General features: G+C 39.7%; 2 protein-coding genes across 4 annotated transcripts; one reads left to right on the top strand and one right to left on the bottom strand.

Moving 5' to 3' along the window:
• Positions 1 to 36,382: 36,382 nt before the first annotated feature.
• VPS50 (VPS50 subunit of EARP/GARPII complex) lies at positions 36,383 to 151,355 on the bottom strand. Its single transcript, XM_066239549.1, has 28 exons — positions 151,200 to 151,355; positions 142,727 to 142,795; positions 126,599 to 126,721; positions 125,082 to 125,153; positions 121,831 to 121,884; positions 120,957 to 121,027; positions 120,137 to 120,254; positions 120,014 to 120,049; positions 118,793 to 118,875; positions 104,714 to 104,756; positions 103,257 to 103,355; positions 100,848 to 100,988; positions 93,775 to 93,907; positions 91,323 to 91,414; positions 86,537 to 86,631; positions 86,112 to 86,210; positions 76,833 to 76,923; positions 72,952 to 73,128; positions 68,796 to 68,914; positions 66,150 to 66,256; positions 60,995 to 61,116; positions 54,870 to 54,950; positions 47,501 to 47,649; positions 46,271 to 46,367; positions 45,147 to 45,305; positions 42,024 to 42,145; positions 39,919 to 40,108; positions 36,383 to 37,096 (listed from the first exon to the last, which is right to left on the bottom strand). Exons 1-28 carry the CDS (start codon positions 151,230 to 151,232, stop codon positions 36,977 to 36,979), a joined length of 2,895 nt encoding a protein of 964 aa, XP_066095646.1. The 5' UTR covers positions 151,233 to 151,355; the 3' UTR covers positions 36,383 to 36,976.
• A 7,085-nt stretch (positions 151,356 to 158,440) lies between these two features.
• HEPACAM2 (HEPACAM family member 2) lies at positions 158,441 to 203,464 on the top strand. Of its 3 annotated transcripts, XM_066240087.1 has the most exons (10): positions 158,441 to 158,564; positions 168,606 to 168,956; positions 173,510 to 173,794; positions 181,071 to 181,364; positions 191,285 to 191,410; positions 191,502 to 191,526; positions 191,619 to 191,656; positions 193,573 to 193,646; positions 196,913 to 197,022; positions 202,825 to 203,464. In XM_066240087.1, the coding sequence occupies exons 1-10, from the start codon at positions 158,450 to 158,452 to the stop codon at positions 202,826 to 202,828; spliced, it is 1,422 nt and encodes a 473-aa protein (XP_066096184.1). In that variant the 5' UTR covers positions 158,441 to 158,449; the 3' UTR covers positions 202,829 to 203,464. The 3 variants fall into 3 exon arrangements, with proteins under 3 accessions (XP_066096184.1, XP_066096185.1, XP_066096186.1); XM_066240088.1 differs by lacking the exon at positions 202,825 to 203,464 and having other exon boundaries at positions 196,913 to 197,026; XM_066240089.1 differs by lacking the exons at positions 191,285 to 191,410; positions 191,502 to 191,526; positions 191,619 to 191,656.
• The last annotated feature ends 21,925 nt before the right edge of the window (positions 203,465 to 225,389 follow it).

Below are 225,389 nucleotides of genomic sequence, written 5' to 3'. Positions count from 1 at the left end.
AAAAAATCCCAAAAGACAGAAGAAAATTGTGTACTCATAAAGGGAATAAATTGAACAAGAAGATTAAAACCATCATAGACTCATTTGCACCTAAAAATACAGCTTCAGGCCCTGGCCAGTTGGCTCAGTGGTAGAGCGTTGGCCTGGCGTGCAGGAGTCCCGGGTTCGATTCCCGGCCAGGGCACACAGGAGAAGCACCCATCTGCTTCTCCACCCCACCCCCCCTCCTTCCTCTCTGTCTCTCTCTTCCCCTCCTGCAGCCAAGGCTCCATTGGAGCAAAGATGACCCAGGAGCTGAGGATGGCTCCTTGGCCTCTGCCTCAGGTGCTAGCATGGCTCTGGGTGCAACAGAGCGACGCCCCAGAGGGGCAGCGCATCTCCCCCTGGTGGGCAGAGCGTCGCCCCCTGGTGGGCATGCCGGGTGGATCCTGGTCGGGCGCATGCAGGAGTCTGTCTGACTGCCTCCCCGTTTCCAGCTTCGGAAAAATGAAAAAAAAAAAAAAAAAAGAAATAAAAATACAGCTTCAAAAAAAATTAAGCTTGAAGAGTTATATAAATGGCTAATCACTATGTCGTACACCTGAAACTAATATAATATTATATGTCAACTGTAATTGAAAAATAAATATAAAAAATATTAAAAAGATACAAACTACATAAGCAGCACAAAGAGAACTTTAAGAAGAAAGAGATGATTTATTAATTCTCGCTGAGGATTTTAACATACTGTCTCAGAATCTGAGTGATCACACAAGTAATATATCAGAAGTGTTATAAAGATCCAGAAAATAAAACTATCAAACTCAAGGAATTAAAAATATATCAAATTCGCCTGACCGGGAGGTGGCACAGTGGATAGAGCGTCGAACTGGGATGCGGAGAACCCAGGTTCGAGACCCTGAGGTTGCCAGCTTGAGCGCGGGCTCATCTGGTTTGAGCAAAAGCTCACCAGCTTCGACCCAAGGTCGCTGGCTGTAAGGGGTTACTTGGTCTGCTGAAGGCCCGTGGTCAAGACACATATGAGAAATCAATCAACAAACAACTAAGGTGTTGCAACGAAAAACTGATGATTGATGCTTCTCATCTCTCTCCATTCCTATCTGTCTGTCCCTACTTATCCGTCTCTCTGACTCTCACTCTGTCTCTGTAAAAAAAAAAAGAATAAAAATATATCAAATTCTATTCTCTACAAAGAGGAAACATGCATTCAGAGTACACACAGAATGTTTACATAAAGAAAACCTCCATTAATTCTAAAGGGTTAATGTCATTCAGAAGCTCTCTGATGATAATATATAAAATTAAAAATTAGTAAGAAAATTGTAGTTGAAACAATCTGTTGTTGGAAACAATAAGTATTTCTATATAACCTTACTTTCAAACATTAAAAATTATAGAATAGTGACTGTTTTATATTAGAGTTATATTTGTCTTTAATATTAATTCCATTTACATAAACAAAGTACCACATCTTTAAATTTATAGGACACATTTAAAGCAGCTCCTTGAAGGACACTTAAACCTAAGGTATGTTTACCTAAGAAGACACAGAAGGTGAGCAACAAAGTAAAAGAAACACGATGTTCTGTGAGAAATGGCCTTGATGCAGTGACATCCTCCGGGTACATGATCAGGCACGCCATCTCAGAGGTCACGGCCCAGAAAGGTTCACGGACTAAATTAGGTGCTCAAATCACGCAGTTTATTTAAGCAACTGAAAACACTCAGTGAGAAGCCTGGGGAAGAAGATGGGATAGGTTAGCACATCTAGGATAGAGACTAGCAGGATAGACGAACTACACCACCTGAATCCTTAGGTATAGCATTTACATGTCCTCTCTGGGCTGCATATTTCCTGCTAAAGTTGTGCTTGTGGGGCCCAAGGTACGGTTTGAGCCATGGACACACAAAGTGGATGATGCCAATAGCCAACATTTGACACTCGCTCTTGTATCAGAGACACAAGGCTAAATTCTTCTGGCTGCAGTGGTAGCTTGCCAGTGATCATAATCAACAGCTATGAGTTTTTCTGCATTTCTTGGGCAGAGGATACAAGAATTAGATGTCAGAATGGGTGACATATTTTTTTTTATTCATTTTTTAGAGAGGAGAAAGAGAGGGAGAGAGAGAGACAGAGAGGAGAGAGACACAGAGAGAGAGAAGGGGGAGGAGCTGGAAGCATCAACTCCCATATGTGCCTTGACCAGGCAAGCCCAGGGTTTCGAACCGGTGACCTCAGCATTTCCAGGTCGACACTTTATAGAATGGCTGACATATTTAAGACCTTCCTACTGTTGTCTTAGAAGCCTTGTGCATATGAAGAGTTATCAAGAAAACCTGGGGATCCTGTGCTGTAGTATATTTAGGGTGTCATAAATGGAATATGCTCGGTTCAGTTTATTCTATGCCCAATAGATCTCACAGGTTACTAACTTCCTATTGTTCATATTTTTTATTTACTGTCCTTGTCTTTACATCAGAACTGAATGTGTTAAGTAACTCATCAAACATGTATGGCAGAGGACCTTGAATTTCAGAGCAGAAATCAATGAAATAAAGAATTTTAAAAGGACCAACATAACTGAATATTTCGTTCTTTGAAAAAAACTTAAATAAAAAGACCTCTAGTGAGACTAATTAAGGAAAAGAGAGAGACATGCTTATTTTTAAAATTCAAAATAAAATGGTGAATAATTAAGACACCCCTGGGTTTTAAAAAAATAGCAAGATTATTATGATGTCTATATGCATATGTTCTATGTACAATTATACACGAATAAATTTGAAAACTTAAATTTAAAAAACTAAACTTCTAGAAAAATATACAGCACATAAAATGGATAAATTGTGCAAAAGCAAATACCACTTGAATCAAAAACAGTCTTAGATGGTATTACAGATAAGTTTTACCAAATCTATTGAGGAATAATTATATATTAAAATATTTTCCAGACATAATCAGATGAAGATTTTCTAGAATATATTATTAAGGTGTCACCACAAATTTGGGGAGAACAATGAGTTGTTTAAGAGGTGGAGTTGGAAAAACTGGTGCACAACTGGAGAAAAATAAAACTGTATCTCTTATTAGATACACAGAAAAAGGTAGATTCTGGTCTGACCAGGTAGCAGTGCAGTGGATAGAGCATCGGACAGGTACGAGGAGGACCCAGGTTCGAAGTCCTGAGGTCGCCAGCTTGAGTGCAGGCTTATCTGGTTTGAGCAAGGCTCACCAGCTTGAGCCCAGGGTCACTGGCTTGAGCAAGGGGTCACTTGCTCTGCTGTAGCCCCATGGTCAAGGCACGTATGAGAAATAGTCAATGAACAACTAAGGTGCTGCAACAAAGAATTGATGCTTCTCATCTCTCTCCCTTTCTGTCTGTCTGTCCCTATCTGTGCTCTCAGTCTCTGTCACCAAAAAAAAGGTAAATTCTGGGGAGATTAAGATTTAATTATAAAAGATAAATATATGCACTTACAAAAGGAATATGTAAGCAGCAAACAGTTTGAGGGCAGAGAAAAATTTCTTAAACTAAAAGGCAAAGAAAATATGAATTTGTTTATATTAAAATAGAGATACTTGGTCAACAATAGTGACCCTAATTAAATAGATATCTTTTGTTGACAAATGATAGAATGGAAAATAAACATCTAAATGACCTCCAACAAGTCAACAACAAAAACAGTGGCATGGGATATGCACAGGCAGGTTGTAGAAAAGGTCATTCAAAAGTTAAAAAGCATATGAAGATACACAGACTTGTTAGTTAGCAGAGAAGTGCTTACTAGAACAATGATGCTTGCTATTGGACATGCGCACAAAACTACTTTCAGGGAGAACCACTAAAATCTGTGCTTCATCTTGTGAGGCAAGGGAACCTGCAAAGTGGGCATGAGGTTTGTCTGATTCAAAAGTTTCACAGGTGATACATATTTTAGGAACAAAGAGGGGTTCCTATTTGGGGAAAGCAACCCTCCTCCAATTCACTGGAAGACTAGAAATAATAGAAAAATGTATTCTGAAAGTTTAGAAAGGAAGCAAAGCCAACATGTGGGACTTACTGACTAGAAAAACACACACAGGAAAGATAACTAGATCTAATTCCTGTGATAGCTATGTGGGCTAGGAAGGTAAAACTGAAGCATTTAATCAACACAATGACAACCCAAAACCTCATCAACCTAAAAGTCAATTAAAAACAAGAAATAACCTGTTGGCTCAGCGGTAGAGCGTCGGCCTAGCGTGCGGAGGACCCGGGTTCGATTCCCGGCCAGGGCACATAGGAGAAGCGCCCATTTGCTTCTCCACCCCTCCACCGCGCCTTCCTCTCTGTCTCTCTCTTCCCCTCCCGCAGCCGAGGCTCCATTGGAGCAAAGATGGCCCGGGCGCTGGGGATGGCTCCTTGGCCTCTGCCTCAGGCGCTAGAGTGGCTCTGGTCGCGGCAGAGCGACGCCCCGGAGGGGCAGAGCATCGCCCCCTGGTGGGCAGAGCATCGCCCCTGGTGGGCGTGCCGGGTGGATCCCGGTCGGGCGCATGCGGGAGTCTGTCTGACTATCTCTCCCTGTTTCCAGCTTCAGAAAAATGCAAAAAAAAAAAAAAAAAAAAGAAATAACCGGCCTATACTACATTTAGTATATGAGTTGAAATAATTGAATCAAGGAGGTACTTCACAACTAAAAAGTGGATAAATGTCTCTCCGTTCCAGAACAGTGAGTACGTTAATGCACTGATGACCCAGTAGCAACATCTCCATCTACACCACCATCTAAGAGAATCTGTCTCCTATGTTCAGACCAGATGACCTCACTGTCTTAGCCACATCACATTAGGCCATAGACACCTAATATAAGTTGAGCTAATCAAAGTCTCTTGCAGACATTTTACCTAAGAGACATAGAAATTATTCATTATATGGTGACAAACTTTGAAGATATAAGTCCACAAAGATTCTGAGTTTGCAGTCATTTTTAGACTTATATACACTGACATATAAATATGACAGAGGATCAGGAGAACAAAATAGACACACTGAGATAATAGAGACAATGGATGGTGATGAGAGATGGGGGGAGGGGGGGAGCTACCTGAGTCTTTCTATCTCTCAAGAGACCTGTCTGTACTTCCAGCAATTGGATTTTTTAATATTGTCATGTATTCTTACAATTAATCCCACTTTCCCTTGAACTAATTTCAATGAATTTCTGTCCTAATATTACAATGTGCCATAAGATAATTGGCTTCTTACAGTATATGTCTAAGCCCTGAACAAAAGCTTGTCAAGGCTCATTAAATGCACCAGACACACTCTTCTTACTCCCATAGGAATGAGTAGCAATGTCAGAAAAAATGTTCCCTGTCAGAAGATTTTAGGTAAAAAGCTGAGGGTCACGGAAGCACAGATGGTTTTCATCTCTGCTTCCGAATAAAGCTAGTGGCTTTGTCAGAGAAAGAAAATAGAATGAGAAGTGTTCAATCTGAGGCTATCAGTGAAAAATACAATACGATCTTCTCATTACAACAGTACATCAAGCCCCTGCTGAGGACTTGCCTGCCCATCCTAGAGTCTGAGAGGGTTCTATTGGGCAGAAAACCTACTGGTAAAATCAAGAAGTCTTTGAACTGAGAAACGAGGAAGACAGGGATAATAGTACCCAGATGTTGTTCCAGAAGCTTCTCTGGATCTCAGCATGGCAGATAAAGTAGAACTGTAGAGAAAAAGAGAATATGTTTCATGGGAAATTATCTGGGAATGAAGACAGAAGCTAATTCTTATATCCTACAAAGATTATATAACCATGTGAAGTGGCGTAGGAGTAACGAAGTAAACCAGAAATACTAACACCAATAGGGAAGTACTGTCACATGAGTGTTACAGAAAGTTGGAGACACAACAGTGGTATGGAGACGTTGATGCCTTAGATACACATATATTTTATCTTATTGAATTTACTGGGTACAGGTTTCAGGTGTGCAACTTAATGAAACCATCTGCATACTGCATCGTGTGCCCACTGCCCCAGGTGAAGACTCTGTCCCCATTCCACCCCCTCCTTTGCCCACTTCCACCGACCACCCACCTCCCTTTCCCTCTGGTTATCGCCACACTGTTGTCTGTGCTATATATATATGACTAAATATATATATGACTAAATATATATATTTCTTTTTTTTTTTTTGCTTAATCTCTTCACTTTTGTCATCCAGTTTTCCAACATCCCTCCTCTCTGACAGCTATCAGTCTGTTCCATGTATTTATGCCTCTGCTTCTATTTTGTTCATCAGTTTAATTTGTTCATTAAATTCCATATATGGACTGGTGGAGGTGCAGTGGACAGAGTATCGACCTAGGACACTGAGGTACCAGGTTCTAGCTTAAGTATGGGCTCATTTGGATTGAGCTTACCAGCTTGAGTGCAAGGTTGCTGGCTTGAATACAGGGTTGCTGGCTTGAGCGCGGGGTCACTGGCTGGAGTATGGGATCATCGACATGATCCCATTGTCACTGGTTTGAAGCCCAAGGTTCCTGGCTTGAACAAGTGGTCACAAACTCGGCTGGAAATCCTTGATCAAGGCACGTATGAAAAGCAATCAATGAACAACTAAAGTGCTGCAACTATGAGTTGATGCTTTTCATCTCTTATGGAAAAAAAAAAAAAGATTCCACCTATAAGTGAGATCATATGGCACTTGTATTTCTCTGGCTGGCCTATTTCACTTAGCATGATACTCTCCAGTTCTATCCATGCTATCACAAAAGGTAAGATTTCCACCTTACCAGGCGGTGGCGCAGTGAATAGAACGTCGGACTGGGACCCAGGTTCGAGATCCTGAGGTCACCAGCTTGAGCACGGGCTCATCGGGTTTCAGCAAGGCTCACCAGCTTGAGCCCATGGTTGCTGGTTCGAGCAAGGGGTCATTCAGTCTGCTGTAGCCCCCTGGTCAAGGCACATATGAGAAATCAATCAATGAACAACTAAGGAATCACAACAAAGAATTGATGTTTTTCATCTCCCTCCTTTCCTGTCTGTCTGTCCCTATCTGTCCCTCTCTCTGACTCTCTCTGTCTCTGCCACCAAAAAAAAAAAAAAAAGATAAGATTTCCTTGTTTTTACAGATGCATAGTATTTGATTGTATAAAGTTACCACAGCTTTTTATTACTATATATATTTTAAAGCTCAACTACTGAAGAAGTGGAAGACTAGAATAGTATACTGAGAACATACAAACAAATCATTGATTTCACTATACAATCAGTAGTGGGCCTGATGAGGAAAGGGGATAGAGCACATAAAGAAACCAGCATGGGGCCCTGGCCGGTTGGCTCAGCGGTAGAGTGTCGACCTGGCGTGCGGGGGACCCGGGTTTGATTCCCGGCCAGGGCACATAGGAGAAGCGTCCATTTGCTTCTCCACCCCCACCCCTCCCTTCCTCTCTGTCTCTCTCTTCCCCTCCCGCAGCCAAGGATCCATTGGAGCAAAGATGGCCCGGGCGCTGGGGATGGCTCCTTGGCCTCTGCCCCAGGCGCTAGAGTGGCTCTGGTTGCGGCAGAGCAATGCCCCGGAGGTGCAGAGCATCACCCCCTGGTGGGCAGAGCGTCGCCCCTGGTGGGCGTGCCGGGTGGATCCCAGTCAGGCACATGCGGGACTCCCGTCTGTCTGACTGTCTCTCCCCGTTTCCAGCTTCAGAAAAATACCAAAAAAAAAAAAAAAAAAAAAAAAAAAAGAAACCAGCATGGTACCCATGACATTCTCTGAGCAAAACAGAGCACATTATGACATTATGAAGACACATACACAGCTGAAATTCTTCTATTAGTATTTGACTAGGTAACCCTGATTAATTCTCTCTCATAAAAGAACTACAAACCTTGAAGACTATTAAAACCATCAAGCTAAAACTATGTGAAATCAAGAATGAAGCAAAGCACAAAATCAAAAGTGAAGGGAAATTAATATCCCAGAAAGTGCCCTCAGAAAGGCACCAGCACGCTGAGGGCGCTTGCCACTGTGAACCTTAATGTTGACAAAGAGGACACACAGCTCACAGAAAAAAAAAAATCTTTTTCCTTCCCACCATAAGCCAGTATCTTCCAAAAGTTACACCATCAGAATTCAGGACGAGGGTGAAGGAAAGTGCAGTTACTTTGATTAAATTACATCTGAGTCTACTCTTCAGGATTAGCCAGAAATTTTCAGCTTTGTACCGCCCACTCCCTCTGGTGGGGTCACATCTTCACTCAAGCTGGTTCCCGTTCAAGAAGGTGCACTTCTGGTCCCTGGGGTAAGGTATTTTTCCCCACCGAGAAGGAAGGAAGAGGGCTCGAAGCCACAAAGTGTGGAATAGTAAACGGCTTTATTGAGTACAGCGCATCCTGCCCGGCAAGGTTCCCTGGCCCCGAAGAAAGAAAGATGGAGGCCAGAGGGAGGCCAGGGAAGTTGCTCGGATTAAACCGCGTGGGAGATATTTAAAGGGGTCCCTCTAGGGAAGTCGAGCTAACATGACATAGTAAAATCCCACTGGCTGGTAGACGGTCGCTTTTTTCTAAACGGTTCCTGTGAAGCTTCCTTTGGCGCACTTGGTTGTGGGCGGTCCTAGCCACAGTTCCGGGTCTGAGTTCCCCACAGGACCATCCCCCATTATCCACTGACCTTACAGTCCCCAGAGAGGATGTGCCTTTGTCAACTCTAGAAATGGAAGTGCAGAGACCTCTTCCACACTGCCATTAGAAGGGCTGCTCCGACCCGTCTCACAATGGAAGGCTTCTTGGTCAAGGTCAAATATCAGTCTCTCTCTTTTCTTAAGCTTAGAAATTTTTTTCAATTGTTCTTTTAATTAAAGATGACATATAATATTATATCAGTCTTAGGTGTGCAACATAGTGGTTAGACATTTATATAATTTACAAAGTGTGTCCTCACAAGTACAGTGCCCAGCTGGCACACCTATGCAGTCATTGCAATACTACTGACTGCATTCCCTATGCCACACCTTACATCCCCTCGTAAGCTTCTTGAAGTGTTTCAAGTTCTCTTGTCTGTGTGGTTCCTTCAGTGTTTCCAATTTGGTTCTGATGGGGAGGAAACAACCACCTTCCTTCTGCCATTGGGGTGGGAAAGGGAGGAAAGTTGGAGGTCTTGAATATTTACGACTTTCCTGAGAAATCCTTTTTCCAAAGGCCTATTTTCTTCAATTCTTTTATGCTAAGTGCGTGACAGGACAATGTTGGAAATCTAATTTACAATCTTGTGAGACCTCCCGTGTGGGCTAACTTCTTGTTTTAGGATATTCTGTGGGGAAACTGGACTCATCGCACATTGTTCTTGCCATTGTAGTCAGTCTAACTGAGACATAGTGAGTAACAGTTTGATGTTCTATTTATAATACTAGGTAACATATATGCACATGAATTTCACACACTCTTTATTTGGAGGCAGGTGGGTATAAAGAAAAGAACACAGGTTCTGACAATGGATAGAATTTGGTTCAGATTTGATCTCTACTGCTTAGTAACTTCATATCAGATGCCTCATCTATTAAATGTAAATAGCAAACTTGAGAGCATATTGAGAATTAAACTAGATAATAAGTAAATATAATGCCATTACTGACTCATTACAAGAAGTCAACAAATCTATTTCCTTATCTCCTCCCAAGTTCCTGTGAGATAGACACTGTGATCACCAATGTCCTAAAGATATCATCACATCAAGAACTTACTGACAGAGACTATTCTCAACCACAGGCCTCTCACTTCCAATGTCACTCTTTTTACTATGTCATTTTGCCTTTATGGGAGCAACCGCAAGATTGTGATAGACGGATCAGATCAATATCCTTCTCCATCGGCTATTCTTAGTTTGCACAAAACTTTGTAGAGATGGTGAGAGACACATTCCTAAACTCCCTTGGATATTTTCCATGGTGGTTGAGATATGCATTACGCATCCTGAATGAGCCTATTCTATTCAGTATTTGGATTCATTAGCAAATTCACGATAATTTGAAAATCAGTTAAGATTCAGTTTGCAGGTCTGTGGACAGCTGCTGATGACTATATTTATAGAGACTGGTGTGCAGAGAGCATGATGAGTGTTGTCAAGTTCCAAACACCATCATTAAAATGTATAAACTATTTTTGCAATTAGAGTGTTCAAAGCCTTTACATTTGTAGGTATCTTTATCCAAAATAAGTAAATAAGACATTAGCCTCATGGTCTTATTTATTTATACCATGCATATATCCATAGGTTTGCGGATTTTTATAAAACAGATGGTGACTGTGGCAGACATTGCAAGTGTCATTTGGTTCTCCCTTTAAGAAAAGAACATCTGGGCTTTGGTTAGAACATTGTCCCAACACACCAAGGTTGTGGGATCAATCCCCAGTCAGGGCACTGTAAAGCCAGAAGCCACGGCCACCATCACAGCCGCCCAGACCATGCAGGTTCGCATTGGATTCGGACAGTCGGTAAAGAAACAATGGAGCCAAAAACTGATGGGCCATCATCTTTAATCCTAGCTTGCACCCGGTGGGCAAGTAAAAACACACACTGGGCTCCAAAACCCACTCACATTCAGTGCTCACAAAGCTACTGACTTATCCGAGTTGCCTAGAATCAAAGGTTTCTAGTTCACCAGACTTATTCACCTCTGTTCCCCATCTCCTTCCTTCTCCCTGCACAAACTGCACAAACTGGCTTCTCACTCAACACTCCGCCATCTTGGCTGCTTCTCCTGGCCTCCTCCACGAGGCCTTTCTCAGCTTTCTGCTCTCTAATGCTAATCTCAGGAACCAAGAGTGCAAGTTCCCGGTCTGCCCCCACTTTATAGTGCAGAAATCAAAACCTTTAATCCAATATACAAAATAGGGAAGTCTCTAATACAAAGTCACTTATCCGCGGCATGATGGAATTGTACCACCCCACATCAAAAAGGGTGGGATAGGCTTAGTCCTAAAACCAAGCCACAGGCTTCAAGGATCCTGCCTGCCCACAGCCCGCCCCCAACACACATTAATATCACCTGGGCAACGGCTTCCACGTGAGCAGCGCCATCTTCAACAAAGTGAGCATAATATATTTTATCTGCCCAACAGGCACATACAAGAATCAACCAATGAATGCATAAATAAGTGAAACAACAAATCAATGTCTCTATCTCGCTCTATCTCCCTTCCTCTCTCTATCTTTGTAAAGTCGATAAATAAAATTTTAAAAAGAGAAAGAAACTAGCAGTTCAGATGTGCAGTTAGCCTGTAGTCACCAGCTGTTAACTCCACGTCCTCCTCACCTTTTGAGCTGAGTACCCACTCTTTTCAGGGTGGCGCCCACCAAGGACCAGATGGCGTTAAATTTCTTTACAGTAAAGTCTAAAAAGATAAAACATGCAAGAGGAGAACTCAAAATCCTAAGATTTTTATCATTTTCCCATTCTTCATAGTTGTCTCCCCCATACTTACTTAAAAAGCAATTTTTATAACTCATTCATCATAATTGTTCCAAAGCATTTAACTTAGTTTTCTTAAAAACAACTCTCTTATTTAGCTTTATGGGATTCTTTGTTAAATTATGTAATTACAAAAGCAAGAGCAACTGCTTAGGGAACAAACAAATATCAAGCGTGTATACTTGTCATAGTGCTTCTTAAATTGTAATCTGTTTACAGATCACCTGAGGATTATTCATATATGGTAGGACTGGAGTTGAGATCTAAAATTCTGCATTTTTTTTTTCTTCATTTTTCTGAAGCTGGAAACAGGGAGAAACAGTCAGACAGACTCCTGCATGCGCCCGACCGGGATCCACCCGGCACGCCCACCAGGGGCGACGCTCTGCCCAGCAGGGGGCGATGCTCTGCCCATCCTGGGCGTCGCCATGTTGTGACCAGAGCCACTCTAGCGCCTGAGGCAGAGGCCACAGAGCCATGCCCAGCGCCCGGGCCATGTTTGCTCCAATGGAGCCTTGGCTGCGGGAGGGGAAGAGAGAGACAGAGAGGAAAGCGCAGCGGAGGGGTGGAGAAGCAAATGGGCACTTCTCCTGTGTGCCCTGGCCAGGAATCGAACCCGGGTCCTCCGCACGCTAGGCCGACGCTTTACCGCTGAGCCAACCGGCCAGGGCCAAATTCTGCATTTTTAACAAGGTGAACCAGATGGTCACCCAGGTGACACCAATGCTCAACCACGCCTTCTCGAATATATTCTAGCCCGGAGCATTCAGCATGCTATGGTTTCCACTAATACATTTTCCAGAGGGAAAGAAGAATGTGTCTTAACTAGAAAATCAGGAGAGTTTCTTCAATAATAAGAAATGAGATTGTATTTTGGTCATACACTATGCTAAGTGCTTTACATACATTATCTTTTGTTATTCCCCGAAACACTATATCCAGGAAGATCTTATTCTCATTCAAAGGATCATAAGAAGTAAGGCTCAGCCAGTTAACTTGTTCAATGTCACACAACCTGTAAGTGGCAAGAGATACTCTGACCAGGAAAGAGCAGCTTCTCTTATTTCCCGCTAAGGTTTGAAAATCAGCTAAATGGAAGGGAACATAGCCAATCTGAGAGGACCAGGCCACCTCTCAGTTTCTTTAGAAAAAAAAAAAAAATTCCCAAAAGGAATATGAATCCAAAAAGGAAATGACAAAGTGTTCAAGTCCTGAGGCTTGTGTAAAGGTTCTAGGTGAGGTGAGCCCTGCTTATACTTCATTTACTAAAGGCAAATTCTTATCCTTTTCATGTTTGAAATTCTGTCTTATTTACTAACATTATAAGTTAGCATTACAAGCTTGCAGAGTTTTGAGTGCTCAAGAATCAAACATACACATCACATTAGCCCTACAAGGACTGCAGCATTAAATATTTTAAATATAAGTATGCTGCCAAACCCAAGCTGAATTATACTGAATCCTAAATATTTACTAAATTGTTGAATAATCCAGCCCTTTAAAAAATCTAGAAGAGATTTCTTTTCCTTCTTTATTAGTAAAGACCTAAAGAGAAGACATTTATATTTATATTTATATTCTATTCTTTGAATCCCTATTTTACCATAGACAAGAAAAAAAAAGTGCGATACAATCAAACTAGGACCATGACCCAAGAAAGCCAAATCCAGATGCTTTTAATTGCCTGAACAACAAAAGTAGTTTTTGATTCCACAAAATGTTTCTGCTTTAGTTACCTTAATTACTAGTTGATAGAGTTTTAAAGAATAAATTTCATAATCACTAACAAACAAACAAACACTTGGCAGACGGTAATTTCAGCCTGTTAGTTATTTAAGGCAAGTCCTACTCAGCTGGGCAAATATTTGCATGCCTACTAGTGGTTAAAGATCAGTACTGCACCATGCGTCGGCCTCACCTGCGGGGGAAATTGAGGGTCCAGCACGCTTGATGCCAGAGTCTGCGATAGCCAATCAACTCTTTTACTCCCTTTCTTCAGAACACTGAATCCTAAAAGGGTAAACAGGTGGGAAAAATGAAATTTAGTATTTATAATTTTTAAAAAGACAGTTTACAAATAACATTTTTATTTGCTTGAAAAACCAAGGGGTTTTTGTGTGTTTTTGTTTTGGGGGTGTTTGTTTGTTTTGAGAAAAAGCAATGACCCATAAACCTGAGGCGAGGAGGGGCCTGTGAAAAGGATCGTGGACTTTGAGTCCGAATACCAGTGTCCTCACCCCAGCTCTGTCGCAATGTATGTCTCACTTCGCAGATCTGAAGTGAAGTTCCTTCTGGCTTTATAGTTCTAAGGCTGTGTAAAGAATGTTCTAGGCAATGAAAGAACTTCAAAAAATATAAATACAGTCAATGCATTGCACTTAACCTTTAAGAGGTTAGGTTATAAATCAAAGAAGAATATCCATGATATCCAAAGCAGCTATTCAAATACTTTTCCTTTTTCTAGTATGTATCTGTGTGAGGCTAGATTTTCTTTGTATACTTCAGATGAAAATAATATATCTCAACAAACTGAATGCAGAAGCAGATATAAGAATCCACCATCATCATTAAGCCAGTCGCAATAGAGATATGCAAAAATCTAAAATAATACCGTTTTTCTTATTATTGTTTTCTTGGGGACATGGTAAAATTTTTTAAAATATAGTTATTTTATAATAATTTTATTTATTTTTGCAATAAATTTGCCTTGTTTTAAATAAATGTTTAATTAAAATAAATAACTGCAGTGATTGCGTTCATCTTACAGCAGACCATACTGAGATGATGGTTACCGAAATTTTTTGTTTTCTGTATTTTTCTAAAGTTGGAAATGAGGAGGCAGTCAGACAGACTCCCGCATGCGCCCCACCGGGATCCACCCAGCATGCCCACCAGGGGGCAATGCTCTGCCCATCTGGGGCACAGCTCTGTTGCAACCAGGGCCATTCTAGCACCTGAGGAGAGGGGGAGGGGTGGAGAAGCAGATGGGCGCCTCTCCTGTGTGCCCTGGCCGGGAATTGAACCTGGGACTCCTGCACGCCAGGCTGATGCTCTACCACTGAGCAAACCGTCCAGGGCCTGGTTACTAAAATTTAACAGAGATTACCCCTAGTTGACAGACTACAGTCTTCAGAGATTTTTATTTTCTTCTTTAAATACTTTTGTTTTTTTCCTGAACTTTCACACTGAGCATATATTACTCTATATTCATAAAGTGCCATTTCAGTTTTGAAAAAGAAATAAAGTTAACCAAAGGTCTTTCATTAGTGTGTGTTTTTGTATCTATATCTATCTATCTGTCTAGATAGATATGACCACATGGTCTCTGTTTACTTAAAGCAATAAAGTGCATAGAGTTCCTTAAAGATTATCCAATTGGTAGGAAATCCCTTAAGATGAAGATCAAAATATTAAGTTTTCTGTTCATCTGGCTAACTTTTAGTTGTGACATGAAATTGTCACTAAAGTGATATATGCCGGGCAGATATAATTTCTCTCTCTAGGTAAGGAAAAAATGCAGTACATTTTGAGTATTTTCTAATAGATCCAGTCATCAAAAAGTAAAGAAATAGTGTCAGTCCCAGAGTCTATTAGTTGGTATATACCTCTGATGAATGAAGTTATTTTCTGAAATCTAAAGGGAGGATAACTCCATTGTCCTCTCTGTCCCATACTTCTCTGGACCAATTTATAGAGAACTAAAATTATCAGTGTCTTTCTCCACTTTAATAACTTTAAGTCAAAGAGGAGTTCTTTGCAGTGAGAAGAGACGGGATGATCTGAAAGATTCTAGTCTGCCTGGAAATAATTTTTGATGTGTGAATTCTGCAGAGTTTAATGGCTCTCCTATCTTTACAATAGAGTTAGCTTTTCTAAGCATCATGAGTGATCCTGGCTGGCCTGAAAGGAAATGCTGTCCTTTCAGGGTTTGTAGAATGAAGTGCTATTTCTGAGACAACATTCCAGGGTCTAATTGTGGGAGTAGATTTATTCCCTGAAAACCAGGAAGGGCTGGAAGGGAACTGCATTCGCTCCAGTACCAGCCAGTTTCTCAGTCTCTAAGAGGAGGCATTTCCAAGTAGAAAATCAAAGAACTGTTATCACAAGTGACTTTTTGAGACTCAGAGCACAAAAAGCAATGCTCAGGTTCAGGTCCAAAGTGAAGCTCAAAATCAGAAGACACTGGAGGTGACACAGCACGGTTTGTACCCTAGGGTTTTGTCATTTTAGCAACTGAAGATGGTGATATTTGAGGCTGTTTCAGAAGGCTACATCGAGGAAGATCCCCATGAGGACACAGTCAAATGCAGGAGATGTCCACAAAGCCAGGCTGATCACCAGAAGACAAGGGGACAGGGCTCAGTGCTGAGCGACCAGCGCACCGTGCACAGGTCCTGGGTCACTTCTTGGAGACAATAGTGCTGGGAACTGGTGACTTACATCACACACCAGAAAGCTGCCAAACAGTGAGACTTAAAGGTTAATGTTAATTGTCTTCATGTACCCACAAACTGATAGAAAGTGGATATTTTCCAATTATACATACTTGACTGTCTATTTGACTTCATATTAAATGAACCTGAGGTAAAGTTACCAAATACTTGATTTACAAAACATTTTTCAATCCAAGACTATTGTTCTTGAGGTGTCTAATTAAATGTTTTTAATTCAGTCTTCTTATCTTCATGATTTTCCAATGCCACCAAAATAAGACTCCAGGTAGAAGCCATTATCCTTTATAATGACTAAAACCAAATATGTTAAGATTTATTTTGATTTCTGTCACATTTCAGTTCTGAATATTTCTGAAATTAAAAAACAAAAGTGTCCTGATCAGTTGGCTTAGTGGTAGAATGTCTGCTTGGCCCGATTAGACAAGTAGAATTAGTGGTAGAATGTTTGAGTCCCGGTCAGGGCACACAGGAGAAGTGCCCAGCTGCTTCACCACCCCTCCCTCTATCACTTTTCTCTCTGTCTCTCTTCCCCGCCTGCAGCCATGGCCCGATTGGAGCGAGTTGGCCCCAGGCACTGAGGATGGCTCCATGGCCTCCATCTCAGGCTCTAAAAAGAGCCTGCTGAACAACAAGGTAATGCTCCAGATGGGCAGAGCATCACCCCTTAGTGGGCTTGCCAGGTGGATTCTGGTCAGGGCACATACAGGAGTCTGTCTCTGCCTCCCCTCCTCTCACAGAATAAAATAAAATTAAAAATAAATAAATAAAAAGTTTTCTACATCACAACAGACCACATTTGAATAGAAACTTACATAAAGTTAAGCACAAATAGTCTCTATCTCTAAACTTAAAAGAAATCAGCAAAAGTAGGAAGAAGGAGCTCTAAGGAAACAACTTGGCCTTTTATGTCCTGGTGGATTCCTCAATTCCATTAGATTAGGTGACTCTACGGGGTTTAGCTGTCTGCATTTGGATGACAAATCGGTAAAGCGTGTTGCTGTTGCATTGATGTGGTTACTGACAAGTGGCTGGACCACTATGATGAAACTCCTCAGGCTAGTGGGGCAGAATCACCTTCATACCTTTAAGATGCTGTCTTATTAATTTCTCAGCAAAAAAGATATTTGCAAATTTCCTACTGCTTTCAAAGGAAAGCCTGACGAATAACTTCACAGTTTTAATTAATTAATGAAAGCAGAAAAAGTTACTGGGTTGTTAGTTCTATTTGGATTTCAGCTGCCCATAGGAAAAGGGTAAATGTTTTGGCAAAGGTACAAATCTCAGCAGAACTTGACAGCCCATCAATGAAAACCAACTCTTTCCCAATGGAACAGACATCTCTGACACACAGGTTGGAAAAGGAGAAGGGGAAATTGTTCCTGACAGTGAATTAAGGACAGACCTCTGTCAGGGCGTAGCAAAGAAAGCGTTCAAATTCTCCTGTAACTTCTTGAAGTGCTCAAGTTTCCCTCTTCTTTACTTCTGCCTCGCTGGGCTCGGCATTCCACTGACCTTACTCTGCCTGTTGGGTGTACGGAATTTCCTTCAGTGTTCAGAGGAGCAGGTGTCAGAACAGGGAATGTGGCCCTGGGAGAATGTGAAGGTAATACCATAATAAGGTAAGAAACTCAAGCCCAAGAACCAGTCATTTAAATGCAATCTTGAATCGTAACTACTTCAGGTGAAAGACCATGTCCCTGTGGTCTGCAAGGAAATTTGTCAGACTTCAGGGACAAAAAGCCATCTGTCTCCAAAAGGATGACACCTAAGCCTTCGCAGTAGAATATAACCAAATTCCTCATTCAAAGACAACCATAGGCCCTGGCCGGTTATCTGTCAGTTAAGAGCATCATCCTGAAACAACAAAGTTGTGGGTTCGTTTGCGGGTCAGGACACATATCAAAAGCAACAACAACAACAAAAAAAAAAAAAGAAAGAAAAAAACCCACCCCAGCACGACTGAGTGGAACAAATGCCCTCCCCCTCACTCTCCTTTCTTTTCTGTCTCTCTAAAAATCAATAAAAATTAAGCCCTGGCCAGATAACTCGGTTGGAGCATTGTCCCAGAGTGTGGAGGTTGACAGTTCATTTCCCAGACCAGGGCACATAGAGGAACAGCTTGATGTTCCTGTCTCTCTCTCTTTCCCTGCCTCCCCCCCGCCAAAAAAACCAACAAAAACCAAATAAAAAAGGAAGAAAGGAAGAAAGGAAGGAAAGGAGGAAGGGAGAGAGGGAAAGAGGGAGGGAGGGAGGGAGGGAGGGAGGGAGGGAGGGAGGGAGGGAGGAAGGAAGGAAGGAGTCAACCATAGAAAGCAATCCTTAGCCACCCAAAGACCCACCCCCAAGGAAATACACCATACCCTGTCAGCTATGATGCTACCCTGAGTATTCATTTTCTCAGCCATTCGAACCAAACAACTCTTAAGTTCCCTTACCATTGTTGACATTTTCAGAGCTGGGCAAACAGTAGAGAATTTCAAGTTGCAGAATGTTCACTTCTAGGAGCAAGCAAACCATAAACTGCTCATATATGCAATCAGCACTTTGCAAAATTTTATCAACTGTTTCCCTTTGTTTGGACTGGTAATTGGCTACCTTTTGTTTCCCTCAAAAACTAGAAAATAAAACACATTTTAATAAAATTACTGGGATTACTTTTAACTTTCAATTTTTTAAAGACTGTTGTCCAACGCAAATTTCCTAACTAGAGAATTAACATAACACAAAACAATAATACATATATTTATTCATACAGTTTATCAATTTCTGAGCATTGGGCTAGACCCAGAAATGGGATTCTGAACAGAGAAATTTGGCAGGAAAGAACAAGAAGAGGCAAAGTTTTTTTAAGGATTCTGTGAAGGCCAGGACCCAGCGGGGTGTCACCACAGGAGTCACCACAGGGTTGTTTCGTGGCTGGGTTGTGGCTGCACATAGACAATGGGGCAGCCCTCAGGAGAAGGAGAAGGAAGAGATGCTATGTCCAGGTAACGCAAGTCTCCCACTTCCCAGGGGAGGAGTAGAAAACTGTTGATATATCTCCCTGAATTGGGTGGAGGCCAATCAAGTGAGATGAGCCAAGAGACAAAGCTGGGCCTTCACTTTCGGTTCTGATTTCAAATGCACCATGGGGAGCCGCTGAACTGTCCACGGGAATTTTGAAGTCAGAATCCTGTTTGCCCTGGCCGGTTGGCTCAGTGGTAGAGCATCAGCCTGGCGTGTAGAAGTCCCGGTTCAATTCCTGGCCAAGGCACACAGGAGAGGCGCCCATCTGCTTCTCCACCCCTCCCCCTCTTCTTCCTCTCTGTCTCTCTCTTCCCCTCCCGCAGCCGAGGCTCCATTGGAGCAAAGATGGCCCAGGCGCTGGGGATGGCTCCTTGGCCGCTGCCCCAGGCGCTGGAGTGGCTCTGGTCGCAAAAGAGCGACGCCCCGGAGGGGCAGAGCATCGCCCCCTGGTGGGCAGAGCGTCGCCCCCTGGTGGGCGTGCCGGGTGGATCCCGGTGGGGCGCATGAGGGAGTCTGTCTGTCTCTCCCCGTTTCCAGCTTCAGAAAAATACAAAAAAAAAGAATCCTGTTTAACCATGTTAACAGTGATCAAATGGACAGAACTGACTCCAAGCAGGCAAGGAAGACAGAAAATTGACAATTATTTGACACGTCGGCATTGGATATTAAACAACAGGTAGGATTTCCTATAACTTAAACATTGTGGCGAATACGGTACTTTTTAAAAAGCATGCTATAAAATTCACTTCCAGAAAATGGAGTACATGTAAATTTCTTATGGTGGCTCGCATGCCATGGTGAGCAAAGCAAACTCTAAGCTTGTAAATGCCTCAAAGTTACAAAATCGAAATGGTAAGGATGACCAATCACTGTCAACTAGATTTTAAGCTATAGCCAATCAAATAATTTCCTTTATTTGCTTCTTCTCCATGTGTTTTCCCCCGACACAGGAAGCAAGTGCTTCCTAAAATGTGGTTTTGGAGCTGCCTGAATGGTATTTATTTTGTTCAAATAAATTCGTGATATTTTTCATATGCCTCAGTTTATCTTTTAGCGGCCCTTGATGTGTGTCTGTGAGTTCATTTATCCAGCGCTAATTGCTCAGTCTTGTGCTTCCCTCAATCCCAGTGAGCTCCCAGCCTGATACAGCAGGTGGTTTCCCCCACCGTGCTCGGCTTTCTGCGGCCCTGATTAGCCCCCCAGCGTCTGCTCAGCTTGTCTGGTCTTTCCAAGCGGGCTGTCAGCTTTTCAAGGTATCTTCCCCCGTGAATTAGATTTTCAAGGCCTTTGGTCATGTCTGCTACTTATCTCTGAACTCCTTTCATTCTGCCTACATTTCTCATGAAATGAGATGGTCAGGACTGAATATATTAGTTGGTGAGTAGAACTCAATGAACATACTGCCTCCCAAAATTATGATAGAATTCCTTGGGCTATGCTTTTTAATAAGTCTTTAAAATCCATCTCCCGTTTAAGATTTGAATATCATTTTCGGTCTACTAATAACTTTGATTGCATTTCTGTTCCCTTCATTTTTCCATCTAGTTCAAAAATAGTGAAAATATTTCTCTAGAAGGACTAGCTTCAGTTTTTAATATTTGTATCATTTCAATATGCTTAACTTTAAAATTTGCTATTTTAAAAAGGTGTTTTTCAGCCCTGGCCTGTTGGTTCAGCGGTAGAGCATCAGCCCGGCATGTGGAGGTCCCGCAGTTTGATTCCCAGCCAGGGCACACAGGAGAAGCCCCCATCTGCTTCTCCACCCCTCCCCCTCTACTTCCTCTCTCTCTCTTCCCCTCCCATAGCCAAGGCTCCACTGGAGCAAAGTTGGCCTGGGTGATGAGGATGGCTCCATGGCCTCTGCCTCAGGCGCTAGAATGACTTGAGCAGCAAGGAAGCAATGCCCCAGATGGGCAGAGCATCGCCCCCTGATGGGCATGCTGGGTGGATACTGGTTGGATGCATGCGGGAGTCTGTCTGACTTACTCCCCACTTCTAACTCTGGAAAAATACAAAAAAAAAGAGAGAGAGAGAGAAAAAATAGGTTATTTTAAAATCTGAATATGACCCATATTTTGCCTAAGTGAAAATTACTTTTGAAAAAGTAAAATCTTTAAGGAATATTCTATTTGAAATGATTTTATTTAGAGAGCTCCAGATGAAATCTAGTTATATAAATTCCTACAGATTTCTTTTTAAAAACAGGAAGAAAGGGCTTCAAATTAACCTTTTGCTTTGACACAGCATCAAAACAATAATGTGTTTTGCAATTTACAGTCTTCTAATTCTTTGTCAGGGAAGGAGGCTCTCAAGTGTACCAGATCTAAGAGTTCTCTTCCTGACAATTTAAATTATCAAGTCCATAAAATTTTAGAATCTTTAGGCAATGTGAAATAATCAATAAAAATCATTTTTCAAAGAAGATTGTGAGTCCAAAAGGGATATGGTCTTAATGATTGCTTTACAAATGAGAAAATACTCTATGTGCATTGTAAACATGAAAAAAATTTTCATTGGTTTTGTAAACAATCAACAAACAAGCAAATAAACACCTTCTTTTCCATCCAGGTGATAGAAGGAGGCAGGGCAATGTAATTCACCCAAGTGCAAATGTTTTGCCAAAAGTAAGGAAACACACTTTCATTAAGAAAGATCTTGGCCCTGGCCGGTTGGCTCAGCGGTAGAGCGTCGGCCTAGCGTGCGGAGGACCCGGGTTCGATTCCCGGCCAGGGCACACAGGAGAATCGCCCATTTGCTTCTCCACCCCTCCGCCGCGCCTTCCTCTCTGTCTCTCTCTTCCCCTCCCGCAGCCAAGGCTCCATTGGAGCAAAAATGGCCCGGGCGCTGGGGATGGCTCTGTGGCCTCTGCCTCAGGCGCTGGAGTGGCTCTGGTCGCAACATGGCGACGCCCAGGATGGGCAGAGCGTCGCCCCCTGTTGGGCAGAGCGTCGCCCCTGGTGGGCGTGCTGGGTGGATCCCGGTCGGGCGCATGCGGGAGTCTGTCTGACTGTCTCCCTGTTTCCAGCTTCAGAAATAGCAAAAAAAAAACAAAAAAACAAAAAAAAAACCTGTCAAAAACAAGAAGCTGTGATGTGACAAAGAAAAAAATTGTAATTGCTGGGCCTTAAAAGCTTACAAATTGTGCCCTTTGGGTGCTGAACATAGTATTGATCATCAGTGAATGAGAGAATATATCAGACAAAGGTCTGTCTAAATGGATCTGGCAGGGAATGTTTTTCTTCTTTAAAATAAATAAGTAAATCACAGGTCACTCCTTGCCAAAGAGCAACACTGGTTGATTTCATTTAACTGAGGCAGCTATTCACTTTTCACCTAAAATATTTCAGAATATTCCATGTTCATTCCAAGTGGTAGATCAAGTATAATAAAAATGGATTGAGACCAATCGTCCTCGTTGGGAAGAACTAGGTAGAGAGTAAGATAACTCCTGTGCCTTTGACACAAAGGACATAAGTGGTAATTAGTTTATTCTTCCCACGGATGGATCTGATTTTTCCCCTTTTTATTGATTTATTGGGGTGACACTGATTAACAAAATTATACAAAGTTCCAGGTGCACAGTTCCATAACACATCATCTGGACACTGTATTGTGTGTTCACTCCCCCAAGTAAAGTTTCCATCCATCCATCACCATTTATCCCTCTACACTCTCCTCCGCCCCCCCCCCCCCCCCCCCCCCCGCAATCACCACATTGTTGTCTGTGTCCATGAGATTTTTCTCTTTTTTGTTTCTTGTTCAATCTCTTCACCTCCCCATACTCAGCCCCCGGCCCCCACTCCAACAGCTGTCAGCCTGCTCTGAGTCTGTTTCTATTTTGCTTGTTAGTTCATTTTATTCGTTCGATTCCACATACGAATGAAATCATATCACTTGTCTTTCTCTGACTGGCTAACTTCACTTAGCATAATAATCTCCAGGTCCATCCAAGCAAAAGATAAGATTTCCTTCTTTTTTATGACTGAGTAGTATTCCATTGTATAAGTGTACCATACCTTTTTTTTAATGCATTCATTTGCTGATGGATGCTTGGGCTGCTTCCAAATCTTGGTTATGGTAAATAACAATGCAATGAACATAGAGGTACATATATTTTTCTGTATTAGTGTTTCAGGTTTCTCCAGATAAAGTCCCACATATGGAATCATTGGGTCATAAGGCAGTTCTATTTTTATTTGTTGAGGTCAGTCTCTTTTTTCTGTAATAGCTGTACTGACCTGCATTCCCACCAACAGCACATAGGTGTTCCCTTTCCTTACATCCTCATCAACTCTTGTTGTTTGTTGATTTATTTAAGATAGCCATTCTGACAGGTGTGAGGTGGTATCTCATTGTGGTATAATTTGCAATTCTCTGATGATTAGTGACACTGAACATCTTTTCATGTCTGTTAGCCATCTGTATGCTGTGGAGGCCTCTGGGTCTGAGTCTTTGATTTGTAAAAAAAAAAGAATAGTGAGTATGTCGTGTCTGAGTTAAACTCAAGTATGAGTGCCCAAGAACAGGGACAGGCTCAGACTACCTCATCATCTGCAATGGCAAAAGTAACCCGGTCCTCACCCATTTTCCAGGAGCCATGGAAGCCCCTATAATTCTTATACGGGTATACTCTCTTGGCAATCAATATATATATTTTAATGGAGTATATGTTCATATATTGTTTTTTATAATTGTGTTTTTGGTCTTTATTTGTTACTAATTACTAAGTTTTGAGGGTTCTTTACATAGACTAGATACAATTCCTTAACAAGATAAGTGATATGCAAATATTTTCTCTCAGTCTATGGTTTGGTTTTCTTTTCCTCTGAATGCCTTCCAAAGAGTATAAATTATTAATTTTTATGCAATCCCATTTACAAATTTTTTATGCATCATGCTTTTGGTATTGAATTTAACCAATCTGTGCCTGATCCAAAGTCACAAATGTTTTCCTATGTTTCTTTTTTTTAGAAGTTCTAAGATTTTATATTTAGACCTAGGATTTACTTTGAGTTCATTTTATATATGATGCAAGCTATGAATTATTTTTTTCTTTTTTTTTGCATTTGGATACCTAATGGTTTTACCATTATTTGTAGAAAAGACTATCTTTCTCCAATAAACTGCCTTTGAACTTTGCTGAAAATCAAATTGAACAATATCTATGTGGGTCTATTTCTAGAACTTCCATTATGTTTCATTGCCTACTTCTGTCTTGACAGCACTACCAAATCACCTTGCTTACTGTAGCTTTATAATAATTCTTAAAGTAAAAATGAAAAAGACTGTTGAGAGCAGACATCCTTGCTTTCTTGCTTTGTTCTCAGTCTTAGGGAGAAAGAATTCAACCTATCACTATTAACTATAATGTTACTTACTGCATTTTTTTAAAAATGTAATTTTCTTTTTTTTTAAGATTTTTATTATTATTTATTCAATTTTCAGAGAGGAGAGAGAGAGAGAGACAGAGAGAGAGAGAGACAGAGAGAAAGGGGAGGAGCAGGAAGCATCAACTCCCATATGTGCCTTGACCAGGTAAGTCCAGGGTATCGAACAGGCAACCTCAGTGTCCCAGGTCGATGCTTTATCCCACTGCGCCACCACAGGTCAGGCCACTTGCTGCATTTTGTAGATAGTCTTCATCAAGCTGAATAAGTTCCCCTCTATTCCTTTCTCTGGGCATTTTGATCATGAATGAATGTTTTCAAATGCTTTTTCTGCATTATCTTTTCTCCATTGACTTGAATCGAATGGAATCAAACTGGAATCAATAGCAGGAAGATAAGAGGGAACTCTCCAAGCACTTGGAAACACAGTTCTAAATCAACACACTTCTAAACATTCTATAGGTCCAAGAGGATGCCTCAAGGAAAATCAAAAACTAAATCAAACCAATCATATCACAATGTGTGGGAAAAGCTCAATCAGTGCTGAGCATGAAACATGTAGCACTAAATACTTCCATTAGAAAAGAGAAGAGGTCTCTAATCAAAACAAGATCAAAAGAACCCCAAACAAGCAGAAAGAAGAAATAAAGTAACAGCAAAATCAATGAAATTGAAAACAGAAAAATAATAGAGAATGTCAATGAAATAAAGAGCTGGCCTGCAAAGATGAATAAGATGGAAAACCTCTAACAAGACTTAAAAGTGAAAAAAGAGAAGATACAAATTAAAAATAATAGAATGGAACATTAGGTATCACTACAAACCCTGCAGACCCCAAGGGGATTATAAGGAATATTACCAAGAATTCTATACAAATAAATTTGACAGCTTACATAAAACAAAGCAAATACTGAAAAGCCCATCTACTATCATAACTCACTGTGAAATAGATCATATGAATAGCCCTATATCTATTAAAGAAATTGAATTTGTCATTGAAAACCTCCCAAAAAAGAAATCTCCAGACCCAAATTGTTTCACTAAAGAATTAACGATTCTAACCAATCTTTTACAGAGACAGTAAAAGAGGAGGAAATGCTTCCCAATTCACTCTATGAAGCTATTACCCTGATATCAAAACTTTACAAAGACGGTTCAAAAAGAAAACTACAGACCAATATTCCTCATAAATACAGACTAAAAAAAAAAAAATCCTTAAAATATTAACAAATAGAAGTTAATGATACATAAAAAGAATTCTACATCATGACTAAGCGGGATTTATTCCAGGGATGTAAAGCTGGTTCAATACTTGAAAAATCAGTCAATGCAATCCACACATCAACAGGCTAAAGAAGAAATTACATGTAAATTACATAACCGTCTTGGCCAGAGGTACAACTATATTACAAACCTGAGCAGGCTCTAGAAATACGTCAACAGAAAGGCACTTTAGGGATGGGTTTGGTCTGCTTTGTAAAACTCCTAAGACATCCTAAATTGTCAAGATATTGAGGTTTGTGCTGTTTGCTCTATTGTAGGTTAAAATTACCAACTCACAGATTAAGTCCATTTTTTTTTTTTTTTTTGTATTTTTCCGAAGCTGGAAACGGCAGAGACAGTCAGACAGACTCCCGCATGCGCCCGACCGGGATCCACCCAGCACGCCCACCAGGGGGCGATGCTCTGCCCACCAAGGGGCGATGCTCTGCCCCTCTGGGGCATCGCCCTGTTGCGACCAGAGCCACTCTAGCACCTGGGGCAGAGGCCAAGGAGCCATCCCCAGCGCCCAGGCCATCTTTGCTCCAATGGAGCCTCGGCTGCGGGAGGGGAAGAGAGAGACAGAGAGGAAGGAGAGGGGGAGGGATGGAGAAGCAGATGGGCGCTTCTCCTGTGTGCCCTGGCCGGGAATCGAACCCGGGAGCCCTTGCACGCCAGGCCGACGCTCTACCACTGAGCCAACCGGCCAGGGCCAGATTAAGTCCATTTTTGCATTTTACTGACATAGTAAGCAGGACAAAAGGAAAACGAACAACATTCAATTAAGAGTTAACACTAACTCATTAACTGATAAGACTTGTTTTCAATACAAATCCTAAAGCGCCATTTTTATCAAATTGTAGTGATAGCTGTAGAGCAAACACGGTCTTTCTAATATGACATCTCTTTGAACAGTGTAGAATATCAAGAACACCTTGTCCTAGGAGGACCTAGAACACACAGCTTCCCTTTAGTTTTAATAGCATAACCCGAATGTGAGAAGTTGAGGTGACCAAGAGTGGTAATTAAGTACACATGGGAAGTGGGCAACTTAGGCCACGAAGGTGAAGTATCTAAATTCAACTCTATGTGTAATTTATACAAATATCATTCACCACATCATCCCAGCTCACGCATCAGCTCCTACCCTTCTTCCCTTCCTTTCTTCTCATCCTCCTTCCTTTCTTCCCTCCCTCTCTTTCTCCCTCCCTCCCTTCCTCCTGAACTCTTCCTAAGTTGGTTTTCCCTTCCTCCAATGAAACTATACTATAGAAGTGGACCTCAAATCTCAAGATCTCTCCCATCAGGCTTATTCTGCTAATGGCTGGGCACCAGACGAGTCCTTGCTTTGCCTTGCTGATGGTGTCATCGTCTGGGAAGTAGCGGGAGGAGGAGGTGCATGCCCTGCACCACGGCCGTTTCTGGAACTGCTGGCTCTGCACTAGCGCAGTGCACAGCACACAGCCCTGGGGCAGCCCTTGCACACTGTGATCTTCATGTACGGGAGAGCCTATTAACAAGGTGAAGATGATGATAATGTTGGAAGAATAAAACCAAATCCCTAGGATTCATTGTAGCATGGTCAAAAACGGTCACCGGAACATACTAATAACTAATATATATTGTTTTGTGTCTGACACTTGACTATGAATTTTCCATATTTTATCACATTTAATCCTCCAGTATGACACAGTCTATGATTCCAATTTTACAGATAAGGAAACCGAGGCACAAGGAGGTTAAGTAATTTGCCCAAGTTCACCTAGCACAGTAGACCCTGGAGCCGAGTCACTTAACGACTACACTACAATCTATCTCCCTCAAGAGAGGCCTGATTTTAGAAAATGGTTAGTAAAAGAAATCAGTCTTGTGTCCGAAGACTGAAAAGGAAGTTAGCAGATGTCTAGCAAACATTTAAAGAGAGAAAGAAAGGAATTCTGACTATGCAGTTCTAAGGCATTCTAAAGGGGGAGGAAGAGCTGTCTGAAGATGGTGTTTGCTTAAGAGAACATGTTCACTGTAAAAAAAAAAGAGAGAAAGAGGTGGTTGCGTAGCCAGAGTCACAAGGGACCTATCTGAGGCTAAAGCACAGCCTGACCTGAGACGGAAAAGCCGCAGGACAACTCTAGGGTTTGCACACACTGTGTTCCAAGCAGGAAGGAGGAAAACACATCACTCGCTTCTTGAGGCACGTGGAGTGATACTAATTAGGTTTTCCAAAAAGAACATTCATTACAGCCAGAAAGAGAAGAACAAACAGGATTAAGATGAATAGAAGTCAGAGATAGATAACACTCCAGTAAGTGAACACACACCTTGACACAAATCTTCCTGTGGTTATAAAGGAAGTGAGGATAAGCAGAAATTTTTGCACAATTATATGAATGGAGGAGAGATGTCTGAAGTCTGGGATTAGGTGAATAACATTCTAATTTATCAGGCCGGATGAGGCTTACCACACAACCATTTTGGTGAATTTACAATAGACTTGGAAGATTTCAAGAATAAAATATTTAAAAAAGTATTTCTGAACACTTATAAAAATAAAAGATCAGCCCTGGCCAGTTGGCTCAGCAGTAGAGTGTCGGCCTGGCGTGTGGGGGACCCGGTTCTATTCCTGGCCAGGGCACACAGGAGAAGCGCCCATTTGCTTCTCCACCCCCCCCTCCTTCCTCTCTGTCTCTCTCTTCCCCTCCCGCAGCTAAGGCTCCATTGGAGCAAGGATGGCTCGGGCGCTAGGGATGGCTCCTTGGCCTCTGCCCCAGGCGCTAGAGTGGCTCTGGTCGCGGCAGAGCGACACCCCGGAGGGGCAGAGCATTGCCCCCTGGTGGGCAGAGCGTTGCCCCTGGTGGGCGTGCCGGGTGGATCCCAGTTGAGCGCATGCGTGAGTCTGTCTGGCTGTCTCTCCCCGTTTCCAGCTTCAGAAAAAAAAAAAAATAAATAAATAAAAGATCTTCATCAAAAGTCAGCCGGGATTCAAGTGAGGAAAGAAGCCCAAAATGTTACCATTTTCCATTTTGAAGGTGTTGCTAGTATTTTATTCCCAGCAAAAAATTTCACAAGATGTCATATTATCTTTGTGGTAAACAGGAAAAACATGGGGAAAGTGATACACTGTGGTGCATTCCTGACTTTATGCACCTGTTCAGAGTTCTGATTCCCGGAGTCGCCTCGTGCTGGGTCTGTAAGCTTCTCCTCCTCCTCGGTTTGGGTCCACCTACATTTCCAGCCCCATGGCCGAGGACGCAGAAGAAATACTTCTTTGTCATGACAGCAACAGAGTAGCACATGCTTCACATTCTAAAGGACAGAATCAGGAACCAACAAATTCTAGACAGGCTGTAACAAGGCCAAAACAACAATTAGATGAGACTTCTGTAAGATCTTGAATTGACACTTAAAACTGTACAAATGCTGATGAGGATAGATTTTTAACAGCACTGAATAAACTTAAGAGCTTTAATTGACTAACTGCTCAACATGAATTAACACTCTAAATATGGTCTGGTTATCATCAGTCAATGTAGCTACAAGTAGCATCAACGGGAGGGAGTTCGACAGATGTCTACCTTCCCCGATGAGAGGTCTGAACACAGGACAAGGAATGTCAGCCTCATGGAACAGTTTCAGGTCCAGGAAGATCTCTGATGATCAGAGCTGTGAGGAAGTGAGTTTCCTGTGGCTGGGTACTCTCAGGCAGTAGCTAGGACTGACTGGTGGGAATGCTATCAAGGATGTTCTGCTGTTCGATGCCCCAGGGTTATGGACATCCATAACTTACCTAGTGGATGGTGATGCTAGGCAACCTCTGAGTTTCCAACCAGTTTCAAAACAGTTAGCTTTTACTCTGGAAGCTTTCTAGCACCTTTTCGTGTTGTCTCCTGAGCTACTTCCTAGGAGGTCCCTGCTGCCGGCCCGTACTCTCCTTCCTGGATGGAGTCACTGCATCCTGGGGGAGCAGGATGTTCCTGTCCTTTGGGTTCAAAGACTCCTGACAATACCTGCCTCCTTGTCACTTCCCACCTCCAAGCAGATGTGCTGTGGATTCCCCTAAGTCAGGGCAAGAAAGAATTGCTTGTCTATTTTGTTACCTGTTATTACAATTTTAGGGTGATGCTGTCCTTGCTGAATCTTCCCATTTCAAGCAGTCCAATTATATTATTTATATACTGTCCCTGAAGCTTTGAGATCAACAGATCATGGCATCACCTGTTCAGTACCCACCCGTGCCAACCCTGCACAATCCTCTGCCACCATCATTTTTTTTTTCCTAATCATCTCTCCCCAAATTTCCTCTTCATATTCTCCTGAAGATGGAATCTAAAAGTGGAAAGAGCAAAAGGAATAGTCAAAGGAAAAAGAGAAGTAGTTTAGCCTTTAACAGAAGACAAACATCTATTATGGCTTTAAAAAAACCAACCAACCAAAACCCCAAGATGCCTAAAACGATAAGAGCCAAGTTCCTATGATAATGGTCAAAGAGCAGCCAAACAACATTTCAAATTTCCAATATGTTGAAAACCCCTCTATTATTCTCAATGAGATCAATGGAACCTTAATGGTAAAGATCATCTTAGCATTTCTTTACAAGATGGGTAGAAAAGCACTTAAACCAGCTTCCAACTCGTGAGCTTTTAAAGATGAAGACAACGTACTTAGCGAAAGAAGTACACCACGTATGGCCAAATCTCAGTCCCTGGGTGTGCACTAATTAGAACCCCACTTAGAATTTTATTACTGATACACACTTAAATCTCAGGGACAAAACTGCAATTAGTGTGCTTGCAACAAGCCTTGTACCAAAGATTGATGGCTCAGAAGAGATAACTGATGGACTTCAGCCCAAATAAATTTTAAAAGAGCCATCCTATTATCTGAAGAAACAGAGAGCAGGGAGTACATTTGTCTAGTCAGTGAAGCTGGGGGTGCAGGGAGATGTGGGAACACATGGGCCGGGAGAGGAAAACACCAGGTCCTTGTATTTATAAATGTATAAACTACAGAGAATTCTACTGAAAGAATTGCAAGTACTCCCCTGACAGCCGTAAGATACTGATAAATGGCAGGGCTGGGTCTCCCTTAATGTCTTTCCTTTGCTTCTTCCTAGTGTCCAAGGGCTGTTTTTCCTACCTCAACCCTCACAAAAGCTGAAATAAGGAGTCTAAAAAACTGCTGACCTAAATGTGGGGAAAAATCATGCCCACTTGCAGAACTTGTTCCGGAAACGTAAGACTGGGGCTAGAGAATGGGGCTGTGGAGGGGTGACCGAGAGGAGAGGGGGAGGCACGGAGAGAGCAGCGCAGAGAAGGGAAGAGGCAATTCTGCCACGCGGACGAGCAGAGGGGACTCAGCGCCCCCAGCACGGGCATTTCCATCACCTGTCGGCCACCCACCACTGAACAGTCCCAGACTCACACCCCTGAAGGGACATTGGGAGGACTGGCCATCTTGTCATAGAGAAGAGGACAAAGAGAAGACTTCTCCACTTGGAATTTCCTTAAAAATTCATTAATGGTGTAAACAGATTCTCACTTCCCCAAATCAGGGGACATCATTCACCTGCAACTGGCTCTGCTACTCAGTCCGGAGGTGCTCAGAATGTCAGGAGCCCCACTGAGGAGCAGCGTGCTTTCTGCCTTGTGCCAACTGAGCCCTCGGGACAGAGGCAGGTGTACAGCCAAGGAACCGACGCAGGCCAGCCAGGTTCCGAAGAAGTGCGAAGAGGTCCACCAGGGGCCGAGACAAGGACCAGGCAGTGGCGGGAAAAGCACTGGATTCAAGTTCTGGTTCTACCGCTGCCAGTGTGACCTGGGAAAGATTGCTGCAGCCCCCTGTTCAATTCATTATCAGTCACAGCAGCAAAAACATGTAAAGAACCAAAATGTCCTTTGACAGATGACTGGATAAAGAAGATGTACATTATACTATGAAATACTACTCAGCCATAAGAATGAAATACTACCATTTGTGACAACATGGATGGACCTTGAGAATATTATGCTAACCAAAATAAGTGAGCAAAAGCTAAGATTCATGTGATTTCACTCATATGTGGTATATAAAACTGAAACTCAGAGACAGACTATCATATAGTGGTAACCAGAGGGAAGGAGGGGAGGATGGTAAACAGTAAAGGGAACCACAAATATGGTGACGGATGATTTGACTTCAGGTGGTGGGCACACAATGCAATATACAAATCATGTATTATAGAAATGTACACTTGAAACCTATATAATCTCACTAAATAATGTCATCACAATACATTTTTTTTTTTTTTTTTTTTGTATTTTTCTGAAGCTGGAAACGGGGAGGCAGTCAGACAGACTCCCGCAAGCGCCCGACCAGGATCCACCCGGCACGCTCAATAGGGGGTGATGTTCTGCCCATTTGGGGTGTCGCTCTGTTGCGACCAGAGCCAGTCTAGCACCTGAGGCAGAGGCCACAGAGCCATCCCCAGAGCCTGGGCCATCCTTGCTCCAATGGAGCCTCAGCTGCGGGAGGGGAAGAGAGAAACAGAGAGGAAGGAGAGGGGAAGGGGTGGAGAAGCAGATGGGCGCTTCTCCTGTGTGCCCTGGCCGGGAATCGAACCCAGGACTCCTGCATGCCAGACCGATGCTCTACCACTGAGCCAACCGGCCAGGGCCAATACATTTAATTTTTAAAAAAGAATAAAGCACAGGCTGCTGACCAAGAAAACCCCTGCTGTGGATTAAACAGTTCAGGTCTGTGTGAAAAAAAAATCCCTTAAGGAGCAAGTTTAGAAATCCTTACAAGGGCAGAGATTTCTCGGTTTTGAGATCAAGTGATCACTAAAGTAACTGCTTAAAAAAATGTTTCTCCATCAGAAACAAAGCAAAAATGTTCTGAGTAAGTCATATTTTTAATTAAAATCACAGAGGGAGACTAGTTATCCTTCTTCCCCAAGGTCCCTGCCCCAACATCCCTACCAAGTGAAAGAGAATATTTAGTTGTGGTTTTGTTTTCAAATTCTAAAAAAATGGTGCAAGTCTACCTAGCAATATTCACAAAAGGACGTACTGATCAAGAAAATTACCAGAGCTAATGAAATACTGTCCTCTGTTCACTTTGAATGAGTGAAGAATTTTCACGGTTGAAATCTGACATGCTTTGTCCTTGCACGGAGTTGGGCAGCATCAACTTTTCATGGTCTTTAAATTTTTGTGGGTGAAAAGAATTGAGCAAGTATTTTTCATACTTAAAAAATCTGTAAAAAGCTGTGCAGATCTTAATATTTACAAAACTTCCTCAGAATAGTTTTGTCATTAGTCACTGTCAATAGTTCAAACTAACACTTTGTTAACTGCTGAGTCTGTAATCAAATTATTCCAAAGGATATCATATAAAAATACTTTTCCCATGGGCCACTTCTTTTTTGCTCTGAGCACAACTTATATTCCATCTCTAGGTCCAATTTTTCATTACAAAAGATAACTGTGCTTTCAAAGTAAATTGAGTTATAAGCCTTTTTTTGTTTGTTTGTTTTTTTTGTTGTTTTTTTTTCTGAAGTTAGAAGCCAGGAGGCAGAGAGACAAACTCCTGCAAGCACCCAACCTGAATCCACCCAGTATACCCACTAGGGGCGATGCTCTGCCCATCTGCGGTGTTGCTCTGTTGCAACTGGAGCTGTTCTAGCACCTGAGGCGGAAGCCACGGAGCCATCCTCAGCACCCAGGCCAACTTTGCTCCAATGGAGCCCTGGCTGCAGGAGGGGAAGAGAGAGACAGAGAGAAAAAGGAGGGGGAAGGGTGGAGAAGCAGATGGGTGCTTCTCCTGTGTGCCCTGACCAGAAATCAAACCCGGGACTTCCACATGAAGGGCCGACCCTCTACCACTGAGCCAACCAGCCAGGGTGGAATTAAAGCCCTTTTTTTTTTTTTGCATTTTTCTGAAGCTGGAAACAGGGAGAGACAGTCAGACAGACTCCCGCATGCGCCCGACCGGGATCCACCCGACACGCCCACCAGGAGGTGATGCTCTGCCCACCAGGGGGCAATGCTCTGCCCATCCTGGGGGTCACCATGTTGCGACCAGAGCCACTCTAGCACCTGAGGTAGAGGCCAAGGAGCCATCCCCAGAGCCCGGGCCATTTTTGCTCCAATGGAGCCTCAGCTGCGGGAGGGGAAGAGAGAGACAGAGAGGAAGGCGCGGAGGAGGGGTGGAGAAGCAAATGGGCGCTTCTCCTGTGTGCCCTGGCCAGGAATCGAACCCGGGTCCTCCGCACGCTAGGCCGACGCTCTACCGCTGAGCCAACCGGCCAGGGCCATTAAAGCCTTTTTTATAATCACAGTCTAGTGAGTGAATAATGAAATCTAACTTAAAGTTACTTAATTTAATTAAAAAGTTACAGTTTAGCACTTAGCTAAATAGGAACTTTACCCCATTCTGGCTTCAAGAGAAATTCTATTTCATTTTTTAAGTTCAGTAAATGAGGTGATTAGTCCAAGCGAACTTATAAGGTCTCTATAGGTTTCACAAACTGAAGCAAACTAGTTCACTTGAAGTATTACGTATCTTTAATGTGAGACAATGTCGTGATGGCAATAAGCATTCTTTCACAGGGAATAAACTGCCATGCTCTCCTATCAACTTATAATCTTGACTTCTACAAGACACTTTCATACAAAATATCTAAGTTAAGGAAAACTTAGACACACAAAAAAATTTTTTTTAACAGTCAAGTTTTTGAAATATGTATAATTCCATTGACGTTCTCAAGCTTTTCAATTCTATTTATCTTAAAATCAGTCTCACAAAATGTTATATGATTATAATTCAATATCACTGCATAAAGTATTTAAAAAATGTCTATTAGGTAATTTCATGATTCATATCTCCTGTTATAGTTTTGATTTAAAAGAAATCAAAACTATAAGTGCATTAAAAAAGCACTTATTAGGCTACTTTTTAATGCACAAAATACTTTTGCAAAAAGCATCAAAACATCTATCATTTTTATTTTGAAGACGAAGACTCAAAGTATGGGCAGGTTTAAAAGGTCTGTCTGACTGTTAATTCGTCACCCTGGACAACACCCTACCAGGCAGACAGCTGCTGTTCATAATATCTAGAGTGAACTAAAGTAAAAAATTAAAGGAAGACAACTATACAATCCATGTAAAAAAGACAAAATAAGCAGCTCCTAATAGACTGAGAAATGAATGAGAATGGCTAGCTCTTTATGTGCTAGCTGAGTATGACAGGAAACACAGGACCAAGCTTCTTTCACGCCTGTTTACTTCAAGGGGCTGTACACAGATAATGGCTATGAGCAGAAGCGACCTTCCAAGTTCACGTCTAGTTCCACACACAACATACTGTACTGTGCTATCTGTGGATGGCTGCAGGCACTGATGGACAATGAGTGACAATCATCCCCTTATCACCTCCATGCTGGGTCACCCTTTGCCACCACTTCAGCATCTCTGCTCCCAAAAGACTCACAGGGCACAAGGCACATTTCTCATGAGATGCTTCAGGATTCTGTGAGCTACTCACATTCTAGGTCATGTCCAGAAATCCTGGACCAACACCATGTGAGCTTAGATATCTTCTACTCTCCAGTCAGAAAGAACATGCAAAAAACTCCTTATCAGAGAGCCGGCAGGAGTACTTGGAAAATTTTCCTGTCTCATATACTATGTTGGGAGAAAACCCTGACTTCAAAGTTAAGTTTAGAGGAATACTACACAACTACTGAGTTCCAAAGTTTATCACTGGCTAAACTCACAATATTTTACATCTGTCATACAAAGCGAATAGTTAAGAAAGGTGAACAGCCCTGGCCGGTTGGCTCAGTGGTAGAGCATCGGCCTGGCGTGCAGGAGTCCCTGGTTCGATTCCCGGCCAGGGTACACAGGAGAAGCTCCCATCTGCTTCTCCACCCCTCCCCCTCTCCTTCCTCTCTGTCTCTCTCTTCCCCTCTTGCAGCCAAGGCTCCATTGGAGCAAAGTTGGCCCGGGCACTGAGGACGGCTCTATGGCCCCTGCCTAAGGTGCTAGAATGGCTCTGGTTGCAACAGAGCGTCACCCCCTGGTGGGTGTGCCGGGTGGATCCGGTTGGGCGCATGCGGGAGTCTAACTGCCTCCTCATTTCCAACTTCAGAAAAATACAAAAAAAAAAGGTGAACATATGACCCTATACTTACACTTGGCTAACAGTTCTTCCCATGAGTCAGCTAAGCAAGGTTTGCTGTCCTAAGACAAAAGCTGAATTCAAAGAGAACAAAGCTGATACAAAAAACGTCCCATGTTGCCTGACCAGGCGGTAGCGCAGTGGATAGAGCATCAGACTGGGATGCCAAGGACCCAGGTTCGAGACCCCGAGCTCACCAGCTTGAGCACGGGCTCATCTGGTTTGAGCAAAAGCTCACCAGCTTGGACCCAAGGTCACTGGCTTGAGCAAGGGGTTACTTGGTCTGCTGAAGGCCCGCGGTCAAGGCACATATGAGAAAGCAATCAATGAACAACAAAGGTGTTGCAATGCGCAATGAAAAACTGATGATTGATGCTTCTCATCTCTCCATTCCTGTCTGTCTGTCCCTGTCTATCCCTCTCTCTGACTCTCTGTCTCTGTAAAAAAAGAAGAAAAAAAAATGTCCCATGTTAACAACAACAACAAAAATCCCAACACCACAACTCTGTGTGCTACTCAGGCACTGAAAAGGTAGACCTAATGAAATCACTTTCCACCATCGGCGTCAGGGGTTAAGATAATTAAAATAAAACACACAAAGAAAATTCCACTGTATTGTCATGAATTCTGCCTGCCATAGCAAAATATCAAAAAAGAGTCTGACCAAGGCTGGTCATGCTGGAGTATAGCATTTATTAAATTATTTATTGATTTATGATCACTGAATTATAACCAAATTAAAGCTGACAAACTCTTATATTCGCAAACAGAGAACATACTGATTTTTCAACTGTTTTGCTTACACGAACTTCTCAATTATCGTGCAGTGCTCATAATTAGGATACTGTACATTAACCCTCTAATATTATGCTTATTAGGGACCAAGTCAGAGGGTAGAAAAATGTCAACATAAACTCATTCTCCAAAAACAGCCTAAGGATATACTGTCACAGTTCCGTATAATTACATACTTACAGTCCATTCTTCCGTAAAACGTATATGGTAATCATGTAACAACAGCTAAAACAAGGCAGTAGTATCATTGCAGGGAAGGAATACAACACAGGAGACAAAAGCTGAAGGGAGATCAGAGCATATAAAAGTCACTTGAGAAGACGGCACGAACTTCAGTGTTCTCACTCTTCGGGCGGGAAGAACATGCACAGCGTATTCTCAGCGGACAGCGGTCAGGAGGGCATGAATCTGGCTTTCAGGTCGCACTTGCTGAGAGAAGATCAGTGGCATGGAGGAAAAAGAACTGTGTTCATTATCTTTTGGGTCTGTCTATGTCATCTATAGCTGCCAGAAGTTTCTGTCTTGCTTTTTTATTGATATGGGATCCCAGGCACACATTTACCAGATTGGTCAGCTGCTTCGTTGAATACTCCTGCTCAAAAAAAGAAGATCCAAATTTAGCACACTGACAGACATGTACTTGATCAATGCAGAGCAAGGACAGGCCGACACGCAGGTCCCAGTGGGTCGTCACTGCGCACGCACTAGGCGCCAGTGGAAAGCGGGGAAACTGGCTGAGACAGGAAGGACAACTGTTTATGAGCTGAGCTGACAGGGAATAGGGGACCGCAGCAAACATTCATGGAGGAAGGCCTAGGATCTTTCTAATGCGGCCGATGACCTGACATTCCTAACCTTGCATATGTGTAAGATCTCACACTTGGTCACTAGGACAGTCTTTGTTATTATCAAAATACACTGACATTTCAAATTTTTAAAAAACTACTGAATAAGTAGTTTCCAGCACACCATATTTTGCAAACGTATGTTAAAAGTAAAAATCTCCAACCACAGAACAACTCTTTACAGATAGAATAAATGAATAAGGTGGTAAAGCTCAGGAAGTTACTGGATTTCAAACCCTCACATTGTAATTGGTAGCTGGTAAGTGAAATTCAGACTGTAAGTATTATCTGCTGTACACATCTATGAGATTTATGAATTTCAGAAAGTGAGTTGCTAAGATGAGAAAGCGCAGGGACTGAACAGAAAGTGCACACACTGGTGTGGTTCTGGAGGTGCGATGGCGAGTTCAGCAGGGAGAGAGGTCGAGTCTATCATCTGCTAAGAAAAGAATGTGTCTTTGCTGGAGGTAAAGCACTGAAGACAGTGCAATGCCAAATATAAATATGAGAAGACTCGGCCAATGACTTCAGTTTGCATGTCTGAGCCCTGAGAGCGCCTGCAGACACCTGGTGAACCCCTTACACAGCCAGTCACACTTAGCGAGTACAAACTGTCTTCGAGCACCAGTTAGACACTGTGGAACTGGAGTGACCTTGAAGACAGGACAGTCCCTCTTGCTGGGGAATTTTCACTGAATTACAAGTACCAGTTAGTTAAAGCCCTTCCAAATTACTGAAAACGTGAGCCCACTACACTGAAAGAGGAAAACGGACAGTAGGCACCGTTCCTGCATCAATAATGGGTCCCAGGCGCTGTGCTTTCCCCTCAGCTACTTGCAACCTTTCTGCGACGCCAGCCTTGAAGGGGTTACGCTTACTTTACTAAACGGGGCCTAGCAACATTCAGCAGCCCATCTGCACCTGCTAGAGCATGTTGGCTCTCAAATGACAGAGGTCAGTGGGACTAAAAGTGGTGACATTTTTCTCAATTCTAAAATCGTTGACAATAGCATGTACATTTCTACTTTGCTCCCAGAGATCTGAAACTGACCTACAAGTGGGCATATGTACAAAAACCTCACGCTAAATTAGCTCCAGGCTAACAGTCATTTCATTTTCCTAGAACGCTGAAACCAGAAAGGATAAGCCTGATAAAGTTAATATAAAAATTCCTTATGCCCTTACCTGGCTAAATGAATTAAAAATTTACCTAGCCTTCACCAATGATGTTACAGCATAAATAAATGTGAATACTAGAGTTCCTGAAGAAATAAAATAGTGATAATTTTAACACTTCCCATACTTTCATTATGTTTGCCTTCATATACTGCCCATCTAGACAAACGCAGTAACACTCATACAGAAAAGCTCCCCGTGGTGAGCATGCTCCAGCGATATATGTTAATTTGAACTGTGTCAAAAACTCACATCCTAAACAACACTTAATAAATTGTATTTTTCTCCTTATCTATGTATCCACACACAAAACAATAATCTCATCTACAGTCAAGGTAAAATCTAATGGAGGATGAAGTTACATCTAGCCATTTAGTATTAATATATTCAATCATCACTACTATCTGTCAGTGTGCTCAGGATGTCACTGATTCATTCATTGTTGAAAGCTACAAGAAAGTTTAAGTTATATAACAGACCTCAGCTTGTGAATCATTTCAGTGCTGTTGGATTCAACTTGTCTTGATGTTAACCAACTTCAGCTGTTCCCTACAACACAGCTGCAGGATAAATATAGCTAATGCTCAAACTCTGGCTGTCTTTCTAGATAATTATGGTTATAGTTCACAAAGGTCTCAAAAATGGCTTGATTAGGCAAAGGGCATTGCAGAGACACTGTGTGAATGTGGTAAAGAAATGGCCCAAGAAGTTCACGCTACGAAAGCAAATACTCCTCTCTATTTCACTCTCATGACTTTGAATTCTGTAACCCAGTGGTCCCCAACCCCCAGGCAGCGGACAGGTACTGGTCTGTGGGCCATTTGGTACCAGTCCGCAGAGAAACAATAAATAACTTACATTATTTCCATTTTATTTATATTTAAGTCTGAATGATGTTTTATTTTTTAAAAATGACCAGATTCCCTCTGTTACATCCGTCTAAGACTCACTCTTTTTTTTAAATAAATTTTTATTAATGTTAATGGGGTGACATCAATAAATCAGGGTACATATATTCAAAGAAAACATGTCCAGATTATCTTGTCATTCACTTATGTTGCATACCCATCACCCAAAGTCAGATTGTCCTCCGTCACCTTTTATCTAGTTTTCTTTGTGCCCCTCCCCCTCCCCCTCTCCTCCTTCCTTCCTGCGCCCCCCATCCCCCTCCCCCCCAGTAACCACCACACTCTTGTCCATAAGACTCACTCTTGACGCTTGTCTCGGTCACATGATACATTTATCTGTCCCACCCTAAAGGCCGGTCCATGAAAATATTTTCTGACATTAAACCGGTCCGTGCCCAAGAAAGGTTGGGGCCCACTGCTGTAACCCACCAGACAAGGACAAAGGGGAAGGAACACAACATCATTAGCTGTCTCCCAGTTCTCACCCTGTGCTCTTTGATCCAGCGTTCCATGTCGTTCTCGGTTAGGTAGTAGGCTTTAATGTAGGTTTCCACAAATTCCTTATCAGGAATGGGTCTAATATCTGTTAGTTTTTCAAGTTTCATTAAAAACTGTTGGAAATCCAATTGCATCAAGGCACGACCTTCATTACTACACTTCTTGACGTTGGCATATCTAAGATACACAGTAATAAAAAAGCCATAAATGATCCGATTGTTAGAAAAAGAAAACGGTAGGTAGTTAAATGTTTCTCTAATCCAAAACTGGACAAGATCATCCTTTACAGGGGAAAGCACAGGAGCCTTGTGTCAGAAGGACTGGGCTGTGTTCAGGCCCTTTTCCTCAGCTGGGCCTCCGTTTCCTTACTTGCAAAGCAAAGAGACTGAAAAACCTCTCAAGTTCTTTGCTGCTCTACATGCCGTTTTCCATGCTCAGTTAACATGATCACCTACAAGAAAGTAAAACTGGTATTCCAGTTAATCTGGGTGCCAAAAATTCTTTCTAAAACTAAGCTATGAATACTCCAAAGTAATCCTAGTTTCATAAAACTGTTCAATATTATAACTACTTGACACAGAGAGAACAAAAAAAATAATTTTCCCATGAACATTCAGGAAACCTGAAAAATGAGCATGTAAGCATAGAAAAGCATAGACATATTTTTAATAATAAAACACCTAAGAGACTTATTCTGCATCCCACATTACTAAAAAACTGTGTTCTAAGGCTGAATAGGAACAAGAATGAATATATTAACCTTCACATACATTTTATTCCTTAAAGTGAGTGTCTCATTCCTTCAATCATACAAAACGTGGAGAATCCAACAGTAGGAATAAGGTACTTCCCTAAGAAAATTTGCAAGAAAACTAAAACTTAATCTAAAGTGAACAAGTTTTATAAAATTAAATGAAAAAAAATTAAAAGTGTTTATAATAAACATTTATTATTCAGTTTTCCACTTTATTAAATCTATTAAAAATGCTTTTCAGTCAGGATGGTAACATGGAGCCAGTTGTGATTTATAGCATTGCCAGTTTCAAACCAACTGCCAGACTGTTGTTAGCTTGTCACTGTCACCTCCCCACTTTCTAATACATTCTTTTTATAACTAATAAGAACTGAAGAGAAATCAGGTAAATGATAATGTAACAATTCAGTTGATGTGCAATTCTAGATCACTCTGAATGGATTCAGGAAACTTGTGTGTTCCTATGAACCAATGTCACCTCATTAGATTTAATTTCTAAATTTAAAAAAAGTTAAAAGAATAAAAAAAAATAAAAATAGTGATCTGCTTTCAGGGACACCTTAAATGTATTACTGCCTCTTTTTTGTGTTCTAGATGTTATAGGTAGAGTAAGCATGGTCTCTGAGTAAGTAGAAAATTACTACTGATAGATCTTTGAAGGCAACATATGAAAGACATACAGTTTATAATAATAATAATGATATTATTAAGTTATACAGTGGCTGTGAGGACTGACTTTGCCATCAGCAAATCAGGAGTTCCTAAGTCTTCTGTGTATTTAAAAAAGGAGAACGTGTCAGGGATCACTTGGTAAATTATATATACATATCTAACGACCATGCCCAACACCTAAAACTAATGTGATATTGACTCTTAACTGTAACTAAAAAGAAATAAAATGGGAATAATATGAATAAATAAATGAATAATAAAAATAAAAACTGAGCTTAGACAAGTTATTTAACCTCTGTAAGCCTTGAGTTTTGAGGCTAGGTTTTCTCACCAACATAACACAGAGAATAACAGTGCTGTCAGTTTACTGTTAGGTAATAATAATTACTGGTTGAATTTTCAGAGAACCATCAGCTGCTGCATCCCTCACTCTTCCAGGAGCAGGCTCCAGGTCAGCAGCAAGAAAAGCAAGCACACAGGTGGCACAGTGAGGTTTATGGCGTCTTGTGTAATTAGATCCCAAAGTCAAACCTGAATTATTAGGGGATTATCTACTATTTAGCACTATCTCTAGCTAGCTCTCCATCCACTAGGATAAGATATATGTCATTCATATATTATGATTTATCACTGAGGAAGCGGATGATGCTTTCATGAAACACTTACCCTTCCACAATAGTTCTATTAGCCAGTCGTATACAATGTTCCCAAAGTATATTAGACACGGGCAAGGGTATCCGAACTCTCTTAGAAACCTCATTTAATCTCCTGTTAAACTGCTCAAATTCCTAAGGAGACAAAAGTCATGGCTCTATGTGAATATGATTACAATGCTACATTGCTTTCTCATCTTAGTGAGAAAAAGAAAAATTATAAAGACTGAAAATCAAATCAAGTAAAACAAATGGAGATCATCAAATTCAATTTGAAATACTTTTAAAACCTTCATATTGTTTAAATTATGTTGTAATAGAGTATGTACATCACATTTCATCTCAAAGAAAGTGTCAGCAACTGATTAAACAATGCTAATCATGTTCAAATGTTTTTACATCTCAAATTTTTCTATGACTGTCAGTATGTATTAAAAGAGCTTCATAACCTATTTTTTAAAAATATCTGCAAGAGACCCAATTTAAAAAATGTTTTAATAAGCCTTCAATTCAGTGAATTATTTGTAACTCGTGGTTATCTATATTCCTTAGAGAGCAATCTGATAAATTGTTCTCTTTCCTAAATATTTTTGAAAGTAAGTTATTTATAACAAATGATTCAAAAGTCATGTAATAGCTGCAAAATTTTAGTAAAGACTGTCAAAATAAAACATTTTCTATTACCTACAGAAAAACTGAACATCTTTACTACTTACTAGTAACTTTTATGATACCACTCTACTAAAAATGAAGATATATGTAACTAATGCAGACAATTCCAACAATTACATAAAAACAGCAGTTGGGTCAGCCTTCAATAAATGTATTTCTGGTTTCTTTGGACTGTTATCACCTAAATATGTTCATTTACAAAAACAAATGTTGTTAAAAATAAATAAATAGATAAATAAATAAATGCCGTTGACCCTCCTTGACAATATATTTCACCTAAATGTTTATCTGCAAAAATAAATGCTGTTAAAAATAAGTAAATAAATAATAAATAAAAGCTGTTGATCCTCCTTGTCAATATATTTCAAATAAATTGAAGAAGGCTTAAAGTGACTTTTTTTTCCCATTTCCTCAATAGAGAAGTTAGATAATGCTTCACAAGTCAAGACTGACATGACTTCAAATTTTATAACACCACACAGGAAGAAATAATCTGATTTGATCATCACCAGTCAAGCTACCGCATAATTATTATCTTCTGCTACTTCCTAAAATTACAATTTTTTTATGGTTTACTTTTTACAGGTGATTGCTAAAAGAAGTGCATCTTCAATCCACTAAGCTTACTTCTGAAAATAAAAGTTAAATCAATAATTGCTCTTTGACGTGTTCCTTTCATGAATCTTGTAGAGCAGTGCTATTTGCTACTGTATTTAGGCTTCACTACAGTGAACTCTCCTTTGGGTTTCAAGAGTTTCACACTTTAAAGATAAAATTATAAGCTTACTGAATAAAATATTATTCTACTCATTTTTAAATTCATGCACAAAAGTGCTGTTGTAGAAGTGATAAAACCATCTCATTTTAATTAGGACAGTTTTCAGCAACAAAGCATAGTGCTTTTTACTGATAGTTTGGACTTGAAAAATTAATAGAACGAAGTTTATCATAAACATTTATGAAAAGTTTTAAGCTGCAAAAACTGGGTGCAGGTTAATCTGAGTAGCATTGGTTCTTTCTTAAAATATAGTTAATGTTTCTTGGAACTAAGAATAACTGAAGCAACAGCCTCCCTCTGGTATATTTAGCCACTGCGTGCCTAAGTCTCTTGTTTTCTTGTATTCCTATGCGGACCATGGTTAGCATGTTGTAAAAAACAGAATCAACTTTTAAAAACAGAATTGTTAAGAAAAAAAAAAGAGGCGTGATTATTTATAAATTACATTCCAAATAAAACAACTGCAATTGAAATCCTAAATCAAGCCTTCCAGGTGGCAATTGTAGAGTCCACTTGTCACTCATCCTTGGGTCTGCTGATAACTCCTAGATGCTAACTGATCTTGGCACCCTTAGCTCCTCGAGTCTGGGAACACACTCCACCTTCACCCAGACCTGGGCAGAGGACCGTGCACTGCTGCGGACCAGCACACGACATGAATTCCACCACTATCTCTGATGTGATCTCTGGGTTTGTTTACTGCTTCTCAAGTGTCCTGGGCTATTATTTATTGCCTTGGAAGCAGATTAAAAATTTTGTGTAAATAAATGAGATAAAAATCAGGAGTTAAGAAGAGCCAATTTCCTTTTCACTGACAAATAGGAAAAACAAAATTGTTCTGAAAGCTTGCTCTCATTTTCTCAGATGCTCTTTCCTCACCGCAGACATCCATGTCTCATTTTCTCACTTGCTTCAGGCTTCTCAATTCCCACCTATCAGAATCCTCCCCTGACCACAAGTGAATAAACAAAGGGATTCCTCCCCCACCCACCCACACCCTGCCAGGCTCTACCTTCTTCTGCAGGTCATTTATTTTCACACAGGACTATTCCTCACCTGACATGTCAGATCTTAACGTCTCTGTCCTACTGTCCCTCACTGCCATGTCAATTCCTGAGGGCATGTACGTTCCTTCACTCACGCCTACACTGCCAGCACCCGGATCAGTGCTGGCTCATGGCAGGTGATCTAGGAATTCCTCATGATGCATACATTTTTTTAAATGCCTAGAATTCTTTCCAGAAAACTTTATAAATTAAATCATTAAATGTAAAGGTATTGCAAAGGTCATGTGATTTCTGTAAAAAAAAACAACTTAGAATGATCAGGTGCATGGACTCTTGCTAATAATGAATATATAAAACTGTAGAAAAACCTTCTTGTCATAATAGTCGTGGCTACTGAGGTTATATAATATGAGAGTCAGCCAACACATGCCAACCAAACTCTCTAACTCAAAGTAGAAAATGAGTAAGCAAAACAGAAAGTCTACAAAATATTCTTGCATCTGAAAGAACACAAAATTCAGAAATTAAGCCTAATCCAACTCAGGGAGTTGAATATCACAATGTTAAAGATGTGGTGATACTATAACTGTAATCTTACTACTTCAGAGCTATTCTAATTAAAGGAACAGTTCTCTTAAGAAAATTGTCTTTACCAAAGATAATTTCCTAGAGTACTTGCCTTTAACAATGCATCTACATATATGTTGTGCTGTGACATAATTTCCTTTACATCCCATTTCACGTTAGCCATCAAGAGTAGCATCTGTTCATAATCAATGGCTTTACCAGCTACAATCCAGTAAATTGGTTTGCGTAGTTCGCTGGCAGTTGAGACTGTCTGGAATTAATTTCACAGAAATAAAAACAAATGTTTTTTAAAAGTATCAAGTTTATAGACTATTTTGTTTCTATTTCTAGTATACATCATATCTGAAAGTAAAACATTATTCATTTGGAGATTTATATTATAAAAATACTTTGCAGACATAATTTTGAGACACTCAATCAACTTGAGGAAAATAGACACTATAACTCTAAAAGAACTACAGACTTTCATGGAGACCAGCTAATACTTCTCAAATCCTTTTACTTCTCTCCATTTCTACTCCCACTATCCCACCTCAAGATTCCATCTCTCTTGACTGTGTTTCTGTAATAGTTCTGGAGCCAGGCTCCCTGCCTCTAGGCTTACCCTCTGAAGTGCATTCCTCACATGCCTCCAGAGCACACTTTCTGAAACACAGGGACCAGGACCACACCACTGCCCCTGGCTAGAAGCCTCCAGGCGCTTCCCAGGACGTGAGTCACGTCCAGCACCTTCGTGGCTGGGAGCACTGCCTCGGGCGGCTCCTGCTCGTGGCTCTGCACTTTCTCCTCACTAGCCCTTCCCTACTCTGATGATCTGCGCTGACCCCAGCCGCTCTCCCCCCACTGCTGCCCTTCAGATCAGCACCCCTTGGTTTGGAATATGCTCCCCTCTCGCCTGGCTGGTCAAGCTGATACATCACCTCATCCAACAGCCTTTCCAGACAACCTGCTTTCAACCACACCTCGTTCCTCCTGCAGTCGGGGTTAACCTGCCACTGTCTCTTTTCCCTTTTTGTATTTTAAATATACTGGCTTTCTCTCCCACTAGACTAAAAGTTGTATGAGCTGCTCAATAAGAATCTAATCCAGGAATTCAGGGGTGAATAAACAAATATTCTAATCCAGCTGTCCTGGGATTTGGAGACTGATCCTTAGTGGTGTGACAGTCTCATCCTGCCCCCAGCTGAAATGATAGAGAAGACAGATGGCTCTGACCTGAGAATAAAACTGCTGAAGAAAGGGCTTCTTGACCACCGGCATCACAGCATCCAGATGCGGCTGGAGGAACTCAAACTGCTCGGCCAAGAACACCCTGCCGGGAACAAACAAGCCCCTTGTAAGCAAAGGACAGGACCGCAAGCCTGCCAATATTGCCAGTAAGTAATCTTGAAGATCTCTAAGCAAGTCTAACAACTGAAATAGTTTTCCACTTAAGCAAACTACAACCTACACAAAAATCAAAGCTGAGCTTCTCACTGAACATGAGCTCAGGTGGAAGAGGGGTGACTTCAAAGTAGCTGGTCTGGGTACCAAGCTGTGTTACGCTGTTCTGCATGTTAAGATATGAGCACAGATAACATAAAGACTAAAGGAAGATTTGAAAGGATTTCTTTTAAATTAGATAAAAGGTGACGGAGGACAATCTGACTTTGGGTGATAGGTATGCAACGTAAGTGAATGACAAGATAATCTTGACATGTTTTCTTTGAATATATGTACCCTGATTTATTGATGTCACCCCATTAACATTAATAAAAATTTATTTTAAAAAAAAGGATTTCTTTTAAAGATCCCATTTATACAATAGACCCGTGAAACCACGGATTTAACATCTAAAACTTCCAAAGTTACCCAAACATTCATAATACGCAACAAGCTCCCTTTGTGGAGACACACACATGGCCCTCGGTCAGGAGGCTGGTGCGCAGCAGTGGCTCATTGGCAGGCAGCCACCCTGCTCTCTGCTTTTGTTATGCACACAAAAATCCGTACGTTATAACTGACTGCATTTTATGGAAGAAGTTATATGCTTCAACTATATTAAAAATTGGGATTTATAAAGGTCAGGAAGCACCCCTGCAGATGTCAAGGATAGACTATGTATAATGCAAAACTGACAAAGTGCAGTTTTGCCAGAATCACCATTCAATAGGAAAATAGTGTACTATAACATGATTTTTAAAAGGTTTTACTTAAAGCAAGGATTATGTTGCTAAAGATAGGAACTTAAAAGATTTTCCTCCTTCCATTTACAGAACTGAAAACCAACCATGCAGCTTTTTAAAAATCCACTGGTAATCCAGTTTACCACATACTTCTCAGAAATATGTTAGGTGGTATTGAGAAGTGGAAGATGTGTACAGCTAGAAGCCTAACTGTACATGCTTACTTTAATAACGTTTCTCAAATACTCAATGGCAAAGCAAGTGCTTTGTAACAACTTACAAGGATTCTGTGGCTACCACTCTTTCTGCCAACCCGTACAGTGTATCCCCAGACGTCAGAACCACCAGGTGACTGAGGTGTGGGCTCGGTACCTTCTCCTTCCTCTCTTCTGCTGCTGCAAGGGTGGCAGTCGGGTCAGCTGAGACTTCCTGGAAATATAACACACACAGTCTGAAACAGCGAGTCTAACAGCAAGAAACCATGCGATTTTACAAAATCAGAACTATAATGAAAACACTCTTAGGCATGCATTAATTGCATTTAGTTCCTATTCTGTTTTTTTTTTTCCTTCCTCCTTTTATGTTTTCTTACTATTGGAACTTTCCTTTTTATTCTAAGTGAAAATGATCCAACTCTATATGATATCATCTGTGATGACCTAAAGTTGGCCAACACAAGAAATCTTTATGAATTAAGAATCTTTATGAATTTATGTTCCATAGAGACAATACTGAGACGCCCTTCAAGAACCTGTACGTAAGGGAAAAGAGATGGCCTCTTGAGAACAAAGCTGGTAAATATCAAAATCATGGTGTGATTAACCATTTCACACCCAAACCTAACCAAGAAAGGACTAGAATGTAGTTATAAACTGAAACCCAACCAACTGTATTGTATCTGTCTGTGGCAAATTATTGATAAAAGGAAGATGGTTAATGGAATACCCAAAAGGTATGTTGAGCTTTAGAAGATCCTCAAAATAAATTAAGGCACAAAAATTAGGTACACAAAAAGAAACCTGAAGGGTAAACATAAAAGTAGTTTACTTTTTAAGTCAATTCTACAGTCACAAATAGCCAACATTTTCTTATGAATAAAAGATATATTAAATGCACAAGGCTCTGGGAGTACAACTTAGGTTTATAAATATAGCAAAATAAAAAAAACATTATAAAACTTTTCAAGTTAGAAAATGGTCTTACTCTGTTAGTTCTTTTTTATATCCTATCTTCTACTAAAGATACTGTCTCCAATTTCTAATTATTCAATCAGCATTTAAAAGTTATTTGTAGAACAACTGTGCTTTCTGCAGAGAGAGTCAGGATAAGGGAGTCATGCAAGTTAATCAATGTCGTAGCTCCATTATTTATTTCCTTCTACTATAAAGGAGGACAATCACCCCACTCCTGAAAAAAAATAAAATAAAATTGCATATGGTTTGGTACTAACTGGTTACTTGTGCTATTTATTATAATTTTGGTGGATATTTACTCATCATCTTCCAGACTCTCAGACCCCTTCCTCCTCACCTCCCTCACACCTAATACACACCTCTTGTTTGTCTCTCCCATGTCACTACTTCATCAGGACCACGGCCGTAGCATTCTTACTTGAATTATTTGAAACGTCCCCTAATAGAGACCGCTCCTTCTAGCTTATCCTGTTTCTACATACTTTCCACAGGTTTAACTGGCTTGTCTATAGCATATGGGTGATCTTTCTAAAATGAAGAATGACCAGAGCACTCCCTAGTTTAAAAGTCCCAAATGACTATCCATTTTGTATAGGAGCAAGCCTAAGCTTGTACCATATTACTCCTTCACAAATGTCACCAGCTGCCCTGCCAGTCTCATTTCAAAGCAATCTTCCACGTCCCTAAGCTCTAGCCACACTGGCCTACTTGCTATTCCTCTTACTGACACTCTTGCCTTCCCAGTTCTCTTCCCCTTGTCTGCCTAGCTCTCTCCTCGCTACTGTTAAAACTCTGAGCTCATGTTCACCTCCTTTCTACAGTGTTTTGTCTCCCAAGAAGAATTAGTATCTTACTGTGTTAGTATTATCAACACATATACATTTGTTGTATGGGGCATAAAGTACACTTTGTCAGTTCTCCCTCACCTTATTGTGAGTTCTCAGAGGGCAGAGACAAATTGCACCATCTTTGTAACTCAATACCTTGGCATGCCTCCTGGCATTAGCAGGCCCTTGATTAGTTTAATTGACAGTGATGATGATAATGATGAGGATGATAGAGTCTTTATTTCCTCTCCTCTTATTCTCTTCTAAGCCCTTTCCAACCAGGCTTTCATCTGCCCCACTCCACAGAAACAGATACCAAGGTTCCCAATGGCCTCCTCTGGCCAAATCCAACAGTCTGAATACCCATGTTCTTTAAATGATCTGCAGCGCTTCAGATGGCTGATCTTGAAAAGTTTTCTTCACTTAGTCCTCGGAACACCACACCCTCTGGGTTTTTCTCCTATACCGCTGGCCACTTTTTAGACTCCTCTACTAGTCCTTTCTCCTCTGCCTGACCTTTAAATACAGAAGAGCCTTACAGCTCACCCTTAGATACCCTTCCAGTTCTCTCATTTACATCTCCTTCCTGGCTGATTTCATCTAGTCCCGTTTTACATGTCATCCACATGCCAACAGTCCAAACTCACATACTAGCTCCGACCTCACTTTACCCTTTAGTGCACTTAACATATCTGAAAGTGAACGTGCTGTCCTCCTCAAATGTGCCCCTTCTAATAATACCTTCATTCTCAGAAAGTTAGATGCCATCCTTGACTCCTGTCAGTATCATGCCCCACACATAATTCATCAACAAATCTTAACGGGTCCAGAATCTGACCATGTCTCACTGCTTCCTCCATTAACTCTTTGGTACAAGCTACTTCTCTCTAACTGTTATAAACTGCAGCCAAAGTCATTCTCTTTTAAACCATTAAGTCAGATCATGTCAATTCTGAGTAAAGCTCTTCAGTGGGTCCCTGCCTTCCTCAGAGGAAATTCCAAAGGTCCCATGTGGTCTAGGCTTTCGCTACTTCTCCGCTTTCATTTATCGCTGACCATCTTGCTTATTACTTCATTCCAATTATACTGGCCTCCTTGCTATTTCTGGAATAGGCCAATTATTTTTCCACCTCAAAGTCTTTGTATATTCCCTCAGCTAAAGCCTTTTCCCCCAAAGCATCCTCTCCCTACTAGAAAGTGAGCTAGCTGCACAGGGGAGGGAGTCCTGTGGCCTGCCCCCAAACAAACCTGTGTCCTTAATCCGAGGAGTGCCTGGCATCATGTTCAGCAAACAGACACTCACTAAATGTTTGCTGAATACATAAATTTTCATCCAGGTGGTTCACTTTCCTATTTCCTTCAGGGATCTAGTTCAATGTTTCTTTCCCAGAAGGACCTCTGATCACCTAAATAAAATCACATGTGTTCCTCTTCTTTCTACCCTTTGTTTCTAGTTTTTCATAACTCAACACAATCTGACATTAAATGGCATTTATTCTTTATTTGCCTCCTCCACTAGAGGAGTCAGTGGTCTTCCACAATGCACCTCGGAACTCAGTGTGAACAACAAATGAACAAACAGGAAAAATAAACGAACAGAAACTCGTAGACACAGATAACAGTATGGTGGTCACCAGAAGTAAAGGGGAGAGGATGGAAGAAGGGTAAAGGGGTCAACTAAGATGGTGACAGAAGATCTGACTTGGGGTGGTAAACAATGCAATATACAGATGATATATCATAGAATCATACACTTGAAACCCATATAATTTTATTAACCAAAGTCATCCAATAAATTTAATAAAAAAAATAAAATGTGAAAGAGAAAAAAAACAATAAAGATAGGTATCCAACTACTCTACAGCCCCTGAGCCTTGTCTGCTCACCATAGAGCTCTCTGCCTTCTATTTCCAGCACCTTCTAATGTACTCAGTATCTTTGCTCAGTTCAGAGTTGTGAATATCCATGTCGGATGAAGTCAAAGAATGGTGAGGAGACCTGAAACAAGGAAAACTAATAAAGGAATTGGGGGAAGAGCAAACTCCCTCGGGCCACGTGGCTGGGCTCACCAAAGTGGCCTCAAGGGGTAAGCCTACGAAGAATTTGGTTGCACAGAACAGAGCACGTGCTGTCAGGCAGAGTGGGAGGCAGGCAGGGCTGCTGTGGGGGTTCCGGGCTCTGGTGGAACAGGCGGTTCTGTCAGAAGCTGACAGCTACGCAGTGTGGGTGACTGCTCTACAGGTTACATGAACACAGATCAGCTTCCTTCTACAATTTTATCAGTAAAGATCTGGAGTATCATACTCTACAAGTACAACAAAATCTCCTTTGAAGCAACACACGTGTACTCTTTTAAAATATTTTGTGATTAAACAAAAACTGACATGAGCTTTCTGCCGAAAGTGCACAATCTCAAATTCAAAAGAGCTCCAGGATAACCATGAATACTGCACATTTCTAATAGCACAGCTACTTCTTAATTTCACTCTTTTATGTTCAGATACCACCATGGTCCCACATATTGACAACATTAAAAGAGTCTCTGAATGTAGACCCTAAGTGGTGACTTTAGGACAGAGAGGGGGACGGGATTGACAGCGATGGCTGAGAGCGGAGGCGTGGCAGCCCGAGGGAAGTGCGGTGTCTCTCCGGGTATCACAGGAGAGGCATGGCAGCCCGAGGGGAGTGCGGTGTCTCTCCGGGTATCACGGGAGAGGTGTGGCAGACTGAGGGAAGTGCGGTTTCTCTCTGGGTATCACGGGAGAGGCGTGGCAGCCCGAGGGGAGTGCGGTGTCTCTCCAGGTATCACAGGAGAGGTGTGGCAGCCAGAGGGAAGTGCGGTGTCTCTCCCTCCCGGTATCACAGGAGAGGCGTGGCAGCCCGAGGGGAGTGCGGTGTCTCTCCCTCCAGGTATCACAGGAGAGGCGTGGCAGCCCCAGGGAAGTGCGGTTTCTCTCCGGGTATCACAGGAGAGGCCAGCAGCACTTCCCTAACTGCCTCCCTCCTCCCTCTGATCCAAGTGCCCGGGTATCACAGGAGAGGCCAGCAGCACTTCCCTAACTGCCTCCCTCCTCCCTCTGATCCAAGTGCCCGTGTTCCCCTTTCCTCACAGTCTTTCATAAACACTCTTGCAGAGATCACTGGAATTGTTGCCCCACTTCAAAGGGCTTCCATTTAGATGCCTTCCTTTGGTCCTAGTTAACACTAGCCTGTACACATAAAATTATGGTAATTATCTCCTTAAAGGCTAAAGTTCTGTGTTTACATGAAGGGAAATAATGCTAAGAGAGTAAGGGAGTCACAAAAATGTCAAGTTGACATAAATAAATGGTATGTGCTTATTGTTCACTTAAATGGATCAGTGTTTCAATTATACCAGTAAAATCAGGAAAGGATATAAAACCTTTAGAAGACACTGAGAAAGAAAACTTTATTCAATCGTTATTCTCACGGCAAAAGTCATGTTTTTTAGCATTTCCTGCCACCAATTATTACTTCTAAGAGAATTCATACTTACGCACTTTTGTGGACCATTTAAAATAATTTTTTATTATCGAAGATTTAAAGTTGGACAAAGGTATGAAGCAAGCAATTTAGCATCACCAAATGGATAGTGAGAAATTCACAAAGTGCCATAATCACCCAGACCAGCTTTCTTTCCTACTCTTCCCCATCAGACATCTTTTCTTAGACTCTTATTTGATGTGTCAAACAGAATTTCTTAGTTTTACACTGATGTTTTATGATAAACAATTTCAGGTGGCATCTTTAAGACCATAATGATTCCATTTACTTTTTACCTAAGTAAAACTCAGAAGATAAATATAGAGAAAATAAAATTAATAGCACATGAGAAATATAAGGAAAAATACCACTTCAATCTAGTGGTTCCAGACTTCTTATGCTATATTTTAATAGCAAATAAATGTATTGAATAACAAGAAATCAATTAATGTTCTCTGTCTGACTGCCTCCCCATTTCCAACTTCAGAACAATACAAAAAAAAAAAAGAAAGAAACAAAGCCCGGAGACACAAAACTCAAAGATTGGGGTTTACTCATTTACTCTACATTTACTGAAGAAATGCTGTGTGCCAAAGTCAGCACTATGAATATATATGTACATACTTTCTTATTTACACACTTCCAAATATGCACAAGGCAAAAAGATACCCAAATGGTAAGGGAGCTGGTGAGATGGAAACAGGTTATTTCTGCAGTCACCTGAGATAGAGGCACGTCCCCTCACTTCACTCACCTTCTGCTCACAGGCCCCCTCCTATCACTCTGCTTCACCTTCTGCTCAGCACGTGTAAGTATCTGACACCGTATTATGTATCTGTCCATCTGTCTCTCCGCCCCAATAATATACAAGTCCAAGGAGATAGAAATTCCCTCTTCTGTGCACTGATGAATTCCAGCACTAAACACTGCCTGGCATATAATAATTATTTCAGTACTTCTCGAAAGACTGAATGATTTGCCTTTCCTGCCACCGATTATTATTACGAAGAGAAATCCTACTTATAAAAACTTTTGGGGAACATTTAAAATAATTTTATAAAAACATCATGACAGAAGTATGTTCTGCACATAACACAGAACTTATAAGAAAAGAGGAAAATAATTGCTTGTCTGGGTAGGTGAAGGAAAAATACTACTTCAATCTAGTGGCTCCAGGCCTGACCTGTGGTGGCGCAGTGGATAAAGCGTCGACCTGGAAATGCTGAGGTCGCCAGTTAGAAACCCTGGGCTTGCCTGGTCAAGGCACATATGGGAGTTGATGCTTCCTGCTCCTCCCCCCTTCTCTCTCTCCTCTCCCTCTCTATCTCCTTTCTAAAATGAATAAATTTAAAAAAATAAAATAAAAACAATCTAGTGGTTCCAGGAAAATTTGGGGAATCCTGGGATTAATGTAGATTCAGAGAAATGCACTGAACAACAAAAATCTCTAGGTACAGTAACCAGCCTCAAGAAAAAAGTGTTTTCTCTTAAATGCTTGTCAGCTTTCAGACTGTAGAGCATCAGCCCTGTTTTGAAACCAAACCTATCTTCTTAAAACATGCATTTCATCATGTGACATAGCCAAGAATCCAGACTTCACTCTGCATAACCAACTAGCCCACACTAGAATCTCAAGGCCATTTATAACGTGATCCTCAACACTCTGCAACACAGCGCTTCCGTGTATACTTCCATGTATACCGGTGCTCCATCACAAAGTCCCGCCCTACTTGCGACCAGGCTGTTCCCACCGTAAGGCACTTGCTCAGCCTCTGACTCTTGACCTTTCTTCTTCACACGAAGCCCTTGCCTGTCCATCCAAGTCTAGCAAAGTCTCACTTCTTCCATTAGTCATTCTCTCACATGAAATCTGCACATACCTCTCGACCTCTCCTCTCTTTGAACATGTACTGGGTGTATAGTCAACATCAGATTCCTCCATGTCTACTAGTTTCCTCCTCCAATCAGACTGCAAGGAACCTCCATTTCACTTCCTCTGGGCACGTAGTGTAATACTAAGACTCAGGCACTCAGAACGTACAGACATACATTTATGTGTAGTTGATTAGATGGCTGATTTCTATTTTATATCACCCCAAAGAATTAATTCCAATTGATTACTTACCATATCAATAAGGCTCTCTTGTATTCTGTTTAGAGTTGTTCTTAGTCTACTGCTACTAAGGCCTAGCCCTGTTGATTCTAACTGAAAAAGAAAATGAAAGACATAATTAGCCACTGTGGAGATGATCTCAATGTCATAACTTCAAATTCACCACAGTGAAGCATCTGTTAACTGTTCAATCAGAAACTTTGCCTTTATAGCAGGGGTCTCAAACTCGCGGCCGTGCGGCCCGCCCACCAATTTTGTGTGGCCCACAGACTAATCAAACTTCGTGGATTAGTCTGCAGGCCAGTCTGTGGGCCGCACAAAATTGGTGGGCAGGCCGCATGCGGCCCACGGGCTGCGAGTTTGAGACCCCTGCTTTATAGGGTTTACAAACTGCATTTAAAAATTCCATAACATCAAGCAAAGAACTCAAACGTCAGCCCTCAAGGAGCAAGAGAACTAGTTACATATGTGCATTGACAGGTCACACTAACATCTATTGATCTAATGAATTTATCAGGAGAGACTTGACCAGGATTTCGTTCACAAAGTTATTATTTTTAGTTAGACAATTTTAGATTTGAGACACCAAAAGTCACTACACTGCATTCCATTTATGCAAAAGCATAATAATGTAGTTAACTTATTTTTTAACACAAATTACAGACAGCCTAAATTCCATTCAAAAATTAATAAAAATTTTGTTACACTCAGTAAACATTTCACAGTACAGACTTCTCTTCACTACAACAAAGCCAAAGCATTTACACAAATCTTCACACAAGAACATCAATGAGAAGTGAGACTTAACTGGTAAGACATAAAAGGTTGGCTCCTTGAGTGACGACTCAACTGACGAATATAAACTTAATTTAAAGGTAATCATAGATACATACAATCATTTGGGAAAATGTTAAAATATTCTGTTTAAGCCAATAAATTTAAAAGTTTATTGAGTTATAAAATATATGATCTCAGTAATTAATTCATATAAATTATATATGTGCATGTACATGTACATAAGCATACACATATTATTTTTCCTTCTCTCTTCCTATCTGAGATACAAGAATGAGAAATGACTTACACAACAGGTGTTAGAAAGCCTCAAGCCAAAATAGTTGTGTGATGGCATGGTGTAGTAAAACATGTTCTAATTTTATATGGCAACTTACAGTATTTTATTTTTGCTAGGTTTTATCATTTCCTTCCTTCATTTGCTTCTTTTTTCACTACGATATTATCCATAGTTAAACTCAGCCATTTTAAGTGTACAGTTTGATGACTTTTGGTAATTGAATATGGCCTTGGAACCAGCACCACAACCAGGATAGAAGAGTTCCCTCACCTTTAAAGATGTCCTTACACCTTTTGCACTTTTCCACCTCCCTCCCCAACCCTTACTTAACACTGATCTGCTTTATGTCTTTGTAGTTTTGTCTTTTCTAGAATTCTATATAAATAGAATTACACTACAGCACGTAGTCTTTGTATGTGTCTTGACAGGGCAAGCCCAGGGTTTCAAACCAGTGACCTCAGTGTTCCAGGTCGATGCTCTATCCACTGCGCCACCACAGGACAGGCATAAATCCTCTCATTTTTTAAAAGTCCATATCCCCCCACACACCCTGTTATAATCAATTTATGTAATACATGGACATGTAATATGAACTCCAGATAAGAATGTTAGAATTTCAGTTTAAACAACTATATGGTTTATAAAGATATTAAGTGGAGGCCCTGGCCGGTTGGCTCAGCAGTTGAGCGTCGGCCTAGCGTGCAGAGGACCCGGGTTCGATTCCCGGCCAGGGCACACAGGAGAAGCGCACATTTGCTTCTCCACCCCTCTGCCACGCCTTCCTCTCTGTCTCTCTCTTCCCCTCCCGCAGCCAAGGCTCCATTGGAGCAAAGATGGCCCGGGCGCTGGGGATGGCTCTGTGGCCTCTGCCCCAGGCGCTAGAGTGGCTCTGGTCGCAACATGGCGATGCCCAGGATGGGCAGAGCATCGCCCCCTGGTGGGCAGAGCGTCGCCCCTGGTGGGCGTGCCGGGTGGATCCCGGTCGGGCGCATGCGGGAGTCTGTCTGACTGTCTCTCCCTGTTTCCAGCTTCAGAAAAATGAAAAAAAAAAAAAAAAAAAAAAGATATTAAGTGGAAAAACAAACTGTCTTTAGGGTTTCCCCAATGGTTTCCGTTACCAACACTTCACTCTTTCCTGAGGGCGTGTATTTTCATATTGTATCATTTTCCTTCGGCCTAAAAAACTTCCTTCATCATTTCTTATATTACAAGCCTGTTGGTGGCAAATTCTTACTTTTATTCTTTTTATCCAAAAATGTCTTAAATTCACTTTCATTCTTAATGCTATTTTTGCTGGATATAAAATTCTAGATAGACAATTTTTCTTTTTTTTCAGTACCTTAAAGGTGTTATTTAACTCTTCTCTAGCCTCTATAGTTTCTCATGAGAAGTTGGCTGTTAATCAAATCACTGGTCCTTTTATGTATGGTCACTCCTCAGTATCAGTCGGGGACTGGCCACAGGAACCCCTCATATAAAATGGTCTAGTATATGCAAATCATCTACACATATCCCCCTGTATTCTTTAAATCAGCTTACTGAAAAAAATCAAGGTAACTTATAAAACCTAAAACAATGTAAATGTCATGTAAATAGTTGTTATACTGTATTCTTTAGGGAATAATGACAAGAAAAAAAAAGTCTGTGCATACTCAGTACAGACACAACCACTGTAGCCCTAGCTATATACACTACATAGCAGCAACATAATTTTTTCCATAATATTTTCAATTCACAGTTGATTGAATCTGCAGATACAGAACTGCAGATACAGAAGGCTGTAATTAGTCTAATTTAGTGTTCAAGAGGATGCCCATGGCATGTGTCTGTGCTTATTCTGCTTGCTGTTCAATCAGCATCTTGCACTTGTACATTTTTGGCCACTGTTTCTTCAAATATTTTTTCTACCTTATTCTCTCTCTCTCTTGTCTCCATCTAGTATTCTAATGACATGTATATGTGATGATTTGCTAAAACTTATACATGTTCCTAAGGCTTTGGTCACTTTTGTTATGCAATCTTTTGCTCTCTATATTCATTTTGAATAATTTCTATTAGTTTAGGTTCAAGTTCACAAATTCTTTCCTGTCATGTCCATTTGGCTGTTAAGTACATTCAGCATTTTTTTTTTAATTGCAAAGTGGTATTTTTCAGTGCAAAGATTTCTTTTTAGTTTTTTTACTGCTGTTATCTATTGGAACTTCCTATTTTTCTACTAGAATATTCATGCATTTTATTAAATATATTTCATTTTACTTTATTAAAGATAGTTGTAATAGTCCACTGAAAACACTAATACCTTAATTCCAACATCTTTGAGACAGACTACACTGATTTTCTTTTTACTTAAGGATATAATCCTGTTTTGTGGTCCTATTTATGCTGGGTAAAGTTGGACTGCATCATCAATTTGATTCTGGAGATTCTGGGCTCTGTTATTTTTATCCAAGATTCCTTCGGTTTTTAAGAATCAAAAATAGTAAGGACTGAATTATAAGTTGCTCGATTTGAAGATGTACATATTTTCAATATTCAATACACTGACAACAGTCAATATCCAAGTAATGGTAACTAAAAGCTCATATTACTAAATATAATATAATAACAGGAAAAGTACAGTATGAGTAAGAGGCTGGGTAAATGCTATACTTACCCATGCATACTCTATGTCTATTCTGTATTAGTTCATATAATATAAACTGTTTCTAATATAATGTATGGGTGGACACCCAGCTTAAAAATAGAAGCTTCTATCTTACAGCTAATTGTTTGAAAACACTGAATTAATATAATACAAACTATTTCTAATATGAAATATAGGTAAACATCTAGGTTCAGGATAATAACCTTATAACTAACAGCTAATTGTTTGAATATAATGAAATAACTTTTATTGAGTCTTACACGATTGAAATGCTTTTAATAAAAAATCAGATTAGCATGTTCTTTAAAACATGACAGATTTTAAATCAAACATGCAGGATATTTTACAAGCAGCATCTAGCTGTCTGCACGTGCTCACTGCCTCAGGTCTGGGGACTCTCACGTAAAGAGAGCTGTGCCACACGGTCAGCTGGAAAGCGGTATCTAAACACAGTCCCTGCAGTTCCCCAAAGTGCCTAAAGGCCCCTATTATAACACATCTGATCAATAAAGTGGTCCAGAACTATTCTATCCAATATGATAGTCACTGACCATGTGTGGCCATTTATATATATAAAGATAAATTAAGTAAAATTAAATACAATTTAAAATTCAGTTCCTCAGTCACACTAGTCACATTTCAAGTGCTCAATAGCCACATGTGGCTAGTGGCTACCATATTAGGTAGTGCAAATATAGAACATTCTATTATTGTAGTTTCTCGCCAGCACTAGTCTAGAGGCATAGCCCAGGCGACAGAGGAAGCCTCCTCTCTAAGAGTAAAACATTCTGACAGTTAGCTAAAACTCTAGAATGTCTTTCTTCTTTAATATTTGTTGAGTGAGTTTCCAAATTCAGAGTGATGAATTATTACATATTTTATAGTAACATAAATTCTGCACTATCTGCATTAACATTTTGTCTCTGATTATATGAGAATCTTTCTAGAAAATATTTCGGAAAATTAAGAACACAGGCAATTAAGGTCTAATATAAAAAAATATTATGTCTTTGAGGGCCTGGCCAGTAGGCTCAGCTGTAGAGCATCCGTCTGGAGTGTGGAAGTCCAGAGTTTGATTCCTGGCCAGGGCACACAGGAGAAGCATCCATTTGCTTCTCCATCCTTCCCTCTCTCCTTTCTCTCTGTCTCTCTCTTCCCCTCTCGCAGCCATTAGAGCAAAGCTGGCCGGGGTGCTGAGGATGGCTCACTCCATGGCCTCTGTCTCAGCGCTAGAATGGCTCCCGTTGCAATGGAACAACAGCCCAGATGGGCAAAGCATCGCCCCCTGGTGGGCATGCTGGATGGATCCTTGTCAGGTGCATGTGGGAGTCTGTATCTCTGCCTCCCTGCTTCTCACTCCAGAAAAATACCAAAAAAAAAAAAAAAAGATTATGTCTTTGATATACTTGTAATCACAGCAAAGTCTGTATCTCTGCCTCCCTGCTTCTCACTCCAGAAAAATACCAAAAAAAAAAAAAAAAGATTATGTCTTTGATATACTTGTAATCACAGCAAAGATATGAACACTTATATGATAAATGTAGATATCTATTAAAATGTTTTAAAGGTACAAAATATAGTATATGAAAACTACTGATATATTTATAGTACCAAGCAGTATGCTTTTGCATAGCCAAACTATCAAATATCTGGGTGAACCACATAATAATTCCATCAAATCAGGTCAGTTACCTGCCAAAAATTGTGTTGTTCTCCTCAGAAGTAGGAAAAGATAAAGGAGGAGCAGAAACATTAATTCTCTGATAGGCAGATGGTTCAGTTGAAAGATTTTGAATTATTTTAATAAATATTTGCCATCATGTTCTGATTGTAGTAGTACCTGCTAATTTTGTTAGCCAATATTTAAAATGTCTCTTTTGCTATGCAGTAATTATACACTGGGCCAGATTTAAACAAGGCAACCTGCATATTTTTCATTTGCCAAAATATGTCAAGGTTAGAAACAGATGCTGTATTTTTCCTGCCAAAAAATTTGAATAACAATATGTTTATTATATCAAAACTTAAAATTAACATATAAATAAGGTAATTAGGCAGAAAGCGGATATCAATAATTTTGTTGAATTTTTGATAGATAATTTTCAAAATAATGATTTTTCTGTATTTTATACAGAGGAAATGAACTGAGCTCTATATTTAAAAAAAAAAAAAAGATTTTAGCCTGACCTGTGGTGGCGCAATGGATAAAAGTGTCCACTAGAATGACGAGGTCACTGGTTTGAAACCCTGGGCTTGCCCAGTCAAGGCACATATGAGAAGTAACTACTAGAGTTGATGCTTCCTGCTCCCCACCCTCCTTTCTTTCCCTGCTGACCTCTCTCTAAAATCAGTAAATAAAGTCTTAAAAAATAAGTAGATTTTAAAAGAAACAAACTTTCCCCTCAACGGTTGACTTACTGAATCATTCCGACCAAAAAAGGTATATATTGCATATAAATAATAATCAAATAGCTGAGACATGAAATGGATGACATCAAAGGCAATTGGCTTGAGAATGTTCATCATCTGCATATATTTACCTGAAAAGAAAAGTTAAGTAGAACAAAATCAAACTCTGTTAGTTTATAATCATGAAGTGATAGCAAAAATACTTTACCAAAAAAAATTTAAATGAAGTAGTACATTCCTCAGTCATACGGGCCACCTTTCAAGTGTTCAAGTCCTTTGTGACCATTGGTCACTGTACTGGACAGCAACCTACAATCAGTTACATCACCCTGGAAAGTACTCTTGGGTAGCACTGATTTAAGTAATGTCTACAAAGATTTTTGAACATCATTTTTACTGTTTGTCACGTTTTCATGGAAACTGTATACTGCTGTATGTTCTACAAAATGAACATTTCTGAATCATTATATCACTCAAGAGCTCAATATCCTCAAAATGCCAAGGATACATCCTCCTCCTTCCTTCCTTTGGGAGATGCCAGTATTCCCCATTCTCTTTCCTCTAAACATGTAACAGTAACAAATAAAATTAAAAACCAAAGTCTATGCATTTATAAACGTGTTAATGTATTTAAAGGGTGCAAGAAAGGTGGGCTGAATCAACTAATAAATAATAACAACTGTGTTGTTTTGTCTTGTTTTTATGGAAAATAACAGGGAAAGAAGCATATCTACAAAAAATGCTCCTCTACAGAAGATGTTAAAAACAGGCCATTTGCTTAATTTCCAAATGAGCAAATAATTCAGTTGTTGGCTCTATTTCATGTAACTGCTATAATTATTATTAATTTTTTACAGAGACAAAGAGAGAGTCAGAGAGAAGGATATATAGGAACAGACAGACACGAATGGAGAGAGATGAGAAGCATCAATCATTAGCTTTTTTGTTGTTGTTGCGACATTTTAGTTGTTTATTGATTGCTTTCTCATAAGTGCCTTAACCAGGGGGGCTACAGAAGACTGAGTAACCCCTTGCTCGAGCCAGCAATCTTGGGTCCAAGCTGGTGAGCCTTGCTCAAACCAGATGAGCCCACGCTCAAGCTGGTGACCTCGGGGTCTTGAACCTGGGTCCTCTGCATCCCAGTCCGATGCTTTATTCACTGCGCCACTGCCAAGTCAGGCTATAAATTTTAATTGGTACTACTGAAGATACCATGACTCGAGAGAAAGCACATTAATGGCAGTAGAAAAAAATGGCAATTTACTCTAATGGAAATGTCTCCTATCAAAACCATGTCTTTACTACCTCAGAAGTCGGTATATCTGTCTGAATTACAGGAGAGATGATTCTAAACAACAGGCGGAGGGTGAGGAAGAGAAATACACCCAAGCACACATGAAAAAGTAAAAACTATCCGCCTCAGATTCTATTCTTCCTATTTATTATAAGTTGTTGTTTTCTTAAGAATCACCTTCTGTAATTATTTCATAAAATCAGAATTCTTTTTTTAAATCACAATTGAAAAATATTTGAAAAGTATGCTCCTAGAACATTCTGGATCACTAATCAGATATTTCATCAACTATAAACATGCAGTTTATGAAACTATTTACATGTGCAAAAACAGCAACAACAAAAAAACAAGGAGAGAGGATTCACATATTAAATATACTTGTAAAAGGACATTAATATTTCCCACAGAAAATGGGAGAAATGGAGTAGTTTTCTCTGAGAAAGGAGACTTGCAGGTCAGGAGCTCTGTTTATATCTTGGAGTATTTTCATTTTTAACCATTTTCATGCATTACCTTTTCAACTTAAAAGATTTCATGATACAGTAATTAATAATAATGCCCCACGTAGAAGAATGCACTAACGAAGCAGGAGGTGAACTGAGCCCTCCTCTTTCTGCATTCTCTCCACCATGCGCCCGGCATCTCAACCCCACCGCCTCACAATCCCTTAGACGTACGTACTCTGGTTAAATCCTGGTGCATGTGCGGGAGTGTATTTTTTCCAGCTGTCAAAGTAGGAATTTTATTGTAAGGTCTGTAGTTTTTACAAGCATAGATTTTGGCAGCCTGGCCCCACCCCGCCCCCTCCAGTGAGAGCTGCCTCCAGGAGACAGAGGTCGAATACCAGGGCTATTTCAGGGATGCCAGATTCCCTAAACCCTGTGGGCCTCCGTCTGCAAGAAACTGTCCACCTTTTGGATTGGTCTTCTGGACTTGTGAGACACTCCCTGAGCTCTTCTAACAGATTCAGGTCCCGCCTGGGGCTGGGAAGCCCTGCTAACCTTCTTTTGTTTAATCTCTCCTACTTCTCTGCCAAATAAATACTCATTGAAAAGGACATTATAAATATGCCTTTAATGTTCTAAAATGTGTCTCCCAACTACTGAATAATTAGTTCCTTCATCTTCCCAGGCACCAAAAACTTATCTTATTTGCAACAAGTACTTCTGACTTTGTAGAGACATTGCCTTGACAACTGATCATCTTTAAGCACCTTGTGCAGTAACTACAGGGGATGGAACAGTGCATTTACTAGTCAGAGACCCCTTAGTGAGTGGTTCCTTTGAAACTGTATTTTATGAATATGTACAAACTGAAGATAAAGACCTCCCAGGGACAGAGAAAGTGGTAGACTTAAACATCTAATGGGGAAATAAAGACAGCATCTAATCCCAGCCCTAAATGGGAAGACATGAAAGTTAAATCATCCTACTAGGCATTGGTTCCTAACTAACTCTAGTCACAGTTCTGGTGGTAGAGAGGCTGAAAATACAGAGGTCATATTCCCTTCACTGAGCAAGGCTTCCCCCAGGACTGCTCTGTTTACCGGCTGCCACAGCAAAGGCCCAGCTTTTCTCAGTTTCTACAAACCCGCTGCTCGAAGACCATGGCCACTATATCGTCAGTAATCCTCACATAGGAGCTGGTTGTTACTGTCTTCTGAATTCAACCCATGCAGAACATTTCTATCATTATTCTATCCTTTCCTTAGATAACAAGAATAGCAGAATGCATTCTTTCTTCATTTCCTTATGCTTACCAAGAACCAAAGATCTGCATTTGTTGTTTGCATTTAACTGAATTGTTTGCATTTTTAACTGAATGAAATATGATTTTTTTTCCTCTTCAATACTGTTTTGGCCTTGATTTGATTCTACTGAATATATGTCTTTTAGAGAAAAAGCAACATGATGTCTGCAAGTCATTTCTGAACTACGTAAGTTTTAAAAAATATAAACAACAACGTAAACATAGTTGATTGTATTATTTTACCCAATTATCTGTTCCTTGTCCCCCTACTCCCTGTAAGAGGACTTGTAGTGCCTTCCAGGGGCAAAAGTATATTTCTCTCTCCCATGGTCAAGCCTGACTTGCTACGGCCAGTGACTAGTGACATGTCAGAGGAAGTCCTGCTGCCACATCAGAGCAAAGGCTCCAAGAGTCACAACATGGTTCAGCTCTTGCTCTGCCCTCCATGTGCAGACTGCTGTTTTCAGCCTGCAGCTCAGAATGCAGACACACATGCAGCAGAACTAAGATGATTAGGAGCATTACACATAATAAACATTTATGGTTGAAAGCCACTGAGGTGGGAGGGTGGTTTGTCGCTTCAACATAACTAAGCAATAGCTGACTTCATTAAACTCTATCTCCTGCAGCATGTTGACACTGAAAACTACAGTGAGCCCAGGAGGCTGAAAAGGATGGCAAGAATTTGGGATATCTCTGTCAGTGAGGACCACACAGGGAACTGAGCACACTGACACTGAGGATGGCTGGGGAGGAGGGTACAAGAGAAGGAAGCCCAGTGTAACTACCAGCACACATTTGAAAAGCGACCATACGGGAAAATGGGAGAAAGAAATGTACAGTAAGTCTTTTTGCTCCTAAAGGCAGAACTAGACAACAAAATTACAGAGGGAGATATTTTGGTTTATCATAAGGAAGAGATTTCTACCAATTAAACCAGTCTGATAGAATGAGCAGTCTTGCAAAATAATATGCTTCCAGTGACTGGAGACATAAAACAAAGACTAGATGGCTACCATGTATTAGGGGCATTATAGAAAGAAATCCTTATTTTATACAATTTTACACCAGATGACCTCTCCAAAGTCTTCCAATTCTGATTCTATAAATTCTTGACAGCAACTCATGACTCTTATGTTTAGTTAGGTTTTTAGAAACTGTCATTTTTCTTTGTCATGAAAATATATACTTTTTCTTTTCCTCTCAATTCATTATTACTTTCCCACTATTTTTCCTAAAGAAAAGCAGGACTTCTAAAAATCATTTTGTCTACTTTATCCAACTTATTAATAAAATTTAGAAGTTATCTTTTAGAACACAGACCATTTTAGCAGAGCCAAGTATAATCAAATCAAACTAGGCAATAGTAGGAAGTTATCATCTCCATAAAAAGAATACAGTGAATTTTATTGAAAACCACTAAAATTCCAGACTAGTACAGATGACATAGATGACTTAATTTGAGAAGATACCTTTAGAACTTATTTGTCAAATGTGCAGAAAACTACTTGTGAGATTTAAAGGCTGAGATAGCATATACAATGTTGAAATACTGACTTAAAAATTCCGCATCATCTTCAAAGCTAAGTATTTTAAATATGGCATTTCTTCATGTTTCGCCTTCTACAAAGGCATTAGTAAATGAGTTACCTGTAATAAGAACATTTCCTACGGTGTAAATATTTAGCTTGTAGAACACTTGTGTCTGAAAATGCCAGAGAATCACAATTCACTCTGCCTATCTGACAGGAAGACTGTGAAGATCAATGAAGCAATTAGGTAAAAAACTTGTGTAAATGTGAAACTGGTACTATCAGCATCCTACATATACCTCTACCTCACATAATTTTTCATTACATTTCAATGAATTAGGATATTTTAGAAAAAGTGGAAGATACAAATACTTAATGAGTAGTTAACTAGGAAAGAAAACTGACATTAATACTAGTCTTATATTACTAGGAACAATTAAGATATGAAAACACTGACATATGATTATTTTAAATCCTTCACTGCATTGGGCACTGGAGTATACAATAAAAACTGCAATTAAAATTGGTAACAAAAGTAGACTAAATTAACTGCTATAATAATTTTCTTAAAAAAGATGAAATTACTTACCAACAAGTCTTATTACATTCAGTGTTGTATTTGTTAAGATGGGAGCATTTCCTTTATTTAGACTGTAATCTGATTTCTTCCTGCTCTTTAGGGTTTCTCTTGAAACACTGAACATAGAGAAACAAGAGTTGTAATTAGGGATGTCAAGTAGTAAATCAGTAAGTTAGCCAGCTTTGGATCCACCCTTCCTTCGTTCACTAACTAGTTAGTGAAAACCTTACCATGTATCAGGTGGGGATATAGAGGTTATTGTCCTTAAAGAGCTTACAGTAGAGGGGAAAGAAATCAGCAAGCAAAACTAAATAAAAAAATAAAATACTATAATCTATTTTGTTGATTCCAAGACATTATCAACCATTAATAGAAGCTATGTCGCTTTAACAAATAGATGTTCTGACCTAGGTAAATTATACATCAAATGTACCAAGCATCCTATTTCAGGCACACAAATATGAAAAAATACCATCCTTAGACTCTGAAGTAAGTATAAGTCACAATGGTTGAGTCTGGAGTTAGGAGGTAAGGTCTAGATTTAAAGGAAAAGTAGATGTGATATGGTAAGTACAGATAAAAAGGGGACAATATGTACTAAAGTTAAAGGTAAGAGAGAACAGAGCTTGCTCAGAGAAGCCCAGAGTTCACAAGGCTGGCATGGAGAATGAGTGGGCAGATAAGAGACAAGAAAAGAGGTAAGTGAAGGCCAGATCACCTGGCCATCAAACCTAAGAAGTATGAACCTTATATTGCATGCAGAGGTGAAGCATTAAACTTTAAACCAGGTAAAGGCATAATCAAATTTATATATAAAAATAAAATCTATATTTGTATACAAGAATGGATTAGAAGGTTGTCAAAATTGGAGACAGGAAGCCAAGGTGAGGGTGCTGGGTCAATAATCAGGCACAGAGATGACTTCTGCATGAACTAGGATGGCACAGTGAAATACAAGGAAGTCTGATAAATTTTAAGAGACATTTAGAAGTTGGAATTGATAATAACTGTTAACTGCGGTTAACAGTTCACATTTATACTTCTCAGGAATAAGTTAGGGCATTATAGGAGGCTGTATAACCCTATCTAAAATGCAAGTACTGTGGCCCTGGCCAGTTGACTCAGAGGTAGAGTGTCAGCCGGGCAAGTGGAAGTCCTGGGTTCGATTCCTGGTCAGGGCACACAGGAAAAGCATCCATCTGCTTCTCCACCCCTCCCCGTCTCCTTCTTCACTATCTCTCTCTTCCCCTCTCACAGCCAAGGCTCCACTGGAGCAAAGTTGGCCCAGAGGCTGAGGATGGCTCCATGACCTCTGCTTCATGTGCTAGAACGGCTCTGGCCACAACGGGAGCAACACCACAGATGGGCAGAGCATCGCCCCCTGGTGGGCATGCCGAGTGGAACTGGTCGGGTGCATGTAGGTTTCTGTCTGACTGCCTACCGACTTCTAACTTCGGAAAAATACAAAAAAAAAAAAAAATGCTAGTACTGTATATACTGGCAGACACTATGTTACTTGTTCATTTAAATTTAGTTAAGAGTTTTCCTTCTGAATAAAATATACAGAAAACATTCAACAGAATAGTTCTTAGTTCACAGTAGATCATAGATATAGATACTTAAATATTACATATATGTAAAAACCAATAGAAACAAATTCTCCCAATTAAAATATTCACAATTACATCAGTTGCTCACTTCTGAGGAGATTTCAAATCAGTTAAATATAATGAGGTACTATAAGGGTAAAGCAGAGAGAAGAGTATTGTCATTAAAGATAAAGTATATTTGTAGTTATTAAATGCCTAATAGTCATGAAATTAATTCATCTATATATCAGAATTCGGAGCACTTCACTGGGAGACGCTTTTTGAAGAGCACAGTTTATAATAAAGTGAACTCAAAAACAGAAAGGGAACTTAACAGAAGGCTCAGTGAACATAAATGACATGGCAAGATAAGAGGAAACTTTCTATATTTACGAGACTCAGGCAGAAATTACACATTACCCCCTCCCCCCTAAAAAAGACTGGCCCTGGCCAGTTGGCTCAGTGGCTAGGGCATGAGCCTGGCGTGCAGAGCCCCTGGTTCGATCCCTGTCAGGGCACACATGACTATCTGCTTCTCTCCTCCCTCTCCCCCTTCTCTGTCTTTCCTTCTTGCAGCCAGTGGCTCAACTGGTCTGACTGTTGGCCCTAGATGCTGAGGATAGTTTGCTGGTCCAAGCGTCGGCCCAAGACGGGGTTGCCGGAGGAATCCTAGTCAGGAATATGCGGTAGTCTGTCCACCACCTCCCCTCCTCTCACTTTAAAAAAAAAAAAAAAAGACTACTTTCCTTCCTGAAGTTTTCTGATCTATATGAAGCATAAATTGTCTCCAAAGGTAGCACTGTTGTATAAAGCAGTTTGGTATTCTTTCTGCAAAAACCACTAAGATCTCTAAATTAAGAGCACTTTGATTAGGTCCAATATTAGAAAAAACAACGTACATTTTTAGCTTTCCAAGAATCATTTTTTAAAACATACTCATTTCTGTCACATGATGTTATAGCCAACAGAAAATTTTCGTTTGGACTTTTGTTTTCTCTTACCCCCTAACGGAGAGCCTATGTACAGCACACAATGCAACGACCACGCACTCTGAGAGCACGTTTACCTTTTCACAGGGGCGTCGCCTGTCTGCTCGTCCACATAGTCGCGCTTCAGCTCCTCAGGAACGTCACTGTCACTGTCGTAGTCCTGATAGGCACTCTTCTCCTGCTCGTCAGACTCATACTAGAGAAAACACAGAACACACCACAGTGGATATGAAGCCAACCTTCAGGGGGTCTTTCAACACAACCACAGCAGTCAATTTTATAAGAAGTAGTTACAGGAGAAAGTTCTTAATATAATAAATAATTAAGCTTTCATTTTGCCATCAAGAATCATACTGCCTGTCCATTTTCCTCACCATCCTACCTCAACTAGCTCAAAAAAAATAAAAACTGAGAAAACATAAACATTATACCCACAAAAGCTTGCAGACACCCATAAATAAACAAACAAACAATAAATAAAATCCGCACAAAAATAAGAAACCAAAGCCCTGCTAGGCCTGACCTGAGATGGTGCAGTAGGTAAAGCATCAGCCTGGAACGCTGAGGTTTCCGGTTTGAAACCCTGGGCTTGCCCTGTCAAGGCCTATATGGGAGTTGATGCTTCCTGCTTCTCCCCCCTTCTCTCTCTCTCTCTCAAATCAATAAATAAAATCTTAAAAAAAAAAACAGAACAAAAACTTGCAAGGCCTTAGGAGAACAAAAGTGTTCATGTGATTTAAAAAAGTCTCGTCTTTGGCCCTGGCCGGTTGGCTCAGCAGTAGAGCGTCGGCCTGGCGTGCGGGGGGACCTGGGTTCGATTCCCAGCCAGGGTACATAGGAGAAGCGCCCATTTGCTTCTCCACCCCCCCCTCCTTCCTCTCTGTCTCTCTCTTCCCCTCCCGCAGCCGAGGCTCCATTGGAGCAAAGATGGCCCGGGCGCTGGGGATGGCTCCTTGGCCTCTGCCCCAGGTGCTAGAGTGGCTCTGGTCTCGACAGAGCGACGCCCTGGAGGGGCAGAGCATCGCCCCCTGGTGGGCAGAGCGTCACCCCTGGTGGGCGTGCCGGGTGGATCCCGGTCGGGCTCATGCGGGAGTCTGTCTGTCTCTCCCCGTTTCCAGCTTCAGAAAAATACAAAAAAAAGTCTCGTCTTCTAAGAGGTTTACCACAATTTCCAACTTGCTGACTCACTGTAAAGAGGCTGAGTATACAATTCTGGCAACGGGAGGAGTTCATGTGGCTTAACAAATACAACACATGTGCTGATGTCCTAGCTCCATCATTATGATGACATTTCATTCCAAAGGCAACTTAAAAAGTCAGGTTTAGCAACCAGAGACTGAGACCAAGGACAGAAATGGTGACTTTCTGAAAGGAGGGGTACCTTCCTGACATTCTCATCATCTCACAGAGTAACGCTCAGCGCCAACACGGGAGAGGCGCTCAGACACAGCAAAGCAGGCAGGGGCATCATCATCATCATCAAATATTACAGATTAAATTAGATTGAATAATGGTTAACATTTATTCAGTTTTAACCAAATACTGATACTGTCTTAAGTGTTTTCATGAATTATCTCATTGAATTTTCAAATCCATTCTGTTAGGGAGTTTGATCCCCATTTGCCAGTTCCAGAGACCAGTATGATGAAAACATGGAGTTAACCTAATTCAGCGGTTAGTTTCTGAGACTCTAAACACTATGACAGGCCAGACCAGGGGTCCCCAAACTACAGCCCGCGGGTTGCATGCAGCCCCCTGAGGCCATTTATCCGGCCCCCGCGGCACTTCCGGAAGGGGCACCTTTTTCATTGGTGGTCAGTGAGAGGAGCATAGTTCTCATTAAAATACTGGTCAGTTTGTTGATTTAAATTTAACTGTTCTTTATTTTAAATGTTGTATTTGTGCCCTGGCCGGTTGGCTCAGTGGTAGAGCCTTGGCCTGGCGTGCAGGAGTCCCGGGTTCGATTCCCAGCCAGGGCACACAGGAGAAGCGCCCATCTGCTTCTCCATCCCTTCCCCTCTCCTTCCTCTCTGTCTCTCTCTTCCCCTCCCGCAGCCAAGGCTCCAATGGAACAAAGTTGGCCCGGGTGCTAAGGATGGCTCTATGGCCTCTGCTTCAGGCACTAGAATGGCTCTGGTTGCAACAGAGCAATGCTCCAGATGGGCAGAGCATTGCCCTCTGGTGGGCATGCCTGGTGGATCCCGGTCGGGCACATGAGGGAGTCTGTCTGACTGCCTCCCCGTTTCCAACTTCAGAAAAAAATACAAATAAATAAATAAATATTGTATTTGTTCCCGTTTTGTTTTTTTACTTTAAAATAAAATGTGTGCAGTGTGCATAGGGATTTGTTCATAGTTTTTTTTTATAGTCTGGCCCTCCAACGGTCTGAGGGACAGTGAACTGGTCCCCTGTGTAAAAAGTTTGGGGACCCCTGGGCTAGACTAAGACGTGGTGCTGACCCTCAAGGACTTACGCTGTACCTGGAAAGGAGTAGCTCACCCCTGACAACTGCGGATGAGCATGCTCTCTCACTTGTACAGTGTGGTCCTGATGACATTTCAGAAAGCTGCTCCACACAAACTTGGCTTCATGATTCCACCGTACAACAGACCCTCATTTTCGAGGATTCTGTACTTGCAGAGTCTCCCACTCACTGCAACTTATTTCTACCCCAACAATAACACTTCGTGAGACCTTTGTGGTCACTCACGGATGTGAGCAGAGTGGCAAGACTTTTGTGTCACCCAACTTGGACATTCCCAGCTGGGACAAACAAGTTGACCTCTTCCTTCTTGTATCAGCTTTTCTAGTGTAAACAAGCGTCCTTTTCACAGTATACTGTACTTTTTGATGGTAATTTCACTGCTTAGAATGGCCCCTAAGCATAATATTAAGTGCTATCTAGTGTTCCTAAGTGCAAGAGAACTACAACGTGCCTTATTGCAAAAACATACGTGTTGGATAAGCTTCATTCAGGCATGAGTTACAGTGCCGTTGACCACGAATTCAACGTTAATGAATCAACACTACATATTAAATTAGGTGTCCTTAAGCAAAAACACACATAAAACAAAAATACATAATGATCAGTTGATAAAATTTGGTGACTAGAGACTCACAGGTACCTAGTCCCATATTTCCCCTAGGAATGTGGTTCCACGTTTGCTAATTCAGAGGTCGTGGCAACTTTACAGAACACTAATGCCATAAACAGTAAGAATCAAATGCTACGCAAGATTTAAATCTAAAAATCACCAAAACAGAGGAACAGTATTTCAAAAATATTGGAATGGCTTTTAATTCCTTTCAGTTTAGTCCACTTTACCAAGGCAAATTTCACAAAGAATCAATAAGTTATCTGAAATATAATTTACTATAAAATAACTTGTTTCATGACAAAAAGTAATACTTTCACAGCAATATTTTTAAAAATGTCTTCACTTAAAAAAGAAAATGCCCAAACTAAAATACACAAATTCAACACATTTTTGTCAAAACTGAACAGTTTTCAATTTCAGCTTCATCAAAAATAAAATAAAAATTATACTGGTTCCCTCGGGAGATCAGAAGGACCCATCCAAATTAAACACTGTAAAAACATTCTGCAGTAACTATGAAGAAAGCATTCCCTCATTGTAATTATGGGGAAATGAGGGTCACAAAGTTAAAATAACTTGTGAAGAGCCACAGAGCTAACCGAAAGTTTGCCTTCAAACACTTCCCATACCTCACACTACCTCTACTTTATACTGTTTTCTGAGCTGCTCAAAGTGTTATTAAAACATTGTATTCTAAATCCAAAAACAACTCTGCTAGGCAATCAAGCAAGATATCACCCACTCTCAGTAAAGGGAAATGGACACAAAGACACTCTGAGTTGCCCAAGAGTGAAGCTGAGAAAAAAGTGCGCATGATCAATTACTCATGCATCCTTATCTCCAACAAATCATACAAATCTGCAACAAGGAAACTATACTCTTACTCGATTAGTAATCTGGTAAGAACATAAACATACAAGCAAAATTTATCCTTCAAAAGGACAATGTGAACAAAGCATAGTGTAAAAGCATTACCTGTACAAGTAGTAATCACAGGAACAGAAACACATCCGTCAGAAGACGAGTGGTCAATGGATAAATAAATCTAGCCAATTACCTTGCTCAGCGGGTAGAATACTTTTCAATAAGAAAACCTCACTTATGATCCACAGTATGTTTTAAAAACACCACATACCCCATTCGAGGCCAGGACATCTTCCGTTTCTTCATCTTTGTGGTTGGCCTGAATTTCAAATGGATTCCCACCACTCCAGTACTGCTCAAACAAGGTTACTGTTTTTGAGGAAGTTGAGGCTGGCTGCTTACTGGGTGAAACTGATGGGGAACGAGACTGTTCCATGAATTTAAATTCCTAGACATTAAAAAAGGAGCCAGATATCTTTTAGAAACAACAATAAAATTCAAGTGCATTAACATTCATTGATATAAATGTAGGTTAGTGAGAAAAAAATTACTTCTGACTCTGAATTATTATTATTATTATTTTTTACAGAGACAGAGAGAGAGTCAGAGAGAGGGATAGATAGGGACAGACAGGAACGGAGAGAGATGAGAAGCATCAATCATCAGTTTTTCGTTGTGACACCTTAGTTGCTCATTGATTGCTTTCTCATATGTGCCTTGACCGCGGGCCTTCAGCAGACTGAGTAACCCCTTGCTCGAGCCAGCGACCTTGGGTCCAAGCTAGTGAGCTTTGCTCAAACCAGATGAGCCCATGCTCAAGCTGGCGACTTCGGGGTCTCGAACCTAGGTCCTCAGCATCCCAGTCCGAAGCTCTATCCACTGCACACTGCCTAGTCAGGCGAGTTATTCACTTTTATTTATTTATTTTTATTTTGGGGGTTGTTCACTTTTAAATCTCGCAAACTGTCTGAAAGCACAAATTAAAAAATACATATTCAAAGGTTTTCCTAAAGACAAACTCAGTTGCTGATACCATTACAACAGTGTTATCTTCATCAATCTACTCTTGGCTTACTTTATGTAACTGCACAGAAAATGTTTGCAAATAATTTAAATTTGAATAATTTCAAAAATTTTAACAGCAAAAGCACTAATAGAATATGGTTTTAATTAAGGTCTTTTCAAAAAATAATTATTGTTAGATTAAGCACCTTGCATACTTATTTGCTTGCACCAAGATATTCTACATGAAATCATCAAACCAAAGCATAAAGGATATATCCTTCTTAGTTTGTTGTCTCCAAACATTCATTTATTTTTCTTCATATATCAAGAAGCAGACAACACACTTGTGGAGGTCAGACAATACATCTTACTGTCCTAACTTGCCCTTCATCCATTATTTTCTGTTAACTTCCTATATAATGTTGGGAATGTCACCTGGCTTCTACGGGCCATCTAGAACGAGGGAGTCACAAACACTAAAGTACCCAGTCCAAATCATGCATTTCCCAGATGAGGACACTGAGGCAGTCTTGAAGGATTCAGTGCAAAGTTGAAGATGATGTAGCTAATTAGAATAAGAAATGGAATAATCTCTAGAGTTCCTCTGAATTACAATACTACTATTTAGAAAATATTAGAGCTTCCACCTGGCATGTGGAAGTCCTGGGTTTGATTCCCAGCCAGAGCACACAAGAGAAGCAACCATTGCTTCTCCACCCTTCCCCCTCTTCCTTCTCTCTCTCCCTCTCTCTCTCCCTCTCTCTCTCTCTCTCTCTCTCTCTCTCTTCTCCTCCCATATCCACGGCTCAAATGGTTTGAGCAAGCTGGCTCTGGGGGTTGAGGCTGCCTCCATGGCCCCACCTCAGGTGCTAAAAAAACTCGGTTGTGCCTGACCTGTGGTGGCGCAATGGATAAAGCGTCAACCTGGAAATGCTGAGGTCGCCGGTTCAAAACCCTGGGCTTGCCTGGTTAAGGCACATATGGGAGTTGATGCTTCCAGCTCCTCCCCCCTTCTCTCTCTCCTCTCTCTCTCTTCCCCTCTCTCTCTCCTTTCTAAAATGAATAAAAAAAAAAAAGCTCTTGCGCATTTAAAAAAAAAAAAAACTCGGTTGCTGAGCAATGGAGCAATGCCTCAGATGGGCAGAGCATCTCTGGGTAGGGGGTGTGCCAAGTGGATCCTGGTGTGTGCACATATGGGAGTCTGCCTCTCTGCCTCTCTACCTCTCACTTAATAAATATATATATATATGTATATTTCTTATATATATATGTGTGTCAGTGTGTGTATAAATACACATTTATTATATATTTTCCTTATGCCTTTTAATTTTAAATATTAATCTCAAATTTAAAATTTTTCATATTCAATGATAATCTTAAAAATTACATTGGCTTATTAAGTTCCAAATGATGTTAACTGTCTTTTTAAATTGCAACTATACATTAAATCAAATCAATCACACTAATTAAAAGTCATGCTATTATTTTTATAATTCTAAATAAGGGTGACTATAAATTGAGATATTCTTTTACAAAACGAATCTATAGGAATACATGTGTCAAGTGAGCTCTATACCAGTTGTGAATAGTTTTCAAGGTAATTATATTTTTTGTGTGGTCGGAACACTTAACATGAGATCTATCCTGTTTAAAAAAATCAAAGTGTACAAACAGTAATGTCCACTGCAGGTGAAATCAGGTAGCACAGCTCTCTAGCCCTTATTCACCTGCATAACTGAAACTTCAAGGAGCTACTAGGAGATAATGCTCATTTGAATGGGAGTGTCCAATATCTTGTAAAATAAGTTGATTTATAATTACACCAGCTACATATTTACACACACACACACACACACACACACACAACTTGATGGTTAAATATAAATCCAAATAAAATTATTTAAAAAGAGATTCTAAAGTCAATATTAGAATCCATAAAGTTGGGTATACTTGATCACCTAAATATGCAAAAGCAGATGAATAAACCTTAACAAGATTTTTACTTTTTAATCTTAAAAACTATTTAAATAATGTTAGGGAATCATCTAAATATATGATTCTAAAATAATTTTAAATTAATGTTAATTGTGCTCTATTTTAAAACAGTTATTAATCAACACATTTCAGTTAGTTAATATTCCACATTAGGAAAGCAGTATTATAGAACTGGATAGCAAGTAAGCTGGTATACAATATGAGCATAAAGACTATCCCTATAAAAAACAACTTTTAAGCATGTTTTCTTTACATTTATCGAGACAAGAAAATTGGTTCTAGAAAGCCATTACTCCCAAAAGCAAACACTAAACAGATTGCATCTTTAAACCAAGATCTAAGTTTACACACTGTATTCACAAAATCAATTAACTAGTAAAAAGTAATGAAGAATATTCTTTATTTGTAAGTATTTATTTCTGAGGCATTTCTTCATTACAGGCAAATAAATGAGTTGCAGCATAACTTAATAACCTACTAATCCTTTTAAGAAATGAAAAAGATTCTGCAATTCTATTTTTATTAAAGATCATCAAAATATAACTGTTTAGCCTGACCAGGCAGTGGCGTAGTGGATAGAGCGCTGGACTGGGATGTGGAGGACCCAGATTCAAGACCCCGAGGTCGCCAGCTTGAGCACGGGCTCATCTGGTTTGAGCAAGGCTCATCACCTTGGACCCAAGGTCTCTGGCTTGAGCAAGGGGTTACTCGGTCTGCTGAAGGCCCACGGTCAAGACACATATGAAAAAGCAATCAATGAACAACTAAGGTGTCGCAACAAAAAAAACTGATGATTGATGCTTCTCATCTCTCTTTGTTCCTGTCTGTCAGTCCCTATCTATCCCTCTCTCTGACTCTCTCTCTGTCATATAGTTTTCTGTAAAATTTAAAGCAGTAAAAAAATTACTTTAATTGTGACTCTCTGCAAGCTGAAGAGTTTTCCTGAAATCTGTAAACTGAACTTGTAAAAACATATATTTCTGACATCCAAAAAGGATCGTTCTTGCAAAAGAGGCTTACTGTTAATCACTTTTAAGGAAGGAAAAGGCACTATTCTTTAATTTAATTACTGTATTTTATACATGCTCTGCTCTCACATACATGTTTCTTAATGACTAAAAAAAGATTTTTTTATTCTTAAGAAACACTTACATGAAGTTGCAAGATGCTAAAATTTGACTTAACAGGACAAAGTTCCCAGGTCTCATTCTCCAGAAACATTCTAAGTTCATCAAGCCGTGTTCTAAAAATAAAATAATTCCAAAAAGTAATGTATACTATACACAAGAGGTATACTGTACACAAGGATTATGAAAATAAAATATAATACAAACAATTATAGATCATGATCATAATCAACTGTAAGGACCCATTCAGACCAACACAATAAATACAAGCATTTACTTTTGTTAATATCATCCTTCAAAGAAAAACTCTTATATTTACTTAAAAACCTCAAATATTTACTAAACTCAGAATATTTTTTACATTACAAAAATAAAACATATACGCAAAATGATATTTGTACTAAGGGAGTAAAGTAAAACTACTCACTAAATCATGTATTTAAAACATCCTCAGCAAATCATATATTAATGTCAAAAAACAGAAATAATTGGCAGATTTTACGAGATCATAAATACAAATAAATGCTTTGCTAAACAGCATAGATCTTAATTACGCTTACTAAACCATAATATCAAGATGATTACCACTCTTCAGATATATTAATGCCTATCTCCACACAACATTTACAAGTTAAATTAGCAAGTATGATACTTATGTACCTGACATTGCACTGATCACTTATGTCATACTGATTTCTTTCTTTAATACTATGGTCTTCTGTCTGTCCTGAAAAATTAGCACATTATACAGGGAATTTAAAAAATCCTTTTAGTTAACCCCGGAAACCAAAGGCCAAAAAAGCTAAAATAGTAGCCAAAAGTGAAAACATTAAATGTCCAGTTCCTGACCTATTTTCCTATTCTCCCCCTTGAAGCTAATAACAAAATCTAGATTTTGTTTTTAAAGAAATCTACAGGTTTTACAATAAAGAGACAATAACTGCGTACGTCTGTGAAAACAGAAATTGCTCCAAATATTAGAGTTAGCAGACAAGGACTTTAAAATAACTAAAATATTAAGTTAAATAAAAGAAAAAGATGTACAGAATGGATAGAAAGAATTTCAAAGAATTACAATAATAAACAAAAAAAATCAAATAGACATTATATAACTAAACAATGACAGCACCTCAAATTAAACATTGATTGGATAAGTAAACCCTCAGAAGAAAGGATCAGTGAACCCCACAGTAAAACAGGAAACATCCAACTGAAGCACCAAATTTTTAAAAAAGGAAGAAAAGATCCTAAGAGATGTCTAAGACGGTCGAAGCATCTACTTTGCACGCAACTGGATAGAGGACGGGGAAGCAGAAGCAGTATTTGAAGAGGTAACGGCCAAAAACTGGCTCAAAAGTGACTGCCCGTACTTCCCACCACGTACAAAAACTAACTAAAACAAAACAGGTCATAGACCCAATGCAGGGACCAAAACTACAGAAGTTTACAAACCTTACAATTCAACAATAAAAGGACCATGTCATTAAAGAAATGGGCAAAGGATTGGCACAGACATTTTTGCAAAGAAGATACACAAATGACCAGTAAGTACATAAAAAGATGCTGAACATCCTCACTCACTGGGGAAATGTGAAGCCAAACCATAGTGAGATAGCATTTTATACTCACTGGGATGGCTATAATCAAAGACGCAATAACAAGTGTTAGCGGGAATGTGGAGAAATCAGAATCCTCATACAGTGCTGGTGGAAATGAAAAACCGTGAAGCCACTGGGAAAGTCTGAAAGTTCCTCGAACACAGAGTTACCATAGGACCCAGCAATTCCACTCTGTATTGGCTCCAGTGTCTGTAACAAATCACAGATGAGGTGACTGGAAACAACAGAAACTCATTCTCTCACAGTTCTGGAGGCCAAAAGTTTGAAATCATCAGGTTGAAATCAAAGTGTTGCCAAGGCTACACGATTTCCAGAACTTTAGGGCAGAATCTGTTCCCTTGCATCTTCCAGCATATGGTGGTTGCCACCATTTCCTGGCTCATACCGACAGCACTACAATCTCTGCCTCTGTCTTCACATTACTTTCTCCTGTATGTGTGTATGTCTTTTCCTCTGTGTCTGTGTCAAATCCCTGACTTCCTCTTAACTGTGATGACATTTAGGATAATCTCATCACAATATCATTAATTTATTCACATCTGTAATGATCCCTATCCAAATTAACATTTAAAGCTTCCAGATATTAGGACCTGATGCTTTGGGGGTAAAGGGTCTGGAAAATCACTATTCAGCCTGCCATATAATCCTCAGCACATACCCAAGGAACTGAAAACATATGTCTGTGTAAAAATTTTTACAAGTTCACAGCAAAATTATTCATAATATCTCCCCCAAAAAACAACCTGTTCATTAATGACGACTGAATAAAGAAAATGTGGTATCACTACGCTATACAATGTACAATGGAATGTTATTCAACCATAAGAGGATTGAAGGTCTGTCACATGCTACAACATGAATGAATCTTGAAAGCATTGTGCTAACTGAGAGCCAAACACAAAAGGTCACAGAGTACATGATTCCATTTACATGAGAGGTCCAGAACAGGCAAATACAGAGAGACAAAAAGTAGATTAGTGATTGCTGGGGGCAGGGACTGCTGGGAGGCTGCAAGAGGGGAAGCGTCATCATTAACGGGCACAAAGTTTTTATTTTGGAGTGATAAAAATATTCTAAAATTAGCCTTGATGGTTGTTGCAAAATTATATACTTTCAAGGGGTTATTTTTGGTATTCTGGGTATGTGACATACATCTCAATAAAACCATTATTTAAAAAAATTATTGAGCCTGACCAGGTGGTGACACAGTGAGTGTCAGACTGGGACGTGGAGGATCCAGGTTTGAAACCCCAAGGTCGTCGGCTTGAATGCGGGCTCATCTGGTTTGAGCAAGGCTCACCAGCTTGAGCCCAAGGTCCCTGGCTTGAGCCAGGGGTCACTTAGTCTGCTGTAGCCCTGTGGTCAAGGCACATAAGAGAAAGTAATCAATGAACAACTAAGGTGCCACACGAAGAACTGATGCTTCTCATCTCTCTCCCTTCCTGTCTGTCTCTCTCTATCTGTCCCTCTCTCTGTCTCTGTCACATACACACACACAAAATTATTGAGGCAGGCAGGGTTCTAAAATGCCCCGCAAGGCTGTCTGCACTAACCCCCAAGACTAAATATGATGAGGATTACACCCATGATTGCCTTACCATATAAGGCAAAAGGAGTTTTTGCAGATGTACCTAAGATTACTAATCAGCGGACTTCGAGTTAATCAAAATGGGAATTATTTAGGTGCAGCTAGTCTAATTGAATGAGCCCTTTGAAAGCAGAGTTTTTTCTCTTCCTAACGGAAAATGAGGAAATCAGAAAGAAGCGAAGCATGCATGAGAAAAATTTAATGTGCCATTGCTGGTGTTTCAAATGGAAGGCGTCTGGTGCTGACAGCTAGCAAGAAAATAAGGACCCCAGTCCAAAAACTGCAAAACACAAATTCTGCCAATATCCTGAATGTGCTTAAATGTGGTTGTTCCTCAAAGTGTTCAGATAAGAGCCCAGCCCAGCTGACACCTTGATTTTGGCTGTGTGAGACCCTAAGCTGAGAACCTACACAAGCCAATCCAAAACTCTTACCTTTAGAACTGTATGATAGTAAATGAGTGTTGTTTTAAGCTGCTCAATTCATGATACTCTATTACATAAAACTATATAACTGTTACAGTGATAAAAGATAACAACTACCCGACACATTAAAAAGTATAAAAAATAATATAGAAAGTAAAAGCATATGACAAAAACACTAAGAGAAGGCAAATCATTACCAGCCTGGTTCTTGCACTAGAACAGAAACATGTACTGAAATGTTGATGGTAACCACCAGAAGAAGACATTTTTAAAGCTGAGAAAAAAATGTTATAAAAATTAACAATACCCTGACTAGGCGGTGGCACAGTGGATAAAGCATCAGACTGAGATGCAGAGGATCCAGGTCAAAACCCAGAGGTCGCCGGCTTGAGCACGGGCTCATCTGGCTTGAGCACAGACTCACCAGCATGAGCATGGGGTTGCTGGCTTGAGTGTGAGATTATAGACATGACCCCATGGTCGCTGGCTTCAGCCCAAAGTTCACTGGCTTAAAGCCCAAAGGTCACTGGTATAAAGCCCAAGGTCACTGGCTTGAGCAAGAGGTCACTCGCTCTGCTGTAGCCCCCCGATCAAGGCACATATAAAAAAAGCAATCAATGAACAACTAAGGAGCTGTAATGAATAACTGATGCTTCTCATCTCTCTCCCTTCTTGTCTGTTCCTCCCTATCTATACCTCTCTCTCTCTCTCTCTCTCTCTCTGTCACACACATACACAAAATTAAAAATATACATAATCAATCCAAAAAAGAGCAGGAAAAGAAAATATAAATGAAAAAAATGATCCACACTTTAGAAATCAAAAAGCAATATGATGGATTTAAACCATATTATGTCAATAAATACATTAAATGGAAATGGAGAAAACACTTTACTCAAAACACAAAAATCATCAGACAGGATTTAAAAAAAACATGAAAACAAAACAAGGTCAAACTCTATACTGTTTACAAGAGGCACACTTTAAATATAAGTTTGAATAAAAAAAATCAATAAATTAGAACTCAGATCTTTTACTGAACCTGATAAAATAAGATAATAATAGGTTCCAAAAATGAGTTTAAAGAAGGTAGAGTATCCAATATAAGCCTTTCATATTTTTAAGCGAAGGAGCTTGAAATGAAAAATCTGGTAAAAATCGTATCAGGTGCAAAGCTAGTAAGTTCCTACACCCAGATTAGGGACCCAAGGTCACAGATAACACCACTCTGCCCCAAACTCCTTATCAGCAGGAAGAAACAATTGGAAATCAGTAACACAGTACTAACTAAGGAATTTACTACTGGTCTACCACCTGTTGCTGTGTTTGTGTGCAGAGAAGGACGGCAGGACTTCTGAGCCTGCATCAGAAAAGGCCACACAGCAGCCTCTTCTTGGTTCTCTTGGAAAGCTAGTTCTACGGGAAGTCACCTGCCATATAAGAAGTCCGACCACCCTGACACCACCATACTGGGGAGGCACAGAGCCGACACAGCCAGCTGTGTACATCTTTCTAGCCATCTCCTCCATGGTGCAAGTGAAGACATCTCGGACCTTCCAGACAAACCCTTCCACAAGCTGAGGACCACTTAAAGCTCTGAGGAGCAGAAGAATCACTGCGTTGAACCCCGCCTAAATTCCTGACTCACAGAATACACGAAATAATGCTTGGTTGTTACTAAAATATATGCTTGGGCACTTGTAATTGAAGCTATTATATTTGTTAGAGTTTTCCCTTTAAAAAAAATCTCTTTGGCCCTGGCCGGTTGGCTCAGTGGTAGAGCGTCAGCCTGGCGTGTGGAAGTCCCGGATTCGATTCCCGGCCAGGGCACACAAGAGAAGCATCCATGTGCTTCTCCACCCCTCCCCCTCTCCTTCCTCTCTGTCTCTCTCTTCCCCCCCTCCCCCCACAGCCGAGGCTCCATTGGAGCAAAAGATGGCCCAGGCGCTGGGGATGGTTCCTTGGCCTCTGCCCCAGGCGCTAGAATGGCTCTGGTCGGGACAGAGCGACGCCCCAGATGGGCAGAGCATCGCCCCCTGGTGGGCGTGCTGGGTGGATCCTGGTCGGGTGCATGCGGGAGTCTATCTGACTGCCTCCCGTTTCCAGCTTTAGAAAAATACAAAAAAAAAAAAAAAAAAGAAAAATTTCTTTCTGAGATCTAAAACAAACATTCAAACAAACAAACAAAACCAGTTTGCTGGTAACTTACTTGCTACTCTCTCTGAAGTCTTAACCAAAACAATTATTTGGCAGAGAATTTATGAGGGGAAATAAGCAGATCAGTTCTAGATTTCAGGCCTAACATTTAAAAAAAAAAAAAGATGATTAAATCACTTGGTCCAGACAGAAAACAAAGTATCTAGATACTGAACTTGTTGTTAGAAACAAACACTTTAAAGATACATGAGCAATAAAACTCTCTTGCTCAGGCAAGGGTAGGGATTTTCTCCCTAAAAGAATAAGCAACCTTTTCCCTCTTCTAACATCAATGATCTATTGGGACCCTTGAAAACACTTTATAGCTTTGATTATTAAAGTAATTACAAAATAAAATGTACTTGTTAAATAGAAAGTTTTGGCAATTATACAGTTACATTTCTGCCACTACTGTTTACATTAGATTATTTGTGTTTGGGGGGAATTTTGTAACATATACCCAAAGAATGATAGTTTTAGATATATACAACTTGAACATAGAAGAGTGAAACTTATATTTTTGAAAAATAAGAATTCACATTGCTAGAGACTATTGTTCCCTCAAGTGCTCACACACCTTTGCCCTAGAAAAAGATAATAGCGTGCGAACTTTAATGCAACTACCACAAGCAACATAAGTACACTTCATAACAGATATTCCACCAGGAGTAAAATGCTTTCATTTTCACCTTTTGATTATGCCTACATCTTCAAACCACAAGCCTAAATGGACTCCAAGTCAGAATTATTTGGTTCTTCATCCTCAAGAGCTCTGACAGCAGAGGACCGTGAAACAAATTGTAAGCATATTTAAACAGTTCTATTAACAAAATTAAAATATTTCACCAAGTTTCATGCTCTTTCAGTATTTATATATTACAATTTGGTGAAGGAGGTAGTAAACTGGAATTTAGTAGATTTAAATGAATCACTAGCTAATAATATAAGACTTCTGTCAATCCAATAGATGCACACTGGCATCACTTCTGAACTGCCTGTCAAGTTTATCTTGCTTTACTTAAAAAAACACGTGTACTTCAGAACATGTTGGTGGTTGGGGAAACACTGGGAAAGAGAAGAATACTAAAAAAGGTAAAATCTTTACTTTCAGTCTATTCCAGTTTTTATAATATACACTGCAGCAAGAAATAAGGGCAGGATCTACCGGCAGCACATATGGGGATCTTTCAGTGCAGCCATTCACTTTACAGTTGATGCAGCCACAGCCCAGAGGGGTCAAGTGGACGGCCCGCGGCGAAGCCGGCCAGCAGCCAACATGGCATTGAGTCCTCCAGTCTGCCGGTGCCCAGTCCAGCTCGTCCTCTGGCAACAGGGCACGCCTCTTCAGTGCGAAACAAGTTTCACAAACGTCTCTAAGATAACTACATGACAAAGCTGCGTTTTTGGAAGAGTGCCATTTAGTTCCCGTTCCTCACACTGGCACCACTTGTCACTTGGTTCCCATTCCTCACACGGGGCACCAGTTGTGGCGGACACAATGACTACTAAGAGACCACTTGGCGTGCACCGAGGGACCTAGGGGACACTGCCTCACAGTCCCTGTACAGGTTTCATGAGATGGCCCTGAGCCCCAGTCCTCATGGGTATTTATTGATACCCACAAAACAGAAGCAGGGACAAGAATGAGGAAGTCAAGAAGGGATTTCTTCTTTAAGAGCAGATAAAAGGGCAAGGGAGTAGCTCAAATATCCCCAACCTACTGATTAATCAGAATTGCTAATTCTACTAGTATTGTGCTGTGTTCACCATGGTACTGTACTCAGTATTTTTGTCAGTAAAGTCACTGTGGCCTTTGTCCCTTTTCTAGGTTCCTATTTAGGGCCTCTACAGAAGAATTTTTAGAATATTTAATAATTGATTTCTGTATTCTCTAATTCAGGGGTCCCCAAACTTTTTACACAGGGGGCCAGTTCACTGTCCCTCAGACCGTTGGAGGGCCGGACTATAAAAAAAACTATGAACAAATCCCTATGCACACTGCACATATCTTATTTTAAAGTAAAAAGACAAAACTGGAACAAATACAATATTTAAAATAAACAAGTAAATTTAAATCAACAAACTGACCAGTATTTCAATGGGAACTATTCTCCTCTCACTGACCAACGGTGAAAGAGGTGCCCCTTCCAGAAGTGCAGTGAGGGCCAGATAAATGGCCACAAGCGACCCACGGGCCGTAGTTTGGGGACCCTTGCTCTAATTTCATCGAAGTGAATGCTTGTGTCATGGTCAGAGTCTAGAAATGCCCATGCCTGCTGCCACAGATGACTCCCTTCCTGTGGACACTTAAAACACCCCTCTCCTTCTGTACAGCAATGTGGACAGGCCAGAACTTCTGTTTTAGCAGGGCTCAAGTTTTAGCAAAAACGGAAGTTACAAATAAAGACAGTATTAGGCTTTCATGTCATTCCTTTACTACTATTTTCCTGAGGTTAAACAATTTTAAACATTCTCTTCATTAAATTATGATAATCAAAAGTCTCTGCCTTGGTATAGAATTGATTTAAATTTTCTTTCAAAATAAGTATGCAATAGTTTACAATTAACACAGTACACCTGTACTTAAGCATACTTAATAATTAATTAAGCAATGGTTTGATGTCCCATAATCTCTCTTCTAACAGGGCAAATGCCACTATGGCTAGGTGTGGACTTCAACTAGGGAGAGAAAGCAGAATTTCTAATCCTGACTCTCCCTAGCACCAAAATCACATACAAATTTAAAAAAAAAATACAGAATAAAAAGTAAGACAGAAGTCAACTGAAACGACAAAGCGTATGTAAGGGGAACAGCACAGAGGCCAGCTTCGACCATGGTCTACTACATATGAGCTCCCTCCGTGCAATGCTGTTTTAGGCAGAAAAGCACACTGCTATGTACACATTACTTCCCACCTCCCTCCCTTCCCAAAGCCATTCCTAGTCACCCATTTTAAAGTTAGTAGTGACTGTGTGCAAAGCAATGCAGTAAGGAGCTAATCTTTACTTTGTAGCTACATACTGAATATCATGCCCTCTTCTCCAAGTGCCTTCTTCTCCTAAGAGGCAGATGCATTCAAGCACCCCTCACAGAGCACAGCCTCTACCAATTGAACTTCCTTATTAGCTCACACCACACATTCACGCACAGAATAGTGGACAAATTCTCTGTGAAAATGCTGATATAATCATAATCTTTCATCCATAAAGAAAGCATTTCAATAATTAGTTATATTTTGATACCCTCAAGACAAAAACTATATTAAAATTGACAATAAATAAGTAATGAGCATATTTTATAAGTTTTTTGGTGAAAAAAATCCTGAACCATCCTAAAAAAGAGGTACAAACAACACATACTCTCAAATTCAAAAGTAATTCTTTTAAATCAATTAATGCTATAAGGTTGATAGGCATTAGACAAAAGTATTCTCAACACCTAAATAAGTCAGTTCATATTTTATTAAAGTTGTCACCTGTGGTAGTTCTTGAAATAATTAACACTTTGCTTTCTAATAGATTCTTGCAAAACTTCAGACTTGCTGCCACAAAATTCTTCTCCAACTTGCATCAACCTAGTTGGATAAAAAGATTTATATAAATGTCAGCAACATCCCTATACAGTAAAAAAAAAGAAATCCAGATAATCTTCTTCAAAGACTACAAATTATAAAATGTGGATGTTTGAAGAAATTCTAAAGATCACATATCGATTATAAACATCAGAAGATCAGAAATATTTAAACAGATTCACACAAAAACTCAGCATGGATTAAATTATGAATGTTCAATTATCTTCATTTCCATAAAGAAGTTATACATGATTAATCACTGAAATCATGATTTATTTGATTATCATGATTGAATGAGCCAAATTAAAAAATAAGACCTCAAACAGTACCTGCTGATTATATCCAAAACAAAGATGAAATCATCATATTTAAATATAGACAAATCGGTTCCAAGCAAGTAGGTTTTTACTTTTAGCTGAACATCCTATAAAAAAGAAAAAAAAAATCAAGTAAACCCAAAATAGAGAAAATAAGTTCTTAGAACCACTTATTCTATAGTTACACATTAAAATGAGACAGAAATACATACTTAAGTTGATAAAGAATATCTATTTAGGCCAACAGCCAATATCCTTAGGGTGATATCAGAGACAATTCTATGAACATTAGATATTATATAGTAATAGCTTTGATCAACATTATTAGTACATACACCCACACATGCAAGGTAAGAATTATATCCACATATAGGATATGAAGATAGTCATCATTATTATTGCATAACTTATTAGGTTAGAAATCCCAAAATAATTTAAAAATAATTAGAATTAATGACTACTGAAGTGATTATATATATGATATACATATTGCTAGTTTTTATGTATGACTGCTGTAGCATATTACAATGGAGAGATTTCATTTAAAGTAGATGTTAAAAATAGAAATAACTTTAATAAGAAATATCAGACCTATAAAAAATTAACAACATAAAAGAAATTTCAATAAATTGCAAGTCAAGGAACAGGACGGTGACTAAATAATATAAAGATGTCAATTTGCCCTAATTAATGTAGAGACTCAATGAAATTTTAACTGAAATCACAACCAAAACTATTCTTCCAAATAACTATTCTAAAATTCACCAGAAATAATGAACAGAATAATTTGCTGGGGTTTTTTTAAATAAAGCTTTGAGAAAATGAAATAAAAGTTATGAGTAATGTTGGAGGACTTGTACTATTTGTATTAAATATATGAAAAAAATTTTAAACATATGCTAGTAATATACAGAGAAATCAATGTCATAGAACAAATAACTCAGAAACAGTGCTAACATACACACTACAGCTTAATAAACAGCAGTAAAAACACTGTTTCTGAGTATTTTCCAGTTTCAATCATTACGGTAAGAACTTCACATATGTATAATGTTAATCCTATGACAGCCCTGTTGAGCAAGCACATGCTATCACACTATCCCCATAAGAAAAGAGAAACTTAAGTGAGTGACAAAGCTAAGATTTGAAACCAGGTCTATCAGTCTCAAAGTCTATTTTCACTGTACCTTGCTACAAAGAAAAGTCACAAATAAAAAGGGACAGAATGTCCTCTCTTTATATCTTATATCAAAAGGAAATAAATGGATTACATACATTTTTCTAAGTTTTCAAAAGTTTAAAAATAAATTCAATAAAGCAAAAATATGATCTGAGTATTTATAAAGTGCTCTAGGCAGTACTCAAAGTATTAGGGATAAAGAAGTTTAGATAAATATGTTTATAATTACCAGACGAATATTTATCTGAGCATTACAAAAAAAAAAAAAAACACTTTAGGAATAAATGTAACAGCCTGACCAGGCAGTGGCGCAGTGGATAGAGCATCGGACTGGGACTCAAAGGACCCAGGTTCAAAACCCCAAGGTTGCCAGCTTGAGCACGGACTCATCTGGTTTGAGCAAGGCTCACCAGCTTCAGTCCAAGGTTGCTGGCTCGAGCAAGGAAGGGGTCACTCGGTCTGCTGAAGCCCCCTGGTCAAGGCATATATAAGAAAGCAGTCAATGAACAATGAAGGTGCCACAACAAAGAACTGATGCTTCTCATCTCTCTCCCTTCCTGTCTGTCTGTCCCTCTCTCTGTCTTTGTCACACACTCAAAAAAAAAAGAGTAAATGTAACATAAAGAACAAAGGTCAATAGTTTCTGGTCATAAAAATCTTAACCATTGGCACAGTAAAAATAGACAAATTATATGCAAAGAATTATTCATTTCTCACATAATTTATTTAGAAGCTGTGAGCAAATCAAGCAAATAATTCACAAATCAATAATTAATATTTTTAAATGTTCAACTTCTCTAATAGTTAAAATGTATGAACTAAAACACTAATAAAAATAAAAATATTCAATTGCCATGTTAAAAGATAAAGTCTCTCTCCTGAAAAAAAAGTTTTTATATTTATAAAACACAACTAAAATCTGATCCAAAGACATTTAAAATAAAAAGATGGTCAAATATGTACCAGCAAAATATGAGCAAAATAAAATACCAATGGTAATAATAAAACCAGTTAGAATTCACAGCAAAATGCCTTAGGACAAAAGAGGTATTTTCTTAAATTAATGAAGGGAATTATGCACAAGGAAGGTAAGTCGTTATTAGCATAGCAGAATCAATCAGCATAACATCCAAGTATAAAAAGCAAAAGCTATAAGAAATAAAAGAAAAACCTGACAAAACTACAATCATTCTTGAAGATTAAAACTCCTCCCTCAGAATTGCATACACTAAGAAAAATAATATAATAATAAGCTTTCTTTAAGTAGAACTTTGTTCCCAACAAAAAGAAATACAGAGGTATTTTTTAAATGCCCAAAGAGGAATTTTAAAAGAGGGTGGCATACTAAAATGTGACAAAAATTTTAAATTCGCAAAAAGTAGAAATATTGTAACCCTAATTCTCTATAGGAAAAAAATAATAAGCACTTTTTAGAGTTATTTCTCACATATCAAATGTTTAAAGATGAAAAGAAAACCTTGGAAGACCAAAACTTTCACGTGGTTAAGTTTGTGTGCTCCATGAGGTCAAGGGCCACAGTTCACCCCCATGTTCTCAAATCCATGGAAAATGTCTTCTATACAATATAATGTTTAATTTAAAGATTCAGATTGAGTCAAAATACATGGGAATTTTGACACAATATTTTAAAAACTTCTCATATCAAAAATCAAAATGACTATGATTATGATTTTAGTTTTATGTCAGAAATGTTAAATATCTTTTTATGTTTTTCAATCATTTATCATTATCTCCATAATTATGATAAATGTCTGCAAACTGTCACATGCTCCCTTGTGCTTTGCAATTTAGGATTTCAGATGTTAGAAATGTATTATGGTATGTATAGCATATATTAAGTAATAAGACCTCCAGTGGGACTGGGACAAAAGAAACATAAATATTCCTGCAACATGTCAGTGTTCACGCTAATGGAATAAATAAATGCTATAAAAAGCCCAATGATAATACTGGTCAGGTTCTGCTGCCAAACTAATTCAATTCAGGTCAGGTTTTGCCTGTTAAATGTGTTATAAAAAAATATTTGTTTTTCAGAGCTTTTGCTTTTTTTTCAATTGCATTGAGCCTTGTGATTCTATACTGACAAACATCCAATGAGTTCCTACAGTACACAAAGCCCTGTACTAAAACTAGCTGTGAGCTGGGGATGCAGAAGAACCTTCGAGTGGCGGAGATGAGGAAACTCTAACACCAGAAATCTACAATACAACAGTGTACCCAAAAGCATGGTGACTTTTATTAAACTGGCCGAATGCTTAAATAAGAACAGCTTTACCGCACTGTAAATTGATAGATTTTCCTATGTCAGGAATGGAATCAGGTTGCCTGACTGAATGGAAACTAGCTATATATCATAAAATGCCAGGTCAATATTTTGAAGTACATTGAATTACCAGAAAATCTATGGATTCTACAATTTCAACTAAACACCATTAGAATCTACGTATTAGGAGACTAAATGAGAAACAACTCATATTTGACCCAGGATATATATTAAATGAGTATGAGATTTCTCTTTCAATTATACATGAAATCATAAAAATGGCAAACTAAAAGTTAGGTCATATCATAAAATATAGAAGTTGAAGTTCTTACAACTCGCACATGCATATCTTTTAAATATTAAATTAAAAATTCAATAGCATATCCAATGTCAAGTTATCAAAAGTTAGAGCACTAAATTGTAACTTTCATGTGATTCTTGAGAAAATTTATGTTTCAGTATATACTGGGTAAAGCAAAAGGAGGTTTATAGTTGTTCATATAGAAAATAATACAATAATTAATAAGTAATATAAGAAAAAACTCGGTGTTTTTCATACTTACACCTGTAAACTTCCTTTTGTTCCACCCAGTATTTACCAAAATATTTTTTTCAAAAGAAATCCTATAAAAGGTTGTCAAACTAAAAATCAGCCTCATTTGAAAAATAAAAAATATTTTTTAAAGGACCAAAACGTGCTCAAAGAATCAACAGTCTTCTAGAAGCTTCAAAGAAGTCCAAAAAGAAAAGTTATCTTCAAAAAAATTACACTTTTATCTAGGAAGTAACAAATTTGAACATATTAACAAATTTAATAACTGTATAACAACTGAGCTACTAAACTGCAGAAGAAAAGCTAACAGAGGGATACATTTAGCCAATAAACAAAAATCATTAACTTTAAAAAAATTCTCCATTTTATATTAGAATCCAACCCAAGTATGTCACCAATTTAGTTATCCTTTAAACTTATTTTTAAATTAATAAATACAAATGAATAAAAATAAACAGTGTCTCAATAAGATAGCAATGTAGGAAAAAATACATTTGCTAGGATACTAAAAAACATGTAACTTAGGAAAATAGATTTATAAAGGAGATTTTCAAATTAAAAGACTTTTTCTACTGTCATGTATAATCAAATAGAATTGTCAATTAAATTATAAAAATTAAATTAAATGATAGACTTATTCCAAAGAAAAATTAAATATTATTAAATATGCAAGAAATACAAATAAATACAGAAAATTTAAACACTGAATTTCCAAAACAGATTAGACAGGAAGGTTTCTATTGCTTATGCAAAGAAAAAAGTAATTTTTTAAAAACCAAACCTGCCATATTCGTGTAAGTCCATGTTCTAATTTCTTTTTAATGTAGCCACGATCAAAATTAGTTTCTTCAGTACTCATCATATTATTCCCTTCTGAAAAGAAAAGATGGTATATATTTTTTTATTTGCTTCATATCTTTGTTTAAAAAAAAAAAAACAGGCCCTGGCCGGTTGGCTCAGCGGTAGAGCGTCGGCCTGGCGTGCGGGGGACCCGGGTTCGATTTCCGGCAAGGGCACGTAGGAGAAGCGCCCATTTGCTTCTCCACACCCCCCTCCTTCCTCTCTGTCTCTCTCTTCCCCTCCCACAGCCAAGGCTCCATTGGAGCAAAGATGGCCCGGGCGCTGGGGATGGCTCCTTGGCCTCTGCCCCAGGCGCTAGAGTGGCTCTGGTCTCGGCACAGCGATGCCCCGGAGGGGCAGAGCGTCGCCCCCTGGTGGGCAGAGCATCGCCCCTGGTGGGCGTGCCGGGTGGGTCCCGGTCGGGCGCACGCGGGAGTCTGTCTGACTGTCTCCTGTCTCTCCCCATTTCCAACTTCAGAAAAATACCAAAAAAAAACCCCAAAAAACAGAACAAAACAACTCGCTGGACTCTCATATATTATACGCCTAAGTAAATACAGAAAGCATGTTTAATGTTTATACAACCAAGACAATGTCAAAAAGTATTAGGATTAAACCCATTTTGTTCAGACTGATAAACTTAGAACCTGAAATGTTAAGTACTTTACACCTAAGACCACTTAGTTCGTGTGTGTCTGGAACTAGTCTTGCCAAGCTGAGTAGTGTGATCCCTGAGACCAGGTTCTCAATGAACTATCTACTCCTTTCTACCAGGTCACTGCAGGACCAATTAACCCCATTATCAATTAATCTGCATGTTAACAAGTTTACAGATTGCACAACTGCTCTCGCAGTGAAGTAATGATACAAATTGCATATTTTTCAGAATATTTTTATCCACACTAAATAAAGAAAATAACAATGTCCAGTTCATCAAGTAAGATCAGTGATGTACTTCTAAGTAAAATTTCCCCCCAAACAACTGAAAACAACATAAACATTTACATTTAAAAGGTTCTGCGTTTGTGAGCATTAATTGTGAGGAACAGCAAAGCCGTGGGGCTATTATCTCATCGTAGGCTAGCAGGATGTCCTGGTAACCAACAAAAAGCCTTGCATAAGCCAGGCCCCCAGTGGACCTCTGAGCACTGGCACAGCTGGAGCCTCCTTCCCTGTGTGGTCTGGTTACTGGGGACCGGCAGCTCAGGGCAGTGCGCAGATTTAGAGGTTTATTTCAGAACAGTAATGGGTTAGGATACCAGTAGTGTCACTAGAGCTACCGCAGATGAATTCTAGAGACTCTGAAAGCTTTATTAAGTTCTGTAAAGAACAATTTTCAAATTTCCAATCCCTATAATTTTATTCCTTAATGTAAGTATGAGGAATATTTTCAGGTAAACAAGTGACTTTTTAGAGTCCTAGATATTGTCAGCTGACTGCCAGACTGACAATAATCAGAGTCCTGAATGTTCTTAAAATATATACAGATTAGGGTCAAGCAATTTTAGCAACGAGGACTAAGTACTATATATAAGAATCAAATAGTTTTAAGTTTGACTCTATACCCCGATAAAATACATACACGGAAACATATATACATATAATTGATATAATATAGTTGGCAGTTGAACACGGGGGTTAGGCATGCTGACATTCCCTGAAGTCAAAAGTCTACACATCATTTTAGAACCCCCAAGTTTTAACTACTGTTGACCAGAAGCCTACCAATTAGATAAAAGTCAATGAACACAGTTTGTATGTTAGATGTATTATATACTGCATTTCTACAATAAAATGTTAAGAAAATCACAACAGAAAAAAACATTTATAGTACTATATTTATTTATTAAAAAATACATGTATAAGTGGTTCAAACTTGTGTTGTTCAAGGATCAATGGTACATGTAAACTATTAAGCTAAAGCAAAACACAGGATTCACTAAGATGAATACATATACTGTCCCTAAACTCTTATCTACATCTCACATCTAAGTATGTGTTAATTTGGCTCCAAACTTTTCCTTTGGACTCTCCCTAAATAATGTACTAGTAAAGGGAAAAGAGGTGCTGAAATGTCTGAACAATTCCACATCTAGAAAAAAACAAAGATTGCAAAACAAGATATACTTTGTGGAAAATTGGAATCCCAGTAGGCCTAGGATTTTCCTAAATTGGTACTAGTAGTTAATTAAGAAGTCCTTGGGCCCAGTTAATCCCCAAAGGTAATGGAGCTTTTCCAGTATCGGAATCACTTTCTTTGGTGAACACTGAACTTGATGGTCACTGCAGTCCCTGAAATTTTAAAAGAGTGTCTGTTCCTTTTCTTTCTACTTACTTCAGAAATGTGGCCTATTTACAATGCAATTTTTTCTTAAATCAAAGTAATTTCCTACCTGAAGCAGAAGTCGTATCCTCACTGTCATGCTGTTCATGCCATTCCATAGTCCTATAATAGCTGAGCATAACTTCCCACAGTGCTTTGCACAGGTCAGCAAGGCATGGAATATAACTGTCTGCTGTAACATGCTGAAGAAAATGAGAAGAGCCAACTTTCAAATGACTACATTTACTTTAATACAAAGTTAATAAAAATAAAATGTAATGCTATTAATCAAATCCCTTCAAGAATTAGAGGTAATCAAGAAAAATCCTTCCCTTAACATATCTAAAGAAAAGTTCAATGGCCAGTAAATTTTGTTCAAGTAATTCTCCTTTTAACACAGCTATTAGTATTCATTATGGCTCTCAGTTCTCATATTACTTATCAAATTATAGTTAGAAAACCAAAGAGCCTACAAAAATTACTGACTTGACAAGAGTACTCAAAAATGTCAGCGTAAACTTTCCCAAATGTCCTTTTTCAAAGACATGCTTGTTAGCATGCGAATACAGCTTTATATTCATCCTTGGAGCTGAGTCACAACTTAAAAAAAGAGACCCGTTTTGGAATTCAATCATTTCATTTGTATACATTAAGCAAACACCTTTGATGATTCTCTAAATATAGATATATTCCATATCTGACAATAATATTTTAAAATAATTTTATATAACAAGCATATGAAACAGTATGTGATCCCAAATCTTCTCCCTAATAAAATACATGAACATTTCCCCCTCTATTCTTTGTAAAAAACTATCAGCTGTCATTCTGCTTTTTCCCCTGCAGGTAGAGTGATGTCTCCATTCTATTTTGCAGACTTGCTATCTGTTATAATAGCATGTGCTCCATCCTCTGAGATTTCCTAGCATTTCTTCAGTTTGTATTCAATCTACCAGCACTGATCACGCTGACAGAGACTGGAAGGTTAAGACTGGTGTTTGCCCTCCTAGGTAAACAGTGAGGAGAATTAATTATATAGCAAGTAAAGCTATTGAATATAATGTGATTGACACTAGGATATCACAGCTGGTACTGATCTTCTTTTCATACTTTTTTAAAATCTCCATAATAACCTCTCCTTCCTTTAAACTCATCAACTAAAATATTCATCTACCAATTAATAAAAATACTAACATATGACTCAGTATACTTTTGTGTAGAGCAAATCTCTGAAACTCAACCAGGAAGTAATAAACAAAGCAGTTGTTAAGCTCTAGAGTCAGACTGCCCCAGTAGGGTTTATGCCAAGAATGGTAGGACAATTCATCTTATAAAATCTATTAATATGTCATATTAATTGGTCTAAGTTGAAAAACCAAATTATTATCCCAATAGATGCTCAAAAAAACTTCTGACAAAAGGCAACACAGCCATTCATAATAACAACTTGTCAGAAAATAAAAATGGATAGATGTTTCCTTAAATGAGGGAATTCAGTAAGACCTACCCACTGTGGTCAGGAATAAGACAAGGAAGCCCTCTGTCTCCACTACTATTTAACAAAGTACTGGAGGTACTGACCAGTGCAATTAGACTAAAGAAAACAATTAGAAGCAAAAGAATAGGAAAAGAAGGAATACAACTATTTTTATCTGCAATGACATAATATACTTGAAAATCCCTAGAAAATAGATCATAAAGCTAACTCAAATAATAAAAATATTCAGCAAGGTAGCAGGTTATAAAGTTCACAAGAAAAAAAATAAAATGTCCATATACACAAATAATCATTTAGAAGATACACCAAATAAGAAACCTCTGTTTACAATAACAAAAAATATAAAATATTTAGGAATAAACTGAACAAGAAATGTTTCAAAACTATGGAGAAAACTGAAAGGCAAAGACTTGAAAATAGAAAGACACTTCTTATTCTTGTGATGTTTCAGCGGCATCAAGATACCAGTTTTGCCTAAGGTAATTTATTAATTTAACTAAGTACCAATAGAAAGTCCAGAAATAGATCTAGCCTCATATAAAAATATATAATAAATAGAGTTGGGACAACTAGATAGTAAGCTAGACAAAAACAAAATTAGACTGACTCGTCACTCATACACAAAAATAAACCAAATAGATAAGAGACCTAAATTAAAAATGAAACTATACTAGCTCAAGAAGAAAACATAGAAGGAAAGGCTTTCTAATTATGACTCAAAATTCAGTGGTAATACAAGTAAGATTTATAAATTCTACTACTTAAAAATATAAAAATAATTTGTACAGCAAAAAAAATATGATAAGCAAAGTCAAAAACAAATGACAACCTTGAAAAGACAGTCACAACATATATCACAATAAAGAGATAATAGAGATAATATTCCATATTTATAAGAGCTCTTAAAAATTTGAGGGAAAAAGACTAGAAATCACAGAAAAATGGGAATAAGGCACAAACACATCACAAATAGAGACATTTAAATGGCCCTCAAATATACCTCAAACATGTTCAACCTCACTGCAATAAGAAAAATATAAATTAAAACTATAATGAAACTAATTTCATCCATCCATCAGATTGGTAAAAATATTAAAGCTGACCACTGACAAAGATTCTGTCCTTGACCAAACTCTAGCCAAGTCCCTCTGACCCCTCTTCTGAACTAGGCCTCAGCCTTCATCAATGTGAAATGTGTCAACACCATACCAGTTAGAGACAAAGAGGACAATATAATTTATTTAAGAAACATTACTAAACACTGCCATGTGCAAGACTTTGAGAAAACAAATACTTAAATGACTTCAGAAAGCTTTTTTCTAAAAGAAACATTACTTCTCCTTCAAAGTATATATTATTCCCAAAGTACTATTCCCTTATCAACTTTCTTTCAAAAACAGAACTCAAAATTCATTAAGACCATTCAAAAATGAATGATTGAAAATGGCTGGAAACATTCAGCCAACTTAGTTCTGTTATCACAAAATTAATCAATAACATCCTAATTAACACCTTGCAATAAGCTCCACAAGGAATGCCATTAGGTTACCAAAAATTTTTGGTAAAAAAAAAATTTTTTTTTAACTGATACATACTTCATAAACTTCCAAATAACCTATAAAGGGTTTCTCTACAAGATCACTACTTGGTGTCTTTTAATCTCTCCATAAAGTGGGTAAACATGTAAGGTACAATGCAACCACATGTTTAATGGGTAGTGGCTAACAGACTTTGTTTGAAAAGATGAAAAAGTTCTGGAAATGGATGGTGGTGATGGTTGCACAATTATCTGAATGCACTCAATGGCATTTAATGTACGCTTAACAGTTAAGACAGACAGTTTCATGTTATGTATGTTTTACCACAATTTTTGTTTTCCATTGATTCAAGGGAGGAAGGGGTGAGAGAGAGAAGCATCAACTGATTGGTCTACTTAGTTGTGCAGCCACTGATTGCTTCTCATATGTGCCCTAACCGGGGCTCAAATCAGAAACATCGGGATCAAGCTGGTGACCTGGGATCGAGCTGGTGACCTAGATGCTTCAGGACGACGTCCTATCCACTTCACCACTGACTAGGGCTACCACAATTTTCTTAAGGCAATAGAAACTCACTTTCTAAAAAAAAAACCACTAAATTTTTAAAGTACATAAAATGAACACTATGCCTCTTTACATTGGTCCTTTGCAAAAATGAGTGCGGCTTAATTATTGAAAAATTTGCTGTTAAATATTAGTCATTTATCTGTGTTTTAAAATAATATACACATTAAAAAAAAAACACCTAAATTACTAATCTAAAATCTGTAAGCCAATACATTTGAGAAAAACAAGGAAACCAGACTGAAAGATAAACGATGAGGGAAAAACTGTGCATCCAATTAAATTGTTTAGAAAACAAGGTTTAATAAAGAAATAAAAATAAGGGCATTCATGCAAAATGACTTCAAAAAGGCTCAAAGCCAGCTATATTTTTAAAGTCGGATCAATGGTGGCCCAAGGGCGGCCGTATGGTTCTGTGGATCAGGAGTCATCCAAGCATGCAGAGGTGACAGGTTTCCGCTCCGGTCAAGGACCATGGAGAAGCACCCATGAGTGCATGACTAAAATGGAACAACTAAGTGGAACAACGAGTTGATGCTTCTTTCTCTCTCAAATCTATGGAAAATAATTTTTTTTTAAAAGTCAGAGCAATGGTGACAGGACACAAATGTAGGAATTGCATAAGGGGACAGGTTGCTGCTAGCCTTAAGAATTGTGAAGCGCTCTGCTTATCAGAGTTAACAGAGAACACAAATTTAGCTCCAGACTTCTTTATGAAGGGATATAAAAAAAAAACAACTGGTTCAATTTTCATTCTAGTTGACTTAATAATAAACTAATATCTGTGAATACTATCAATACTATCAATAAGAGCAAGCAGGTGAATAGCTCTTTTTATTTCTAGTATTTCTCCATATAAAGGAAACTCTATTATTCCATTTACAGAAATTACACCCCTCTCTGAACTCTGATTAACATACCATCTCATTTATTACATCTCTTTTCTTTCTTTTTTCTTTTTTGAGAGAGAGACAGAGAGAGATGAGAAGCACAAACCTGTAGTTGCGACATGGATCTAAAATGGCACGACTCAGTGAACTCTCCTGAACTCTGTTCAGTGAGTGCTTCTCATACATGCCTCAAGCCCAGCCAGTGACACCTTGCTCAAGCCAGTGACCTTCAGCTTAAGCCAATGACTTCGGGAATCATGTTGATGATTCCGTGCTTAAGCTGACGACTTCAGGGTTTAGAACCAGGGATCCTAGCCTTCTGAGTCAATGTTCTAGCCACTGTGCCACCATTGGTCAGGTTCATATATTTCATTTTTAATGTTATATTTAAGCTCTACAATTAAGGACTTCTTTCAAAATATCACTACTGTACAAAGAAGACCAACCACACAAATGCCTTGGCTGTCCCTTCTCCCTTCCAGAACCTGACAGGAACAGCCGATACATATGTCCTGAGGGCGCAGCTGCTTCTTTCTTACCTGACCCCCAGATACTCTCACACTGATTGCCACAGATACTCTCACACTGATTGCCACAGATACTCTCACACTGATTGCCACAGATACTCTCACACTGATTGCCACAGATACTCTCACACTGGAACATCTGTAGGAATTATCAGCAGTTACTCCTTTTCTCTTAAGTTTTTAAATTTATTTATTTTAGAGACAGAGAGAGAAACAGAGAAGAGGGAAGAGTGGGAAGCATCAAGTCCCATATGTGCCTCGACCAGGCAAGCCCAGGGTTTCGAACCGGCGACACAGCGTTCCAGGTAGACACTTTACCCACTGCGCCACAGATCAGGCCCATCAGTTAGTTCTTATCAGGGCTAAAATGACTCCTAATGGCCACAAGTTGAAAAATTAAGAACCTCACATTCTAATACAAGGTTCCTTCATGAATTATCTCCCAGGCCTGAGTTGTGTCATTTTAGATCCTGGGTATGTATTCTTATCAGGAAAACGTATTTAAATTTCCTTTTATCAGCTTATTTATTAAACTTCTAAGGATTCCAGTTCTCATCTCCTGAGCTAACTAACTACCTTCACTATCTTCATTTAGAAAACTCAGTTACTAAAAGTTCACATCTTTTCATCAAACTAAATAAATACGATGTAAGATAAATTCTTCCTAATCTGGTTTAAACATGTCAAATATGACTCGATTTTATAAAATAACTTATAATTAGATTTCAAAGAAATGCCCCCATCCCTGTCTGCCTGTAGCAGCACTGACTTACATACATATAAGTCTTACATACTCACATACTTATAATACTGGGGTAATTTCTGAACTTTCTTAAATTTCTATGGAGACGGTGCCAAAGAAAAGGGGCCACCTTAATGCATCACATCCTCACCTCTTATACAGCTCTGCTAGGCTATTCTTTCAACACAAAGAACCTGCCATATCCAATTCTGTCAAATCCTTTCCTCAAAAGAAACTCCTTTATGAAGCCATCACTAACACTTGCTATTATTCTCACAATTTCAGACTAAAACACTTCAACGGCTTGCGAGCAAGAAGACTACTACTGTGTTGGATGAATAATAATATATGTACCTGCTGTTGGGAGTGGGGCACTGACTGAGCTCTAATACATCAAAGAATCATTTGTTCCTTTCATTTAATTACATAAATATATATACCTCACCTACTATATCACACATATATGGATCATTTTATAAAAATTGTTTCTAGATGTTTCTTGGGAGTAATTTTAACAACAAGCATTTATTCAAGATGAAGTCAAGAATAAGATCTTTGTTATATGATAATTTAAATATATGCAGCTACAGAAAAAGGTTATTTTTACAGTAAACTTTAAGAAAAGAGTGAAAGGAATTCCAAAATAAAACTAATACTAATGCCATAATAAACATTTTAAGCACAATATTTGATCATAAAAATTTATAAGCTAAGTACAACTTTTGGCTTTATATTATATAAATGCAGAGGACTCTCTCAAGAACTATGAATAAAAATGTCTTTCACTTTTAAAATCATATAAAAGTGGTTTTTTTTTATTGATTTTGAGAGAGAGGGGAGAGAGAGGAAGAGATAGAAGGAGAGAGAAAAGAAGCAGAAACTATCAACTCATAGTAGCTGCTTCTCACCGGAGACCTCAGCATACCAGGTCAACATGTTATCCACTGTGCCACCACAGGCCAAGCAGCATATAAAAGTTTAATTATAACAAAATACACTATATACATACACAAACATACACCAATATTGAACCAAAGTAAAAAAAGAGTGAAAAACAAAAGCCTAATTTGTTAAAATCTGTATTTTAATATTTTTTGCTTTAACAGAAAAGTCACTGACTTGAATTAAATTGCTTTACCACTTAAATCATTTAATAGTGACTGTATCATCTCTTAGCAGATGGATGCTTCTCCTCTGTGCCCTGACTGGGAAAGCACCCGGGACATCCACTCAGCAGACCATCCCTCTACCACTGAGCCAACCAGCCAGAGACAGCAAACATGTTTCTATTTTCATAGCATCTTTCAAAAATAGGTACTAAGAAAAATGGGGTGTGAATTTGAAAACCAAGAGACAATACAAATGCAATTAAGTTACTACATACTGTGCAGAGATCCTTATATTGTAGCTTTTGGAATTTTGTATCTGTGTTTCCTGCACACAGTTCCACATAACCAAGAACAACTTGAAACACAGTGTTATGGATGGCCTGGGTAAAGTGCATGTGAAGTTGATCCATTGCTGTCTATGGAAAGAAAACATAGAACATCGTTTCATGTTACTAAAATGAATAAATTTCAACAGATTTGAAAAACACAGGAAAAAAATCTTACCAATTGTTGCTATACCACAAAGATCACTATTATTCACGAAATTACAATTGTAATGTTGATAATCTGCAAATAACCCATTAAATACCCAGAACATCATATAAATAAAGATAAATCTGAATCGTAAACACTGCTCTGCTGGCCTGCATTTATGACTGGTACACACTCTGCTCTTCCCCGACGTGGTACGCATGACCCACCTCTGATCCCTCTGCGGTCATTCCCCTGCACTGTCAGGATGCTTCTCAATGGTCACCTGCTCAGGGACGCCTTTCCTGATGACCTTATATAACTCAGTACTTAATATCACCCTAACCACTTACCCTGATATATATTTCTTCTCATGACTTGATACCACCTGACATCATTATCATTTATTTCTTTAATGTCTATCTCCTTCAATAGCAGGTAAGATCCACGAGGGGCCTATATCCAGCTTCCTGGACCAATGCACAAAGTAGGTACCAATAGATATTTAATGAGTGAAAGAATTCCTCTAATGGGTAGAACTACAAGTTATAATAACATTTTCAAAAGTCTTTCAATATGTCCCTCAATATTAACAAGCATCTTCTTTCTTGTATTTTTGTAGGTATTTCTTAAGACATGGAAATTAATAGAGTACATTTAAAAAAACAAAGTTCTTTACTCATTTCAAAATGTTAATAGAGTTCAATTATTTGGTAAAGTCTTAAATTTCTTTTAAAGACAAAAGACCATTTAAAATATTTTTCTTTTAGTTTTTTCTTTAAATTTATTAATTTTAGAGAGGAGAGAGAGAGAGAGAGAGAGAAGGGAAGGGAGGAGGGGAGGGGAGGGGAGAGGGAGAGGGAGAGGGAGAGGGAGAGGGAGAGGGAGAGGGAGAGGGAGAGGGAGAGGGAGAGGGAGAGGGAGAGGGAGAGGGAGAGGGAGAGGGAGAGGGAGAGGGAGAGGGAGAGGGAGAGGGAGAGGGAGAGGGAGAGGGAGAGGGAGAGGGAGAGGGAGAGGGAGAGGGAGAGGGAGAGGGAGAGGGAGAGGGAGAGGGAGAGGGAGAGGGAGAGGGAGAGAGGGAGAGGGAGAGGGAGAGGGAGAGGGAGAGGGAGAGGGAGAGGGAGAGGGAGAGGGAGAGGGAGAGGGAGAGGGAGAGGGAGAGGGAGAGGGAGAGGGAGAGGGAGAGGGAGAGGGAGAGGGAGAGGGAGAGGGAGAGGGAGAGGGAGTGGGAGAGGGAGAGGGAGAGGGAGAGGGAGAGGGAGAGGGAGAGGGAGAGGGAGAGGGAGAGGGAGAGGGAGAGGGAGAGGGAGAGGGAGAGGGAGAGGGAGAGGGAGAGGGAGAGGAGAGGGAGAGGGAGAGGGAGAGGGAGAGGGAGAGGGAGAGGGAGAGGGAGAGGGAGAGGGAGAGGGAGAGGGAGAGGGAGAGGGAGAGGGAGAGGAGCAGGAAGCATCAACTCCCATATGTGCATTGACCAGGCAAGTCCAGGGTTTCAAACCGGTGACCTCAGCATTCCAGTTCGATGCTTTTCCACTGTGCCACCACTGGTCAGGCAAAACCACCATTTAATGCAAGAAAATATTTACATCTATCATGTTTAGATGTTACATAGATACTGTATAATCCTATTCGCATGGAATGTACAATTAACTTTCAAACCATGGCACTTTTTTCAAGTTTTTCAATAAAACCATTAAGCAGCAAAAGTATATAAAGCCAAGTACTGAAGGACTACTGAGGACTTTCTGGGGATAACAGAATCCTTTGAAAAATCTGATAAATGCAATTGACCTGTTTTATAGGCAAATGCACACAAGGCACAAAGTTTGCACAGACCTCTGAGGGAGTCGAGCAGGCCCATCCAGGAGCCATGAAGCTCCAGATTAAGTAGTTCTCATTCTGAACCCAAAGGTGGAGTAAAAGAGACCACATATTCTCTCCCACTGAATTATAATGCACTTGTTTTAAAGCCTACATAAATCTGTGAAAATATTAAACCTAACACTTCACAGTTCAAACTTCTGTAACATTTTAATCATACTATATACACTCTAAGCCTGTGTGAATAACCATGTTACTACTATGAATACAGCTAAAAAATTTACTTGTTGAATAAAACTTTAATGATACTACATTAATAGTACTCCAACTTAAGCAATCATGAATATCAGCAGATTCCTGATTTTTAAAAAAGCAAACATCCTTTCAAAACTAACCTGTGTTTTTCCAAGAAGCCGGTAAGCTTGTTGAACCTTGGTATAATGGTTAATGTCAAAATTCTTGCAGATTTTAGAAAGAGCGACATCCAACTGTTCCTATGTAATTAAAAGAGGAGGCAAGAGGAGCTTAAGGAGTTATGTTATCAAGGCAATGAAAATACATTAAAATTTATTTCTCACTTTCTATGAGTATCTAAGACATATTTACTATCACATTGGACTTAAGAGTCAAAAACAAATAAAATGTAAATAAATTATATTTCTCATTTGGTACCAACTATAATCAAGTTTCACTGAGATGTTATTAACATGTTTCTAAAATCTCACATCTAGTGTTTTAAGACACGAAATCAGTATAATAGCTACCAAAGAAATTTTAGTTATTTTTACTTAACTTTTTCCTCAAACACCTGCTAAAATCTTACAATTATATGAACTGAATTTGTAACACTATTAAAAATAATAAAAATACCCTATTGTAATCACTGGAAAGTAATACTCAACAAAACTACGTTAAACTTAAAAGTACATACCTCACTTTTATAACTAAATACACAATTTTGTTTATCAGTTTCTACTTCAAAGATTTCATTTAAAAATAATTATTGTTCTATATACATGCAGAAACTATTGTGTATTAAGAGTGAAGAAATACAGAACTTTCAAAAGAAAGTCCTCATTAAAATATTCAGGTGATTATTTACTTAAAGGATTTGTGAAGTAATCTTTACAATTATCAAATAGTAATTCTTACAATTAGTAAATAATTGCATTTATGATCTAAATCACTTTCCACAAAAGGTCATTTGAAAGTCCAGCCTCAATTTTTATAACTATTCTTATCAGAAAAACAAACAATACAAGAAACAAAATAATTCTTATTAAATTTATAAAAATGAATACCCTGCTTTGCAAAGATTACCAAAGATAGGGATGAACTCTATATAAAAGTAGAAGAGAAGCAAGTCTCTATGCTAACAATGGCACATCCTTATCTTTCCAGTTCTTACATTTTGATGAATTGTATCAAATATTATTATGAGGTTAGGAATTCAGGAGGGTTTTCATCAGCCAATAATTATTCCTAAATAAATTAACTCACTAAACTAAAAAGTAGTAGTTGATAATCGAAAAATAATTAAGACAGTTAAGTATTTTGGCTATAATTTAAATGAGAAAATACATATGACTAAAACTTTGGGGATCTTTCTGGATAAGGTGATATTTTCAAATACTGTGTTCAGATCCTTTAATTCTGACTGTATTACTGTGTCTACAAGTAGATTAACATTAACTCAACCATGCACAGATAGCTCAAGTGAAAAATAGTAAATACAGCATACTGATCTAGAAACAATGGAAGTAACACGAAAGTCAAAAGAGAAGATGCATCTATGCTGTTCAAAAACCTCTGATAAGAAAAAGCCATTTAAAGTCTATATAATTCTTCTTACCTCAATCTGTTCTAAAGTATCCTGCAGCTTTGAATTCAGTTCACTATTAAATAAAACAGAGAGTTAGATGTTCCTATCTTTAAAAGAGACAAACTAACTGCTAAACAAATACATGCTAATAGAATAAATAAAAAATAAAGTCAAAGAGCATTAGTATGAGCAGTAAGTCATGCTGCTGATTCTACAACAGGGCAAGAAAAAAAAAAAAAGAATTAGGAAGAAATAAAAGTGATTACTAACAACAACAGGATTGTGTATATAAAAAATACTAAAGCATCAATAGTTAAAACTAAGAATTTAAGAATTAAAAGTTGATACCAAGTTTTAAAAATAAAAAATACCATTTAGATTTTTTTAAATTTAAAGACAAAATTAATTTCTCCTATTAAGAACAAGGAATTAGGCAGTATATTTTTTTAACCTAATTTCAATAATACAAATACCTGGGAACAAATCTAATAAAAACATGTAATACAAATCTGAAGACTTAATACATAAGGGTATATACACTATGTATTTAAAAGACTAAAACCTTCAATATAGTTATGATACCAGTTCTCACAAAATGATTTCCTAGAATAAGTAAAATTCAAACAAAAATTACAGCATTTTAAAAGTTTACTAAATCAGGCAAACTGCTTCTAAAATTTACATGGAAACTCAAAAGGCTACAAAGAGTCAGAGTCAAGAATATCTTAAAGAGCAATGCTGAAGGACATAAGCTTATAAAGCAACAGCAATAACAGTGTCAACATAAGCGTACATAAACAGATCAACAGAACAGAGTAAAAATAAAGGGCAAAATGCTTGAACAGATATTTGAAAAAGGAAATAGCCAATTGGCCAATAAATATAAACAGGCACTCCAATCAGGCATTGAGGAAATGCAAATGAAAACTACTACAAGAGCCTGACCAGGTGGTGGCGCAGTGGATAGAGCGTCTGACTGGGATGCTGAGAACTCAGGTTCGAGACCCCAAGGTCGTCAGTTTGAGCACGGACTCATCTGGTTTGAGCAAAGCTCACCAGTTTGGACCCAAGGTCACTGGCTCGAGCAAGGGGTTACTCAGTCTGCTGAAGGCCCACATCAAGGCACATGTGCGAAAGCAATCAATGAACAACTAAGGTGTCACAACGAAAAACTGATGATTGATGCTTCTCATCTCTCTCCGTTCCTGTCTGTCCCTATCTATCCCTCTCTCTGACTCGCTCTCTGTCTCTGTAAAAAAAAAAAAAAAAAAAAAAAAGCTACTACAAGACATCATAACCATCAGAATGGCTAAAAATATTGTTTAAAAATTTTAAATGGCATCAACAAATGTTGGCAAAATATAGAGCAAATGAAGCACTCAATTCAACGCTGGAGGAAGGGAAGATTGCTACAACCTCTTTGGAAGACTGTACCATCTATTGAAACTCAAGAACTTAACTCTATATCCCAGAAGTCCTAGATATGTATCTAACAGAAAAGCATACACAATCCTTGCAACATTATTTGTAGTAGAAAAAGATATTAAAGAAACACAATTATCAATGAACAACTAAAGTGTGATGTCATCATACAATGAAATACTATAGCAATGAAAATGTATCAACTGAATTACAAACCATAGTATTGGATCAAAAGAAGTCCATTAAAAAAAATACACACCATATGATTGCATAAATGTAAAGTTCAAAACAAGTAAAATGAATTTAAGTGACAAAAGCCAAATCAGTAATTGCCTTGGGGAATACTAGGATGGGACATGAAGGAAGTCTCTGGAGTTTAGAAATGGTCTATTTCTAGGAGGTAATTATGCAACTATGTTCACTTTGTAAGAATTTATTAAGTTATACACTTGAGATATGTGACTGAGTTTGATTTAGTTCCCTTTAATTCTCTAGGTCAGTTAAAAAAAAAAGCAGAACTGTTATTTGAATTATAATAGGTCTAACAAAATAAATACAATCATAGCAAAAATATTTCAACAAAAAAGATGAAGGCAAAATAAAATAGTAAGAACAGGTTAAAGATGTATTGTAGCACACCAAAATTATACAAAGTTTTTATAACAGTTTAATTTTTATAACAGTTTTTTATAACAATTTAATTTTAAATTTGATTCTCAAAGTCCAGCAACAAAACCAAATAGGGCCACAGTATACAACTCAGTGACCATAGTATCAAAACATACCAGCGACTCAAGGGAAGGAATGGAACAAAGAAACAAAAATCCTTTTCTCTGGCATTACATTCTGAGAGAAAATTTTGCCAGTCTTGATAAGGGGACAATGACCTTTATCTCCTAAGTCACAACACCAATGGATTCCATCTGCTTCTTATTGAGCCTTTTAATACTAGCTCAACAGATATTACCAAAGTGATATGATATACATAGATACAAATACAAAGCAATTTGTCAGAAAAGTAAAACCAATAATATATAGAGAGTATATTCTCTAGTAAAAACTGAGAATGAGCAAAACTATATCCTTTGATAACCAACAGTGTGGGATTAATACCTTATTAGAAAAATTAAGATCTCTAAACAGAATTTATGTCTGAAAAATAGCCACAGCCACAGATACAAGTTAAAAGAATTCTTATAGACAAGACTGAAATTGTCCTTAAAAGCATAATTGTGAAACAATTACTGTTTAAAAAATTAATGAATAAAAATAAGAATGAGTGCTAAAGGCCTCAAAATAATACCCCCCAAATGAGAGTCATTTTAGTGTGTTGGCATCAGAAAGAATTAAACAATTCCTCATTCCCACCCCACCCCCAAAAATCAGTATCTGGCCCTGGCCGGTTGGCTCAGCGGTAGAGCGTCGGCCTAGCGTGCGGAGGACCCGGGTTCGATTCCCGGCCAGGGCACACAGGAGAAGCACCCATTTGCTTCTCCACCCCTCCGCCGCGCTTTCCTCTCTGTCTCTCTCTTCCCCTCCCGCAGCCAAGGCTCCACTGGAGCAAAGATGGCCCGGGCGCTGGGGATGGCTCTGTGGCCTCTGCCTCAGGCGCTAGAGTGGCTCTGGTTGCAACATGGCGATGCCCAGGATGGGCAGAGCGTCGCCCCCTGGTGGGCAGAGCGTCGCCCCTGGTGGGCGTGCCGGGTGGATCCCGGTCGGGCGCATGCGGGAGTCTGTCTGACTGTCTCTTCCTGTTTCCAGCTTCAGAAAAAATGAAAGAAAAAAAAAAAAAAAAAATCAGTATCTTCTCCCAGAGTTGTTTCTTGTCCCAAGTACTCTCTCTTTTCATTCATACAATCACTACCTATCCAATCCAAACCGGAAATGTCAAAATCATCTTTAATTCTCCCTTCTCTTCATCAAATCTTGATGATTCTACCATTTCAGTATTTCTCATATTCACCTATTCTTGTCCTTTCTCAATTTTGTGTCCTAACTCAAGCATATCACCTTTTGCCTGAATTATCTTAATATATAGCTTCCTAATGAATATCTGCACACATACCCCACCCTTCGACCCATCCAATGTGTTTCTTTGACAAACACCATTGACCTCTGTACACCAAACATTGTACATCCTCCAAGAAACTTTCAGGGATAGCTCTGGGCAGGGGTCTAAGTCAGGGGTCCCCAAACTATGGCCCACGGGCCGCATGCGGCCCCCTGAGGCCATGTATCCAGCCTCCCCTGCACTTCCGGAAGGGGCATCTCTTTCATTGGTGGTCAGTGAGAGGGGCATAGTTCCCATTGAAATACTGGTCAGTTTGTTGATTTAAATTTACTTGTTCTTTATTTTAAATATTGTATTTGTTCCCGTTTTGTTTTTTTACTTTAAAATAAGATATGTGCAGTGTGCACAGGGATTTGTTCATAGTTTTTTTATAGTCCGGCCCTCCAACAGTCTGAGGGACAGTGAACTGGCCTCCTGTGTAAAAAGTTTGGGGACCCCTGGTCTAAGTTCAGACTGAATTTCATCAATATTGTTTGATTTGTCAGGCTCAGTATTTCCAAATACCTTGTGTGTGTGAAAGGCTTTAGGCAAAGACTGACCAGTCCTAGGGACTTGACTATTTCCTGTTTCACATGTTACCTGCCTGGTCCCTAAAGACATCTAAGTTTGCAGCTCCCAAGTAAAGCAGAAATAAAACCACATTAATCCACTGCTTGAATACCTCTAGTGGCCCCTACTCAAAACAAGGATAAAGTCTTAAATTAGTATGACGTGTAAGACTCTGAATAACTGACATGAAAAAATAACCTATTCACTTTTCAGTGCCTGTATTTTAGTCATATGGAATATATGTGATTCCCCAAATAAGCCACAGACTTATACCTTTTATTATTGCATATAATGTTCACAATAACTAGAATATACTCTCTTTAAGCAGGGATCGTGGCTTATTGCCCAGTGACCTCCCACAACTAAATAAACTCAAACCTGACTCAGGGCAGATAACAAAGATCAAATTTGCAATTCAAACAAAAATGGCAAAACTTTACTCTCCATTAGCTGCTACTCTCTACCTCAGTAAACAAAACTATAGAGAGGAGAAAAAGAATGTTTGAGAAGGAAAAAAACACTAGCCTCGAGTCTACAGGTACCTTGGCAAGACAAAAAGCAATAAACAGAGCTAAAACAAGTTCCACTCCTCTGTCATGGGGGGTGGGGGGTCAGAAGTGCATCTAAGGCTGAAGACAGACACAGTTATGGAGAGGTAAGAATACCTCCAATATTTAAGTAGGTCAGAACTTATAAACATATTCTTTCAGAGAATATTTTGAGCTTGAAGGAAAGAAATATATATCTAAATTCATTAACAGGTCACAGTAATAATTTAAGCTTTCAATTGAAAATAAAGTGCTTTGATGTTTCTAAAATTAACATACAATGAAGTTTTTGTTACTTCTATCATTTATGGTTACAATGATTTTATATATATGTATTAAGAGTTAACACAAACATGGTAATGAAAATAGTATTTAGAAGTATTTAAACAAAATTTATAAATTAAACATTTTGACTTTATTAAAATGCTTTCCAAAGCTACAACTGCAGTTTGAGAACAATTTGCTACTAATTAAAAATACATATATAAAAATTGTGTGATTAAGGAATGGACATATTAACTGGATGGCCTTTAGAGAAAACTTTCATCATCATTTCAAAACATGAATTCAAGTCAATTCATCAAAGTATGTTAAAAGAATCTATTCAGCTACCTTATTATCAAAAAAACTGCACTTCTAAGATGGAAGGCTAAAGCAATTAAAGGCTATTTATAAGTTTATGGAATGAATCAAACAAACAATTCTGGGAGCATTTTTACTGTTACTACAGAAAATATTAAAGATAACATATGCATAAATAACTGTTCTTTTAAACAGCTGATCTATGACACACTTGCAAAATGAGCTCTAGAAAGGTAGCATATAAACCCAAATTTTGTATAAATTTGATTGTACAAAAATATGGTATTAAAGTAATTAGTATCTTAATGATCTTTCCCTGCTTTGTTATTAATGAGCCATGTGATTTAAGTCTAATTTCCTCTCTGAGCATCAGTTTCCTATACAAAAGTGGGGTAGATCTCAAGGTTGCTAGCTAGTATTTCTAAAGTTTCAAGATTCTATTATATTGTGAACACCAGTTACCAAATTATCACATCTTCATATATGATTAGGCAGGATGCTAAAACTGCTAGAATAAACTTAAGTGAAATTGATACTCTAAGATAACAGTGTATGTCAATGGCCCGTAAAAATTCCAGGCTATTTAGATCAGAGGTCTATTCCTGTGGTTTCAATCTTTTCACAGCTGGCAGAGAGTTTATTACTAGACCTCGGAGAAAACCTGATTTTCAAACACTAAAGCCAGACCAACAACCCTGAGGGACCATGAAGTTTCCACATGAGCCTTCAAACCATGAGCTGATCTTAGAGGTAAAAGAACTTCTAAGATCTCTTTGGATCTAGCCAGCAGATCTGTCCTCAGTCTGCTCAGAAATCCCTGAGCTAACCTAGAACACAACCATTCACCACAAAGACAGCTCCAAGTCCATTATGAAGGATACTGAAGATGTTCACAACATTCCCAAATCTAGCCAACAGCCTATGTTTCTAAATAAAGTTTTCTTGGAGCACAGCCAAAAAAAATTGTTTATATATTGTCTGTGGCTGCCTTCCAGCTACAGAGCAGGGCTGGATAGTTGCCACAAAGACCTTATGGCCTGCAAAACTTAAAATATATGTCCCTTTAAAGACAAAATTTGCTGAACCAGTGCTTGAGTTCAGTGGAAGACTTTTTAGTTGGTCAACTGTTCAAAGTTAAAACAAATTTGTGTTTACAGGTATCTTGTCATTTTAAATAAAACGGTATAAATGTACTTCATTCACTAATTTCTGATTTAGAACCAGTGTATTTTCATTTGATTACAGTTTTAACTTCTTAATCTGGTATGAGCCAAATTACAAGTAAACTGTATGTAATTTCAAGTTTCAGTTTTTCTAAGGTGAAGTAGGAACTTAAAGATAAATGAAAAACAACCTGAATGCCAAATCACATTTAGGTATATCCCCCAATTTTTATAAGTTGTATCATCTTCAACAAATTAAAAAAGGAAATATATTTTAAATAATGTGTATTGTTTTTCCAACACATTCAAATTAACTTCTAAAAATCTGTTTCAGTTCATTAGTTTAGTCACTTAACATAAATAATAATAACAAACACAACTAGCAAAAATGGGTTTAGAAAAATAATACAAATTAACTCTGGAAGTATATAAGTCAATTACTGAAGCAAATAAAAATTGGCTTACTAGCCATGAGCTTCCCACCATATATAATAGCTATGCATTAGAAGACAGTACAGTGTACTACTGGTTAAAAGCAGTAAGCTCTGTGTTCCAACAAACCTAAAAAAGTCATCGATGTCACACGCTTTCCTCCTAGATAATGAGACAAGAATGAGGTATTATTTAATGCGTATCTGCATGAGGTGCTGTGTTACTTATTATGCCAAGAGCTTTTTTCCAAAAGACCTAAATAAACTCCTACCTCTTCCATTTATTTTACAAAGCATCAATTTCTCATCCATAAAACAGAGAAAATACTAACAATTCTGAGAAATATCTTCTCAATATTAAATATGAAAAGGTAAGAAAAATGACTAGTACTATGCTCAACACAGTAAAGGACAAACAACTTCAAATGTTTTCATAACCATCATCACTATCACCATCATCATGATTCAATTTTTAAAAGCTAAAATGTAAAGCTCTAGTGAGGAAACCTTATGAAAATCTAATTTAGAATTACTGCAGTCAGTGCCGCCTGAGCTAACAGTGCTGAGCTTCTGCGGCTCCTGTAAATGTCAGTATTCTCCGCTCCTGCGGGGGTATCAGAAGTGAGCCAGCCACAGCATGAAACATCTCTAGTGGTCTTTTGTTTGTGTACTCTGTGCTCTTAACTGGCATATTATCTCACAGTCCTGCTTGTTAACTGTCTGTTATTTTAAACTCCTAGAGAACAAATAAATTTCAAAAGCTCTTGGCATAATAAGTAACACAGCACCTCATGCAGATAAGCATTAAATAATACTTCATTCTTGTTTCATTACCTAGGAGGAAAGAGTCTGACATCGATGACTTTTCTAGGCAGCTGGTGCAAGTTTAGAACATCAAGTAAAAAGAAAAATCTTAAAAATCTGTAAAGGAAAGGACCCTTTATAATGAAATGAAGAGAAGAGCATCTGCCTCTATCGTAAACAAGAGGCCAGAAGACAACTCACCAAAGCCTTTTTCTAACAAAAAAATAATTTTTCATTCAATCATGTGTCTGGACAAAATTAATATCATTTCAGAATCTAAAAGCTGACCTCTCATGTATCCCATATCCAAAAAAAAAAAATCTCCGAGTTAACAAAATAATATATTTTTAAAAAAAGAATGCTATAAAAATGAAAGCAGCTGAGTAGGACCTAAAAAAATAAAAAATGTTCAACAGAAAAAACACAGTAATTGATTTTGATTTTCATTTAAAGACAAAGGATTACTTTCTTTTTATAAGTCCAATCACTCTACACTGTTCTGCAGATAATAATATTTAAATAGTCATAATACTAAGCTTTATATTAGGTTGTTTTTTAATTGAGAGGTGGGGAGGCAGAGAGACGGACTCCCACATGCGCCCGACCGGGATCCACCTGGCAAGCCCCCTACCAGGTGATGCCCTGGCATCTGGGCTGCTGCTCCGTTGCTCGGCAGTGAGCTACTTTAGCACCTGAGGATAGGCCATGGAGCCATCCTCAGCACCCGTGGCCAACTTTGCTCAAACCAGAACCATTCAAGCCATGGCTGCAGGAGGAGATGAAAAAATGGGGAGGGGGAAGGGGGAGAAGCAGATGGGCCCTTCTCCTCTTGTGTGCCCTAACTGGGAATCCAACTGGGTGCTGAGGATGCTTTCATGGTCTCACTTCAGGCACTAAAATAGCTCGGTTGCTGAGCAACAGAGCAGTGGCCCATACTTGCAGAGCATCACATGACAGAGTGCTTGCCAGTTGGATCCTGGTCAGGGAGCATGTGGGAGTCTGTCTCTCTGCCTCCTGCCACTCAATTAAAAAAAAAGGCATAATATTTTATTGAAAAATCACAAAAGTTTTAATTATGGTCACAAAAAATTATATAAACATGACCAAGAAAAAATAAGTTTCACAAACAAAATCTGGAAGATAGAGAAGAAAACAGAAGTAAAATTCCTATCTCTTATTGATATTTTATTACAGGGATTAAACAACTATTTAGAGCAAAAAAAACAGATAAACGATGTCTTAATGTATTATTTTAAATTATATTTGAATCTATTAGGAAAAAATTAATAAATGTAAAATTAATTAAAAGCTGTAGCTTACTCCAGGGAGTAGGAAAGGACATGAATGGAGCAGAAAGAAAACCCTTTACATTTTGTTTATAACCTTTTTCTTTAATAGTAAAGCGTACCTGAAATAGTACGTTTTTGCCATATGATAATACTTGACGTTATTTTTTAAATGGTGTGGCATGGAGGGAGGAGGCAGAGTAAAACAAGTTCAGATAAAGGCAGCACAGTCCGTGTCAGAATAGCGTGGTATCAATAGCTCAGCCCAAACAGACTGAGCCACAGGGACTCCAGATCTACACACATGGTCCAGTGCAGCAGACCCAGCAACCCCACAGAAACACTCCCTGCTTGAGCAGGGTTCCTAGGTTCCCCTTGCCTGAGACTAGAAGAGGAGGGCAGGCACATCTTGCTAGGAAGGCATCAAGGGCAGCAGGGGAAGAATAGTCTCCAGCACTGCCGTATTTGTATCTAAAAGTTGTGCTCATTATTCTGTGATTTAAAGAAGTCCCACAACCTACAATTTTCATTCAACTGCCAAGATCATAATGGGGGGGGGGGGGGTATTCTAATGACTATGAAAATTTAAGTCATCATTCCTTGGTATCCATGAGGGTTTCGTTTCAGGACCTCTGCAGACAACAGAACCTGAGGATGCTCAAGTCCCGTATGTAAAATTGTGCATCACTTACATACAACCTGTATTTGCATATAGTTCACTGCAGGGTATGCCTACACATCATTTCATTTGGGTGAATTCAGCATAGTGCTCAGTGTGTGATAAATTCAAATTTTGCTTTGTGAAACTTTTTAAAAATATTTTTGATATGTGGTTGGTTGACTCCACAGATGCAGAACCCATGGATATGGAGGACCAACTGCACATCTGTCTATATGAAAGTCCAGTACTCGACAAACAATGTCTAATAGTATGCACTTTTCAGTGCAAATTCCAGAATATTCTCAGGTTCACTCAAGTAGTTTCCTTCAAATAAAATGAAAAGTAATAAAGAAGTTTTGACCTTTAAAAATAATTCTCCTTGAAACTAATATAGATAAATTTCAAATGAAAAAGAAATTAAATGCTTCATTCAGATGTACCTTAACATAAACACAGTCTGATTCTTATTCCCAGCAAATCCCCATTATATGACTTTCTGTCAATCAACTCAAAAAAATGTCAAATAATATAAAAGTTTCCTGTCGGTTATAAAAGTGTCACAGTAGCTTTTATTAAATATGCTGAAACACAGCACATCTCAAGGAAGATACAAGGTACCGAATAGTTATCTGTTTTCTTTCAGTTTTCAATCAACTGGGTGCATCATTATTATTTGGTATTTTGTGTATTAAATTATACAGCCATATCACCTGAGTATTACTAGGTATACAGTCAATGGCTCTTCATGCAAACACAAACACGTGAGTTTTGTTTTTCCTACTTTCAGAATCATGAGTCAGCCCTCAGTTGTTTCATGTTTATTGGGAACAAATAAAATCTACCATCTACCAAAAGTTTTATTTCCAATAAAAGAAACAATGTGACTAGGAAAGGAAAGAAGAACACAGAACCTATCAAGGAAAAATTAAGAAGTAGACAAGCAGGTACCCTGTACATAAGAACTTGCCAGCATTATATTTTTAAAAAAAAATCAAATCACACTAGAATCCAAAAATGCTCTGAGTCATGGTTTTCTTAATGAACATTTCTCAACGGAATATATTTGATGATTCTCTAGTCATTGATAGGAATGAAAATAAATATAAATGTTAAAGAAAATGAGAGTATAAATTCAGTTAGAAATTAATTATTATGCCTATGATTACCAGAGTGCCAAATGATCTTTCACTCTGATTCACTCAGTTCCAAGCAAAGACTTAAATCTTGTCTCTGGCCAAATCCCACAGCTCCAGGTAAAGGAATAAAGTGTTGATGAATCACATATAAAGAGACCCAACTAGAGAACTCAAGAACAGGTTCTAAATACAGCATTGTATTTAGAAGATCAGAAAAAAAAAAGGAAAGAACAAAAGAAAATAAATGTGTAAAATAAAAAAAGATGCAACTAATTAATAAAAGCAAATTTTTTAAATGTTGGAATAAAGCTCCTGCCATTTTTATGGACTCAACCTGTCAATATATCAAAATTACATATATATCCCATGTCACTTTATCTACTAGAAGTGAACAAACTTCTCTTGTTCTCGCAACAGGAATGAAAGAGTAAACTAAGAGGTGAAGGGGAGCGCGGACTGGGTCAGGCAGAAGGAACGGAGGCGAGCAAAGGCAGCAGTGCTGGTGCGCGGGGAGGACTTGCTGGTGGGGGGCTGTCCTCTCCACCAACAAGTCCAACCAGCACCTCTGCCCCCTGAGCCACCATGTCGTTGGCACTGATCATCAAGTTAAAGACACAACTTGAACAGTTCTCCCAGGAAACCCCATTGCAACGAATCCCTTGGCCATCAATGTATTCGTGGATGTATTTTTACCTATTTTCAGAGAATAAGACAAACTATTCTTATTATTACTTGAATGACTCACATATGTAAACATAGCATAATTAAATACATTATCTAAAATAGAAAAATTATTTAATTAAATCATCATTCCAGATCTTTTCAATGTCAAAACTTGACCAGGTCAGATAACTGTAGTCACAGCTCCTCCACATATCATTATATACATTAATGAAAAAGTACTTAGAAGTTACTTCATGCTAACTTTAAAAAGCCTAAATGAGAATTTTCTTAAAAATATTTTTATAGTTAACTGTCATCCAGTAATACATTTACTTTAGCACAGCTAAAATAAAATTTCCATTTAATGAAGAAAATAGTGTCAACAGATACCTACTCTCTCAATTTCCTGTCACCAAACTTCCACACCCATTTCTTCCTACTGTATTATTAGATGGTGACCTGTTCAAAGTCAATCTCTGCTATAATCCCTGCAAAGCTTTAATATATATATCATGTTCTCAATTTTATTTTCAACCTCTCGTTCTTCCCATCAGTTTTCAATTATTTGAGTTTCTCCCTCTCAATTGCACATCTCTCTTCCTTATCAAATTTTCTCACTCTACACCTATACAGCAACCAAATCTGTCCCCAAAAAGGTCAACTCGGACTTCTCCATCACTGTAACACCAACAGATTGATATTTGTAGTCTTCAGTTGGCGTGGCATCTCTACAACAGACTTCCTCATGACACCTGTAATTTCATATCCACAGCCCCTCCGATCTTGGCTTCGCTATCTCCTGCTGCTCCTCCATCAAATCCCCCTTCATCTTGATCCCCTAAGGAGAGTGAGGTCCCAAAGCGTCCACTGCATGCTCAACTCCCTCCCTGCCAAGGTCCCATCCTACTTGTGCCTTCTTCAATTCAAGTCCTTGATAGATTATGTTCTAGAAAACCAGAGCTAATGCTAGCTACACTATGTATAGCTGATCACTAGACAGTTCCAAAGCAAAGCATGTGGCATATAATAAACACTCAGAAAACACATAACGACCTCAATTACGTTCACTCAATCACAAATAAGCCGTTCTCACCCTAACACATTTATCACCACAAAGTGAACTAAATGTGTGCTATCCTTTTCCAGGACCCAGAGGATTTAGTACAATTTTCAAATACATTCAACATACTAGAGCTAATTCTCTAGTCACTCAATTTAAAAAGTGTAAATGACATAATCAAATCTTTAATACTGACAGCTAATCACAGTCAAAATGGATAAAACCAAAGTATCACTGGTATTACCCAACTATGTATTTTCTAATCCAATGACAGCATGCTGCTTCAATATGCATGATTCTAAAGAAAAAAATTCCATAAACATTTAAAAAGCATCTCCAGGGGGGAAATAGCTAGCCCTTATCCTACACTCAGCAGAGACCTATAATGTTGGAGTATATTAAAAGAAAAAAATTTAATTCAAAGATGTATTAATGTTTTAGTCTACCATGATCTTTTTACTTTTCAAATACTGGCAGTCAACACCCACTGCACCAGTGAGTCGTGCTCCCTGACTGCCAGGTTTCCACAGAGGAGAGACTAAGGGGCTGCATCCTGCAACAGGTGCGAATCTAATTTGAAACTGGGTTTGCCTGGCCAGGACACCATTCACTTAGATTGCCTGTTTACTTGTGACGGTTTTAAAGGAATGATGGAAATTCCATGTGGGGATTGGAGCCTCCCAGCACACTGTCGTCAGTAATACAAAACCTTCTTTTTAAGCTGACCAAAAATCCATTAGTAAAGTTATAACTAATAGCAAGAGATGTAGCAGTCATTTTTACATTATACATTTTATAAATAACTAAACAAAAGATGTAAGGCATTAAATGCATAATCATTTAAATATTATAAGCATGACTATTATATAAAATAAATTTACACTTATATTTTCCAAAAGGTATCTTATCAGGGTAAGGCAGACACTAGAACCACCTCAATCTGAAAAACAAACTACAATAACACTCTCAATATTTACAAGCTAGAGTAAGTTAAGGAGAAAGAATGCCCCAGGCATGCAATGGAGATATGAACAGATAAATTTACTTTTCTCTACTATATAAAAATGAAGTAAATCATACTGGAAAGAATATGAGTTTCAAGGGAGGTGAAAAGAAAAAGTAGGATTAAAAAGTATCTGATTACACCTGAAGAATCATTACTCACAATTTTATTTATTTATTTGTTTGTTTGTTTGTTTATAATTCAGTGAGAAGGGAGGCAGAGACCAACTCTGGCATGTGCCCTGACCAGGATCCACCCAGCAAGCCCACTAGGGGGCGATGCTCTGCCCATCTGAGGTGTTGCTCCCTTGCTGAGCAATGGAGCTCTTCTTAGTGCCTGAGGCAGAGGCCATGGAGCCAACCTCAGCTACTGGGGGCAACTCGCTCCAAGCCAGCCATGGCTGTAGGAGGAGGAAAGAGAAAGAGAGAGAGAGAAAGAGAAGGAAACAAGGGGGGGGGGGGGGGGGATGGAGAAGCAGATGGGAACTTCTCCTGTGTGCCCTGACTGAGATTCAAACCTAAAACATCCACACGCCGGGCTCATGCTCTACCACTGAGCCAACTGGCCAGAACCTCACAGTTTTATTGTACTGCCCACTTATGAACAGGAATGCTAAAAGAACAGAGGACTTAATATTTACTTTTAATATTTATTAAACACTGTTTGTTATACAACCCCTACATTAAAAACGGCCAACTGAATCAGCTTTACCGTTTTGGTGCTGCCTTACCTTATGCAACTGTAATGTTTAAAAGTGCTGGCAGCTTTCTGACATTCCAGACACAACTGGATAGCTCCTGGGTAGTCTTCCTCCTTAAGATAACAACAAGGGAAGTCATTAGACTGCAAACATTTTTCTTAAAGCCCCTGAAGAAAACAAATTTCTGTTCATACTTTATCCAAAAATTACAGAACCAGAAAAGCTTAATTTCTTTCATATGAGGATGAGAATACCAACAGCTAAAAAATAAAATAGAAGGTAGCTAGGTCAGACCTATGCATAGAAAGAATATTCTGTCCCTCAAATACACAATAACAGTTCTCTGTGACCATGACATGTGGATAATGCCCATGCAGAATTATAAGCTGCTCCCCAAGAAAGGTGTTCTCTCACTATTAACATTTCTTCTTTCAGTAATCTTTACATAACATTCCCAAACAATATTCATTCTACTCATAATTAACATTCAGTTCTACCACAACATTCAATAGTTCTAATACTTTTAAACAAACAAATTTGGAAATTGTAATATTCATTAACAGCCTCAGAATATTTTTATCACCTAAACGGTAATTTAATGCCAAAGGAATTTGCATGTAGATTTCTCAAACCCCAGTTGAGTGATGATGGTTTAGAAGTAATATAATAATGGCACAGAAAACCCTAAAAATCTTTTCTTCTTTAAGCTCATATCTAAATTCAACAATGCAATTCAAACCACTGCGAACGCCAGGATGATGACAAAGTACCTACACAAAGGAGCTCAAGTGTTACTAGGGAGACGCGCCCGTAACACCAGGCTTTTGTGAGCCTTCTCACAGAAGCAGATTGAGAATGCTAAGAAAGCATCCGAGAAAACACACGGGTCACTCAGAAAGCCAGTTAAGATAAGGGATACCAAACACAACGAACACAGATAATATACTTGAAGTCACTATTATATCTTAGATGAAAAAGATCATTTCATTGCTATTTCAGTGCAAGTACAATCGAAAGATAGTGACATTAACATTCTTTCATTGCCACAAACTCAACATTTCTCAAATTAATTTTTCAAAATTAAGTATATTATGTCAATAGAAAAATGCTCTAAAGCAAGTACCTTTACATATCTAAAAACGCTCTATATCACATACAAATTTGGAAAGAATACTCATCTGAATTTTTTCACTATAATTTTTCTACTTAACATAATCAAATTCACCAAATTTTCAAGCCTTGTTAACTTACCTCTAGCATTTCACTTAAGCGCACATCTGTTCTTTGCTAAAAAAATAAAAATAACATCAGAGGTAAAAATCTATTTCAACCATAAAATTAAATTTTAACTTTTAGAAAGTAACCTGTATATACCAATGTTTTTATAGTTCTCAGGGATTTCAGAAGTCCAATGAGCAACTGACGTTTCCTTTGATTTGCAAGAAGGCCTAAACTAGCTTGAGTAAAACCTTCCTTTGCAATATTCAAGTGTCTGTGAAAATGAACAGTAAACAGTTAAATTTTTCTAGTATAATAAAACCACCCACACAAAATAATAGACAATTAAATAGGCAGTATCCTCAATTACTCTTAAAACAGGAGTTATGACTACTATCAGAAACTTATTTGACAAATTTATTGACCTATACAATGTAAGCCAGCATTACTCACAGTATGGTGGGTAGACTAGTGCCAATACTCAAACTGTTACTGGTCCATCAGAAGAAAAGTATAATACATAAATTGAGGATAAGCTTTTAAAAACATTTAGAGCAAAAGTTGGCATAATAATTGTATATTTCATGAATGAATAATAAAAAATTGGGAGTTTTCTTTGTCTTTAGTAGTTTTTTTTTCCATCTTCTTAGTCCTTTCTTTTTATTGCTTACAAAAATAAGTCTGTAACAAGTTAGAAAATGTAAAAAGGAAAAAAAAGAAAACCTGTCCTTCACAATAGAGTTTGAGAAGTACTAATCTAAGCAATACAAAAACAGTACAGTTTTTAAGGCATAACTAGATTTACAGACATTTCCTACATACCTTCTTCATGTAGTTTTCGATCATTATATATGTTGTTACTAAATGGTATTCTAGAAATCAGTCATAATTTTTTAAAAGTCTACTATCAATGACAGTTTCACAGTTTTTCTTGAAATGTTTTGCAGCTTAAAAAACAAAATATTAAATGCAATACCTCCTCCCATTCGTGCAGATCACAGCAGCTAACTGAAGTCCAGTCTGTAAGGAGGTAACTCTTTCAAGTTCCTATGGAAAGATTAGGTGTAAGTTATTGTTTGAGGCGTTATATTTTTCTTTCCTATTTACATGGTACTGGTGGCTTTCAAAGAAAAGCCCACCAAGGAAACACGGTAACAAAAAAAACACCCGAACCTGAAAACTGTTGGTATATTTTTCAAAAAAATTATTCAAAATGACAATCTTCAATTGATTTTCACAAATGACATATAACAATTAGTGCTGCTTGTAAGGAAATTTAGACTCAACCTGCTTTATACAGGCATAAACAAAGACTAATATATCCATTTAAATGTTTCTACCTAACAGAATTTCACAAGGTAATCAAGGATATGACAGACATGTTTTATGTTTGCTAACATGCTTTGACAACAAATGTCTTCATTTGAACATCTGTAGATATTTCAATGGATTCTGAAGTCTCTGATTTTCCAGTAAAAAGACAGATTCAGCTACAGATTTCCAATTTTATCCTATTTTAAAGACAGATTGTTACATCGCCGTTGAGCATTCACTGGTAATGATCTAAGTGTTAGAAAACACATAGAAGCAATTTTTAACACCTATTCTACAGGTCAGAAAACCAAAGATATTATTTTAAAATGAGACAGAAAAACTCTTTTCTTTAGTTTGGTAAATTCTCAAATGAGAGGGAGACACACACACACACACACACACACACATTCCAAAAAAGAGTCAATGTGTGGCTACGGAATTATAGACAAAAGAATAAATTAAAATACTCCATCAGTTTCAGAAGTCACTCAAACATTTTTAAATTTCACTATGGAAAATCACAAATATTATCCTACCTTTACATAAGCAGGCTGCTTCTCAAGGATTAAATCTGCTACTTTTTTAGAGACCTATGAAAACACGTAATCAAACAAAGTAAAAACAACCTCATGCTTCCTGTTACATTTTCTATTTAAAACTTTGTCAAGAATATTCCATAGGTCTTCCCTATTAATTCTACAGCATGCTCTGACCACATAATTCTCTGGGCTATAAAATCAGTTAAGAGCAGTAGAGCACAGCGCAGAGTATTTGGTCCTTAACAGAAACGCAACAAATGGTCATTCTGACTGTTAATAATATGAGTATCATTATCTGATCTAACATGGACAGAAGTGGAATCATTTCTTTTTTCTATTTCAATTTTTCTGAAGTGAGAAGTGGGGGGAGGCAGACAGACAGACTCCTGCAAGCGCCCGGCCAGGATCCGCCCACCAGGGGACGATGCTCTGCCCATTGGGCCATTGCTCCGATGCTACGGTGTCATTCTAGTGCCTGAGGCGGATGCCATGCAGCCATACTCAGTGGCTGGGACAACTCTGCTCCAATGGAGCTTTGGCTGCAGGAGAGGAAGAGACAGATAGAGAGAGAGGAGAAGGGGGAAGGTGGAGAAGCAGATGGGCACTTCTCCTGTGTGCCCTGGCCGGGAATTGAACCTGGAACTTACACACCGGGCCGACGCTCTACTGCCGAGCTAACCGGCCAGGGCAAAGTTGAATCATTTTTAAGGGTTCAGGATTTGCTTTAAGAGATGAACTTGTTAAGAGAAATAAATGTTTAATCAATTAAATTTATAAAGACAATATCTGGGAAACAGAGAATGTCCCTGTACCCTTTAGGTCCTTTTCTACCACATAAGTCGACGAACCATAATTTGGTCCTCTCCTGAAAAATTCAGAAAGTGTGTTTTTTGGAACACTATAACAATCTCTCAGGTTTTCTTAGCCAATTCAATAAATAATGTTAATGTATGCAAGTTAGAATTATAATGGTTTTGAACATGAGGCTCTTATTCCAAATTTCAAGGGGCCCTATCAGTACACTATGAGACACCGCGTCTGACACAAAGTATGGCACACCAAGTTGTTTAGTGAATGTTTGCTCAAAAAACATGATGGGTTCCCCTTCACCAGGCTAACTGAGAACAAAACATTACATACACATTTACACACTGCATTCATCTTTTCATGTTTTCTCTAATTGCTTTGACTCTGCACATATATGTATAGATGTATATATCAATAGATGTGAATTTGTAGAGAATTACCCAAACAAAAAACCCCACCTAACTTTACCAAATTGGACTTAAAAAAAATGTATTTATTGTTAGTCTGCACTGTACCTGGCAGTGAACTGCTTTTCCTGTGTTAGCTCAGTTAGCACTCATGACAATCTGTAGAAATGGGTTACAGGCTTCCTCACAGTCCCACAGTTAGTAATTGCAAGGTCAGGATCCTAACTCAGGTTTATCAAATTCCAAAGGTCACTATGTGATGAGGTTGATTCCCGAAAAATATGACCACATAAAACACACAAGTGGAGGAGTACATATTTAAACATGCTAAAACCAAGAAGAGGCGAAAAGATGCTACCATCCACTGAAATATAATTCTCCAAAAGCACGACATATTTTTACTGCATAACATGTTTTTTCTACACAACCCTTGAGTGTTCAAGTTCCTTCCCCATCCCACTGCTGTTACCCACAGGAAGATCACACACACACCGAGACCCCTGGTTTCAATGTAAAAGAAAGAGAAGTAAACAGCCATTCGCTGCTTAATGATAAGTTCCGAGAAATGCGTTATTAGGCATTTCCGTCCTTGTGCGAACATCACAGAGTGCATTTATACAGACCTGGATAGTCCAGCCTGCTACCCACCTAGGCAACGGGAGATAGCCTACTGCTGCTAGGCTACAAACCTGTACAGCATGTCACTGTCCTGAAGACTAAAGGCAATTCTAACACAATGGTATTTGTGTATATAAACGTAGTTAAACATAGAAAAGGCACAGTGAAAGTACAACAGAAAAGATAGTGTGTGTGCAGCATGCATGTTGGTGGGGCTGTGAAGGTAGATGTGGGAGGGAGAATGGATGTCAGGAGGAAAAATAAGGGGAGAGGAAGGGGGAGCAGAGATCAAAAGAGACCCAGAGAGATAAAGCTTGAGAGGAGAAATAACAAGAGAGGGAAAAGGAGAGGGAAAGGAAGAAGGAAGAAGAGAGAGGGAAAGGGAGAGGGAAAAAGAGGGAAGGGGAGGGAGAAAGGGAGGGAGAGTTAGTAGCGGGACTGGGGAGGAAAGAGAGAGGAAGAGAAGAAACAGGGAAGCGAAGCGAGTTTGTGTGCAGGACAGAGCAGGTCCAGTCTCCCTCCACCTGCTTGCTCCCAACTCCCGGCCCCACCCTCCAGCAGGCATGTGGCAAGGACGGCTTACTTAGCCCCCTCTTCTCATTAAACCGCCGAGATAACAGTCAAGTCAAATCTGAGTTGGGTCCAGACTGTTCCTTCAATACCAGAGGTTTCTGCTGACAATCATTATAATCTCATGGGACTGCCATCACACATGTGTCATGGACCGAGCTATTGCTATGTAGTGCATGCCTGCATCTTCCTTTTGTTGTCAGATATATGACTACATCACACCTTAAATTCAAACAGGTAAGTGTATTACTATAGCTCCTTTAGTATTAAAAAGAATTAACAAGACCACACACTTCCACTGTTTAATCATCTACAGTGACATCTGAACTTTATAAAAAGTAGAGAAAATGCAGGTCTAATCCATCACTTCACAAATAAAAACAAAATAATTTGCCCAATGTCATACAACTAAATAGTAAGTACAATTCAGACTTTCTAAATCTTACCCCTGTATTCTTTTGGGACATATTTCAACTAGAAATGGGAACCTTTATTCTGAGGTTTAAAAAAAAAAATAAGACTTCATCATAAAACTGTGGCTAGTTTTGCATGACAAGAACCCTAAAGGTACCTAGTAATCTGAAATAAAAAGTTCAAAATTTTTTTATCACATTTAGGATTCCAGGGAAAGAACTTAAAAGTTTTAGAAGCAAATCTGTCAAGGTAATGTGAGGAAAAGTTAATAAGCATTAAATTCTAATACTATAAATATATCATTTGAGAGAAAGTCATGTTAAATAAGATGTTTAGAATGTTAATATACTAGTTACAACCATAAAATCTGACAACATTGCCCCTTTCTGTGTTTCATTTACAGTTTTGTCACAACAAAATGTGTTTACTTACTGCAGCTTGCTGTTGTTTCAATTTGTCCCTGTACTCCTCTAATTCTTGCAAATTAAGAACAGCAGGGAGCTTCTAAAAAACAAATCCATTAGAGAAAAGTAAAATGTTTAGTTTGGTGTCATGTACCGTTACACCTCTGACATGCATACAAAACACATCCCACTCATGTCCATTCCTCCTGTCCTCCCTACTTCCCCCACTGGACTCCAGACACAAAAGCCTCCACATCTTTGTCACCCAGCCCTCGGTGCTCCTCACCCAGCCTACTATCTCCACTGCGGCTGCCTCTGACCTCCAGGAAAGCCCACTACCATTGGAACCTCTGACTCCTGGGCTGGGAGACCCTGCTTCCATGACTTGTGACAGGAGAATGTGAGGAAGTCCCTAACCCCAATCCTCCACTCCAACAGCACAGGTATATCACTACTTGTCTATGACAGAATTCAAAACGTATTTTCCTTGTGAAATACAATGAGTAGTAAGTAAGCACTACAGTGTGATAGTGACAATTGCTGGAGTATATTTTAGATTATACATTGGCTTTCAGAAAATGGCCTGAAAAACTAACAAGAATGTATACCAGTCTTGGCCTGTAGCTCAGTGGACAGAGCATCGGCCCAGTCTGCAAACGTCCTAGGTTCAATCCCCAGTAAGGGCACACATGGGAAGTGACCATCTGCTTCTCCCCCACCCTCTTCCTTTCTCTCTCTCTTCCCCTCCTGCAGCCAGTGGCTCAACTGGTTTGAGCATGGCTTCAGGGGCTGAGGATAGCTCAGCTGATCTGAGCATTGGCCTCAGGCACTAAAATTAGCTCAGTAGTTGAGCATCACCCCAGATGAGCTTGCTGGGTGAATTCCAGTTGGGGCACCTGCAAGAATCTGCCTATCTCCCCTCCTCTTACTTAAAAAAAAAAAAAAGAAAGAAAAGAAGGAAAAAAAGAATGTATACCACTTTGTAGATGCAAAACTCTAAGACTCCAAGTCTGTCAACTTATTGGTAAAACCTTACCATGAGTTGGGGAATGACTTTGCATATACTGCATATAAAGTATACATATGCACATTTTATTTGGTTTTATCTAAAACCAAGTTTTACTATTCTCACTTTTTTCCCCAAAAATTCCTATAAATTTAAAACTCCAGTGTTATAAACATTATGAAATACAGGTATTTATTATGACTAAACAGTTATGTAAATATGTACCCATAATTAAAAGAGCTTTCCTAAACATATTTAGCCAATATAAAATAGAGGCAGCATACTAACACACTGTATGTTAACAGTTAAAAATAAAAAATATAGAATTGTTCCCTGGACCAATATTCTACAGCTGCACTTAACTTTACATTTTTTAAAATAGTTCATCTTTAAACAATGTTAATTAAATCATAATATGGTCATTATAGATCAATCCCGGATTTAAAAAGGTATACCAGCCATCCCTAAAAAGCATTCAAATCTTACAAATTCAATCACTGAAAAAAGTAAGCTTTAGGTAGGTTTAAATTTTTTTTTACCTCTAGTTCATATTTAACAATATCAAATGAGTCTGTAGAAAAATATATTTGTTCAATACTATTAATTAGTTCTTGTTCAGCTTGAGGGTCACAAGGCTGTTCTCGAAGTTCTCGGAATTCCTCCTTTAAGAAAAAAAAAATCACAATTACAGCACTTGTAGCTGTTATCATTCTCCCTCCACAGAAATAATCATCTGTTTCAACAGTCACAAATCTCCCGGCAGCATTCTGACCAAAAAGACAAAATGATTTTATCAGCTAAGTTCATGAAAAATTAGGAAGTAGCCAAACACTAAAAACTACTCATCTATTGAAGAAAAACCAGCCAGTTTGATCATTTGGATTTTATTTTCAATTCTTTCTGTGCCAGCTAGTAGTTGAGAGGATTTAGATGTTGAACAAAAGGAAAAAACAAAGTAGTATCTCTCATACATACACATCACATTTATATACACATTTCTTCATCATTTTTCAACATTCTAAACTCTGTCTCACTGCAGCGAAACAAAAAACAACATCCCAGTTTTGGGTCAAAATCAGCATTGGAACCTTGAACAGGAGACATCCTTCCTTCTGCTGAAAACCTCAGTGCTCAGCTAAGAAACCCTGGCTCTGGAAAAGATTTGCAAGTTTAGCTCTGTAAGCCTATGAGACTTCCTGCAAAGAGTATTCATTCTGCAATTAATGATATGATTGTGAAACGGTGCTCTGGAGTTGAGAAAATGCTTCTTTCTAATAGTACAGAATGGGATTTCTATGATTACATACCTGAAAAGAGCTTGACAGATAAACCCCTACATCTACAGGCAGCATCCTTAGCCTATGCAATTTCACTGCATAATGGGATAAACCTTCAGTTAACTGAAAAATTTCAGTAATTCAGATACCCTCTCTCATCCACACTAATCAAGACATTTTTATTCAAATTCATCTCAAATACATTTAATTACACAAAAAGAAACTAGTATTTTAAATCATTTTACAATCATTAAAATCATACTTCAAAACTCTTAATGAATTCTCACTAATTAAATACACATAATTATATGGTCAATTAGAGAACATTATTGTCCAAATAGAGGTACTCTAGGTTATTTTATTACAGGACATAGTTTTCATTTAAAAGAATGCCTCATATATATACATCATATATAAAAAAGAGCTGATAGCTTATATATCTGTTAGGCTTTATTTTATATTCTAAATTTGCAAACCTATTAACTATAAATTATCCCTTATTAGTAGATGATACTAAAATATTAGAGGAATAAATCTGAAACTAAGAGAATATTTCATTGTTTAAATTTAAAATTCCAGTAAATTTAAAAAGGAAGCAAAGGCATAAAAATCAAACTTGTATAAGTAAAAGTGTCTGAAAAAGAAAATGCCTCCTCAGTACCAAAATTCGTTTTTTAAGACACACTAACAAAAACAGATCAAAGATACAGCCACCCTGATTCACCAAGCAGTGAGATACTATGAGTACAGTAAGAAATCAGTGGGGGCTATATTCCCAGGGGGGGGGGGGGTATCTACAACACTAATCTGGGTAGCACCCTGGACAACAGCTCTAGAGAACAGATTGGGTTAAACCCACACCACTTGCAGAAGGGTTCCCAGCTAGCCTATCCACAGGCAACCTCCTTGCACCCAACGGAAATGTGAAATGACACCGAAAAGTAAAATGGGAAAAGAGATTAGAAATCCCTAGCAATCTCTATCCCTAAAAGTCCACAGGCACTTGCGGTGCTGCAAGCTAAGGATGGGACTAAGCACAGTGAGGATGTGGCAGTGATGGCCCCTAGGAATTCCACAGCTCCAGTAGCATATAAATGTACTTGGTACCACTCAGTACAAAAAACAAAAAACTGAAAATTATAAAAATTGCTAAGATTAAAAACACATCAGGTATGAAGCTAAGCCAAAATTGAAATAGACTGCAATGAATGAGCACTTTCATCTTAAAAGTGTAAGTGCTAATAACATACAACTACACGCTAAGGTTATCCACACAAGGCTCAAATGATTGATCTAAAGGTAAAGACAGTAGCTTTCAGTTGCAACTCCGCTATTAACCTTGGGCGACTAACTTATTCTCTCCATACCTAGATTTTGTCACTGATAAAGGACACACACACACACTCTCAAAATGACAGTGAAACAAATATCCAAAGTTATAAGAATGTCAAAGGGAAAACACGATTTAATTTATAAATATCTCACAAGTGTACATTTCACAAATGCAATGAATCTGTAAAAAGAGTACAGTCTGTATATGTATATAAAAGGTCAAGTGCCATTTCTTCCTAGAGAACTAAGCAATTATGTCAGCAGGCAAACTCATATAACTTCAAAGAACGGACATGTCCACTTGACACTCTAAGTAACTTGGAATAAGGAAAGGGATAAAGCCAAGACAGGCTGAAAAAGAAACAGAACACAGGTAGAATTCAATCGAAACAAACGGCCCATGCTCATCCCTATAAAACACCCTCTCCTTTCACACAACTTAGCGGCTCCCCTGTGAAAACATAAATCTGAACTCATTCAGACAAGCTCCATTCCGCTAAGAATCCAGACCACTCTTTAGCTGTAGACCGTTTCTCCCAATCGCTGTCTAATGTTTTGTTGCTGGTAGTGCTGCCTGCTTCATGGGATCACACATCTGGAGAAGTGAGACAGCTCCTATTACTCTATCGCCACACCCTGTAGTGTCCAGGTACACTGCAGATAAACATCACTGATCAAACTCAAATTAACACACTGAGTTATATTTTTTTAAAAGGAATATAAGAACAAAACAATGGAAAAACAACATATTCTTATTTTGACAGTCAAATTTTTTCCACAAACTCTTAATGAAAGGCTTATTTCTTCTAACTAGAAATAACAATAAATGTTAAAATGATTTTGGGGACATTTTATGCATGTAAATTAGAAAAAAAAAAACACAAGCATCCAATTACATATTCTTACCACAACTACATTATAATTTTGCCATTCTATTAACTGTTTTCCTAGAATTGGAGATGTACTGAAATGCCTCTTTACCTAAATCAAAACCAAATTTGCAAGCTAATATATATGTATGAGGTAAAACTTTATGTAAACAAAATGAACAAAAGTTTTCCTACAAAAAAATTTAAAAGGCAAAATCAGGAGGACAGAATAACAAAATTCCACATACCATATTAAAACAAAAAATATTAAAGTTACAATAGTATTAGATACTTAAACTAAGTTAGGAATAAAACATTTCAGTCTAAAAGACTATTATTATATTACTAAAATTTTTTTAAGGATTTTATTTTCTATACCAAATTTTATGTCACATAGTAATTAAAAATACATATTATCAACAGTGGCAGAAAGGCTCTGTAAAACTTGAAAATTCAAAAATAATCTGTCAACAATTACAGACCATCAACTTGCCTGCCAATAGTAGTCAACTACACCTAAAACAAAGAAAAGGCCTGACCTGTGGTGGCGCAGTGGATAAAGCGTCAACCTGGAAACACTGAGGTTGCCGGTTCAAAACCCTGGCTTGCCTGGTCAAGGCATATATGGGAGTTGATGCTTCCTGCTCCTCCCCCTTCTCTCTCTCTCTCTCTCTCTCTCTCTCTTTCTCTCTCTCTCTCTCTCTCCCCACTCTTTAAAATGAATAAAAAATAAAAAAAAAAAAAAAGATAAAACAAAGAAAAGTACATCAGGGTCACCCCAGAATTAGAGCTGGAGTAAAACTACAATCAAAGTATTAAATTAAACTGTAAAGGAATAAAACAAAAGTTCTTTTGGCAAAAAGAATCAAATCTCTCTCCCATACAGTCAGAAAGTAACCTGCCTACTTTCAAAGCTCTGTTACCTTACCTTTCCAAGTCATGTATTTCTATTTAATATCTTTTTTCATTTCCATTACATAGAACTTCTCTACACTAGGTCATAAAGAACAAAGTAGAGTAAAATATAATAGCTATCCTGGCCCTGGTTGCATAGCTCAGTTGGTTAGAGCATTATCTCAATATGCTAAGGCTGCGGGTTTGATCCCCAGTCAGGGTACATACAACAATCAAACAATGAGTGCCTACGTGGAACAACAAGTTGTTCACAGTGGCCAAGACATGGAAACAACCAAAAAGCCCTTCAATAGACGAATGGATAAAGATGACGTGGTACATATACACTATGGAATACTACTCAGCCATAAGAAATGATGACATCGGATCATTTACAGCAGGGGTCCCCAAACTTTTTACACAAGGGCCAGTTCACTGTCCCTCAGACCGCTGGAGGGCCGGACTATAAAAAAAACTATGAACAAATCCCTATGCACGCTGCACATATCTTATTTTAAAGTAAAAAAAACAAAATGGGAACAAATACAATATTTAAAACAGAGAACAAGTAAATTTAAATCAACAAACTGACCAGTATTTCAATGGGAAATATGGGCCTGCTTTTGGCTAAAGAGATGGTCAATGTGCTCCTCTCACTGACCACCAATGAAAGAGGTGCCCCTTCCGGAAGTGCGGCGGGGCCCAATAAATGGCCTCAGGGGGCCGCATGCAGCCCACAGGCCGTAGTTTGGGGACCCCTGATTTACAACAATATGGATGGATCTTGATAACATTATACGGAGTGAAATAAGTAAATCAGAAAAAACTAAGAACTGCATGATTCCATACATAGGTGGTACATAAAAATGAGACTAAGAGACATGGACAAGAGTGTGGTGGTTGGGGGAGGGCAGGGCAGGAGAGGGGGGAGGGTAGGTGCACAAAGAAAACCAGATAGAAGGTGACAGAGGACGACAATGTGACTTTGGGTGACAGGTATGCAACATAATTGAAAGACAAGATAACCTGGAGATGTTTTCTTTGAACATATGTACCCTGATTTATTAATGTCACCCCATTAAAATTAATAAAAATTTATAAAAAACAAAACAAAACAAATCTACCCCCAACCCCCACCATTCGCTTTCTAAAATCAATCAATAAAAATATATACCTTTCCCCTCAAATAGCTGCTAAATAGTAAAAGGGGTCAAATGAACAGACAATAACAGGGATACACAGACAAGACAAAGGGTGTCACGGCACAGTCAGTTCACAGCTGGTGAACGCGGTGGCGTTAAGGAAATAAGAGAATTAGGTAAAATTTCAAATTTGAGGAATTGGGGGAAGAGGGTTACAAACATAAAGCGAAGCATAGTAGAAACAGGGTAGTGGGAAAGCATACAAGTTAAGCAACAGAGGGTGGCTCCACAGGGTAGAAAATGTCATGGGGAGAAGTGCATGTGCACCAAGAAGCAATAAAATGCAACAGTTGAGATGTTTTCCATACAATATATTTTTATATGCTGGAACCATATTTTCCATTACTAAAAATAAAATACATTCAACACATATACACTCTGTCAGGTCCTACATCAAAAAAGCATAAATAGTCGATATTTTCTTGACGTAATAAACCAAACAGGACTATTTTAGAAAAGAGGCAAACCACAAAGAAATTATTCAATGTCTTTAGAGGCTGTCTTTTCTAGCAGTTACAGTACACTGTAAGGTTGCATATAATATTACCTAAAATATATTTTTCTATTTAAATCATTTCTAAGATAAAACTGTACATACATACAAATAAATATGATCATAAATACAACCTTATGAAAAATTAAAAAAATCAGAAAGTTGAGTCAACCTTTTAGCCAAGCCATTGTTCCTCTCAACATAACAGAAGGTTTTATAAGAACTGAGGATTCAAGTCTATAAAACAAATGGAGCCCTCAAGTGTAAGATATTATAAAACATTTCCAGTACAGTATGTTTATGGTTTCTCAGGAAGTGCACTATAACTTGACAAAGCAATTTTTCACTTTAAGTTTGTTTCTTAAGGGAATGTATTCAAGTTTAGGAGGGAAAATACCACAGTATTTAAAGATACCAACCCAAGTTCAGGACTTTGAATTCTGTTCACTTTTATAAGTGTAAAAAGCTATTTACACACCACTTAGTGGTCCTCTTTACCTTATTAAATAAAATGACCTCTTTTATTTTGAAAAGCAACTTAGCCTAATTTTTAAAACCCACAGAACAGTTTAGGAACGTATAATCTTCAATAGGAGGTTTTTATTCAAACAAAAAAGGAATGCAAAATCTTCATTTTTCAGGACAGGTTTCAAAACCTCCCAGAAAATTTATGAAATAAAATATAAAATGCAAACCAACTTGCATTTCTGTACTTAGCTTATCAGACCCCAGTTCACATTACATACCCGAATGGCAGAATGCACTGTGTCAGGAGGGAGCGAGGGAGAAAAGGAGGAAATTTTACTCTTGTATAGTATGAATTTGGGTTTCCCAAGATAAACCCTTTCAAATGCTTTTTTTTTTTTTTTTACTGTTTGCATTTCTTCATCGGTCAACATAAAGTTATTCTATTATTATAATTTCTGAAGATGGAAATCATAGTCTCATCAGAGTTAACATCACATTAGAGCTCTTATTGAGAACAAAAATTAAAAAAAATAAAAAGAAGTTTAGCTACCATAAGCTACACAGTCCTAAAAGAACAAAAGCATGATGTTTTCAATATTCACTCAGCATTTGAAAGGTCATAAATCACTGAAGGTTTTTGTTTCCAAATGATATATACAGGATTCAAGATCACAGATACCCTAATACCATACATATACCAAATAAACTTGTAATGAATTGTCAGATGTCTGATTACGTGGAGAAATGGCATATTTTCTTAAAATCACATAGAACGACAATAATAATTCATCAAGGCAGCTGGTTTATCAGTTTGTATTTGTGTTTTAAATAAAACAGAGCTTCTAAAGCCGGCCCTGTTTTTTTCAGTCTTTTAGTGCCATCTAGTGGAATACTAGTGAGTTACAATGTGAAAAAAGGTTTCAGCAAAATGATTTATAAACTTTTATAAAAGGTTATAAAAATAAGTGACATTATTTTAATCCAGCTTTGTAACACACAAAAGTGATAAAAATATATTTTCTATACAAAATACCATTCCAAATATGCACAAATTTGAGACTAAGAGACATTGACAAGAGTGTGGTGGTTAAGGGGGAAAGGGAGAGGGGAAGGGGGTTGGGGGAGGACAATCTGACTTTGGGTGATGGGTATGCAACATAATTGATCGACAAGAAAACCTGGACATGTTTTTTTGTGGGGTTTTTTTGTATTTTTCTGAAGCTGGAAACGGGGAGGCAGTCAGACAGACTCCCGCTTGCGCCCGACCGGGATCCACCCGGCATGCGCACCAGGGGGCGATGCTCTGCCCACCAGGGGGTGATACTCTGCCCCTCCGGGGCGTCGCTCTGTTGCGACCAGAGCCACTCCAGCACCTGGGGCAGAGGCCAAGGAGCCATCCCCAGCGCCTGGGCCATCTTTGCTCCAATGGAGCTTCGGCTGTGGGAGGGGAAGAGAGAGACAGAGAGGAAGGAGAGGGGGAGGGGTGGAGAAGCAGATGGGCGCCTCTCCTGTGTGCCCTGGCCAGGAATCAAACCCAGGACTTCCGCACGCCAGGCCGACGCTCTACCACTGAGCCAACCGACAAGGGCCAAAACCTGGACATGTTTTCTTTGAACATATGTACCCTGATTTATTGATATCACCCTAGTAAAACTAATAAAACAAAAATAGAAAATTTCAAACAATATTTCACATCTCCAGCTGCATATTAATCTGCTTATATGGAGATTAACAGATTAAACACAGAATAACTGAGAATTCCCTTACCAAAAAAAAAAAAAAGCACAAATTTGGTTTTAAAGTATTTCTTTGAAATATCTTTAAAAGTTATTGATATACCTCATGAAAGAAAACATTTTATTCATAGAATTAAATTGAGTTATTATCACAAAATTAGAAATAAAAATTGTCATATCTGATATTCTGCCAAATTTTTATTTACTTCTATAATTCACTAATTATATTTAACAATTATTTCTTCAACTTATTTCTATAAAAAGGACATTAAATAACTTTAGAGATAGCAAAGTTTTTTAAAGCTATCTTTAAAAATTTCTGTTTCAGCCAACAACATCAAGCTGTCTGCCACATGCCTGTCCATCTGAAAGTTAACACTGAAGAAAAAACACATCACAAACTGAAGTCAGAAAAATCCACTGCATCACTCAATTTTGTTTTTCTTTCAGATTTCAAACGTCTTATCAGAGAGCCTTTCTCTAAAAGAAGCAATACTATCAATTCTGAGAGAAAAAACAATAGAGTACCTTCAATCCCAGTGTCTAAATACGTTGGTCTTTCCAATTCCTTCCCCTTCCACATCCAGTAAAATTCTCAGTTCTAAACTGCTTTTTATATGTCTCTCCAATTTGATCCTTCTCCTTCCCTAAACGTCATGATCTTACCTTCCTTTTAGTAAGTATCCTAGTGTCCAGGATTTCCACTCAAAACCCCATCTATACACTAATTACCCTTCCCGAACAACTTAACTGCCATCTCGACAAGGCCCTGCACTCACTCCACCTACCCCAATCCTCCCCTAGCTGTGCACCGCCATGCACACTCCAGGATATACGCAGACCTCTACCGCACTTCCGCTACCCTACAGTTACTTATCTTTTGCTTGTGTCTCCCACATAGGTTGAGGTAGGAACAGTCTTACACCTCTTGGCATCTTCAAAATTTACATTAACAATTAAAAACAATACAGGTGCCTAAGAAAAACTCTAAATGATTTTGCAGATGCATCGTTCAAGTCGCTCTTGGTACCACCTGCAGAAGATACTTGTTTTAAGTGAGACATAATCCTAAACTAAAAGATTTATCCTAATCACTAAAGCTAAAAGTCTCCTAGTCATAAACTCAATACTAATCCTGTCTAACACAGATAACAAAACACTGTTCAGTACATTCTTCTGAACATTTATTTTTATGTATCTCATATATATTGTACAATACAGAAAGTGTAAAATGTGTGAACTAAAAAGGCTCTTGATACTCATCTAGCCTAATCACACCTTTTCACAGATGAGGAAACTGAGTCAGAAAGCAATTAAAATAACTTCCCTTTAATAAGTGGAATATCTAACTCACTACTTGAATCTCTGCTACTCACAAAAATTAGGGAATATTTAAAAATGAATATGAAGCAATAAAATATGCCCTAATTTTTGTGAGCTGTGTAGTTCTCTTGACTTATTCCAGCACACATTACTCATATCACAGAAAAGTTATGAAAACAAAGCTCTGTAACCAGTGTGTGGCTTTAGGATTCTTTTAATAGATGCTAAAAAAGTCAAGTCAAATTCACTTATCCTACTTTACATAAGTATTTTAATGCAAGGAAACATTCTGCCCAAACTCCCAGAATGCTATAAAATAGAAATGCTACAGAGTAGGCAGGTACTACATAAACACTTGTGGGATGGATTAAGTACACAAATGAAAAACATCTTATTTTAGACAAACATATTTTCATGTTCTAACTGCAACAGATATTGTTTTGTCCCCTTGCCCTATATTTTTCTTTAATGAAAAAAAATCAAAGGCATAGCTAAACCAATTATGTAATAGTAAACATAGTCAAATTGTTTATATTTGTAAGTTAGTGAAATCAAGAGCTTAAAAATCCTTGTCTTTAAAGAATAATTTTCAGAAGGCAGCATTTTAGGAAAAGCGCTTAAAACAATACTAACATTAGTACTCTTTTTTCACATCTTTGATATGTGACCACTGTAGAAGTACTATGGAAAGTATTTAAAGTCTAGATGTAGATTAAAAGGCTCAGAATAGTATTATCTTATTTTTTAATTAGGACTTAACAAATACTCTCAAACACAATCCTAATAAATTCTGTAACTACTAACCATGTAGCATATTTAAATGACTATATATTATAATAAATTTTATTAATAATTCTTGTAACCAATTAAGTAAGAACCTTTCACATTAATTCAAAATGTACAAATTTCTTTAAATGATTAAAATTTAGTCAATGTAATGCTGACGGCTGAGACCAGGCAGGTTCACATTAAATTCAGGCAGACGGTAGAGGAACTGCAGAGCCGGAAGGCGTCAGGCCATACCCATTTAATGGAGCCTCGCAAAGACATGTGAGCGAATAAGCCAAGGAAAACCTGCGTTTCGCAGTGAAGGGCGAGGGAGCAGGAACACCGCACCCCGCAGTGCCGGGAGAGCCATCTGGGAGAACTGGCCCCGAGGGAAAGCCCCGGTAGCCTTACACGGACCATACACGCCTGGCGCTGCCATGTGCTCACGCACTCACCGTGCAAAGTGCTTGCAGCTGGTAAACCAGCGAGGAAGACTAACACTGCTATTTCCCCCTAGTCAGTAAATACTACACCAATTAATTTCCTATGCCCTTACCTGTGCATGAAAATCACATTAATTTGAAATATAACAGGAATAAAATTTTAGGTCATCACTAACTCTTTAGTCCACTTTTTCCCATAAAATGATCTGTAAAACTCCATTTTTTTCTTCCTTTTTCTTTTTCTTTTTTTTTTTTTTTTTTTGGAAATAGTTCCTGTACATACCCTTCCTCCATTCTAATTACCAAATCTTCAGCGTGGCTGATGGTTCCTATACTTGGCTCCACATCTGAATCACCTGGGGCCATTAAACACCACTGGTACCCCGCTCACCCCACACTGTGAGCTAATTGGAACGGGGCGTGGCCTATGGGCTGGCGATTCTGATGTGCAGCAGCTCTGCGCACAACTGACCTTGTCTCTGAACTATTTAAGCTCAAATTTTTGAAATCTGTCACAAAGTTTCCTTTCCTATAGCAAGTTCTATAAACAATCCTTTTTTTTTTTACTTTTCTATATTCTCTCCACCAAAATCCCACATCTCCTACTAATGTGAACAACATGAAATTTCCCAATATTAGATCATTTTAAACCTAAACAGCCATTTAATATGCTCCATCCTAATATCTTCCTCCTACTTATCCTTTATACTAGAACCTTTTAATGTAACACAACCTAAGCCAAACTATTTTTTGAAAATCCCATTGAATAGCAATTCCTTGTTACAATTTACAAAGACATGATGACAAGAAAAGGAAATAAAAGTGGACTCATTTCTAAAGACCAAGAACACCTTTCTTTTATGCTCTACCTATACTTGAGTGAGGCAGAGCTATTAAATGAAGTTAATGTTTAAACGTGTCTCCAGCCTAAACAGGCAGTGGCACAGTGGATAGAACGTCAGACTGGGATGCAGAGGACCCAGGTTCAAAGCCTGGAGGTCGCCGGCCTCAGCACAGGCTCACCAGCTTGGGCAGTGTCACTGACTTGAGGGTGGGATCATAGACATGACCCTAAGATCGCTAAATTGAGTCCAAAGGTCGCTGCCTTGAGTAAGGGGTCACTCACTCTGCTGTAGCCCTCTGGTCAAGGCACATATGAAAAAGCAGTCAATGAACTAAGGCGCCTCAATGAAGAACTGATGCTTCTCATCTCTCTCCCTGTCTGTCCTTATAAGTCCCTCTCTCTGACTCTCTCTGTCTCTGTAAAAAAACAGACAAAAAAAGTGTCTCTATACAAGGCCCTGGCAGGGTAGCTCAGTGAATCATTGTCCCAGCATGCTGAGGTCATGATTCAATCCCCAGTCAGGGCACAAACATGAAGCAACCAGAATCCACAACTAAGTGGAACAACATGTTGATGCCTCTCTCTCTCTCTCTCTCTCTCTCTCTCAAATGAAATAAATTTTTTTAAGTCTATACTAGTATTTACACACTGACTCCTTAAAAAGCATAAGTTCTTTTTTTTTTTTTTTTTTTGCTACTTCTTGCAATAGATTATCAGGGGAACTCAATCTAAGATAATGTTCTATTTTCTTATTGAAGTTGTGATGTACACCTATGTTTTAAGTTTACAACATAACTTGGTATTTGTACATATTATGAAATGATCACCATAATAAGTCCATTGCCATACAAAGTCACAGAATTTATTTCTTGAGATAAGAAATTAAGATCTACTCTCTTAGCAACTTTCAAATATGCAATATAGTATTATTAACTATGGGTACCATGCTGTACATTATATCCCTTTAACTCATTTATTTTGTAACTGGAAGTCTGTACCTTTTGACTCCCATTTTGCCCACTGCCTGACTCTCCACCTCTGGCAACCACCAATCAGTTCTCTGTAGCTGTGAGCTTGGGTTTTTGGGGATTTTGTTATTCCATTGCATATAAATAGTGTGTGTGTGTGTGTGTGTGCACTATACAGTGTGTCCGTAAAGTCATGGTGCACTGTAGACCGGTCACAGGAAAGCAACAAAAGATGATAGAAATGTGAAATCTGCACCAAATAAAAGGAAAACTCTCCCAGTTTCATACCTATTCAGTGCAGTTCAATGTGGGCTCACACACAGACTTTTAGGGCTCCTAGGTAGCTATCCCATATAGCCTCTACAGACTCGTCACTGACTGATGACCTACCAGAACGGGGTTTCTCCACCAAACTGCCGGTTTCCTTCAACTGCTTATCCCACCAAGTAATGTTATTCCTATGTGGTGGCGCTTCGTTATAAACGCGCAGATATTCACGTTGCACTTTGGTCACGGATTCGAATTTAGCAAGCCACAGAACACACTGAACTTTCCTCTGTACCGTCCACACCTTGACTGGCATGGCCGTGGCTGCTCCGCTGTATACACGGTGTTACGTCATTATCTGCGCATGCGCACATGATGCCACATCATCCTACAGAAACTGGGAGGGTTTTCCTTTTATTTGGTGCAGATTTCACATTTCTACGATCTTTTGTTGTTTTCCTGTGACCGGTCAAAAGTGCACCATGACTTTACAGACACACTGTATACACATACACACAACATTTTAAAATCTATTCATCCATCAATGGACACTTAGGTTATTTCCATATATTCGCTATTGCAAAATGCTATAATGAACATGGGGATGCATATAATCTTTTTGTGTTAGTGTTTTCCTTTTCTTCAGATAAATACCTCAAAGTGGAATTGCTGGATCATGTGGTACATAGTACTATTTTTAATTTTTTGAGAAACCTCTATAATGCTTTTCTTTTCTTTTAAATGAGAGGAGAGGAGATAGTGAGACAGCCTCCTGCATGTGCCCCAACCAGGATCCACCCAACCACCCCGTCTGGGGCCATTGCTCAGATAAACCAAGCTATGGCAGTGCCGGAGGCTTACATGCTCAGACCAACCAAGCCATTGGCTGCAGGAGGGGAAGAGAAGCAGATGGTCGCTCCTCATGTGTGCCCTGACTGCAAAGCAAACCTCGGGTGTTCATTTGCAGGCTGATATGCTATCCACTGAGCCAACCGGCCAGGGCCCATAATGCTTTTCAATAGTGGCTACAACAAGTTACATAACAAGCAACAGTGTACAAGGGTTGCCTTCTGTCTACATCCTCACCAACACTTGTACTTTATTGTTATTTGGATAACGGTCATTCTTACAGGTATAAATTGTTATTCAGTTCTAAAAGTATCTACCTAAGCCTCACTATTGCATAGCTTGCTTTTTAAACTATATATACTATAAGATACACTGTAAGTATTTTCTGTACAATACATTTTATTGTTTAAAAGCCAAGCTTCAAAATAATAGTATAACACCATTTTTGTAAAAGAAATAAAACAGGAGGGAGGAACCTACACTGGCTATTTCATGCACAATAACCTCCAGCCTCATGAAGTTTACCACATCACCGTTTTCCTCATGGTATTTGTCATAATTTACAGTCACCTTGTTTACTGTCTGTCTTCCCTCTACTGGACCTAAATCACCTCCCTGACTTCGTATTTTGGAAAAGGCTCTGTCCTTCCCACTGCTATATTCCTGCCAGTCCCTAGAGAAGAGCACAACAAACTCACTGACTACGCCCAGGGCCAAGACCAGAAGGCAATGTTAACCTTGACTCTGCAAGCGATGCTTGGCACTTCCTTTTAGGTAATATTTCTGATTATCATGTTTTCTGTCCACAGTATATATTACTTTTATATTAAAGAAAAAGATTATTTTAAAGTAATTATTTAAAATTAACATTTTATATTTTTGAAGTGCTTTTAATAATTTGAAAACCTTAAAGATATTTTCTTAAGCCATTAAACCTCAAGTCATCAAGAACTAGCTGTAACATTAATTTTAAAATAATTATTTAAAAATATATCATTTCATATATACAGCATCACTAATCACCAGGGAAATGAAAATCAAAACCACAAGTAGCATGTCACACATATTAGAATGGCTATTACCAAAAAGAAGAGAGACAGTGTTGGCCAGGGTGTGGCCAACACACATTCCACCATTGGTGGGAATGTAAACTGGTCCAGCCACCATGGAAAACAATGTGGAGGACCCTCAAAAATTAAAAATAGAATACCATAGAAACCAGCAGTGCCATTTCTGGGTATATAAGCAAAGAAAACTATCTTGAAGAAATGCCTGAAGTCCCATGTTCACTGTAACATTATTCACAAGAGCCAATATGTAGAAACAACCTAAATTTAAGTCAATGAGTGAACAAATTTTAAAATGTTACACACACACACACACACACACACCACGGATAGTAGTAGTATTCAGCCAAGAGCAAGAAAGAAGTTTCTAAGGCTTTCTGAGTGTAAAACTGCATTTAAGCTTAGAACCTTAATACCGATTTTACTATTAACTTTTACAATTTAACTAACTTAGCTTCTTAGTATCTGTCAATGAGACCAATGGCTCAAGCTTAACCTTCCCCTTCCCATTTACGTCTGTTGACCTTGTGATCCCAGGCTTGACTCCCTACTCAGGGCCCGTCATCTGAGGGAACCAGGGTGGGAAATCAGTAAGACCATAAAATTTATGCAAACAGCATAAATTCACTTCCTGCCACTATTGCAAAGACATCATGGCTCACAGTTTAAAGACAATAGGAAGTTCGTATGTAACCCAGGCATGTATGTTTTAAAGAGGCTCACTTACCAATTTTACGTTAATTCTAAAATATTTAAGGCAATCTAATCCAAGGCATGTTCATAATACATGCTAATCTTATTTCCTTAAATCAAAGAAATAAAGAGAACTGTTTGTCAATCAGGCTTTACATTTATCTCTTAGTTCCCAATTTTATCACATTTCATAATTATATAATAACATCATATAAAAACTATTCAAAATGCCTCTTCAAGGCTTTTGTCTGAGCCGTTTTATGCAAAAGGGTTGGCTAGAATATGATCCTATTTGGAGAATATGTTTGGGTCTGACCTAAAATAGAGGCTAAACAGTAAATACAAAATTAATTTTAGGGGGTTTGGAACCTCAAAGAGGTGGCAAATTGTCCTCCTAAGCAGCTGACACTAGGGTGTGACGAGAGGCCTCCTAACTGCATGTCAGCCACAGGAAACAAAGAGTAGTTTCAAATATGATCCTCAGACTGAAAATCACAAGAGCATACATTCAAAAGAACAAGCTTTAATCCGTCAGGAGCTGCTCTTCGGGGAGGCAGCTCCAAGTGGCAAGGACCCAGAGTGAGGACCAGCAGGGATGTCCACGTTTAACAATGGCTAGTAATTCTGCGGGGAGCCAGCTGGCTTTGCAATCACACCTACTAAACGTGTAAACTGAGAAGCTCACACGAATAGCAGGAGATTAAACTCTAAGATATCCACAATTTAGTTTAAGTTACACTTTAGCTACTTATTCAAAAACCTCTGCTCTGTAACAAAACCATAATTAACTGTGATTTCTGGCTCAGTGTTATAGCATAAAAGTATATTATTTCCTTTACTTCTCCAAATTACAGCAGATAAATCAATAAGTTCCATACATACATACATACATACATACACACACACATACAGCTTTCAGGCTAAGAATTTGATACAATAATAAAGTCTACATTTATCAACTTTCGATTTTCTGCCTAACCAGAAGGAATTATACTGCATCGCAACGAGTAATGAAAACAAAAACAAGCCCCAGTCTCCTGTACTATGAGAACGGACCGAGCTCGTCACAACCATCTTCCTGTGGGAAGAAAAAGCATCTGTGAATCAATTACTGTCCAAACATAATATTTTCTTAAAGAAGAGGAAAGTCACGCTCACACATGTAGATCAATACCTTTCCAGGGACCCGAAGACTCTCAATGGCGCCAAGATCACTAAGGCTCTCTGGAGGGCTTTTCAGACCCTTAAAAAAATAAGATAAAAAGAACTTTAATTGTGCTGCAGAACTATAATATGATAGAACATACCTACTAAAATAGAAATCATCATTTTAAAAACAGAAACTTTCCTGCTTTAAAATATATAAAACATATGTTCCAAAAACTGTTATTTCATACAATACCATACTATTACTAAATCAAGTAAAGATGTAGTTTTTGTTGTTTCAAATAAAAATACCATATGGCATCTCAAAATTAATGGCTAAAGTCTAACTTAACCATGATTTAAAAACAACAAAAAGAAAAAAATAACTAGTGACAAAAAGCATTTAATAAAAGCACTTATCTATTAATTATTATCAATTCACCTGGTAAAAAGGTCTAAAGTATTATGATTCACAGATTTAATAAACCAACTGTGCAAATCAAATATTTTTAAATGACACTAACTGCTCAATTAATATGTAATAGCCCCTTGGTTTTGCCTGGTTATTTCTCACCAACGCCCCCAATTTATACTGCGAAATTAAGACTTAAATCTCATGTCTCACTTTCCACCAATTCTCCACCTCTTTGGTATCTGGTATTTTCTATAGTCACGTCAACTGAGCAATTCTCAAAGTCTCAATCTGTGCTGGGATAAATTATCAATAAAGAAAGAAGCTAGAAAATTAAATTTCCTTTAAAAGCCTCTTTTTAGTGATTTAGCTAATTGACTAACAGTACTAGCAAAGAGATGTTGAAAAAAATTGTCTGTTTTTTATTTTCCTATTGCTTTTGGTTTGAAACATGTTTACACTTGCCTGTTTGATAGTGTTTCATTAACACTGATGGACACATTAAAAGTCACTCTGGCCCTGGCCGGAGAGTTTGGTTGGTTAAGTATCATCAGGAAGCAGAGGCTGCCAGTTCAATTCCCAGTCAGGGCACGGACAGAAACAGATCGAAGTTCCTGTCTGTCTCTCCCCCTCTCCCTTCTCTCTCTAAAATCAATAAATAAACATTAAAAAAAAGTCACTCTGAGCTTATCTTAATTATCTAAAGAAATAAAATAAAAGCAGGCTATTCAACGCAGACACTTAAAGTCCCTATAAAGTTAGTCTGTAAGCAAAATTAGCTGGTACATGATTTTGAGGAGAGATTTATGTACAATCCAGCTTTCACCCTTTAGGAGTCCTATATTGGCCCTTGGTGCCCTGTCATCAAAATATAGTGTACTTAGGTTGAATATTTCAGGCTTAGAGCAAAACTTGCTTATTTTTAAATTTTAGGTGTGTATTACATCTTCCCTATTGTAAAATACCACATCATATGTACAATTTTTATTACAAGATGCTCTTCCTCACCAAGTTTCCATTACCCCCAGAACATTCCACCCAGCCTTCTCTCTCACACACACACAGACACACGCACGCACACACATGCCACCTACTAAAGAAACCAACAGCCCCTTTCAGAATTAACTCCTCTATGCAGTCTTCCTAAATCCCTATGCTTCAATAAAAACACACTATTCCTCAGTATTTTCCATGGATCACCTACATCAACACCACCTGGGGATTTTTTTTGGTTAAAGGCTCCTGGGCCCCACCACAGATCTAATGGATAGGTATTTCTGGACAAGGAGCAGGAACTACATCTGAACAAGCAACCCTGTGACTCAAATATTCATTAATGTTTTAGGAACCCAGCTAAACGCTTCTGCCAAAGTAGTGAAGTTTGAAATACTAAATATATCTCTTTCCAAGACTGAAGTCCCAAGAGAAGGGAGACACCAAGTTTTATTTGCCTCTCTCTATAGCACAGTGACTAGCAAAGTCCTAGGAACAGTGTCAACACCAAAGAAGTGAGTACATTATTCAGCAGAAGTCCTTCGTCAGATTCGAATCTCTGACTGATTTGAACATTGTTCCCTTGGGAACATGCAAATGATCTTAAAATGAGGTTCCCAGGGAAGTTTGCTGAAATAAGAAAAGCATATTGAGGTTTACTGTCCTATAATGAGTGAGGACAAACAGTACTCTTGCGTGTTTGTTCTTCCTCGTCCCAATTTCTCACCAATTAATCAGCATGAGAGCAAGGCATCAAAAGTGGTAGAGAAGGCCAGGTTGGATTATGGAACTAAACTTCTACATATTTTATACATTATATACATACATGTATAAGAGTAAAACTTCCTAATTCAAAACCACAACCGCCCTTAAAATATCTTCTTAAAAATACAATTGCCATGGCTTTTAAACTAACATTTTAAAAAGTACAGACCTGTTTAATCAATCTAACAGAAATCCTTGGGGGAATATATCATATGCAATTTTCTCTTTCCTTAGAGCTAAGCAGTAAAGAAACCAGTGCCTGAAATATACAAGTGATATATACCAATATATATTTTTAAAATGCCCTACTTCCAAATTAGTCATCACACACAATAATTTGCCACTAACACACAGCAACTTTCCATGCATAAAACAAAAAATACATGTACTAAAAATTAGAAACCCTATGTACATGTTAAGAAGTACAGGAATGCAATAATTCAAGCAATGGGCTCTGGCCTTAAATAACTTACATAAATAACCTACTTGTAATTTTATTCTAATAATGGTAACAATAACTCAGAGGCTGTTATAAGGAGTTAAGGAGATAATGTATATGAAAGGCCAAACGTTCATTAAGTGCTAACCATTATTCTAAATATTATTGCCATCAGAGAGAAATGGTTTTCTATCATCAAAAGAGAAATGAAAAAATTACACAAATATCTTAAAGCACATCTGACACTCACCGGTATTTTAGGATTATAGATCTTGAACTTTTTGATTAATCATTAACCATTACTTGATTTTTTTCATATTTGGATTTTGTTTTGATAATTTCCCCAATTTAAGTGTATATAAAATGCAGCATCTATAACAGGGGTCCCCAAACTTTTTACACAGGGGGCCAGTTCAATGTCCCTTAGACCGTTGGAGGGCTGGACTATAAAAAAAAAACTATGAACAAATCCCTATGCACACTGCACATATCTTATTTTAAAATAAAAAAACAAAATGAGAACAAATATAATATTTAAAATAAAGAACAAGTAAATTTAAATCAACAAATTGACCAGTATTTCAATGGGAACTAAAAATAAGACAGCCCCCGTCCTTTGGGGGTAAAATTAATATAAGACAGGGTCTTAAAATAGGGGAAACATGGTGTGTAGTAATGTGGGGGGAGACTTTTGGACAAAGGGAGGTTATAGGGGCCATTATGTCGTTGTACATTTGGGGGAGTATGGGGGCCATTGTACTGTGTAGTAATGGTTATAGTTGCTCTGCCTTTCTTCCTACTTCTGTTGTTATTTCACACTGCTTCCGGCGATGTGGGGCGCCGCAGCCGCACACCAGACGTGCGTCATATAACGCGTATGTTCTGTGTCACCGGAAGTAGTACTACTGTACGTGAGCACCGTTCCAATGAAAGAGGTGCCCCTTCCGGAAGTACAGCGGGGGCTGGAAAAATGGCCTTAGGGGGCCGCATGTGGCCCGCGGGCCGTAGTTTGGGGACCCCTGATCTATAACATCTGCCTCTGCACTTTATTTTTGACCCAAATCAGATGAACTCTTCAGACTACTTCTCTTATGTCTATATGAATCCTCAATTTCTATTTATGAGACCAGAAATTTATGTCCCAATGATCAAAAGGAGCATGTGAGATGGTCTGTGTTTCCTTCTCTTTTCAGCAAAACTAAACAGTGTTCATACTCAGTCCTCAGTCTCTCTGGAACCCACCCTACCTAGACTTTCCTCCACATGACCTCACAGTAAGTGCTGCTGTCGAGTTACCAATGACCTCCAAGCTGCTCAGTCCTAAGGCTGATTCTATTTTTGCCTAACGTGGCCCATCTGCAGCATCTAACCCAGCAGATCGCCCTCTACTGGGCTGCCCTCTTTATCCAACATTCACCCAGCGGATATTTACTGAGCATCTGCTATGCGGCAGGTGCCCAAAGGATGCCGCAGACTTCTTACCTCGCTGCCTGCTCCTTTGCATTCTGACTTGCTAGATACACCTCTTTCCTTTGACCAGGTAATACTGAATTCTCAAAAGCTCCAACTGTGGCCCATTTTATATCTACACTCACTCTGTTGGTGATCTTGGCCAGTATATACCCTCTATATGCTCATAAATCCCAAGTTTTTATCTACACCCTGATTCCTTCTCAGAAATTCAGACTTTTAGCCAGCTGCCTACATTATGTCTCCCCTTCAATATCTAAGAAGCTTTCAAATGAAAGAATCTAAAAACCTTCTCCTTTCCTTCAATCTTTTCCTCCCTCAGCCTTACCCACTTGATTAAATTTCAATTCCATTCTTCCAATTGCTGGGACCAAACCATTTGGAATTAGCCTTTTAGTGCTTCTCCTTCTCTCAAAGCCAAATCCAATCTGCCAAGAAATCCTGTCAACTCTACATTTACAATATATCCACAATCTGACCTTCCTTCAATACTTCTAACACTGGCGCCCTGGTTGAGGCATGCACTCTCTCTCACCAGGATTACTGCAATAGCATCCTTATTGGTCTCCCTGTTTTGTTTTGTTATTTTGTATTTTTCTGAAGTGAGAAGCAGGAGGAGACAGACAGGCTCCAGCATGCACCCAACCGGGATCCCCCTGGCATGCCCATCAGAGGACAATGCTTGGCCCATCTAGGGCCTTGCTTCGCTGCAACCGGAGCCATTCTAGGGCCTGAGATGGAGGCCATGGAGCTATCCTCAGCGCCGGGGCCAACTGTGCTCCAATGGAGCCTTGGCAGGAGCGGAAGAGAGAGACAGAGAGAAAGGAGAGGGAGAGGGGTGGAGAAGCAGATGAGTGTTTCTCCTGTGTGCTCAGGTCAGGAATCGAACCCGAGACTTCCACACGCTGGGCAGCCGCTCTACTGCTGAGCCAACTGGACAGAATCGGTTTTTTCTTCTTTTGCCTGTTTCAATCTATAGGCATAACTCAGGGATATTGTGGGTTCACCTCCAGGCCACCACAATAAAGTGAGTATCACAACAAAGTGAGTCATAATCTTTTTGCTGGTGATGACTTTGCCTTTAATTTGTAAAAAATACAACATCTGTACAATAAAGCAAAGCACAGTAAAATGAGGTATGCCTATAATCTTAAAACATAGGCCAGAAAGAGCTTTCTGAAGTATATGTCAAACTACAACCCTCCTGTATGCTATTTCAATCAAAATTGAAGCTATGAGTGAGGAAAGAATAGGAGGAGATGAGAGCAGAATGAGGTTCCCTGTGACCTGAATTCTTGCTCTCTGTTACCTGACCTCATCACTACTGCATCTGCTGCTTCTCTCCTCCCTCTCTGAACTGCACTCACACCACTAGCTCAGGGGTTCTCAACCTGTGGGTCGCAACCCCGGCCTATGGCTTTAGGCGACCCCTGTGGTTTGGTCGTTTGACCCCCGCCGGGGTCGTGACCCACAGGTTGAGAACCGCTGCTCTAGCTGGTCCTCGGGTACGCTCCTGCCGCAGGGTCTCTGCGTTCGCTTTTCCTTCCACCTGCAGAGCTCCTTCCCAGACATCTACGTGCTTTACTTCAGTCCTTCGTCCAGGGTTTTACTCAAATGTGACCTCAGGGAGGCCTTCCACAGCACCCTATCTAAAACTGTAAATGGCCCAAATTGCCAACAACTCCCAGGACTCCCTAACCTCATTCCCTCCAAAGCAGTTATCACCATGTCTGCCTTAGCACTCGTCTGTTTTGTTTATGGCTGATCCTCCCAGCTTAGAACTGTGCCTGGCACCGAGTGCTCAATAAACATTTGTTGAATAAACTGAAAGAAGAGGTCAGCATAATGGAGAAAGCTGAACAGCAGATCTTGTCTAAATAAAGAGATCAAACAGAGCCAGCTCTCCAACTCTATTCTATAGCAAGGACCTGGGAGAGCTGAAATGCCAAAAAACCCAAGTTTCATAGCTTCTAATTTCACATCTCTTCACATTAACTATATATGACTAGCAAGTTCTGTTGCCTCAAAAAAAAAAGAATCTTTGCATGCATTTATTTGTAATACTGCTCCATTTAATCTAATAATAAACAGTAATAAATAAAATCCCCAATGTAACTCTAGGTAGCAGCCTACTCTTTTATGCTTCATAGGTTAATGAACTGTGTATTAATAATGACCAAATATGTGGAAGCCAAACTTTAACTATACATAATAAGGATAAATTTTAAAATCTGTATAAAGCTTCTTATTGTATCTCTTTTTACATAGGATAGTTGTAGCTTTTCATATGTATTCTCCAGCCTTTTTTCGTCCTAAGCACCGATTTCACCTGGTCGTGTCTAACAAGCAACTGGGTGAGGCTGAAGTTACCATTCTCAGCACAATCTCACTACAGTTAGGAGACACAAACTTATTATCACTGGGATACAGACTTCCATATTTTCTCTCCCACTCATTATTACAAAATATGGTTAAAGACAATAAAAAACCAAAGTTGCTAAACCATGCTGACTGCACTGAATTACATGGCAAGCAACATGAGAGAGCACCAAACTTAGCTGATGCACACAAGTCCAATTTCAGGATTCCACAGCAGTCCAGGGGGATTAGTGCTTTTATGAATGAAAGTGCGTATCGTTTTAAAAATCGGATAGGGCCTGACCTGTGGTGGCGCAGTGGATAAAGCGTTCACCTGGAACGCTGAGATCACTGGTTCAAAACCCTGGGCTTGCCTGGTCAAGGCATATATGGGAGTTGATGCTTCCTGCTCCTCCCTCCTTTCTCTCTCTCTCTTTCTCTCTCTCTCTCTCTCTCCCTCTCTCTCACTCTAACTCTCTCCTCTCTAAAATGAATAAATAAAAAAAATTAAAAATCAGATACCAAAGTCAGCCTAAAATCATCTATTGTTTGAATGATGGCAACAGCCTGCCTCCAGTTTTCCTGCTGTCCTACCATCAGTGCAGCCACTGAGATGATCTCTAAGATCAAGTACTTTCTTTATAAGGCCCAGGAACTTGGTTAATTCCTTTACTTCTCTCTTTACCTTCATCATATCATATAATAAACATCCACCACCAGGCTAAGCCCGTGAGATACACATTATTATCCCTATTTTGAAGACGGGAAACAGATGATCAAAAAACTTAGGTGACTTGCTCAAGATCACACAGCTACTGTAAAATGCAGCAGGACCCAAACTCATTCTCAAGTAAGAAATGATATAAAGCATAACATAACATCAGTACTCAGCAATTGTTAGTCAAGAACTTTTTAATTCTATGCTCGTGACATTAATATTATTATTTGACAGGAGTAAAATAATCATGTAGGACTCATGAACTGTTCATCAGAAATCTCTATATTATAACCTGTTCAGATGGCTCTCAAATTCTAAATTCTCAAATAAGAATTTAATCTGGAATTTGTATTCTTTTCTTAATCATCAACAGCAAAAAACAAACAAACAAACAAAAAACCCACACAAATGAATCTTTCACTAAATGATTATCCTCCACATTCTCCAACGTTCTCAAAACCACACGTGAATTATCCTTCTCTCACATTCAAATAATAAAGAATGGCCAGTTCTAGTGAAATACTAAGAGTTGAAATAAATAAGGCTGTCTAAAACTAAGTCACGATCAGAAAGAAAGGGGAATTTCTTCCACTTCTTGCTTCAAAGACAATAAGGTATTATTTGGAAGTGCGCAACATTTATGAGATAGGACAGAAATTAGTCAGTTTTTATTCATGAATTATCATTATGGCAAAAACAACAAAACAAAACAAAAACAAAAAAAACAAGAAGACTATTACCTTGCCAGGAAAATGTTAAAAATAGCATTTAGCATTTCACAAAGAATTTTCACATACATCAGCTTACTAGTGACCCTTATAACAGAACTGTGAAATGATATTAACAACTATAAAATCATCCTCATGTTCAGAAACTTAAGCTTCAAGGTTTGGGGGACTTGCCAAAAGTCATAAGCTACCAATTCCATCATCAAATTATCCGCTGTTCTCACTCTTTCCAGATCCTCTCTATTGCACGTACCTCACCTCTCTAACCAGGCCACCTGCTCAAAGGCGACGGAAAGCTTGGGCAGAGGAACTCGGGAAGGCAGATGGGCTGTCAGAGGAAAATGACATATAGTGAAAGAAGGGAGACAAAGATAGCGCTGGTTCCCTCATTGACCTTTTTAAAATAAATGTATCTGGGATGCCGCTCCCCGCACTACCAGGGCTCTGATCTGGGGGGCTCAGGTGAGTCTTTCAGGGTGTGCACCGGCTTACTGGTCCCCCAGACACCTGCCACCACCTACAACTCAGGTGTCCCCACGCCCCGGCCAGAGACAGAACATCTCAGCTCCTCTCCCAGCGGAAATGAAGGAAGCCTTTGCTTCAGCCTCCGCGACTTACCTGTCGGGTCATAAGAGATTTGATTTTTTGCATGTTGGAACCGCGAGAGAGGTACCCTGCCGCAAAGAACTAACAAATCACACCAAACCACTAGACCGCTGGCTCCGACACAGGGAAGCCATAGTGAGAGGTCACGTGAAGCCGCCAGCGCTTCCTGGCCCGGTGCATTCTGGGAACTCCAGTCTTCCGCCGCCAGTGGCACCCTCATTGGAGGAGGGGACGCAGCCCCAGGCACGTTTTCCCGGAAGCCAAACAACCAGCGCTTCCGTTAACCCCGCCAGTCTGCCTGTGAGTGATCCCGGTGTTAGCCGGTCTTTCCAGAGGCATTCCGGCAGCTCTGTTGGGGTGAGGCGGAAACCGAGCTCACAGGCGCCCAGGCGCCGCGCGACTGGAACGAACACTGAGAAGCCAGCCATAAAAGCAGACTGACAGGATGCCCCTGGGGGTGTGGCTGGGGAACCCCCCCGGTGGAGGGGCGGGGCGGGAGCTCTGGGCCCGAGCGAGGGAACGCCCCCTCCGAGAGGAAACTCTAGGGAACGCCCCCTCCGAGAGCAGACTCTAGGGAACGCCCCCTCCGAGAGAAGACTCTAGGGAACGCCCCCTCCAAGAGCAGACTCTAGGGAACGCCCCTTCCGAGAGAAGACTCTAGGGAACGCCCCCTCCGAGAGCAGACTCTAGGGAACGCCCCTTCCGAGAGAAGACTCTAGGGAACGCCCCCTCCAAGAGGCCGCGGTGCTGGGAAAGCAGAGGTGTGGTCCGAGTTGTTCACCGGGCCGCTGGCCGGGGTTAGTGCTGTCTTTCCTCAGTCTTGGCAGTTACCGCACAAAGCCCTGAAACGGAAGGGCTTAACCCCTACTTGTCGTTTTACTACCAGTCTGATCGAAAACAAGTCAAAATGGAAAACAGAGCAGTAAATACACATGTCACTTTAAAATCCTCATTTCAACTTTTACCAGTTGAGTTAAATTGGGGAAAGTGATAGGAAAGTCGTTTGGGACTTAATTGAAGAAGAAAAAAGTTCCAATTATGGGAATACATGAAAGAAAAAGCGACCCAGGCCTAACAATAACAGCTGATATTTATTGAAAGCTTTCTACGTGTCAGGAACTCTGCTAATAGCTTTATGTGTGATATCTGATTTATCCACACAAGCATCCTTTGGGGTAGGTAACTGTTATCCCCATTTTGACGATGTAGAAAATGAGGTATGGTGAAATTCAGTAACTTGCGTAACATTACTACAGATGTGTATGCAGAAACTGAAGGTCTGGTTATCCAGATGGTTTTAGGAAAGGTTTTATATATGAGGTTGGAGAGTGAATCCTAAAGCATGTGTGGACAAAAAAAGTGACCACATACTAACCCTGACAGCCTCAGAGGAGGCCTGCATGATGGACTCTACAAATTAAAGACCAAAAGTAACCACATTGGATGGTCTGATCATAAAAACACCTAATTAAAAACAGATCGTGGTAGGTAGTTACATCCTAGGTCTGTAGCTTCCTTGACAAAGGTCAAACTTTACCTTAAGTGAGCCTGTCTGTTGTCTTTCTGCATCTAGGACAACCTACCTTTGGAATGTCAGAATAACCCCCTTTCCACACCCACCTGCACCAGAGCATGAGACCACAGAAGCCCTTGTTGCTATCTTATTCCCCAAATACCATGTCTCTGTGCCGTAAATGTTCATTAACTGTCTTCTAGCCACCAATGTAAAAGAATTGTGTGTCTTTCCATTTTACTCTTTCTCTAATCTCAGATTTCTTGCTTTGCTTTCTCCCATCCCCTTAATCCACCACCAATGGTTTCATGTAACCCCTGGCTACCCTCCTGTAGTTCTAATGTATAAAATTGCCCTTCTCTGGAACATTTTCTCAATTGTTTGAGATTTTGCTTCCTGGCAATTGTCATCAGTTTTGTTCAAATAAACTCACAAAAATTATCTGTAAGTTTAGATGTTTCTTATCTTGATACATGGTACCAATGACTTTTTAATTTTATTTTTTATTTAGTGTTTATTGGGGAGGAAACAGACCCATGATTTCAAAAATATTTCTTAAGACAACTAAAAAATATTAAAATGTGACTCAAAAATATTGAACAATAGTGTGAGTAGTAGTTATGGCAAAAATAATAAAAGTGGTTTGGAAATGACTGACAGATGGGGGACACTAATATAGTTAATTCCAATTCTGGAATTACATTATTTGACTTTTCAGAGTCCTGTATTTTTAATTTTTACTAATGAAGTAATATTTGACCTAGGGTTTTGTAAAAATAAAAGAGATGAGGCAGCCTTGGCCCGTAGGCTCAGCAGTAGAGTGTCGGCCCAGCGTGTGGAAGTCCCAGGTTCGATTCCGGCCAGGGCACACAGGAGAAGCACCCATCAGCTTCTCCACCCTTCCCCCTCTCCTTCTCTATTTATCTCTTCCTCTCCTACAGCCAAGGCTCCATTGGAGCAAAGTTGGCCCAGGCGCTGAGGATGACTCCATGGCCTCCAGCTCAGGTGCTAGAATGGCTCTGGCCGCAATTGAGCAAAGCCCCAGATGGGCAGAGTATCACCCCCTGGTGGGCATGCCGGGTGGATCCCGGTCAGGCGCATGTGGGAGTCTGTCTTACTGCCTCTTTGCTTCTAACTTTGGAAAAATACAAACAAACAAACAAACAAAAATGAGATGGGGCAAGTAAGTGCAATTTATAAATTATAAATGCCTTACAGTTATGAGGCATTATAGTCATGATTCTTCCCAGTTCTCTGCTTCAACAGAACAACCCTGTATATATGTCTATCACTGCATGTAAAACTTCTTTTTGAGGACCTGGCTGGTTGCTCAGTGGTAGAGCTTTGGCCTGCTGTGTGGATGTCCTGGGTTTGACTCCCAGTCAGGGCACACAGAAGAAGTGACCTTCTACTTATCTACCCCTATCCCTCCCCCTTCTCTCTCTCTCTTTTTTTCTCTCTCTCTTTTCCCATCCTACAGCCATGGCTCCATTGCAGCGAGTTGGCCCCAGGCACTAAGGATGGATCCTTAGCCTCTGCCTCAGATGCTAACAAGAGCTAGGTTGCTGAGCAATGGAGCAGTGCTCCAGATGGGCAGGGCATCACCCCTGGTGGGCCTGCTAGGTGGATCCTGGTCTAGGCGCATGCCAGAATCTGTCTCTGCCTCTCCTCCTCTCAATAATAACAATAATAATAATAACAATAATAATAACCAGTGATTCTTAGAGGCATCCAGCTTTTTATGCCTTTCAAATCCATGCTTTATGAAGTGGGAAAATTTATCCATCAAAACAGTTTGAAGAGATTGATCTGGGATTAAAATGTAAATCCAAATTTTTTAAAAAAAAGGTTTTTTTTATTCAGTGTACTTGGTTTTTTTCCCTCATCAACCAAATTGGGGAAAATTAGTATTTTCTGTATCTATTTGACCCTGAAAAGACAAGAAAGCTTTAAAATTATTACTCTACTACTGTACTTTTTATTTCTTATAAACTAAAAAGAAATGGACAATGCAGGCTTCTAAAATTTCAAAGGCTGTCACTGTAATATTGAAAACATGTTAGGTAAATCAGTGCTGTTGTCTAAATAAACTATATTTTCTAATTCAGCATACCTTGACACTATGGAAAATAACTGAGCCATGTGTGATGCATTTTTAACTGCCTAAAAAAAATCTACAGCCTTAAAGAGCGCTTCTTTTTAAAGGTGAATTGTGCTATTTCATTTCCATTTTTCAAAATGTCCATATCTAAGACTTAGTTAGGCTTTGCACACTTGCCTGAAGGCTGTTAGTGGCCGGCCAGAGCATGGCCGTGAAAAGTGTGGATGGCCTGCCAGCGAGTCTTGAGGGAAGCTTGCTGGAGGATGATCACTTTACAAAGGCGTGCTGGCCCCATTTCTGCAGATTGAAACGTCAGGTTTAAGAACTAAGTTGATCTCTGACTTGGGGCAGTAGCATTAGCAGTAAAGTAGAATAAGAGCATATTTCTGATGGTGCAAACTGGAAGAGCCTGGAGAAGCTTAAATAAAAGCTGAGATTCTGGTTTAGGAAGATAAATTTCTAATCATCTTATAAATGTCAAAGCAGTGGGAAAATGTGACCTCTCCAAGGTGATGTAACTACACTTCCTGAGCAAGCAGTAGCAGGAAACAGAACAGGGACTGAGATAGGACAGTGACTGAGAGAGGGACCCAGGGAAAAGACACTGCCGCATATTTAGCAGCCACGTCAATAGACCCGGCTCCTGGGAGGCAGCCCCGTAGCCACAACTATACAGAAGTGAACACCAGCGTGGGCACGGGCAGTTGCAACAGCTTTCTCTAGCAGCCAGCTCTTCCCTAAAAATTGTCATCTTTCCTTGGATCTATCTAATTGCAACATAAGGTAGTGATTTCTTTCCAAGTCCTTATTCTCTGCTGTTCTACATTAGCCTCGGCTTTTCACCACCTCTCCTTCCCAATTGTTCCTACCATTGTAAAATACTCATATGCTACTAGTAAATAAAGAATGTGGATGTTTGGAATGAATGTAGCAGACTGCTTGCTTCATAAAGAAAGACCAGATTTACAATTTATTAAAACTGGACAGGAAACTAGAGTGTGACTTGGGAGATGACAAAAAGTCCTGCACCTTCCCATCAACCATCTCCCTCTCTTTCTCTCTCTCTCTCTCTCTCTCTCTCTCTCTCTTTCTCTCTCTCTCCCTCTCTCTCTCTCTCTCTCTCTCTCACACACACACACAGCTACCCTCAGTGGCTCATTGCATTGCTTAAAATTTAATTACCATATACATAAATTGCTTTAGATTCATCAGCTCTTACATTGTCAATGCAAATATAACTAAGATCAATAAACAGGCTCCTGAAGAAAATGGTAGAGCAGAACTCCTCCTGTGAGTTACAAGTGAAATACTAATGGTGGGGAATTTCTTATAATTATACTACATTTAAACCATTTTTAGCAATCATGTACAAATCTACAACAGTTGAAGTTATGTTTTCACATTACCTGTAAGTTTTCCTGTCTAAACATCCTGAATTCAGAATCACTCCAGCAGATAAGAGTTTATTCCTACTCCGTGCCACTAGAGGGCGAACTGTCACGGTTATGCCAGGTAGCACTTAATGAAGTTGTGCCATACAGGCATTATTTTCTAATGTTTGCCATGATGTGAAAAGATCACAACTGTGATTAATTTTGGCACTTACTTACCAATTATTTATTTGTAATTTATTGGCACAGACCTATGTCAAAAAATAAAGGTTTGTTGTTGTTTTTTCTTGAGATACAAAGATGAGAATCATCCACTGGTAGTTGCAGCACTATTAGTAGTTTATTGATTGCTTCTCATACGTGCCTTGACCTGGAGGCTCAAGCTGAGCCAGTGAGTGACCTCACATGCTCAAGCCGGCAGCTGTGGCGAGCCTGTGCTCAAGCCCGCTACCTCAGGGTTTTGAACCTGGGACCTCAGCGTCCCAGGTTGACGCTCTATTCACTGCACCACCAGTGGTCAGGCTAAAGTATATTTTTAAATACAACACAAAAGAAAAAAACTCAACAAAAATCACTCCTTTAAATTAAGTAAATTTAACATTAGGAAAAACTCTATTTCCCTCATTTTGTGTAGGACCCAAAAACCTTGATCACAAGCCAGCACTGGGTTTCAAACTGGAAAGAGCTATTTAATAGTCAATTGGAGATTACTGTTGATTTTTAAAATGTGAGGGATAGTCCGTGTGAAATCCATAGAACTTCCATATTACTTCCCAAATTGTATTTTGTGCAATCCAATATTAAAATTTATATACATTTTTTAAGCATGAACTGAGAATCAGAAGACATGGCCTTTATTTCTGGGAACCAATGAAAATACTAAGCACTATGCTAGATGCTAAGGATTCGTAAATAAATAAAACTGGTCTGTATTCAAGGAGCCTAGAGGGAAAATAAACACGCAATAAAATCAATTGAGCTTAATGAGCTAAGTGCTGCAACAGACATATGTTGCACATATTACACCACAACAGAGAAAGTTGCAGTGTAGTAATTACCTGGGGGGATCTCCTGTCATTTCTCCGAGGCAGGGAGAGGTCACAAAATGACCTAAATGGCTCCACGTTTCCCAACAGTCACTCCCTTTCTTTTTCTAGAGAAGCACTGCTGGGAGCCTTAATGCAAAAAGGGTTTCCAACCTTGGATTCCAAAATAACTACCATTTCTTTTTTTTTTTTTTCACCTTTAATTATGCTTGAGGAATATTCTTCTTTCCCTATTATCATCGAACTTCTTCAGTGAGCCTTAAGTGTTAAAAATGATTTATGCAAGGAATTTTGCTCTACTTCATGCAGATTTGGTTACGTACTTTTTATTTTTTGATAGTGGAAGGCTTTGACTACAGCTTTCTTGCACGAAATGAAATGAAAGGTTAACGTGTCACTTAGTAAATGAGGCTGAATGTTCCGGGGCTGCTGCCATGGCAGGGAGAGGCCAGGGTGAAGAGCTGCGGCCCAGACACCGCGGCGGAGAGATCTGCTCCGGGCCACGGGTCCACTTCCTCTCCCCTTCGCTGTGAAAACGCGGCCTCAGATACTATCTGTTGGCATCGGCTTTTCATTATTAACATAATTCAGTGTTACTTGGAAACACACCGGTGGTTTGCTTTTGAAAAACCATGAATCATAGATTCAATAAAAGCAAGGCAGAAATTTTTAGTAGAAATCCTACATAGGAAAAAATATTTCTAAAGATTTTCATGTGCTCTGTTTTTATTCTTTGGTATAACATTTTTACATGTTACTTAGAGACTTCGTGATGATTTATAACTGTGTAGCAGACCTATGAAATACTTCAATTTTCATAGAAAAAATTTGTAATTTCAAAATAATGGCAGAGTTTTGAACGATAGGAAAACAGCTTTTGTTTTTGAGGCAATTTCACAATATGCTCTCATTATAAAAGCACATTGTTTTTCGATAAAGTCACCCAAATGGTGTTTTCCTTCATATCATTATTAATAACTAAGAATAATTCATGAAATATACTGAAAATTACTGATAATTGCTAAGGTGCTATTCTGAAAGACATAATTCTATAATTCTGTATTCTTGCAGAACGTACAACAGGTGTTCCCATTCCCCATGTCCCTGTATACACATTCACTCTGTATTCAAATCACAGAAGCAAGGGGCAGGATAAGGTCTGTGACCTCACTGCTAATTTCCCTAGCAAATAAACCAGCAGCTGCTGGTCCATGAACCAAGTTGCCACTACAAACGGCACCGTACACATGGGACAGGATGCTTTCATGGAGTCCTTCAGCAGTACCGTTGGGGTCTTTCAGTACAAAATATACCTCCTTCTCTTAGGTAAGGCACTGCATGATTTGTGTTTTAGCTGGTTGTTGTTTTTTTAAATTGTGGGCTTACGGTAAATATTTGCTTTAGGCAGTAGATTCACTTAGATACTTGTAGAACAGCTTAGAACCTTTTAAACTATAATACATTTTGTTCCAACAAAGAAGCAAGAACATTTAGAAGAAATTAAGGTTCAATAAATAGATGGTTATTGTTTTCTAAGAACAACAATTACTGTCAATAGCACTCAATTAAGAAAGTTAAGACATTCTAAAAACCTAATGAATTTGTTCTTTTTAGAGAGTCTATATATAGGTTCAATTGTCTTTAGTATATTTACTTTTGGCAAATACTCTTATAGGCTATGAATTCCTGACTGCTTTTAGTGATACTCAAAACAACTTGTGAAATTGTTCTGTGCTGTTTTTACTCAAGATATTATGGCAAACCATTAGCTCTCCTTTATTTTAAATGACCTTTCTTATGAAATATGGGAAGAGGCGAGGTTCCAAACTAACAAAAACCACATTTTATACGCAAAAGGCAGAAATGTGTTTTATAAAGTATTATTTCTCCAAAAATGCTTTCGCTTTTCTCTTTGCCCAATGGCTATTCCTATTAAAATGATTTTCCTCTACCTGAATATTGTTTCCTCCATTTCTTTATCCTTTGAGTTTAAAGGATTCTTCCTCCAACAACCCACTGTTTCTAGACCATTATTTGCCCCAGGTGTTCTCTTTTTCATTCTTCCTATTTATCAGTTTTAAAAGTCAAGGTTAGATTTGTTTACATTCAATAGATAGATATTTTTAAAGATTTCATTTCTTAAATTCTAACAACTTCACTAAATGAGCAATTTAAGTTTTAGCCTCTTGAGTAGTTTAGAGCCTTGCTTTCATGGTATATTTCATTATATTTTTCATTGTAAATGAGATTGTTATTCAAATTTCTACCTAATATTGTACATGTCCTACCTATTTGAAATGTACAATTTGTAAAATGTTTTAAAAGAATTTGAGTTTTCCATCGTTGTGACTGGTCTAGTGCATATGTTATCAAATTTAAAACTATATAGATTTTTAGTTTTTTAATTTTTTAGAAAAATCAAATAATTACCATAACTGGATTTTTATCTTTGTGCATTTTTGTGTGTGTGATTTAGGAGTATCCTGTCAGTGTCCTAATTATTTTTAATTTTATAACATCAGAACTGCTGTCATTTCATAAGTAATGCTTTTATAATTGGCTTGAAGAAGAACTTAGAGCCAATTCACTTGAGGATTTCAACTAAAATAATTTAAAATATACTTTAGAGAAATAGCATATTCATAAGTAGTTAAAGCAGTTATTATTTCCTAAGACTTTCTTACACAAATTTACTTTTTTCCATTAGTAATATGTTTTAAAGACCATAAGTAATGTGGGATTCCTTTTTTTAAAAAAACATTGTTTTTTCTTTAAAAAAAACAAAAAACAACAAAAACTTGAAGCCCAAAATGGAGTTTGTAAAGTCTATCCAAAGTAAAACTTAAAATTTCTATTTTCTCTAAATACACAAGAGTTTATTTTCAGTCAACAATAGTTGTGTTATGCTTGCTAACATCATACACGATAATGGGGAAGTAAATGCCAACTATTTTGAGCTACAGATAGAGGTCACTTTGGGAAAGTTTGATGTTTATATTCAACACAGTGAACTGACCTAGGGAGTCTTTTGTTTCTGGAATATAAGAAAAGTTTCGCACTATAATTCCGGGTGTTTCCTAACACTGGACATTCCTATCAATTGCTATTGCCACACTGTTCAAGGGAGTCTCTACTGAAGAGATTATTGCTATAATTCTGATGTCAGTGGTATTAGCAATGATTTTCCAGATTAGTGTTCCTTATTTGCAAAAAGTATAAAATGTTTCCTTTCTTATACTCAAAAAGTATTAGTCAATTTAATAATAAAATAAACTTTCATTTAAGCCAAAATATTTGGAATATCAAAAGGAAGTTAAAACTTCATCACTTTTTTATCATTAAATTTTTTGAAGTTTATTGGTTCACACAGGGTTGACTTTCTAAGATCAATAGTTTTAGTCCTTTAGGTTTTCTCATACAACTGGAAAAGAGCACTTGAAAAATACTCAAAATGAAGCTATTTTTTTTAAGTTAATAACTGCTGTTTGACAAAATGAATTCACCACATCTGTACTGGGAAACACAGCAATGGCCAGAGTATGTGTTTCTAAAATGTAGAGGGAGCGTTTAATTGTCTGTTTCTTTCCCAAAGTTCACTACAAGCAAAGACTGTGTCATATCAATAAATTCATATCTTTCCGGGCCCTGGCCGGTTGGCTCAGCGGTAGAGCGTCGGCCTGGCGTGCGGGGGACCCGGGTTCGATTCCCGGCCAGAGCACATAGGAGAAGCGCCCATTTGCTTCTCCACCCCCCCCCCCCCCTTCCTCTCTGTCTCTCTCTTCCCCACCCGCAGCCAAGGCTCCACTGGAGCAAAGATGGCCCGGGCGCTGGGGATGGCTCCTTGGTCCCTGCCCCAGGCGCTGGAGTGGCTCGCGGCGGCAGAGCAACGCCCCGGAGGGGCAGAGCATCGCCCCCTGGTGGGCAGAGCATCGCCCCTGGTGGGCGTGCCGGGTGGATCCCTGTCGGGCGCATGCGGGAGTCTGTCTGACTGTCTCTCCCTGTTTCCAGCTTCAGAAAAATACAAAAAAAAAAAATTATATCTTTCCTGCCATATGAAAACCTTTTAAGTGCTAAAATAAAGAAAACTGTATTCCTACCTATAATTTATCTGATAAAAGATGACATAAGCAATCTAAGCAAACAGCTATTGTCACAACTGTGCTACCGCTCACTGTCATACATATATTTGAAAAAAACTCAAATGACATGACTTCATATCATTTGATGAGATAAGCATTGAAAATATGAAGAGATATTAATGTCAAAATATTATTTAAGGTATTATGTGATGCAGTTTCTAAAATGGTTTGAGGAACTAATTCACCCTCCTTAGACAATATTGTAAGTACTACATAAAGGTATTATTTTCTGCTAAAGTAGTTTCATTTTCCTGGGTTATAATATTCATATTTAATATTCTATTAAATAAAATTTGCTTCCCATAACTCCAGTCATAGATTCCCTAGTCAGTCTTTTCATACTTAAGACTCAACATTCTGATTCAGGATCCAAAAGCCACCAACATTTCGTTCTGGTCAAGCCGGTACTCCACGGTAATAAAGCATTTCCCAACCATTCTCAGAATATTACAATCTCAGCTTATCTTTTTCAACTACAACCACAAAGAAGAAAAAAGAAACAATAGATACGGAGGTGTTCTTTTCCTTTTCAAAAAAAGCAAACAAGGACTTTTGCAACGACTTCCCCAAACAACAAGAACAGACTGCATCTAGAGCTGCATCTCAGTTTAACAGTGGTTTCTAGGTTGAGCTGTGAAATCTATGAAGTGGACCAATACGTCAGTGACCAAACTGCTCAGTAACTGAGGCAACTACTGAGTTTTATGTCAGCAGCTTTTTGCAGCGCATTCTCAAGGTAATGATGTGGATTCCCATCCTCTTTCTTAATTCCTTGGTAACAAATACAGAATTGCCACTTCATTAAAGGATGTCTGGGGATTGGCAACGTATTGAGTGAACTACAATCTGGGACTCAATGCTTCCAAATTCTTTGTGCCCTCTCTCAAATAAATGTGGACCCTTCACCTTCAAATGTGAGGTGCCTGCTATCCTGAAAAAAGCACCCCAGAATATCAAGAACATGAACATAAAGAGAGGCCTTAGGCCTCACATAATATGTGCCCTATGGGCATAGAAGAAAACTGAAGTCTAGAGAATAAAAAAGATTTACTGAGGTCACCTGACAAATCCCCATTGGGGGGTATTTTTCTGAAGTTAGAAGGAGGGAGGCAGTCAGACAGACTCTCACATGTGCCTGACCAGGGTCCATCTAGGATGCCCACCAGGGAGCAAAGCTCTGCCCATCTGGGGTGTTGTTTGGTTGAGACTAGAGCCATTCTAGGGCCTGAAACAGAGGACATGGAGCCGTCCACAGTGTCCGGGCCAACTTTGTTCCAATGGAGCCTTGGCTGCAGAAGGGGAAGAGAGAGATAGAGAAAGGAAAGGAGGAAAGGTAGAGAAGCAGATGGAGGCTTCTCCTGTGTACCCTGGCCAGGAATCAAACCTGGGACTTCCACATGCCAGGCTGACGCTCTACCACTGAGCCAACCGGCCAGGGCTAAGCCCCATTTTTATTCCAAGTAGTATCCTTTAGTAAGGCCTCACATTCAGTGGATTTTTAACTTTATCGAAGTATTAATTGCAGTAATCTCTGTCCAAGTTTAGAGAACAGATTCCTGAAATCCCTTATTTCCAAGCAATTAAAAAGTGATGGATTTTAGACTACATGGTGGAAGTGGGATAAGGGAGTCCAAGATAAAAGTGAATGATGAAACCCTCATAAGTATTTTTATGTGCACTCCAGTAAAAAAGAAGACAGCAACACACAATAAAGATGGTGGAAGTTACATTTTACATAAGAATAATAAGGGGTGCTAAAAAGCTAGTTTTTATTTATTGCTTACCAGGAGCTTCCTAGCACCCATTTCAGTGAAAGGCATGTAAATGTGTGTTGTCTTGTGCAGATAACACATATACTGACACAATCTTTTTCCCTGTACTGCTCTCCATCCAACTTCCTGGTATCTTTCTAAGTCCATGACGTCCAGAGCCCTGTTCCCCTCTGTCAGCCTCTGCCTCACATATCTCAGGCCTCCCTGAGTTCAAGTCCTAGACTTACTCTCACCTTCCTGTCTCTCTCTCACGGTTTCCTTCCAGAAACCATTACTCCTTTTCTATAATCCACTGTACCTCCTCTTTACAATTCCCAGCAACCACTTCCTCCTTTTCCTCATGACTTACATTGGGAACAATTACAAATTTAACATTCTTGCACTTTCCAGAAAAGAAAACAGAAGCAAATCCTCTTACTTTTGTAACTTTTGTTATGGACCAAATCACTAAAATGAATGTGCAGGTACAACCCATTATCAGAAAATAATAGCGAAAATAACAAGTCAACCACAAATACACACAGAGCCCAGGAGACTGTGAGACACATGTTTATTTACCCACAGTGTCACCTAACTTGAATCCATACAGTCAGGTTTAGTTGCGCGCAGAGGGGGGAGCTCCTTCTCCCTTTAACCTCTTCTGACTTCCTCTCTGCGCTTCCTCCTCCTGAGTCCTTTGCTCTAACTCCCTGCTGCTTCCAGCTAACCACAGACCAGAACCATGGGAAGCTCTGTGCCCAGCTCTCCCTGGGAAGGAAAGAGAGAAGAAATTTACAGTCCGTAGAATGGGATACCTTGTAGAAGCAGGCCTATATCTTTCACTTTCTCCAAAGAAATCAGTGCATAACAATCCCTTATACCTTTCCTGCCCCAATATTGATGGCTTTTCATAACAAGACTTAGATAAAGCTTAAAGCTCTCCTTCCTAGTAGGGATCTGTGGGTCAAATAAGTTTGTAAATATAATATATATGTTTGCTCGCTTATCGTTTGCATTGGGTGTGGGGGACAGGCTGTAAGCAGGCAGGGTTGTTATAGCCTAAGGCTTAGTTTTAAGACTAAGCTTTTCCCTACACCCTTAACTGTTGCATGATGTGGGTGGTGCACTCTCATGAGGAATCCCATTATGCCTCAGATAAGTGACTTTGTACCAGAAACTTCCTTGTTTGTATATTGGATTAAAGATTTTGATTTCTACACTATAAAATGGGGCAGATCAGGAGCTTGCACTCTTGGTTCCTGAGATTAGCATTAGAGAGGAGAGCAGAGAAAGACCATGTGGAGGAGAGGAGAGGCAGCCAAGATGGCAGAATACTGAAGGAGAAACCAGTTTGTGCAGAGAGAAGGAGATGGAGAACGGAGGTGAATAAGGCTGGTGAGGTAGAAACCTTTGATTCTAGGAAACTCAGATAAGTCCGTGGCTTTGGGAGCCCTGAATGGAAAGGGGGAAGTGTTTTCCCACTGTGCGTATTTCTTGCCTGCCGGGTGAAAGCTAGGATTAAATATGATGGCCCACCAGTTCTTGGCTCCGTTGTTTCATTACCGTCTGTCCGAATCTAATGCAAACCTGCACGGGCCAGGTGGCTGTGATGGTGGCCGTGGCTACTGGCTTTACAGGATCAAAAGAGGAAGCAATCAAAGAAGATAAATGTTTTGTAGATGTGGAAGCTGAAATTGTGAAACCTGATTTGATGTTATAATTTGAATTAATATGTATCCCCAACACACTATGCAGTTTCTTCACAGCATGCCCTGTAAGCCTTGGCCTTTTTCCTTACAAGTCATTAGCCCCCTTAGGCAGCCAGAAACAATGGCCACACCTTGACTAAGGGTCACAAAGTATGATAAGCTAAAGATTATATCTTGACCTAAGTTATATTTCAGTTCCTGAGCCGTAACGTGGAATGACCCCCTGGCAACTTTTCTTGAAACCAGACAGAGGGATGCCAGAGCAGGCCTGAGCTGGCCTCAAGACCTGATTCATGACCAGTCAGCTCCCAACACAACCTGAGCCTCTAAGCCACAGTGTCCTGTGATCTGCTCTATATAATCTGCAACCTACATGTCATCGGGGAGTCCAGACTTTTGAGCATTAGCTTCCAGTCCTCCTGGGTGGCATCATACATACTAACTAGCCACTCATTTCCCACTGCAGTTATCAGTGTTCAGTGTTGGGTTCTTCTGGTGCCAGCTGGATGAACTCTTTTCTTTTCGATAACAATTTTAAGATGTTGTTGGGAAGATAAAATATATTATGCTCACTTTATTAAAGATGGTGTTGCCGCCCTGGCCGGTTGGCTCAGCGGTAGAGCGTCGGCCTGGCGTGCGGGGGACCCGGGTTCGATTCCCGGCCAGGGCACATAGGAGAAGCGCCCATTTGCTTCTCCACCCCCCCCTCCTTCCTCTCTGTCTCTCTCTTCCCCTCCCGCAGCCAAGGCTCCATTGGAGCAAAGATGGCCCGGGCGCTGGGGATGGCTCCTTGGCCTCTGCCCCAGGCGCTAGAGTGGCTCTGGTCACGGCAGAGCGACGCCCCGGAGGGGCAGAGCATCGCCCCCTGGTGGGCAGAGCGTCGCCCCCTGGTGGGCGTGCCGGGTGGATCCCGGTCGGGCGCATGCGGGAGTCTGTCTCACTGTCTCTCCCCGTTTCCAGCTTCAGGAAAAAAAATACAAAAAAATAAATAAATAAAATAAATAAATAAAGATGGTGTTGCCCACATGGAAGCCTGTCGCCCAGGTGATATTAATGTGTGTTGGGGGCGGGCTGTGGGCAGGCAGGATCCTTGTAGCCTGGGGTTTGGTTTTGGGATTAAGCCTTTCCCACCCTTTTGATGTGGGGTGGTACAATCCCATCATGTCCCAGATAAGTGACTTTGTATTAGAAACTTCCCTCTTTTGTATATTGGATTAAAGGTTTGGATTTCTACACTATAAAATGGGGGCAGAACAGGAGCTTGCGCTCTTGGTTCCTGAGATTAACATCAGAGGAGAGAGCAGAGAGGAGAGCAGAGAAAGGCCACGTGGAGGAGGCCAGAAAAAGCAGCCAAGATGGCAGAGTGTTGAATGAGAGGCCAGTTAGTGCAGAGTTTGTGCAGGGAGAAGGAAGGAGATGGGGAACAGAGGTGAATAAGTCTGGTGAGCTAGAAATCTTTGATTCTAGGAAACTCGGATAAGTCAGTGGCTTTGTGAGCACTGAATGTGAGTGGGTTTTGGAGCCCAGTGTGTGTTTTTACTTGCCCGCTGGGTGCAAGCTAGGATTAAAGGTGATGGCCCATCAATTCTTGGTTTCGTTGTTTCTTTACCGACTGTCCGAATCCAATGTGAACCTGCATGACCAGGCTGCTGTGATGGTGGCCGTGGCTTCTGGCTTTACAGATGTGTATTTGTGCCCAAATTGCCATCTCTTCTCACCGCACATTTCTTTCCATCTTCCCCATCTGTGTTCTGCTTCATCAATATTTCTCTTTCTAGCACATCATTCCAACAGCTACCAACAAGCTGTTTCCATCCATCCTAAGTAAAAAAGAAGAAAAAAACCCAACATTTTCCCGCTCTCCTTAATGGCAAAACTTCACAGAAGTGCTGTCTATACTCACTGTCTCCAATTTCCTTTCCATTCTTTCTTTTTTCTCCTACTGTTCGAAATACTTCACATTTAAGTTCCTTCCGTTCCCTCTCACCCACTGTTTCAAATGCTCATATGATGTAGGTACCTTATTGCTACTTTTTAAATGATTTTGAAGCAAAGAGATTTTAATTAGAATTTCAGCAACATGGTAACCTAAACTAAGGATGAATCTCTTCTTTATCAGAAATACACTTAAATGCTAGATAAAATAAAATAATCTATCATGGCTCAAGGTAAAGATGGGGAAATCTCTAACTGCCAGAAACTAGAAAGAAACATTTAGACCCAGCACTGAGTACAGGGGCCAAACCACCCAGGCAGATAGGAGGCCAGGAGCCAGGGCTGTGCCCTGGGCAGAGCTCCATGCCCCAAGGCCCTCCAGGACCTTCGTTCCCTCTTAAACCCACTGTAATCAGGCTTTCATGCCTAGCATATTCTTTCAATATTCTCTCTTGGATGTCTATGGGCATCTATAATGAACATGTCTAGCCCTGCCTGGGTAGTCCAGTTGGTTAGGTGTTATTTCGAAACACCCAGGTTACAGGTTTGATCCCTGGTATGGGCACATACGACAATCAACCAATGAATGCATAAATAAGTAGAACAAATCTATATTTCTCTTTCTCTCTTTTTCTTTCTCCCTTCCTTTCTCTCTCTAAAATCAGTAAATAAAGATAAAAAAGTGGACCTGTCCAAAACTGACTCCTGACCTTCCCCCAGAAAATCTGTTCTCTCCACAGTCTTCCCCATGATTAATGAATTAGTTGTCCATGAATAAATGACAGCTCCCTTCTTCCAATTGATCAGTCAGCAACCTTGGAATCATTCCTGACTGTCCCGTCTTGGTTTCTTCATCCCACCCACAGTGTGTCATCAAATCCTGTTTGCCCCACCGGCCCTCCCGCGATATCTTTTCCTGTCATCCTGGTCTCCAGCACAATCACCTCTTGTCCACTTTACTGTAGTCACCTACGTGGTCTCCTACTTCTTCTTTTGCCCAGATTTCTGTCTATTCTCACAGCAGCTAGAGTACACCTAACAAAAAAAAAGACAAAAAAGAGAAAAAGATCATATCCTTCTCTGCTCACAAAATTCTAGTTCACTCAGAGAATAAGAATAATTGCCAACGTGTTTTCTGTGGCCCGAGACGTGGCCTGATCCGGCCCCGGTCACCTTGCTGACCTCATGTCTTACCATACTCCTCCTCCTCTTCCTCTCTGCTCTATCCACTCCTGTCTCTTGCTGTTTCTCAAACACACCAGCCAGATTCCTGCCTCTGGGCAGGAATAACTGACCATGGCTGATAATGATGTCATGTCACTCTCCTTGGGATATTTGTATTTGGCAAGGCTTTGGCTGAAAGAAAAAACTTCCAATAATGGACTATTAAGACATTTCAGAAGACTCTGGAAGAAGATTTTTTAGAGGAAGTAGCCCCCTCAATGTTCTCAAATCACATAGCTTGATTAGATACGATATGACTCAGACATTAATCAAGTCACAATTTCAGTTTTTAAAGCTTTCATGGACTTTAGAACTAATAATTTTCCCCAGTTCTCCTTTTCTTACTTTTCTTTAACAGTTATAAATAATAACTTCTCTTTTTCACTAAAGAAGTCATACAATCCACACAGTCTTTGGGTGGAGTTTTTAAAATGCAGATTTCAGAGACAAATATTTACCTCGACAGGTAGCCAGTACTAGAATGGTCAGTGCCTAGAAGCCTGTCTTCTTTGAAAGGAATTATCACTTGATCCGGTTCTCCCTGCAGGGCCTCTTCAGGTTGTGAAATGTGGCTCAAGGCCTTCACTGCCTTCCTTTCCTTTGTAACAGGCACTTGCTCGGGGCTGAAGGTGGTGGTGCCATCACACACCGTCCATGGCATCAGGGGTCAGGCTCTCTACCTCCCTGTGCACTATGGATTCCACACTCCGGCATCGGACATCCAGATCATATGGCTGTTTGAGAGACACCACACAATGCCCAAATACGTACTGGGCTCTGTGAACAGGTCTGTAGTTCCTGACTTGGAATACCAACAAAAGTTCACCATGAGGCCACCCAATGCGTCTCTGCTCATCAACCCACTGCAGTTCACTGATGAAGGCAATTACATCGTGAAGGTCAACATTCAGGGCAATGGAACCCTGTCAGCGAGTCAGAAGATACAAGTCACTGTTGATGGTAAGTCCACTATGAGTGACATGGACAGCTGGTAGCAGGGCACTTAGCAATGACTCAGGAGATTAGCCTACCTGGGCTTTAGATCTCGGCTCTCCAACTTTGGCCAAATTAATTTACCCACAAAGCCTCAGTGTCTCATAGCATGAATGACAATTACCTACCTCATGAGGCTTTCTGAGGATTAAATAAGACATGCACATTAAATAAGGATATGCATAGTTGCCCGGCTAGAGGTAATCAAGCAATAAGTAGGGCTTATCACTTGTTTGCCTGGAAACTATCATGTAAAAAGTTGATACTATAATGAGATGGAGAAAGTTTTATTTTCTCAGTAGCAGAATGCACCCTGGCAAGAACCCTCAGCTTGTCATGTGAAGACTTTTATTTTGGCACACTGTGCGGGGGCAGATGAGACCTGCTCAGGGGCCATAATTAAGGAACAGTAGAAATTGTGGGAAATGTTTACTAAGGGAGAGTGGGATCAGCTAACTTTCAGACGTTTATTTTCCTTATCGAGGTACTTAAGTAGCATGCCTTAAATATACTGTGTCCAAAGCCCAACTTCTCAGTTTTCCTTCCTCATTTTTAACAATATTTCTTCTAAATTTTCATAACTACCAACTCCATTGCATCAATTATTTAGGCCAAAACCCTGCCGTCACCATTGATCCTCCCCTTTTGCTCACATCTAGTCCATGAGTTAATCCTGTCAGCTTCACCTTCAAAATGTACAGTTCCCCCACTTCTCCCCCCCAATGCCTGCTCTACCCCCTCCCCCGCACCACTGCCTGCTTTACCCCCTCCCCCCCACCACTGCCTGCTCTACCCCCTCCCCCCCACCACTGTCAGCTCTACCCCCACCCCCATCGGCTGTGGCCTGGACTCTCCTGAAAGCCTGCCACCTAGCAGCTCCCCTGCTTCTGCTCCTGCTCCTGGAGCTTAAAGTCTTCCCATAGCCTTCTCTCTCCCTCAGAATAAAAATCAAAGTCCTAGCTCCCCTGCTTCTGCTCCTGCTCCTGGAGCTTAAAGTCTTCCCGTAGCCTTCTCTCTCCCTCAGAATAAAAATCAAAGTCCTAGCTCCTCTGCTTCTGCTCCTGCTCCTGCAGCTTAAAATCTTCCCGTAGCCTTCTCTCTCACTCAGAATAAAAAGCAAAGTCCTAGTTCCTCTGCTTCTGCTCCTGCTCCTGGAGCTTAAAGTCTTCCCATAGCCTTCTCTCTCCCTCAGAATAAAAATCAAAGTCCTAGCTCCCCTGCTTCTGCTCCTGCTCCTGGAGCTTAAAATCTTCCCGTAGCCTTCTCTCTCACTCAGAATAAAAATCAAAGTCCTAACCATGGCCTATGAGGTCCACCATGAGCTCCCCAACAGACCCAACATCTGTGTAACCTCATTCCCCACCTCACTTCCCCTCACTCTGCTGTGGTCAGACTGGCCTCCTTGTTCTTCCTGCAACAGGCCAAAGACACTCATACCTCAGGACCTTTGTACTTGCTGTCCTTCTACCGAGATTGCTTTTCTCCTAGACAACAGCATGGTTCTCTTCCCTATTTGGTTTATGTCTCAGCCAAAATGTCCCTTTGTCTGTGAAGCCTTTTCTGACCACCTTATATAAAGTATAACCTCACTCCCAAACACACACAGAAAGAGAGGGGGGATCTTTATCTTGAGTTCTTTTCGGTCCTTGGCCAGTTGGCTCAATAGTAGAGTGTCAGCCTAGTGTGTGGATGTCCCGAGTTCTATTTCCAGTCAGGGCACAAAGCAGAAGCAGTCATCTGCTTCTCTACCTCTCCCCCCTTGATTTTTTTTTTTTTTTCATTTTTTTCTGAAGCTGGAAACAGGGAGAGACAGTCAGACAGACTCCCGCATGCGCCCGACCGGGATCCACCCAGCACGCCCACCATGGGGCGACGCTCTGTCCACTAGGGGGCGATGCTCTGCCCATCCTGGGCGTCACCATATTGCGACCAGAGCCACTCTATCTAGCGCCTGAGGCAGAGGCCACAGAGCCATCCCCAGCGCCCGGGCCATCTCTGCTCCAATGGAGCCTCGGCTGCGGAAGGGGAAGAGAGAGACAGAGAGGAAAGTGCGGCGGAGGGGTGGAGAAGCAAATGGGCGCCTCTCCTGTGTGCCCCGGCCGGGAATCGAACCCGGGTCCTCCGCACGCTAGGCCGACGCTCTACCGCTGAGCCAACCGGCCAGGGCTCCCCCCTTGCTTTTTTATCTCTCTCTCTCTTTCTTCCACTTTCGCAGCCATGACTCAATTGTAGCGAGTTGGCCCTGAGTGCTGAGGATGGCTCCATGGCCTCTGTCTCAGGCACTAAGAAGAGCTCAATTGCTAAGCAATGGAGCAACAACCTAGATGGGCAGATTATTCCCCTTAGTGGGTGTGCTGGGTGGATCCAGTGGGGCGCACACGGGAGTCTGTCCTGCCTCCCCTCCTCTAACTGAATTAAAAAATTTTTTTAAATTTAAACATAATTTTAAAAATAATAATTGATTTCTTCTCATAGTATTTTCACTCAACACAGTATATATTTTTATTTGTTCACTGTGTCTCTTCCTAACATAGAATGTAAGGTCTATGGGGCAGGGACTTGTGTTATTTTCTGCTTTGTCCTCAGTGCCTAACCCAGTTGCTGGCCATTAGTAGGTGTTCAGTGTATGTCTGTGGGGTAAACGAGTGGCAACTGGAGAGCAGATTTTCAGGGGAGCAAATCCACAGGACGTGGAAACAGATGCCTGGAGAGCAAATCTGGGGAAAGAAAAGAAGAAAATTCAAAAGGGAGTTATCCTGTTTAGTATTTCTCTCTTCCAAAAACATTTAATAGAGCATCTATTACTTGTTGATGTTTGGTAAAATTGGATTTGTTTAGAGAAAGGTGACCAAAGCCTTAGTAAGGGTTTAGGGCCCATGCAGAAGGTCTCAGGAAACTTCCACATCTGACTTACACTATGTTAGGCAAATGCGTGATTACAATACTGACATGTATTCTAATGACTGATTCTCCCCACACGAGACCTTTGATATATTACCTATTAGAGTTATCTCATACCATGTATAATTCCACACACAGACATATTTGAAGCATGTTTTTCTGATGTAATAAATGTTCACAACTCATTTTTCTTTTTAAACCATATTAATGTAAACAGAGCTATTCCAAATCCTTTGTCCCTGCCAGGAAAGGGAAAGGATTAAATTCAGTACACAAGCCGATTGCTTGTATGCACCTTGAAAAAGACTGGAGGCCACAGAATTACTCAGCTGGTCCACTGGCTGCCCTTTCAACTCCCCTTCTTATCTTCCATACTTTCCCATCTCTCTGGGCTGAAGCCTTGGGTCAGTGTGTTTTGTAATAAACATTTCCCAGAGTAGGAAGTTGTATGAGTCAAGACAGATTTACCTAAGATACATCAACCCCAGTGAAAAGCTTGATGGGAAATTGAAATCTTGTATGGGAGCCAATCATCTGTCACCATGTATCACCTCGCTCTCCCCGTGTCCTGTCGTCATACACAGAAGAGGTTATTAAACGCTTCTCTCTCTAAAACGCTGGAAAGAAACATCGCCAGATTGAAACCCTCCTCATTTGCCGCTGACTGCTATGTGACTCTGGGCAAGTCATCATCCTTTACTAACAAAGTCAAGAACCTCAAAGATTAATGAAGGCTGCTGAAAACACTTGCAGACACTCATGTAATTTCCACCCTTATCCAACAATTTTAGAGTTAAAACTCAGGGACGAAATACAGACTATCTTGGAAATGTACTCACTGGACAGATGTTATGTGACCACAGTGTATCAGACTCATGACATAAACTGTTTTCCTATGTCTTCAATTTCCAAGAGGAATTTCTATTGGATTTGTCCTTTATATCTCTAAATTGATGTAACCCCAGTAACACATATTATCCTATTTTCAGATTAAGTTAGTTTGACATGTAGGCAGGCATTGGTTTGTTAATGATAAACGTAGAGTTGCAACACACATGCACAGCAACTGAAATACAGAATTAGTTCACTCACATAAAAGGAAAAGTAATTGGTACATATATGATTCTCTAAAACTTCCCCTCAGTTCCCCACAACTATAACATATATGAGCTTTATATTTTGCAAATGGGAGAGGAAAATTTGGGTTGACCACATCCACCCCACCAACTGCTCTTGGGACTTAGGACAATCCAAGAAAGGTCTGACTGTGTTGATTTTGGCTGTGACAGCATACGTTTATAGTGTTGGCAAGCACACAAACAGGAAAGAAGAAAGTGATGTTCTCAACCACTAACTGCTCATCTATAAAGGTTTTCATTAGAAAATCCTTGAAGAATAAGTTCTAGAAGGCGCTTATTTCTGCTGTAAATGATATTTTTATGTTTAATTATTTTCCATAACTTCTCTATTCTCTTCTTTAATTAGTGCCCAAACTATCTACATTTACAAAGTGTAAAACCATAGAATCAATTCCCCAGGATTAAGTATTTGAGAGACCTCATAGATTTGTATTATAACGTTGTGGTGATAAAAATCATTTGTCTCTCTTGATATTGCAGACCCTGTCACAAAACCAGTGGTGCAGATTCAGCCTTCCTCTGGGGCTGTGGAGTATGTAGGGAACGTGACCCTGACGTGCCTCGTGGACAGGGGCACCCGGCTGGCTTACCAGTGGCTAAAGAATGGGAGACCTGTCCATTCCAGCTCCACCAACTCCTTTTCTCCCCAAAACAACGTTCTACATATTGCTCCGGTGACCAAAGAAGACATTGGGAATTACAGTTGTCTGGTGAAGAACCCTGTCAGTGAGATGGAAAGTGACATCATTATACCCACCATATACTGTAAGTTTAAAAAAATCATGAGTTTTCTTCTAGGAGGTTCTCACGAGGATAGTCACAGAGACCATCAACACCAGATGGTCAGATGTCATCTCAGTTTTATTATTATTATTGTGCAGTGTAATCACACCTCTTAGGTACTGGCTTATCATGAAATATATTTATTTCCACAATCCTATTTCTTGAAGTTCAATTTAAGACACTTGGCCAGGGGTCTTTCATGATACAGTTTGTGACTTAGGGCATTGTGTGACCTTCTTTCTAGTGGAAAATAGGAACCTCAATTTCAAGAACCAAGAACTATGCAGAAGGCACTTGGAAATTCATCCCCAAGGAGGAAAAGTTGGTCATCTTAACCAGGAGACAGATGTGCTCTGTAGGGGGCTGTCCTCTCCGCCATGTCCTCAGCTGCACTCGGAGAGTCAGGGTGTAGGAAGGATCCTAGTCAGAGAAGACTTCAGCATTCCTCACTAAGGTATTCAGTTTCCCAGGGAGCAGTAATTCCTTCAGATTTCAATTTTCTTTGATTCTGTTCTTCTTCTGCTGTTTTTAACCTCATGTAAAGCTCATCAAACTCTTCAGTTCATGTCATAACATCACTACCAACCCAAACAAGATCTCTCTATTTACCGTATGTTTTGGAGACATATTGAGAAATTTTACAAATATGGGTTCTGTTAACACGTTTTAAAGATGAATTTAAGATTTTTACTCTTTTGATGAGATAATTTTGAATGTAGTATTAATTTATTTCCTTGATTATTTTTGCACTCAAATGCGAAAGCCTTCACTTGGTCAACACTACTTAATTATATTCATTCATTCATTTATTCACTCACTAACATTTTGATTTGATTCAAAAATCAACTATCATTGTCTTGTCTATCCTAAGTAATTATTACCTATAGAAACATGCATTGAACATATGTAATATATACACAGAAACACAACCCAGACTTGTTCATTTGTTAATTTTTCTTGCTGTCATTACTTTAGCCCTATTTTATTGTCTTTTTGTTTGTTTGTTTTCTTGGTTTTGTGTCATAAGAATTAAATAAAATATATAATCTGAAGATTTGTCATTTATCCTTTCTTTTGATGTGGCATCGACACTTTTATCATTCCATGCCATCTGGGAAAAGGTGCCTTAGTTGACATCGTTCCCTCTTCTTTCTCTACCTGCTTAGAAGCCCAGGTTACATACTCTTCCTTCATATCTTCTCCAGAAAGGCTCACCTGCCTGACTTTGTCTCCTCTTTGATGCCATGAGGGGTCACTCTCCTGCAGTACCCCACGCTCGCCTCTCCCCTGGTGCTCACTGCGTTGTATTTTCCTTGAGTCTCTTCCCTTCATCAGTGCCCCAACTCTAAAGAGGAGCTCTGCATTATTCGTTTTTGTATCCCTAGGACAATACTTACACAGATGAAGAACGCAATCGAGATTTCTTGAACTGGACTAAAACAGAAAGGGTTACCTTCCTTCATATCCCTTCCAGTGTTACTTAACGAAGCTGCAGAGAGGCTATTTTCCCGTCATAAGATAACTGCTTCTCAAAGTGCTCTGGTCCTTCGTTGTCATTTATTTTTCTGACCTTTACCACAGTTCCTCAATAACCTGGGAAATGTCACATTGCAGTATTGCTTCATAGAAGTCCACATCATAACTTAGGATTTCAGCATGGATCACCTACTCTGTTTTTCTAAGGCACTGTTTCTATGACAACTTCCTTCATGAAAGCAAGAATTATTTTTTATTCTGGCAGAAAAAAACATAACATTATCTATCAAAATTGACCACATATTTATGAGGCTATGATGTCAAAATCCGGTACTGGTCCTGGTGGAATATAATGTCAAGCCAGTAATTCAGATAAATATTCACTTGCAGGTCATGAAGGGTATACGCCTTCCAGCTCCAGTTGTAAATAATAACCCAGTAACCACTGCATTTTGTGTGTAGCATATGGCACCGCTGCAGGGAAGTACTCTAAGTGATAAAAATTAAAGAAAGAAAAAAAAGGTCATTCACAGTAAATACTTACCATCTGCTCCCAAGCAGGGTGACAAGCAGCACCATGATGAAAATTAAGGCACTGTTCCCGCCCAGCCATAAATTGTTAAAGAGAACAGATAACATGGGATTTTACAAGTCATTTAGTAAAGGCCATTCCTGAGGCAAAGGGTTTGTTTCTATTAGGAGTTCTCTGCCGAGGGCAAGAAACTGAGCCATAATCCAAAGTCAAAACAGAATTATCCTCTGCTTTCCCTGTCAGTGGCAGAGGCCACACTACATCACTCCAGATGTCTAAGGCACCAGGCTACACCTCAAAGTAAAGCATGGCCGGTCTAAAGTCTAGTGAAAAAGGAAGTAAGATCATGGCGGATTAAGAAGAGAATAGAGTTTAAGCAGTGTGTAGATGTGAGGGAGGGAGGGGGGAAGAGAGAGAGAATGGAAGGACTTGATCATGCAGTGAAATATGGGTATTCATTCTGTGAGTGGTGAAATTACGTTTCACCTCTGTGGTTCTCTGAAATTTAAGATTTTCTGCAATGAACATGTGTTTTTTATGTAATCAAACTAAATAGGTTACAGTTTAAGAAGTCATATCAGAAGAAAGCAACTAAAATGCTTCAGGTGTGAGGTTCTTAGAACTGTAATAAATGCTAGTGCAAGGGCTGGGGGAGTTTGGGGTGTTTGATTCTGACTATGAAGAGCCAGATATAGCACACACAGGGAGTCCTCAGGTGATGACGGTATCCACATACGACATTTTGAGTTTACAATGCTCACTCCCTTAAAAACTTTAAAAACTTGAAACGTGAGTGTGTCGGCTTACACCATTAGCATCGTACTTATAGACTAGGTGGGTGAACTAGTTTGGTTGTGCACAGTAGAAAAATATGCAGTATTCTTATTCTGTGCTTAGTTGTGTTTTTCTGTTCTAGATTATGATTTTACAACTGTGTCAGGATAGCTAAGTGACTTAGGATAGGGTGTGTTTCGACTTACACAAAAACTGGGGTTACGTCACTGTCATAGGAATGGCACTTTGTCGTAATCCAAAGGCCCCCTGTAAGTAAGACAGAAAGAGGACAAAAGATTAGACCAATCATAAAACCCAAAATATGGGGAAGTAGTAAAATCATAATAAATGTCTAGAGAAAGTAAGGTAAGATAACCAGATTCCTTTGTGTAGAAGCATGTTTTATTTTAAACTAAAGTGATGTTTCTAGATGATCAAACTTATCATCAGCTTTCTCTCTAAAAGACTTTAGGCTTTCTCTAAAAATCAAACCCACTTTCCAAAATAAAAAAATTACTATTTTTGAGACTATTTCATTTATTTTTTTTTTTGTATTTTTCCGAAGTTGGAAACGGGGCGGCAGTCAGACAGACTCCCGCATGCACCCGACCGGGATCCACCTGGCACGCCCACCAGGAGGCGATACTCTGCCCATCTGGGGCGTCACTCTGTTGCAACCAGAGCCATTCTAGCACCTGAGGCAGAGGCCACAGAGCCATCCTCAGCGCCCGGGCCAACTTTGCTCCAATGGAGCATTGGCTACGGGAGGGGAAGAGAGAGACAGAGAGGAAGGAGAGGGGGAGGGGTGGAGAAGCAGATGGATGCTTCTCCTATGTGCCCTGGCCAGGAATTGAACCCGGGACTCCTGCACGCCAGGCCAACGCTCTACCACTGAGCCAACCAGCCAGGGCGAGACTATTCCATTATGTTGCGAGGTCCTAAGGCAATTTCAAAATGAGGAGTTTCCAAAAAAAGCTTCAAGTAATGTCAGCACACTTTGAACAAATTATCACTCATCTTTATGTGTGTGGAATTATCAGGCAATTTGCTTGTACAGTCGCAATCTATAAACCTGAAAACAGTGGGAAGGCAGAGGCTTAAACTGAATGGCTATATTTTTATGACCACAAGTCTCTTCTTTATCTGTCCTGCTCCGCGCTCAGACTTTAGTTTTTGTGCACAGACTTGGGTCCATTGTCATGCCAGACCTCGGATGATCCTTCCCACTGGTTTTCTACTACATGAACCATGTGGTGGCCTTTTCTGCCCTGATCTTCTATCCGTGATGACACACTGGAGGGACGCTGCTGCTGCACTGGCCCTGAGATAACAGAATGAGGAGGTTCCGTTTTATACAGCACACAGCTCTAAAACAGTGGTTTCCCGCCTGACTAGGCAGTGGCGCAGTGGATAGAGCGTCGGACTGGGATACGGGGGACCCAGGTTCAAGACCCCGAGGTCGCCAGCTTGAGCAGAGGCTCATCTGATTTGAACAAAGCTCACCAGCTTGGACTCAAGGTTGCTGGCTTGAGCAAGGGGTTACTCGGTCTGCTGAAAGCCCACGGTCAAGGCACATATGAGAAAGCAATCAATGAACAGCTAAGGTGTCGCAACGAAAAACTAATGATTGATGCTTCTCATCTCTCTCCATTCCTGTCTATCCCCCTCTCTCTCTTTGTCTCTGTAAAAAAAATAAAAATAAATAAATAAAACAGTGGTTTCCTGAGACCACATCACAGCCTGAAATGAAAGGACAGTATGACAGGGTTCTAGAGCAGTCACAGGGAAGGGACATTCATTTCTCTCCACTTTAATGTCCCATCTCCTGGGGCAGTTCCTGTTACTTCAAACGTCTGTGTTTGCTTTCTGAAAACAGTATCATCCCATGTATACACATTGATCTATGGGTTTCATCCAGATGTCTGTGTGCTTTTAGGAAGTAAATATGTGCAAACTGAATGTTCCCTAGCTAAATATAACTCATTTTTTTGCTTCCAGTTTCTGTTATACATTAAGAAATTTGTTTCCCCAATGGTAGATTGGTGAGAAAATGCTGACCTAATTGGGAATACTCTGGGAATGGCTTACCAGTACAGCATTGAATCATTGTGATTCAAAGGTAAAAACAACTTAAACAACCAGTCATCTAGTCAACCTACTTACATTAAAAGAAACTTGTGATATAGAAAGTCATATCACTTACATTTTTTGGAGAGATAATATGAATGAGAAAATGCATGTATTTTAGAGTCCTAGCTATGGTATGTATTATCTATGTGAACAAGGCAAAATTAATAATAACAACATCTACTTCATGTGTCTGCTTTAAAAATTAAATGTCCTTGTATATATAAATGAAGTGCCTCCAAATGGCAAATATCCAATAAATGTTGCTTATGATCGGCTAAAAAATGGGCACAATCATGCCTAAACCTTGGAGTTTTTAGAATCTAAGCCAGGCTAAAGATTGAATGAGAAAAACCTATCTAGCTGAGAAATATATGTTTTTTTAATTCTTCTCTCTTTATTCTCTGAAGAAAGCAATGGGAAATGTATCTTCATCTGCAGGTAATCTGTTGCTACAAAAATAGCAAAATGCTAAAGGAATATTGTAGTGTGAGGAAAAACACATGGGATATCCATGATTAAGTAGTTTATTGATGATCAATGAATATTTGTTAATAATAATGAAGACATATTTTTTTTTCCAAATGGAATTCTAGGCTTACCTTTTGAAGAGGAATTTTTAAAATTTGTTAACTGTTAAACTGTCGTGAAAATATGCACATAGGGACCATTCCTATATCTATTTGCACAAATTTATGTTTCATGTGAAACTATGTATTTTATAAATATTTATATGACATAATCTAGTACTGACAAAAATATATAGTACTCAAAATACAATTGTCAAAGAGAAAACAGTGGCCATAATTTATTTTTAAAATGCTTTAAAATGTAATTACTGTTTCAGAAAGATTTAATTTGTCTAACAAGATTGCGTATTTATCAATGCATTGCACAAAGCTTAGCACCATGATTATGACAACAGTGTCTGTAAAATTGTATATACTCAGTTTCAAGGCTTTTACTATTTCATTAAGTTCAATCACATCTCAAATAATTATTAGTGGCCCTGGCCAGTTAGCTCAGTTGGTTAAGAGTGAAACCTTAACCCTGAAACGACAAGATTGCTGGTTCAATCCCTTGTCAGGGCACACATGGGAAGTGATCAATGAATGCACGACTGAGTGGAACAACAAATAAATGCTTCCCTTCCCCCTCCCCTCTCTCTCACTTCCTCTTTCTGTCTCTGAAAATCAATCAAAAAATGGCCCTGACCGGTTGGTTCAGTGCGGGGGACCCGGGTTCGATTCCCGGCCAGGGCACACAGGAGAAGCGCCCATTTGCTTCTCCACCCCCCCCCCCTCCTTCCTCTCTGTCTCTCTCTTCCCCTCCCGCAGCCAAGGCTCCATTGGAGCAAAGATGGCCCAGGCGCTGGGGATGGCTCCTTGGCCGCTGCCCCAGGCGCTAGAGTGGCTCTGGTCACGGCAGAGCGACGCCCCGGAGGGGCAGAGCATCGCCCCCTGGTGGGCAGAGCATCGCCCCTGGTGGGCATGCCGGGTGGATCCCGGTCGGGCGCATGCGGGAGTCTGTCTGACTGTCTCTCCCCGTTTCCAGCTTCAGAAAAAATACACACACACACAAAAATATTAAGTCCTTGTTGGATAGCTCGGTTGTTTGGAGCGTCATTGCAGAGCACAGAGGTTGCTGGTTCAATTCCCTGGTCAGGGCACATACAGGAGCAGCTCAATGTTCCTGTCTCTCTCTCCCCGCCTCTCTCAAATAAATAAATAAATAAAAATTATTATTATTGTTTCCATGGATATCAGAATAGAACTTTTTAGGTCCTTATCATTTACTGGGAGTCTAAATAAGCATCTATTCACCCAAGTTTATCCTAAAAACTTTCTTTTTTTTTTTTCTTTTTTCTGAAGCTGGAAACAGGGAGAGACAGTCAGACAGACTCCCGCATGCGCCTGACTGGCATCCACCCGGCACGCCCACCATGGGGCCACGCTCTGCCCACCAGGGGGCGATGCTCTGCCCATCCTGGGCATCGCCATGTTGCGACCAGAGCCACTCTAGCACCTGGAGCAGAGGCCAAGGAGCCATCCCCAGCACCTGGGCCATCTTTGCTCCAATGGAGCCTTGGCTATGGGAGGGGAAGAGAGAGACAGAGAGGAAATCGCGTCGGAGGGGTGGAGAAGCAAATGGGCGCTTCTCCTGTGTGCCCTGGCTGGGAATCGAACTGGGGTCCTCCACACGCTAGGCTGATGCTCTACCGCTGAGCCAACCTGCCAGGGCAATCCTGAAAACTTTCATAGAAAATAAAATGTTGCTAAGCTCTCTCAAATTTATAAACTATGCCATGATTACTTATGTCACTTATTTATCTTTTTTCAACTAATGCAGATGGACCTTATGGACTTCGAGTTAATTCTGATAGAGGACTAAAAGTAGGGGAAGTATTTACTGTTGACATTGGGGAAGCCATCTTGTTTGATTGTTCTGCTGATTCGTATCCTCCCAACACCTACTCCTGGATCCAGAGGACTGACAATACAACATATGTCATTAAGCACGGACCTCGCTTGGAAGTTGTGTCAGAGAAAGCCCGGAAGACAATGGACTACGTGTGCTGTGCTTACAACAACGTAACTGGAAGGCAAGATGAAACTCGTTTCACCGTCATCATCACTTCTGTAGGTAATGTGACATTAAAGGCAGGATCCCAGTGAAACACAGATGCATGCTGGCCTTATTCCACCTCTATTGGATAACTATGTGGAAGACAATACCATTGTGGGATTGTTAATATACTCTTTTTCCTGAGCTAACTAAACCATAGCTTCAGTGAGTCAAAGAAAGAAAACCTGAAACAGAATGGAGAAGGAATCCAATTGCTAATGCTGAGGAACCCAGAAAAAGAGAATTCAATAAATTATGTACTTAGAAATATGCATCCTTGCTTTCCTGATTTTACAAACAGGAATATAACAGAAGCAGGCTACTCATTTAAAATATTTATATCTAGTGTTGCATTAGGAAAGATGAACAAATTTCCATGAGTTGGAAATCTGGTTTTCCTAGTATTTGACTCCCCATCTCACTGTCCTTCATGTGCTTTCTCTACTCCTTCATAATTTAAACACTGGAGATCTGTGGATGTTCTCAAAATCATCTGATGTTTAGAACATGGGTCCCCAAACATGTGGCCCCCTGAGGCCATTTATCTGGCCCCCGCCGCACTTCCGGAAGGGGCACCTCTTTCACTGGTGGTCAGTGAGAGGAGCATAGTTCCCATTGAAATACTGGTCAGTTTGTTGATTTTTTTACTTGTTATTTATTTTAAATATTGTATTTGTTCCCATTTTGTTTTTATACTTTACCCTGTTTTAGAAAGTTTATGGAGCCACAAAAGGTTAAGAATCACTGCTTAAAATATTTATGTCCACCAAATTCCTATTCTTCTGAGTTTCTTCATCTCTTTCTATAAACAGTATATTATTCTCTTGTATGATCTCATTCACTCCCATGGTTTCATAACACTGGTGCATCTCAAATCTTCATCTTTAAATTTCTAAAACTGTATACGCAGTTGCCTTCAGAAGTTTTCACTTTGAAGTACCAGAGGCAGTATACAAGTCCAACATCAAAACTAAAGCATCTTCACCTGACCAGACAGTGGCACAGTGGATAGAGCATCAGACTGGGATGCGGAGGACTCAGGTTCAAAACCCTGAGGTCGTCAGCTTGAGTGCAGGCTTATCTGGTTTGAGCAAGGCTCACCAGCTTGAGCCCCAGGTCGCTGGCTCGAGCAAGGAGTCACTCGGTCTGCTGTAGCCCCCCAGTCAAGGCACATATGAGAAAATAATCAATGAACAACTAAGGTGCTGTAACAAAGAATTGATGCTTCTCATCTCTCTCCTTTCCTGTCTGTCTGTCCCTATCTGTCCCTCTGTCTGACTCTGTCACCAAAACAACAACAACAAACTAAAGCATCTTCCTTCCCCACCAAATTTCTATTCTTTCTGTATTCTCTGTTTAAGTGAATGGCCCTACTATCTACCAACCTGAACCAGAAATAGACTCTCCAGCAAGACTCTCCTTTTGCTTACTGCTCTGTCCAACATCCATTCATTCAAACCTCCTATCTCTCAAACCCATTCTCTTCTCTCCTTACTTCTTTTTCTTTTCCCTCTCCTGCTCTCCTTTTTCTCCTCCTCTTCCACTCTTCTCCTTTTACTTCTTCCTTTACTACCACTACTTCTATTCCTCCTAGACTCACCTTTGCATACAAAGAAGCCAGATTCCACTTGGGGAACACCTGGGAGGCGGTTTGGACAGGCAGCAGTGTTCAGAGTACCTATGACTGAGGGGACAAGTTTGCAAAAGGAACCACAATCAATACCTTCTCCAGGGGTCCCCAAACTACGGCCTGCGGGCCACATGCGGCCCACTGAGGCCATTTATCCGGCCCCCGCCGCACTTCCAGAAGGGGCACCTCTTTCATTGGTGGTCAGTGAGAGGAGCACATTGACCATCTCATTAGCCAAAAGCAGGCCCATAGTTCCCATTGAAATACTGGTCAGTTTGTTGATTTAAATTTACTTGTTCTTCATTTTAAATATTGTATTTGTTCCCGTTTTGTTTTTTTACTTTAAAATAAGATATGTGCAGTGTGCATAGGGATTTGTTCATAGTTTTTTCTTATAGTCCGGCCCTCCAATGGTCTGAGGGACAGTGAACTGGCCCCCTGTGTAAAAAGTTTGGGGATCCCTGACCTTCTCCATTGATATCTTGTCTTTCTCTGTCATTATAGAATCAATACCTTCTCCATTGATATCTTATCTTTCTCTGTCATTATAGAATCAATACCTTCTCCATTGATATCTTGTCTTTCTCTGTCATTATAGAATCAATACCTTCTCCATTGATATCTTGTCTTTCTCTGTCATTATAGCTCTGGTGCCTAGACTACTGCCTATAACATAGAGAGGGGCAATGCATTTTGTTGAACAAATGAAGCAAGAATATAGTTCTTGTAATTCATAAGCTACGTTTTTCAGTATATATTCCTTGGGCCACATGCGTCAAAATCACCTGGGATGGCCTAATAATCTATTTTCATTAAGACACCTCAGACCTACTGTATCAGGATCTTACAGCTGGGATCTGAGAATCTGAATATTTAGCAAGCATACATGTTAAAGTTGTTACACCTTTAACAACTACTTGTTTAAGGTAGTTTTTTTAAATCTCTATTGCCTTTTGAACTTATTAAAAATCTCTTAAAGTGCTACTAAGAATTATAAGGCTATCACAAACCCACAGATTGATAAAGAAATATATAGTGGATGAGATCCTCCCCAGGCTAGGGGTTGAGGGCATTCACAATTGCAAAACCATCTGAATGTATTGGAATTTATATACTGACATGGTGGGATTTGGGGGTTTTACATGAAGAAAATACCACACTGTCTAGAAGAGTGTTATCCAGTAGAACTTTCTGCAATGAAAGAAAGGTTTAGTATCTACACTAACAGATGTGGTAGCCATTAGCCTTATTTGGCTCTTAAACACTTAAAATGTGGTTATGCAACTGAGGAACTAAAGTTTTATTTTATTTCATCTATATTAATTCTAATTTCAGTGTAAACAGCCACATGTATCTAGTGGCTACTATATTGGACAATGCAGCTCTAGAATTTTCACCTGGTTTATGTTTCATTTGGTCAATAGATAATATACTTCCCTTATAGATCCCAAAGCATATATGTAATAGGGTGATATAAATAAGACTTGTTCCTTCATTATTTAGCACCTATTATGGGCCAAATACTGGGGAAGGCATTGAGAATACCTAGTTTGGATAGCAGGCATGTAAGGAGCTGAAGTGCATCCTTTGCTTCCTATTTTACTAGATTTTCAATAGGCCTCACCAGCTTTTACCTCAGTGAGGAACCAAAACCTGATTTTGAAGCAAGCCATAATTAAGCATTTAAGATAGTCTATTGGTAATCTGAATGTCACCTTAGACTTGTTCCTCATGCTCATTGCAGGTGCAAACGAGGTTATAATATGCCAATGCACACAGCCTTTTCCACTGCCTAAACTTTTTCCATTAATATTTAGTGAAGGTATTTTTATAAGATCAAAAGCCCCCAATATTTGATCAAGGTCTTATTGTTAAGACTCAGAGACAGCTATGGTCTTAATATCAAATATCTGCCTTTTGCAAACTCTAAAAAACCTGTCCGACCTGCACAGAGGCCAGGCATTTGTTATTATAGTAAATAAGAAGAGCAGGTGCTTATTTTTCAAAGGGATTCGGTGACAGCTTTGTGACTTTTAGGGCTGTACTTCAACCCCCAAATGTCCACAGAACTTTAAAGCAGCAGCAATTGGCAAAGAAAAGGAACACTACTGATGTGTTTTGTTATGTATTTGAATTTTTAAAAGTTCCCCAAATGGGTCCTGGCTGGCTAGCTCAGTGGTAGAGCTTCAGCCCAGCGAGTGGAAGTTTGGGGTTTGATTCCCAGCCAGGACACACAGGAGAAACGTCCATTGGCTTCTCCACCCTTCCCCCTCTTCTTTTTCTCTCTCTCTTCTCCTCCCACAGCCAAGGCTCCACTGGAGCAAAGTTGGCTCAGGTGCTGAGGATGGCTCCACTGCCTCCGCCTCAGGAGCTGGATTGGCTCTGGTTGCAATGAAGCAACACCCTGAATGGGCAGTGTATTGCCACCTAGTGGACATTCTGGGTGGAATCCCAGTTAGGTGCATGTGGGGGTCTATATCTCTGCCTCCCCGCTTCTCACTTCAGAAAAATAAAAAATAAAGAAATAAAAAATTCCTCAATGAATGAATCTCTGCAATGCAGATTAAGTGTATATCCAGCAACAGTAAGAAAAATGAACATCTCTTGTCACTATAATAGAACACTTCCTGACCATCCACTCTGATGAGAAATCTGTATTAAGTTCCATGGAGAATTTGAAAAAATTTTGAGGGATAACATACCCTTTTTTGTCATCATATTCTCAGAACCAAGCTGTGTTTGATGTAACCAGAATCAAGTTATAAGAAATAGATGAACCTCTTTATTTTTAAGGAGACAGAGAATGTGGCCACTAAACGGTTTCAGCAATAAGATATAGAGGGCAAAGGAGAAAGGAGTCAAAGATAACGCTGAGATCTCCAGTACAGAAAGAAAACAATGAGGTCTGGAAATAACCATGTGTTTATCGGGGACTTCCGGTTGGGGAGAGGAAGGCTGGAGAATGTCACAGTTAGCTCTATGATTTCCTGCCTGTGTACGACGGTGCCTTCCACCACTGTGGGCTATGGTTCACATCTAATTGGAAATATTACTTGACCCTTCTGCATCTCAGTGGAGATACCCTAAAGAAGACGGGCAATGCTTAAGGTCGCATAGCTAAGAAGCAATAAAATCCTATCTGAATTCAAAGCCTTTGGTTTTAACCACTATATAAACTGCTTTTCCCTGAGAATGTCAATAAGACTATGGTCTTTCTAAAAGAATGCCATATATACAGGACAGAGAATGTTTTCTCATCACCTTCACTAATTTTATGCTGTAAACAAAGAGATACTCTGGTTTGTCCATGACATGTATATACACTCATATTTATGAGAAATTATGAAATATCAGTTACTAAAAAAAATCTAGATTATAAATTTCAAGGAAAGAATAGAAATTAAGATAATAAATTAGAATCTGTATTTTTTTTAAAAAAACAATTTTATTATGCTAATAGAGGACTTCCTTGAATGTAGGTGTTCCAGGTTTTAAATTTTAATGGGGTCTAAATCGCTATTGTGCCAGGCAATATACATATAAAATGAAAATATGTATGATTAGAATTCAAGTGTTTCATTTAATAAAGAGATTCAAATTATTAGAGTTCCCAAGGTCCACACAGCTGTAGTTAAATATTTAGACATGATAGAAATATTTTTCATTAGTAGGTGATACTGAGAAATCTATCATTTTAAAAATTTTATTTCTATTGCACATCTTATCATAAAGAAGGGAATAGGAAAATGGCCTAAATCAGGAAAATGAACTTACTATTTTCTTCTATCTACCTAGAAATTTCTCAGGTTAAAGTGTCCAGGAGATGTATTTCACTTGGGCCACAGGAGAAGATGACTGAGAGAGAACTGTATATATCCCTGACATCCAGATCCTGAGAGCTTGGTGACATCCCATGAGCATCTAGCACAGAATAACTGAGTTTGCCAGGAGGGACCGTGGTGGACTGTGAAAATAGCACATCCCTCAATGTGGCGCCTTCCTCTCCTTAGGGACATGAATCAGCTGCCATGATCGGCGAACATATTGGATGGGAGGGATCTCAGAACTCCATTCTGATCTAGAAATAGGCATGCTGGCTGGTAGCATATGGCTGTCCTGTTCTGGTTGCAGTTTCCAAACAGCCAGGTTGCGATACCATGGAGACCACACCTCTTACCCATATTTGCACTTAATATGTTATTTGTTTCCTAAGGAGGTGGCTAGTAGCATTTGCACTAAGGCTTTGGTAAATGCGTCAATCATGTTTGAATAATGGGGAGAACGGTATGCTGTGTCCAGAAGAGTAGAAAGCTCTCTGGAAGGAGAAAGACCGGGGCTCCTGGATGTGCTGGGTGTGTCCAGAGCTACATTCAAGATTTCCTAAGTTCTCTGTGGCAACAGGGTAAGAATTTCCCTGCTGTCTTATTCTCAAGTTGTGCTTTTGGAAGTGTATCTCTCCTAAACACACTTGCCTACAGCTGAGACTACAGCACCTATGCCCTTTGATTTGGTCCTTGACACGTTTGGCACTTTTTAGTCTATGAAAGGGAGCCAACTTCAAATGCTGGACGCGGTGAACCTTGTATATTCTGCGGCAGCGTGAAGCAGGGTTAGGAGCAGGGAGCCAGGAAGCTCCAGAGGAGAAGGGCGCCACCAGGAAAGCTCACTTGTTCTGAGAAAAGGCGCACCCCTACTCCTCACCTCCAGGGGAAGGACGCCAGGACTTTGCAAAGCTAGGATTTGGGCTGACAGGCGCTGGTCACTACAGGGTGGTTCTCTGACGGTGGGCAAGCAGAGGGAAGGGGAGAGAGCAAAGGAGCGCTAAGGAAGGAGTCTGAAGAAATCAGAAGTAATGGGAAAGGGAAGAAGAGGCGTCCTCTGTCGGACAGAATGTGCAAATTTGGTTATTTTAGGACATACATATCAAAGGTGATGAAAAGATAAAAATGGTGGCAAGGGGAGGGCATCCCCTCAGCCTGCCATCCATTCACTGTATGTTAAACTCACTAGGGCTCAGAATCCTGCGTGTGCGTGGCAAAGAGCTGATTATGCCAGAGTGCAGCTTCACCATTAGAACGAGAAGTACCATACTCTGAAATCATCACTACTGTATTAGTGTATTTTCAAGTTTACAAGGAGAAAGGCTGAAACTACACTAAGATGTTTTCCTGCAGTTTTCCTCAAGGTACAGCACACTGCAGAAACTTGACTAGAATAAATTAGCACTGAATATTTTTTGAAGGGCCAGAGGTTAGTAAATTTTGATAAAGGTAGACCAGCCACCCAGAAGACAGTTAGAGCACATCAGGTCTGGTGTTAGAAAAGGTTAAAGGAAAAAACAAATATTCAAGGAGTCTACCTTCCAATTATAGAACCATTCTTAACCACAGATTAACAGGAAAACACTGAATTTCCAGTCAAAACAAACCTTATGATCCAGTCTCAGTTCTAGGACTTAAGGACTGTGGCAAATGTTTTAGTTTCTCTGAGACTATTCTTTTATCTGTACCTAAAAGTTGTGCTTTAATTTTTCTTACTATGTTTGTTATTACTGACATGATACATCTATCTATACCTACTTAATGGAGAAAATGTACATTTGGTTTTATACATACATAATGCTCAACAAAAGCAAAGCATCTCATGAGAATCAATTAGCTATATGGGAATTAAAGAGTATGGAGTGTTTTATTATTATTTCTAAATAATAGACTATAATACAGTAATTATAGTATCAGTAAATTTTATAATATTTGTATATATATATACATGCACACAATTTTGGGGACTCATTGACTAGCATGCCAATGGATACAGTGTCCTAGTTACATAATAAACTTTATGTAAAACTTTCTGGCTGCCCCAAATTGTATAATATTAGAGCAACAGAGAACTTAAAAATCAATCCCTCTCACCTCCTCATTTACTAATGTGAACATCCAGACCTTCCGAGTCAAGCGGCTTTCCCACAGCTGTCCAGCTCTTCAGAGAGAGCAAACCCGTGAAGTCGGAGCTCAATGTCTGAAGAAAGGCTTAGCCTTCGCAGAGACCACACATGTGCTGAAGCAGTCTCACACTGAAAGGTCAGCTTTCTAACAGCGGAACAATATGAACTGCTCCACAAATTAACAAGGAGAAAAGGAGGAACAACATCCTAAGAAGTTTTGTGATGTTCTAGACTAGATCTAGAACTAATAAATTGTCATCCTATTTCCTTTTAAACTGTCTTGAATTTATTTCATCCGCTCAGATTTAAAAAGAGTTTGATTTAAAATCTATTTAGAGGCAAAAATGTTACACAAGTATCGAAATCCCATAAGAAAGAACATTTTAAAAACACAGTTCTCTGATTGCAATCAGAAATGAACAAACTTCTCATCTGAGATCGTAGCCTTTCAGGTACAGTTAAAGGGAATTTAACAGAGATAGAATTATTTCAATGACTTTAACTGCAGTTTGACATATATAATCTATACCAGTGTTCCCCAACCCCCGGGCCGCGGACTGGTACTGGTCCGTGGGCCATTTGGTACCGGTCCGCAGAGAAAGAATAAATAACTTACATTATTTCCGTTTCATTTATATTTAAGCCTGAGCGATATTTTATTTTTAAAAAATGACCAGATTCCCTCTGTTACATCCATCTAAGACTCACTCTTGATGCTTGTCTCGGTCATGTGATACATTTATCCATCCCACCCTAAAGGCCAGTCCGTGAAAATATTTTCTGACATTAAACTGGTCCGTGGCCCAAAAAAGGTTGGGGACCACTGATCTATATGACAGTATAAAAAGATTCTGGGCCTGACCTGTGGAGGCACAGCGGATAAAGCATCGACCTGGAATGCTGAGGTTGCCGGTTCAAAACCCTGGGCTTGCCTGGTCAAGGCACATTATGGGAGTTGATGCTTCCTGCTCCTCCCTTCCCTTTCTCTTTCTCTCCTCTCTAAAATGAATAAAGTCTTTAAAAAATGGAAAAAAAAGGAAATCTGGATAAGTTTAATTGGAAAGTAAATCACTTAAAAAAAAAAGATTCTGGGAAGATGAAAAATGAAAGTGTTCAAATCAAAAGCCAAGACAGAGGACACGGGTCCACAGTGAAAGCAGGGAAAGGTGAAGCCTTCCTCTGTCTTGGCTGCTGGAGACCTCAGCAGTTTTATGGTGAAAGATGACAGAGGGCGTGCAGGCTGGAATCTTATTGCTGAGCCAAGTGGCCACCACGTCTTCACCACGCCCACATTCCCCAGGCTGTTGCCACCACTGTGGAGAAGATGTGAAGTTCCAGGACTTTCACTCTCACATTAAGCTAGACAGAGACAGGCAACTTCCAGACCCATCCCTGTCGCCTACTGTAAAAAGACACCTGTTACACCCATGCGTTGGAGGCCACAACTACACCCCACTTATATCGTAACTCTATGACTAAATGTATTACACTATGGAACTAGTGTTTACACTGCCCTGGCTAATAATCTGTGTTAAAGTAACATTAAAATGAGGCGGACAAAGTGTCAAGAGCCTCGGGTCCTCTCCAGACTCCGCAACGTACTACGTGAATCACTTAGGGCAGCCTCGGCTTCTTCATCTGTAAGAGGGGACAATAATAATAGTGTCTCCCTAACATGGTTATTGTGAGCATTGAGTGGGTCTGTATGTATCACATATTCTTAGAACAGAGCCTGACATACTTCAAGCACTCAGCAGATGTTAGTTCCTAGCACCATATTTTACATAGAAAAGGAATGACTTGCAAAACAAAGATTTTAGTCACCAGGTAGGACTTTAAATATTTTAACAATCATGCACACATTGTATTTTAGCAATGAAATTATTGGTCAAAATTAGTAAATTGTATTTAAAATAAACACCTCCCCTTTCATACCTTTAATCATATACCACCCCCCTAGAAAATTCACATACCTGAATTATCCTAAAAGAGTGAGATGGAAGGAGAGAGAGAACAGCCTAGCATCTGGGGATGTTGTACACAGTGAGATCAAACAGATCTAAATTAAATGCTGGCAAACGCTACTGAAAAGTGACAGACATGAGCTCTTCGCCATATCTAGTACAACATGTCGGTGTTATCCTGGGCAGCTCACATGTTCCAATCACGAATGTCCCCAGAGTTTACTGAGTGTTCTAAAATAAGTGCATCCCTTTCATTCCATCTCTCATTCATATTCTCTCCCATCTATATTTGCAGTAGTGTCTCATTTAAGATAAAGCATGAGCAAGTCCAACTCTATAGCAATTTATTACTTACCTTCAGTAAACATATTAAAGCTGTGTCTGTCCTTTCATGCAGGCCTGGAGAAGCTTGCACAGAAAGGGAAGTCGTTGTCCCCTTTAGCAAGTATAACTGGAATATCACTCTTTTTGATTATATCCATGTGTCTTCTTTTCCTATGGAGAAAATATCAACCCTGCAAAGGTAGGTCAAACTTAGAAAAAAGTTGTAAATGGTTTTATATATGTGCTTGCTACAAATTATCTTACTGTGTTTATTTCTCTCTTGGTTTTAGTTATAAAACAAAAGCTAGAAGGCAGGTAATGTATATGTTTCTATGAATATAATTTTTATCTTGAATGCTTTTTCCTCAGTTGATAAGACTAACAGAAATGCCAATTTGTCTTTTCAGGCCAGAAACAGAATACAGAAAAGCACGAACATTTTCAGGTAAGGGCCAGGCTGACAGGGGCTATTATCAATGTAATGTATATTAATGAATATTGTTGATATTAATTAGTATATATACTGCTCACAAAAATTAGGAGATATTTCAAAATGAATATAAAGCGATAAAAAAGAAGCATTTGATTCTTTTTATTGAACAAGAACATCAGAAAAGCAAACAAGTCAAAGAAAGTTGTTTGACTATGCAAATGAGGTGCAAAACCAACTTTTATTTCATTGGTGAAAATGCAGTATATACAAGTCTGAAAGTACTGGAGTATGTGCACGTTCCCTGGTCCCCTAAATCCTGTGAGCAGTATATAATGTACTATCAATATTATAACATTCACATAAGCTAATCTTGATATAATACTAAGTCCCTTGCCTTTGAATACTGCCTTCACTTTACAAAGTGCTATCTATCCCTTCACTGGTTTCATGTAAGGCACACAGTCTGTAAGAGGCACTCCAGGCCCTGGCCAGTTGGCTCGGTGGTAGAGCATCGGCCTGGCGTGCAGAAGTCCTGGGTTCGATTCCCGGCCAGGGCACACAGGAGAAGCGCCCATCTGCTTCTCCACCCCTCCCCATCTCCTTCCTCTCTGTCTCTCCTTCCTTTCTGTCTCTCCTTCCTCTCTGTCCCTCCTGCAGCTGAGGCTCCATTGGAGCAAGGATGGCTCGGGCACTGGGGATGGCTCCTTGGCCTCTCCCCCAGGCGCTAGAGTGGCTCTGGTTGCGACAGAGCGACACCCGGGAGGGGCAGGGCATCAACCGCTTGTGGGCGTGCCGGGTGGATCCCAGTTGGGCGCATGCGGGAGTCTGACTGTCTCTCCCCGTTTCTAGCTTCAGAAAAATACAAAAAAAAAAAAAAAAAAAGAGGCACTCCAGAGGGCAAGGCTCTCGACTCCACTTTACCTGTAAGAGAACTAAGGCTTGGAGAGATTAAGTCACTTGCCCACCGTCACTGAGTTCTGCTAAACCCTATTTCATTGATTCTATTTATACTTTGAAAATGCCCAGAGTTCCCTCACTTTCTCAGTCCCAAAGTCAGATACAATGGCCGCAGCTCTGCCCAGAGAGAAGAGAGGGAGGCTTGACAGGCTTGCTGCTCCTTTGTCCCCGCCAGGCTCCTCCCACTCCCACTGACTCCCTGCTGGGTTGTTCTAGGTTAACAATGGGCCACTCCCACTGACTCCCTGCTGGGTTGTTCTAAGTTAACAATGGGACTTGCAGTCACAGAGCTGGGTTTCAGTCCCACATAGGCCACGTTGCCCCAATCTCACCTTGGGAAAATTATTTTTCCTGACCTCAACTTCCTCATATGATGCCTGGACGCTTAGTAAACACGGGTTCTTCCTCTTTTCTAGCCCTTCCTCACAAATGAGAATGTCGCAGCTGGGAAAGGCCCAGAGAGACCATCTGGTTCCTCTGCCCACCCCATTCCTGACATTTTTCACATGATAGTTTAGTGATCTTGACGCTGTATTGTATTATACTTTGTACATATGGGCAGCTATAGTTACTTATTTATTCTATTAGTCCCGGTGCTCTCAGACCTAGCTGGGTGCAGCCAGCAGCAGGAGCGGATGAAGGCGGCCAGGCTGAGGCCCTGGTGGCTGTAGAGCTCTGCCAACTGAGAGGTACGAAGGACAACCCAGCCCACACGTGTTTATCTGAACACAGAATACACTGTTCCCACTTCAGGCCTAAGGATGTGGCCCAGTTCAGTGTCAGTGCTCAGCTTTGGAAGGAGTGATTTCCAACACTGCTTAGTGACAATACCACTACGGGGGATTAGGAAACGCTACATTGGTTTTATACACATTGCACTTGAAGCAAACAATAAAGTTTACAAAGGCTTAAAAACAACCATAGCAAGGTGAGGCATTTGGCTTGTAAGTGGTGTTTGTTTTTCATTTCAGGCCACGAGGATGCTCTGGAAGACTTCGGAATATATGAATTCATTGCTTTTCCAGAAGCTCCTGCAGTTCCCAGGGTGAGTTTCCCTGGTGGCTGATTAGCACAGCAGTAGAACTGGGCTTCACCCAGTTGTAAGCAGCACTCATTTCAGCACTGGGCAGTGTGGGCACATGGCCGCACTACGTCAGCAGTGTGCGCCCACTCTGAGTCACATTGCTGGATCCGGGGAGCTAAAGCATCTTTCTTAGACTTTATAAATAAGGCTAACACAAGTAAGGAAGTCACACTAATTCATCAACAGTCTTTACCTGGTGAGCTCAGTGAAAAGGGAACTAACTACTAACTAGGTGGAAGGTCAGGAGAACTGAATCAACAGGGAATCCGGAGACCCTGGTTTCAGTCATCCTGCATCACCTCAGTGAGTGCAGCCTGCAGCCTCACTGAACTCTGTTCCTCCTCTTCCCCTACACTGCCCCCTCGTGTCTCTCGGGGGCACTGCAAGGACAGCGGATCATACCCTTGCAGGTACCTTCTGCTCTTCAGAAGAAACTATCCTATAAACCCAAAGTATGCAGACACACGTCTTTATTTTTTCCTAACAGTGCATGAGATGTGAGGGGGGAGCTTTTACAGGTGAAGCCAACTTTTTTCAGTCTGCAATGACAAGGTCTTTTAAAGTAATCAGTTTCATTTTTATAGACAGCAGAACGCTTCTCTGAGCTACTCAGCTCATTAATGTCTTTTTTTTTTTTTTTTTTTAGAGGCAGAGATAGACAGGGACAGACAGACAGGAACAGAGAGAGATGAGAAGCATCAATCATCAGTTTCTCGTTGCGCCTTGCGACTTCTTAGTTGTTCATTGATTGCTTTCTCACACGTGCCTTGACCACGGGCCTTCAGCAGACCGAGTAACCCCCTGCTGGAGCCAGCGACCTTGGGTCCAAGCTGGCGAGCTCTTTGCTCAAGCCAGATGAGCCCGCGCGCGACCTCTGGGGTCTCGAACCTGGGTACTTCTGCATCCCAGTCCGACGCTCTATCCACTGCGCCACCGCCTGGTCAGGCTCATTAATGTCTTTGTAGATATAGGACCCATCTTGTCGCAGCTACCTTATTCCTCCATGATAGTTCACTTAAGGAAGGGGCCATGAATAGATTTCTTGCTTCTGGGCGCTGCAAAACTGTTTGTTGTTAGGGATGGTTACCTCATTTGTTCTGAGAATTCTATCAATGTAAGATTCATCTGGTCGGTTTTCTGGCCACAGACCTTATTGTGCAAATGCCTTGTGAGTATGGAGGGGGGCTGATGGCATTACATCCTCCTAAGGGTGACTCAGTAGTGCCAGCGCCTTCATCATCATCGACAAGAGGCAGGACTGCACTGCAGCGACTTTGCAATGCCGTATTCTGAGGCAGGATTGGCTCACCCTTCACTTCTACAACCAAAAAGGCAAAATCCAGTATCTGGCAGATCAGGTATCTCAAAAAGCTCCCACCAAAGCAGAAAGCACCCTTTCAGGTGTGGCTTTCAAATGGGAGAGCAGAAAACTGAAGAGCTGATAAGACTCGGAACTGAATTTTTGAAGTCAGGAGTTTATTTTAAATAAGGCAGGAGTTTTTATTCCCAGGAATTCATTAGAAAAGAGTGAGATCTATAGAAGAAACTTGACATTTAGCCTTGTCATTAATCATCACTCAGTCTGAAGATTTTATTGGGAGGACCGCTGTTTACTGGCCATGCGACGGTCTTCCAGAACTCCAGGCAGAGAAATGAGTGCTTTGATTACATATTAGAAGCCCTACTATTTCTGTCATAAGCAGGATAACTTAATCTGGAGCTATACCCATCTTCAAAGCTGAAAACTCCTAAGGAATCCACTGACGTGCTTCATGGGTGCCAGGTGCTCTAGAGGAAGTGAGAATCAACACCAGCACCGGAAGGAGGGCGAGGGGGGCGAGGACCGAGGGCGGGAACATATGTAGGAGGATGGAAGAAGCAGCCACAATGGCAATTATGTGTGAAGATTAGTGGCAAAATGCAAGGGCTTTGAGAAGAAAAGGAGAAATAATAATAAAACCAAGATCTGAAAACTGAAGTTAGCAATTTGAGTTTTAAAAAATCAGACTCATCTCCTACGTGGTGCGGTAGGTGTACAGATGGAATACTCCTTGCTCTGTGTGCTGTGTGTTTCACTGTCCACCTAGCACCTCTTTCAGAAGTTGGATGGAAAACAAGGGCATGAAATGAACAAATTTATTCCCTGTGAACAGATCTGATATTAGGTTAGGTAAGTTAGTTATAGATCGCATTTATTATAGCCCCTGAATACCTCCATACCAATGAAAATCAAGAGTTGATCTCAAGAACAAACTGTAAACCAAAATCTCCTTGTCCCAAGAATGATAGGACAAATCGCCAAGTCTCGGGCTGCCCATGACAGTTTGAACATGTGTAACGGAAACAGGCAGTTTCTAGAGAAACAAAGCTAGGATATTCCAGAATAACCAAGCAAGCCACACGAGGATGAGATAAAGACCTCTCAGATGAGTTATCAAGGGCCTAGAGTCCCCTAGGCGGAGCTACATAAAGGATAGGAAGTGCTCAGAAAGATGATAGAAATGAGGAGGAGTTTGGGATAAGGAGGACAGCCAGACGTTAGCCAAATAATTGCAAGGCAGTGCTTCCAGGAAGAAAAAGATTATTAAATACAGGGAAGAGGAGTTAATAAAACACAAATTCCAGTTTCAATAAAATACATGTTGGTTTTGCCAGACAGACATACACTACTGTGCTTTCCACATTCATCCAAGCCTTTAGTGTTTAGAGCCCACTGCTACATTCAGACCAAAACATCTGCCTTTGAGTGATCTATACTTCTGGGTCCTGTCTTCACTAACTTGCAATGTGACTAGAGCTCTTGTCTTTCTTTCCAACCATCCTTGCAGACATGATTGGCAAATGGTGCAAAAAGGTAATGGAGATGTAAATAAAAGATAGTAATATATGCTCTCTGATTCTAAGCTGTCCTAATATATTCTCTTTTGCCATTTTTTTCCTATTATATTTCCTTTATTGTACCACCAGCTTTTTTCTTAAATGAAGAAGAAAGTGATAGCTTTGTTAGGCTATTCTGCTCTGACCTCATAGCTATGCTACTACACTAAATACCACAGGTGGTAAGTGCAGGGAACTGTATGTAGCAAGGAAGACATGAGCACTGTAGGGAAGATAAACAATTCTAATTCTCTACTCACCACTACTTCCAGTTGTTTTCAACTGTGCAGCATAGTAGATACACTATTTTCTAGTCTGCTAATTTCTTTTTAATGTGCTCCATTTCCCAGATGCCCAGTAGGTCTGTTCCAGCCTCTGCTGGTACATCAGGGCAGGATCTGCCCAATACAATTTATGAAGTTATTCAGCACATCCCTGCCCAACAGCAAGACCCTCCGGAGTAAGTATAAACTTGCCTTTGGTGATGCTACCTTGAAGGGGCTTGGCATTCAGCGCCCCCTTTCCACAGAATTTATTGTAAGCAGCAGAAAAAAATATTAAAATGGGGAATTGTATGTCCTGTACATAGTTCCCAGCTGAAAATATGGAATCTTAGGAACCAAAACAGGGAAACACACAAGTATCTCCTGGGGCTTTGCACTTGGGCCAGTGGATGAAATGGAGAGATCTAGAACCCAGCATTTCCCCAAGCGAGTCCACATCTGGATTTGAAAGTAATCTCTATGCCAGTCTCAAACCAGCTGGGGTACCTTGATGATTTTCCAGTGGCTATGGTGGTTTTATAGCCAAAGATCTATCACTATAAATAAAACCAGGAAAAACAACAACAAAATAACCTAAAATATGTGTTCAACACTATCACCACGCAAATGCCCAACCTCTTACAGACTCAAAGCAGTCTACTCGCAAGTGGATAGAACCACACGGAGGACTGGCCTCCCACAGAAGGGTAAAAGCCTTAGCTGAGGTCAAGGCCAGCTACCTGCTGTACTTATCCAGTAACCCTCAGGAAGAAAATAAAGGAGTCACCAACCTTCCCAGCCTTGGAGAAAGGAAACCTAAAGCCTTTTGGAATAGTGAAATGAATTTCCCTTTTGTGTGGGCTTTATCGGCCTGAAGGCTTACCTGCCACAAATCTTCCATCATTTCTTTATTTGTCATTTATTGACTTTGAAAAGAACATCAATAACCACACACAGGAACTTCCCCTCTGGCAAAAGAAACAGTTCTAGCAAAGTAATTCATGCACACCTCTGGGTAAATACTGAATTAAGAGCTAATGGGGGCTAAATGCTTAGGAAATCCCCTCAGTGGGAGGAGAGCCAGTCCTGGGGAGCGATGCAGTCATTCGAGGGCTGAATACGAGTCAAGAGCTCCTTCAAGGCTACCAGCAGTGCATTCCTTCTTGGGGGGGGGGGTAGGAGCTGACCCTGACGGAGGAGCTAGGAACCTCTGGTTTAAAATAAAATTATTTTAAAGCATATTTTCATTCTAGTAAAACCAAAAAGTAGAATATTACTACATGATAATTATTTTTAAAAACCATTTAAAATGAAACCTAACACTTTTTACTTTCTGAAATAGAAAAGAGATATTTTTCTTTGTCTAATATAGAGAAAAGAATTTTGAGAGTGTGTCCACTCCCTACTTTTTAAGACTGTATCCAATTAACAAGTTTATCCTATTTAAATTCATTTGTTTTCCATATGTTCTTCATTCTGCATGTCTATTTTTCTGATTAGAATGCAAACAAACTAAATGAAAATTTAAGATTTATCTTTTGAGGCTCCCCATAATGAAATAAAAGCTCATTTTAAACTGTGGGATATGGCGGCTGCAATTTCAGATCACAAAGTTATTAGGCTGGTTTCGCATGTGAAAAAACAACAACTAATCTCCAAGTTAAAAAAAAAATCACCTTCTGAAACTAGAATGCTCTCAGACATGAGTAATATCTTTACAACATTTTGGAAATATAAAACTTTACAGTGGTACCTTGAGATACAAGCAGACCAACATACAAATTTTTTAAGATATGAGCGGCGACTCGGTTCATATTTTTGTTCGAGATCCGAGCGAAATTCCGAGATCCGAGTCGTGATTCGGGAACTTGCCGCTAGTTGGCGCATTGGTGCACGGGTCCAGTATCGGCAGCACAACACCAGCATCTTGTTCTTTTTCACATGTTACCTGCAGAATCAAGTCAAATCTCTTGTGCTATACTGATTCTTGCATCATTTTTGCATTTTCTTACTAACCCTTTTTGTGTGCTATCATGGGGCTGAAGAAAGTGAGTGTAAAGGACAGTGGTGAGAAGAAGAGAATGATGTCGATAGAAGTAAAGCAAGAAATAATAGAAAAACATGAGCATGGTGTACGATTGATTGAACTGGCAAGGCTGTATGACCACAATACATCTACAATTTGTACCATCCTAAACAAAAGGATGCCATCAAAAGTGCAAATCCAGCAAAAGGAACTATAATTCTGTCTCAATTAAGGACAAATATCCATGAAGAAATGGAGAAGCTTCTGCTGGTGTGGCTGAAAGAGAAAGAGCTGGCAGGAGATACAGTGACAGAGATTGTAATATGCAAAAAGGCCCGTATTATTTACAACGACTTGAAGAAGAAAGAACCATCAACCTCAAAAGAGGCAGGAGAAGATACGTTTAAGACAAGTCACGCCTGGTTTGAAAATTTCAAGAAGAGATCTGGCATCCACTTGGTGGTGAGGCATGGTGAAGCTGTGAGTGCTGACGTTAAGGCAGCTGAGGAGTACATTGCATGTTTTGCTGCTCTTATCGCAAAGGAAGGCCACATCCCTCAACAAGTGTTCAACTGTGATGAAACAGGATTATTTTGGAAAAAAATGCCCCAGATGACTTTCATCACCGCAAAGGAGAAGAAACTGCCAGGCCATAAACCCATGAAGGACTGTCTGACCCTTGCATTGTGTGCAAATGCTAGCAGTGACTGTAAAGTAAAGCCACTGCTAGTGTATCATTCCGAAAATCCTCAAGCCTTTAAGACTCGCAAGATTCTTAAGGAGGTTATGTGGTGCACCAATGCTAGGGCATGGGTTATGCAGCAGTTTTTTATTGAATGGGTAAATCTTGTCTTTGGTCCTGCAGTGAAGAAATATCTTCAAGAAAATAAACTCCCAATGAAAGCATTACTAATCCTTGATAAAGCTCCAGCCCACTCACCTGGTCTTGAAGATGACATTCTCAATGAGTTCAAATTCCCAAAAGTCCTCTACCTCCCACCCAACATGACTTCAATCTTGCAACCTATGGATCAGCAGGTCATTTCCAACTATAAACGTTTCACACAGAACACTTGTTCCACCGCTGCTTTGAGGTGACTGAGAATACAGTTCTAACCCTTTGAGAGTTTTAGAAAGATCACTACAACATCATGATCTGTTTATGCATTATTGACTTGGCATGGCAAGAGGTTACAAGAAGAACCTTGAACTCGGCATGGAAAATGTTATTGCCTGATGTTGTTGCAGACAGGGACTTCGAAGGATTTGAACCAGAGAGTGACTGACGTAGAAGCATTGGGGGAGATTGTGTCCCTCGGAAAGTCGATAGGTCTGGAGGTAGATGAGGGTGATGTAAACGAGCTCATCAAGGAACATGAGGAGGAACTCTCAACTGAGGAGTTTAAGGAGCTACTGATGATGCAACAGAAGGAGCTTCTGCAAGAGATTAGTAGTGAGAAGGAAGTGGAGTCAGAGGAAGTGATTTCTACAAGTGAAATTAAAGACATGCTGGCAATGTGGGAGAAGCTTTCAAGTTTCATTGGAAAGAAACACCCAGAAAAAGTTTCAACTGGTAGTGCACTTTTTAACGACACTTGTTTGTCATATTTCTGTAACATTTTAAAAGGCAGGCAAAAGCAAACCTCTTTGGATAGATTTTTATTCAAAAGTCCTGCAAGTGCCCTGGCCGGTTGGCTCAGCGGTAGAGCATCGGCCTGGTGTGCGGGGGACCCGGGTTCGATTCCCGGCCAGGACACATAGGAGAAGCGCCCATTTGCTTCTCCACCCCCACCCCCTCCTTCCTCTCTGTCTCTTTCTTCCCCTCCCACAGCCGAGGCTCCATTGGAGCAAAGATGGCCCGGGCACTGGGGATGGCTCCTTGGCCTCTGCCCCAGGTGCTAGAGTGGCTCTGGTCATGGCAGAGCGACGCCCCAGAGGGGCAGAGCATCACCCCCTGGTGGGCAGAGCATCGCCCCCTGGTGGGCAGAGCATCGCCCCTGGTGGGCATGCCGAGTGGATCCCGGTCGGGCGCATGCGAGAGTCTGTCTGTCTCTCCCCGTTTCCAGCTTCAGAAAAATACAAAAAAAAAAAAAAAAAGTCCTGCAAGTGAAAGTGCCTAAAGTGCAGTCAAAAAGGCAAAAACAGGTGATGATTAAATGAAAAATATGTAATGTTACACTTCGGTTAAGTTTAAAATTAAGAAAGTGCAGTTTTAGTTTTGTTTAACATAAAGAAAATGCAGTTTTAGTTTACATTTAGTGTTAAGAAAGTGCAGTCTTAGTTTATGTGTCTACAATGCCTGCATCCCTTCCTCCCTCCCTCCTCCACCACACTCGTCTGTCTCCAAGGTAAGAATACAGTACTAAATAACACTTTTTTCTTTTATTTCATGTATCTTGTTATGCATTGGTAAAGTATACATGTGTGTTTCTTAATTAAAAACGTGTCTTTTTCATAATTTAGGATGGTTTGGGGATGTTTCACAGGACTGGAACGAATTAAATCTATTTCAGTTATTTTAAATGGGAGTAATTTGTTTAATATACGAGTTGACTGACTCACGAGCTGGTTACAGATCGAATTAAATTCATATCTCAAGGTGCCACTGTATCTCAGAAATAAACTTCAAAGGGTGAAAATAAGGCAGAAATGCTCTTTTTCAAGCACATCAAGGACTATTCAAAACTGCTATTGAGACTGTGCTTCTTCCAGGGACAGTCAACCCCAGAACACTGACCCGCACTCCCAGCCCTGGTGAGCTCGCCTTCTCCGCCTCTCTCTTCTCATCATCTTTTCCCGCTGAGTCCTGCTTCCCTCTGTGTGTCTCTGTCTTCCAGGGACTCTGCTCCTCGACCTCCATCCTTCGATGTCATCCCTCTCCGACTGCCCGTCTCTTTCCTTCTTGCTTCTGAAAGACTCTCTCCCTTTCCCCTAATACCTCTTTACAGTTTTCCTCTTCCGTCCCTGTTCCAACCCATCCTGAAGGGCAGCCACCATTTTTTACAGTGCCATCTTCCTAGAATACAGATTTATGTTACCTATTCTAAAATTTAAAAGCAAAAGAGTAGAATATTTTCTTTTTATTTCATCAGAAATTGTTTTGCACTTATTTTAGTCAATCCACAAACATTTTCAGGACATTAACTGTGTGCTAGGGACAGAGATTAAATGAGACCCAATCTTTTTAAGGATTTCAGACTTTAGAGGGTTCCTATTTGCCTATTTTAACTAAAGATTAGTGGTCCTTAGTAGAATAAAATAAATATTCTACTCAGTGGAATAAACATGGACTAAACCTACAGAGACCACTTTTCCCTCCTGATTGCCTGTGGGTTATGCTCTAGGTCCAATTAAATTCAAATATCAATTGCATGAATAATGCAGTATCACATGTGGTTAGTGACTCTCTCCCATCCCCCACTCCCAAGCGAACGTGCCAGCTCTGGATGAAGAATCCTAACTTCCTGCTTTCTTTTACCTCTATTGGACAGTCGCTTCTGAGACAGGAAAGACGGCCAAAAGGTTTTTTCCTTGGTTATGGTAGCAGTGTTGTTTTGATAACTACATGTGTCTAATACCTAATTGGACTGGTGTTTAACAAATTGGTAAGTTGACCTGTGTTCATATTCTAGTACTCAGCTCAATTATTTGTTCACTGAACTTACAAATGCTGTCTGTTGACCTCATTAATTGCCCTTAGCATGGTTTGTTTTGAACCCAAGACTGGCTGTTACTATCTTGAGAATAGGACATTGAGGTAAGAAAACCTTTAGTTTCAAAAGGAAACTATCTCCTGGATTTAGTTATTGCTTAATCTTTATACTTATTAGCTTATAAATGTAGTTTTCTTGACTAGTTTAAAACACCCAGTTTATTTGAGGCCATGGAAAGGAATAAAAGGATGTAAAGTTCTTCTGCCTTTAGAACTGGAAGTTTATAGAACACGTCACATGTATTAACTTCTCTTTGCCAGGTGAGCTTTCATGGAAAAGCAGAGCGCTGGAGTGAAACGATGAAGGAATGTTTTGAGGACGTGTATATTCATCCGGAATCAGTGAAGAAGTCAGGCCCAGTACCTCTTGCTCTTTCCAAATCCTGTTCAACGCAGGCTCGAGTCACTTAGAAACACTGGCCTGCAGGTACCCCAGGAGGCCCAGAATGCACTGGGCTACAGAAGGACAGGGCTGGGAAAACATCCTCAGTGGATAGTTTTAGGCTGGGACTTTCCAATTTGTCTTTTAGTATCAAATTTTTCTAAAAAGCTCAAGTAGTTCTAACCTATATGTTCCCTTTCATCAACATCAACCCTATGGCAACTAATCTACAAAGGTGGAAACTTTATATTTATAAAAATTTCGGCAGGCTTTGTTTTCTTAAATTCTCATTACTGTTAAGATTGCTATATTTATTTTTGCATTTCATTCCCAAATTTCCTCATTGCTATTTGTACCACAGAACAATAATGGGTGTCACAAAAGCAAGACCACGCCTTCTCCTAAGTTGTCAATCACCAATGGTGTTTCTGAAAAGACTTATAAAATGCTGAAGGAAATGACTCATTCAAGTCTTACTTTTATTTTTGTTCAAGAAAAGATGAATTCAAATAAATTATTGTTTTTGCTTTTATATGGCCTTGATTCTTTTGTCTTGTAGAGTAAAAATTTTACATAAAAGTCAGAATACCGCCCTGGCCGGTTGGCTCAGCGGTAGAGCGTTGGCCTGGCATGCGGGGGACCCGGGTTCGATTCCCGGCCAGGGCATATAGGAGAAGCGCCCATCTGCTTCTCCACCACCCCCCTTCCTCTCTGTGTCTCTCTTCCCCTCCCGCAGCGAGGCTCCATTGGAGCAAAGATGGCCCGGGCGCTGGGGATGGCTCCTTGGCCTCTGCCCCAGGCGCTAGAGTGGCTCTGGTCTCGACAGAGCGACGCCCCGGAGGGGCAGAGCGTCGCCCCCTGGTGGGCGTGCCGGGAGGATCCTGGTAGGGCGCATGCGGGAGTCTGTCTGACTGTCTCTCCCCGTTTCCAGCTTCAGAAAAAAAAAAAAAAAAGTCAGGATACAGAATTAGATTTCACTTCCTTATTTCTCAATGTATAATCAAGTGTAGATTATAGAAAACTACTACACTAAAAACCTTGCTCTCTCGCAGCTATTTTATTTTCCAGACTTGAAATTGTTAATTATGGGAAAGATCTCCCTCCTTGTATGTCACTGTATTAAAAAAATAGTTAGAGCCCTGGCTGGGTAGCTCAGCTGCCTAGAGCATCGCCCCAACAGGCCAAGGGTTTGGGTTCGATCCTCAGTCAGGGCACATATAAGAGTCAACCAATAAATGCTTAAATAAGTAGAACAACATGTTTTTCTCTCTGTCTCTTCCTCTCTCTAAAATCAATCAATAAACATTTAAAAAGTTTTTTATAAACTTAAATCAGTTAGAAACCAGTTGGTAGAATTAGATAAACATTTCACAACCCCCCAAATAAAATAACTGATTCAGGTAACAATCATTATTAGGCAGACTGCTAAATAGAAGGTCCCAGACAGAACTAGTAGATCACCAGGGGTCCGGTTGCAGAAACTGTGAGGAGATTGGATCTGAGGCCTAGGGAGAAGCAGGTGTACGAAGTGGTAATAGTCACCTGTTCAGTTTGCAGTGAGGTGCAAGGAATGAGAACAGAGCAGTCATCTTGAGTCTTGTCAGTCTTGAAGACGAAACATGAATATTTATGTTTCATTACATTGGTTGCTACCACTCCGACCTGGTGATGCCACACTTTAGGATTTTATTCCAACCAAATAAAAGTAGAAACAACCCAAATATCAAACAATAGGGGTTTTTAAAATTACATTAATGACATTAGATCCATGCAATTATTAAAAACTAAGATATACAACTATATTTAAACTAACTTTAAGCTATGTCTCATGGTCTATTACTTTATACAAAAGAAAGAAGTAAAAAAAACCCACATTTCTCTTTTAGAGTGTTTTAAGGGAAACACTAACACTACTTCCCATAGTTTCATAGAAACACATGGTACAAAGAAAATTAAGACTAAGTTCCACAACTTAGTCTTAGACCAGTTTCTGGTCTTCTTTCTCTAGCAAACTTATATATTTTTCTGCTGAAAAGTTTCTCAGTCTTTCCTTCTCCAATTAATAAAATATATTTTATCTAATTAAAAAAGGAATTCATGCTCATTGTAAAAAATTTATAGATACTTAAAATTGCAAAAAGCTAACCATAAGATAATTAAAATCACCAGTAGAGTAGATTTTAAATGTTCTCATGGCCAAAACAAACTGTAATTATGTAAGGCAATAGATGTGCTCACTAATCTCACTATTATGGTAAATACTCTACAATATATACAATACCAAATCATTACACCTTATAAGTTATAAGTCAAAAGTATATCTCAATAAAGCTGAAAAAATAATATAATATCACTTGTAATCTCACCTATCAGGAATAATCTGTTAGCATTTTCCTAGATTAGTTATGCATATGTTTATTCATATTCACTCCAGTTCCAGTGGAAACTCATATAAATACATACCATAAAAAGATAAAGTACATCCAAAAATATTAATTTACCGAAGAAAACAGCACAAAGGAACAATGAGAGTTTACAAAGGCAAGTGCAAGCAGAAATGATGTTAATAACCAGGATGGGGAATTCCTCCGCATCTGTGAGCACAGTTTACACCACTGACACACACAGCATGTACAGGCAGATGCGTGTCTGAGCTGATGGCTATTTGTAATGATCAGAGCCAAAGAAAGGCTGCAATGCTGCTGCAAGGCTGAGAGAGAGCAGGTGAGCTTCCCAGTCATCCACATCCAGGTCCATCCCCCCCCCTTTCTCAATCGAACTCCCTCCCTCCCTGACTGAGGCCCTCACATCTCTCACTCGGAAGGCAGATATTGACTACAATGAGCAGTGGGTGCTTCTCCATGTTCCTCTTCCTAGACTCAACCTGGAACACTTTTTTAAATCATCTTTGATTTGAGAGAGAGAAAGAGAAGAATAAGAGAAACATCAATTTGTTGTTCCACTTAGTCATGCATTCATTGGTTGATTCCTGTATGTGCCCTGAATGGGGATCAAACCTGCAACCATCTCGAACCAGCTGAGCTTCCCGGCCAGGCCAACACTGGAACACTTTTAAACCATAGACAATCTCAAGCAGGTTTTTCTTGAGTAGGTAATAATACATCCACATGATTCACAAATTGAAATCGTATAAAAAGTGTACACCAAGATAGCTATTTTTAATAGTTTTTGGTCTGGCTACTTTTGTGTATCCCTCTAGAGTTTCTTACCACAAGCCAAAGGAAATACAAACACATATATCCTTATTTTTTCAAACTCACTTTCAATCATCTGCAATTCCTCTCGTTTTGGTATCGCTCTCACACACACAGATACACAGACTCTTAGTGCATGGTTCTGCACAAGGCTGTGGAAGATGGCAAGTGGCAAAGCCCTTGCACTTCGAGGCTTAGCAAAAGGCTAAGTTCTCCCCTCCCCCAGTTCCACATTGGCTACAAAGCTGAGTATTTGCACTCGTCCCATCCCTTCACTTCATTTGCTTGCTTAAGTTGCTAGAAGCAATTTACATGCCCTTCCTCTCACCCTTTGTTTGTTCTGATGTTGGTTGATTTCAGTTATGCAGGGTGGAGGGTTTCTGCACTTGGGAGAATTCTTGGGTTGCCTTGGAGATGAGTGACTGTATAGGAGACTTCCTTATTTGCATACGGCTATATAATAAAGCAAACCGAGGGTTGTTTAGCTCTTGCAGGCTAAAGGAGTTGCAGAGACCTCCTGGTCCCACCCTATTTCTCTTTATTTTCTTCATTCTGCATCATTCTCACTCAGGACCTGGAATTACTAGCCCTGCTGGTTTCCGGCAAGTGGTGTGGGAACAGGGACCCGAGGAAGGGAAAACTAAACTAAAGGCAGGTGACGGAACTCCCCAAGTGCGCACAGTGACTGAAGTTTTTTAGTAGAGTTTTTGGGGAAAGTAGTGTCAGGAGTAATAAATTATGGGACAATTAGGGTCAAGAGTAAAGGACCTTGGCTCTGGCCGGTTTGCTCAGTGGTAGAGTGTCGGCCTGGCGTTCACGAGTCCCGGGTTCGATTCCCGGCCAGGGCACACAGGAGAAGCGCCCATCTGCTTCTCCACTCCTCCCCCTCTCCTTCCTCTCTGTCTCTCTCTTCCCCTCCTGCAGCCTAGGCTCCATTGGAGCAAAGATGGCCTGGGCACTGAGGATGGCTCTGTGGCCTCTGCTTCAGGTGCTAGGATGGCTCTGGATGCAACAGAGTGACGCCCCGGATGGGCAGAGCATCCCCCCTGGTGGGCGTGCCGGGTGGATCCCAGTCGGGGGCATGCGGGAGTCTGTCTGACTGCCTCCCAGTTTCCAGCTTCGGAAAAATGCAAAAAATAATAATAATAAAAAAATAAAATAAAAAAGAGTAAGGGACCTTTTTCTTTTTGTACAAATGTTTTTAATGGAGGAGGAGTTGTTGTTTGATAAGTGAGCTCTGGATGGAGCAGCTTCGCAGGTATGTGTGTGGGGGGCTAGGTGGCCGGAAGACTTAGTGGCAGCACAAGGCTGAGGCCTGAGGGGCAGCGCAGATTGGGTAGCAGAGAGCCACGCAGGCTGTGGTGGGAGCTGAGGGGACTCTGGAGAGGGGAGGAGCCAGGGGCAAGGAGCTGCTCTCCCACCAGGGTATACGGAGGGACTGAAGCCAAACAGTAGGTTCTCAGATAGCTATAGGGCAGTTCTGGTCCTACCTGGCATCAAGAGCCGGTGGTCCCTGGTCAGCCACTACCAAATACTAGCAGAGAAAGGAAGTACCTGGTACCACTCTGTGCCGGCCTACCTCCTGCCCCTCTGCAGGGTTTGCAGACATGGTGCCACGATTCCCTTCAGGTGGGGGGCTCTGAGCAGGTAGGATTGTAAATTTCAGGTGTATTTCCACACACCCACACTGGTCCAGGTACAGGGCATCGCTGTGATCTGCTGTATTTCCACACACCCACGCTGGTCCAGGTACAGGGCATCGCTGTGATCTGCTGATATGGGTCTGCTCACGGGCCCTGCAGAATCCAAACATCACGCTGGCAGTGTCCTGAGGCCAGTACTCAGGACCCGGCTCCCCTCTCTGACTCCTCCCCGTTTTCCTGAACTACCTGAAGTTCCCACCCACAAGAGCTGATTTAATGTGCCTTCAAGCTACAGGGAAGTTCAGAACATGTCATAGTCAGAGCTGGGTCCAAACCTTGTGGCTGATCAGAGTGTAACGGAGACTCCTGAGCACAGGGCCACCCTCTGCCATCCACTCAGAAGGTGCCAACATGGGATCCTGGGCAGAGGTGTGTGTCCATTGTCAAGGGGGGTTGATGGGTGTACTAAAGCATTTATGTCAGAGGTGTGCAAGTGCCCGTGAGCTTGCATTGTACCAAGATGTCTCTGACTTCCACCCTCTGTGTTGGTCCTTGCTGAGGACTTGGTGTAGAGGGTAGTGCCATACCTACCTGAGTTGACATTTGTCCTCCTGTCTATACCTGCAGGTAAGGGAGCTATTGTGAGGAAATGTCTCTCCAGGAGCCCTGGGTTGTTATCTTGCTCTGCACAGGTGACATCTGTGACTTCAGTCATACAGTCTCTATAAGAACTGATTTCCTCATCTGTGATCTGAGGAGACCATTCTGACCAATTGACTCTGCAGGGTTGTCATGGAGACTTGACTTGGGGAGGTAAACACACAATACAGTATACAAATGATGTATTGTAGGCACCTGGCCAGTGGCAGGTGCATTGTAAAGCCTCTGTTCGTATTCCCTGGGTCCTCTCTTCTGCTACTGTGTTGGGTTCTTTGAGCTCTTCCAATGACCAGATTCCCCTTCCATGGGCAAATCCCCTCATGGGAACAGAACAGAACCAACCTCAGATTGTTACCACCTTCACAGGCTGGTTTTCTGTATCATTCTTCCCACAGTCTTCACCCCTATTCTTCCCAAAGAGACTTCTTAACTGTAACTTTCTTTTTAACTGTTGAAGTGTCAGTTCTGGCCAGTTTAAGGTGATGCCTCCCACAATTGTCTGGCGTATGACCTCCATCCAGCTCAGCCCTTGAAGCCCAGCTCAAATGTTGTGTTCTCTATTTTCTTCTCTGCATCCATCCTCACCCAGCCGGCTAGTGCCAGCCTCCTCCACATTCCCAGCCCCCTTCCTCCATGCCCTCTGTGTTCCTTTACCTACCTATTGCCCCCACTTGCAGATCCTCAGAAGCAGAGGTTTAATCCCGTTGTGTTCTTCCTGCTCCCTATTAGAGTACCAGGCAGGGAGTACGTGTTCAATTGTGTTCTATAGAGGATGATACGTGCCAAGGGACTTGCAAGCTATATAGTGGGTGCATTTCCATGCCTAGGTCCCAAATGCAAAGGTGGGTCATTGTGCAAGAGAGAGGCCCAGAAGTTGACAGGTCAACAAGAGAAATGTGTGTGTGTTGGTGGTCTATGGTTTGTCCTAAAGGAAGGGTGGGTGTTTGTCAGTCCCCAGCCCACACAGAGAGAGAGACAGTGCCTTCTTCTTGCATTAGCAAAATGAAAAGACTACCCACTGAATAGAACATATTCACCAGTGATACATCTGATAAGAGGTTAATATCCAAAATTTATGAAGAACTCATATAATTCAACACCAAAAAATCAAACCATCTATTAAAATATGGGACCCTGACCAGTTGGCTCAATGGATAAAGCATAGGCCTGGCATATGGACATCCCAGATTCGATTTCTGGTCAGGACACACAGTAGAAGTGACCATCTGCTTCTCTCTCCCTGCCTATCTCCCATATCTCCTTCTTCTCCACCCTTAGCCAGTGGCTCAATTAGTTTGAGTGTTGGCCCTGGGCACTGAGGATAGCTTCTTGGAGTGTCAGTCTCAGACACTAAAAATAGCTCTGTACTCAAGCATCAACCCTAGATGAGATTACCAGGGTTGGGGGGTCCCAGTCTGGGTGCATGTGGGAGTCTACTTCACTATCTTTCATCCTCTCACTTAAAAAAATGGACAAAGACTTAAGTAGATAGTTTTCCAAATAGGACATACATATGGCCAATAGACATGAAAAGATGATTAGTGCCACTGATCATCAGAGAAATGCAAATTAAAGTCACAATGAGATATTACCTCATATCTCTCAGAATGGTTATTATCAATAAATCAACAAACAACAAGTACTGGCAAGAGTGTGAAGAAAAGGAACCCTTGTGCACTGCTGGTGGGAATGCAGATTGACGCAGCCATTGTGAAAAGAAGTATGAAGTTTCCTCAAAAAATTAAAACTGCCTTATGACCCAGCAATTTCACTGCTGGGCATATAATCAAAGACACACAAAACACTAATTTGAAAAAGTATATGCACCTCTGTGTTCATTGCAGAGTTATTTATCATAGCCAAGATTTAGAAGCAGCCCAGCTGTCCATCAGCAGATGAGTGGCTAAAAAAGCAGTGGTGCCCTGGCTGGTTGGCTCAGTGGTAGAGCGTCGGCCTGGTGTGCAAGTCCCGGGTTCGATTCCCGGCCAGGGCACACAGGAGAGGCGCCCATCTGCTTCTCCACCCCTCCCCCTCTCCTTCCTCTCTGTCTCTCTCTTCCCCTCCCGCAGCTAAGTCTCCATTGGAGCAAAGATGGCCTGGGCGCTGGGGATGGCTCTGTGGCCTCAGCCTCAGGCGCTAGAGTGGCTCTGGTCGCAACATAGCGATGCCCTGGAGGGGCAGAGCATCGCCCCTGGTGGGCGTGCCGGGTGGAGCCCAGTCGGGCGCATGCGGGAGTCTGTCTGTCTCTCCCCGTTTCTAGCTTCAGAAAAATACAAAAAAAAAAAAAAAAAAAAACCCAAAAAAAGCAGTGGCACTTTCACACAGTGAAATACTACTGAGTCATTAATAAGAAGGAAATCTTACCCTTAGCGACAGCATGAATAGACCTGTACAGTATAATGTGAACTGAACTAAGCTAGTGAGAGAAAGGCAAGCACTATATGATTTCACTCAAACGTGGAATCTAACGAACAAACTAACAAAATAGAAACAGATGCATAGAGATAGAGAACAGACTGACAGGTGTCTGAGAGGAAGGGTTTGGGGTATTGGGCGGTAAAGGTGAAGGGGTTAAGTAAAAAACTCATAGACACAGAAATAACAGGGTGACTACCAGAGGGAAAGGGGGTTGAGGGAGGTAGAAGAGGATTAAGGGGGATAAACGGTGATGGAAGGAGACTTTGCTTGGGGTGGGGAACGCACAGTACAGCAGACTGATGATGTGTTATAGAGGTGTACACCTGAGACCTATACAGTTTTATTAGCCAGTATCGTCCCAATAAATTCAATAACAAGTAAATTAGAAAAGATTAAAAAGTTTTTAATATAAAAGAATAAATAAAACAAAGCAATTAAATGAAAAAAGTACTAAAAATACCTGGCCATATGGAAGTCAGCCTCCACATTCCAATAGAAATAATTCTAATATGACACATTAAAACAAATTTAGACAGTAGCATGTTCAGTTCAAGAATTAGAAATATAATTCAAATAGTACAAAACTTCACTTTTATTATAAACAAATAATATTGTCCAAATGTTTTTATATGCCAAATTGCAAAATAAAATGACTGTTTACAGAAGGGCAATTATTGCCAAAGTATGATTCTTATTTCTCATGAATGCAGACTTTTAAATAATTTTATTTCTCATATCCACTTGCCAATTGGCACTCACATGTTTTTTGATAAATATATTTACTGATTATTCCTGACTTCAAAGTAAGCCTTGACCACAAATTCATCAACATAATAGGTAATGATTTGAAATGATTATTCCAAAACCAGATTTATTAGCAATGACTTCCAATTCCTTAACCAAACTTCAGCCCTGAAGGGCAAGAACTCTATCTCATTCCTTTTTGTATCACACTTAATATTTATATTGTTCAGTATAAAATAGTCATTTACTATTTATTGAATAACAGAAAAAGGAAGGAAAGAAAGAATAAATGGGTTTGAGTAACAAGACCATCTCTACCAGCTGTTGCACACCCAAGCATCGTCAGCTAATGCATGAAACAAAAACAAGATGAAGTCACCGGAAATAATTGTAGCACAGAGTTAATCATACACTACATGCGTGTCATACATTTATGGCACAATAACATTGCCAAAGAAAATAAAGTCCTTGCTTGGAGTTTAACAACCTTTATAATCACCTCCAACTGAACCATTTCTAATCCTCTCTGGATTTCTTGTTCCCTATTTTCAATTTTCTACTAGATAAACTCTGTAGGGAAATATTTTATACGTAGGCATTCAAACTCAACAGGGTAAAAGCCGAATTCATTCAGATAATATTTCTCAATCTGTGAAAAACATGGAGGTGATACTAGGCCAAAGTTAAAATAATAGAAATTTTTAGTGTTCTCTATCAAATCTCTCACAGTTAATCACATAATTTCTACACATCTCTATCTTCCTTCATGTTTTATTTTTCCCTACCTCATGCAGTTTTCTTCTTATTCTATTTGCCTCTTTAGTTTTCCCTGAAACCATTTTATTCTAATCAAGACTGCTGATAAATCTTTGAATCACACTTAGATAATGGTATTACACTGGGGGGAAATGGCTACCAAACTAAATACATTTTGTTCAAATTGACACCCAAAATTAAAGCCTGGCTTAGTTTTTGGCCTTTAATCCTAATAATGGCCCACTGGCATCCTACAAACCTATCCGCCTGGACCCCTGGACCACTTCTCTTCCTGAAACAAGTACTCATGATGCTCCTTCTAAGAAGTCACCTTCTTCCTGAGCAGTGAGATTCTACAACTTTACAAAGCACAGAATCAGTGATGCCATCTGTATAAAGCTTTATTGATATTTCCAAACAGATGCGATCCCTTCTTTCTCTAATTCCCCCAAACACTCTTTTAAGATGCTAATTATAATCCATCTAGAGTGTAGCTAATTTTATATTTTGTTACACTTATCTGATATACCCATGAATTACTTAAAGTAGAAAATCTTCTCTATTCTATTTTCTATTTATTAAAGAACATAGCTCCGGACCTTACACAGAGTAGTCACAAAAGTTACTGAATGAAATTTAGAAGCCAGCAAATTAGATAAAACAGCCACTCAAATTCGTATCTAAAAACCTTTAGTGTTAGAGACATACTTGGGGAATCCCTCACCCTTCTGTGTGGTAATTACACTGTGACTCAGTAAACATTTGGATGTCTGACTAGAACCATCATTGTGGTTGGCATGTTTTGAAACAAAATAATTTTGAAGGAATGTTATCAGTAAAATTAGAATTTTCTTTCTTTTTCCATCACAGAGAGGAGTCCCAGGTGACCAAAGTCGTAGAAACATTTATTTATTCTTGCCAAGTTATTTTTTGTCTAAAAGACTGGTGACCAATCTGTCACTCATGTTTGCTGCTGAATCAGGAAAAGGCAACGAAAGGAAACCACTGTGACAGTTGGGCAAGTGACCCACACATACGCCTACACTTAGTGCCAACTCTAAGATGGGGAAGACACGATTTAAGTCACCAAACTGGGTATTTTCCTGGTAAATATAAACTTAGTACTTAGCAGATTACATATAAAATATCAATAAACAATTTACTAATAATATATACTCTATAATAAAAATCATTGGACTATTACACAAAAACTTATTTTTAAGTAATATTGTGTATATGAAGGGAAAATCGTATGGTATATCACAGGTACCTTATTATGAAATATATCAAAAATTCTACTGAACTGTATTAAGTAAAACAAATATTTATTATGTTCAATAGCACTAATAACACAAACACTTGGTAGAAATTGTATTAAAAATGTAGCACATATTAATAATTTCTGTAACTAATTATATATAATGATTTATTGTTTGATATTTACAGACAGTTTGCAAAGAAACTACAAGAAGTACATCAAAGATTTATATCATTTTAAGTGAAGATATTAATAAGGCAGATGCTTTCTATATTCTTTCTAGTGAAACAAAATAAAAAAGAAAACCACAGATATAAAGTAAGGACCTGTTCTTGCTACAACATGGACTCTGGGTCAGGGTCTCTGTTTCATTCATCTTTGGGTCCCTGGGCTGAGCACAGCGCCTGGAAACTCAGGAAAACTTATTAAAGAACAATTGAGTGGAAATTCTATCTCCACATTTGAATGTACAACCCTGATGGATTGGCTGTAATTATTCCATAAGGCAATTTTCTTCATCTTCTAAATAATAAATTACAAATTAAAAACCAAAATTATTTAAAATATACATTCTTTTGATATAAGTAATGATTATACCTTGTTAAAATTAGCTAATATACTTTGTCCAAAGAATCAGAAGCAGCATTTACAACCCGCCATAGACAGGATTCGAGACTGATACCTGAGGGCAGCCTAGCAGTGGGGCTTCAGAACCACAGTTTGTGGAGTGGAGGGACACACTGATCCCAGTCCAGCCCGAGAAGTACACCAGCACTGATGGAGGACACACTGATCCCAGTCCAGCCCGAGAAGCGCACCAGCACTGATGGAGGGACACACTGATCCCAGTCCAGCCCGAGAAGCGCACCAGCACTGATGGAGGGACACACTGATCCCAGTCCAGCCCGAGAAGTACACCAGCACTGATGGAGGGACTCACTGATCCCAGTCCAGCCCGAGAAGTACACCAGCACTGATGGAGGGACACACTGATCCCAGTCCAGCCCGAGAGGTACACCAGCACTGATGGAGGGACACACTGAATCCCAGTCCAGCCCGAGAGGTACACCAGCACTGATGGAGGGACTCACTGAATCCCAGTCCAGCCCGAGAAGTACACCAGCACTGATGGAGGGACACACTGATCCCAGTCCAGCCCGAGAAGCACACCAGCACTGAGGACCGCTGATGCAGATATATTTTTAAAGCTTTTCAAATATATGTATTATTTGCACGGTAATAGAACTTTTTATTCTATATTTTGTAGTAATATGTATTTAAAATAAATGCACACCTGATAACCATGCATATTTTTAATGTATGCACACACACACAAGATCTTATACAACATTAATCACTTTTTCTCTCTCTCAAACACTACACTGATTTTCCAGGCTGGAAATGTATGACATTCAACACCTTACCCACCAATTAGATTACTGCTGTCCTGTGAGTGAAAGGTTGTGGCACATTGACAAGGTGGTAAATAGAAAGGTTGTGAGATGAGAGCCTATGGACTTTGTATATGTTTTGAAACCAAAGATAACAGAATTTACTGATGACACTGATGTATGGTGTAAGAGAAAAATTCAAGTCTAAGACAATGTCAAAGTTTTGGCTTTTGTAATTAGTAGAATAAGGTTGTCATTGACTAAGTTAAGAATGATAGGAAAATAGAGACTTAAATAATTTTGCTGATAAAGTTTATGGATAAACTGCCAATAGCAACCTTTTCCTGCTGCACACACTCTGTAATCCCAAGAAAACCCAAGGGAACAGAATAAAGCATATTATAATCATTCAGATTCTCCAATTCAGCATTGAATGATCTAGCATTAATCATGTTATCTCTTCCCTATATGACAAAGGAAAATTAGCTAGCTCTAAATATTTAGTCTACTTAATTGATCAACACCTATGAGCAGGAAGTCTAGTATCTATTAATTCTGCTGCTAATGGAGTGGCAGAGACACTCTACGAAATTGACTTGACTGGACTAAAAAAGAAAATGAAAATGGTCAATGTCATAGTTGCCAGCCCCTGTTAATACTGTACGGTGATGTGTAGAAGTATGATCTAGCTTGTGATGTTAATACGAGCAAATTTATAAAAGCTGTGACAGTGGCCAGACAGCACAAGAAAATTGTTTCTTCCTTGCGACAGGAAGTGCTCGAAACTGACAGAGTGCAGAGTGCGTCCTTACTACATATACTTTGACTATGTGAATTTAACGACCATTTACATGTTCTCTCTTGTAGTCTCCATATCAGAACATAGATATTGCTGGCTACCGGAATGCCATGAATATTGATTGACTCTTTTCCTCTCTGGTTTAGATATTATACCGGAACATAACCTCTTTGCAAGAACCAACTATGGCCCTAACAGGGTTGCTCAGTAGATAGGTTGCTCTCATCTCACAACCTTTCTATTTACCACCTTGTCAATGTGCCACAACCTTTCACTCACAGGACAGCAATAATCTAATTGGTGGGTAAGGTGGATAGTGTTGTCCTTGTGCCAAGGGTTCCCACCCGGATCAGGGCACATATGAGAAGTGGCCAAACAGGGAACAACTAAATGGAACTAAGTGGAACAATGAGTTGATGCTTCTCTCTCCCTTCCCCTCTCTCTCTTCCTTCCTCTCTCTCTCAAATCAATAAAAAAAATTTTAAAAAACCCAACTTATTTGTACAGTAGTAATGATATATATATATCAGTAGTAATTATATATTATGATTATATACATAATATATATATATATTAGTGAGAGACAGAGAGAGAGAGGGACAGACGGACAGAGAAACAGGAAGGGAAAGAGATGAGAAGCATCAGTTTTTGTTGTGGCACCTTAGTTGTTCATTGATTGCTTTCTTACATTTGCCTTGACGGGGTGTGTGTGTGTGTGTGTGTGTGTGTGTGTGCGCTCCAACAGAACCAGTGAGTGACCCTTTGCTCAAGCTAGTGACCATGGGTCCATGTTGATGATCCATGCTCAAGTCAGCGACCCCGCACTCAAGCTGGTGAGCCCGTCCTCAAGCTGGCATTTTGGGGGTTTTGAACCTGGATCCTCAGCATCCCAGGCCAACACTCTATTCAAAACACCACAGCCTGGTCAGGCACAATAGATTTATATTTGATCATTTCATTTATTCATTTTTGCTTATGTTTATGAATAAAACCAGTAAGAGGTACAGTTTATACGTTTAAAATATTATTTTCATTACAAAATAAATTTATGCATAAGCTAGTAGATTCAAACTAAATCTCTATGAGCATATTTACGTGGTCTAAGTGTTTCTGATTAGCTCCGTACAATGGAGGAAAGTAAAATTAACATTAAAAAAGACTTTACACACAGTAAAAATTGTGGAAGATCATTTTCACTTCTAAGAAATTAAACTTTAGAACTACCTCTACATGAGACACAATAGACGGTAGAGTTACGGTAGAGTTCCTTCTCATACAGGGTAGCAGTGAACAGGCCTGCTTATCATAACAGCTAAAGAATAAACCATTTCCGTGATATATACCCAATGTTTTAGAATATATTTATTGTTTCTCAGTTATCAACTTATTTATTTGTTTATATTTACATAGTTTTACATGTGTTGTCAAAAACAGTTTTGGATGCTAAAGACTTATTTAAATAATAAATTGGGGGAAATGGCGCCGTGAGAAGCGCGTCCGACAGCTCTCCCCTAAATCACAACAAATTTATCAACTAGAAACAGAAAAATTTATCCTCGGAGCATTCCGGAGTTCCACACAAACTGAAAGCAAAAGGACTGTTATCACTTGAATCTGAGAGACGAGGGTGTGGAGGAAGCTACCGCAGCGACGCTCATTCAAGCCGCCAGGGAGTGCGCCTGCGGTGAGTCAGCCCATATACTTGGGAACCGCAAGCCACCGCGAGCGGCCGAGAGCCCCCGCGAGCTGCCGCGAACCCCCGCGAACCGCCACCGCGAGCTGCCGCGAGCCCCCGCGAGCCCCCGCGAACCGCCACCGCGAGCGGCTGCCACGAGCCGCCGCGCGCGCGCCCGGTCCGGTTGAGCACTGCTGACGTTCCCAGCGGCCCGCACACTGCGAGTGGGGGTCGCCGGCCACCGGTGCCCGGAGCGCCCCATTCGCGAGCGTGCCTTGGGCATTCCACGCGCCCAGGGCGCCCTGCTGGCCCGCACACCCAGGGGGCTCCATTATCCTGCGCCTGGTGCGGTCCAGCCGCCAGCGGCAGGGCGAGCGGGAGAGGCTTGGGAGATTCTCTCCGTGGGCGGGGCACCTCACCCAGCCATTCAAGCTAACAATCAAGCGTTGGGGGAGGGGCGCGCACAGGCAGCCTAAAATACCTTCAGAAACACAGCTGCGACCCAATCACTGAAATTAGCTTAACCCATAAAATCTGCGCACCCTCGGTTCTAATTGATAAGATCTCTCTCAGTTCAGCGATCCAAGACAAGAGGCGTGATATTTTTTAGTGCCTCTCGCTAAAGGGGCGGGGGCAACTTCTGATTGATAGAGCCTCCATATTCAGGGATAAGCGCTAACAAGAAGGACTTGGCAGATAATAAGGTCTATACTACACTAGTCGTAAGCAGAGACTAGTGCCTCTTCTTCCCTGCAAAAACAGGCTACAAAGTGTGGAAAGCCTGGGTTGAGAGGTCCAACTAAATGATAGGCGCTGAACAGTCACCTTGACAACAATTGACTCCCACCCCCGCCTGATTACACTGGAGGCCCTGACTCTCAGAGCCTTTCCCAAAGCCTTGCACTGAGTGGGGATAGAGTGGGGATTTCCCAGCTCTTTGAGCCTCTTACTCCCCAGGCAGAAGCAGTTGCAGCCTTATAGCTGGATCACCAGGCTGCTAATTCAGAAAGGGGGGACTAGGAGAGAGAATCCAGGAAAGCAAACTCTCTCATCGTTGGACCCTGCAAACGCCAACAAGCCTTTACTTCCAGCAAGACTAAAGCCAATTATATAACATTGCCATAGAATCCCATCAACTGCAAATCCCTACCTAAGAGTGACACAGGGGCAGAGCCTGGGGTACAGAGTCACCGACTAGGAAGAGGGAGAAAAAAGAAAAAGGAAGAAGTTAACCTCTCAAAATCAAGAAAAACCCACAGACTTTACAACTTGATCCACTATTTTTTTTTTTGTTGTTGTTGTTTGTTTCTTCTATCTTTTTGCCTTTATTTCCTCCACCTCGGTCCTTCTATTCTCTGCCCATCTTATGCTTCCCCTTTCTTGAACTACACTACCCATGAGTGTTGCATTTTATTTTTCTTCTTCATCCTCACCCTCCTTTAAGGTTATACTCCAAAACACTTAACTCTCACTCTCTCCTCTTTTGTTTTTTTTTGTCTTGCTTTATTTTGTTTTTTTCTCCTCCTATTTTATTTCTTCCTTCGTTTTTCTCTTTTTCTTATTTTTTCCTTTCTATTCGTTTTTTCTTTTCTCATTTTACTTTTCTCCCATATAATCCTCAATCACGAACAAATTAGTTAATTTGGGACTCAAGGCTTTTTTTTGGCTTTATTTCTCTTTTTTGCTTTTGTTTTTATTTTTTTTTCTCTTGTTTGTTTATTTTTGTGGCATTTTGGGTCCTCCCAACCCAAGGTCTCCGTTGTATTTAGTCTTCGCTCCACTTAATACAACAGATTTTTACTTATTATTTTTATTTTTTCTTCTTTATTATTCTTTTTTGGTCCTTTTTTCTGATTCCCTCTTATCCCTCTCATTATATCTCTTAGTTGACCATCACTTACAAGCAAATCATCTTATGCTTGTCTAAGATTTTCTTCCTTTATTTTATTATTTTTTTTTTTTTGCATTTAGTAGGTCCCTACTCCCTTTTTTTGCCCCTTGAACTCTTCACCCCAAATCAGGCCCTCCATTATAGGCACGATATTTCCCTGAGGAGGGGAGAGGAGGGAAAGAGAAGAGAGAAAAAAAGGGGGAAATAATAAATTATTACTGTTTTTTTTTGTGGGGTGTTTTACCCTTTTTTTTTTTTCTTTTTACTCTTTATTAATTCTAATTAGTGCTATCAATAAGACCACCCTCAGATGCCGATAAGAAAGAGGAAATAGAATATTATGGATACAAAAGAAAGAGAGGTAACACAAATAGATGTGGAAAAATCTATGGAGAAAAGACTTAACATATTGGAAGCCTTGGAGCTAAATGACAGAGAATTTAAACTAGAAATCTTAAAAATACTCAGAGATATACAAGAAAACACAGAAAGGCAATATAGGGAGATCAGAAAACAACTCAATGAACACAAAGAATATATTACCAAGGAAATTGAAACTATAAAAACAAATCAAACAGAAATGAAAAACTCAATTCACGAGCTGAAAAACGAGGTAACAAGCTTAGCTAACAGAACAGCCCAGATTGAAGATAGGATTAGTGAAATAGAAGACAAACAACTTGAGGCACAACAGAGAGAAGAAGAAAGAGACTCAAAAATAATAAAAAATGAGAAAGCCCTACAGGAATTGTCTGACTCCATCAGAAAGAATAACATAAGAATAATAGGTATATCAGAGGGAGAAGAGAAAGAAAATGGAATGGAGAATATACTCAAACAAATAATAGACGAGAACTTCCCAAGCCTGTGGAAGGAACTAAAGCCTCAAATTCAAGAAGCAAACAGAACACCAAGTTTTCTTAACCCCAACAAACCCACTCCAAGGCACATCATAATAAAGATGACACAAACCAATGACAAAGAAAAAATTCTCAAGGCAGCCAGGGAAAAGAAGAGTACAACATATAAAGGAAGGCCTATTAGATTATCATCAGATTTCTCAGCAGAAACTCTACAAGCTAGAAGAGAGTGGACCCCAATATTTAAAGCCCTGAAAGAGAGGAACTTTCAGCCAAGAATACTATACCCCTCAAAGCTATCCTTCAAGTATGAAGGAGATATAAAAACATTCACAAATACAGAAAAGATGAGAGAATTTATCAACAGAAAGCCCCCACTCCAGGAAATACTAAGGGGGGTTTTCCAACCAGATTCAAAGAACAAAAGAAAACAACACCACGAGTAACAGCTCCACCAAGAACACAATAAAACCAAACTTAAACTGTGACAACAAAGGAAAAAAAGGGGGGAGAGGATGGAGATTAACAGTAGCAAAGGATGATGAAGTGCAGAAATACTTATAAGATAGGGTACTACAATGAATATGGTAGGTACCCTTTTCATTACTTAATGGTAACCACCCTTAAAAAAACCACCACAAAAACACTTGACTTAAAAAAGGTAGCAACAGAGGAAAGAAGTATGGAACACAAACAAACAAAAACAAATGATAGAAAAACAAAAGAGAAGAATCAAACTAGATACAAAACTAACAGAAAGCAATTTATAAAATGGCAGTAGGGAACCCACAAGTGTCAATAATTACACTAAATGTAAATGGATTAAACTTACCAATAAAAAGACACAGAGTAGCAGAATGGATTAAAAAAGAAAATCCAACTATATGCTGCCTACAAGAAACACATCTAAGCAACAAGGATAAAAACAAATTCAAAGTGAAAGGCTGGAAAACAATACTCCAAGCAAACAACACCCAAAAAAAAGCAGGTGTAGCAATACTCATATCTAATAATGCTGACTACAAGACAGAAAAAGTACTCAGAGACAAAAATGGTCATTTCATAATGATTAAGGGGAAGTTGAATCAAGAAGACATAACAATCCTTAATATATATGCACCAAACCAAGGAGCACCAAAATATATAAGACAGCTACTTATTGACCTTAAAACAAAAACTAACAAAAATACAATCATACTTGGAGACCTCAATACACCGCTGACGGCTCTAGATCGGTCATCCAAACAGAGAATCAATAAAGATATAGTGGCCTTAAACGAAATACTAGAACACCTGGATATGATAGACATCTACAGGACACTTCATCCCAAAGCGACAGAGTATACATTTTTCTCTAGTGTACATGGAACATTCTCAAGAATTGACCATATGTTGGGCCACAAAGACAATATCAGCAAATTTAGAAAAATTGAAATTGTACCAAGCATATTTTCTGATCATAAAGCCTTGAAACTAGAATTCAACTGCAAAAAAGAGGGGGAAAAACCCACAAAAATGTGGAAACTAAACAACATACTTCTAAAAAATGAATGGGTCAAAGAAGAAATAAGTGCAGAAATCAAAAGATATATACAGACAAATGAAAATGAAAAGACGACATATCAGAATCTCTGGGATGCAGCAAAAGCAGTAATAAGAGGAAAGTTCATATCACTTCAGGCCTATATGAACAAACAAGAGAGAGCCGAAGTAAACCACTTAACTTCACACCTTAAGGAACTAGAAAAAGAAGAACAAAGACAACCCAAAACCAGCCGAAGAAAGGAGATAATAAAAATCAGAGCAGAAATAAATGAAATAGAGAACAGAAAAACTATAGAAAAAATCAATAAAACAAGGAGCTGGTTCTTTGAAAAGATCAACAAAATTGACAAACCCTTGGCAAGACTCACCAAGGAAAAAAGACACAGGACTCAAATAAATAAAATCCAAAATGAAAGAGGAGAGATCACCACAGACATCATAGAAATACAAAGAATTATTGTAGAATACTATGAAAAATTATATGCCACCAAATACAACAATCTAGAAGAAATGGATAAATTCCTAGAACAATACAACCTTCCTAGACTGAGTCATGAAGAAGCAGAAAGCCTAAACAGACCAATCAGCAGGGAGGAAATAGAAAAAACTATTAAAAATCTCCCCAAAAATAAAAGTCCAGGCCCAGACGGTTATACTAGTGAATTCTATCAAACATTCAAAGAAGACTTGGTTCCTATTCTACTCAAAGTCTTCCAAAAAATTGAAGAAGAAGCAATACTTCCAAACACATTTTATGAGGCCAACATAACCCTCATACCAAAACCTGGCAAGGATGGCACAAAGAAAGAAAACTACAGACCAATATCTCTAATGAATACAGATGCTAAAATACTAAACAAAATACTGGCAAACCGAATACAACAACATATTAAAAAAATAATACATCATGATCAAGTGGGATTCATCCCAGAATCTCAAGGATGGTTCAACATACGCAAAACGGTTAATGTAATACACCATATCAACAAAACAAAGAACAAAAACCACATGATCTTATCAATAGATGCAGAAAAGGCTTTTGATAAAATACAACACAATTTTATGTTTAAGACTCTCAACAAAATGGGTATAGAAGGAAAATATCTCAACATGATAAAGGCCATATATGATAAACCATCAGCCAACATCCTATTAAACGGCATAAAACTGAGGACTTTCTACCTTAAATCAGGAACAAGACAGGGTTGTCCACTCTCTCCACTCTTATTCAACGTGGTGCTAGAAGTTCTGGCCAGAGCAATCAGACAAGACAAAGAAATAAAAGGCATCCATATCGGAGAAGAAGAAGTAAAGCTATCACTTTTTGCTGATGATATGATCCTATACATCGAAAACCCGAAGGACTCCACAAAAAGATTATTAGAAACAATAAACCAATACAGTAAGGTCGCAGGATACAAAATTAACATACAAAAGTCCATAGCCTTTCTATATGCCAACAATGAAATATTAGAAAATGAACTCAAAAAAATAATCCCCTTCACGATTGCAACAAAAAAAATAAAATACCTAGGAATAAACATAACAAAGAACGTAAAGGACCTATATAATGAAAATTACAAAGCATTGTTAAGGGAAATCGAAAAAGATACAATGAGATGGAAAAATATTCCTTGTTCTTGGATAGGAAGAATAAATATAATCAAAATGGCCATATTACCCAAAGCAATATACAAATTTAATGCAATTCCCATCAAAATCCCTATGAGATTTTTTAAAGAAATGGAACAAAAAATCATCAGATTTATATGGAACTATAAAAAACCCCGAATAGCCAAAACAATCCTAAGGAAAAAGAATGAAGCTGGGGGCATTACAATACCTGACTTTAAACTATATTATAGGGCCACGATAATCAAAACAGCATGGTATTGGCAAAAAAATAGACACTCAGACCAATGGAACAGAATAGAAAGCCCAGAAATAAAACCACATATATATGGTCAAATAATCTTTGATAAAGGGGCCAACAACACACAATGGAGAAAAGAAAGCCTCTTCAACAAATGGTGTTGGGAAAACTGGAAAGCCACATGCAAAAGAATGAAACTCGACTACAGCCTGTCCCCGTGTACTAAAATTAATTCAAAATGGATCAAAGACCTAAATATAAGACCTGAAACAATAAAGTACATAGAAGAAGACATAGGTACTAAAATCATGGACCTGGGTTTTAAAGAACATTTTATGAACTTGACTCCAATGGCAAGAGAAGTGAAGGCAAAGATAAATGAATGGGACTACATCAGAATTAAAAGTTTTTGCTCAGCAAGAGAAACTGATATCAAAATAAACAGACAGCCAACTATATGGGAACTGATATTTTCAAACGACAGCTCAGATAAGGGCCTAATATCCAAAATTTACAAAGAACTCATAAAACTCAACAACAAACAAACAAACAATCCCATAAAAAAATGGGAAGAGGACATGAACAGACACTTCTCCCAGGAAGAGATACAAATGGCCAACAGATATATGAAAAGATGCTCAGCTTCATTAGTTATTAGAGAAATGCAAATCAAAACTACAATGAGATACCACCTCACTCCTGTTAGATTAGCTATTATCAACAAGACGGGTAATAGCAAATGTTGGAGAGGCTGTGGAGAAAAAGGAACCCTCATTCACTGTTGGTGGGACTGTAAAGTAGTACAACCATTATGGAGGAAAGTATGGTGGTTCCTCAAAAAACTGCAAATAGAACTACCTTATGACCCAGCAATCCCTCTACTGGGTATATACCCCAAAACCTCAGAAACATTGATACGTGAAGACACATGTAGCCCCATGTTCATTGCAGCACTGTTCACAGTGGCCAAGACATGGAAACAACCAAAAAGCCCTTCAATAGAAGACTGGATAAAGAAGATGTGGCACATATACACTATGGAATACTACTCAGCCATAAGAAATGATGACATCAGATCATTTACAGCAAAATGGTGGGATCTTGATAACATTATAAGGAGTGAAATAAGCAAATCAGAAAAAAACAAGAACTACATGATTCCATACATTGGTGGAACATAAAAATGAGACTAAGAGACATGGACAAGAGTGTGGTGGTTACCAAGGGGGGGGGGGGAGGGAGGACATGGGAGGGAGGGAGGGAGAGAGTTAGGGGGAGGGGGAGGGGCACAGAACTAGATAGAGGGTGACGGAGGACAATCTGACTTTGGGCGAGGGGTTTGCAACATAATTTGATGACAAAATAACCTAGACATGTTTTCTTTGAATATATGTACCCTGATTTATTAATGTCATCCCATTACCATTAATAAAAATTTATTAAAAAAAATAATAAATTGGCATTAAACAAATTATTTCCTAATTATTAAATTGGTACCATCAAGATAAAGGAAACTTTAAGGAATTCTTAGAGTAATAACAGGGACCTAAAAATCCATTTGAACATTTCTGTAGATTCAGTAAATAGTTTTCTCATATTTATACTTACTTTTTAAATGCCTGTGACTATTATTATAATTTTTAAAATATGAATTTATTTTACAATATCTTCGTGGTAGTTTTGGATTATTACACATTTTCATCATCAGAGGTTACT

This window comes from Saccopteryx bilineata, chromosome 7 (assembly GCF_036850765.1).
Source record: "Saccopteryx bilineata isolate mSacBil1 chromosome 7, mSacBil1_pri_phased_curated, whole genome shotgun sequence".
Classification (NCBI taxonomy): domain Eukaryota; kingdom Metazoa; phylum Chordata; class Mammalia; order Chiroptera; family Emballonuridae; genus Saccopteryx; species Saccopteryx bilineata.
This window is presented reverse-complemented; position numbering and strand designations above follow the sequence as displayed.

Excerpts from the sequence above, each read along its gene's own strand:
- HEPACAM2 (XM_066240087.1), top strand. The coding sequence starts at position 158,450 with ATGAACCAAGTTGCCACTACAAACGGCACCGTACACATGGGACAGGAT. Across the intron at positions 158,565-168,605 it reads AATATACCTCCTTCTCTTAG|GCACTTGCTCGGGGCTGAAG; the intron begins GTAAGGCACTGC and ends CCTTTGTAACAG. Across the intron at positions 168,957-173,509 it reads GATACAAGTCACTGTTGATG|ACCCTGTCACAAAACCAGTG; the intron begins GTAAGTCCACTA and ends TTGATATTGCAG.
- VPS50 (XM_066239549.1), bottom strand. The coding sequence starts at position 151,232 with ATGCAAAAAATCAAATCTCTTATGACCCGACAG. Across the intron at positions 125,154-126,598 it reads TTGTTAAATATGAACTAGAG|AAGCTCCCTGCTGTTCTTAA; the intron begins GTAAAAAAAAAT and ends TTTGTTTTTTAG. Across the intron at positions 86,632-91,322 it reads GACTTACACGAATATGGCAG|GATGTTCAGCTAAAAGTAAA; the intron begins GTTTGGTTTTTA and ends TCTTTTTTATAG.